General features: G+C 49.2%; 1 protein-coding gene and 1 long non-coding RNA gene across 3 annotated transcripts; one reads left to right on the plus strand and one right to left on the minus strand.

The window, feature by feature from the left end:
* Positions 1–2459: 2459 nt before the first annotated feature.
* On the minus strand, positions 2460–220154 carry znf516 (zinc finger protein 516). 2 transcript variants are annotated; one of them, XM_072466955.1, is made up of 5 exons: positions 219904–220154; positions 109687–111754; positions 71372–72949; positions 24846–24881; positions 2460–10820 (listed from the first exon to the last, which is right to left on the minus strand). In XM_072466955.1, exons 2-5 carry the CDS (start codon positions 111614–111616, stop codon positions 10594–10596), a joined length of 3771 nt encoding a protein of 1256 aa, XP_072323056.1. In that variant the 5' UTR covers positions 111617–111754; positions 219904–220154; the 3' UTR covers positions 2460–10593. The 2 variants fall into 2 exon arrangements, with proteins under 2 accessions (XP_072323056.1, XP_072323055.1); XM_072466954.1 differs by having other exon boundaries at positions 71363–72949.
* On the plus strand, positions 78148–145189 carry LOC140385125 (uncharacterized). Its single transcript, XR_011933294.1, has 3 exons — positions 78148–78417; positions 100896–101098; positions 144482–145189. It is a non-coding gene; the product is annotated as an uncharacterized lncRNA (long non-coding RNA).
* Positions 220155–288358: the final 68204 nt, after the last annotated feature.

Below are 288358 nucleotides of genomic sequence, written 5' to 3' on the forward strand. Positions count from 1 at the left end.
CCCAGTCAACACACACACATGGCAGTGCACAGACCTGCTTCTCACTTTGGCGATGGCTTCTCAATGCCATTGATGTGAGGCAGGACACTCTGTTCCCCCGAGGGGGACCAGCAGCGGGGTCACCAATACCGCCTGGGAGGCAGTGGCAGCGGCTGTCAGTGTGGGCAGAATGATCTGGAGGACCAGCGTCCAACTTCGGAAGAAGACCACTGACCTCCATCGAGCTGCAAGGGTGAGTTACCACCTCTCTCCTGGTATCAGTTCCATCTGCCACCCCTCAAAATGCCAACCACCCCACAAATCACTGGCTGACACCTCGCACCCTCCCCACATCCAACCTTCGTGCTTGCTCCTCGGAATCCACTGGCACCCACCAGCTGAACCCCTTCATGTCCAGTTGCGGTGCCCACACATGCCATCTGTTATAGACCCCCCTGACCCATCAAGCTCATGGCTCACATTGCCTTCCTTTTGATCCCAAAGAAGAAGATAGCCCACAATAAGCGGGAAGGGGCCAAGGGTGGCGGGGGGGGGTTTGCGGAGTACCAGAGATTCGAGCCCTCAGTCTCGATGAGGAACGGGCCCTGGATATCACAGGGTTGACCGAGGAGAGAGCAGTCACTGACAGCGAGGTTGTCCTGCGCCGCAGAGGTGAACATCCACTGCCCCTTCGCCCCGATGTCCCGTCTCAAGTGAGTTGTTCATGTCAGACAAAATGATCCTTCCCGCCAACTGACCACATTGTCTCGCGGGATCTCCAGCAGATGGGGCCGGGCCATCCGGTGTCGTTCCCCTTCTCGCCACCCAAGAGACCACCTCAGAGGAGACCCCAATGAGTTCCCCATTGAGGATTCAAAGCTATCACCCCCACCCTCCACCAGTGTAGAGACACGCACCTCGGCGGGCGGCATTACTGGACAAGCTTTTGGGCACGTTCTGGTGAACACCACGCAGATGCTGATGCACCTCAGGTGAGGCAGGAACATCCAAGGCAGTCAGCTGTCAGAGGTCTGCTGCAATCCAGGACTCAGCCCTGTCCCAGACAGGTGCTGAGCCTCTGGACAAGTTTCTCCCAGAGCTGGTGCAGACGATAGGACACAGCCATGAGATTCGGGAGGGGAAGTCAGCGACATTCCAGCCATGCCCAAACGTGTCAGTCTTCCGGGTTTCAGATCAAACCATTTTATGCGGAGGGGGGCCGACGCCCTAGCATCTGCCTCCCTAATCGCTCGCTGAAGAATCCTGCTTGGCTGGCGATCGCCAGCACCTCCCACACCTGCCGACTGGCTGCCCGACCCGTCGGAATTCTTCCAACTGAAGAAGATTAAATTTGCCATCCGTAGGTCGGAAGAGGTTTCCACAGGACGTGGCATCTGTTCACCAACTTGTTCCATGATCTGTTCATCGCCAACAGCCAATAGAGTGGAGGGTGAGGGGGGGGGGGCGCACAGATGAGTGACAGATCGTAAAGGAAAAGGGTAGGGGGAGGAGTGAAGTGGGGTGGGCAGGAGGGGGAGGCAAAAGCCCATAAAAAAGACGGGGGACACAAGGGGCATTGCCGTAGGGCACAGGTCCGAGGGCAAACAGAGAATCAGCGGGAGCAGCAATACGTGAGAGAATATGCGCCAGGGCCAACACTGGACAGGGCAATCGAGGCAGATCAGCCAAATGGGGCCCACAGCCACAAAGCAGGGGCAAAACATGGTAGATGTAACTATATATAGCAATCCTCGTTTGTTCGTGTTTTGTTTTTCTCGTTCTTTGGTCTTTCTCTCTTTTGTAATTTTAATTTTGCCTTGCTGGCTTTTGTTTGATACTTGTAATAATTTAATGTCTGAACTGAAATATGTAACATGAAAATGTGAAAACCAATAAAAACACTTATATAAAAAAATAGTGAGGTGATACACTTTGGAAGGAATAATTTGACAAGGAAGTAGTCAATGAATGGCCTGAGACTGGGAAGTTCTTTTGATCCCGATGCACCCTCGCCGTGGGATTCCCGGCGGCTAGGGGTGTATTCCGCATTTACAATGGCGGGACCAGAATATCCCGCCGCTTGTCACTGGCGGGCCACCCACAGCGGCGGCTTGCGTGGAAAATCCCACCCAATTTGTCACAATAAAGGTCGCCTCTCATTCTTCCAAACTCCGATGAGCTCAGGCCCAACCTCATAAGAAAATCCCTCCATACTCGACATCAACCGAGTGAACCTTCCTGGACTAGCTTTTCAATGATGTTGGTTGAGAGATAAGTAATGGACAGGACACCAGGGGTAACTCCCCTGCTCTTCTCCGAAGTGGGGTCATGGGATTGTTAATGCCCACCTGGGGGTGGGGGTGGGGGGCGGATGGGGGCCTTGGTTTAACATCTCATAAGCAAGAAGACACCTCACCACATCACTGCCTGGGTGTCAGATCACCATAGGAACCATAGAATGCATAACACGCAGCGACAAGTTGATTATAGAAACCTTTAATATGGAAAAGACAAAAATATGTTTACACGCTATTAATTTGGAGTAGTGGAAAATCCAAAAATTACGCTAAGTCAAAAACGCACGGATTTAAAGAGTGTATTTTTTTAAAAAAGTGACACCAACAGGAATAAATACCAAACATACACAGCATTAAATATATTTAGTTAACAACCGAAGAAAATGACGGTAAAATAACATTGTGCCAGGAGAGAAAAGTAACCTTTGTGGTGCCATAAACTATGATTGATATTAATTCGCATAATGTATTGAAACCATTAAGTTCTTCAAATGGATGGGTACCAATTCAGCAAAGTGGGCAGGATAGAGATGAAGGAAAACAAACGATGTTTTCAGCTCGATTCTTATCCTAAACACAAACAAAATTTCTTTTTTTCTCTCATCAAATATTTCTATCTTTAGTTAAAATGCATTAACAATGGAATGTTACAGCATTTCACTTCTTGCTTCACATTAACACTCAGTCCCACAGTGGAAAACATAGATGAAAATATACAAATTGCGGTAATTGAATAAAATTAATGCATATCTTAGAAAACAGGTTGAGGTATTGTCGATCAAGTTTTTGCCGATTCCTGGTCAATAATCGTGTATAATTTGTCATGAGATTGTTAATGAGACCGTGCCTGTGAACGGTGATGATGGGGGAAAAGATACCTCTGCTGGTTGGGGAGTACTTCACGAATAGTTGATGACCTTACAGGAGGGATGTTAAACTCAATAAGTTCTGGAACAAAAAATCATGACAAAAGAAAATAAATTAGGAGCCCGAAAGACAAGTTGAGGGGAAAAGAAACACGAAGGAAGAAAGCAGAAACGGATTGTGTATGCGCGTGTCACTGAGCTTTTTGGTGCGATGTGGTCTCACAGAGCAGGAGTTGCCACCCCAACGCCAATATGAGTGGTCCTCAAACTGGGGGTTCACAGTCTCCTGGGCATCTGTCATGAATTTCCAGGGAGGGGGTGGGGTGGGTCTGCCAATGCCATTTGCCAATGCCCATCCAGCAAGTTTGGCCTTATGACATGTGGACAACCATCCAGAGTGCCATGGTCGGGGGAGGGCACTGAGGTCAAGAGTAAGCAAAGATTAAATGGTCGGGGATGGGCTTTGGCGCGAGCTGGGGGTTGGGGGGTGGAAGCAGTGATGGGCATGGGGGGGGGGGGGGACAGCTGACACATGTGAAACACTGAGTTGGTTTGATTGTCTTACCTAGGGAGAGAAGTGCACCTATGTCCACTGGTTCTCAATCTTTCTGCCAATGGGAACAGTTTCTCCCTCTCTGCCCCAGACCCCTCGCGACTTTGAACACCTTCACAAAATCCCCTCTTAATCATCTCTCCTCCGAGGAGGGTAGCCCTAGTTCCTCCAGTCTATCCACATCACTGAAGTTCCTCCTCCCTGAAACTATTCTGGTGAATGGTTTCTGTGCCCTCTGCACGTGCCTTCACATCCTTTTTAAAGTGCGGTGTCCAGAACTGGGCACAGTGCTTCAGTTGGGGCTGAATCCGTGTTTCGTTCAGGTTTATCATAGTTTCTTTGCTTTAATGCTCTATTTCTAGTCCAGGATCCCAAATGCTTTATTAACTTCTTTCTCAACCTGCCCTGCCGCCTTCAATGACTTGTCCACACATACCGCCAGATCTCTATGCTCCTGCAATCTCTTTAGAATGACACCCTTTAATTTACATTGTCCACCTTTGCACAACGGACCAAGTGAATCACTTTACGTTAAATTTAATTTGCCACTGGTTCACCCATTCCATCAATCTGTCCAGGTCCTCGTGGAGTTTAACACTTCCCACCTCACAGCAGCATCTTTCTCCCCCACATGTGCTACTCTCTTTCTCGCTCCCTATAAGTGTGAATAGTTCTCTTCTTCAAGCAAGTCTTATTTGCGAATCCGCTTTGACAGATTGGAATTGAAAACCCCCAATGTTTAAATCACTCGCTGTGGCGCAAACTTTATTTCTTTCCTTTAACATCTTTTGTGGTTATCTTAAATATGTGCTCGCTCAATCCCGTATCATTGACCAGTGGAAACCATCTAGCACTAGTCACCTCATCGTAGTCTTTCTCAACATTGCAATGGATGGATTTAAAATCTGTTACACACAGTAGAGGAAATAGTTGCCCTGATATTAGTTGCCCCTATTCTTAGCCAAAAGAATGATACAAGCAGCACGGTAGCACAGTGGTTAGCACAGTTGCTTCACAGCTCCAGGGTCCCAGGTTCGATTCCCGGCTTGGGTCACTGTCTGTGCGGAGTCTGCACGTTCTCCCTGTGTCTGCGCGGGTTTCCTCCGGGTGCAGGTTAGGTGGATTGGCCATGCTAAATTGCCCTTAGTGTCCATAAAAAAGGTTAGGTGGGGTTAACTGTGTTACAGGGATAGAGTGGAAGTGTTGGGTTAAATAGAGTGCTCCTTCCAAGGGCTGGTGCAGACTTGATGGGCCGAATGGTCTCCTTCTGCACTGTAAATTCTATGGAATCTATGGAAGCACAGCTGGTGCTTATGTTGGCATTAATCACAACAACAACAACTTGCATTTATGCCCGTTCTCCATAACCTTTCAACCCATTACCAAATAAACATATGTCTACGGCACCTCCTTAAATTTACTCACGGTCCCAGCATCAGTTAACAAAGGCGGAGTGATTAAAATCAGAGATGTGAAAGTGACTACAATTGGAGGAGGGCAGACACCTCGGAGGAGGCTGCAGAGTTAGGGTGCGAGGCCAGGGAGGCCATTGAAAACATGAGTGAGAATTTACAAATCGAGGCACTGAAAATTGGGGACCAATGTAGGTCAACGAGCACAGGGGTAACGGCTGAAAAGGACTTGTTAAGAGATGGTATAAAGCTTTGGGTGAACTAAGCTTATAGGAATGACCTCCTATTATGATTTTGAAAGAATCACAGAATACCTACAGTGCAGAAGGAGGTCATTCGGCCCATCGAGTCTGCACCGACCCTCTGTAAGAGCATCCTACCCAGGCCCACTCCCCCACCCTATCCCATAACCCCACCTAACCTTTGGACACTAAGGGCAATTTATCATGGCCAAGCCACCTAACCTGCACATCTTTGGACTGTGGGAGGAAACCGGAGCACCCAGAGGAAACCCACGCAGACACGGGGAGAACGTGCAAACTCCACACAGAGAGTCGCCCAACTCTCTGGGTCCCTGGCGCTGTGAGGCAGCAGTGCTACCACTGTGCCACCATGTCGCCCTATAAGAGACTTACTGATTCACCACTTCACGACTAAAACATCACGTTAAAAGAGAGGTGGTGCTCAAGTGGATATTCAATTTAAGGAAACCTGACCACATATAAATCCGTGAAGCTAGAGGTGATGAATAAAAATCGCAATGAGTGGAGAAACATATTTATAAAATGCTACTTTCGAGGTGCCGAATCTACAAACGTGCACGAGCGTGAAGGTGCAGAATATTACTGTAGGTCATTTGTATGAAACCACGGAAGGAAAAGACTTAATTAAGAATTGCCCTTCCTATCTCTGTAAACACCTCCAGCTTTACAAGCTGCTGAGGTCTCTACACTCCTCCAATCCGGGCCTCATGGGCATTCTGGATTTCCGTCACTGCCGTCATTGCCGGTCCAGCCTTCAGTTACAGGCCTTAAACTCTGGAATTCCCTCTCTAAACCTCGTCATGTCTCATAGAATTTCACAGTGCAGAAGGAGGCCATTCGGCCCATCGAGTCTGCACCGGCCCTTGGAAAGAGCACCCTACCCAAGCCCACACCTCCACCCTCCCCATAACCCAGTAACCCCACCCAACCTTTTTTTTGAACACTAAGGGCAATTTAGCTTGGCCAATCCAGCTAACCTGCACATCTCATATAAAATTCTAACAGGACTAGACAGGGTAGGTGCAAGGAAGATGTTACCAATGATGGGTGTGTCCAGAACCAGAGGTCACAGCCTGAGGATTCAGGGTAAACCATTTCGGACAGAGATAAGGAGACATTTCTTCACACAAAGAGTTGTGAGCCTGTGGAATTCATAACCACAGGAAGTAGTTGATGCTAAAACTTTGAATATATTCAAGAGGCGGCTGGATGTAGCACTTGGAGAGAATGGCATCAAAGGTTATGGGGAGGAAACAGGATTAGACTATTGAGTTGGATGATCAGCCATGATCGTGATGAATGGCGGAGCAGGCTCGAAGGGCCAAAAAGCCTCCTCCTGCTCTTTTTTCTTCTATGTATCTATGTATCTTTGGACTGTGGGAGGAAAGTGGAGCACCCGGAGGAAACCCTCGCAGACACGGGGCGAACGTGCAGACTCCGCACAGACAGTGACCCAAGCCGGGAATCGAACCTGGGACCCTGGAGCTGTGAAGCAACAGTGCTCACCACTATGCTACCGTGCTGTACTGTCTCCTTCCTCCTCTTGGATGACCGCATTTCTGGTCACCTGTCCCAATATATCCTGACAGGGCTCCGTGCCAAATGTTATTTGGTGGTGCTCACCTTGGGGCATTCACTACACTAAATGGTGGTATATTAATGCAAATTGTTGTTGTTGCTGAATGCACACATCCTGAGGACAACTGGGGGAAAGAAAGAAGCAAGGCACGTCAACTCACCAGGTTTTGTAATGATATTTGTGTCAAAGCTACCTTACACTGAATGAAATAACATAACTTCAGCGGTGGTGGACTTCATTAAGATAGTTTCCGGAACCATTAGTTCATTAGGTTTTCATGTCAATTGAACAGAAATGTTTGCACGTGATTTAACAACACAGTTGCAATAGAGCAGTAACCTTCCACCTCAATGTTCCCCCCAATGGTATCGAACAATTATCAGCATACATTTAGAAACCATTGTGACTTGAAAGCAAGCAAGGGACAGTGGGTTTTATTCAATCATTTCCACCTTTGAGGGCGAAGCAAATGAAAATATATATTAAAGCTCACAGAAAAGTTTGGCTTCTTTTTAATGAATCTTCTTTTCCTCTTAAGGCCACACAGCCTTGGGAAATATACAGTGCATAGATTTTTATTTTTATTGGGACCATTTCAAAAGTATAGGTTTAAACATGAGACTAAACGGCCCTGATGAACGTGGGTTTTCGTCCTGTGTGAATCATTTCCCTTACCAGCAATAAAAGGATCGGTTGGAAAGGGTGGGGGGGGGGGGGGTGAGGGGAGAGGGTGGGGGTCTGCTGCTGCTGGGACTTCTGCATCTGGGTCCCGCCCGCCATTTTAGAAGTTCTGCTGCGTCCCCGTGACTCTGCGGAAATCCGAGCCCATGGGTTTTAAACTCCTCGAAAAATCAATTTTCTGGGATAAATGGACGCTCATTAACAGGGGATTGAACTGTGAAGGAAATCACAAATGGATTTTTTTTTTTGCCTATTCGTATTTCCCTGGAGCTTTCGGCCTCGTCAAAGATCAGCAGGCAAGTGATGCAGCACAGAGGTAGGCCATTTGGCCATTGTGCCTCTGCTGGTTCTTTGAAAGAATTATAGAAGAATTCTCAATTCCCCAGTTGTCTGTCCACAGTTTTGCATTTTCGTCCCTCTCAACAATTTACCCAACGCCCTCTCGGAAAGTTACTATCGAATCTGCTTCCACCACTCTTTTAAGGCCGCGCAGTCTAGGTCGCAACAATGCTTTGCGTAAAATAATTCTCCTCATCACGGTACTGAAGGAAGCTAACCTGAGCTCATTAAGGCCTTGTTAAAAAATGAGGTGATCTAATTGAAGTCTTAATTGGCTTAACAGGGTAGACGCTGAGAACAGCTTTCCCAGGTGGGAAATCGAGAGCATGAGGTGACATTCTCAGAATAAGGGCTCAACAATTTAGGGTTGAGATGAGGAGAACGTTTTTTCACTGAGAGTGTTGCACAGTTTTGGAAATTTGACCCCGGGTGGGCCGTGGATGCTCATAGTGGTTGAGTATGTTTGTGACAGAGGTCCTAAGAGAATTAAGCGTTATGAGGATAGTGCGAGAGGGTGGAATTGAGGTAGAGGTTGGACCATGATATTGTTTAATGGAGGAGCAGGCTCAAGGGGCCGAATGGCTTTCTGCAGCCCCTATCTCTTATGTTAAGAATGAATCATGGGAAATTACTTATGATTGGGCCTACTTGTAATCAAAGAAGTGTTGCTCTCTTTAACTGTATAATTTCTGAGGAGAAGTGACCGATCACTATCACGTTTGGACATCTGACATGGGTTAATTTTAACCTAACCTGCCGGCTGTAATAGTAATGAGCCTGGGTACAACACTGGCTTTCCACTATACCCGGTTTCAGTCTCAAAGTCTCGAAAACAGACATTATTATCAGGACAAGCCATAAAACCAGCATTGCTCTCAATTCCGTCAGTTTCCCAGTTTGGTTAAAATGAACCATTACTCTATAACGAAATAGCAGGGAGAAATAAATAATTTCCTCGTACGTGTTTAGCACGGTGTACGGGTAAACATTTGCCTTGTGGGGCACGAGCTACCACACAAAATGGACAGAACAGAATCCTCAAAAAGAGTCAGTAAAATTCGCAGTATCCAATGCAATAACAGTAGAATTGAATTTATTGAATCTCCATAAATGGGAGGTACCGGTCTTCGTAATCTCCCGCAGCAGTTCGAGCTGGGAGCACGTTGCCAATTGTTGCTCATTCTGTCCCTCACTTCGCATTGCATTAAACTGCACCCACAAATCATGGCCCTGGCAGGGCCGATTATTCACTGCTTGAGAACCTTTATAGGCTCCTTACGATTGTGACCAGCTGGTGGTGCATCTGTTACCCACGTGTAGCAACTACGCTGCCACTGCGCTCGCGCCAGCGTACAGGTTGCTCATGCATTCCTGCTATTTGGTGACCAGCCCTCTCTTGAGTTCACCATCAATTAGTAGAGGAATTCCAGGCCTCCGAGAGTCACTTGTATTGAATTGATAGTGCACACTGATAAAAACTTCTCCTTGCATGCCCTGATTCCCAAATCAGGGAAAACCTCAAAAGCGGAAAAAGAAAATCTAAAATTGCCAAAAAAGAGGTAAACACAGTTTTTTTGTTCAAGAGGATAGCAGTACAACAACACGACCTCTCCTGGAATTAGTGACCCTATTACTCAGTCCTGAGGATTGAAGCAATGTCTCTTAGTCTGCAACCGATGACCACTGCTGTTGGGTTACTTTTCTTTCGACAAGATAATGCCAAGACAGTTTTCTTACTAAGAAACCATTTTTTCTGGCTTCTCTGTTTGTTTTTGCAGTGAAATTTAATGGTTTGTATAAAATATCCTGAAAGGTAGATGAGCAAAGTGTTCTCCAAACTCAGTTCATATTTAAAATGCCATAGAAAACACATAATAATGAGTTCAGATTAACATTTAGTACCTTTCCGTCACCAGATAGCGACAATGCTTCCTGTTCGTGTGGCCTGCCACCTCGGCTTTTCACTTTTGAACATGAATTATTTTGGCCGAAAGAGGGTTCAGTCACGATTTTAAAAAAAATGTATGCACCTTTGAGAAATTTTACAAAGAAAATAAGAGCAGGAGGAGGCCATTCAGCCCTTCTAGCCTGCTCTGCCATTCATTATGATCGTGGCTGATCCTTCTTGTTGAACAACGAAGATGTGGTGAGGGTTAAATTGCATGTCCATCACAATGTAAATGACGAACACTAGTAAGTGTTAGCTTGGCTAGCGTCCGTCCAACTCAAAGCCAAAGTTGAGTTTTCCAAGGTCCATCAGCATGTAAGGAAAGACCAAAAAGCAAGACCATGTGACTAAAACAATGAGGACTGAACCTAATCCTTGACGTAAATAATCAATAGAAATATACTCTGAGCGGACATTATTTCAGTGTTCAGTGTTCCGCTTGCACTAGTCTGTGGACCTGCAGGTATTCAACAGAAAAAGAAGAAGCCATCAACCTTCGGGTCATGCGATTGTATAAATGGTTGTTCCCTGAATCCGTGAGTTCTGAGCTTCAGCCATGCCCTGCCGGCTCCACCCCACTGCCCCAATCCTTCGTGCAATGGTCCCGCCATCGCTCACCGAATGTGGATGGAAATATCCTGAAATTTGCAGACCAGAAATGGGTTCAGAGGCAATCTCACTCCAGCACTGTTGCTCCTGAAGCCTGGCAACTTGTTGAAAAGTGACCAAACTGTTTCTCCATTGCTTTGTAGAGATCAATGTCACTCCGTGAGAGTCTGAACCGGCGATCTGGATACTGGGTGTTGTCGAATGGTACGTGATGGACACACTGCACGTGTGTTTTCAGGTTCCCCTTCTGTGAGGCGCTGTAAGGACAGTATCTGCATTGGAAAGGTCTCTCTGCTGCAACACAGAACAAGAAAAGTGATTTTTGGGTCATCCTTAACCGATTCTGGTTTTAGATATTGAATGGCCTTTTGTGTGCATTCAGCAGTTCCCACTTTACCTAGAACAAACCAGCAACCCTCGTTTATCCTATTCTGGCCTCTAGCCGCAGCTCATTTCTCACCACGCAATCACTGGCGGCCGTGCCTACAGCTAGCTACCAAGAGCCTAAGCTCTGGAATTTCCTCCTTAAAACTCTCTGCCTGAAAATCTCTTGGACCAAACCTTTGGCGCCCTGTCCCAACGTCTCCCTCTGTGGAGTGGTGTCACTTCCTTTTTGATAATGCACCCGCTAAGTGCTTTGGAGTGTTTTTATTTTATAATCTTTATTGTCACCAGTCAGTTTACATTAGCACCGCAATGAAGTTACTACGAAAAGCCCCTAGTCGCCACACTCCGGTGCCTGCTCGGGTACACTGAGGGAGAATTCAGAATGTCCAATTCACCTAACAGCACGTCTTTTGGGACTTGTGGGAGGAAACCGGAGCACCCGGAGGAAACCCACACGGGGAGAACGTGCAGACTCCGCCCAGACAGTGACCCAAGCCGGGAATCGAACCTGGGACCCTGGCACTGTGAAGCAACAGTGATGATCACTGTGCTATCGTGCCGCCCACAATGCAATGTTGAAACACACAGGCCGAAATCCTCCGCCCTCGTTGTTGGCTGGGATTTTCTGGTGCGCCGAGAGTGAATGGGGTTTTGGCTAGGACGCCAGATTTTCAGTTCTCGCTCATGACGGGTCCCATTATGGATGAAGAATCCCACCACCCTGTATCAATGCAAATTGCTATTGCGAGGCGGGACACACGCTGAAGTGCATCGCTTGACCTAATGTGTGACGGACAGTGACTGTGACACGTGCAATGTAAATGAGGCTTTAACATCTTATTGATACACAAAGGCAGGTGTAATGGACATACCTGCGACAACAGAAACTCTGACTAGAGTATGGAATCATTATATATAAACATATATATATTTATATGTATAGACCTTCTACTTCTATACGTCACCTCAATGTCAGCTGTGGCTCACCTGTGAATCACAAGATTTCCGGTTCAAGTACCACCCAGGACTTGAGCACAAAAGTCAGGGCTGGTAGGTCAGTGGGACACTGAGGGAGGAGTGCTAAACTGTTGAACATAGAACAGTACAGCACAGTACAGGCCCTTCTGCCCACGATGTTGTGCCGACCATTTATCCTAATCTAAGATCAACCTAACCTACATCCCTTCAATTTACTGCTGTCCATGTGCCTGTCTAAGAGTCACTTAAATGTCCCTAATGACTGACTCCACCACTTCTGCTGGCAGTGCATTCCACACACCCACCACTCTCTGTGTAAAGAACCTACCTCTGACATCTCCCCTATACCTTCCTCCAATCACCTTAACATTATGTCCTCTCGTGACAACCATTTCCGCCCTGGGGAAAAGTCTCTGGCTATCCACTTTATCCATGCCTCTCATCACCTTGTACACCTCTGTCAAGTCACCTCTCTGCCTTCTTCGTTCCAGTGAGAAAAGCCCTAGCTCCCTCAACCTTTCTTCATAAGACATGCCCTCCAGTCCAGGCAGCATCCTGGTAAATCTCCCCTGTACCCTCTCCAAAACATCCACATCCTTCCTATAATGAGGCGACCAGAGGACACAATATTCCAAGTGTGGTCTAACTAGGGTTTTATAAAGCTGCAGCAAAACCTTGCGGCTCTTAAACTCAATCCCCCTGTTAATGAAAGCCAACACACCATACGCCTTCTTAACAACCCTATCAACCTGGGTGGCAATTTTGAGGGATCGATGTACGTGGACCCCAAGATCCTTCTGTTCCTCCACACTTCCAAGAATCCTGCCTTTAACCCTGTATTCAGCATTCAAATTCAACCTTCCAAAATGAATCACTTCACATTTATAAAGGTTGAACTCCATCTGCCACTTCTCAGCCCAGCTCTGCATCCTGTCAATGTCCTGTTGTAACCTGCAACAACCCTCAACACTATCTACAACTCCCCCAACCTTCGTGTCATCGGCAAACTTACTAACCCACCCTTCCACTTCCTCATCCAAGTCATTTATAAAAAACCACAAAGAGCAGAGATCCCAGAACAGATCCTTGCAGGACACCACTGGTTACCGACCACCAGGCGGAATACTTTCCATCCACTACCACTCGCTGTCTTATTTCGGTCAGCCAATTCTGTATCCAGACAGCCAAATTGCTCTGTATCCCATGCCCCCTAACTTTCTGAATGAGCCTACCATGGGGAACCTTATCAAATGCCTTACTGAAATCCATATACATCACATCCACTGCCCGACATTCATCAATGTGTCTCGTCACATCCTCAAAGAATTCAATGAGGCTTGTGAGGCATGACCTGCCCCTCACAAAGCCATGCTGACTATCTTTAATCAAACTATGTTTTTCTAAATAATCATAAATCCTATCTCTCAGAATCTTTTCCAATATTTTGCTCACCACAGACGTAAGACTGATGGGTCTGTAACTCGCAGGGATTTCCCTATTCCCTTTCTTGAATAGGGGAACAACATTTGCCTCCCTCCAATCATCCGGTACTACTCCTGTGGAGAGTGAGGACGCAAAGATCATCGCCAACGTCGCAGCAATCTCCTCCCTCGCTTCCCGTAGCAACCTGGGGTATATCCCATCAGGCCCAGGGGACTTATCTATCCTGATGCTTTTCACAATTTCCAGCACATCCTGTTTCTTAATATCAACCTGTTCGAGTCTATTAACCTGGTTCACACTGTTCTCATGGGCAACAAGGTCCCTCGCTCTAGTGAATACTGAAGCAAAGTATTCATTTAAGGCCTCCTCCATCTCCTCAGACTCTAGATCCAAGTTCCCTCCACTATCCCTGATCTGCCCTACTCTCACTCTGATCATCCTCTTATTTCACACATAAGTTTAGAACGCTTTGGGGTTTTCCCTAATCCTTCCCGCCAGGGCTATTTCTTGCCCCCTTCTAGCTCTCCTCAGTCCATTTTTGAGTTCCTTCCTGGCTACCTTGTAACTCTCTAGAACCGAGTCAGATCCTTGCCTCCTCAACCTTACGTAAGCTTCCTTCTTCCTCTTGACTAGAAGATCCACTTCTCTTGTCATCCAAGGCTCCTTCACCTTACCATTCCTTCCTCGTCCCAGTGGGACAAAACTATCCAGAACTCGCAGCAAGTGCTCCTTAAACAACCCCTTGATGTTGAAATTTGGATAAGCCGTTAAACTGAAGCCCAGCTGCATGATTGGGTAATGGAATTTAAAATATTCCCTAGCTCTTTCTCGAAGAAGAGCAGGGGAGTTATCGCTGGCTAATATTTACCCCTCAATCAACATCATAAAAAAAAGATGACTTGGTCATTGCTGTTTGTGGGAGCTTGCTGTGCACAAATTGGTTGCCACATTTCCTACATTACAACAATGACTACACGTCAAAAATACTTAATTGGTTGCAAAGCCCTTTGAGATGTTTGGTGGTTGTGAGATGCAAGTCCTTCATCCATTATAAAAATTAAGTGCTTTATTGAGATAAATGGTGGGCTGAGTTCTCGAATTGGGACTCGAAGTGTTCCCGCCAGAATTGAATCGCGTGAAATTCACGTTCCCATAGGGGGTGCTGTTTGTTCCGAAATTCGGGACATGCAAATGGCCAACACTTAGCCGGCATGATTTCGAAGCAATTCCCATTCCCGTATGTGACGGAACTGCTGGAGCTGGAATTCAGGCTCAGGAGCCTGACAAGCTGGGGCTGCTTATAAGCACTCTACTCACCCGAAAAACATTCCAGCCACCAAGATGGCTCAGGGACGACCTGCCCCCTGATTTTGATGTGGATCCATTGCTCGATGCCATTGAGGTGAGGAGGGACACCCTCTTCCCCAGGGTGGGCCGCAGACTCAAGCCCACCCTCCTGAACAGCGTCTGTGAGGTGGTGGCAGTCTCACCAGGAGGGGAAAGCTGGTGATCCTGAAAGGTCGTGTTACTTGTGAGGCCTCTGCCCTGAGAGGGGCAGCTAACCAGGCAGGGTTCCAAACGCCACGGTGCAGGTGTCCTCTGGTTGGGGTGAGCTCTGCTAATCCCCTGCTTCCTCCGCACTGGGACAGCGCTTCTGCAGGGTGCCAACCTGGTGGGCACCGTGAGCAGTCAGCAGTGTGAGCACCCAGCAGACTGTGAGTAGCACCACAAGGGGTGCATTTAAATCACACACTGCAGCAATGGCAGTCTGAGCCAGGCCACTCTGATTCCGAGGGGACACCCTGAGTGCACGGACTTGACATCAAGTTGTTCGCCGCTAGTGCCCCTGGCCGGGCAGCCACCCTCCAGCAATGCCGACACATTTTGAGAGATTTTTTTTACCCTCCCGCTCCCCCTCAACAGCCATGGTGCCCAGAAACCAGCTGAAAATACTTACCATGCCCGCCTGGCTTTCGCCTGAGAGGGGTGGAGCACCGCGGAGAGGTGGGGCACACTTGTGTCCAAACTGCTAAAGAGATTTAGATCTAGGTAAATGATGGCTTTGCTTGGCTGCGGAGCTCCTCTGAATTCCCGACTCTGTGGGAATCGCCGGGAAGTCTGAACTTCCCTGCTCCCCGGACCCTCCAAATAAAACACCAAATCTGTGTTAGAGCCAGAGAGTTCGGACAGTTTTGACTAACTCACCCAGGAACCATTAGACAGAAAATTCCGAGCCTAACTCAACGGTACAAATGACACCCCGACTCCCTCCTAGACCACGAGGAATACATCGAGTGGCGGTGTTAACAATAATCTCACTGCTAAGAACAATATCAAACATAACCAACATCAAGTCTATAGAGGAGGCAGTTGCCTTCTGTAGATAATAGCTCCTTTCTCAGGCTGGGATATAAATACCAACTTGACCAGTTTTAGACCCTTACTGAGGGCAGTTTTACCCGAACTCGCTATGGCACAAAACATTCGGGATCAGGTGGAATGCTGATGTTACACCTGGGGCCAATTTTAACCTAGCCATTCAGTTGGAAAGTTAATGGAATTGGGTGCAATCCCATGGAATTGGTTTTCCACCAACCTGATGTACTCTCCACTGAAGTGAGCAGTAATATTGAGCGGAACAGGAAAATTTGGAAAGTATTGTAGGCCATTCTCCAAATTTACCCCTCTTGCCCATGACAATGCCCGCTGGTCCTGGCCATTAACTCTCTTTCTCTCTCCACAGATGCTGCCTGACCTGCCGAGCATTTTCAGAATTTTTTCTGGGAAGCTAGGGAGGAGATTGCTGAGCCTTTGGCTTTGATCTTTAGGTCATCCTTGTCCACAGGAATAGTGCCAGAAGACTGGAGGATAGCAAATGTTGTCCCCTTGTTCAAGAAGGGGAGTAGAGACAACCCCGGTAACTGTAGACCAGTGAGCCTTACTTCTGTTGTGGGCAAAATCTTGGAAAGGTTTATAAGAGATAGGATGTACAATCATCTGGAAAGGAATAACTTAATTAGAGATGGTCAACACGGTTTTGTGAAGGGTAGGTCGCGCCTCACAAACCTTATTGAGTTCTTTGAGAAGGTGACCAAACAGGTGGATGAGGGTAAAGCAGTTGATGTGGTGTATATGGATTTCAGTAAAGTGTTTGATAAGGTTCCCCGCGGTAGGCTACTGCAGAAAGTACGGAGGCATGGGATTCAGGGTGATTTAGCAGTTTGGATCAGAAATTGGCTAGCTGGAAGAAGACAAAGGGTGGTGGTTGATGGGAAATGTTCAGACTGGAGTCCAGTTACTAGTGGTGTACCACAAGGATCTGTTTTGGGGCCACTGCTGTTTGTAATTTTTATAAATGACCTGGAGGAGGGCGTAGAAGGATGGGTGAGTACATTTGCAGATGACACTAAAGTCGGTGGAGTTGTGGACAGTGCGGAAGGATGTTACAAGTTACAGAGGGACATAGATAAGCTGCAGCGCTGGGCTGAGAGGTGGCAAATGGAGTTTAATGCAGAAAAGTGTGAGGTGATTCATTTTGGAAGGAATAACAGGAAGACAGAGTACTGGGCTAATGGTAAGATTCTTGGCAGTGTGGATGAGCAGAGAGATCTTGGTGTCCATATACACAGATCCCTGAAATTTGCCACCCAGGTTGAGAGGGTTGTTAAGAAGGCGTACGGTGTGTTAGCTTTTATTGGTAGAGGGATTGAGTTTCGGAGCCATGAGGTCATGTTGCAGCTGTACAAAACTCTGGTGCGGCCGCATTTAGAGTATTGCGTGCAATTCTGGTCGCCGCATTATAGGAAGGATGTGGAAGCATTGGAAAGGGTGCAGAGGAGATTTACCAGAATGTTGCCTGGTATGGAGGGAAGATCTTATGAGGAAAGTCTGAGGGATGTGAGGCTGTTTTCGTTCGAGAGAAGAATGTTAAGAGGTGACTTAATTGAGGCATACAAGATGATCAGAGAATTGGATAGGGTGGACAGTGAGAGCCTTTTTCCTCAGATGGTGATGTCTAGCATGAGGGGACATAGCTTTAAATTGAGGGGAGATAGATATAAGACAGATGTCAGAGGTAAGTTATTTACTCAGAGAGTAGTGAGGGCGTGGAACGCCCTGCCTGCAACAGTAGTGGACTCGCCAACACTAAGGGCATTCAAATGGTCATTTGATAGACATATGGATGATAAGGGAATAGTGCAGATGGGCTTTAGATTGGTTTCACAGGTCGGCGCAACATCGAGGGCCGAAGGGCCTGTACTGCGCTGTAAGGTTCCATGTTCTATGTTCATTGCACAGGCTTTTCCCGTCACTGTCTTGCGCAGTGCTATTGGAAACATCGCTTTCCTGTGCCTCTTCTGAAACCATCATTACCTTCCGGAACCTTCTGACCAAAACTAGGCCCAGAAACATAGCATAGTCACTCACAAACCAATTCAGGAGAATCTTCTTGCCCCAGGGAGTAGTGAGATTATGGAACTCGCTACCAGAGGAATGGATGAGGTGAATCGTAGAGATATATTGAAAGGGAAATGAGCTGAGCACGTGTTAGCGGAAGGAACAGAAGGCTAGAAAGAAAGACTTGCATCTCTAGAGCTCATTTCATAATGTCAGGATGTCCCAAAGCCAATGAAGTAGTTTTGAAGTAGTCATTGTAATGTATGAAACCACAGCAACCAAGTTGCAAATAACAAGCTCTCGCAAACAAGTAATCGGTATTAATATCCAGCTAATCTGCTTAGTGATGTTTATTACATAGAAACATTGAAATAGGAGCAGGAGGAGGCCATTCGGCCCTTCGAGCCTGCTCCGCCATTCATTATGATCATAGCTGATCATCCAACTCAATAGCCTAATCCCGCCTTCCCCCATATCCTTTGATCCCCATCACCCCAAGTGCCAAATCTAACTGCTTCTTGAAAACATACAATGTTTTGGCCTCAACTCCCTCCTGTGGTCGCGAATTCCACAGGTTGACCACTCTCTGGGTGAAGGCATTTCTCCTCATCTCTGTGCTAAACAGCCTTCCCTGTATCGTCAGACTGTGACCCCTGATGCTGGACACCCTCACCATCAGGAATATCCTTCCTGCATCTACCCTGTCTAGTCCTGTTAGAATTTCATAAGTTTCTGAGAGATCCCCCCTCATTCTTCTGAACTTATGGGGCAACATGGTAGCATTGTGGACAGCACAATTGCTTCACAGCTCCAAGTTCCCCGGTTCGATTCCGGCTTGGGTCACTGTCTGTGTGGAGTCTGCACATCCTCCCCGTGTGTGCGTGGGTTTCCTCCGGGTGCTCCGGTTTCCTCCCACAGTCCAAAGATGTGCAGGTTAGTTGGATTGGCCATGATAAATTGCCCTTAGTGTCCAAAATTGCCCTTAGTGTTGGGTGGGGTTACTGGGTTATGGGGATAGGGTGGAGGTGTGGACCTTGGGTAAGGTGCTCTTTCCAAGAGCCGGTGCAGACTCGATGGGCCGAATGGCCTCCTTCTGCACTGTACATTCTATGATAATCTATGAAACTTCAGCGAATACAATCCTAACCGACTCAATCTCTCCTCATAGGTCTGTCCCGCCACCCCAGGAATCAGCCTGGTAAACCTTCTCCACATTTCCTCTACAGCAAGGACATCCTTTATCAGACCAATATTCCAGGTGTGGCCTCACAAAGCCCCTGCATAATTGCAGCGAGACATCCCTGCTCCTTTACTAGAATCCTCTCGCTATGAGGGCCAACATACCATTTGCCTTCTTTACTGCCTGCACCTGCTTGCTTACCTTCGGTGACTGGTGTAAATTCCCCTGTTTCTGACTGTAAGGGAGCAACATTTGTCTTCATCAATCTTTTTCTCTTCACACATCTATTGAGACTTAGATATTCAGTTTTTAATGTTCCCTGCATGCTTACTCTCATACTCTATCTTCCACTTCTTAATCAATCCCTTCGTCCTCCTTTGCTAAATTCTAAACTGCTGCCAATCCTCTGTTGTTTTTCTTGGCCAATTTGTATGCTTCTTCCTTTCTCTAATTTCCTTTGTAAGCCATGGCTTGGTCACCTTTCCCGTTTTATTTTCACGCCAGACAGGAATAAACAGTTGTTACAGTTCACCCATGCACACCTTGAATGTTTGCTTTTGCCGATCCACTGTCATCCCTTTCCGTAAAGTTTCCCAACCTACCATAACCAGCTTGCACCTCATATCGTCGTCGTTTCCTTTAATAAGATTCAGGACCCCAGTCTCAGAATCAATAATAATAATAATCTTTATTATTGTCACAAGTAGGCTTACATCAACACTGCAGTGAAGTTACTGTGAAACTATGTCACTGTCCGTCATGGTGAAATATTCTATCATGTTATGGTCACTCATCCCCAAGAGCGACACTGGATAAATTTGACAGGGCACTGGGATGATCCCTTTGTTCTTCTTCAGTAGGCCTCTGAGTTAGCGAGCTAGAGGGGGCAGGGGGGAATCCAAGTAAATCTGGCTCTATGTGAAATCCTTACACCTTCAAACAAAGTCGCACTTTTCTGTATTGAAATTTGTTTTTGCGGAGCACTAGCTTTGTTCAATTTTTTTCAGCTCCACTGTAAGAACAGAGATGTCTGAAGCTAACTTATATTATATATTAATCCTCCCCCCATCTTATCCACCTTTCCTGACCATTTCTCCTCTTTGTTTCCCCCTTCCCCTCCCCCACATCTACAGTTCACCCTCTGCTGTTACTTTCTCTGCTGTTTGGCCTTTCACATCTTTTGTTCTCTCTGGGGACTGCCATTAGCACTCTGTTCCCTTTGTTTCTGTGGCCATTAGCACCCGGTTTACCCGGGTTTCTGTGGCTATGACTCATCTGTCATTCTCACTCCACAGTATAAATATTTCCCACTTTCTCTGTCTGTTAGCTTTTGACAAAGTCATCGGACTCGAAACATTAGCTCTTTTCTCTCCCTACAGATGCTGCCAGACCTGCTGAGATTTTCCAGCATTTTCTCTTTCAAGAAATTGGGACGTATTACAGGAGGATCGTGAATACGCTTGCAGGAGGCTCCGTGTGCTGAGCCTATATTCTGCTTATCCCAATCTAGACACATCGTACAGCTAGCAACACAGATTCAATGGTCGTACATTTGTATGTAGGGGTGTGGGAGCTGTTTTACTTTGTAACTTGACCTATAAGAGTGGAAGTGAGAGTTACTGCCAAGAGGTGGAAGTCTCCACTAAGTACGGCGCAGATTTATGCTTCTCTTCAGAAAGAATGGATTGAGAGACAATAAATATCAGCTACTCGTATCTTCACCGTTAAGTCCTCTCTTCTCTTAAGTTTGGGTTCGCACCAACGACATTGGAGATCCTTCGACACTCCCCCCCCCCCCCCGCACAAAAGAAAACGGCAGATTTTTGAACTCGACAGAAACAACTGTTAACGTATCACAGTTCTTCTTCAAATGAAAACACTTCTGCTGCGGCAGTCGCTAAAAATAGACGATATACGCGGGCAATCATTTTTGCAACAAAATTAAAATAGATTTTCTATTAGCCCCAAGAGTAAAAGGCAGCAAATTCAGAACTGAATCTGGCTGCTTCTAATTGACACCACACAAAAAAAAACCCAACTATCCATCTTTGCAGTTACTTTGTGCATCTAAAATTCTCAAATCACATCTAGATTTAAATAATAAACACATATCACAGTGAAAACTGGGCACTCCGGAGCGATAAAATTGCTCTAAATTAAAAGTAAAAGAAATAGCGAAAAACATTCAAATGTCTGGAGTACAGGAGCTGGGATATACTCCTGAGGCTGTATAAGGCTCTGGTCAGACCCCATTTGGAATACTTTGAGCAGTTTTGAGCCCCGTATCTAAGGAAGGATGTGCTGGATTTGGAGAGGATCCAGAGGAGGTTCACAAGAATAACCAGGCAGCACGGTAGCATAGCGGTTAGCATAATTGCTTCACAGCTCCAGGGTCCCAGGTTCGATTCCCGGCTTGGGTCACTGTCTGTGCGGAATCTGCACGTTCTCCCTGTGTGTGCGTGGGTTTCCTCCGGGTGCTCTGGTTTCCGCCCACAGTCGAAAGATGTGCAGGTTAGGTGGATTGGCCATGCTAAATTGCCCTTAGTGTCCAAAATTACCCTTAGTGTTGGGTGGCGTTACTGGGTTATGGGGATAGGGTGGAGGTGTGGACGTGGGTAGGGTGTTCTTTTCAAGAGCCTTTGCAGACTCGATGGGCCGAATGGCCTCTTCTGCACTTTAAATTCTATGATTCTATGATCCCTGGAATGAAGAGCGTGTCATATGACTATACTCGATGGAGTTTAGAAGGATGAGGGCAGTGATCTCATTGAAATTTACAGAATACTGAGAGGCCTAGATAGAGTGAACATGGAGAGGATGTTTCCACTAATGGGAGAAACTGGAACCAGAAGGCACAGCCTCAGACTGAAGGGATGATCCTTTCAAACTGAGATAAGGAGGAATTTCTTCAGCCAGAGGGTGGAGAATCTGTGGAACCCTTTGCTGCAGAAGGCTGTGGAGGCCAAATCACTGAGTGACTTTAAGACAGAGATAGATAAGTTCTTGATTAACAAAGGGATCAGGGGTTATGGGGAGAAGGCAGGAGAATGGGGATGTGAAACATATCAGCCATGATTGAATGGTGGAGCAGACTCGATGGGCCGAATTGCCTAATTCTGCTCCTAAGTCTTATGGTCTTACAATTATTAAAAAGTACAGACAAGTTCTTAACCTCATGTAACAAATGGTCACATTCCTATTGGCTACGTTATATATTCAACAGAGGGATTATTTTTAAGCGAAGAAAATTGAAAATTCATCCTTTGCTAAAATATGTATTTCCTGCAGTAAATCAGTAAATGTGTTTTTGCAATTTTTGCTTTTGCGAAGCTAAATCGCTCACCACAGGCAAATATACAATTCCAGGGGGACCAATTTATCATAAAATACAACTTAACCTAAGGTCTGGGACCACCAGTATTCCAGATATCGTAGACAATAAGGGACATTTGCCTCAAAACTTTTATTATTGTTAATGAAGTAAAACTGCAATGAAAGATGGACATTTACCCAGCGTCTTTCTCAAACCCAGGGTGTCTCACAGCCCTTTACATCCAATGAAGTACTTTTGAAGCGTAGTCACTGTGGAAACGTAGGAAAAGGCGGCAAAACAAGCTCCCACAAGCAGAAGCGTCATAATGACCAAATTATCTGTTCACAGAAACAGAGAGACAAGGAGCAGGAGGAGGCCATTCGGCCCTTCGAGCCTGCTCCGCCATTCAATATGATCATGGTGATCCTCTATCCTGATGCCATATTCCCGCTTTCTCTCCATACCCTTTGATGCCATTAAAATCTAAAAACTGATCCAACTCTATCTTGAATACATTCAGTGACTTGGCCTCCACAGCCTTCTGTAGTAGAGAATTCCACAGTTCCACTACCTTCTGAGTGAAGAAATGTCTCCTCAACTCAATCCTAAATGGTCTACCTTGTATCCCGAGACTGTGTCCCTGGTTCTAGATTCCCCATCCAGGGAAAACATCCTCCCTGCATGTGGTCTGTCCAGCCCTGTTAGAAATTTATACGTTTCAATCAGATCTCCTCTCATCCTTCTCAACTCCACTGAATACAGGCCCAGTCTAACCAATCTCGCCTCATAGGACAGTCCCGCCAACCCCGGTATTGACCGAGTGAACCTTCCGCTGCATTCCCTCTATGGCAGCTATGTCCTTTCTTAGGTAGGAAGGATCTGGGTTGAGGGTAAATGTCCACCAGGACACTGGGGAGAGCTCACTCTTCTCTTCTTTGGTGCAGCACCAATGGGATCTTTCACATCCATCTGAGAGTGCAGTCAATGCCTTGGGTTAACGTCTCGGCCCCCATTAATGTACTGGGAGTACTGAGCTCGGTGGGTAATGCACTCAGGCCTCCGGAGTGGGATGCGAACCACAATCTTCAGGTTCAGTGGCTCATGTGGTACCCACAGTACACACAGAAGCAGGTAACAGCCTGTGAAAGGTCCCCAGTACTGTGTCCTTTGACAAATGCCAGATTTTAAGTCTTCTGCTGCGTTGAGGATAAATAATGCAGTGATAAAGGAACAACATCATCTACAGGGTAATGAGCTGTGGTGATCTGTCATCTGCCTGTGCCCGATTGATTAGAACTGACACCACAGGATAGGTGAGTGATTATAAAAGTGTAAAATAAAAGCTCAATCCATAGCTGATGAATGACAACATCAATTCAAAAACTCTACATCGATCAGGCAATTATGATACTACTAAGGCAGTCTCGGTTCCCAGGAACCACCCCACCGCCCCCCCCCCCCCCCCCCCCATTCCTAAAATCAGTGCTGTTGCTCATAGAATTTTGTAACCGTCTTGTGGAAACTCACGGAGAGATGAAGACTCAAATGGGCCTGACTGCCTCTCATTTTTATATCCTTTCCCGTACAAGGGAGGAGGGGTGGTAAGTAGTTTTAAATATATGTAAATTCTCCAATCCATTAGTCCAGGGTTTTTCAAACTGTGGGTCCCGACCCGTGGGTGGGTCGCAGGTGGGTGTAGGGAAGGTCGTCGAGCGATTGGTCGGGGCATTCCCGATCGCGGGAGAAGCGCCCAACGGTCGGGGTGTTTAAATTAAAAATGCCGGTCACGCCTGGCTTTTAAATTAAATGATGCAGTCTTCTGACCAGAAACGGCAGCAAGAGAGCAGGCCACAAGCCCGGCATGTACATTGATATCACGCGGCCTGTACATCCGTACTTTTGACGCAAAATCACAGAGGAGATATTCCTCCATTTCCTAGATGCAAGCAAGCAAGGCAACAGGAATTTGAAGATCTGAAGATGGATCGTTTTAAACAAAGAAATTAATGAAATCGTGAACACAGCATGATAAAGATGATTTGTTGAGGTATGGTTTTGTTAATTGTGCCAATGCAAATCATGATGCAAAGCCCCTGTGCGTTATATGCAGGGAGGCCCTGGCAAATGAGAATTTGAAAACCTCAAAGGCATTTGAAGACCAAGCATTGCGAGTTCGAGGGCGAACCTCTTGATTTGTTTCAAAGGATGCAGTGAGAACTGCATCAGCTGGCATCATTGGCAGAAATGTAACATTGAATGACAAAGCAAGTGAGATCGTGAGGACCAAGCAGGCTCACCTGTCGCATTAAAGGTAAGTAAAAATCATGGGTCACGAAGGTCGGCCGGCATGGGTCCCGAAACCGGCTGGTTGGGAAAAGTGGGTCCCGGGAAAAAAAAGGTTTGAAAAACACTACACTAGTGAGTCAGCGCGTGTTCTGCCCATAACCAGCTATAATTGTTCTGCTCCCAATTCCGATCTGAATATCTTTTGGACGATGGAAAATGGAAGCGTAGTTCCTTTGGCACCTGCTTTCTCCCAGGCTGTGCAGGAATAAACAAATCTGCATGATTCCAGTTCAAACAATGAAATCCGCTAATACTGGTAAAACGCAACACTTACCGGCCGCCACTTGAGGACTGTAGAAAGACATTTGCTCTGAAACAGAAAAATACAACAAGGTGTTAAAATACTTTTGTTTATTCGGACTGCACATTTAACGTTATTACCACATCGTTCAATTTGCGATTTGTGGTCACTGTAGTGATCACTGAAATAGCTTGTTCTGCAATGCAGGGTGATGTTGTAAATGACCAGTAAAAGGCTTGACAGATTGTCATTTGAGGGAAATAAATCTCAAACTTGCGCACAACTCTTTGCATTTGAAGCGATTTTGCGGGACATTGCTGCGTGAATATTTATTACATGTCTCCAAAATAGTGCAGAAGCAAAAATGAAAACCCTGCTAAACCACTAGGGGAGCAATCCCAGCGGAAAACGTTAAAGAATTGAGCTAGTATCAGCTGATATCCGACAGCGTAACCTTAAGGTCTTTTTGTTAAAATTAATCTCATGTTTGCTTTTCTTATCAAGTTAATCTTCCTGTATTTTCGCACACATTGCTGCAGTGCAAGCTGTCACTGGCCAGTCAGCATATGAGCGTTCGGCAATCCATTCTGTTGACAGTCTCTGTGGAAAATGGCTAGACCCTACATGGGCGATTGACAGTACCGCCGAGCTGAACCTGGGGTGGTTGCAAGATGCGCAGAGGACAGATGCGTCTGAGAGCTGCGTTTCCCACTCAGAAACCCACTATTCCATTTCACAATCATTTATAAAGAACGGGTGGACAATTCTGTAACAGATACTCCCCAGAGGACATCTTCCCCAACATTAGCAGAATTCATGTGGTCTGTTACAACAATGCTGGAGATGGTGCACAGCATGGGGTGAGAAATAGACACTGCAAAGACTGCTTGACAACAAAATAAAGAGACGGAATTTATGGACAGGCTCCTTGATCTCAGGTCAAATGCTCCTTGGAAAGTAAGAGTGTAAATAGGGTAAAGGAGCAAATCTGGGGGTACAGATCCACACCTCAGTAAAAACAGCCATGCAAGTTAACAAGACCATAATGTACACAGAAAAAAACCTAGAATTGAAAAGCAGGGAAGTCTGAACCTCGAGTTGAACCCTGGTTAGAGAACTGTGAAAAGGTTTGGAGGGGGGCTTTCTGACAAACGTGTTCCAAATTCATGTCTTCAGAACCGCCACACAAATTCCAGGCACACGTAGCTGTGTAGGATTGGTATTGTTTTGCAAGATTCATCACACAGGGCTAAATCGCTGGCTTTGAAAGCAGACCAAGGCAGGCCAGCAGCACGGTTCAATTCCCGTAACAGCCTCCCCGAACAGGCGCCGGAATGTGGCGACTAGGGGCTTTTCACAGTAACTTCATTGAAGCCTACTTGTGACAATAAGCGATTTTCATTTCATTTTCATTTCATTTCAATAAGACACAAGCTTTCAACTGATTGGAAAAAAACATACTTGATAGTTTAATTCAGGTAGCAAAATTATTGAAGGAACATTGAGAGAAATACGATAAACTTTACCAAAAGCGAAATACTTCAGATGCAGCAAATCTGATTTTCTGAAACAATGAAATTTGAAAGAATTATTTTTGATCTGTTACCTACGCCTTAATTTAATACACTTTAGCTTGGCTTCCTTCGAACTGTAATCCTGCAAACCTGATTCTAAATCATGCGGTTGGACCTGAACCTAACTCTGATCCTTGCCTCCCCCATGTACTAAATAATTATGAACTGTCGTTGAGTCAAAGAGTTTGGCTCAAATCCCAGCCTCCATCAGCATTTACACAGCGGCTGCCCCAGTGGCATTTTTCCCATTTTTCCGAGCTGACTCATCCAGCAGAACAACATGAGGGCGTGCGGTGCCTAGTCAGTGAGAGGGGATGGGAAATCCTCGGTCGGGGAATGGGGGGGTGGAGATTGACACCTCCAGCTGCCTAGCAACACAAAACTGGCCTCAGGGCAGCACTGGCGGATGAGCAAGGCACAGGCGACAATGGGCTGAATGGATCCTCTCCGAGAATGGCTTATTCCCGGATTCCAAGTCTCTCTCGTGCAGCGTAGAATCCGAGATGCAGGGAAAGTGTTTCTATAGGTCTTGGGGTAAGGAAATGAAGGAATATGGGGGGGAAGGCGGGATCAGGGCATTGAATTTGATGATCGGCCGTGATCATAATGAATGGCGGAGCAGGCTCGAAGGGCCGAATGGCCTCCTCCAGCTTCTATTCTCTGTGTATGTTTCCAGGTAAGCGCAAAGGGCTTAGAGGAAGGGTAGAACGCACTGCCTTAAATGTATTTCTCGGGATTTTGGGGCTGCGCTGTCGGTGAAGTGAAGACATTCTACAGGAACGGAAACTCGTCGCTTGTCGGAAGCTGGCGAATCAGGTCTGATGAACGTCACAACTCAATGCTACAGCCGCCTTGAGAAAGTTCGAGAGGAACAGACCAAGGCAATGATCTGGTGTCGCTACATGGAAAAGCTTCGCTGGAGAAGCCAGTGGAAGGCAAGGCTCATATAAAACACAGCAGGCCTCACAAAGCAAGTGCGCAAACCTTTATAAATCTGTCGGCGACGGGCTAATAAAGTAATAAGCAGATCGTGTGCTGAGGATTTTGTTTGTCATTTATATTGTGTGTCCTCCTTGTCACTCCTCTGTTGCTTTGAAATGTGCTGTGAATGCCTTCAGCTTTTGATTAAGTCAGCTGGGGGTAAAGATCTTGGTAATAACAGTGCATGACTGCATCAGGAATGAAGGCGAACAAAATGGCTTTAATCAATCATTAGCGATTCAGGATTTCTTCCCCCCCACCCCCTATTCTAAATGCTAACTGGAGAAATCAGTCGTGTGCGATCATATTTGCCTAACTCTGCAAAAGAAAAGACAGTTCCTGCAAAATGGTTTCACTCTTCAACTCACTCTACTGGCACGGTGTGATCGCGTGATTGAAACACATTCGAAACGTATGTTAGCAGGGTGGGACGGTGGCGCAGTGGGTTAGCATTGCTGCCTCACGGCGCCAAGGTCCCAGGTTCGATCCCGGCTCTGGGTCACCGTCCGTGCGGAGTTTGCACATTCTCCCCGTGTTTGCGTGGGTTTTGAAAAATGAAAATGAAAATCGCCTATTGTCACAAGCAGGCTTCAAATGAAGTTACTGTGAAAAGCCCCTAGTTGCCACATTCCGGCGCCTGTTCGGGGAGCCTGGTACAGGAATTGAACCGTGCTGCTGGCCTGCCTTGGTATGCTTTCAAAGCCAGCGATTTAGCCCAGTGCTAAACAGCCCCTAACAGCCCCCACAACCCAAAAGATGTGCAGGCTAGGCGGATTGGACAACGCTAAATTGCCCCTTAATTGGAAAAAAAGAATTGGGTACTCTAAATTTTTTTTTTTAATAAACGTATGATAGCGCTGTGCCACACAGAAGGAGGCCACTCTGTCCACCAAGCCTGTGTCAGCTCTCCGCCTCAATTAGTCCCACTCGCCCAACTCTGTCCACTCAGCCTGGGGAAAAGCTTTTTCCTTCTCAGGTCTTTATCCAATGCAACTCTGCAATTTACTATTGAAGCTACTTACACCGCCCTTTCAGGCAGCGTGTTCCAGGTCTCCCCTCCTCTCAGCCTCCTGGCATTTTAGGCAATTATCTGTGTCCCCTGGTTACTGACCCTCCTGCCGCCAGAAACAGCGTTCCCACATGTACACAAACTCTTCGAATTTTGATCATCTCTATTAAATCTTCCCTTCATCTTCTCCGCTCTGAGGAGAACAAACTCATACTTCCACATGACTGAATTCCTGCATCCCCATAGTATTCAGTCAATCTCCTTTCCATCTCTCTAAAGTGTGCCGCCCAAACAAAGTTAGTTTAACAGAGGTCTACTCGCGGAGGTGTAAACGTTGAACAAAGCTTCCTGATCATTGATAAACGTCCTGTCTTGGAAGCAGATTAGTTGTTGCTAATTAGCAACCGAGAGGATGATTGTACTGCTTATGTTGACCCAATGGTACCAGAAGAATGTTGCCACATATAAGCTGAGAAGGGAGATAAAAAGGACAAATGCAAGAATGCCAAATTTCCAACAATCAGAACAATCTAAACTACAGGAGAAAAGGGTGCTGTTTGGTTGAAAAGTCAATTTTGTTTGGTCGGGGCATTACCATAGACCATAAACCACAGAGAAACCACAGGAAACTATTGTTCCCCCAACCTCCTGGGTACTTCAAAAAAGGCACAAGGCTTGAACATATTCCTTTTGTTTGCACAGAACAGGTCCCTGCACATGAATGTATGTTCACTTCCAGCAAGGATAAATGAGCCAGGTTATGAGGTCAGCTGGTTACCTTAAATTCATTAATAGTGTAGACATTAAACTAGCAATCGGCCAATCCGAGTCAACTTGCTAATCAATTTATGCCCTTTTTTTTCCTGTACCATAAATTTTGTATTCTTGCATTTGTCCAGATAAGTACAAGCTGAAAAGCTTCAACAACATGTTGTTCTTTACAGGGACCTGTTCTGTGCAAACAAAAGGAATATGTTCAACCCTTGTGCCTTTTCTGAAGTACCCAGGAGGTTGGGGGACCAATAGTTCCCTGTTGGTTCTCTGTGGTTTATGGTCTATAAATGTTCGAGTTCTGTACTATCCTGCAACTGTTACCATATACATTTCGGCAAACGAAAGTCTGGACAGTAGAACAGAGAGACGACATGCACTAAAACATCACAACTCTAGGCATCATTATCATCACGTGTGCTCTGCCCAAAGGCAGATCCTTGGCTTATAGTAGACTTCCCATATCTCTTTAAACTGTGCCATTGTTTTTATTTGCCAGCGACTTCCTTCAATTTCAAGCCAGACAACTCTAGATACACTGGACCAAAAACTAATTTGTCCTGTTTCTCAGACATGGAGATCGTGAGTTGCACCCTGCCCATACCAGCTACCTTGGGTGTTGGCAGCACACAGATTTGGTGCTCCCAGCTCAGTACCACGATTGTAGCTCTTGACCGACAGAGGAGGGAGGCGAGACGCGGAGATGAGGGAACTGGGATAATGGCCGCAACAGGAGCTGCGCCACAGGGGGCGGGGCTGGTTCAGGAAAGCGCGGGCTTTTTCCCGTGCAAAAAGAGGGGGGGGATGGAGGAAGGTAAGGAGGAGGAGAGACTCCCACACGGGGAGATCAATGGGAAGGCGGGGGAAGCCGGGGTCAGCAGAAGTCAGCTGACTCACGGAAGTAATATGGGGGAGCAAAAGAGCTAGAAGTGGATCTAGCGGGGGGTGGGGGGAGGGGGTGAGGGGGGGATTTTAGGGTTGCTGCTGCACTGTCCGAGGGAGAACTGAAAATGGAAGAGGTGGTCGGGGCGGGGGTTCCCCGCCTGGGGGACGGGAGGGTGCGGGAGGCACGAGCACGGGGCTGGCCTAAGATAGGAGATGGCTAGTCGGCGGGGGGGGGGGGGGGGGGGGGGGGGGGGGGGGGTAACCCCCCAATCCGACTGATCACGTGGGATGTGAGAGGCCTAAATGGGCCGTTTAAGAGGGCCCGAGTGTTCGCGCACCTAAAGGGACTGAAGGCAGACGTGGTCATGCTTCAGGAGACACATCTGAAGGTGGCAGATCAGGTCAGATTAAGGAAGGGATGGGTAGGACAGGTGTTCCATTCGGGGCTGGATGCGAATAATAGAGGGGTGGCAATACTGGTGGGAAAGCGGGTGTCGTTTGAGGCCAAGAACATAGTAGCGGACAAGGGAGGCCGATACGTGATGGTGAGTGGTAGGTTGCAGGGGACGGAGGTGGTACTGATGAATGTATATGCCCCGAACTGGGACGATGCTGGATTCATGAAACGGATGTTGGGGCATATTCCAGACCGGGAGGTAGGGAGCTTGATAATGGGGGGGGGGGGATTTCAACACGGTGCTGGACCCAGCATTAGATCGCTCCAGATCTAGGACGGGGAAGAGGCCGGCTGCGGCCAAGGTGCTTAGGGGTTTATGGACCAGATGTGGGGGCGTAGATCCGTGGAGATTTGCCAGGCCTTTGGCCAGAGAATTTTCTTTTTTCTCCCACGTACATAAGGCCTACTCCGGATAGATTTTTTTGTTCTGGGCAGGGCACTGATCCCGAAGGTGGAGGGAATGGAGTATTCGGCCATAGCCATTTCAGACCATGCCCCGCACTGGGTGGAGCTGGAGCTGGAGGAGGAGAGGGACCAACGCCCGTTGTGGAGGTTGGATGTGGGACTGCTGGCAGACGAGGAAGTGTGCGGGAGGATGCGGGGGGTGTATCGAAAGGTATCTGGAGGCCAACGACAACGACAACGGGGATGTGCAGGTGAGAGTAGTATGGGAGGCGCTGAAGACGGTGGTCAGGGGAGAGTTAATCTCCATCAGGGCTCATAGGGTGAAGAGAGAGGGCAGGGAAAGGGAGAGGTTAGTGGGGAGATTTTAAGGGTGGACAGGAGCTATGCAGAGGCTCCTGATGAGGGACTACTCAGGGAGAGACGAAGTCTCCAGATGGAGTTCGACCTGTTGACCGCAGGGAAGGCACAGGCACAGTGGAGGAAGGCACAGGGGGCGATATATGAATATGGGGAGAAGGCGAGTCGAATGCTGGCACATCAGCTCCGTAAGAGGATGGCAGCGAGGGAAATAGGCGGAGTCAAAGATGGCAGGGAACTACGGTGCGGAGTGCGGGGAAAGTGAATGAGGCTTTTAAGGCCTTTTACGAGGAGCTGTATAGGTCCCAGCCCCCAGGGGGAAAAGAGGGGATGCGGCGATTCTTGGACCAATTGAGGTTCCCAAGGATGGAGGAGCAGGAGGTGGCTGGTTTGGGGGCACCAATTGGGGTGGAGGAGCTGGTTAAAGGACTGGGGAGCATGCAGGCAGGGAAGGCCCCGGGGCCGGGTGGTTCCGGTGGAGTTTTATAGGAAGTATGTAGACCTGTTAGCCCCGTTGCTGGTAAGGACCTTCATGAAGCAAGGGAGGGACAATGTCGGAGGCGACGATCTCTTTGATCTTGAAGCGGGATAAGGACCCACTGCAATGTGGGTCGTATAGACCGATCTCGCTCCTTAACGTAGATGCTAAGTTGCTGGCAAAAATGTTGGCCACGAGGATTGAGGACTGTGTCCCGGGGGTGATTCACGAGGACCAGACGGGATTCTTAAAGGGTAGGCAGTTAAATACTAATGTGCGAAGGCTCCTAAATGTGATAATGATGCCATCGGTGGAGGGAGAAGCGGAGCTAGTGACAGCCATGGACGCGGAGAAGGCCTTTGATCGGGTAGTGTAGGAATATCTCTGGGAAGTGTTGAGGAGGTTTGGGTTCGGGGGAGGGTTTATTAGTTGGGTTAAGCTCCTGTATAAAGCCCCGGTGGAGAGTGCGGTCACGAACCGGCGGAGGTCGGTGCCCCCTGTCCACTCTGCTGTTTGCATTAGCAATTGAACGTTTGGCCATGGCGTTAAGGGAGTCGGGGAAATGGAAGGGGGTGGTTCGAGGGAGAGAGGAACATCGAGTGTCGCTGTACGCAGACGACCTGTTGCTGTACGTGGTGGATCTAGTGGAGGGGATGGTTGAGGTAATGTAGATCCTACGGAGTTTGGAGACTTTTCGGGCTATAAGCTCAATGTGGGAAAGAGTGAGCTCTTTGTGATCCATCCGGGGGACCAGGGAAGAGGGATAGACGACCTACCGTTGAGGAGGGCGGAAAGGAGCTTTCGATACTTGGGGATTCAGGTAGCTAGGAGCTGGGGGCACTGCACAAACTTAATTTGACGCGGCTGGTGGAGCAGATGGAGGAGGATTTTAAACGGTGGGACATGTTGCCACTCTCGCTGGCGGGTAGGGTACAGTCAGTTAAAATGGTGGTCCTCCCGAGGTTTCTTTTTGTATTCCAATGCCTCCCAATTGTGATAACTAAGGCCTTCTTTTAGAGGGTAAGTAGTAGCATTATGGGATTTGTGTGGGCGAGCAAGACCCCGAGGGTAAGGAGGGGGTTCCTGGAGCGTAGCAGAGATAGAGGAGGGTTGGCGTTGCTGAATTTGGGTGGTTACTATTGGGCAGCCAACGTGGCAATGATCCGTAAGTGGGTGATAGAGGGAGAGGGGGCGGCGTGGAAGAGGTTGGAGATGGCGTCCTGCAAAGGAACGAGCCTGGGGGCGCTGGTGACGGCACCGCTGCCGCTCTCGCCGACAAGGTACAACACAAGCCCAGTGGTGGCGGCAACGCTAAAGATCTGGGGGCAGTGGAGACGGCACAGGGGTGCGACGAGAGCCTCGGTGTGGTCCCCGATCAGAGACAACCATCGGTTTGTCCCAGGAAGGATGGACGGGGGGTTTCAGAGCTGGCATCGGGCAGGGATTAGAAGAATGGGGGACCTGTTCATTGACGGGACGTTTGCGAGCTTAGGGGCGCTGGAGGAGAAGTTTGGGCTACCCCCGGGAAACGCTTTCAGGTACATGCAAGTGAGGGCACAGGGGATTCAAGATAGGGTGATTTCGGGCGTATGGGTCAGAGAGGGCAAGGTGTTGGCGATATACCAGGAGATGAAAGAGGGGGAGGCTTTGGTGGAGGAGCTGAAGGATAAATGGGACGAGGAGTTGGGGGAGGAGATTGAGGAGGGGCTATGGGCTGATGCCCTAAGTAGGGTTAATTCCTCTTCCTCGTGTGCCAGGCTTAGCCTGATACAATTTAAGGTGGTTCCTTGAGCTCATATGACGGGGGCGAGGCTGAGTAGGTTCTTTGGGGTGGAGGACAGATGTGGGAGGTGCTCAGGAAGTCCGGCGAACCATGTCCATATGTTTTGGTCATGCCCAGCACTGGAGGGATTCTGGAGGGGAGTTACGGGAACAGTATCTAAGGTGGTGAAAGTCCGGGTCAAGCCAAGCTGGGGGCTAGCACTATTTGGAGTAGTGGATGAGCCGGGAGTGCAGGAGGCGAAAGAGGCCGGCATTCTGGCCTTTGCGTCCCTAGTAGCCCGGCGAAGGATCTTGCTAATGTGGAAGGAGGCGAAGCCCCCCAGCGTGGAGGCCTGGATAAATGATATGGCAGGGCTTATCAAGTTGGAGAGGATAAAGTTTGCCTTGAGAGGGTCTGCGCAGGGGTTCTACAGGCGGTGGCAACCGTTCCTAGACTATCTCGCGGAGCGTTAGATGATGGTCGGACAGCAGTAGCAACCCAGGGGGGGAGGGGGAGGGGGGGGAACACATCGTTCGTGGGGGCGTGGGGGGGGGACGGAGGGGAGGAGGAGGGAGGGAGGGGGAAAGGGGGGTTTCTCTGGGGGGCATTTGAGCAAGAAAACACATGAATGATCCGGAAACTGACATGTACGGGAAGAACCAATGTACAAAGTTCTGTATCTTATTGACTTGCTATGTTCATGTCTTGCCACGCAAGCTTTCTTTCTTCTCTTTGTTATGGGGGGGGGGTTGTTTGTATGGTGGAAAATATTGTTGAAAAATTCTTAATAAAAACATTTTTTTTAAAAAGACTCACCTCAACCATTCATGCTTTCTTGCTAACCCTTACACGCCTTGCAACTCCGCTAGTCACACAGCTTCCTCTCTCTACCTCCACATACCTCCAGCTACTCTGCTCTGGAGAGCACATTTCCCAAACCCCATGTTGCAATGACTGATGTTCTGCCCTCTCTCTCGCAGATCAAAGTGGCACAAAGCAGAAGGGAGCTGAGCAGAACCAGAGGGAGACCAGGAGGCTTGTATCGCCTGATCCCGCCGGGGGTGATTGATCTTAGCTTCATGGGCTGCAATAGAGCTTGCAGGGTCATCATTGCTGAGAACATTGAGGGTGACAATTTCTACCTGCCCCCTGACCTATCCCAACTCCTCGCACACCCTCGTCCCGTTATCCGACAAAATGAGCGAATTGCTGATGAACTGTGGACCTCTTGCTTTCCACTTCACCCCACCCCACTTCCCTCGCATCAACCTTCCCCTTCTGACCATCTGCTTTTCGACCCCAGGAACCGCCACCGTCCCAGTCATAGAAGTCCCAGGCAGTAGAGGGAGAGAGAGAGACACTACAGCACTAATGGTGAGACCCCATCACCTGATCTGAAAGTCGCAGCCAGCAGCTCAGTTATTGGCGTTGCACTTGAATCAGTGTGGGCATCGAATTAGGATCAGGATACAGCGAGTCACTGGGCATGTGTGGGCTGAGAACGGGCCAGGGTGATGGGCAAGACTGCAGACAGGTTCTGTTGCTGAGGACTTGAGTGAGGGTCTCAATGGGGTAGCATGCAGAAGCGCCCTGATGGGAGTGCTCACCGAGATGCTGGGTGCCTTGGCTGATTTGGCAGACAGCCTCTTCTTATGGTCAAGGAGCACAGAGGAGTCCAGCTTCAACATTGGCAGAGGACCTCTCTCAGATCCTGCCCTCTCCGCTACTTCTACTCCATCCGCCCTATCGTGCTGCAGTAACAGCGGCCTCCATCTTGCTCCAGTCTTTGTGTGGACAGGTCAGTGAATCCTCTTCCTTCCCTAGGAGGATGCAGCAACACTCTGCGGCAAACCCAGGAACCCACCAGAGCTCCTCCAGTAATACTCGGGTACTTGCAGAAGTTCTTAAAAATGATCTAACCTGCAATTTGGGTGTCCGCTGTTTTAAGGAACCTGGTAGGGAGCCCATCTCCAAGTGTAGTGTTTGCAGAGTGATTTGCACATTGCTTGCCATGATCAACATTGTGCAAATTAGGTACCCAAATAGATGCTTGGTCACAGAACCCGAGTATTGCAGAAAAAAAAGAGACATGCCGTCAAAGCTTTCTGTCTTGCACTCACCAGAACAGATGCAAGAATGCCAACTTTCAAATTGTTGCTCCCTTTGAAATTTGGTATTCTTGTGGCTGCCCTGGTGAGCACAAAATGAAAAACTTCGACAGCATGTCTCTTTTTTTTTAAGCAATACTCTAATTAGGTTTCCTGGCACAAGATCAGCTAGTTGGGCTGTGTGACATAACAACAGCAGTGCCTCCAACGCATGGTGGGGGTTCTTGCACGGACGTTGTTTCAAAAGGGTCACGTCCTGTAGGCTACAGAGAAGAATTCCACGCCCGCCACACCTCCCTTGCACCACTTGACGTGGCGCACCCGCATAAATCAGATGATAACGTAGCAAAGTCTTCCCCATGCCCCCACCTCACTCAGACTATCTCATTTCCCTTCACTTCTGCTCGTTTAACTACAGGGAACTACAGTTTGTCGCAGGCAATTAAACTTTGCAATATTTTAGCGACTGCTGTGAAAATGGAAAAATAGCAAGGAATAAATACATTGAGAAAAAAACCATCCATTCCACTGAGTTGATGCCTCAGTGAGGAAGATGGTATAAGAAGGGCCATTAATATCAGAGTCAATCTTTTCAGGCTTATTTTCAATATAAAAGCGAAGGAGGTAATAGAAAGGTGTGAAGTGGTTGCATATTTAGTTGGGCTTGTCTCACAATATATACATAAGATCCCAGAATTGTGTGTTCGGCGTCTAGAAGGCATTCTTCGGGTTGTCAATTTTCCCTAAGTAAGCTACTCACAACTGCAGTTTGCTATAACTATGATTAGTTATTCACAGCTCTAGCTCCCCCAAGTCCCAAAAGACGTGCTTGTTAGGTGATTTGGACATTCTGAATTCTTCCTCAGTGTACCCGAACAGGCGCCGGAATGTGGCGACTAGGGGCTTTTCACAGTAACTTCATTGCAGTGTTAATGTAAGCCTACTTGTGACACTAATAAAGATTATTATTATTATGTACATCTCAGGAAGTCTGCACGAGTTAGGAACCTCTCCTCCTGCCAGATCGTGATTACATCATCATGTGATATTACATCAGGGTTACATCAACATCAGGTGTTTTTGATGTTAACCCTTTACTCTGCAACAAGACGGTTTGGCTCTGTCTTCTTTACTCTCCTGCAACTGAAAATGTCATCCATTACTTTGTTACCTCCAGACTTGACTATTCCAATGCCCTCCCGGCCTCCCTCTGTATGCCTGATTGCATCCAAAACCCTGTGCCTATATTCGAACCCGCGCTGTTCACCCATCACCTCTGCCCACGTTTCCACATTGGCTCATGGTCCAGCAATGCCCCAACTTCAAAATTCCCACCCCGCTTTTCAAATCCCTCCACTAACCCTGCAGCCTCCTGCAGCCCCTACAATCCTCAGATCCCTGCGTCTCTCCAATTCTGGCCCCTTGCGCATCCTTGACTTTAACTGCGCCACCACTGGTGAATGTTAGGGGGCCCAATGGAATTCCATCCCTGAACATCTCCGCCTCCCTGTTCTGTTTTAAAGCGGCCCTTAAAACCTACCTCTTGGACCAAGCTGTTGCTCACCTGTCCTAATATCTATCGATGTGGCTTGGGGTCAAACTCTGTGTGCGGACGGGTCAGTGAGGCGCCAATGTCATTGCTACTTATGTATAAATTGCACAGCAGTCGATGGAGATGTGCAGTTAAACACGGAATAACAAGGGCAGCACGGTGGCCCAGTGGTTAGCACTGCTGCCTCACGACCTGGGTTCGATCCCGGCCCCGGGTAACTGTCCGTGTGGAGATTGCACATTCTCCCCGTGTCTGCGTGTCTCACCCCCACAACCCAAAGATGTGCTGGGTAGGTGGATTGGCCGCGCCCCTTAGTTGGAAAAAAAAGAGAATTGGGTACTTTAAATTTATTTGAAGAAACACGGAATAACAGACGATGCTAACTGTGATGCATTAATCCTCTATAAACTGATACCTCCCCGTCTGATTCACCTAAATGCATTGAAGAGTGTGAAGTTCCTATATTGACATCATAACTGTAGATGAAACTCACCACAAAATGTTACAGCTTGCCCATTTTAGTTTAAACATGTTTTTATGGCGCATGTAGTATTAATTGCAGTGTTAATGTAAGCCTACTTGTGACAATAATAAAGATTATAAAGATTCTATATCATATTAAATTGTTGTGATCATTTGAAATTTGGCATTCTTGCCTTTGTCCTGATGAACGCAGACTAAAAAGATTCGGCAATATGTCTCTCTGTGGGCGGCGTTCATCCACTGGTTACAGTAAATTCTGACCTAATATTTAACTTTTCTTGCTTTCAGAATGATGTGGGAAGATGGCGACGGGAAACTCAGAGTGATATGTCACAGAAGGAGGCCATTCTGCCTATCATCTCTGTTCCAGCTCTTTGAAAGAGCAAGCCAGTCCCACTCCTCTACTCTTCCCCCATCACTTCCGCAGTTATTTCCTTCGCGGGCATGTTTCCAATTCCCATTCGAAGGTCCACCCTTTCAAGCAGCTCCCAATATCTCCCTGCGTAAAATAAAATCTCCTCATCTGCCTCCTGATTCTTTTTGCCAATTATTTTAAATCGGGGTCCCTCTGGTTACTGCCCCCCCCCCCCCCCCCCCCCCCCCCTGTCCGCGGGAACACCTTCTCACTTTTTACCGAAACCCTTGTGTTTTCTTTTATCAGATAAGCTGGTGTGGAAGGGTATTGTACAGTGGACCTCAGTGATGCTTTTGTAATGATATTACTCGGCTGAAAACTCCCGTGTTCACCCTATCCATTAGACATAACTTCAGAGAGCAAAGAGTGCAGAAGTATAACTCTGTAAACAGAAATGTAGACGGAAATTTCTTGAGTTACTTTCAATTCCACTCAGGGAATCTAATATTTCCTTTCAACCCGCTTGAAACTTAAATATTTGGGGATTTGTCAAAGATACATTTTCAAACTGTCAACAGAACTTCCTGACAAAGAGATCTGCACACCGGAAAAAGCTGACAACTTTTATGAGTGATCTGATATTTAGACAGTGACACACCTGTCACCATCGTGAATTATGATTCACGTGCGTTGTAAATTTGGACAACTGACACCTGCCGGGAACAGAAATGGTGCATAGCGGGATTTCAGAGATAATTTATGAGCCCTCTTTCGGAAAGTTATCAAGTTAAATCAAACACGCAGTCAAAGAAAATAAACCAGTCCACCACCAAACTTAAAGAAGACATGTTTCAAAAAAAAAAAATTGTTGCAGAAATACACTACATTCCCTTTTGTGAACTACAAGTCAATAATCCAATCAAAGCGTTCATAGACTGCAACAAAAGCAAAATACTGCAGATTCTGGAAATGTGAAATAAAATTTACTTGGGGTGGGGTGGGGGAGGGGGGACTTGTATTTAGCATCTTTCACAACCGTCGGATATTGCAAACCATTTTACAGCCAATTCAATTCTTCTGATGCGCTGTCACTGTTATAATGTAGAAATCACAGCAGTCAATATGCGCACAGCAAGCTCCCACAAACAGCAATGCTGGTTTAGGGGCTGGTTTAGCACAGTGGGCTAAACAGCTGGCTTGTAATGCAGCACAAGACCAGCAGCGCGGGTTCAATTCCTGTACCGGCCTCCCCGAACAGGCGCCGGAATGTGGTGACTCGGGGCATTTCACAGTAACTTCATTGAAGCCTACTTGTGACAATAAGCGATTATTATTATTATTAGGCGACAGCAACCAGATAATATGCTCTGATGATGTTAATCGAAGGATGATTGTTGCTCGGCACAATGGGGGAAAACTTCCCGGCTTTTGTTCAAAATGGTGTCATAGGGTCTCTTACACCCGCCTGAGGGGGCAGATGGGGCCTCGGCTTAGCACCTCACCCGGGTGATGGAACCTCCGACTGTGCAGCCCCCCCCCCCCAGTACTGCGCCAAAGTGCCATCCTCGATTTCTGCACTAAAATTCTGCAGTGGAGCTTTGAACCTTACAGCCGTCTGACCCACAGACAAGGATGCAACCCACTGAGCCTCAGCTGGTGCGAGGTGGGATGGCATGCGAATATATTGATCAAGTGTTGATGCATCGTTCAGTTAGCCAGCAGAATGCAAGAACGGTGACGGTAAACAGGTCACACAAATGTTTAACCCTCATTATGGGACTATTCAAGTTATATATAAACACAGGGCGGGATTTCCACGTTCCCCCCCCTTGGCATATTTTGCGGTAGACAGAGACCCCCACCGCTGTCAATGGGGTTTCCCGCTTTATGCAGCCCCACACCCGGGAAACCAGCCCAGGGGAGCGCTCTGAGCTCGCAGGCGAGAACTGCTGGAAACCTCTGGCCACACAGTTCACTGTGAAATATGTTAGTTCTTCACAAACTGAAGAACGAGTTTTGTTCACTAAAACCACCGGCACATTTTTACCGCAGCAGGACATTCAGATTACCTACCCATGGATGTGATGTGACTATGTCTTTTCTCACGGGTTGCCACAGGGTGAGCTTTGCATGTGAAGAATACAGACACAGGGAAAGCAGAGCTGAGATTGTTACATGAGCACAATGGGCCAGCTGTTTTGGCAAAAGAGCAGGGAGGTTCCACACTCACTTCCCACGAGTGTAGTAGGAGCTACGAATGAAGGAGGCAGAGAATGAGGAGTGAAGCAGCTCTTAAAAGGCTGCTGCTCCATGTCAATTTGGGTCTTAGTCCGGATGTGGAGACCAGGTAGGAATGGGACAGTGAGCTGAACTGGCCCTCTTCAATGGCCAAAGACTAAAAGACCAGAAGGCGTAGGAGCAGAATTAGGCCATTCGGCCCATCGGGTCTGCTCCGCCATTTGATCATGGCTGATATGTTCCTCATCCCCATTCTCCTGCCTTATCCCCATAACCCCCCATTCCCTTATTAATCAAGAACCTATCTATATCTGTCTGAAAGACACTCAATGACTTGGCCTCCACAGCCTTCTGCGGCAAAGAATTGCACAGATTCACCACCCTCTGGCTGAAGAAATTTCTCCTCATCTCAGTTTTAAAAGATCGTCCCTTCACTCTGAGGCTGTGCTCTACAGTTCAAATTTATCAATCAAGTGGAAACATGCCCACGTCCACTCTATCTAGGCTTCTCTGTGTTCTCTTAAGTTTCATAGATCATAGAATTTACAGTGCAGCAGGAGGCCATTCAGCCCATCGAGACTGCACCGGCTCTTGGAAAGAGCACCCTACCCAAGGTCAACAACCCCACCCTGTCCCCATAGCCCAGTAACCCCATCCAACACTAAGGGCAATTTTGGACACTAAGGGCAATTTAGCATGGCCAATCCACCGAACCTGCACATCTTTGGACTGTGGGAGGAAACCGGAGCACCCGGAGGAAACCCACGCACACACGGGGAGGATGTGCAGACTCCCCGCAGACAGTGACCCAAGCCGGAATCGAACCTGGGACCCTGGAGCTGTGAAGCAATTGTGCTATCCACAATGCTACCGTGCTGCCCTTTCAATGAGAACCTCCTCACCCTTCTGAACTCCAGTGAGTACAGACCCAGAGTCCTCAACTGCTCCTCATATGACAAGTCCTTATTCTTGTGAACCTCCTCTGGACCTCCTCCAAGGCCAGCACATCCTTCCTTAGATACGGGGCCCAAAACTGCTCACAGAATCCAAATGAGGTCTGACCAGAGTCTTATACAGCCTTAGCAGTACATCCCTGGTCTTGTTTTCTAGCCCTCTCAACATGAATGCTAACATTGCATTTGCCTTCCTAACTGCCGACTGAACCTGCACGTTAACCTTAAGGGAATCCTGAAGTAGGGGCTTTCAGTTCCTTTGTGCTTCAGAGTTCCAAAGCCTTTCCCCATTTAGAAGATAGTCTATGCCTCTAGTCTTCTTAACAAAGTGCGTAATCTCACACTTTTCCACATTGTATTCCATCTGCCACTTCTTTGTCCCCTCTCCTGGCCTGTCCAAATCATTCTGCAGCCTCCCCGCTTCCTCAACACTACCTGTCCCTCTACAGATCTTTGTATCATCTGCAAACTTAGCAACAATGTCCACAGTTCCTTCTTCCAGGTCATCAGTGTATATCGTGAATAGTTGTAGTTCCAACATTGACTCCTGCGGAACACCACAAGTCACCAGCTGCCATCCTGAAAAAAAAACCTTTATCCCCACCGGCATCTAATTTCCCATCTTTTGCCTCCCTCCCTCCCTCCCTTCTTAAACAGCGGTGTTACATTAGCCATTTTCCAGTCCTCTGGGACCCTCCCTGACTCCAGTGATTCCTGAAAGGTCGCCACCAATGCCTCCACAATCTCCTCAGCTACCTCCTTCAGAACCCTGGGGTGTAGTCCATCTGGTCCGGGTGATTTATCCACCTTCAGACCTTTCAGCTTCCCCAGCACCTTCTCCTTTGTGATGGGCACTACACTCACCTCTGCCCCCTAACATGTGAAGGAGATGTTCGGAAATTGGGTCCAGAAATGAGACCCCAGTGTAGCAAGCAATTTAGGGGTTAAACAGACTGAGGGGGAAAAACCTGCCAGCACAGAGTCAGAGGGATACGCCCACACCTGGCCGGGTTACATTGTCCCAGGCAGACCTAAACTCGTTAGTGGGAATACACAGAGTGTCTCAGACCAATTTTCTTTGGTACCATCCTATCTGACCAGCCATTAGCCCATTACAGAGTCTGATGGTCTCTTTGTCCGTCAATGGGAGGTTAGTTGCATATCAATAGCATGGCTCTGTTCTTTTGCATTAACAGGAGTGGGCAATCAGCCAAGATAACGTTGATGGGTTTGTTGCTGGAAACCCCAGAGAGCCTTTGTTTGAGCGGCTGGGCGAAGCTTAGAGAGAGAGAGAGAAGGAACGCTATTTTGAATAGTTACATGAGAAGACTTTGGAAATCAACCGAAAAGATCATGAAAGTTGCCACCGAGGCAAGCTTTGGAAAAGGGTTCAGAACGAATGTCCCTACCAGAAGGAAAATTGCTTAATTTGCCTTCCTATGAAAGTGGCATGTGAGTTGCATGTTCTGTTACAGTATTGTTTAATGGGAACTAGTGTGTTAAGGTTGAGACACTGCATGTAATCTATTATTGTTAGGGTTGAAGTTGAAAAGTTTAAATATTGTTTTCTTTCAATAAAGTTTGTTTATAAACTAACCAAGCCCTATTTCTTATATTATCACTCCTGGAACGAATCGATCTTTCCGTACCATCCTAGTTATTTCTCTGGTTCAGCCTCTTAGCCACTGCTGAGAGCTGACCAAGTATCTGTAACACCCTGACTCTCTTGATGTTCTGGTGTGCTGTTGGTGTCTTCAACGGTGAAGACTGATGCAAAGTACCTATTTAGTGCCTACACTATTTATTTGTTCTCCATTGCTACTTCTCAGCCTCATTTTCCAGTGGTCCAATGTCTATTCTTGCTTCCCTCTTGCCTTTTATATATCGAAACAAAATTCTTGCAATCTTCTTTTTTATTACTAGCTAGCTTACACTCATATTTCATCTTCTCTCCCCCCCCCCTTATTGCTTTTTTAATGGTCCTCTGCTTGCTTTTAAAGACTTCCCAATCCTCTGGCTTCCCACTAATCCTCGCCACATTGTATGCTTTTTCCTTTTGCTTTTATACTGTTCCTGACTTCCCTTGTAAGGTATGGCTGCCTCATCCTTCCCTGAAAATGTTTCCTGCTCCTTGGGATGAATTCCCATTGTGCCTCCTGAATAACCCATATAAAGCCCTGCCATTGTTGTGCCATTGTCTTCCCTGCTAGGCTCCCCTTTCAATCAACCCTGCCCACCTCCTCCCTCTTGTCTTTGTAGTTACCTTTATTCAATTGCAATACCCTTACATCTGATTCCAGCTTCTCCTTCTCAACCGGCAGGGTCAATTCTAACATACTGTGGTCACTGCCCCCTGAGGGTTCCTTCACTTTAAGTTCCCCCAATCAAATCTGCCTCATTACACATCACCAAATCTAGAATTGCCTGTTCCCTAGATAGTGGGCTCTACCACAAGCTGCTCCAAAAAAACATCTCGTAGACATTCCATGAATGGGTGCATATCACGGTGGAAATGCTCAAAGGGAGGATTGCAATCATGTTCATAGAATCATATAATTTACAGTGCGGAAGGAGGCCATTTGGCCCATTGAGTCTGCACCGGCCCTTGGAAGGAGCACCCTACCTAAGCTCACACCTCCACCCTATCCCCATAATCCAGTAACCCCGCCCAACCTATTTTGGGCACTTTGGGGCAATTTAGCATGACCGATCCACCTAACCTACACATCTTTGGACTGTGGGAGGAAACCGGAGCACCCGGAGTAAACACACGCAGACATGGGGAGAACGTGCAGATTCCGCACAGGCAGTGACCCAAGCCGGCAATCGAACCTGGGACCTTGGCGCTGTGAAGCAACGGTGCTAACCACTGTGCTGCCGTGCCGCCCGTCAAGCCGCAGCTAAAACGTCCCATGTGCAATAAAAAATGGAGGAGGAAACGGCTGCTGTAGATGCTGTCTTTCATTCTCCTAGGTTCTGGGAACAAGTGGGAAAGAACATCTCGAGTTCGAAGAAAAGAGCAAAGGTAACATTGCCCACACTTTGACCATTCAATGAAGTCTATACCTAAAATATGTACGGCGCACACTCCATTTACTGAACATAGTGCAGCACCAGTAATGGGGATTGAACATACTGACAATAACTCCTTTCATCCTGACACCAAAACTCCTCCATCAAAGTACCTTCAACTTGAACTCTGTGGATGACGCAACAACTGTGTGCTACATACTTGTTGAGCCATCAAAGTAACTGAGGCTCGGAACTGTCAGCAATATTAATATCCACACTCGGGGAACAGTATACTGCTGTTTGGATAATGATTGCTTAAGGAATGACTACATCCCCCGTCTGCCAACATTATTGAAAGAGGTGACTAGTTCCATTCTTGGTACGGTGAAGTATCCATTCTGAGGTTTTCCTTTTATTGAAATAGTGAACAATTTCTAGGCCTATTTAGCATGGTTCTTCAAGAAAAATAATTTCATGTAGCACAGGATCACAAAAAAGTGAGGGCTGTGTTTTAGGAGTTCAAGGGACGCATGTTTTGGTTAGTCAGTTGGATAAATAACTCTGTAACCTCTTCCAAATCTCCAAGAACTGTGTTCCTTCAACTCTGGCTTTTTGTGTGCCCTCACTCCCTTCATCTCACTGGTGCCGGTCATGCCTCAAGTCATCTATTCAAATTTGGCTCCAACTCCATCTACAAGTTTGCTGATGACATGACAGTAGTGGATCAGATCTCGAACAACGATGAGTCAGAGTACAGGAGGGAGATAGAGAACCTAGTGCACTGGTATAACAACAACAATCTCTCCCTCAACATCCGCAAAACCAAGGAGCTGGTCATTGACGTCAGGAAGCAAAGTACTGTACACACCCCTGTCTGCATCAATGGCGCTGAGGTGGAGATGGTTGACAGCTTCAAATTCCTAGGTGTGCGCACCCACGGCGACGCTACGACCAAGAAAGCACAACGGCGCCTATACTTTCTCAGGAAACTAAGGAAATTCGGCATGTCCACTTCGGGATCTTGTCTGCTTTCTTGCATCTTTGGAGAAACTTAATGTCAGTGTCAACCGGGACCTGGGATTCATGTCGCATTACATTCGTCCCCCACCATCTGGCCTGCGAAATCCTACCAACTGTCCTGGCTTGACACAATTCACACCTCTTTAACCTGGGGTTACCCCATCTCTGGATCCGTAAAGATTTAATCACCTGCTAATGCTCGTATTCCAAGCATTGTCTGGCATCTTTGAATCTGTCTATATATATGTTTCTGGAACATACCTCTTCATTCACCTGAGGAAGGAGCAGCGCTCCGAAAGCTAGTGACATCGAAACAAACCTGTTGGACTTTAACCTGGTGTTGTAAGACTTCTTACTGTGCTCACCCCAGTCCAACGCCGGCAGCTCCACATTTAGTGCACGTGGCAGCGCCATCTGCTGCTCAACAGGTGGGGGATTGTGTACTCAGCTGGTGGCTGCTCTTCTGAGGAGGAGTAGAGGGGCTGAAGGGAGAGAATGCCAGATGTTCACAGGCAGCATCGCTGGGACAGACCTTTGGGAGTGGCTCTATAGTTCACATCCGCCTTCAATCTTTATGCACCCGGATCATTCCAGGGGTCAGTGGGGGATCTGTGTGGATTGTCCCAGTCGGCTGTCCATAGCAGCGTCAAGCCTGTAACTGACGCTCTGTTCAGATGGGTCCACATATTTGTTCATTGCCGGATGGACCAAAACAGTCAGGCTGAGTGAGCCAGAGGCTTTGCAGGTATTGCCAGGTCCCCACGCATTCAGGATGCCATAGACTGCACTCATGTGGCTAACAAGGTGGCAGTGGGTCAGCTTGGATGCCTTTGTGAATAGGAAGGGTTATTACTCCATGAACATGCAGATAGTATTTGGCCACAGCACCCAGATTCGTAACGTCTGCGCAAGGTATCCAGGGAGCTCCCGTGATGCATGCACCCTGCAACACCCCTGGGCGCCATGGCTGTTCATGGCTCCAGCTCAGCTGGTTGGTTGGTTGCTGGCTGACAAAGGGTATCCATTGAAAAGATGGCTCATGATGCCACTCTGGCAGCTGAGGGGGGCAGAGAGATACAAATTGGTGTCATGACTCCGCAAGGGTGGTCATTGAGAAGACAACAGGGCTGTTGAAGGTGAGGTTCCGCTGCCTGGGCCAGTCCGGGGGTGGGGAGGGTGGTCCCCGCAATACCCTATAGAGCGAGTGTCACTTATCGCCATGGTCTGCTGTACTCTGCACAGCCTGGCACTGACCAGGGGGGGACCTACTCGAGGATGAGGGCACCAAGGCAGCTTCACATGCCTCAGAGGAAGATTCTGCAGATGGATCTGATGAGGAGCCCAGGCAGGAACAGGGTGAGGACGTGTAAGCAGCCTCGATGAGCCATCAGGGAATCAGGGACAGCAGAGAGGCCTTGATTCAACGCTCCTTCAGCTGTGCTGCCATGGTTTCCGTCTCAGTCCCAGGGCGCCACTTCCTTCACACACATTTGTGACAATACAATGTTGTGACCCCAACGTCACCTCACATCCTCAGTAATAAAGTTTGCTGCCCCTGCCATTTATCATGAGCCTCTGATGAGACCCGCAGCTATGGAAAGCACCAAGGTCACCGTAACACTATACTTCTTATGTCTTTAGCAGATTTACAAACGAGGAACAGAACATTAAATGGTTGGCACAGTTCCACAGAAACGACACATTACTTTGGTGAAATGAACAAACGTCACCGTGAATACCCATCCTGTGTTCGAGTGGAATGTCATGAGGGGAGCACACAGAGACGGCCCCCAGTGCGAGGCATGTCTGAACTTCCCTGCTCACCACTGAGAACAACAATAATCTTTCTAGGAGTCCCAAGTGGGCTTACATTAACACTGCAATGAGGTTACTGTGTCAACCATGGGCACCCGTCAGAGAGATGAGGTGCCTCCATTTCCTGAGATCACTGCCTGTACAAGGCCGGGTGCAACCCCAGGAACCCCTGAAGCTGCCTCTCCACGAGAGTCACCAATGGAGGAGGCTGTGTGCTTGGTGCTCAATGTCAACGCTGTGGTCAAGCGCCACATTGGCTCCTCCATGACAGATACCGTAGCTCACTGATGCTCGGGGATCGCCTCCAGATTATCCCACACATCCCACCGGGCATCCAGCATCTGCCACATAATGGATGACTCCAGAGGCTCATCATGTGCCTCAGTTGGGCTGTCCCTTCATTCCCGGGTGGAAGCGTACACCGCAGCCAATCGTGCTTGGTCAATGAGTGCAAAATTCAGGTCCGTGTCTGAATGTCACTGATTAGCTTGACAGTCCTTTTCCATCCTGTTTACGTTAAGAAATATATTTCTTCCAAGAGGTTCCCATTTACTGACATACTTCATATAAAAGGCTAAATAACTCCAAATTTCTTCAACAGCCAGGCTCTGGTGTCAGTAAATAGCTTCATTCTGCACCACTTCCCGAGTCTCAGCGCTCCCACTGGGTAACCCTCTTGCCACCATTCTAACCTTGAGGATGGACAAACCCTTTTCCGATAGATGGCTCCCGCCATGCTGTGCAGGAATGACCTCCTCGATGCGTGCTCATGTCAGCCGTAACCGCACTCCTCTTGGAGCAATGCTGCCCTCGCAGTTCCCTTGCAGGAAGCCCCTGTTAATGATCAATGTCGGAGCGACTTCACCTCTTCGGAACGCTGCATGGCTTACTGCTGTGTGTGCTTTGGGTTCGGGGTAGATGGGGAATGATATTTTTATTGGCCTCAATCCCAAGTTTTGCTGCACTAGTTTTGTTAAACAGTTGTTTTTAGTCAGAGAACTTTGTTAACGGGCCTTCCGGGATGTCTGTCTCGGTAATTTTCCACTCCAATGCAAACATATGTGAAAGCGCCATTGATCAGAGGCTATATTAATAAATTATTTCAATATAAAACGTTTAGGGAGGTTTCTGTGCATGATCTGTTCAATCTCAACTGTAGTAACCTTGTTAAACACGCTCTATTTATGTGTTTAATTACATACAAAGATTGCTTGTTTGCTCAAAGTGATACCTACCCACGTGTAAAAATAGCGAGAACTATGTGGTGCTCAGGGGTAGCAAATGACAGGAGAAGTCAAGGAGGTATTTTGATCACAATTAAAAGGGCCCAATCTTTTCCCCGCCCCCACACATGGCAGGGCCACAGATGCATTACTTGAATGACACACACCGTACAAAAGTTGCTCGATCTATAAATTGCTAATTAATGGAACTGTGGTTGAAAACACGAATTGATGGCTCTTTTCCAAGCTCATTGTTGTCGTGTTGGGTGTTCTGGTGTACAAACGATCCAACACGGCTGGAGATGGTGTAACTCAATTTTATTAACTCTTTAACTGTAACAGCACACTGCTAACTTGGGTACGTGCAATACCAGCTAATCTGTGGACCCTGTCCTATCACTATCTGGGTGAGGCACTCAGCACAAGGTGAATGTCTGAGGGGCAGGCTCTGAGCTCGGTGCTCTGAGCTGGCTGCTGCTGGAATGAGCGGGAACTGTAGTGTCCCCTGTTTTTATAGTGCGTGTGCTCTTACTGGTGATTGGCTGCGATGTTGTGTGTGTGTTGGTTGGTCCTACTGCATGTCCATCAGTGTGTGTGTGATTGCACCATGATATGCTGATGTGGGTATCATGACAATTGTGACATCCAAAGCATTGTAACCAACTCACTGCTCATTTCAATGAAAGCATTCCTTCCCGGAGCGATGCTCCTGCTGGATGGAAGCTCACTTTAGTTGGGACATTTTTAGAAAGTTATTTTTGTTCAAGTCAAGTAAAACACGCGACTGATCAGGGGAAGCACAGTGTGTGCATTACGCCTTATTGTTACCTGAAGACAGGCTGCCCTGATTGGATGTCCGATCAGAGCCTTTGTTCCCTCTGTGAAATAAACAGGCTCATGGTCAGATTCACTCAATTCAGCTGCATGACTTAAACAAAACCATTTTGACTGCATCTGTGTCTGTGGGTGGAAGCCTGTCCTGGCAGCTTTCTATTTAACCGCCTGTCACTGTGTGGTTTTCTCCCTATTTTTAATCGCTGAATCAGACTGCTTGCTAATCTTGGCAGCCCACTCGACCCAAAGTTAGCTTCCAGCCCATTATCTACTCCATCACAAATACTGCCCACTTCCACCTCCGTAATCCTGTCCGCCTCAACCCATCTGCTGAAACTTTCACCCCCCCCCCCCACCCCCCCCCCCCCCCCCCCCCACCCCCCCGCCAACAACCCTCTGGCCCTCCAGTTCCCTTCCTGCATATCGGCCACTCCCACTTCTCACACCAATGCCGGCCAGGCCCTCAACCACCGAGGTCTCAGGTCCTGGAATTCCCTCCCCACGTCACACTCTTCCTTTCAAAGTTTTCTTAAACTCCAACTTCTTGGCCCCCACACTCCCCCCCCCCCCCCCCCCCCCGCTCATCGTGTCTCCCTCTTTGACACCTCATGGTGGCTCCTTTTTCCTCTGAGAGAGTAGGTTCTGGGTTCGCATCCCACTCCAGAGTCTTGAAGGCAACGTCTTGGCTGACACTCCAGTGCAGTACTGAGGGAGTGCGGCACTGTCAGAGTCATTAAACCGCGAGGCCTGTCCATCCTCTTAACATCAGTACTTTTGAAGATGGGTACTCCCAGCTGTTCTGATCAATATTTATCACTCAGCCAACATCATCAAAAAACGATCATTCGGTCATGATCACATTCCTCTTTGTGGGAGCTTGCTGTGTACAAAATGGCTGCCACTTTTCCAACAAGCCAACAGCGACTCCATTTCAGAAGTGTTGGTTGTGAAGTGCTTCAAGACAGCCTGAGGTCATGAAATTACATTTTTCTTTCTACATTGGGTCTCCTCCACATTGGGGAGACTAAATGCAGGCTGGGTGGTCGCTTTGCGGAACACCTTCGCTCAGTCCGCAAGCATGACCCCAACGTTCCTGTGGCTTGCCATTTTAAGTCAGTGCCTTGCTCTCAAGCCCACATGTCCGTCCTTGGCCTGCTGCAACATTCCAGTGAAGCCTGGCGGAAGCTGGTGGAGCATCTTCCAGTCGGGCACGTTGCAGCCCTTGGGCCTCAACGTTGAGTTTGGCAGTTTTAGATTGTGACTTTTCTCCACCATCTCAAAACCCCGTTTTAAACATATCCCACACTTGTGTTGGCGCAATGTAACCATCCCGTCCTCTCCCGCACCGGGCCATCCGTCCTTTGTTCTTAAAGTTGCTACTTTTTGTTGCAATCTCTCACACCTACACTTTGATATCTAACACAGTTCAGAGGAAGGGCCAAAAGGAATCGAAATGTCATCTCTGCTCTCTCTCCTTACAGATGCTGCCTGACCTGCTGAGTTTTTCCAGCTTGCCCACTTGAAACTGTCATATCTGTCATAGTTCTCCCACTCACATCATCCGTCCCTTTCCTTTCCTGCTCCCGTTTACACAATGTACTGCGCCTCCTAATTTATTGTCAGAAGTCTTCCAACACCAGGTTAAAGTCCAACAGGTTTGTTTCGAATCATTAGCTTTCGGAGCGCAGCTCCTTCCTTTACCTGAGGAAGGAGCAGTGCTCCGAAAGCTAGTGATTCGAAACAAACCTGTTGGACTTTAACCGGGTTTTGGAAGACTTCTTACTGTGCCCACCCCAGTCCAATGTCGGCAACTCCACAACCTAATTTATTGCCACCTGCAAACTTGGATCTGCAGCTATTTATTCCTTTATCCAAGTCATTAAAAGTTGAGATCCCCAGATCACACCCTTTGGGAAATCTACTTATCCAGCATGATTAAGCCCAGGAATATAGAAACAAGAGAAGGGCATTCAGCCCATCGAGCTGCCGCACCATTCAGTTAGACCATGGCTGATTATGCTCCACAACACTTTCCCCATATCCCTTGATGTCATTAGTATCCAGAAATCCCTCAATTTCTGTCTTCAATATACAAATGATTGAGCTTCCACGGCCTGTGGGATAGAGAATTCCAAAAGGTTCACCACCCTCTGAGTGAAGAAATTCCTCCTCACTGTTCTTCAATGGCCTGCCTTTTCTCCTGAGATTATGCCCCCTGGTTTTAGACTCACCAGCCAGAGGGAACATCTAATCCACGTCTGTCCTGTCATGCCCTGTCAGAATTTAGTAAATTACAACGAGATCGCCTCTCAGTCTTCAGAACCCAAGGGATCGCAATCTCTCCTCGTAAGACAATCCTGCCGTTCCAGGGATTCGTCTGGTGACCCTCTGTTTCACTCCCTCTGTGACAAGTATAAACCTCCTCAGATAACTGGAAAAACTGTGCACGATATTCCAGATGTGGTATCAGCAAGGCTGTTTTCAACTGCAGCAAGAGATTTTTGCTCCTGCACTCAAATCCCCCTGTGATGAAGGGCAACATACCATTTGCTTTCCTCATTGCTTGCTGCACCAGCATGCTAACTATTAGTGACTCGGGAACAAGGACACCTGGGTCCAACCTCTAACTATTTGAGAAATATTCTGCCTTTCTGTTTTTTGCTGCTAAAGTGGATAACTTCACACCTGTTCACATTGTGGGATTGATTTTACGGCGCAGCGTGGCTGATAGAAGCCGGGAGACGCTCCTGGGATCTACCCGGCTCGCAATACCTCGCAAGATCTAACGTGATCTCGCAAGACGTTGTGATGTAAATCCCATCCATTGTGGGCGGGGTCACTTTTTTAGCAAATCTGCATATTAAAGCGAGCCAGCTAGTCTCACTTTAATACGCAGTTTCCTGAGCCTCCTGAGGTGTGGTACTATCTCCTTCGTCTTGGAGACCTCGAGTGAGTACCATTCAGCGCTGGTCTTCACAAACGGGGAACAGATGGAACGGAACTCGTAGGAGTCTCCCCAGGGATCGGAGGCACCCTGGTGCTGCCCTTTGGGCAGGGTGGCACTCTGTCACTGCTGGTGCCACCTGGGTGCTAGCCTGGCACTGCAATGGTGACCAGGTGGCACTTCTAGCTGACAGTCCACTGTTATGTTTCTCTCTACAGTCATATCTTCTTTTCTCTTTCTGTATCAGTTTCTTGTTCCTCCATTGCTGGATCCCAAATTGCTCCCAATCCTCAAGTTTAGCGCTCTTTTTGGCATTCATATGAGCCACTTCCTTTGATCTAATGCAATTTAAACTTATTTTGGTAACCACGGTTGATTTGCCTTTCCCAATGAGCATTTGTGTTTTAGATGAATTCAGCAAAGAAGGACGAAGGGATTGATTAAGAAGGGCGTACAGTATGAAAGGAAACTTGCAGGGAACATAAAGACTGACACTAAGAGTTTCTATAGATATGTGAATGGAAAGAGATTGGTAAAGAGAAATGTAGGCTCCCTACAGACAGAAACAGGGGAATACATAATAAGGGACAAAGAAATGGTTGAGGAATTGAATACACACTTTGGTTCTGTCTTCACAATAGAGGACACACAGATACCAGAAATGTTGGAGACTGAAAGGTTTAGTGAGAGGGAAGGACTGAGGGAGATCAACATTAGTAGAGAAATGGTGCTGGGAAAATTGATGGGATAGAAGGCGGACAAATCCCCAGGGCCTGAGAATCTGCATCCCAGAGTGCTTCAGGAGGGGGCTCTGGAAATAGTGGACGCATTGGTGGTCATCTTCTGGGATTCTACAGACTCTAGAACTGTCCCTGCAGATTGGAGGGTAGCTCACATCACTCCGACATTCAAAAAGGGAGGTAGAGAGAAAGCAGAGAATTGTAGACAGTAAGCCTAACATCGGTGGTGGGGAAATGCTTGAATCCATTATCAAGGACTTTATAACGGAACATTTAGAAAGCAATGGCAGGTTCAGTCAGAGTCAGCATGGATTTATGAAGGGAAAATCATGCTTAACAAATCTGTTGGAATTCTTTGAAGATGTAACCAGTACAGTTGACAAGGGGGAGCCAGTCGATGTGGTATATTTGGACTTTCAGGTGCAGCAGGCGGTAAAGAAGGCGAATGGTATGTTGGCCTTCTTTGCGAGAGGTTTCGAGTATAGAAGCAGGGATCCATTGCTGCAATTATACAGGGCCTTGGTGAGGCCACACCTGGAGTATTGTGTGCAGTTTTGGTCTCCTTCTCTGAGGAAGGATGTTCTTGCTCTCGAGAGAGTGCAGCGAAGGTTTACCAGACTGATTCCAGGGATGGCGGGACTGTCATATGTGGAAGGATTGACTAGGTTGGGATTGTTCTCGCTGGAGTTCAGAAGAATGAGGGGGGATCTCATGGAGACTTATAAAATTCTAACGGGACTAGACAGGGTAGGTGCAGGGAAGATGTTACCAATGATGGGTGTGTCCAGAACCAGGGGTCACAGTCTGAGGATTCAGGGTAAACCATTTCGGACAGAGATGAGGAGACATTTCTTCACACAAAGAGTGGTGAGCCTGTGAAATTTATTACCACGGGAAGTAGTTGATGCTAAAACATTGAATATATTCAAGAGTCGGCTGGATATAGCACTTGGGGAGAATGGGATTAAAGGATATGGGGAGAAAGCAGGCTTAGGCTATTGAGTTGGATGATCAGCCATGATTGTGATGAATGGCGGAGCAGGCTCGAAGGGCCAAAAGGCCTCCTCCTGCTCCTATCTTCTATGTAACAATGTATCTATGTATATCTATTGCAGACCATGAAGTATTTCTTTAAAAAACGATCCATTGCCTGACCACCATCAAATCTTTTTGTGTATTTACCCAATTCATCACAGCCAACTTGTCCCTCATACCGTAATAATTTCCTTTCTTCAGATCTAAGACACTGGTTTCAGAATGAACTATATCACATTCAAACTTAATGTGAAATTCTATCATATTATGGTCACTATTTCCCAAAAGCTCTTTTACAGCAACTTTATTAATAAGCCCTTTCTCAATACACAATGCTAAATCCAAAATAACCTGATCCTTAGTTGACTCCTCAACGTACTGCTCCAGAAGCCCATCTCATACACACTTTTTTAAACATTCATTACGAGATGTTGGCTAGGCCAGCATTTATTACCCTTGAGAAGTTGCTGGTGAATTGTCTTCTTGCACCACTGCAATCCATGTGGTGTAGGTACACCTACAGTGCTTTTAATTAAAGAGTTGCAGGATTTTGTTAACCTAGTCTAAGTGTAAATTGAAGTCACCCCTTATTACCGCATTACCTATATTATATACATCTCTAATTTTTGATTCATACCATGCCCAACATTTCAACTACAGTTTGGAGACCTTTGGACAATTTCCACCAATGTTTGCTGCCCTTGTTTCTTAGTCTTACAAAACTGATTCTACATCTTGATCCTTCGATCTAATATCCCCTCTCACAAATGTACTGATCTTGTCCTTTACCAACGGGCTATCGCACCTCCTTTTTCTTTTTGCCTGTCTATCCTCAATGCCGGAAATCCTTGGGTATTCAGTTCCCAATCTTGGTCCCCTTGTAGCCATGTCTCCGATATGATAAGTAAATCATACTTACTTACCTCAATTTGCACATTCAAATCATAAACCTTTTTGCGAATGCTCATAGACATCCTTCCCACCCCACCTCCAGTTAATGGGGATTGGACAGTTAATACCCCCTTAAGTGCCTCATCCTCCCGCTGCTGGTATTAATCCAGCATCGGGGAGGGGCAACTATAAGCAGACACTGGCGCATTTGTTTGAGGGCTGCCGAGAAGGCCTGATTGGGGGGGGATAACTGAAAGCCACCCCTTACGGCCAACCCTTCCACCCCCACAACCCCTACGTCACGACTCTCTTCCCGCCAACATTCACCTGTGCCCGGGTCTCCTCCTGATCTGTGGGGCGGTATTTTCCGTCCGCTCACGCAGACAGGATTTTACCATCCCACTGATGGCACACCCCTGCTGCAGATCTACCAGCGGAGAGGGGTGCATTTAGTGGGAAACCCCGTTGACATCGGCGGGACCACATGATCCTGCCGCCGCTGAACCGCCTCCAGGCACTGCGCAGCACGCCGCGGCGGGCGAGGAAAATCCTGCCCGGGTGGGTGTCATACCGGCACCAGCCACCGCCTCCCCGGTGGTTCTGCTGAGCACAGAAGAGATGCCGGCCTCTGTTTGGCTGACAGCCCTCAGTGGGTGGGATCGCAGCCAGGGCCCTTGATCCTGTGGGAAGGCCCTTCAGTGGCCTGTCAAGTGCCTGAATAATACAAGATGCTGCGAGACGTCAAGGAAAGAGGCAAGAGGGAAATAAATCCCACCCTCTGACAGGTGAAATGCAGCTTTGATCAGAGGCTAGGCAGCACATAATCAAATTTAATCACTTCATTTGGGAGGTTATTGATTAATTTTAGAAACAGCTTACAATTTTAAGTCTTTGAAGCAAGACCTCTGCTGAACCCTATGTTAGAATGTGGAATTCAATACATAAGAACTAGGAGCAGGAGTAGGTCATCTGACCCCTCGAGCCTGCTCCGCCATTCAATGAGATCATGGCTGATCTTTTGTGGACTCAGCTCCACTTTCCGGCCCGAACACCATAACCCTTAATCCCTTTATTCTTCAAAAAACTATCTATCTTTACCTTAAAAACATTTAATGAAGGAGCCTCTACTGCTTCACTGGGCAAGGAATTCCATAGATTCACAACCCTTTGGGTGAAGAAGTTCCTCCTAAACTCAGTCCTAAATCTACTTCCCCTTATTTTGAGGCTATGCCCCCTAGTTCTGCTTCCATCCGCCAGTGGAAACAACCTGCCCGCATCTATCATATCTAGTCCCTTCATAATTTTATATGTTTCTAGAAGATCCCCCCACATCCTTCTAAATTCCAACGAGTACAGTCCCAGTCTACTCAACCTCTCCTCGTAATCCAACCCCATCAGCTCTGGGATTAACCTAGTGAATACCACATGGATAGCCAAGGTGAACAGCACAGATGCATTTCAGGGGAAGCTGGATGTAGCACAATCAATCACTCACGAGACGAGATGAGAAGGAGTCGAACGATGGCTTTATTACGCAGACTTGTTCCCCAGCAGCACAGTTACAGAATGCGGCTGCTGGGAGAACCTGGGCTCTTATACTCCGTCTTACTGGGTGGAGCCAGCAGGCGGCTGATCTAATCGGGACCCAGTGTCTATCCACCAATAGCCTCTCGGCATCACAGGGTACCTTAATACCCCTAATACATACCACCACACTAGACAGGTATATGAGGGAGAGAGGAGTAGAAGGAGGCTCTGATCGGGTGAGATGAAGATGGATGAGAGGAGGCTCATGTGGGGCACGAAAACTGGCGTCAACCAGTTTGGGCCAAATGGCCTGCTTCTGTTCTTTAAACACTTTGTAATCCTACTCTGGAATGCTCCTTTAGCACAGGTCCAATGCGGCAATAAGGAGGTCATGTTGCCAACTTGAGGACACAAGTCTCATTTTTTGAAGCTATTACAGCAATTTAACAGTACAATCAGAAAATATACCAGCTACTAAGCCAGTTAGCTTGTGGCCAGAAAATAGCAATTTAATACAACACTTAGAGTTGGAGAGTGTGCTAATAGCTGCCTGGAGCCACTGCCCTTTTTAATTTGAACATTTATGCTGAAGAAAGCAATCACTGACAACATTAATTATAAACATTTGAGTAAGAGTGCCCGATGCTTGCATTACTTACCATTTGGCCTCTGTCACTTTTCATCACTCTGGCTTACCCATGCATCATTCACACTTATAATGATGCACTTACTTATCTGACTGTCTTGTATCATATAGGGATGTCTTCTTCACAAGCTAAATCCACTGCAGGCTTAACGAGAAGACTTGATTCTTAATGACTGCCTATAACTAAAGACTGCATTTGCTGAATTTTAAAACGTCCAATGCATAAGTTGCTCATTCTAAAGCATCCGATCGATATACTCTTACTTTTTGACTGCAACCATTGGTACACCGTGCAGTCATGGGCAGTTTATAATAAGGGCACGTGGGCAAACAGGTGGAGGCCATTCAGCCCCTTGAGGTTGTGGTGCCACTCAAGTCAGATCGTGGTTGATCTGGATCTCAGCTCTGTCTCTCCATTTTGGTTCTGGAACCCCCTCATACTCCTGCCGAATAAAAGCCGCTCAATTTTGATTTTGCCAGCTTTCGTTGATCTCCAGCCTCTGCCGGGAGAGTTCCGGATTTCAACTCCTGCCAGTGCGTCAAAGTGCTTGCTGGCATCACCCTTAACCGGCCCGGCACTAGTTTTAAGGTTATGCCCCGTTGGGAAACAGAGTGTGGCACCGAGCCACTTCAGGAGATGTGAGGTCAGATGACCAAAAGCTTGGTTAAAGGGGAAGGTTTGAAGGAGCAACGTGAAGCAGGAAAGCGAGTTAGAGAGGCGGAGAATTTCAGGGAGGGAATTCCAGAACCTGGGGCCTAACCAACTGAAGGTACAGCCACCAAGAGAGCGATAAAAACCGAGGATGAACAGTGGGCAGAATTAGAGGAGTACAGATATGTGGCAGGGCTATCAGGCTGGAGGGAGGGGCAAGGGCATTGAGGGATTGTGTTAAAGGCGCTAGTATATATAAGTTATTGTTGTGTAGTTGTGACAGTTAGAAGACACTGGGCGTGAATTTCCACCCGACGTCAGTGAGGATGGCGGCATGGGAGTCAGGAAACAGGATTCTCGCCGGCGAGCTCTCGTTTCCTGATTCTCCTCTCCTTCCCCCCCCCCAGAGGGCCTTGGGGTCACTAGGCCAGTAAGATTCGCGGATTGGTCAGCACTGGTGTCCCCGTCCTTAAACCGGATGAAACCATCCAACTTTGCGATGACTATAAATTGACAGCGGATAAGGCCTCCCGATTGGGCAAGTATCCGATGCCGCAAATCGAAGGTTTGTGTGCGAAATTGGCTAGAGGTCATTCATTTTCGAAGCTTGATATGAGTCATGCTTATCTACAGCTGGAATTAGACCCTGAGTCCAGACAACACGTGACAATAAATACCCACAGGGGCCTTTATGAATATACTAGATTGCCTTTCAGTGCGTCGTTGGCCTGCGCCATTTTTCAACGCTGCCATTTTTCAACGCCGCCATTTTTCAATGCTGCCATTTTTCAACGCATCATGGAAAACAGTCTCAGGGGGCTGCCTCCTGTTGCGGTTTATTTGGATCACGGGTACAATGGGGAGTGAACACTTGAGCAACTTGTATGAGGTGCTCTGCCGTCCTTCAGAGACTGGCATCCGCCTCAAAAGAGAGAAGTGCGTCTTCCTTGCCGGGGTGGTCATTTACCTGGGGTACCGCATAGACCAGGGTGGATGACAACCGGTAGAAGAGAAGGTGCGAGCAATTCAACAAGCCCCCACACCGGAGAACACGACTGAGCTGTCCTCGCTTCTGGGGCTCGTGAATTACTACAGAAAAATCATTCCTGGACTCGCACCTTGCTCGCCAACGCCCCCCCCCCCCCCCCCTTCTTGCACAATTATTAACATAAAACAGACATGGGCGTGGAGAGCACAATGGGTAGAAGCGTTTGTTAAAGTTAAAAAATAACTGACTTCATCCGGCCTTCTAACGCTCTACGATCCTGTCAAACCGCTGGTGGTCATGTGCGAGGCCTCACCGTACGCCATTGGCGCCCTGTCGCCACACCGCATGGGCAATGGTAGAAAGCAGCCAATTGCATTCACCTCAAGGACACTGGCCTCGGCAGAGCGGAACTACGCACACATTGTAATGGGAGGAATGGCCGTAGTTTTCACAGTCAAAAGGTTCCACCAGTACGTTACAAACGTTGTTTTACGATACTGACGAAACACAAACCGTTGCTGGGACTCTTCAAGGAAGACAAGACTATCCTGCCTAGCGTCGGCCCGGATCCAGGCATGGGCCCTCTTATTGACAGCGTACGAATACACGTTCGAGCACCGACCGGTCACACAGATTGCGAACGCTTTGGATAGACGTCTGCTGACAACACGTCCCCTGACTTCCCCCCCCTCAGAGCCGACGAAGTGGAAGCCACACTGAACTTCATGGTTACGTTGCCGGTCACGGCGGCCCAAATGCGTGAGTGGATGCAGACGGATCCTTTATTGTCCATGGTCCGCCAGATCGTGCTCTATGGGAGCCAACATCGGAAACTGGACAACAAATTGAAGGCTTTTTTGGCTAAGTTGGCAGAGTTCAGCGTCGAAGATGGCATCCTCCAATGGGGAACGTGTGCTGTGGTCCCTCACAAGGTCAGGACTTCATACTGCGAGATCTGCATAACGGGCACCCGGGCAACTCAGAAATGAAAATGCTTGCCCGAAGTTATGTCTGGTGGCCGGGACTGAACGCGGGGATAGAGCAACTGACTCACCAGTGCGGCGTTTGCCAAGAACATCAGAAGCTCCCACCATCGCGTCTCTTCATCCTTGGGAATATCCGGTACAGCCTTGGATGCGGCTTCATGCCGATTTTGCCAGTCCCTTCCAGGGCTCCTGGAAGTTTTTGTTTATTGTGGATGTTCATTGAAAGTGGCTGGGGGCCCACAGGATTTCGTCCACTACTTCCAAGACGAGGATTCAGAAACTACGCCTCTCGTTCAGTACACACGGTCCCGGAGATGTTGGTCACTGACATCTGGTATCCCGGAGGTGTTGGTAACCGACAACGGCACCCCTTTTACTAGCGAAGAGTTCGGGGGTTTCATGAAGGGATACGGGGGGCGGGATTCTCCGACCCCCCGCCGGGTCGGAGAATCGCCGGGGGCTGGCGTGAATCCCGCCCCCGCCGGTTGCCGAATTACCTGGCACCGGATATTCGGCAGGGGCGGGAATCGTGCCGCGCCGGTTGGCGGCCCCCCCCCACGATTCTCCGGCCCGCGATGGGCCGAAGTCCCGCCGCTGTCAACCCACGCCAACCGGCGTGGATTGAACCGCCTTTGGGACGGCGGGACAAGGCGGCGCGGGCGGGCTCCGGGGTCCTGGGGGGGCGCGGGGCGATCTGGCCCCGGGGGGTTTGCCCCCACGGTGGCCTGGCCTGCGATCGGGGCCCACCGATCCACGGGCAGGCCTGTGTCATGTGGGCACTCTTTTCCTTCCGCCTTCGCCATGGTCTCCACCATGGCGGAGGCGGAAGAGACCCCCGCCACAGCGCATGCGCGGGGATGCCGTGAGCGGCCGCTGACACTCCCGCCCATGTGCCGCCCGGGAAAGTCAGTTTCGTGCCAGCTGGCGGGGCACCAAAGGGCTTTCCCGCCAGCTGGCGGGGCGGAAATCAGTCCGGCGCGGGCCTAGCCCCTCAAGGTGAGGGCTCGGCCGCTCAAGATGTGGAGACTTCCGCACCTTTGGGGCGGTGCGATGCCGGACTGATCCGCGCCATTTTTGGCGCCGGTCGGCGGACATCGCGCCGATATCGGAGAATCCCGCCCGGGGTGTGGCACATCCACACGATCCCATACCACCTGACCTCACATGGGCTGGCCACAAGGGCAGTGCAAACGTTTAAAAGAGGCTTGAAGAAGCAGATCTCAGGATCTGTCAACCCACGGCTTGCCAGATATTTATTTTGTTACCGTATCACCACACATGGCGTGGCCGGCGTAACTAAGGGAGAACATTTAATTGGCCAAAGACTCCACTTTCCCAGATATTGGCGAGAACGTGCGCCGCAGTCTGGAGCAGCAGGGGCGTTGCCCAGATAGGCGGACGCGGACTTCGGATTCAAACCAGTTTTACATTCGAAACTTCGGTGATGGCGCCAAGTGGGTCCCAGGAAAGGTAGTTCGACAGCCAGGGCCAGTTTCATACCAGGTTTGGGCACAGGACCGAGTGATGAAGAAGAATGTCGCCCACCACAGAAACAGGAGGCCAGCTCTACGCGAAACTCCTCCGGAGAAATCACGTTCTCATCGGACAGCGCTGGCACCACTGGATTCAAGGGCGTTACTCCCTGGGGAAGAGGCGCAGCGATATGGGGATTCAAGGACTCGGGCTCCAATATGGAAGCTTCAGACGGTGAACAGGCCGGAGAGCAGCCTGTACTGGTCCACCCAAGGGGATTAGCAAGGAAAAGGCGTTCGCCATTGAGATATATGCCAGTCCCGCCCCTGTCAAATGTATGCTGCCCGCTCACACCATCTGCTACCGCAGAAACCATTGACACTTTGTTGGCATTCTAGATAGCGAAGCCACTACCCTTATTGTAAAGCAAAGTCGGGGCGGCACGGTGGCACAGTGGTTAGCACTTCTGCCTCACGGCGCCGAGGACCCGGGTTCAATCCAAGGCCCGGGTCACTGTCCGTGTGGAGTTTGCACATTCTCCCAGTCACTGCGTGGGTCTCACCCCCACAACCCAAAGATGTGCAGGGTAGGGATTGGCCACGCTAAATTGCCCCTTAATTGGGAAAAAAAAAGCATTGGGTACTCTAAATTTATTGGAAAAACAATAAAACAAAAACAAATCAACCAATCCACGGACAAAATTCAAGGAGTTTGTCCCTATAGTGTGTGAAAAAAATATTCTGCGGGGTCGGTTTTGAGTTTTGGAGAGTAAAGTTAGGCATAGGAGCATCAGACAATCAAGAAACACCAGCCATAATCTTTTAGAAGTTGGGGTAAACAAGACAATGGAAATATAGCTCTTGCATGTTTAAGCCACCCAGGCAGACGTAAAGCATGGACAGTGATTAGTGGGTCATGAAGATCTATAACAGCCGTATCGCTAATCGAGACTGAACTTTGTGAGAATGCTGAATATATTAAAATGGTTGTTATCTGTGCTTCATTTTCATAACGCTGGTGGCAAATGAATTCATTTACATGTCCAATTTGAACTGTGACAATGACAGCTGATAAATATGTAAAAAGTTACTTTACAGCCCAAGAAACAATGACATTTGCTGAAGGCGCATGTGGGGTTTTTAACAACAGAAGTTAATTAGTATTACAGATCCTGGAAGAGTTTGCACATGCCTGCCAAATCTGGACAGGGTTATTGTTACCAGATGAGTGGAGGCCGGGAGAGAATCGTGAAAAATGGACAACACAAAAAAGAATAGGAAATGGTCCTAGCTATGGGAGAGGATCCCTACCTGTGTGAGACTTCATGTGTGTTCCTAGATGCCTGGGCTGGCCCAAACTCTTTCCACACTCTCCACAGTTAAACTCTCCGTGCTGTGCCTAAGTTGCAAATGTCCCTGTGGACATTGAGGGAAAAGTTGAGAAAAAAAACCATCATTCCAGGACGAGACATCATTAGTATGTCTGATGTGTCGTTATATGAGGCTACCCTTCAGGCCCCTTAGATGACAAGTGTCAGGTTTCATCAGCGTAACCCCTGTCAGGGTTGGCACACACAACACAGAGAGCCTGCATGAATTACGTTGAATTAAATGATCGTGCCCTGTGATGTGGCCACTCTCGGCATGTCGGGTATGTACATTTCAGAGTAGATGGGCCCATGCTTCAGCCCATCACCCAGCCTTGTGCAGTGGGCCACGTCAAGCTGGCGGAGGGAAGTCGTACAAGTGATGGGACAACCAGCCCCTCACCACCCCTCCACCCTCAAGCACCTCAGAGACAGAGCAAGAATGGGCAGAGGCATCGTGGGCTCCTCAAATTTCCCACTGCAATCTCCATGCCCATCGTCACCCCTCTGAGCTTGGACAGTCGGGGGCACAAGCTTCGCAGAAATCCACGAATGAAAGTGTCCTCGCACAAGAAAGTGTCCTCGCACAAGAAAGTGTCCTCGCACAAGAAAGTGTCCTCGCACAAGAAAGTGTCCTCGCACACGAGAGGAAAGAAAATTCCTGCCTTTGTGCTTTGAGGATCGCGAGTACTACTGCATTCAAAACGGCCCAGCTGATGGGCAGGTTTATATGTTGCAATATATGTTTTCATGATCTTTCTGTTGGCCAATTAAACAATAATGCAAGTCAAAGAATTACTGGAGCGGATCATTGTTTCCTCCATGTGTTCCTGTGTGAATTCAGCACCGCTGAGAGGATTTTTCTGCTCAGTGACAGACATTACTCGGCAAAACCTGGGAAGTTTCATAAAACATAAGAACATAAGAACATAAGAACTAGGAGCAGCAGTAGGCCATCTGGCCCCTCGAGCCTGCTCCGCCATTCAATGAGATCATGGCTGATCTTTTGTGGACTCAGCTCCACTTTCCGGCCCGAACACCATAACCCTTAATCCCTTTATTCTTCAAAAAACTATCTATCTTTATCTTAAAAACATTTAATGAAGGAGCCTCTACTGCTTCACTGGGCAAGGAATTCCATAGATTCACAACCCTTTGGGTGAAGAAGTTCCTCCTAAACTCAGTCCTAAATCTACTTCCCCTTATTTTGAGGCTATGCCCCCTAGTTCTGCTTTCACCCGCCAGTGGAAACAACCTGCCCGCATCTATCCTATCTATTCCCTTCATAATCTTATATGTTTCTATGAGATCCCCCCTCATCCTTCTAAATTCCAACGAGTACAGTCCCAGTCTACTCATCCTCGCCTCGTAATCCAACCCCTTCAGCTCCGGGATTAACCTAGTGAATCTCCTCTGCACACCCTCCAGTGCCAGTACGTCCTTTCTCAAGTAAGGAGACCAAAACTGAACACAATGCTCCAGGTGTGGCCTCACTAACACCTTATACAATTGCAGCAGAACCTCCCTAGTCTTAAACTCCATCCCTCTAGCAATGAAGGACAAAATTCCATTTGCCTTCTTAATCACCTGTTGCACCTGAAAACCAACTTTCTGCGACTCATGCACTAGCACACCCAGGTCTCTCTGCACAGCAGAATGTTTTAATATTTTATCATTTAAATAATAATCCCTTTTGCTGTTATTCCTACCAAAATGGATAACCTCACATTTGTCAACATTGTATTCCATCTGCCAGACCCTAGCCCATTCACTTAGCCTATCCAAATCCCTCTGCAGACTTCCAGTATCCTCTGCACTTTTTGCTTTACCACTTATCTTAGTGTCGTCTGCAAACTTGGACACATTGCCCTTGGTCCCCAACTCCAAATCATCTATGTAAATTGTGAACAGTTGTGGGCCCAACACTGATCCCTGAGGGACACCACTAGCTACTGATTGCCAACCAGAGAAACACCCATTAATCCCCACTCTTCGCTTTCTATTAATTAACCAATCCTCTGTCCATGCGACTACTTTCCCCTTAATGCCATGCATCTTTATCTTATGCAACAACCTTTTGTGTGGCACCTTGTCAAAGGCTTTCTGGAAATCCAGATATACCACATCCATTGGCTCCCCGTTATCTACCGCACTGTTAATGTCCTCAAAAAATTCCACTAAATTAGTTAGGCACGACCTGCCCTTTATGAACCCATGCTGCGTCTGTCCAATGGGACAATTTCCATCCAGATGCCTCGCTATTTCTTCCTTGATGATAGATTCCAGCACCTTCCCTACTACCGAAGTTAAGCTCACTGGCCTATAATTACCCGCTTTCTGCCTACCTCCTTTTTTAAACAGTGGTGTCACGTTTGCTAATTTCCAATCCGCCGGGACCACCCCAGAGTCTAGTGAATTTTGGTAAATTATCACTAGGGCATTTGCAATTTCCCTAGCCATCTCTTTTAGCACTCTGGGATGCATTCCATCAGGGCCAGGAGACTTGTCTACCTTTAGCCCCATTAGCTTGCCCATCACTACCTCCTTGGTGATATCAATCCTCTCAAGGTCCTCACCTGTCATAGCCTCATTTCCATCAGTCACTGGCATGTTATTTGTGTCTTCCACTGTGAAGACCGACCCAAAAAACCTGTTCAGTTCCTCAGCCATTTCCTCATCTCCCATTATTAAATCTCCCTTCTCATCCTCTAAAGGACCAATATTTACCTTAGCCACTCTTTTTTGTTTTATGTATTGTGTTTTATAAAACAATGTCAACAAATACATGCATTACACACATCCCTTTAAAGTAGCAAAAAGGCTACATGGAGAGTATTAAGGAGGAAAGAGAGAGTTAAAGGTAGAAACAGACAGAGAAACTGACAGAGAGAAAGACAGAGAGAAAGACAGAGAGACGAGACAGAGAGAAAGACAGAGAGATAGATAGATGGATAGATAGATAGACAGATAGATAATGAGACGGATAGATAGATAGATAGACGGATAGATAGATGGACGGATAGGTAGATAGATGGATGGATAGATAGACGGATAGATAGATAGGCGGATAGATAGATCGACGGATAGATAGATAGACGGATAGATAGATAGACGGATAGATAGACCGATAGACAGACAGGCAGACAGACAGACAGACAGGCAGACAGATGAATTCCAGAGCTTGAAGCAATTAAAACAAGGATAAAACCTCTTTCGAGAATATATCTAACTCACTCACCTGGAATGAATCATTCAGGATTATGGAATTACAAAATGTTCGAAGCACAATGTATTTTTATTCCAAATAATCCTGATCTCTATCTTCTGAACAGGTTTTGATGCATTTGAACAACAACGATTCCGAAAACCTTCAGAACGTATTCATGTTGCTCTAATATCTCATCCGAAACTGCTATTTCAAATCATCCTAATAAAGCATCAGTTTGTGAACTGCACAGTTGCATTTACGGATTCCACTGTTTTGCAGCATTGTAAATATTCCTTTCTTTGATATGGAAAATGCTGCAACATTCTTCCTCTATTCTAGAATGGATGAGGGGTTAAACTGCCTTTGATCAAAGACAGCAAGCAGCAAATATGGTGTGGCAAGAGTGGAAAAATGAGGTTGTTACAGTAATTCAGAACAGTTTCAACAAAACCGGGAAAGCTGGCTCTGAGTGAAGGACAGGGAGAGCGGGGCTAATTGGATCACTCATTCAATTCGCCCAACAGAGACGAGATGGACTGCATGGTATGATTCTATGACCAGTTTGAGGGATGTCCCATTCTTTGTCATTGTTGCCGCAATGATGCTGGGTGTTGCTTACACCAGGATGCAACAGGTGTACAGTGTTCCCGAGCACCAGGAAACATGGAGGAAGCTTTAAATGACGGCAGCATGTACTATAATGGACATAAAGTACCGCAACGCTTTGGGTTCATTGCAATCTATTTGTGTCACACAGCACTTGTCAGAGGATTGTTTGAACTTGATGGAAGATGGTGCTCTTCTCTAACTGACTGCACCTGGCTCGTCATTTCCATTTCAAAAGAATAAAGTGATAGATTGCACAAACTCCTTTAGAGATCTGGGGCGGGATGCTCCGACCCCCCGCAGGGTTGGAGAATCGCCGGGGGCCGGCGTGAATCCTACCCCCGCCGGCTGCCGAATTCTCCGGCGGCGGGGCTTTGGCGGGGGCGGGAATCGCGCCGCACTGGTCGGCGGTCGCTGGCAGCGCCCCACCCCCCCCCCACCGCCCCCGGCGATTCTCCGGCCTGTGATGGCCGAGTGGCCGTCCGTTTTCAGCGGGTCCCGCCTGCATAAATCACAACAGGTCCATACCGGCGGGACCTGGCTCCACGGGCGGCCTGCAGAGTCCTCGGGAGGGGGCGCGGGGGGATCTGCCCCCGGGTGGGTGTCCCCACGGTGGCCTGGGCCCGCAATCGGGGCCCCACGATCCGCGGGTGGGCCTGTGCCGTGGGGGCCTGTTGCCGCTGTCAACGTCCGCCATGGTCGGTGCGGAGAAGAAAGCCCATGCGCATGCGCTGGGATGACGCCAGCCACACCCTGGCCCTCCCGCGCATGCGCCATCTCGTGCCGGCCGGCGGAGGCCCTTTGGCGCCGGTTGGCGTGGCGCCAAGCCCTTTGTCGCCGGTTGGCACTGTGCCAAACACTCCGGCCCCGGCCTAACCCCTGAAGGTGCGGAGGATTCTGCACCTTTGGGGCAACCCAACGCCGGAGTGGTTCACGCCATTCCTTGGCGCCGGAATTGCCCGTCCCGCCGGTTCGCAGAGAATCCCGTCCCTGGTTACATGAGCAAGGTGAAAGGATTTGAATTCTTCAGCGATTAACTCACTTTCTGACTCCCCAAACGCTGTCCGCCATATACAAGGCAATAATTAGGAGTGTGATGGAATGTCCTCAACAACACTCATTAAGCTCAACACCACCCAGGACAAAGCAGTGCCCTTGAATGGTACCCAATCCACCGTGTTAAATATCCACCCGCTAGCAGGCAGTGTGTACCATCTATAAGAGACACTGCAGAAACTCCAGAGCTCCTTCAGCAACCACCTTCCAAACCCACAAGCACCACGGCCTAGAAGGACAATGGCAACATCCATATGGGAGCACCATCATCCCCTCGAAGTTTTACATCATCCTGCTCTGGAACTATATCGCGGTTCCTGCATTGTTGCTGGGTTAGAATCCTGGAACTCCCTCCCTAACTGTGCTGCAGGTGTACCTACACCACATGGACTGCAGTGGTTTAAGAGGGCAGCTCACCACCACCTTCTCAAGGGCAATTAGTGATGGTGGATAAAGGTTGGCCTTACCAGTGACACTTGCAATCCATGAATATATAGAACAAAATCTTTGTGTTGCGATTGACCCCAAGATGTGCTCCTCACTGTCCACACCAACGTTAAGACTGCCTACTGTCAGCTCCATAATCTTGCCAATCCCACCTTGCCCCAGCAGATTTGCTGCTGGAGCATTCATCAATACCTTTGTTACCGCTAGTCTTGACCATTTCAATGCTGACTTGGTCAGCACCCATCTTCCACCCTACATCAACCTGTGCTTGCCTAAAACTCTACTATCCAAAGAACAATACAGCACAGCAAAAACAGGCCTTTCGGCCCTCCAAGCCTGCGCCGATCACGTGTCCCATCTAGACCAACCGCCTGTATCCTTCTATACCGCGTCTGTTCATGTGCCTATCCAGATAAGTCTTAACGGTCGCTGACGTATCTACAAAATCCATATCTTAAAGTGCACCAAATTGCAGTTACTCATTGCACCTGGATTTGCTGACCTGCACTGGCTGCCGGGTTGGCAACTGAATTGTAAATTCTTCATCCATGTTTAGAAACCCCTTTCTGCTTTTCCCCCTTTCTACCTCCGTAACTTCCCCACAGCCCTACAAACCTCCGAGATCTCTGCAGTTCTGGCCTCTTGTGCATCCCCAATTTTCATTCCTCCACCATTGCCGACCATGTCTTCAGCTGTCTGAGCCCCAGGCTCTGAAATTCCCTCCCTAAATTCTCTCCTCCTCCAACATATTCCTTAAAAAAACACTTCTTAGGCCTCGCATTTGGTCATCGCCCCAATACCTTCCGCTGTAGTTAAGGTGCAATTTTTAATATTGGTAATACTTTTCTGGTCAGCACCGCAAGTGTTTTGCTACTTCAAAGGTGCTTTATATAAGGGGCCCGGCGATTAGCACTGCTGCCTCACGGCGCCAAGGTCCCAGGTTCGGTCCCGGCCCCGGGTCACTGTCCGTGTGGAGTCTGCACATTCTCCCCGTGTCTGCGTGGGTCTCACCCCCACAACCCAGAGAGTTGCAGGGTAGGTGAATTGGCCACGATAAATTGCCCCTTAATTGGGAAAAAACAATTAGTGGGTACTCTAAATTTATTTTTTTTAAACTATTACTGACACGAGCTTCTTGCTTCACATTTATAAGCTGCTGAGATGGGATTTAAACTCGGGTCCCTAGATTATTAGTCCAGGTCTCTGGAATTACTTGCACTACAACAAAACTCCGACGCTCCCGTTCCCAGACATCTCCAACGGAACAGAAGTTATTTTTCCTTCCCGGATTCTTGGAAGAGAGGCCATGCACTGAATCCTGTTGCAATCGGTATTGAATGTGTGTTACAGTGAAACACAAGATTTATGAGTGCCCTCCTCCTCCATTTGATGGGACATGATGTCTTACATTCATGTTTACAGGGTTACCGTCCAATATCAAAAAGTAATTACACACATTGGTGGCATTTCTCGTTAAAACGGGGAGATCTGGCAATCTTCATTAAATGTGTCGTATTTCATGTTTGCTGTTTGCTTTTATCAAAACAGAACAAAATCGAAGTGAGTTCAAAATGAGAAATGGTCAGCAAGTGTTGGGGCGTGGGTTTTGAATTCTAATTTTGTGTCATTTGTGCGTCAATGAGCAGTACAGAGGAGGGATGGTGGTGTTGTGGTAATGTTACTGATAATTTTAGAGACCCAAGCTAAATTTCTGGGGACATGGGTTCAAATCCCACTATGGCATTTGGTGACATTCGAATTCAATTAATAAAATCTGGAATTCTAAGCTGGACTCAGTAATGGTGACCATGAAAATGTTGCTGATTGTCATAAAGACCCATCTGGGTTTTGGGAGGAATTGTGTTATCCTACAGGTGACTACAGGCCCTCGGTGACTCTAAGTGTCCTCTGAGAGGCTCTAAGGGCAACTATAGATGGGCAACAAATGCTGGTCTGGCCAGGGACGCCCACATTCCATCAAAAAAGAAATTTCAGGAACTGTAGAGATGTTTGCGTTTCTGGCTGAATGGGAAGGCTGTACTGTAGGAGGCAGCAGCACTGACCTAACCAGGAAATATATTTGTTTATATATAGCGTCATAGAGTTTTACAGCATAGAAAGAGGCTATTCGGCCCATCGTGTCTGGCTGGTCATCAATCACCTATTTACCCTAATCCCATTTGCCAGCACTTTGTCTGTAGCCTTGTACACTGACATTTCAAGTGCTCATCTCAATGCTTCTTAAATGTTCAGTAAGAAGTCTTACAACACCAGGTTAAAGTCCAACAGGTCCGTGCTCACCCCAGTCCAACACCGGCATCTCCACATCATTCTTAAATGTTGTGAGGGTTCCCGCCTCTACCACCCTTTCAGGCAGCGAGTTCCAGATTCCCAACCCCTCTGGCTGAAAATGTTTTTCCTCACACCCCCTCCGAACCTCCTGAGCCTTACCTTATAATATGCATACACACACAGAGAAGGCGGTAGTAGACACATATTACATCTCACACTGATATAATGCACATTGGCATTCCTAATGTTTGGCGAGACATTTTTTCTGATCTCCCGCCAGTCTAACAGTTCTGGTGAGCATAAAGGTGAGAAAATAGTTTTGTTGTGCTTCAGTCTGTTGCATTTTCCAGTGTGGCCTTTCCCAGATGGAAGCACCGAATCATACACCACAGGAGGAAGACCATCACACATGTGCCAGCTCTGTTTAAGAGCCTCCGACTCAGCTGGCTGTGGCAATGTGCCACCCTGGTTCTGCGGAAATGGGGTATCCTCACAATTTCGGCCCCGAGAGTGGGACTTCACCATCAGCCTCAAAAATAAGAACTAGGAGCAGGAGTGGACCCCTCGAGCCTGCTCTGCCACTTAACTCGATCGTGGCTGCCCTCCTACCTCAATGCCATTTTCCCCGTGCTATCCCCATATCCCTCAATGTCTCAAATATCCACAAATCTATCGAACTGTGCTTTGAACATATTCAATGACCGAGTCTCCTCAGCCTCTGTGACCCTTGACAAAACCTGTAAGAATTGTGCTTGCTTTTCAATGAGAACACCTCTCATTTTTCTAAACTCCAGAGAATATAGGCCCAATCTCCTCATCGGAAAATCCTGTCATCCCAGGAATTAGTTTGGTGAACTTTTGTTGCACTCCCTTTATGGCCAGCATATCATTCCTTGGGTAAGGAGATCAAAACTGCACCCATTACTCCAGGAATGGTCTCACCAAGGCTCTACACAACTGCAGCTGGACATCCTTGCTCCTGGACTCTACTTGCAATAAAGGCCAACGTAACATTTGCCTTCCTAATTGTTTGTTGCACACTTTCAATGACTTGTGAACAAGGACATGCAAGGCCCTGTGGATATCAACACTCCCCCAATCTTTCATTATCTACGAAATACTCCGCATTCCTGTTTTTCAAATTCAGCCATTAGATCTGTTTATCTCACCAAAGGTGTTGCCAGACCTGCTGAGCACTTCCAGCTTTTCCTGTTTTAATTTCAGATAAACGTGTGCTACCTAAATGTAGTCATACGATCACCAGTATATTGAGGTTTAATTCAATCATGCATTGATTGCTAATCTACACATTCATCATTAAATCAGCTCATGCGAACCATCTGAAAAAAAAACCCAGTCTGCTGTGAGACAAAAAAGCAGCCATCTTACTGTAGAGCTTCAAAACCGACTGAAATACTAACTTGTTTCACCTGTTGGATCCACAAAGGGACTGTTTGCTCCCCAGCTTTGATACAAGGCAGACAGATCTTGTGGACTGTAGCTCGTCAGCATGTTAAAGGCATCCATGTGCTTTGCCCTATAGCCTGGCTCCGGTGGTGACTCCTGCTCGACAGTGCGTGAAGATGTAGAGAGTTCCTCTGGACTAGGACGACGTGGCGTCAACCGATTCATCTGCCCACCTCGTAGGCCGTGCCCTGATGATGCCAGCTCGGTTGCACCTACTGACCCACGCTCTGGTTGAAACAGAGTGTCGGCTTTCGGCTTACTCTGCTGGCCTGCTCTGGGCACGCTCTGGCATTCTGGCTCTCGACCAACTTGGACGTTTGTTGGGTACGATTGGCGATGATTACCAGAAACCGCACCACCGACACTGCCCTCTTGGAAAAAATTATCTTTTGTAACACTCTCGGTTGGCAATCCATATCTCGGAGCTGCAGGTTGTCCATTACTGAACTTGCTTTCAAAATTGCCAGCTTGTAAGATTTTGTGCTCTAAACATACGTGTGACCCCACTTTCTGTTCTGAAATGAAACCATATTGCTTATGGCTGGTTGCTCGCTGGTACCAGTAAGCACCTGGAGCTGGGTCTGCACACCCTGTGCCTGCGAGAGGGAGGGGAACTCTGTGCCCAGGTGGGTCAAGTAACTGGTTAGCGATCCCTGACAACAAGGGAGCTGCTTCGGGAGTTGGTGATTGCCTCTGGCACCGGGGGTGAGCATGTACCTGCGTAGAGGTGAGCCGAGGAGAGCTCCCTTTCCCATTCAGTACCGGAGGGGGTCCCGTGCGTCGACTCCTCAGAAGACCAGCCGAGTCGTGATTGGCGACTTTCAACCCATTCCTCACCAGCCATTTCGGAGCCGGCCTATTGAGGTTCAGTTTGTGTAGCACACGCTGGTGCATCAGGAGCACTTCAGGGTAAAGTGTTGTGTGATTACAAAACTGACAAAAGTGTGTGATCATAGCGTCCTGTGCCGGTGAGGTAGGTGAACCCTTCAAATAGAAATTATCCTTGCACGTGACCTCTTTAAAAAACGTTACGGTCAAATCCAATGGAAACTCATCCTGAGATGTATTTGTGTAGGTATCAATGGCGTGCAATTGATCTGCATCTTCTGAAGGCCCTTCAACACTTAAATTGTTGTGATTTGAGCTCTCCAATGGAGGGGGTGACCCTGAATTGCTTCCACTGCACGATGTGTCCTGACAATCTGGTGGCGAATTGGACTGAAAGATATTTTCGGTGTCTCCGTTAGATCCAAAAAGTTTCTCTTTCGGTTGTCCGCTGAGCACCTGAGCTTCAGAAACAGCACCACACTCCCCAGAGGCTGTCGCGGCCGCATTAACATCCAAACAGCGGGATGCATTAATTGGAGAATGACTGGATCCTGGCGTATCGGGAAAAGGCTCATGAATCCTGTCGTTGGGATCTGGAATGTCTTCCTGAGATTCAGCCTGAGGAGCTATGCGGTGGGAGGGCGAGTGGCACTTGAGTGGAGGTGACTCTGTCACTGCGTAGTCGCAAGGAGTGCATGTGTATGGCTTTTCTCCTGTGGAGAAATAAAACACAACAGTCTTTCAAAACAGACACATTTGCAATTAAAATGCATTCACTGCCTACAAACCAGGAAGAACTGGTGGCATCAAACCTATGAGAGAAAAAGAGTTGCATTTCTACTGAACTTTTCATGACCTCAGGACATCCCAAAAGTACTTTACAGCCAATGACGTACTTTCTATTGTGATGCAGAAATTGCAACAGCCAATTAGTAAGCTGCCATAAACACCAATGAAAAAAACACTTAAATCTTCTGTTTTGTAGAGATGTTGATGGTAGGATAAATATTACCCAGGATAATGGTGGGAACTCCCTCTCTTCTTCCAATAAAAGCTCTGGAATCTTTTTTTAAAATTATTTCAAGGGATGTGGGCGTCGCTGGCAAGGCCGACATTTCTTGCTCATCCTTAATTACCCTTGAACTGAACGACTCGCTCGGCCATTTCGGAGGGAAGTGCAGAGTCAGCCACAGTACTGTGGGTCTGGAATCACACATAGGCGGGTGATGGGCAGCTTTCCTTCCCTAAAGGGGCATTAGTGAACCAGATGGGTTTTTATGCCAATCGCTGATCGATTGCCCGTGGCTACCAGTATTGAGACTAGCTTTATAATTACGGATTTATTCATTGGATTTATACTCCACCAGTTGCCATGATGGAATTTGAATGTACAGTCATGTTCCGATAATTAATGGCTTCGAAGAAGGGTCATCCAGACTCGGAACGTCAGCTCCCTTCTCTCTCCGCAGATGCTGAAATCTTCCAGCATTTTCTGTTTTTATCTCAGAAGATTAATAATGTGTTTAAATGGGAACTTTATTCCATAATTTCTGTCACTGTTCTAAATGGTTTCTTCTTTGATTAGCATATAATAATAATTTTTATTGTCACAAGTAGGCTTACATTAACACTGCAATGAAGTTACTGTGAAAAGCCCCTCTTCGCCACATTCCGGCGCCTGTTCGGGTACAGGGAGGGAGAATTCAGAATGTGTAAATTACCTAACAGCACGTCTTTCGGGACTTGTGGGAGGAAACCGGAGTGCCCGGAGGAAACCCACGCAGACATGGGGAGAACGTGCAGACTCCGCACGGACAGTGACCCAAACTAGAAATCGAACCTGGGAATCTGGCGTGGTGAAGCAACTGTGCTAACCACTGTGCTACCGTGCCACCCATTCCTGTAGAGTATTGGATTAAAACAATTTACATTGATTTGGCTCCTTAGAGTAAGAAAATGTCCCAAGGTGCTTCACGGGAGTATTTTAAAACAAAGTATGACACCAGGCCGTATTAGATTAAAGGACAAGAGGTAACAAATGCTGTGGAAACAACAAAGGTGGGTGTTGTGTAGAGATGTTGCAATGTTGCCCCAGCCTCTGGCACTCAATAAACCGTCAGACTCTTCAGGGATCCTGTCGGCATTGAATTTGCATTGGCTTGAACTAGACTGAGTAAAAGATGAAGAGGTGAATATGGTTTGGTAATAGACGACAACCTTTTACATTTCATTCGACAGCATTTTCCTCGTGAGCCTGATTGAAGGTTCTTGTTTATTCCCAAACCTACAGTGTTCCTTGTCCGTAGGTTTTTTTTTTCTAGTTAACTTAGCGCATATTTGAATTTCTTTGATTTCAAAACCGTCTGAGCCTTATCCACAAAGGACGTTCATGGTAGCATTGTGGATAGCACAATTGCTTCACAGCTCCAGGGTCCCAGGTTCGATTCCCGGCTTGGGTCACTGTCTGTGCGGAGTCTGAACATCCTCCCCGTGTCTGCGTGGGTTTCCTCCGGGTGCTCCGGCTTCCTCCCACAGTCCAAAGATGTGCAGGTTAGGTGGATTGGCCATGATAAATTGCCCTTAGTGTCCAAAATTGCCCTTAGTGTTGGGTGGGGTTACTGGGTTATGGGGATAGGGTGGAGGTGTTGACCTTGAGTAGGGTGCTCTGTCCAAGAGCCAGTGCAGACTCGATGGGCCGAATGGCCTCCTTCTGCACTGTAAATTCTATGATAAAAGAAAAAAAAACCTGAACAGTTCGAGGTTTGTCTGCACGAATCTATTAAAATGTAAATGTAATTTTATTTTTAATCCCCCCCACCCCCAAAATTGATTTGAGAGGCCTTCCTGATGCCTAACTTGTGTCAGTATTGTTTTGTTGCAGGACCTTTGTATCTTTGAGCATTGGCTTAAAGTTCAAATGAGCCCTAAAATGATCAGGCTACCCTTCAACAGTAATTCCTGTTACTTTGCGGTATGTGAGCGACAGGTAGTCACGTGTATAGTAAATGAGGACACAAAACCTTTTTGTAGATGTAAGATCAAATGTAAGATCAGATGACCAAAAACTCAGTCAAAGAGGCAGCTGGGGCGGCACAATGGTTAGCACTGCTACTTCACAGCGGCAGGGACCCGGGTCAATGTCGGCCTGGACTGTCTGTGCGGAGTCTGCACGTTCTCCCCATGTACGCGTGGGTTTCCTCCGGATGCTCCGGTTTCCTCCCACAGTCCAAGGATGTGCAGGTTAGGTGGCTTGGCCACGCTAAATTGCCCTTAGTGGCCAAAGGTTGGGTGGGGTTACAGGGATGGGGCGGGAGATTCGGCCTGGGTAGGGTGGTCTTTCGTAGGATCGGTGCAGACTCAATGGGCTGAATGGCCTGCTTCTGCACTGTAGGGATTCTATTCTATTCTATTTGAAGAAGCATCTTAAATAATGCAAGCGAGGTGGAGAGGTACAGAGGGCGTATTCCAGAACTCACCGCCGAAGCAACTGGAAGCGCAGCCATATATGATGGAGCAAATAAAATTGGGGGATACACATGAAGCTTGAATTAGAGCAGCGCAGTTATCTTGGACGTTTCCAAGAAGTCTGGAGTTAACGGAACAGATGAAACTGGGAACCAGAACAGGTTACTGTTCAGTAAAGTCACAGAGAGTTGAAAAGGTATTGGATCGTGAGAGGCCAGAAAGATATCTGCAGTAGTGCTAAGATTTGTGAGGAATTACTCCAGTTTGGGAGACAGAAATAATTATGGAAATCGATGGCTGGACCTCTGAGTTTGCGTAAAAGCCTTTAAGAGCAAGGAAACCTGAAAGGAGAGGTGTAAAACACAAAAGCTTGATGGTAGCAGTGGAGGGAAAAGGTAATTTAAAAGAAGATTTGAAAATGTGACTTTTGAAAGCGGAATCTGAAGTTCCGTGAGGCAAGGTGGGTCACGGTATAAGAATCATCTGCGGGAATTTTGAGGAGAAATTCACAGACATTCACTTGGGTCCGGAGAGGAGTGTATCTGACCACAGTCACCTTGTGTGCTTAAAAGGGACTTTGTGGGTTAATGAGACCATTGTAGATGTACTAGATGTAAGATGTACTTTTGTAATCTGTGTTTATCCTAAAATCTGTGCGTAATTGTTAAGCTAACGGGGGAGAAAAGGAGTATTGTATAATAATCCAACTTTTCATGTTTGTTTTCTTGCTGTTAAAAATAATTAGTGGTCCTGTGATTCTGTTCCTCCACGTTTTGTTTATTAAAAAGTCCAAGTTACTTTGAGCCAGGGTTCCTTTCTGGAATCTTCCCATCCAGTTATAACATCAAAACACTTTAGGTCCTTGGTAATCATGTTTCAAGTACCAGTTCAGTTCTGCATTCACACCAATTACTGTATATATAAATCCTTGCCAAGTTAAAAATGTTATTCATCATTGAGTATAATTGCTGCGTAAAATTCTTTCGTGGCATTTTTCCAAATAAGTGGTCATTTTACATTGACTATGCTGTAAACTCTATCAGCCTAACAGCTCTCTGCTGGTGTTTATTTTACATACAAACATAGAAATTAATAGCAGGAGTAGGCCATTCGGCCCCTCCGATCTGGCTGTGGCCTCAACTCCACATTTCCACCTACCCTCGATAATCTGTGATTCCCTTGGTAGTCAAGAATCTCTCTGCTGCTGCCTCGGAAATATTGAGTGACGCAGCCTCAGCTGCTCTCTGGCCTCCGGAGAGATTTCCAAAGACTATCGACCCTCTGAGGGAAAGAAGAATTCTTCCCATCTCCGTTTTAACGGGGGCCCCTTATTTTTAATCTGTGTCTCCCCCCCCAAACCAGTTCGACAAGGGGAAACATTCTCTCACCATCCAATGCAAGTCGGTTGTCCCCCTCATTTACTCTGTCCTATCAGCATATCCTTCTCGCTGTGTCTCACTCATCTAGTAGCATGTTCCACATTCTCACTGCTCTCTGAGAATAGGGGTTTCTCCTGCGTTTTATGGGCAGCATGGTAGCATAGTGGATAGCACAATTGCTTCACAGCTCCAAGGTCACAGGTGCGATTCCCGGCTTGGGTCACTGTCTGTGCGGAGTCTGCACATCCTCCCCGTGTCTGCGTGGGTTTCCTCCGGGTGCTCCGGTTTCCTCCCACAGTCCAAAGATGTGCAGGTTAGGCGGACTGGCCATGATAAATTGCCCTTAGTGTTGGGTGGGGTTACTGGTTTATGGGGATATGGTGGAGGTATGGGCTTGGGTAGGGTGCTCTTTCAAAGAGCCGGTGCAGACTTGATGGGCCGAATGGAAACTGCACTGTAAATTCTACGATTCTATCATTCTATGTTCCTTGTGAGGTTTGTTTGTTTGTGAGTTGTATTCATGATCCTTCGTTTGGGTGCTCCTGGCTCCCACAAATGAAAACATCCTCCTTGATATCTAACCGGCCAAAACGCCTCCGTAATTTTTGTTCTGCCTGATCTTTTCGTCAGAGGGCTAATTAAATCAAACAGCATCGGAAATCAACTTGAATATTGAGTGACGGCTCTAATTACTGCATGACAAAGATGACTGTGGCCAAATTAAAACGCATGTTTCACATTTCAAGGGTGCCAGTCTGGCGGAAAGTGACGAACAGGTACGAGAGCACGTAAGATTCAAACTATAATTGTCGTGAACCATTACAAGAAGGTTGCCCTGTGAATCATATGGTTTAAATTTAACAGCTGATTTACATGTGCAGGCAACCTCTTTGATTAACATCGACAAGCTGCGAACAGGGTGAGATTCAGTCAGCAACTTAAGTCTGTCCTTTAAACTAAAGAACTGGGAGATTGCAACTATTGGATAGGATTGAATAGGTTGGAGGCACCTTTCGAAAGGACTTATAGGTGATCTGATAGAGGTCTTTAAAATGCTGACTGGGTTGCCCGGGGTGGGAGGAAACCGGAGCACCCGGAGGAAACCCACACCTCCACGGGGAGGAAGTGTAAACTCGAGGACAGTCACTCGAGGCTAACCACTGTGCCACAATGCCACTAATGCGAGGCAAAAATAACAGTGTTTTCTTCTCTGCCCGCATGAGACGTGGGTGTACGCTCTCTAAAACCAGCACAGCCTCGCAGGTCGCATCGCGGTATAGTGAGGTGACTAGAATGTGAAAGGTTATTCAGCAGCAGCAGCATGATGTTTTCGGAAGGTGAGTCATCACAAAGCACCGCGCACAGGTAAAGGACACACCTGGTGACAGAAGTGCACGGAAATCATCATTTTTAGGGCCCTGATCACCCCCCCCCCCCCCCCCCCCACGCACACACACACACACACATCCGTAGCTCCAGCCTCTGTCGCTGGCCTTCCCTTCTCCGGACTCCGACCGCGTTGGGGCGGCTACTTAGTTATCTCCAGGCAACCTCTCCAATAACCTGTGAGGCAAGAGGCACTCAGACCCGGCGGCTCGTCACCCAGAACCTCCCGTTACAACTTAGAATTAGTGTGACGTTGGTTTGCAATCCGACTTATCAAAATGTCCCCTTTATAGGGAGATCAAAAACAAACCACAGCAACAGTATACCCCCCCCCCCCCCCCAATGTCTGGCTCGAGTCCTGAAACTGATATTGGCCACTTATTAAAAGACAACGCAGCATAGGAGGAGGCCAAAGCACCTTGTCGAGGTAAAGGACACACCCAGTGAGAGACGTACGTGGGAGTGCCATGCTCAATCCCTGCAGAAGCCCATTTCCCACAAGTGCCCGTCTAATTTTCTTTTGAAATCATCGGTCATTTCCACTTTCAACTGATTCGTCGGCAGAGAGTTCAAGGCCACTGTCATTCACTGCGTTAAAAGTTTTCTTCTCGACGCCCCCCCCCCCCCCCCCCCGCCGCCGCATCCCCTGCCCCCATTTCTGTGCACCCGAGTCTTTGTACCATCAGCACAGGGAAACAGCTTTTCTTTCTGTAACTTGTCTAAAGCTGTCATTATCTTGCACACTTCTATCAAATCTTCCCTCAACATCCTTTGCTCCAAGGAAGCCAGCCGCTGTTTTGTCTACCTAACTTTGCAGCCAATATCCCACATGCCCGCAACCATCCCGCATCCCCGCAACCTTCCCACATCCCCGCAACCGCCCCACATCCCCGCAACTGTCCAACATCCCCGCAACCGTCCCACATCCCCGCAACTGTCCCACATCCCCGCAACTGTCCCACATCCCCGCAACCCTCCCACATCCCCGCAACCCTCCCACATCCCCGCAACCGTCCCACATCCCCGCAACCGTCCCACATCCCCGCAACCGTCCCACATCCCCGCAACCGTCCCACATCCCCGCAACCCTCCCACATCCCCGCAACCGTCCCGCATCCCCGCAACCTTCCCACATCCCCGCAACCGTCCCGCATCCCCGCAACCGTCCCACATCCCCGCAACCGTCCCACATCCCCGCAACCGTCCCACATCCCCGCAACCGTCCCGCATCCCCGCAACCTTCCCGCATCCCCGCAACCGTCCCACATCCCCGCAACCGTCCCACATCCCCGCAACCGTCCCGCATCCCCGCATCCCTCCCACATCCCCGCAACCCTCCCACATCCCCGCAACCCTCCCACATCCCCGCAACCCTCCCACATCCCCGCAACCGTCCCACATCCCCGCAACCGCCCCACATCCCCGCAACCGTCCCACATCCCCGCAACCGTCCCACATCCCCGCAACCGTCCCACATCCCCGCAACCCTCCCACATCCCCGCAACCGTCCCACATCCCCGTAACCCTCCCACATCCCCGCAACCCTCCCACATCCCCGCAACCGTCCCACATCCCCGCAACCGTCCCACATCCCTGCAACGGCCCCACATCCCCGCAACCGCCCCACATCCCCGCAACCGTCCCACATCCCCGCAACCGTCCCACATCCCCGCAAACGCCCCACATCCCTGCAACCGTCCCGCATCCCCACAACCGTCCCACATCCCCGCAACCCTCCCACATCCCCGCAACCGTCCCACATCCCCGCAACCGTCCCACATCCCCGCAACCGCCCCACATCCCCGCAACCGTCCCACATCACCGCAACCGTCCCACATCCCCGCAACCGTCCCACATCCCCGCAACCGTCCCACATCCCCGCAACCCTCCCACATCCCCGCAACCGTCCCACATCCCCGCAACCGCCCCACATCCCCGCAACCGTCCCACATCCCCGCAACCGCCCCACATCCCCGCAACCGTCCCACATCACCGCAACCGTCCCACATCCCCGCAACCGTCCCACATCCCCGCAACCGTCCCACATCCCCGCAACCCTCCCACATCCCCGCAACCGTCCCACATCCCCGCAACCGCCCCACATCCCCGCAACCGTCCCACATCCCCGCAACCGTCCCACATCCCCGCAACCCTCCCACATCCCCGCAACCCTCCCACATCCCCGCAACCGCCCCACATCCCCGCAACCGCCCCACATCCCCGCAACCATGCCGCATCCCCGCAACCGCCCCACATCCCCGCAACCCTCCCACATCCCCGCAACCGTCCCCCATCCCCGCAACCGTCCCCCATCCCCGCAACCGTCCCACATCCCCGCAACCCTCCCACATCCCCGCAACCGTCCCACATCCCCGCAACCCTCCCACATCCCCGCAACCGTCCCCCATCCCCGCAACCGTCCCACATCCCCACAACCCTCCCACATCCCCGCAACCGTCCCACATCCCCGCAACCGCCCCACATCCCCGCAACCGTCCCACATCCCCGCAACCGTCCCACATCCCCGCAACCCTCCCACATCCCCGCAACCGCCCCACATCCCCGCAACCGCCCCACATCCCCGCAACCGTCCCACATCCCCGCAACCGTCCCACATCCCCGCAACCGTCCCACATCCCCGCAACCGTCCCACATCCCCGCAACCGCCCCACATCCCCGCAACCGTCCCACATCCCCGCAACCGCCCCACATCCCCGCAACCGCCCCACATCCCCGCAACCGCCCCACATCCCCGCAACCGCCCCACATCCCCGCAACCGTCCCACATCCCCGCAACCATCCCACATCCCCGCAACCGCCCCACATCCCCGCAACCGCCCCACATCCCCGCAACCATGCCGCATCCCCGCAACCGCCCCACATCCCCGCAACCCTCCCACATCCCCGCAACCATGCCGCATCCCCGCAACCGTCCCGCATCCCCGCAACCGTCCCACATCCCCGCAACCGCCCCACATCCCCGCAACCGTCCCACATCCCCGCAACCGTCCCACATCCCCGCAACCGTCCCACATCCCCGCAACCGTCCCACATCCCCGCAACCGTCCCACATCCCCGCAACCGTCCCACATCCCCGCAACCGTCCCACATCCCCGCAACCCTCCCACATCCCCGCAACCGTCCCACATCCCCGCAACCCTCCCACATCCCCGCAACCGTCCCCCATCCCCGCAACCGTCCCACATCCCCACAACCCTCCCACATCCCCGCAACCGTCCCACATCCCCGCAACCGCCCCACATCCCCGCAACCGTCCCACATCCCCGCAACCGTCCCACATCCCCGCAACCCTCCCACATCCCCGCAACCGCCCCACATCCCCGCAACCGCCCCACATCCCCGCAACCGTCCCACATCCCCGCAACCATCCCACATCCCCGCAACCGTCCCACATCCCCGCAACCGTCCCACATCCCCGCAACCGCCCCACATCCCCGCAACCGTCCCACATCCCCGCAACCGCCCCACATCCCCGCAACCGCCCCACATCCCCGCAACCGCCCCACATCCCCGCAACCGCCCCACATCCCCGCAACCGTCCCACATCCCCGCAACCATCCCACATCCCCGCAACCGCCCCACATCCCCGCAACCGCCCCACATCCCCGCAACCATGCCGCATCCCCGCAACCGCCCCACATCCCCGCAACCCTCCCACATCCCCGCAACCATGCCGCATCCCCGCAACCGTCCCACATCCCCGCAACCGTCCCACATCCCCGCAACCGCCCCACATCCCCGCAACCGTCCCACATCCCCGCAACCGTCCCACATCCCCGCAACCGTCCCACATCCCCGCAACCGCCCCACATCCCCGCAACCGCCCCACATCCCCGCAACCCTCCCACATCCCCGCAACCGTCCCACATCCCCGCAACCGTCCCACATTCCTGCAACCGCCCCACATCCCCGCAACCGTCCCACATCCCCGCAACCGTCCCACATCCCCGCAACCGCCCCACATCCCCGCAACCGCCCCACATCCCCGCAACCGTCCCACATCCCCGCAACCGTCCCACATCCCCGCAACCCTCCCACATCCCCGCAACCCTCCCACATCCCCGCAACCGCCCCACATCCCCGCAACCGCCCCACATCCCCGCAACCATGCCGCATCCCCGCAACCCTCCCACATCCCCGCAACCGTCCCCCATCCCCGCAACCATCCCACATGCCCGCAACCATCCCACATCCCCGCAACCGTCCCCCATCCCCGCAACCGCCCCACATCCCCGCAACCCTCCCACATCCCCGCAACCGTCCCACATCCCCGCAACCCTCCCACATCCCCGCAACTGTCCCACATCCCCGCAACCCTCCCACATCCCCGCAACCGTCCCCCATCCCCGCAACCGTCCCACATCCCCGCAACCGTCCCACATCCCCGCAACCGTCCCACATCCCCGCAACCGTCCCACATCCCCGCAACCGTCCCACATCCCCGCAACGGCCCCACATCCCCGCAACCCTCCCACATCCCCGCAACCGTCCCACATCCCCGCAACCCTCCCACATCCCCGCAACCCTCCCACATCCCCGCAACCGCCCCACATCCCCGCAACCGCCCCACATCCCCGCAACCGCCCCACATCCCCGCAACCATGCCGCATCCCCGCAACCCTCCCACATCCCCGCAACCGCCCCACATCCCCGCAACCATGCCGCATCCCCGCAACCCTCCCACATGCCCGCAACCGTCCCACATCCCCGCAACCGTCCCACATCCCCGCAACCCTCCCACATCCCCGCAACCCTCCCACATCCCCGCAACCGTCCCACATCCCCGCAACCGTCCCACATCCCCGCAACCGTCCCGCATCCCCGCAACCGTCCCACATCCCCGCAACCGTCCCACATCCCCGCAACCGTCCCACATCCCCGCAACCCTCCCACATCCCCGCAACCCTCCCACATCCCCAAACCCTCCCACATCCCCGCAACCGCCCCACATCCCCGCAACCGTCCCACATCCCCGCAACCCTCCCACATCCCCGCAACCGCCCCACATCCCCGCAACCCTCCCACATCCCCGCAACCGTCCCACATCCCCGCAACCGCCCCACATCCCCGCAACCGCCCCACATCCCCGCAACCGCCCCACATCCCCGCAACCGTCCCCCATCCCCGCAACCGCCCCACATCCCCGCAACCGTCCCCCATCCCCGCAACCGTCCCACATCCCCGCAACCCTCCCACATCCCCAAACCCTCCCACATCCCTGCAACAATCACACATCCCCGCAACCGTCCCGCATCCCCGCAACCTTCCCACATCCCCGCATCCGTCCCACATCCCCGCAACCGTCCTGCATCCCCGCAACCGTCCCGCATCCCCGCAACCGCCCCACATCCCCGCAACCGTCCCACATCCCTGCAACCATCACACATCCCCGCAACCGTCCCGCATCCCTGCAACCATGCCGCATCCCCGCAACCTTCCGACATCCCCGCAGCCGTCCCACATCCCCGCAACCATCCGCATCCGTCCCACATCCCTGCAACCGTCCCACATCCCTGCAACCGTCCCACATCCCTGCACCCATCCCCGCAACCATCCCCCATCCCCGCAACCATCCGCATCCCCGCAACCCTCCCACATCCCCGCAACCGTCCCACATCCCTGCAACCATCCCCCATCCCTGCAACCATCCCCCATCCCCGCAACCATCCGCATCCCCGCAACCATGCCGCATCCCCGCAACTTTCCCACATCCCTGCAACCATCCCCCATCCCCGCAACCATCCCCCATCCCCGCAACCATCCGCATCCCCGCAACCGTCCCACATCCCCGCAACCCTCCCACATCCCCACAACCATCCCACATCCCCGCAACCATCCCACATCCCCACAACCATCCCACATCCCCGTAACCCTCCCACATCCCCGCAACCATCCCACATCCCCGCAACCCTCCCACATCCCCACAACCGTCCCACATCCCCGCAACCATCCCACATCCCCGCAACCATCCCACATCCCCGCAACCGTCCCGCATCCCCGCAACCGTCCCACATCCCCGCAACCATCCCACATCCCCGCAACAGTCCCACATCCCCGCAACCCTCCCACATCCCCGCAACCCTCCCACATCCCCGCAACCCTCCCACATCCCCACAACCGCCCCACATCCCCGTAACCGTCCCACATCTCCGCAACCGTCCCACATCCCCGCAACCGTCCCACATCCCCGTAACCGTCCTGCATCCCCGCAACCATCCCACATCCCCGCAACCGTCCCGCATCCCCGCAACCGTCCCGCATCCCCGCAACCGTCCCACATCACCGCAACCCTCCCACATCCCCGCAACCCTCCCACATCCCCGCAACCGTCCCGCATCCCCGCAACCGTCCCGCATCCCCGCAACCGTCCCGCATCCCCGCAACCATGCCGCGTCCCCGCAACCATCCCACCTCCCCGCAACCATCCCACATCCCCGCAACCATTTGGGTACCAGTGAATTATAGAACCATAAGGTTCCCATGGTGCAGAAAGAGGCCATTCGGCCCATCGGGTCTGCACCGACCCTCTGAAAGAGCAACCGACCTAGGCCCACTTCCGCGCCCTATCCCCGTAATCCCTCCTAACCTGCACATCCCTGGACACTAAGGGGTAATTCAGCAGAGCCAATTCACCTAACCTGCACATCTTTGGACTTGTGGGAGGAAACCGGAGCACCCGGAGGAAACCCCGCACACACGGGGAGGATGTGCAGACTCCGCACAGACAGTCGCCTTAGGCTGGAATTGAACCCGGGTCCCTGGCGCTGTGAGGTAGCAGTGCTAACCACTGTGCCACCCCCAGGGTAAATCGCCTGCGAACCCTCGCAAGGACCTCATATCCTTCCCAAAGTGTGATAAGCAGAACTAGTTGTGGCCCAACCAGAACAAAACATTCAAGGAGCTTAATGGCAGCGACACCCAAACAACACCGAAAATAAATAATAAATATCACTTATCGTCACAAGTAGGCTTCAAATGAAGCTACTGTGAAAAGCCCCTAGTCGCCACATTCCGGCGTCTGTTCGGGGAGGCTGGTATGGGAATTGCCTGCCTTGATCTGCTTGCAAAGCCAGCGATTTAGCCCAGTGTGCTAAACCAGCCCCATGTGTGCTAAACCGCCTGAACCAATACAGCGCCGGATCCTGTTTCTGAAGCTATTCAAGTGTGGGCACTTTGCTCCTCAATGTGACATCTTGGGATCAATGGCTGCACAAGACGCGGATGCAGCAACAATGCCGCAAAGTCAAGGTGATCACAACTAAAATTTGACATCTCAAAAATGTATTCGTGACCTGCACTTTCTGACATTTGATTACAGGCGCCCGACCCAGGTATATTTTTGTGGACATGTTCCAGGTAAAGCTGGAGGGGTTTTCTGACTTACAGACTGTAAATTGGAAACATGCCACTAGGTGGTTCCATTTCCAAACTGCAAATGTACAGAAATCTCAGCTGGCTGACCTGGTGATTAAAATCATCCATTTGAGCTCTTTCTTCACTAGGGAGCAGCAGAGACTGCTTCAACCTTCAATAGGGAATCGACTTTCACTGGAGCTATAGAAAACGCCTTCAATGTCCCATCTAAAAGAACATGCAAGCAAAACAAGTACTGCGCTAATTATACACTGGTCAAAATCCCTTGATGTGCACAAAGCCATGAACTCAGCTTTTCTGGTTCCTGTTTTCTCACTGATGCCTGCCATCTAATTTTGTATTAGCCTGAACAGTCGCAGTCAAGTGTACATCACCCATTTCCTCCTCCGCTGCACATAAAATTCCTTTTAATTCCTTCAGCTCCGTCTTCCTGAGCATTCCCAATTTGACTTGTTCCATTGTTGGTGGCCATGTCTTCAGCTGCCTCGGGCTCTAAGCTTGGGAGTTCTCTCCCAAAATATCTCCACCTCCCCCCTCTCTCTCTCTCGCTCTCCTCCCTTCCGTTTATCCTATCAAACCCCACATTTTTATCCCAGGTTTTGGTCACCTGCCCCAATATTGCCTCCTGCGACTTGCCATCGAGATTTGTTTGATAGTTCTCCTGTGAAGTACCCAGCTATGTTAAAGGTGCCATATAAATACGGGCTGTTGTTAACTTCCATAAAGGCGTCCAAGCAAAATTTTCGGCTCGTTGGCAAAGGCACTGGAGAAAGTGCAAAAGAAGATGTACAAGGATGACGGCAAAATGGAGAGAATATGGATGGGATCTTTAGGTCCCGCCCGCTGTAGGTATTGCTGCTGGGAGTGGTTGGGGGGAGGGGGGGGGGGGCGGGGAGGGGAGAAATATTAACAGACCTGACAAAGGTCCGTTGACTTTGGATGGGAATTTCCAGTCCCATGATGGGTAACGATCAGGCAAGACTGGACAGGCTGGGGGCTTTTTCCTCTAGAAAAGAGAATGCCGAGGGGGGGGGGGGGGAGGTGATTTGGTGGAGGTCTCTAAAATTAGGGAAAGGTTTAATCGGGCAGAGTTCAAGATGCATTTACAGGGAAGCTGCATAAACATCAGTAACTGAATCTTATTCGAGCAAAACCACCAACACAGACCAACTGGGCCGAATGGTCTGTTTCTGTGCGGAACCTTCTCTTTGATTCTATGTAAATTTGGAGTTTCATGTTAAAAAAGTGCAGTCAGAAAAGGGCAGCACGGTAGCACAGAGGGCAGCATGGTAGCATTGTGGATAGCACAATTGCTTCACAGCTCCAGGGGCCCAGGTTCGATTCCCGGCTTGGGTCACTGTCTGTGCGGAGTCTGCACGTCCTCCCCGTGTGTGCGTGGGTTTCGTCTGGGTGCTCTGGTTTCCCCCCACAGTCCAAAGATGTGCAGGTTATGTGGATTGGCCATGATACATTGCCCTCAGTGTCCAAAATTGCCCTTAGTGTTGAGTGGGGTTACTGGGTTACGGGGATAGGGTGGAGGTGTTGACCTTAGGTAGGGTGTTCTTTCCAAGAGCCGGTACAGACTTGATGGGCCGAATGGCCTCCTTCTGCACTGTACATTCTATAAAAGATTGTCAGGCATTAACACATAAAGCAAAGCTGATTATTATTAGAAAACGTGTAAATTTCCATCTGGAACTTTTACACTTATAGATATAAATATGGAATGGGAGAGTAATTGATGAAAAGTGTTGCTTATTACATACACGTCAGATAACATGAATAAATAAGTGTTATCTGTTCCCATACAATGCTGCATAGGGCCTTTTCTTCAGCAATAGGATTAAGAGCAGAATATTTCTTCAGAGACTCTAGTCCAATGAACGTCTTGGGCTGGATTCTCCGGTTGTCGACACCAAAATCGCATTCGGCGATCAGCCGGAGAATCAAAGTTCCCGACCAAATCGGGGGCGGTGCCACGTTTGCGATGTTCCAACCCCACGCCGCACCACACATCGACGGCCTCAAGACATTGCCTGAGGCCCGCCCCCCCCGATGCTCCGCCCCTGACCGGCCGAGCTCCCGACGGCGGGGGTCTCTCATGGTCTCATCTGTCGGGAACTCGGCATGGCGGCTGAGGACTCAGTCCAGCACTGCCACAGTCGGGGGAGGGCCGATCCGTGGGCAGGGGGTTCTTCATCAGGCGCTGTGGGCACAGTGGGTGGGTGGTCTGGGGCGTGAGAGCCGGCTGGAGGGGGGGGCACTCTTTCGCGGGCTGGTTCCACGAGTGGCTGGTGCCATGTAGCACTGCAGGCCGCCGTCGCGCGCATGCGTGACCACGGACCCGGCAATTCTCAGGGCCGTATCGGTAGCTAGAGCCGGGTGCTCTACGCTGTCAGCATGCTAGCCCCCAGTCAAACGGGAATCGGAGAATCCAGCCCCCTATCTTTATCCATTCCTCCCTCACAATAGTCACCATGATTGGCCAATGGACAAGCTCACTGCCCCTCGATCTCCACAAGTGTCCCTGGGAAACTGGACGTGAGGAGAGTCGGAGAACATGGAACTCTCTCTTTCTTTTTCCTCCTTCACTTTCTCCGTTTGAGCACTGGTCGTCAGGAAGTGTGGGGACTGCGGTATATTCCTAATCTACTAAATTCAGCTCCCACATAATTACCAACTGGCGATTGTGGAGGACTCTTGTGAGTTTCTTCATCCACCTGCCAGAATGACCTTTTATTTCTTTCACCCCTCGAGTGTTTATCCAGCTTCCCCTTAAGTGGATTTTGAACTCGAGCGCCATAAGACCATAAGACATTGGTGCAGAATTAGGCCACTCGGCCCATCGAGTCTGCTCCGCCATTCAATCATGGCTGATATTTTCTCATCCCCATTCTCCTGCCTTCTCCCCATAACCCCTGATACCCTTATTAATCAAAAACCTATCTATCTCTGTCTTAAAGACACTTAGTGACTTGGCCTCCACAGCATAAGTGGAATCATCTCCTCTTGAACAACCCTTTCATGCCCCAAAGGTGCTTTGTAGCCAAATAAGTTGTTTGAAGTGTAGGGAGCCGGTTAGCTCAGTTGGTTAGTGTGTGGTTTAGAACCACGCAAACAGCACAAGTTCTGGTCACCCAATCAGACTTCCATTTACGAGAGGAAAAAGCTCCAGCCTAATCAGTTTTTCCTGATAGTTAGTTATGTTATCATTCTTGTAAATCTGCTTTTGCAGCATCTCCAGGGCCTCTATAAACTTTTTTTAAATATAAATTTAGAGTACCCAATTATTTTTAACAATTAAGGGACAATTTAGTGTGGCCAATCCACCTAACCTGCACATCTTTGGGTTGTGGGGGTGAAACCCACGCAGACACGGGAAGAATGTGCAAACTCCACACAGACAGTGACCCATAGCCGGGATTCGAAGCCTGGTCCTCAGCGCCGTAGGCAGCAATGCTAACCACTGCGCCACCATGCTGCCCTAGGGCCTCTATAAACTTGATGAAAATTTTGCTTGCTCATGTCTTTAAGTTCCATTCCACAGTGGTCGGGGGGTGGGGGGCTCTCTCGGGTGAAGGTAAAGTATCCCATGGCACTCTTTGATGAAGAGCAATGGGATTCTTCCTGGGGTCCTGGCCATTGTTTATCCCTCAGCCAATATCATTAAAAAAAAGATGATCTGGTCATTATCACATCACTGGCTGTGGGATCTTCCTGTGTGCAAAATGGCTGCTGAATTTCCTATGTGACAACAGTGAATGCGCTTCAAAAGTACTTCATTGACCGTGAAACATTTTACGATATCCTGACGTTGTGAAAGTTGCTAAACAAAGGCAAGTCTTTCTTCCTTTGTACAGATGGCACCCAATGGGTAGTGGAAATCTGTCACTCTCTCCTACAAAGCTATTGGGGCTACAGGTGCAACTGAAATGGCAAAACTCGATTTTCTTTTAAGGGTATGAAAGGTTTACATAACCGTAGAGGGAGGAGCGGATAGCTGGAGCTAAGGTACAAATCATCACTATTCCAACTGAATGACAGAATGGGCTTGGAGGGGTTGAATGGCCTCCTCCTGTTCCTATGAATTGCCACACATGGTAAACAACTGTACTATTGGCTTTCGAAGAAGCTGGGAATTGAGATTACCGGCCACACTCATCAAAGATGTAGATAAATTTCAACAGCATCTTGTATTCATATACAGTCCCCTTAGCATTTTCAAACTAATCTCGGCACTGGGCCGCTCAGAGAGATATTGCAGGGGTGACCATAACCGCGATAAGAAAGTTATGTTTTAAGGTGCGTCTTAAAGAAGGAAAGAGAGGCAGGGTTGTTTAGCAAGGCAATTCCAGAGCTCTGCACCTTAGCAGCTGAAGGCAAAATCACTGAAGGTGTGACGAGACTAAAGGAAAAGGAGTGACTAGACTAAAGGGCGGCACGGTAGCACAGTGGTTGGCAGTGTTGCTTCACAGCACAACCAGGATCCCAGATTCAATTCCCGACTTGGGACACTGTCTGTGTGGAGTCTGCACGTTCTCCCCGTGTGTGAGGCACGATCAATTTGGCTGGAGACGAAGTTGAATCCAAACTGAGGCTTTATTAGTATCAGATGTGTGGCCTCCCACAGCAGCTGGCGAAATGGCTGCGATCTGGAGGCCACGCATATTTATAACCCGCCTCCTGGGCGGAGCTAGCATGCAGGGGCCACAGGTGAACCTGTAGTGCAGGTTCTACCATACAACCTCTAATATCAGAACACAGTGGTTTACCACATTCACCCCCTGTTAAAATTGAGTCTGGCGGGGGTGGTGGATAACTATATACAATTAGCAATTTTTAATATTTACAGAGCAGTAAAAAAATGTCTCTGGACATCCGGCGGGCCGGTCAGAGGTTCAGCCAGTCCGGCGCCTTGATCGTCCTCTGGGATCGACGAAGTGGTGACGCCGATGTTGGTGCTGTCGTGGTCAAAGTTGACTCCGGGAGCATGCCGAAACCCTCGTCATCAATGGGGGTGGGTAGGGGGAGGACAGACGGTCCTCGGGGGGGGGGGGGGGGGGTGATGGGAGCGGCGGGGGAGGGGAGGGTGGCGCCGGGGGCGACGGGGGTGGTGTGGGGGTGGAACCTGCTGGTGCCAGGTCCCTGAGGGAGACGGTATCCTGGTGGCCGTCGGGGAACGTGACGTAGGCGTACTGTGGGTTTGCGTGGAGCAGGTGCACCCTTTCCACCAACGGATCCGCCTTGTTGAGCCGCACATGTTTATGGAGAAGCACGGTTCCCGGAGCTGTGAGCCAAGTTGGGAGCGATACCCCGGATGTGGACTTCCTGGGGAAGGCAAAAAGATGTTTGTGTGGTGTACTGTTAGTAGCAGTGCAGAGTAATGAGCGAATGGAATGTAGTGCATCAGGGAGGACCTCTTGCCAGCGGGAGGCCGGGAGATTTCTGGACCGCAGGGCCAGCTGGACGGCCCTCCATACCGTCCCATTCTCCCTTTCTACCTGTCCATTTCCCCAGGGGTTGTAGCTCGTCGTTCTGCTGGAGGCGATACCTCTGCTGAGCAGGAACTGGCGTAGCTCATCACTCATGAATGAGGATCCCCTGTCACTGTGGATATCGGCGGAGATTCCGAACAGAGTGAAGATAGAATTAAGGGCTTTAATGATGGTGGCAGACGTCATGTCGGGGCATGGAATGGCGAAGGAAACCAGGAGTATTCATCGATTACACTGAGGAAATATGTGTGTCGATCGGAGGGGGGGAGGGCACCTTTGAAATCCACGCTGAGGCGTTCAAAGGGGCGAGATGCCTTCACCAGGTGCGCGCGGTCCGGCCGGTAGAAGTGCGGCTTGCACTCCGCACAGACCTGGCAATCCTTGGTGATTGTCCTTACTTCCTCGACGGAGTAGGGCAAATTTCGTGCCTTAATGAAATGGTACAACCGAGAGACCCCTGGGTGACAAAGGCTGTCGTGCAGGGTCCGGAGTCAGTCTACCTGTGCGCTGGCACATGTACCTCGGGATACGGAGTCTGGGGGTTCGTTGAGTTTGCCAGGGCGATACTTAATCTCGTAATTATATGTGGAGAGCTCTATTCTCCACCGCAAGATTTTATCATTTTTGATCTTGCCCCGCTGTGTGTTGTTGAACATTAAGGCTACCGACCGTTGGTCAGTGAGGAGAGTGAATCTCCTGACGGCCAGGTAATGCCTCCAATGTCGCACAGCCTCAACGATAGCCTGGGCCTCCTTTTCGACGGATGAGTGCCAAGTTTCAGAGGCATGGACGGTGCGGGAAAAGAATGCCACGGGCCTGCCTGCCTGGTTGAGGGTGGCGGCAAGGGCGACATTTGATGCATCGCTTTCTACTTGGAAAGAAAGTGTTTCATCTACAGCGTGCATTTCAGCTTTGGTAATATCAGCTCTGATCCGGGCGAAGGCCTGTTGGGCCTCGGCCGTCAGGGGAAATGAGTGGACTGTATGAGTGGGCGGGCCTTGTCCGCATAGTTTGGGACCCACTGCGCGTAATATGAGAAGAACCCCAGGCAGCGTTTGAGGATCTTGGGGCAGTGGGGGAGGGGGAGCTCCATGAGGGGGCGCATGCGGTCGGGATCGGGCCCCAGAACTCCGTTCTGGACCACATAGCCGAGGATGGGTAAGCGGCTTGTGCGGAACACGTGAGGTTGAGGAGAGTTGCGGTGCGGAGAAATTTAGCGAGGTTGGCGTCGTGGTCCTGCTGATCATGGCCGCAGATGGTCACATTGTCTAGGTACGGAAACGTGGCCCGCAAGCCGTACCGGTCGACCATTCGGTCCATCTCCCTTTGGAAGACCTAACCCCATTGGTGACGCCGAAGGGGACCCTGAGGAAGTGATATAGCCGGCCGTCTGCCTCGAAGGCGGTGTATGGCCGGTCCGATTTACGGATGGGGAGCTGGTGGTACGCGGATTTCAGGTCCACCGTTGAGAAGACCCGGTACTGTGCAATCTGGTTAACCATGTCAGATATGCGTGGGAGGGGATACGTGTCGAGCTGCGTGTACCTGTTGATGGTCTGGCTGTAGTCCACGACCATTCGTTTTTTCTCCCCAGACTTAACCACTACCACTTGAGCTCTCCAGGGGCTGTTGCTGGCCTCGATGACGCCCTTCTGAAGCAACCGCTGGACCTCGGACCTGATGAAGGCCTTACCCTGGGTGCTGTACCGTCTGGTCCTGGTGGCGACGGGTTTGCAATCTGGAGTTAGATTGGCAAAGAGGGAAGGAGGATCGACCTTTAGGGTCGCGAGGCCGCACACAGTGAGGGGTGGTAAGGGTCCGCCGAATTTAAGGGTCGGGCTCTGGAGGTTGCACTGGAGGTCCAGGCTGAGGATAAGTGCAGCACAGAGGTTAGGGAGGACGTAGAGGCGAAAACCATGGAACTCTACGCCTTGGACAGTGAGCGTGACTGTGCAGTACCCCGGATCGCTACGCGATGGGATCCGGAGGCCAGGGAGATACTTTGATTGGTAGGGTGTACCTTAAGGGAGCCACGCCTTACCGAATTCGGGTGTACAAAGCTCTCGGTGCTCCCGGAATCCAGTAGGCAGGAGGTCACATGGCCGTTGACTTTCACGCTGGTGGATGCATTGGTCAGAGTGTGTGGTCGGGACTGGTCGATTGCCATGGAGGCGAGCCGTGGTTGATCGTTGGGTAGTGAGGCGGCCGTTGAGTTGAGGTCCTGGAATGCCGTTTGTGCTGCGGGGTGGACAAGATGGCGGTGCCCAGAGATCCTGGAGATTACAAAATGGCGGCACCCATGGAACGCACGTGTTGTGCGGGGGAGAAGATGGCGGCGCCCATTGGTCGCACATGGCCTGGGGAGGAGGGGAGAATAGCGGCGCCCATTGTCTGTGACCGGGGGGGGTTGGGGCGACCACGGCTGCTGAGCGGGCCTGGCACACCGCAGCGAAGTGGCCCTTCTCCCGCAGGCCTTACGAAGGGCAGTGCGGGCCGGGCAGCATAGGCGGGGGTGTTTTTGCTGGCCGAAAGAATAGCATCGGGGACCCCGGAGATCACTGGCTGGCGCGTAGCGCAGGCGTATTGGGTGGGTAGCGCCCCCGCTGGGACTTCTGCCTGTGGGGCCCATGAAGCGTAGGAGGAGTGGGCCGCGCGATTGGGGGCGTAGGACTGGACATTGCGCAGGGCGACCCTCATGGAGAGCGCTAGTGTTTTAGTCTCTGTGAGGTCGCGCGTGGCCCCTTCTAGGAGCCGCTGCCTGATAACATCGGACCCAATCCCAGTTACAAAAGCGTCCCTCATAAGGAGATCTGAGTGCTTCTTAGCTGTAACGTCCTGGCAGTCACAGTCCTGAACTAGTGGGATCAGGGCCCTCCAGAAGTCCTTGATTGACTCACCAGGTAGTTGAGTACGTGTTGCGAGCGCGTGTCTGGCGAAGGGCATGTTTGTCTTCTGTTCATAATTTTCTTTGAGTCAAGTCATGGCATCAGCGTAATTGGGCGCATCCTGGATCAGCGGGAAGACTTTAGAGTTGAGTCTGGAGTACAAGATTTGAATCTTCTGAGCCTCTGGAACAGGGGTCGGCGCCGCGTTGATATACGCTTCAAAACAAGCCAGCCAGTGCTGGAAGTCCTTTCTGGCGTCACTTGCGTGTGGACCCAGCTGCAGTCGATCTGGTTTAATCCGGAGGTCCATCTTCTGAATCAGATACTAATAAATTGAGCCACGATCAATTTGACTGGAGACAAAGTTGAATCCAAACTGAGGCTTTACTAGTATCTGAAGTGTGGCCTCCCACAGCAGCTGGCGAAATGGCTGCGAGCTGGAGGCCACGCATATTTATAACCCGGCTCCTGGGCGGAACTAGCATGCAGGGGCCACAGGTGAGCCTGTAGTGCAGGTTCTACCGTACAACCTCTAATATCAGAACACAGTCTGCACGTTCTCCCCGTGTCTGCGTGGGTTTCTTCCGGGTGCTCCGGTTTCCTCCCACAAGTCCCGTAAGACGTGCTGTTAGGTGAATTGGACATTCTGAATTCTCCCTCAGCATACCCGAACAGGCGCCAGAGTGTGGCGACTAGGGGATTTTCATAGTAACTTCACTGCAGTGTTAATGTAAGCCTACTTTTGACACTAATAAAGATTATCATTATAAAAGGAAGCTTAAACTTATATTTATGTGGCAGCTTTCATGACCTCAGGATGTTCCAAAGTGCTTTGCAGCCAATGACAGTGTATAAAGCGTAGACACTTGTGCTGGAGAGCAGGTTAGCTCAGGTGGCTCGCTGGCTAGTGTGTGATTTAGAATGACGCAAACAGCACAGCTTGCGCCAGACGTCAACTTGGGCCCTGCCACCCAGTCCAACCCCTGAGAGTGGAAGGCAATGGCAAACCAACAAAGGCTTTCAAGAAAATGGCTAAACATGAAGCATCAGCAGACAATGAGGACCTGGCTTCAGGCAGAGCACGCATGATTGTTGTAATGTAGGAAACATGGTTGCCAATTTACACACCGAGTCCTGTTTGCCCTTTGAGGCGAAGATGACCATGTTCATCTTCTGGGCTGTTTGGTAGGGTTTCGTGGGTACCTCGGTGACTGCCAACACCAATCTGTGACTGGAAGTCTCCGTTACAAACAGGACAGCTTACCACAGGCAATTGAATCTTGAACAAGTTCCTGGCTCGGGATTTCCGCATCTTGCATTTTCTCTCTGCCCTTGAAATGCCTTCGAAGGAGGATGCAGTGTTTGGAAGGCCCTTAAGGCCCGGTAACCTCTGGACCACCCCCCTCACCGCACCCTCCCCAGCTGATCTACCCGGACCCCAATCAGCCCCCTTGCAAATCCCCAGGCCTTCCTTACCCTCTCCGCCCTGGGACACCTGCCACATACCTTGGGTGGGATTCTCCGTTTCCCGACGCCGATATTGTAATTGGCGATCGGGCGGAGAATCCCTTCCGACGCTCAAATCGGGGGTGGCGCAGCGTCGGTTTGACACCGGTTTTCGAGTCTCCACCCCCCCCCCCCCCCCCCCCCCCGAAATGGAGTCATCGCATCCTGTGCCGCACGCCGTTGGAACAGCATTGGCGCATCATTGGAGGGCCCTCCCCCGACGCTCCAGCCCTGAGTTTTCGACCGCGCGGTTGACGTGTGGTCTGAGCGGTCGGGAACCCGGCGTGGCAGCCACGGACAGTGTCCCTCGCCGCCACAGTCGACCGGGAGCTGTGCTGCTGGCTGGGATGGCTCCCGCGAGGGCTGGAGGCACTGGTAGAGGGTGGCCAGGGGTTGTCCTGTGGGGCCAAATTTGGGAGGTTGGGTCCGCACGCTTGGCCACGGATCCGGCCGTTTTTGGCACGGGAGCCGGGAGTTTTACCCAGCGATGCTGCTAGCTCCTCATCGGTCCCGGAATCGGTGAGGGCTCGGCTCCAATTGTGGCATCGTAAAACGGCCCAGTTCCCACGCCGGCGTCGGCATTTAGCCGCAGAATCGGAGAGTCCTTATCTCCAGACTTGGTTCCAGGCAGCTCCTTGCAGTGCCTCTTCCAGCCACTGGAGCGCTGTTCCTGGAAGGACTGGAGAGCTGCCGGCCAATCAGATTGTGACAGGCAGAAGTCCCGCCTGAAGCCAATCAACCCTTGATCGAGTGAGAAGTGGCCTCAGGCCTGCTGGAGTCGGCGGGTTGGGTTACCCACTGACTGTTCGAACAGCGGGGATGAGCACCTCCGCCGCCCCCCTGACCCCAATCCTGAAAATTCAGGTCCACATGGCAGCCATTTCTTCTCTCTCACCTTTGTTGCAGGTTCTGGCTTAAACTGAGCACTCACCTACTTGTCAGGAAAGGCTCAGGATGTTTATGACTTGCTCAAAATAACCCGGCCTATGATGTCTTTGCATCGCAATAAGAGTAGCTTTGCGGTCAATGTGGTCATCTTTGAGAATAAGGATTAGTAAAATGCCTCACTTTCCCCTGAGGTCACAAATTATTCTGGCAGTCCATCAATGTCCTTTTTGTCAGACATAGAGCTGCAATTGTGCACAGAAAGATTTGAGTGTCGTTTCATGTGCAGTTCATAAGATAAAAGCCTGCTGTACTTGAGTTGGATTCTGTTGACAAGTTATATCAGGAGATATACAGTTCAACAGGCATGTTTAAAGGAGCTTCTTAAAGGGGAGCAGAGAGATTTAGCGAGGATCCCTGAGTCTGGGGTCCAGGAGGATGATGGCGTAGTTCCCAATCCAGAAATTGCCTGGAACTCATCCAAAACTCAAATGTCTGTAGTATCCTGCCCAGTTTGCAGCAGAATCTTCCTGTCACCTTTGTAACCACTGGAGCCCTACCAAGCACCCAGACTCATGGGGCAGGATTCTCTAATAATGGGGCTATGTCCCCATGCCGGCGGGAAAACAGGCGCCACTGACTCTGGCGTCAACGGCCCCCGAAAGTTAGGAATTCTCACCTTTCTCGGGGGCTAGGTTGCCGCCGGAGTCATCCCGCTGCTCCAGCCGGCGCCAAAGGGCCGGCGCGAGTTCACGCATGCGCGGAACGGCCGGCGTGATCTCGCGCATGTGCGGACCAGCCAGCGTATTTCCATACATGCACAGAACAGCCGGCGTATTACCGCGCATGCGCGGGGGTTCCCTTCTCCGTGCCGGCCCCCGGACAATATGGCGGAGCCCAACGGGGCCTCGGCACGGAGGAAAGAAGGCCCCCACGGAACCAGCCCGCCCGCAGGATCGGTTGGCCCCGATCACGGGCCAGGCCACCGTGGGGGCCCCCTCCGGGGTCTGATCCCCCCGTGCCCACCCCAGGACCGCCCCCGCACACTCACCTGCCAGGTCCCGCCGTGCGAGAGGGGAGTAATTCACGCCGGCGGGACTGAGCAAATCTGGATGACAACTCGGCCATTGGGGCCCGGAGAATCGTCGGGGGGCCGCTGTCAACGGCCCCCGACCAGCGTGGCAGGAATCCCCTGAAAAACGGTGCCGGAGAATAGGGCAGCGGGCGTCGGGGAGTCGGGGTGGGATTCGCACCTCCCCCCGGGGAGTCTCCGACTGGCGCTGAGTCGGAGAATCCCAGCCAATATAACATGCCAGGATCGGAAGTGTGCAGAGAGCTGTGTGACTAGAGGAAATTACAGAGATAGGGAAGGGTGACGACCATGGGGGATTTTAAAAACGAGGATGCGAATTTTTAAATCGAGTACAGTACAAATGTCCTTGAAACGATCTACTTTTGACATAAAGTTAGTCACTTTGGTCAATAAGGCAGGTTAGTAACAAACCGCTTTTGTAAATATTTGAGAGAGAAGCGCTCACATATTGTGCAGGAACAGGAAAATCTAACAAATGGCATGTCAAACTATAAGTTTGAATGATCTAATCATCAATGCTCTGTTTCTGCTGAAGGTATTTGGTGGAAAATGTAAGTTTGAATTTAATGTAAGTGCATGTTTGAGCATGAAAAAAGACATGTGCTGTTAAAGCTTTTCATCTGACACTCATCAGGACAATTCACAAGAACAACACCAAATGTAAAGGAAACAACTGTTTATACTTCATGAGGAGGGAGTATGAGGAGGGAGTACTGATTGGTTGGCAAGTGGGCGCTGATCGGGAGAGGCATTGCCATGGAGAATTGCCAGCGTTCCCGTACCAGCCTCCCCGAACAGGCGCCGGAATGTGGCGACTAGGGGCTTTTCACAGTAACTTCATTTGAAGCCTACTTGTGACAATAAGCGATTTTCATTTCATTTTTCAGTTAACTGATGACTGACAGTTAACTGCCAAGCTTTCTTTGAATTCAAACCAAGTAGCTTGACTCTGATAAATTAAGGCATTGCCTTGGGGATTGAACCAGAGAATGGCTCTCACTTACTTTGTTTAGTCAAAACAGATGCAACGTGTGTACATGTTCTTTCTGTCTGCACAAAACAGAGTCCTGTGTATTATTACATATGGCTTCCAGTCCAAGTAAGTGCACTACATTGTGAGCCCGACTGATAATCTACAAATGTTAATAGTCGACATTATTTAAAAAAAATTAATAACTGTTAATTAATTTCTGCTACGACCGAAGAGTGCATTAATGGAAAATTACTATAAAAATTGCGAATAGAAAGCATATAATGTCAATTGTACATTAATTCTATGTAATTGTATGAAAATGGTGGGCATTAATTGGTGATTCATTTGAATCCTTACAATTAGACAGACTGAAACTATGGTTGTTGGGTTAGGAGGCGTATGCTTGTAAAGTGCAACTGTAAATAAATAAATATAAGTGTGTAAAAATATGAGTGGCGTGAACCACTCCGGCGTCGGGCCACCTCAAAGTGGCGGAATCCTCCGCACCTTCAGGGGCTTGGCCCGCCCGAGTGGTTGGCGCCCCGCCGGCTGGCAGGAAAGGGGCTTGGCGCCATGCCAACCGGCGTCGAAGGGCCTCCGCTGGCCGGCGCGAGTGGCGCATGCGCGGGAGCGTCAGCGCGTGCTGGCGTCAGCCCCGCGCATGCGCAGAGGGATTCGCTTCCGCACCGGGAATGGAGGAAGACCACAGCCTCCGGTGTGAACAATAGAGTGCCCCCAGGGCACTCGCCCACCCGCGGATCGGGGGCCCCGACCGCGGGCCAGGCCACCGTGGGGGCACCTCCCAGGGCCAGATCCCCCCGCTTCCCCCCAAAGAACCCCGGAGCCCGCCCGCGCCGCTGGAGCCCGCCCACGCCACCAGGTCCCGCCGATAAGGGGCCTACTCAAATTTACGCCGGCGAGACTGGCAAAGAACGGGGGGGGGCCTTCGGCCCATCGCGGGCCGGAGAATTCGGTCAGCCCCGGGGCCCATTGAGTCGCGCCGGACCCTGCCATTCTCCAAGGCGGGCGGCGCAACTCACGCTGGGGCAATTTTTTGGGGGTGGGAGAATTAGGAGGACGGCGGGGTCGGGATTCATGCCGGTCCCTGGCGATTCTCCCATCCGGCGGGGGATCGGAGAATCCCGCCCATGAATTCTAATCCCCCCCAAAACAGCTGAGAGAATTTAAATTCAATTAAGTCAGTAAACTGTGGAATGAAAAGCTAGTGTGACTAATGATTCCCATGAAACTACCAGATTGTCATTAAAAACCCATCTGGTTCGCCAACGTACTTTAGAGAAGGAAGTCTGCCTTTCGTACCTGGTCTGGCCTTCATGTGACTCCAGGGACAAAATTCTCGGTATTGGCGCGATTTCTGCCGACCGGCGCCCAAAACGGCGCAAATCAGTCGGGCATCGCGCCGCCCCAAAGATGCAGAATCCTCCGCATCTTGGGGGGCCGAGCCCCAACCTTAAGGGGCTAGGCCCGCGCCGGACTGATTTCCGCACTGCCAGCTGGCGCGGAAATGACATCTCCGGGCGGCGCATGCGCGGGAGCGTTAGCGGCCGCTCACGGCATCCACGCGCATGCGCTGTGGAGGGAGTCTCTTCCGCCTCCGCCATGGTGGAGACCGTGGCGAAGGCGGAAGGAAAAGTGTGCCCCCACAGCACAGGCCCGCCCACGGATCGGTGGGCCCCGATCGCGGGCCAGGCCACCGTGGGGGCACCCCCCAGGGCCAGATCGCCCCGCGTCCCCCCCCCCCCCCAGGACCCCGGAGCCCACCCGCGCCACCTTGCCCGCCGGTAAGGTAGGTGGTTTAATCTACGCCGGCGGTACAGGCATTCTAGCAGCGGGACATCGGCCCATCCGGGCCGGAGAATTGCAGGGCGGGGGGGGGGGGGGGGGGGGGGTGCGGCCGCCAACCGGCGCGGTGCGATTCCCGTCCCCGCCGAATATCCGGTGCCGGAGAATTCGGCAACCGGCGGGGGCGGGATTCATGCCAGCCCCCGGCGATTCTCCGACCTGGCGGGGGGTCGGAGAATCTCGCCCCAGATCTCCAGCAATGTGGTTGACTCTTAACTGAATTGGTTTGGTAAATCACTGGGCTGTGATCAAGGATTGGGAAATACATACTGGGCTCATCATCGACGTCCGCATCCCGTGAATGAATAAAAACTTTCGCGATTTTCACCTACAGTGAAATCTGGCCTACACGTGACCCCGGACACACAGCAACATGGCTGACTCTTAACTGCCCCCCGAAATGGCCCAGCAAGCCACTTAGTTCAATGGCAATTCAGGATGGACAACACAACACCCACATCCCACGAAAGAACAAAGGAAATAAAGAGAGAATGACCCAGTGCACATTGCAGTAGCCTACACTGCATATCCTCCGAGGTAAGCACCCTGTTGAAATTCAGGCAGATTGCTAATTAGATAAGGAAACAATAGAAGCATTCTACATGCTTAACAGTTATTCTGTGGTACACTGTGCATTGAAGACTTTCTGATTAAATTATCAGAATACCCCAAAGCATCATGGTGTCATATACCTGAGTCATAGAGGTCTACAGCACATCACATCTACGCCAGTCAATAACAACGACCTAACTATTCTAACCCCGTTTTCCAGCACTTGGCCCGTAGCCCTGTCTGCTTTGGCATCGCAAGTGTACATCTAAATTCTTCTTGAGTCTTATAAGGGTCTCTGCCTCCATCGCCCTTTCAGGCAGCGGGTTCCAGACTCCCACCACACTCCTGGTGAAAAGTCTTTTCCTCCGATCCCTTTTCAGCGATCCCTCCACCAAGGGGAAACGTTTCTTCCTGTCTATCCTATCTATGCCCCTCACAATGTTATACATCTCAAACATGTCCCCCCTCTCAGCCTCCTCTGCTCCAAGGAAAACAACCTCAGTCTATCCAATCTCTCTTTTTCTTTCATAGAATTTACAGTGCAGAAGGAGGCCATTCGGCCCATCGAGTTTGCACCGGCTCTTGGAAAGAGCACCATACCCAAGGTCAACACCTCCACCCTATCCCTATAACCCAGTAACCCCACCCAACACTTAGGGCAATTTTGAACACTAAGGGCAATTTATCATGGCCAATCCACCTAACCTGCACATCTTTGGACTGTGGGAGGAAACCGGAGCACCCGGAGGAAACCCACGCACACACGGGGAGGATGTGCAGACTCCGCACAGACAGTGACCCAAGCCGGAATCGAACCTGGGACCCTGGAGCTGTGAAGCAATTGTGCTATCCACAAGGCTACTGTGCTGCCTCTTCATAGCTAAACCTTAACCAACAGTCATCCAAGATATATTTGCTTAGTCAAATTCTATTCCTTTAATTGGTTTGTTGGGTATAAAAGATCAGATTATCTGTCAATGTGTTGCCTGGAGGATTTTAGTTGCTGTGAACAGTTCTGAACGAGCATGTAGAGGATGCAAAAAAAGGTTCATTAGAAAGACACCTGAACTGGGAGGTTTGAACAGGCTGGAGTTCTGTTCTCTAGTATTTAGTGGTTTTGATGTACGTGAGATGTTTCAACAGATGAGGCCAGAATGAGGATCCCTAAATGTGCAATGGTCGCGCATAGATCTGATTGAAAAGTCGGGATGCAAATTAGAGAGTGGTCAGAACGAGGGGACTGACTCCCAGAGGAATCGCTGTGGTGAATGGCATAGGTACATTCAAGGGAAGCTCGATAAAGGCAAGAGAGATAATGGAACAGAAGGTTATGTTGATGGGGTGAGGTGAAGATTGGTGAGAGGAGACCCGTGGAGTACAAAACGTGCCATGGACCAGTGGGACTGAATGGTCTGCGACTGTGTTGTCAGCGGTTTGTAGTATTTTGTACAAAAAGAAGCTCAGTTAACTTAGCAGCTGAGGGGGGAATGTGTCGTCTAACCAAATGGTACAAAATAGCTTGAAAGAAAGTTAGAAACGGAAATGGCAGACCAGGAAAGGTGACCACTGATAATCGCTCACCACAGACAGACCACAAAGGAGAAAGTGCAGCGAGAAACGGAGCTGCGTTGTACCAAAAACTAACCTGTTATTTAAATAGTCTGTTAATGCATACCAATGCGAGCTAAGTGACAGATTAAATACTGGAACCCACTATGCAATCTTTGCTGTGTGGTCCACAAGCTTAATTCTGTCATGATTGGGGAGGCATGGGTAAAGGTAAGGTAAGGTAAAGTTGCCACAGTTCAGGTGACCACAGTGGCTGCTTTCTCCTGAGGGGGAGAGTTGACTGGTGGTAGTTTAGCCTGATCGTCACACCTCAGGCGAAGGGTAAAGTGTCACCATCCATGAGCCAAGTTTTCGTTAAAATCAGGATGGCGAGGCAATTATCCACAAGACTGCCTTGGATGGCAAGGGTCTTATATTATATTATAGGCTAATATTAATCCTTTAACCAAAATCACTAAAATGCAATAATATAGAACAACTGTGACCTTTCTCCTCCATGTTAAATCTTTTTTATAAATATTCCATTTTTAAAATTGTTTCAATGTAACAACACCCACATTGGGCTACCTAGTGTTGCTAAATCTTGTTGTGAACTCCCACAGCTACAATTTAATATCCAACACTTTTCTCCCTCTCTTTAGCTCTAATGAAGGATCATAAGGACTCGACACATTAACTCTGCTTTCTCTCTCTCCAGCGATGCTGCCAGACTTGCTTAGTTTTTCCAGCATCCTGTGTCACTAAAATACAGATTACCCATCACATTGCTATTTGTGGGATCTTGCTGTGCACAGATTGGCTGCCACTCACCCTACATTGCAGCAGTGACTACACTGCAAAAAGTGCTTCACTGGTGGTAAAGTGCATTGGGCTGAGCGGAAGTTGTGGAAGGTGCTTTATTTGTTGCAAGTTGATCCGCAGTCTGATTTGGTAGTCTCTCCTACCTCTGTCAATTTGCTTACTCCCCGTCTAAAACCTGCTTTATTTTTGTTTTTAAATTTAGAGTACTCAATTATGTTTTTTCCAATTAAGGGGCAATTTAGCGTGGCCAATCCACCTACCCTCCACCTCTTTGGGTTGTGAGGGTGAGACCCACGCAGACATGTGGAGAATGTGCAAACTCCACACGGATAGCGACCCAGAGTCGGGATTGAACCCAGGTCCTCGGCGCCGTAGGCAGCAGTGCTAACCACTACGTAACCGTTCTGCCCCTAAATCTGCTCTACTCCAATCGCTGTAGCAGGAACCTCCCCCTTTCAGGGTTCAATCGCTCGCAATGTTCGTTATGTTCAGTTAGACTGGATTAATGTCAAAGCTGTATTAATGCATTTTATTCCGCTGGTATTGAGGTTTAGCAATGAAGTCAACATGGTGATGATAGATACCCCGCAATGTTTTACACTGGTATGTGTGGGGGCAGAGAACTGACTGAGGTATTACACTGCATCGCCTTCCACAGACTGCCTTAGCCCCCATTAAACTTTAAAGCATGCTGCAACATTCATCATTACAGAGCGAACGTAATTAAAGCAATAACTTATGTTAAAAACAGGTTTCAATTTAAATGTTTGATTGCATGACGCAGAAAACATTATCCCCAAAAGTTAATTAACAGCAAATGATAACTGACCGAAAATGTGTTACAGGCGGTTGGATTTTAACACACACTTTTGTAATTCAGGTTGTTAATCACACGTTAGTACCTGTAACTTTCACGAATACACTTATTAACAAAGTGCAGCATATTTACTTCTTCTAAACCTTCACTCTGGGATCTATCACCACGTGTCACGTTGCAATGAAGCCATTTAAAAAAAAAAAATGATAATATTTTCCAAACTGTGCGCAAGTTGTCACAATCACCACGGCACCTGCACTTTCTACTTCTGTAAGTTGTTCTGGACTTGAATTAGTTTGAGAATGAAGGGTTTTGACGGAGTAAATAAAGAGGCGGAGGATGAGTAAGCAGTGGGCACAGATTGGAGATGATTAAGAGAAGAACAGGAGGGGGACTGAGTTGTTTTTCTTTTTAATGCAACGAGGGTTACGGGGAGAAGGCAGGAGAATGGGGATGAGAAACATATCAGCCATGATCGAATGGCGGAGCAGACTCGATGGGCCGAATGGCCTAATTCTGCTCCTATGTCATAGATTGTAGAATTTACAGTGCAGAAGGAGGCCATTTGGCCCATCCGGTCTGCACCGGCTCTTAGAAAGAGCACCCTACCCAAGGCCACACCACCCTATCCCCATAACCCAGTCACCCCACTCAACCAACACTAAGGGCAAGTTTGGACACTAAGGGCAATTTAGCATGGCCAATCCACCTAACCTGCACATCTTTGGACTGTGGGAGGAAACCGGAGCACCCGGAGGAAACCCACGCACACACGGGGAGAACGTGCAGACTCCGCACAGACAGTGACCCAGCCGGGAATCGAACCTGGGACCCTGGAGCTGTGAAGCAATTGTGCTAACCACTATGCTACCGTGCTGCCCTTAATTGTCTTATGGTCTTTCTGGAACGCTGTGACTCGCAAAAAGGAACAGCATGCAGAATTGAATAGGAATGTTTTGCAGCGCAAATGTGAGATAAAATAAAGTGTTCAATGTGGATTACAATTGGTGGAGGATGGGGAGCGGAATTAAAAACCCAACACTTCGGTCAGATAGGTTCGGGAGGGCTGACAATTTAAATGGCCCAGGTTGATCCAGTTAACTTTCCAGCAGATTGCAATTTTAGCCGACTCTTCTTGACAGGCATTCAAGTGAGAGAAGGAGGAACCTATGGGAAGGCACACAGTAGTTCCAACCGGCAGAGATAGAACTCCAATAATAGACTCGGGGTTCAGCTATCATTCTACCCTGTCCCAACAACAACAGCTTATATCGCACCTTCAACATAATAAACCATCTCAAGTCACTTCTCAGGATCAATAGAAAACAAAATACGACACCAAGCCAGAACAGGCAATATTTGGTCAGAGAACCAACGGCTTGGCCAAAGAGGCAGGTTATTTTTTTCTTTGTTTAAATAAACCTAGAGGACCCAATTCTTTTTTTTCCAATAAAGGGGTCATTTAAAATGGCCAATTGACGCACCCTGCACATCTTTTTGGGTTGTGGGGGTGAGACCCATGCAGACGCGGGGAGAATGTGCAAACTCCACACGGGCAGAATGTCCAATTTCGATCCAGGGAATTCTCCCTCACTGTACCCAAACAGGCGCCAGAATGTGTTACTAGGGTCTTTTCACAGTAACTTCATTGCATTGTTAATGTAAGCCTACTTGTGACAATAAAGATTATTACGTTATTGTTGTTTATTAGTTTTTGCCCCACTGTACTCTGATAGGCGTTATGCATTGATGACATTGGGTCTGGATGGAATTTAAGAATTTGGCTTTTCTCCTCCACTCGAGCCCCAGCAACTACTTAGCTCAGTTACCTGGGTCCTTTTCCTTCTGGTCGCCTGTGGCAACTGGTGCCCACATGGCTGCCAGCTGCTGCCGGCCACTGAGTTAGGCTGAGGGGTGGGTGGGGGGGCATTGGGCCACCGAAAGAGCCTGTAAAGCTGAGGCCTGGGGAGATAATCCCAGCCTTGATTCGCGTAGGTGGCACATCTTGCCTTCCAAACCCATCCCGAGTTAAAATGCGGAATGTTAGGTCTGACTTTGTGCCCTGTCATCAAATTCCATCCAAGAATCACTTAGTGCCTTAATTTTGGAACTTTAACATGGTACAACATCCTAAGGCAGGTCATAGGCTTGATTACGTAGAATTGCACAGAAGATGCAGAATAGGAACAGGCTATTCAACCCACGTAGTGGTCCATGCTCCACACGAGCCTCCCTCCATTCTTTCTCATCTAACTCGTGTCAGAATAACCATCTATTCCCTTCTCCCTCATGTGTTTATCCAGCTTCCCCAGAAATATATCCATAACATTCCCCACAACCCCTCCCTGTGGTAGTGATTTCCAGATTCTCACCACCATCTGGGTAAAGAAGAATTTTTCCAAATTCCCTACTGGTTTTCCTGGTGACTATCATATATTGTTATGCTCTTTCCTACAAGTGGAAACATTCTTCTCTCTGTTATGAGGATGGATGTTATTTTTTAAAAAAATTTCGGGGAATACTGCGGAATTCTGTAAAGAAGGTATGCGTTTATAAGATTTCATTAAGCCGGAGAAAGGTTAATGGAGACATTTGGTCTGAGAGAATTGAGTGATAAAGGGGTAAAAGGTGCTAAATGCGTACATTTGTAATCAGGTCATGTTGAAGTGGATTTGAAAGTAGATAGGTGAGGTTCAGAAATTTGCATTAGAAGATTGGCAGGGACTTGGTTTTTCGGCTGTTGAATTTCAAAGGAGAATAAAGAAGTTTTACAACTTACAAAGGTTTCATAAGTAAACATGGGAAGGTTATTGAAGTTTGTTTGACACAAAAGGGGAGGCAATGGAAAGACGCGAGAAGTTTTTATATTTTTGGAAAAGCTAAATTCGAAGAGGTGCTGGGGACAATGGAATCGAAGTTGAAAGGAAAAGGGATATTTCAGGAGAGATGGTGAGTTAGGTTGGCTGCGTGGGGAAGGCATCCTGGGGAAAACTCTGTGCTAAGAGAAGGTGCAAAATCTGAACTAGCCATCCAGAAACCAAAAGAGCGTTTGTTCAAAAAGACAGTCTTGTTTCTGAATGTTCTTGTATTTCCACAGCAGTGTGAAACAGGGTGAGAAGTCCTGTGGTATACCTTTACTAAAGTGACAGTGGTTTTGCCTTGGGTGATATTACTGGATTTTAGAGTCAAAAGTCGATAAGGGAGTATTGCCAAGAAGGTATTTACTAATGTGTCCTGACTAAGTTGGCTTTTTTGGGGGGATCTTTTGTAAGATTGTTTTAACTGTGTCATTTTAATCTTGTGTTCTTACGTTTTCTTTTCTTCTTGTTAATATATCTTTTAATTTTAAAAATCCCAAAAGTGTGACTGGAATTCTATGTCCCTGAGATCAGTATTCTTTTTCTAATTTTCTGAATATGAAAGAAAAGGGCTATGATCAGTAAGACAATATCCCCTCTGGGACTTGACTTGCTAAGCAAATAAAATCTGCTGTGGTCGTAACGCCGTGACTACTCTATCTAAATGTTTCAGAAGTTTAAAAAGACCTGCATTTGGTCACCCCTCAATCTTTATATTTCAAAAGAGATGATGTGGAGATGCCGGTGTTGGACTGGGGTGAGCACAGTACGAAGTCTTACAACACCAGGTTAAAGTCCAACAGGTTTGTTTCGATGTCACTAGCTTTCGGAGCGCTGCTCCTTCACCTGAGGAAGGAGCTGCGCTCCGAAAGCTAGTGACATCGAAACAAACCTGTTGGACTTTAACCTGGTGTTGTAAGACTTCATACTGTTTCAAAAGAGAGCAAGCCTGTTCATCCCTTCGAGATAAGTACTGCCTCCCAATTTTGCTATAATCTTCGTAGATCATTTTTGCACCCTCTATATCCATTTTATAATATGGTGACCGGAACTGCACCCAATAATCCAAATGTAGGCGAAACAAGGTTCTGTATAATTTTAGCCTGACTTCTACACTTCTCAATTCTATCCTTCGAAAAACAAACCACAGTGTTTGTTTTCTATATACAGCCTTGTTAACCTGTGTTGCTACCTGTAGTGATTTGTGTTCTATTCCCAGAATCCTTTGTTCCACTACCCCATTTGGATTCCGAGTAGCCAAGTATTGTCGTGTGGCCTCCTTAGTTTTTCCTACCAAAATGTAATATCTCACACTTTGTTATGTTGAAATTAATTTGCCAATTATGTTGTTACCTTCTTGTAATTTGTCACAGTCATACAATCATAGAATCATAGAATTTACAGTGCAGAAGGGGGTCATTCGGCCCATCGAGTCTGCACTGGCCCTTGGAAAGAGCCCCCTACTTATGCCTACGCCTAGACTCCAACCCCGTGACCCAGTAACCCCACCTAACCTTTTTGGACACTAAGGGGCAATTTATCTTGGCCAATCCACCTAACCAGCACATCTTTGGACTGCGGGAGGAAACCGGAGCACCCGGAGGAAACCCACGCAGACACGGGGAGAACGTGCAGACTCCGCACAGACAGTCACCCGAGGCTGGAATTGAACTCGGCTCCCTGGAGCTGTGAGGCAGCAGTGCTAACCACTGTGCCATCGTGCTGCCCCTTTATTATTGACTACCCTCACAGATATTTTGTCGTTTGCAAACTCACAAATTCAGAAAAGCACTATTCCGTGATCCGCCTGGAATATAAAACTGGCCCCCAACTTCTCATCCCCATCACATGGCATCTCCTTCACCCATACTCCTCTGCCCTATTCTCCAGCAGTTATGTGCAGGAGCTCAAGACCTTCTTGGTCACCAACACTGAGACTCTTCCCCCTTCCATCTCTTTACCTTCCCACCAAGCCACAAAGGAGCACATTGGGGCGGATGGTCACAGAGGTAGCTTTTAAGGATGGTCTTGAAGGAAGAGAGACAGATGGTGAAGCAGAGAGCAGATTCCAGAGCCAAGGCCCCAATCAGCTGAAGGCCAGCAGCCAATGATCAGACAAATGGAATCAGACACATGCAAGAGGCCATGATTGGCGGAGTACGGAGATCTCGGAGGGTTGCATGAGTTTAAAGAGATAAGAAAGGAAAAGATCATGGGAGGGTTTGAAAAGAAGATGGAACTTTTGAGATCAACGTGTTGCCAGAGTGGGAGTCGGATTGAGCAGAGAGTTCATAGGTGAGCAGGACCTGGTATGAGTTAGGATGGAGGGCTAAAGTTCACAGTGGGTACAGGTTGGGAGGCCAGACAAGAGAGAAATGAAGATCAGACAAGAAGTCCAACCAGGACATGCCATGTTCTGTCGTATCAGTGTGCTTTCTCACAATGGCACCTGTGCATACCCTTCCAATGGCATCCTTACAGACCCGTTAATGGCACCTGTATATACTTTTCCAATGACGCCTTCTTACCTCTTTCTGATTCTGCCTGTGCGTCATTAACCAACTGCATCTCTGCTCCCTCTTCCGAGCTGTCTGTGTCTGCTTCCCCCAGCCCCGGTGCCAGCGCATCCTCTGGGGCTGAGACTGAGCTCGGCGTGCTGGGCCTGCTGGTTGAAGTGGAGTCCACTTCGCTCGTGGAACCAGGCCTAAAGTCCTGACATGCCCCGGCACCTTCACGCCCACTCCCTCTCTTCTTCCTGTGAACTCTGGAATGCAGCACCACCTGATGATAGGTCCGGAATGCCTTCCCGCATTCCAAACACTCCGTGCTTTTGTTCTGCGATGATCTCCTGCCATGGTGAGACATGGATCTTAAGTCAGTGCCGCTCTCTCCAGAGTTGGCCGACTGACTATCTTTCTCTGGTGCACTACTCGTCCGAGTGCGTCTCTTTGGATAATTGCTGTTTTGGGTGTCCTGTTCTCGTTTGCGCTTCTCAGCTTCAATGAAAATGCCTTCTCCTTTATCGCTACCATATGTTATATCGGTCTCAGGGAGATCCACGTCTAACCCACTATGCCTTGCGTATTCAGTGAGTTCTGCCACTTTTCCCTTGGTGGCTAACTGCCAAGCTTGATAGCTACTCACAGGGTCTAATTCAGCAATGCCCTTTGCGAACAAGCGGCTTGCAAAAGTGTCCAGTGTCACAGACGGCCTCAAGTTCAGAGACCTGAGGAAACTGTCCTTTGTAGAGTTTTCAGTGGCGTCGCTAACTACTGCCTTCCTTACAACCGTTGCCTGTTCTTCAGAGCACTCCTCGGATGTTCTGAAGTGTAGTTTCTCGTGCTCCTGTAAGCTTTCGCTGCTCGGGAACAGATAGCCACATTTCATGCAGATTTTGTACTGCGAGAATGCAATGCCCATTCCGTCCTCCTGCACCACGTTGTTAATGGTGGCTAAGCTCTCCGAGTCGCTTTTACTGACTTTGTTCCGGTTCCTGTTCCTGGCGCCGTGCACCTTCATGTGGTTCTTGAGGAACCAGCGTTCCTTGAACCTACGCCCGCAGACGTGGCAACCATACTCAAAGGAGCTGCTGTGTTTCTTCATGTGGGCTTTCAAAAACCAGGACTGGGTAAAGGTCTGATGGCACATTTCACACGTGAACTCGCTGGCGGGCTGTTCAACCTTGTCACTCTCGCCTTCATTTTTTGGCATCTCCAGGGTGATATGGATTTTTTCGATATGGCTGAGCAATTCATCGTCCCTGAGTGTGACGTACTCACACAGTCTGCACTTGTACGACTGGTGTCGTAGTTGGACGTGCTGGTCTAATTGGTCCTGCTTCTCAAACCTTGCTTTACAACACGAACATTGGAATGTGAAGGCACTGTCACTGGCGTTCAGCAGAACCTCCTTCTCTTTCTTCAGCCTCCTTAGAACGATCTTCCCATCCTCTGCCTTTGTCAAGCCATTCCCTGCCTTACCCCAGGATGAGGCACCCTGAGTGGAGCTGCTGGACACATCACAGCTCTCTGGGGCATTGAGCTCTTTCAGTTGTTGCTCTCTCAAATTCTTTTCATGCCCCTCGCTCAAGTCTCCCATCTTGTGGGTCCGGATGTGTATTTTAAGATTCCCTTTCTGAGACGCTCTGTGGTCGCAATACGGACATTTGTAGGGTTTCTCGCCAGTGTGTGTCCGCATGTGGACCGACAGCACGCTGAGGAAGGTGAAGCTCTTTTCACAAATGCGGCACGTGAATTTTTCAACCTTCCTCTCGTCGCCATCATCTCCGCCACATTGGGCAGGATGTACCGTGCCCAGGTTTTCTGCCTCTTTGTCTCCCTGAAATTCTGAGTCTTTTTGATCCTTCACAGCTGGCTTGTTCCTCAAACGCTTGCTTGGCGGCACCATCATAGCTACTACGCGAGGCTCCTTCTTGACCGTTTGTTCCCGAGAACCCATTGGCCTTATCACCAACACCCTTTAACCCCTTCAAACGCCATCATTCATCGGTGTTCAACGGTCAAACATGCTCAGAGTTCGGTCTCTTGGTGGTTGGGCTCATTAGTTGAACCTATCATTCAAAGGAGCAGCCACAGCCTATAATCGAAGAGAACAAAACAAACAGAATTAAGTCAGCATCACTGGTTGTGATGATGTATTATTTCCCTCAATTCTTCCCAGAGTTTTGTACATATTATGAATTACTTGAAAAATGTGTAGACCTGAACATTATGTTACAAGTTGTTACAATCCAGTTAGGGGCCAGTAACTGTTAAGTAGACAATGTTTGAAACCCCAGATATGTACTGAGAGAATAATGCCTCAATTTTCCATGGTTTTAACCAAATAAAATAACCTATAACATACAAAGTCAGAAAAGTAAAACAATCTACAATATCTATCTTATATTCTAACATTCAGAATTAACAGGAGGCAAACTGTGGTCAAACACACCACACTGCTCATTAAATGGCAGATGTGACCCATTCGCCCAGATGTCAGTGACCACTGTGAGTCACATGATCCTGTTAAAATTCCATCTTCCTCATCAGGGATTTCAAATTTTCACTTTTGGAGATCTAGCCTCTGAATTTCCTCAAAAGCCACTCCAAAGCAGACTGCCTCATCGACTGTTTACCTCCTGATGGTTCAATCCCTGCTCCTGAGACTGCACTCCTCTTCAAATTACCGGCACACTTCCAGCTCTTTTGCAGACAACTAGCTTTACTAAATTGGCAATACCACTGGGTTTCTTTGAACACATTTCCTGGTTGCACCAAGCTAAAATGGTTAATTTTAACTAATGGCTCCTAGAATTCTTCTGAGTCGTAACCCTGTCCAACTTGGAACCAGTAACCTTCTGTCACCTTCACAGATCCCCAGGGCTTCACCTGAGTCCTAACATGCACCAAATGATTTCCAGGGCTTCTCCAAGAGCTGCAAGCCATACGAGGTCCAAACTGCAGCCCTCAGCTGCAGTGAATGGATCCCAGGATTTTTTCTGATCCCTACTAACTGGAGCCTACAAACTGCAGCACATTTTCAGTATCCTGCCTCTTCCCCTGAGGAGAACACTCAGCAGGGGAATAGGAACCTGAATTGTAGCTCCAGTGTACAGGAGGTTGAGAGTAGTGAGGTCATGAGTAACGTTTCAAGGTCGCAGGAGTGTACCGGCAGGCAGGAAGGTGGTTTGAACTGTGTCTACTTCAATGCCAGGAGCATCCGGAATAAGGTGGGTGAACTTGCAGCATGGGTTGGTACCTGGGACTTCGCTGTTGTGGCCATTTCGGAGAAATGGATAGAGCAGGGACAGGAATGGTTGTTGCAGATTCCGGGGTTTAGATGGTTCAGTAAGCTCGGGGAAGGTGGTAAAAGAGGGGGAGGTGTGGCATCGTTAGTCAAGGACAGTATTACAGTGGCAGAAAGGACGTTTGATGAGGACTCGTCTACTGAAGTAGTATGGGCTGAGGTTAGAAACAGGAAAGGTGAGGTCACCCTGTTGGGAGTTTTCTATAGGCCTCCGAAAAGTTCCAGATATGTAGAGGAAAGGATTGCAAAGATGATTCTGGATAGGAGCGAAAGTAACAGGGTAGTTGTTATGGGGGACTTTAACTTTCCAAATATTGACTGGAAATGCTATAGTTCGAGTACTTTAGATGGGTCAGTTTTTGTCCAATGTGTGCAGGAGGGTTTCTTGACACAGTATGTAGATAGGCCAACAAGAGGCGAGGCCACATTGGATTTGGTACTGGGTAATGAACCAGGACAGGTGTTAGATTTGGAGGTAGGTGAGCACTTTGGTGATAGTGACCACAATTTGGTTACATTTACTTTAGTGATGGAAAGGGATAGGTATATACCGCAGGGCAAGAGTTATAGCTGGGGGAAAGGCAATTATGATACGATTAGGCAAGACTTAGGATGCATAGGATGGGGAAGGAAACTGCAGGGGATGGGCACAATTGAAATGTGGAGCTTGTTCAAGGAACAGCTACTGCATGTCCTTGATAAGTATGTACCTGTCAGGCAGGGAGGAAGTGGTCGAGCGAGGGAACCGTGGTTTACTAAATTGAATCACTTGTCAAGAGGAAGAAGGAGGCTTATGTAAAGATGAGACATGAAGGTTCAGTTAGGGTGCTTGAGAGTTACAAGTTAGCCAGGAAGGACCTAAAGAGAGAGCTAAGAAGGGCCAGGAGGAGACATGAGAAGTCCTTGGCAGGTAGGATCAAGGAAAACCCTAAAGCTTTCTATAGTTATGTCAGGAATAAAAGAATGATTAGGGTAAGAGTAGGGCCAGTCATGGACAGTAGTGGGAAGTTGTGCGTGGAGTCCGAGGAGATAGGAGAGGTGCTAAATGAATATTTTTCATCAGTATTCACACAGGAAAAAGACAATGTTGTCGAGGAGAATACTGAGATACAGGCTACTAGACTAGAAGGGCTTGAGGTTCATAAGGAGGCAGTGTTAGCAATTCTGGAAAGTGTGAAAATAGATAAGTCCCCTGGGCCGGATGGGATTTATCCTAGGATTCTCTGGGAAGCTAGGGAGGAGATTGCAGAGCCTTTGGCTTTGATCTTTATGTCGTCATTGTCTACAGAAATAGTGCCAGAAGACTGGAGGATAGCAAATGTTGTCCCCTTGTTCAAGAAGGGGAGTAGAGACAACCCCGGTAACTATAGACCGGTGAGCCTTACTTCTGTTGTGGGCAAAGTCTTGGGAAGGATTATAAGAGATAGGATGTATAATCATCTGGAAAGGAATAATTTGATTAGGGATAGTCAACACGGTTTTGTGAAGGGTAGGCCGTGCCTCACAAACCTTATTAAGTTGTTTGAGAAAGTGATCAAACAGGTGGACGAGGGTATATATAACCTGATCACATTGTTTACAGCACAAAAACAGGTCATTCGGCCCAGATGCTCTGTTCCAGTGTTTGCGTTTCCCCCTTCCCCTCCCCCGCTTTCATTTCACCCTATCAGCAAATCCTTTACCAAAAATAGATATGGGGTGGGATTTTCAGCACCCCCCCACAGCGTGCTCGCTGGAGCCGGCCTGCCATTGGCTAGCGGCGGGATGGTCCGGTCCCGCCGCTATAACGGGGTGTCCCATTGCTTGCACCCTCCGCCGCTGGTTTGGGGGGGGGGGGGTCACCGTCGACAGGACTGGAACATCCCACTGGCGGGAATGGCCGGTAAAAACCTCGCCCATGAACTTCACAGCAGCCCAACGTGGAATCTGCTCTCTTACCTGGTCATTACTCCAGGGCCTCTATACACCCAGTGCATCCCCCACTGCACTGCCACGCCTGAAACAGCTCCTGGGGCTCAAACCTGGGGCTCAGCACTGACTTGGAAATCTCCTACTCCAGGAATGAAGTGAGCGAAACCCAGGCACAAAAACAGAACAACTTTTAACAAAGTTGCTTTTCTTTAAGTAACTACATTTGTTTACTAATGATAACAATCTGGAACATGGGAGGAGGGGGGGGGGGGAAGGGCCGTTTGACCAATTGTCAAGAATCATCCAATCAGGTAATGAAGATCTTATTCAATTTCCTATGGGGATGGACGTGGCTGGCAGCCAATGGCGGGAATGTGGGGGCTGGTCGATCGGAGATGAAAATCACTCAATGGCGCCTCCAGGAAACGTCGAAGCACAGTTGGCAACCCTATTCAACAACTCAACATAATTGACATTGTCATGGATTCCCCCCAACCTATTGAATGGTCGATAGCAATATGTGAAAAGTCAAGGAGATAAATTTTAATGAAATCGCTTTGACCTCCACAGTTATTTCAGCAACATTTGACAAAATCTATCCAAGGTCACCAGCTGCATTAGTCAAGTTTAATTGCAATCCACAGATGGTGCTTCCATGGTCAGAGAAACAGCAGATGGTCAACGGTGTTCAATAGCTGACCAGCCAAGGGAACCCTATTGGGTGACATTGCTCTTTTTAAACATGTTTATCCACTGTTATATAGGATGAATCGGCTGGATGGTCAAATAGATGAATAAGTGCAGGGTGAGATCGAGAGGAGAAGTTCAGGACTCAAAGAGGTTGTTCGTACAGCTAGCGAGAGAAAGGTGGCTAACCGCAGACATTTGATAGGAAGACCGGGGGGGGGAAGTGTCCTCGTTATTATATATTGCTCGTTGTCACCTTAGCAGGGCCTTTGGCATTGTCTTCACTCTTCCCTGGCTTTCTTCAAACCTCCCTCAAGCCATTTGAAAGGAAGGCCGGACGGCCTTGTCCTGGCAACTACTGAAAGAGAAACGGAGGGTAAGAACAGAAGAGGAAGAAGAGAACTCAGATGGGTGGACAAACATTGAGACATGGCCTGAGGGAGGTTGAAAGAAAGCCAGGGAAGAGTGAAGACAATGCCAATGGCCCTACTAAGGTGACAACGGGCAATACATAATGACGAGGGCATTCCCCCCCCCCCCTAAACCCCCCCCAAATCTTCCCCCCCACAGCCCCCCAGACCACCCCCCCCCCCAACACCAACACCCCCCCCCCCCCCCCCCCCCACCCTCCGCGCCCGCCTACTTCACCCAACAGATTTTAATTCCACGGCTAACTCTGCATTCATCCAATATTTATCCCTCAACCAACATCATTGAAAACAGATTATCTGATCATTATTACATTGCTAGGGGATCGGTTAGCTCAGTTGGCTGGGCCGCAGGCTCGTGATGCAGAGCGACGCCAGCAGCGTGGGTTCAATTCCTGTACAGCCTGAGGTTATTCATGAAGGCCCTGCTTTCTCAACCTTGCCTCTCACCTGAGAGGTGGTGTTCTTCAGGCTAAGTCGCCACCAGTCACCTCTCAAAGGGGAGAGCGGCCTATGGTCCTCTGGGACTGTGGCGACATTTAAATCACGTTTGTGCTTGTGGGAATTTGCTGAATGTAGATTATCTGCTGCATTTTTCCATTACACCCAAGTCTGGACTTCAGAAAGAACTTCATTTGCTGTTTCAGAAGTCCTGGATGGTTGCCTGGGTAAGTCTGATATTTCTTTTAATTCGCCTGCTGCCTTTGGGTCAGATGCCCGTTTAACACCCCATCTAATTTCACCCCCAATCCAGAAGGCTCAGGACTTGTGGAGGTGGCACAGGAATGGGCCCAGACACAGCCCCCTCACAGGAACAATGGTACATATGGAAGTGCTGCTTCAGTGAAAAGATGATAAACACAAAGCTTGCTTTTTTCCCCTTGTGATCAATGGTAACCATGAGACAAGAGCAGAATATAGCAAAAGGTTTAGTGTCAGGTCATTGTTTTCCCATTAAAACAATCAAAATTGATTTCTTTTTAAAAGAAATACGAGTTCCTAGAAGGAACACTGGGATATTACATCATCTCTGGAGGTCATATTACCGAAAACAAAACCACTTGAAGACTGTCCTGCATGATCAGCGAAAGCTACATGATTACAAGATTACACCATAAATAACCGATCTGGAGATCTTCCAGAGTAAAATAGAAGCCAATCCTGTCACCGCTAATTTATTCCACATGGAAACGCAATTCTTTTTATTTATGATGCTGAAAAAATGCACCGTGATCATTATGAGTTCAGACGTACAAAAAAGCATAAAACAAAGCTGGCAGCGTTCGGGATGTTGACTTAACCTGTTCTCATGTATGGTCTTGTATTCAACTTAGTACCATACAAAGGGAAAGAAATAGCAACTGAGAAAATATAGGCCAAGCCCTTTTCTCGTCACGGCCTGAAATTGTTCAATAAGTTCTTTATAGCGTCCCCTTTCAACTTCCCTTCCTCCTTCCACCTCACAAAAACCCCCCAGCTAACTGCAAGAGACACAACACGGTTTCATAAGACATTGAGTTGGCTGTCAAAGGAATCAACAGCTTCAGTTCCCCAAAATAATGGGCCAGTGTAGCTTAACTGACTTCTTTGACTGGGTTAGCTTTGCTCCCAGCATACTCCCATTTGATAATGTTCTCAAACTTCGGCTTGTAACCTCAAGACTTTTCGCTCAAAACTATTTGGACGGAGATATTTTCTTATATCTAGAAAAATAATGGGCAGAATTTACCGATTCTCCACGCTGGTGTGATATTCCGGTCCCACCGACGGCGCTTGGGTTTCCCGGCGACGAGGGGTTCAGTCAGCGGGAAATCAAATTGACAACAGCAGGACCAGAAAATCCCGCTGGCAGGCTGCCACTGCCGCCGAAAAACACATGGCAACTTGTTCGGTAAATCACGCCCAATATTTTGTTGCGTGGCTGAAGTGTCCGAATCCTCCATTTCCTCGCCAACAACAATCAAGATTTAGCGATAGGCGCTTCACCTTAAAATCATGGACAGATAACATCCTAAAGGGTGCAACAAGCCAGTCACTTAAAAATCAACAGGGTTAAGCATTAATTCTGGACCCCCCTATTCAAATTTTTGTCTCGGAGTTGTCGTGCTAAATAGTTTGGTGGGTAGCACTCTTGTCCCTGAGTCAGACGCCAAACAGGCTCATGCCCCACTCCCAACTCTTCAACACAACATGTCGAGTTTGGCTCCAGCGCAATACATAGGGAACGCTGCACTGCCAGCAGTGCCATCCGTTGGATGTGGCGTTAATTGAGGCTCCGCCTGCTCTCTCCGGTGGATACAAAAGACCCCATTGCACTATTTTCAAGAGGACCAAGGGAGATCTCCCCAGTGTCCTTGCCAATATTTATCCATCAATTCACATCACTAAAACAGGTTATCTGGTCATTGTCTCATTGTTGTTTGTGGGATCTTGCTGTGCACAAAGCGGTTGCTGTGTTTTCTAAATTTCAACTGTGACTGTACTTCTAAAGCATTTCACTGGCATCCAGGCAGCATTTGACCGAGTGTGGCATCAAGGAGCCCTAGCAAAACGGGAGTCAATGGGAATCAGGGAGAAAACTCTCCGCTGGCTGGAGTCATACCCGGCACAAAGGAAGATGGTTGTGGTGGGTGGAGGTCAGTCATCTGAGTCCCAGGACATCACTGCAGGAGTTCCTCAGCGTTGTATCCGAGGCCCAACCATCTTCAGCTGCTTCATCAATGACCTTCCTTCCAACATAAGGTCAGTTGTGAAGATGTTCGCTGATGATTGCACAATGTTCAGCACCATTCGCGACTTCTCAGATACTGAAGCAATCCATGTGCAAATGCAGCAAGATCTGGACGATATCCAGACTTGGGCTGACAAGTGGAAAGTAACATTCACGCCAAACAAGTGTCAGGCAATGACCATCTCCAATATGAGAGGATCAAACCACCGCCTAAACTGATTCCAAATTTTAAGGGATGCCACCACTGTTGTGCTCGCTGCATACTTGACCGGGGAAAATGGGAGAGGGGCAGTGACCATTGCTCTTAAACACGATCGAACACAGGAAGCCTCCTCCATTTGCCCCACGCCAACCCCTGCTCCCCCCACTGCGGCTGCACCTTCTCTACATTCGCCATCCAATAGTAGAACATTAAATCTGGTAACGCCATCCCCTTGCAAAAAGGCTTTCCGAATCCTGGGTGTCTTATCTGCCACACAAAGGGTGAGATTTGCTTATCCACCCAAACAAAAAAATATTTGGGGAGGAAGATCGTGAGAGACTAGAACACGAATAGGAACCTCGGCAGAACGTTCATTTTTGTCACCTGTACTCTTTCCCCCCCCCCCCCCCCCTCAAGGAAAACGGGACAGCATCCCACCTCTTCAAGTCCCCTTTCACCTATCCACCAGACTGGCCAAGTTCAATTGGTGCATTAAGGTTCAATCATGAGCCACCTGAATACCAAGGTATCTGAATTTCATCATGGCAAGGCTGAACGCAGTGTCCCCAAGTCTGACCTGCTACCCAGGGAGTTTACTGGAATTGCTTTGCTCTTGGTCAGGTTACGTTTGTACCCCGAGAAAGATCCAGAAGTCCTTAACAGCCCCATTATCTTCCCAATAGAGGGTCCGGGATGCACAGCAACAGGTCATCCCCATAAAAGGTCACCTTATGCTCTTTAGCGCCCTCTCAGTACATCTCCATTTTATCAACGGCCTCGATGCAATGGCCAGGGGTTCAATAGCGATTAAACAACAATGGGGACAACGGACATCCCTGCCTCGTGCGCCTGTACAGCCAGAAATATCCTGAGCTCACCACTTTAGTCATAACACTCGCCATGGGGGCAGTATATATAATAATCTCACCCAGGAGATAAACGTTGGCAATGGGGAGGGCGATGACCACAAGTTGAGGCCTGCCATATTTTCCTTCGCTGCGCCACACGGGTCCTCCAAATCTTGAGCGGGGCTTTGTTTGATTTCAAGCTTCGTATTATAACCTGCCAACATCCCACATCAGAGGAGAACCCAACAAGCTTCAATTGCTTTCTTCTAATTCCCACCAAAATACCCGTATACCGGGTAGAAACAGCCAAAAACCAAGTCTCCAACTGGGAGCCACCTTGTGTGCAACCAATCAGCTCATGGCTGCCACCGGAAGTCACTAATCACATTGTTAATGTTTAATGGCAATTGCATTGTTAACAGGTGATGGATATCTGTACTCTTTTCCAATGGTGATGGCTGGGACACTGGTAAGTGGGAGTGGTGTTGATTTCTTATTAATCACATTAATTAACACATTAAACTTCACCAAGGGCAGCATGGTAGCGTAGTGGATAGCACTACTGCCTCACAGCTCCATGATCCCAGGTTCGATTCCCGGCTGGGTCACTGCCTGTGCGGAGTCTGCATGTTCTCCCCGTGGCTGCGTGGGTTTCCTCCGGGTGCTCCGGTTTCCTCCCACAGTCCAAAGATGTGCAGGTTAGGTGGATTGGCCGTGCTAAATTGCCCCTAGTGTCCAAAAAGGTTAAGTGGGGGTTACGTGGATAGGATACATATGTGGGCTTGAGTAGGGTGCTCTTTGTAAGGGCCAGTTGTGACTCGGTGGGCCGAATGGCCTCCTTCTGCACTGTAAATTCTAACCCTGAATCAGCATGGGTTCAGTTAACAGCTGTGGCATTGCTGTTTGCGGGAGCTTGCTGTGCACAAATTGGCTGACCAGGAATTTCTCCCGCTCTTACTGACTGCAGGTTAATATTCGACCTGTTTTGATCGCATTATGAATGCACTTTCCTCGGCCATCAAGTCCTGGAGTGGGACTCGAGCCTGCAGCTGCTGGCTCAGAGACAGAGGAGCTCCCACTGCCTTATTAAGATAAAGATAGAGGTGCTGAAGTGGTTCCAAAAAGGCCAACCTCCAGCAAATTGGGGCACAGCTGGATATGGTGTGAGGGAGAACTCACTATGAATCCACCTGGAACTTAGAGCCATTCTCTAACCGAGGAAACCACATCAACTTCTGTTTATACAGCATCTCTGATAGGATAGAAAACATTTTTTTTTCCAATTCAGGGGCAATTTAGCGTGGCCAATCCACCTACCCTGCACATCTTTGGGTTGTGGGGGTGAAACCCACGCAGACACGGGGAGAATGTGCAAACTTCACAGGGACAGTGACCCGGGGCCGGGATCAAACCCGAGTCCTCTACACCGTGAAGCAGCAGTGCTAATTGCGTCACCGTGCTGCCTGCATAGAAAACATCTTAAGGCGCTTCCACAAACGGAATTTGAGCTACACCAGGAGGCATTAGGACAGCTGAACAAAAGCTTGGTCAAAGAGGTAAGTTTCAAGGAGCATCTATCTCTCAGTCTTTTTTAACAATTCTTTCATGGAACATGGGTGTCGCTGGCAAGGCCCCCATTAATTGCCCATCGCTAATTGCCCTCGAGAAGGTGGTGGTGAGCTGCCTTCTTTAACCGCTGCAGGCAATGTGGTGTAGGTACACCTACAGTGCTGTTAGGGAGGGAGTTCCAGGAATTTGACTCAGCGACAGTGAAGGAACGGCCAATATATTTCCAAGTTAGAAAGGTGTGTGGAGGGGAACTTGTGAGCGATGGTTCCCATGCGTCTGCTTCCCTTGTCTTCCTAGGTGGTTGAGGTTGCGGGTTTGGAATGAGCTATTGAAGGAATTTGTCCCAAAACGGCAGGTTCCCCCCGGCACCGTCCACACCTGGTCGCTGCCGTCGGGAACAGCGCGGGAATGCTGGGGGGGGGGGGGTGCCTGCGGGGGTGGAGGGGGGATCCTGCACCGGGGGGTACCTCAAATGTGGGGTGGCCCGCGATCAGTGCCCACCGATCATCGGGCCGTCCTCTTTGAAGGAGGACCTCCTTTCTTCCGCAGCCCCGCAAGATCCCTCTGCCATCTTCTTGCGGGGCGGACTCGGAGAGGACGGCAACCACGCATGCGCGGGTGATGCCAGTTATGTGGCGCGGGACGCGTCATGTATGCGGCGCCGCCTTTACGCGGCGCCAAGGCCTGGCGCGTGTAAATGACGCGGCCCTGCTCCTAGCCCATTATCGGGCCCTGAATCGGTCGGGATAGGGGCCATTTTGCGCCGTCGTGAACCTCGACGGCGTGGGCACTTCAGCGCGGGGTGGAGAATCCCGCCGACTATTTCTGCTACTGCGTCCCAGGCGGGATTGGTGACATTGCTCGGGGGGGGGGGGTCTCCTGCCAGCAGGTGGGTATATCATGTCCTGCCTCTCCTCCACAGCACCAGGAAGTATGAGGCGGGCCCCTTCCTAAAACCTAGGCACCTAGGGTCTTCTTGCTGCCATCCTTCTGGCTTGACTGGGAGGGAGTGCTGAGGTTCCAATGCAGCTCCCCCTTGATTGAAGTGCTCAGCGAACCCTTGGGGTGAGTCAGGCGTGGCACGTTTAACGTAGGGGACAAGAAATTTGACTAAGTGCCTGAAGATCTCGCTCTGCATCGCGAAGATGCTGTACCCATGTATATCTATGGTGGCCCGTTTAATTTTGACACGGAGGCAACTGAGGTTAAAGACCAGGGATCAACGTAGCTCAGCCAGCACAGGGTTGGTGGACTAACAACGTAGCAGCAGTTTTTGAGGAAGATTTCTGCCTATTGCCCGCGGAGCAACCCTTAATCTCAACCACAGACCAGTCATGTGTCCCCATCTCAAGGAGTTCAGATGAACATGAGAAAATCACCATTCAATATACCATTCAGAATATATAAACAGTTGAACAATAGATATTACGTGAATCTGCGGAGTCCAAGAATTTGTTTGTGCAGCAAAAAGATAAAACATGAATCTGTTCTATGCTGAGGTAAATCATTATTCCCAAGTCAGGATAATCCAGACCTAATATGTTTCCCCTGAACGAAAAAAACAATATACTGTACTTTAAATAGCAGATACAACTATAAATTCAGGAAATCCTGGCATTCTCCAGCACTGGAGTAGTAAAGTTTAGATTACGGTCTATTTTTTCTGACCTAACACAGGCTTCTTTTGCAAAGGTGCAGGTTTTTTTGAGAGTGAGACATTCGTCATGTCCAAACTGCAGCCGGGGTCAGGACAATGGGCTTTGTATCTTCAAAAATCCTTTTGTAAATACAGCCGTTATAAAAGCCTGTCCTTGTTCAAATGCTCTTGGCTGCAATGCTCTTCAATTCAAAACATGACTTTTGGGAGTGCGAGATGGGGGGGAGACCGGTGGGGGGGGGGGAACGGCGACCGACATGGGATGCTCCACGGCACATACCGAAAAGTGCGAATGTCAGGCTGTGTGCATGTATGGGATTGCGCATGTATACAGGATAAAGAAAAGGTGTTCTATTCTGCGCTGAATATAAATAAAGATAACTGAAAGATTTGCAATTACGCAGCATCTTCTCCAACCTCGACACATCCCAGAGCGCTCACAGCCAATTGAAATGCGGTCACTCTTGTCAGGTAGGAAATGTACTGTCTAATTTTCATATGGCTCCTAATATAATAATATTAATCTTTATTGTCACAAGTAGGCTTACATTAATAAATCCAAGTAATAATAATAATCTTTCTTATTGTCACAAGTAGGCTTACATTAACACTGCAATGAAGTTACTGTGAAAAGCCCCTAGTCGCCACACTCCGCGCCTGTTCGGGCACAGTGAGGGAGAATTCAGAATGGCCAATTCACCTAACAGTACGTCATTCGGGACTTGTGGGAGGAAACCGGAGCGCCCGGAGGTAACCCACGCAGACACGGGGAGAACATGCAGACTCCGCACAGACAGTGACCCAAGCCGGGAATCGAACCCAGGTCCCTGGCGTTGTGAAGCAACAGTGCGAGCCACTGTGCTACCATGCCGCAGCACAAATTGGCTGCCACTTCTCCGACATTACAACAGTGACTGCACTCAATAACAACTTTATTTACTGTGGAGGACCTTGGGTGCCCGGAGGTTAGGAAAGGCGCTATGAAAATGCAAGGCTTTATTTTTATTCAGTTAATCTCCTCAGATAAACTCTCCCTCCCGTGAAAAGGAGTCTACTTTCTTCTGGTAAAGCACCCTTTGCCATCCACTGCCAAGCTAAGGCTTGGTTCTGAATAACAGTATCCAGCCTGTACATGCTGAAGGAGCAGTGCAGCATCATTCCAAACCATGCAGAGATGCTTCAGCGGGATTTGGACAGGCTGAATGAGTGGGCACATGCATGGCAGATGCTGTATAACATGGATAAATGTGAGGTTATCCACTTCGGTAGCAAAAATAGGGAGGCTGATTATTATTTGAATGGGTGTAAATTGAGAGAGGTGGATACTCAGCGAGACCTTGGTGTCCTTGTGCATCAGTTGCTGAATGTAAGTGCGCAGATACAGCAGGCAGTAAAGAAGGCAAATGGTATATTGGCCTTCATAGGGAGAGGAATAGCGAGAGGATCTGAGTATAGGAATAGAGATGCTTTACTGCAATTGTATAGGGCATTGGTGAGGCCACACCTGGAGTATTGTGGGCAGTTTTGGTGTCCATATCTATGGAAGGATATTCTTGCTGTGGGGGGAGTGCAGTGAAGGTTTACCAGGCTGATTCCTGGGTTGGCAGGACTGTCAGATGAGGAGAGATTAAGTTGGTCAGGATTATATTCATTGGAGTTTCGAAGAATGAGAGGGGATCTCATTAAAAACTTCTAAAATTCTACCAGGATTGGGCAGGGTAGCTTCAGAAAGAGTGTTCCTGATGGTGGGGGAGTCCAGAACTAGGGGTCATAGTTTGAGGATTAGGGGTAAACCTTTTTGGACTGAGGTGAGGAGACATTTCTTCACCCAGAGAGTGGGGAATCTGTGGAATGCGCTACCGCAGAAAGTAGTTCAGGCCAAAACGTTGTGTAATTTCAAGAAGGAATTAGATAATTAGATACAGCTCTTGGGGCTAAAGGGATCGAGGGATACGGGGGGGGGGGGGGGGGGGGGATCAGGGTATTGAACCTGATGATTAGCCATGATCATAATGGATGGCGGAGCAGGCTGGAAGGGCCGAATGGCCTCCGCCTGCTTCTATTTTCTATGTTTGTTTCTGTGTAAGTCTCCCTGACTTCACTCTGCAGAAGGGGAGATATTGCTCTGCCACAAAGCTGACATGAGAAAGAATGGCAGAATTTTGCTTTTCACTGGACATGTTGCTCAACAATTATCTCCACCTCCTTCTGCTTTGCAGGTGATAGTATTCCTTCCAGTGAATAGTCGCTAGTAAATTTATTACGGAATTCCGGAGAATGGTCTTTCACGGCGAAATTGCGGAACATGCGACCACAGGGAGTAACTGAGGTGATTGGCAGAGATGCACTTAAGGGGAGGCTAGATAAACGCATTAGAGAGAAAGGAAGAGGTGGTTACGGTGACCTTGTTAGATGCATGAGGGTGGGAGGAAGCTCATGTGGAGCATTAACACTGGATCAGGGGCAGCACGGTGGCGCAGTGGGTTAGCCCTGCTGCCTCACGGCGCCGAGGTCCCAGGTTCGATCCTGGCTCTGGGTTACTGTCCGTGTGGAGTTTGCACATTCTCCCCGTGTTTGCGTGGGTTTTGCCCCCACAACCCAAAGATGTGAAGAGTAGGTGGATTGGTCACGCTAAATTGCCCCTTCATTGGAAAAAATGAATTGGGTACTCTAAATTTAAAAAAAAACACTGGATCAGGCCAGCTGGGCCCAATGGCCTGTTTCTGAGCTATCCACTTGACATCAATCAATGTTAAGTATGAATAGGTTTTTACTAGTTTTCGATACTTAGGGGTCCAGGAGGCTGGGGATTGGGCCCGGCTCCGGAGGTTGAATTACACGAGCCTGGTGAGTAGAGTTAAGGTGGTCCTGCAGAGGTGGGATAGTCTCCCACACTATCTTTGGCGGGCCGGGTCCAATTGGTTAAGGTGAACATCTTGCTGAGATTTTTGTTTTATTTCAGTGTCTCCCAGTGTTCCTGCCCAAGTTGTTTTTCCGAAGGGTCAAGAGGTTTATTTCCTGCTTTATTTGGGCGGGTAAGATTCGGAGGGGGTCCTTCAGGTGGACAGACAGTTGAACGGTCTAGCCCTGCCAAAATATGAGCGGCCAATGCGGAGGAGGTGTTAGGGTGGTGTGGGGAAGCTCTCTGCGTTCAGCTGGAGTCTGGGTCATGAAGAGGGACACATTTGGGGGCATTGGTAACAGCGCCAACACAAGGTATTCGGCGAACCCGGCAGTGGTAACCACGTTAAATATATGGAGGAAACTCGGACAGCATTTTAAATTGGGGGCTGGCTCCCATTTCTGCTAATCACCTGTTTGAGGGGGCAAGGAGGGAGCGAGGGCTGGTAAGACTGAGTAATTTATTCTTGGATGGGCGGCTTGCCAGCCTAGAGGAATTGAAGGAGTATTTGGGTTGGCAGGTTCGGACGTGTATAGGTATCTCCAGGTACGGAGCTTTGTGAAGAGGATATTCTAGGATTTTCCAGTGGTGCCACCATAATCCTTAGGGCATTCCGGTATGTATGAACAGATTGTAGGGGAAAGGTTGAATTCGGTTGAAGGGGTAAAGGCTAAATGGGTGGAGGAATTGGGGCCAATGCCGGAGGAGGAAGTATGGAGAGTAAGGCTCTGTGGAGGGTGAACGTTATGACATTGTGTGCGAGACTGAGCCTGATACAGCTCAAGGTAGTATTTCGACTGTACCTCACTAAGGCTCGGATGAGGGGTTTTCTGTGGGTGTGGAGGATAAATGCGAGAAATGTTCGAGAGGGCCCGCACACCACACATGCATGTTCTGGTCCTGTTCTAAGTTGATGGATTTTTGACGGTCGTTTTTTAACACCATGTCGGCAATCTTAAGTATTGAGTTGGCTATTTTTGGAGTTTCAGATGTGTCAGAGCTGTGGACGGGTGTGGGGGCAGTTGTCCTTGCCTTTGCCTCGTTGGAGGCAGATCCTGCTGGACTGGAGTGCTTCGGTGTGGTTAGGGGACTTGTTGGAATTTTTTGCACCTCAAGGTCAAATACATCACGAGGGGGTTGATTGAATAGTTCTACCAGAGGTGGCAGCAGTTTATATCGTATATTGTCTTTCAGCGAGTTGGTCACTGTTAGATGTTAAAGGGGGATGGGGGCGAACGGGCGAATACGTAGGAGGGGGGCCTTGTTCCTTGAGGTGAAGGTCATTTTTGGGGTTCTGATTGTTTACGTCCAGTTAAGGGTTATTGTTTGTATTTTTTGTAATTTTGTATAAAATCTTAAAACTTTAATAAAAACATTTTCGCTAAAATGTATGAATAGGTTTATTAACTGAGTGAGGTTTGATATCGTACTTTGTAAATTTTCAGATTGCTTTTCGACTTAGCTATGATCATGGACTTAAAAGACTTTTCTCTTCACTGTGTTATTGTAGCTCTCTGGTCAGAGAGCAAAGGGCAACAATACTATTTCATTTAGTTTTAAATCAGTCGGTCCTGTCTCAGTCAGAACAATGTGGGTTCAAGACCATCTCCAAATCCTGAGCATATAACTTTGGCTGACACTTCAGTGCGGTCCCCAGGGAGCCCTGCACTGTTGGGAGTTTTTGCCTTTGGGACAAGTTGTTAAGCCAAGGTTTCATCGACCTTTTCAGATGGTCTTTCAAAATCTAAGCACGATTCGTGGAAAAGCAAGGGAGCCCACGCAGTGCCCTGTCCGGTATCCCTTCCCCAACCAATGCGAGAAACCAGACTAACTCATTCCTGGAATTATGCTGTGCACGAATTGGTTACTTGGTAAGAGTGACCATGCTCAAAGTTAATTCACACAAAGCTTATAAATGTTAACTCAGCATATTCTATGGAACCTGGGCCGGGATTCTCCCCTACCCGGCGGGGCGGGGGGTCCTGGCGGGATGGAGTGGCGGGAACCACTCCGGCGTCGGGCCGCACCAAAGGTGCGGATTTTTCCGCACCTTTAGGGGCCAAGTCCTCACCTTGAGGGGCTAGGCCCGCGCCGGAGTGGTTGGCGCGCCGCCGGCCGGCGGGAAAGGCCTTTACCGCCACGCCAGCCGCGGCCGAAGGGACTCCGCCGGTCGGCGGAAGTCCGTGTATGCGCGGGAGCGTCAGCGGCTGCTGATGTCATCCCCGCGCATGCGCAGGGGGGAGTCACTTCCGCATCGGCCATCGCGGAGGCTATGGCCGAGGCGGAAGGAAAAGAGTGCCCCCACGGCACAGGCCCACCCGTGGATCGGTGGGCCCTGATCGCGGGCCAGGTGACCGTGGGGGCACCCCCCGGGGCCAGATCGCCCCGCGCCCCCCCCCCCCTCCAGGACCTCGGAGCCCGCCCGCGCCGCCAGTCCCGCCGATAAGGTAGGTGGTTTGATTCACGCCGGCGGGACTGGCATGACAGCAGCGGGACTTCGGACCATCGCGGGCCGTAGAATCGCCGGGGTGGGGGGGGGGGGGGGCGCCGACCGGCGCGGCGCGATTCCCAACCCCGCCGAATTTTCGGTGCCGGAGAATTCGGCGGCCGGCGGGGGCGGGATTCATGCCGCCCCCCGGCGATTCCCCGGCCCTGATTCCCAAACGGATACACATATAGGCGGGATTCTCCGGACACCCAGCCACGTGTTTCGCGGCCCCGCGCAGTTCACTGACGGTGTGATTCTATTTTCCTGCCGCTTGTCAGTGGGATTTCCCACTGTAACCACCGCATGCCGCCGGAAAACCCGCGGGCGGGCGCTGCCAGCGGAAAAATGTGAATCACAAAGACCAGAGAATCCCAGCCATGGCCACTGAACTAAGGTTCTCTGATAACGCACCGTCACTCAACAGCAACACTAAGTGGGAAGAACAATGCAGTTATATGGGAAAGGCCACGCCGAGTGAAATAGAATTGACATTTTTCATTTCATGTGCCATTTTCCAGATTAGCAACATCTTTTCTAAGTTGAATTTTTATGCTCTCTCAGCGCTCAATTCTGATTGAAATCTGTCCAAACCCAGCAAAACCTCAAAACATTCAAACGTGATTTTAATCTAGCCCGACAAATTTCCTCTCCCGTTTCTCAAATCTCGAGAACTAAGGGAACAGCACATGCCCGAATAGTGTGCTGCAAATGAGACAAGGAATCCCTAAGCCAAAAACTCGCTTTCGTCCTGATCAGAATATCAACATTTTTTCACTCAGTTCGAAAGCTGATTTTCGGAAGGGCTGATGCCTGATTGATGGCATGCAATGCACTCACTACATTGAGATGTAGAATACCACTGATGACAAAACCTAAGGGCTTTGTTACTCTCAGAAAATAATCAATAAACTATTACGAACACACTGCATTATTTCCTCCACTGCACCCCGCTCCCCCACCACCCATACGAGAAACACGGAAACAATAAATTAAAGATCAATTTCACATAGTGAAATAATTCCAGAAGATGTTTCAAAACATGCTACATATTTTTTATCAAATATTCAGCGGAAATCTGCCAAGTGTTTTGATATTCTATTTTTTAAAAGCTTTACTCTGGAAGATATTCCGAAGAGATAGCTTAAACTTGTACTTGCTATGCTGGTGTCAAAGATTTAGCTTTCCAAGTGATCCTTGCCAAAGTTAAGCATAAATTAGTGCTATCTTTGCTAATGTGCAGATCACAAGAACAGATGGAGAAAAGAAAAGCTCAGAGCACTTGGGGCGGCACAGTGGTTAGCACTGTTGCTTCACAGGGATTCCAGCCTTGGGTGGCCATCTGTGTGGAGTCCGCAGGTTCTCCCCGTGTGTGCGTGGGTTTCCTCCGGGTTCTCCGGTTTCCTCCCACAGCCCAAAGATGTGCACGTTAGGTGCATTGGCCATGCTGAATTGCCCTTTAGTGTCCAAGGATATGCAGGTTTGATGGCGTTCCACGGATATAGCGGGGAGTGGGGCTGGGTAAGGTGCTCTTTCAGAGGGTCGGTGCAGAGTTAAAGGGCTGAACGGCCTCCTTCTGCACTGTAGGGATTCTGTGGTTCCGTGATTCTGATCTTGTACATGGAACCAAGAGAGTGAGCAGATGGGAACATTTCACTGTGATTACTGAATTCAACTGGACTCAATGTTCGTCAACAAAAGCCAACTTGAAAAAAATTGATCCAAAGTTACATTTATCAGATATGTGTCACGACTGTGCAAGACGGTCTTACTCAGTCTTTAAACACATTGAAAGTTTATACGTGGAATATGTGATCCACCTGCGATGCGCCTTGCAGAATGCTGATATCAGTTGTGATTATGCCAAAAGGACGATCTGTCACAAATAATTCCGAGTGAATGGAAATTTCATTCATTTGACAAATAGTGCTGGAAGTCTTGGTTTTCTAATTTGCATGTTCAAAAGCCGAACGTATGCAAATTTATATATAGGCATAAACAACATAAAATGTATTCTAAAAAGGAAAGCTATGTTGGTCTTTTTTCCTTCTTCAGAAAGAGGCCATTCGGGCCATCGTGACTGTATTGGCTCTCCAATTCCTCCTTTTCAGGTTGCACCAATCGATGATAGGTTCACACCGCCGTTACTGGAACCAGGGCACGCGATTTTCTGCGCAACCCGCCTCGAGGGCAGCTCCCCATTGGCCAGTGACGGGATCCTTCTCCCGTCCCGCCGCTGTCAATGGGGTTTCCCAATGAATCCGGTCTTCGCCGCCGTGAAACCTGCGGTGGAGGTGCGCCTTCGGCAGGACCGGAAGATCCCTGCGGCGTGAACGACTGGAAAGTTCCGGTCTAGGGTTCGATTCCAGCCTTTTTAAAAAAGTTATTCAATTGACATTTCTACACGTTTGAAACCGGACATTTAATCCTCCAGCCCAAAGTTTAATGTTTACAAATTGCACAAGAACCACCCCCCCCCCACCCCCCCACCCCCCCCCCCCCCACCCCCCCACATCCCACCAGTAAAAAATGGTACTATGGAGGGTAATATAAATCCGATACCTCTGAGATTCAGAGATACGAACACAAACAATCACATAAAACCAAATTTGAACATATTTCGACTGGAACTGAAATAACACATCTGCGAGAGTCAAGCACCCAGTACAGATTTATTGTGAACTGATCTGGAGAGAATTACATCTGATCTGCATTATTTAGCCCCGGGGCTATGCCGACTCCAATATAAAGAAAGTCACAGATTAGATGCAGGAAACATGGCAGAGAATTTGCTCAGAGCCGGTTTCCACAAACGCCACCGATGTTGGTCGAGGCATCAAGAGGCTGGGGAGGGGGGGCCTCCCTTCCTCTTCTTCAGGATATGGATGTGGGATCTTTACATCGACCCAAAACAAGGGCAGACGACTCCCCGATTTACCATCTCAAAATACACTGAAGCAGGCAGCACACCCTCAGTAATAATCTTTATTATTGTCACAAGTAGGCTTACATTAACACTGCAATGAGGTTACTGTGAAAATCCCCCAGTCGCCACACTCTGGCGCCTGTTCGGGTACACAGAAGGAGAATTCAGAATGTCCAATTCACCTAACAAGCACGTCTTTCAGGACTTGTGGGAGGAAACCGGAGCACCCGGAGGAAACCCACGGCGACAAGGAGAGAACGTGCAGACCTGCACAGAGAGTGACCCAAGCAGGAATCGAACCTGGGACGCTGGCGCTGTGTTTACAACAGTCTAGGCCTGGCGTTGCCAACTCTAAGTGGAAATAATCCTAAGGGGGTTGATTCTAAGAAGGGGGGGTGGGGGGAACCACATTTGGAGTCAGTGTGATCTTTCTCCAGGGTTTCCCCCCAGCAAGGTACCACTCTTCTATTCTTGCAGGCACAGGGTCAATTTTAAGAGGCGAAGCCAACTTATCAAGGCCGAACACTCTGGGATCTCATCCTTAAACCTCTGCACCACCCACTCCTCCCTTCAAGATGTTCCTTACGGTCCACCATTCACTCGCACCAAGCTTTTGGTCACCATTTAATTTCTTCACTTTCTTCTCAGGGGCTGGTTTAGCACAGGGCATTTAAAACAGACCAAGGCAGGCCAGCAGCACGGTTCAATTCCCGTACCAGCCTCCCCGAACAGGCGCCGGAATGTGGCGACTAGGGGCTTTTCACAGTAACTTCATTTGAAGCCTACTCGTGACAATAAGCGATTTTCATTTTCATTTCATTTCACCTATCTGTGCGCCTCTGCGGCGGGGGGGGGGGCGGGAGATCGGGGAGTGGTTGAAGCTCGTGTAACGTTCTCATAGAATCATAGAAACCCTACAGTGCAGAAGAGGGCCATTCGGCCCATCCAATCTGCACCAACCCTTCGAAAGAGCACCCTACCCAGGCCCAAATCCCCCACCCCATTCCCGCAACTCCACCCCAAGGAGCCTGATCTTGGCCAATCCACCCAACCATATCCTTGGACCGTGGGTGGAAAGCGGAGCACCCGGAGGAAACCCACGCACACACGGGGAGAAAGCGCAAACCCCACACAGTCACCCGAGGCCGGAACCGAACCCAGGTCCCCGGCGGCGTGAGGCAGCAGCGCGAACCACCAAGCTGCCTCAACGTGCAAGAACTAGCTTAAAAAACAGCGAAAGTAAAATCTAGCACTAATTGCCCTGTGAAATAATATAAATCTTTCATTGTTCTCTGGTCAATGGAAGCCCAAAGTCTTAAACGTGACCTGGCCATGCCCAAGGAAGCGATGCCAAGGCTGACTTTGATGTGGAAAAAGACATCATCGCAGAAGTGGCCGCAAATAACACAGGAGTCAAAAGCACCTCAACAACGGCGAAAATTTTTAATCATAAGTACAATTTTAAAGACCAAATTATGATTCATTAGAACATAGAACATACAGTGCAGAAGGAGGCCATTCGACCCATCGAGTCTGCACCGACCCACTTAAGCCCTCACCTCCACCCTATCCCCGTAACCCAATAACCCCTCCTACCCTTTATGGTCACCAAGGGCAATTTATCATGGCCAATCCACCTAACTTGCACGTCTTTGGACTGTGGGAGGAAACCAGAGCACCCGGAGGAAACCCACACACACACGGGGAGAAAGTGCAAACTCCGCACAGTGACCCAGCGGGGAATCGAACCCCTCCTCCTGGTCTTCTTCATCGAGGATGTCGCCTGCTGCTGCACTAAGTTTTCGTGGGGACAGCATAGCACGAAGGTTCTAGAGACACTATGTGGACTGTATAGTATAATTTAATAATAATATAATAATCTTTATTGTCACAAATAGGCTTACATTAACACTGCAATCCCCACACTCCGGCGCCTGTTCGGGTACACTGAGGGAGAATTCAGAACGTCCAAATTACCTAACAAACACGTCTTTCGGGACTTGTGGGAGGAAACCGGAGCACCCGGAGGAAACCCACGCAGACACGGGGAGAACGTGCAGACTCTGCACAGACAGTGACCCAGTGGGGAATCGAACCTGGGACCCTGACGCTGTGAAGCCACAGTGCTGTCCAATTGTGCTACCGTGCTACCCATTAGAAAATGGTAATACTCCCTTTTTGTTTAACTCATTATCGTTTAATTGCAGAGTCAGTGCTTGACAACGTAAGAGATAATGAGTGGAATTCTCAGATCGCGCCGCCTGAAGACGGGAAATTCCTGCCCGAGGTAAATGGACCTTTAAATGGTCCGTCTAATTATCCATCCCGCCCCTCACTGCAAAATTTACTCCAATAAATATGCAACAAATGCAATAATTCACTGACTGATTTGTAATCAGTTCAGCTGCAACTATTAATTAAAATAACCTTGTTGCTCATCCCAGCAACTTCTCATCAGTATTCACTATTTAAATAATTTACAAGAAAAAGACTGCAAAGGTCAGACAATGTCTACATGTACTTTCCGTTTCACTATGCCTGAATATTTTAGATGGTGGGGGTTCGAACCCGGAGAGTCGATGGGGAGCCTGCTGCTGTTTGACACTCAAATGGGCATTTATTGGCAGCAGACGGGACTTCCCTCCGCACTTGGAGGGAAGCCGTGAGATTACAGCGGGATCTTTGGACGCTGCCCGCCACGGCAGATCGAGAGTCCCGCTGGAGGCTGGCGTCAAACTGATTTGCATCCCGCGAACGGATGCAGATGAAGGCCCGGCCAGAATCGCCCCACGACGCTCGATTCTCCACGATGCCAGCAGGAAAATACACCGAGACGCTGGACCAATGTGGCGTGCGAAAGTCAGGATTTCAAGAAGGCCTGGGGCTGCCTCCCAAGTTCGGAATGGAGGGAGTGACCATGGACCACCACAGCAGGGGGGGGGGGGGGGGAGAAAGCATCTTTCCAGCTTCACTATCATCCGGAAGGCCCATCCTCCAGCCTCATGAGTGTTCCTGGAGATCCATCTTCTTTCTTCGGGAGGTGCATCTTCCTCCTTCCGTGGACAGCCAGTGATATCAGACGCCTTTTAATTATGGTGCCCGGATATGATAGTGAAACCCGTGCCCTCATGCCCACCGTGTCACAGGAGATGGCGCAAAACCCCCGGATGAATATTTAGTAACATGGTGACTGGAAGATATGGCCTGTTCCCCATCAGCCTCCGCAGCGAGATACTCTCCTCATCCCCATCACGGGACTGAGTCCTAAATTGCAGAATTCCGCCCATTGATTCCGCTGGTCATGGAACCTAAAGCACGGGGGAGGGAGGACAAAGTCGCAGGAGAAGGGGGCCGATCGTTCAGGACCGAGATGAGGAGAGATTTCTTCACTCCAAGGGTGCGAATCTTTGGAATTCTCTGCACAGGAGAGTTGTGGATGCTCCTTCGTTGAATATATTTAAAATTGCGATAGATGTATTTTTGATCTCTCAGGGAATCCAGGAATGTGGGAAGTGGGCCGGAAAATGGAGTAAAGTTCAAACTAGACGCAATGGTATTGGATGGTGGAGCAGTCTCGATGGGCCGAGTGGTCGACTCCCCATCCTATTTCTTGTGTTTTTGTGTTAAAACCCATAGCATTACTAAACTTACAGAACTGCCTCTAAAAGATAAATCAACTTCAATATAGAGAACCATGAGGTGGTGAACCCTTTTAGGAGGAAGAACGAAACAACATGGGCTGGGTTGGAGAATCGCCGGGGGCTGGCGTGAATCCCTCCACCGCCGGTTGCCGAATTCTCCGGCACCGGACAGTCGGTGGGGGCGGGAATCGCGCCGGTCGGCGATTCTCCGGCCCGCGATGGGCCGAAGTCCCGCTGCTGGAATGCCTGTCCCGCCGGCGAGGATCAAACCACCTCTCTTCCCGGCGGGACTAGGCAGCGCGGGCGGGCTCCGTGGTCCTGGGGGTGGCGCGGGGCAATCTGGCCCCGGGGGGTGCCCCCACGGTGGCCTGGCCCGCGATCGGGGCCCACCGATCGGCCGGCGGGCCTGTGCCGTGGGGGCACTTTTTTCCCTCCGCCTCGGCCCCAGCCTTCACCATGGCTGACGCGGAAGAAACACCCCCCCTGCGCATGCGCGGCGATGACGTCAGCAGCCGCTGACGCTCCCGCGCATGAGCGGACTTCTGGCTGGCGTGGCGCCAAAGGCCTTTCCCGCCAGCTGGCGGCGCACCAACCACTCCGGTGCGGCGCTAGCCCCTCAAGGTGAGGGCTTGGTCCCTAAAGGTGCGGAGAGTGGTTCACGCCACTCCATCCCGCCGGGACCCCCCGCCCCGCCAGGTAGGGGAGAATCCCGCCCCATATGCTCCATGGAACGCAAGACTCTAAATGGGGTAGAGGAGCAAATAGATCTCGGGGTGCAGAGATCATTAAAAGCCGAAATGCCAATTAATAAGGCCATAAAAAAGGCAAATTAAGCACAATGGTTCATTTCTAGAATGATGTAACAGAAGAGCAAAGTTGTCAAAACTTGTGCAGAACATTAATTCAACCGCACTTGGGAGTTCTGTGCCTGTTCCTGGTCGTTTAGCACAGGGCTAAATTGCTGGCTTTGAAAGCAGACCAAGGCAGGCCAGCAGCACGGTTCAATTCCCGTAACAGCCTCCCCGAACAGGCGCCGGAATGTGGCGACTAGGGGCTTTTCACAGTAACTTCATCTGAAGCCTACTTGTGACAATAAGCGATTATTATTTTATTTAATTTTATTACAAGTATCAGTCAGAGGCAGGGCGAAGGAGACGCACAGAGGATTTCCAAGTATAATACCAGAACGGAGAAAGATTGAATTCTTTTCTCTAACAAAAAAAAGAGTTGCACGCCGATCTAACAGTGATTTTTTTTAAACTACGAGAAGGGTTGATGGAGTAGATGTAGAAAAGATGATTCCCACATGAGAGGGAGACCAGAACCAGGAATATAAAATAGTTGTTGAAAATCAAACAGGCGTGATAAAAGAGTATGAGACAGTCACCAAGAAATGCAATAGGGAATTCATAGAAACATAGAGAAATTCAAGAGGGTCTTCTTTGCCACGAGAGATGTGGGGAAATATGGAGCCTGCTACAACACGAATGAGTGAGAGTGAATGGCATAGATATCTTTCAGAGGAAGAGGGAGACGATGAAAAGAATAGAAGATTATGCAGAAATGTTCAATGGGGATGGGAAGAGAGTTGTGGGAATATAAACATCGACATGCTGGAACAGTCACTATATCTGGTGTAAAAACTTACTAAATTTATTTAAAAAGCAATGCTGAGAACAGCAGGGCGAGCTTAATTAACCTTATAAAGAAGGTAGATATTCAGAAGGAGGTTTGCAAATTCACCATTTCCTTCCAAATAACCTTCGCTCGATTCTCCATTCCTGAGACTAAGTGTTGACGCCGGGACAGGATTCGTGGACTTTCACAACAGCATAACTGGTGCCGAGTCCGGACTGATTCAGCGACTGCGGAGGGGCTAGCACCAACGCCACGTGGAACACAATCGATTCCAATGAGAAACGGTGCGGGATTCGCGGGGTCCGTGATTGACACTCGGGAGGCTGACAAGCTGCAGCCGCACATACACATTACACTCCCCTCACACCTCATCCCAGCCACACACACACATTACACTCCCCACACACACTCATCCCAGCCGCACACACACATTACACTCCCCACACACACTCATCCCAGCCGCACACACACATTACACTCCCCACACACACTCATCCCAGCCTCACACACACATTACACTCCCCACACACACTCATCCCAGCCGCACACACACATTACACGCCCCACACACACTCATCCCAGCCGCACATACACATTACACTCCCGCACAGACACTCATCCCAGCCGCACACACACATTACACGCCCCACACACACTCATCCCAGCCGCACATACACATTACACTCCCGCACACACACTCATCCCAGCCGCACATACACATTACACTCCCCACACACACTCATCCCAGCCGCACACACACATTACACTCCCCACACACACTCATCCCAGCCGCACACACACATTACACTCCCCACACACACTCATCCCAGCCGCACACACACATTACACTCCCCACACACACTCATCCCAGCCACACACCCACATTACACTCCCCACACACACTCATCCCAGCCGCACACACACATTACACTCCCGCACACACACTCATCCCAGCCACACACACACATTACACTCCCCACACACACTCATCCCAGCCGCACATACACATTACACTCCCCACACACACTCATCCCAGCCGCACACACACATTACACTCCCGCACACACACTCATCCCAGCCGCACATACACATTACACTCCCCCACACACACTCATCCCAGCCACACACACACATTACACTCCCCACACACACTCATCCCAGCCGCACAGACACATTACACTCCCGCACACACACTCATCCCAGCCACACACACACATTACACTCCCGCACACACACTCATCCCAGCCGCACATACACATTACACTCCCCCACACACACTCATCCCAGCCACACACACACATTACACTCCCCACACACACTCATCCCAGCCACACACCCACATTACACTCCCCACACACACTCATCCCAGCCGCACACACACATTACACTCCCCACACACACTCATCCCAGCCACACACACACATTACACTCCCCACACACACTCATCCCAGCCGCACACACACATTACACTCCCCACACACACTCATCCCAGCCACACACACACATTACACCCTCCACACACACTCATCCCAGCCACACACACACATTACACTCCCCACACACACTCATCCCAGCCGCACACACACATTACACTCCCCACACACACTCATCCCAGCCGCACACACACATTACACTCCCGCACACACACTCATCCCAGCCACACACACACATTACACTCCCCACACACACTCATCCCAGCCGCACATACACATTACACTCCCCACACACACTCATCCCAGCCGCACACACACATTACACTCCCGCACACACACTCATCCCAGCCGCACATACACATTACACTCCCCCACACACACTCATCCCAGCCACACACACACATTACACTCCCCACACACACTCATCCCAGCCGCACACACACATTACACTCCCGCACACACACTCATCCCAGCCACACACACACATTACACTCCCCACACACACTCATCCCAGCCGCACACACACATAACACTCCCCACAAACACTCATCCCAGCCGCACACACACATTACACTCCCCACACACACTCATCCCAGCCACACACACACATTACACTCCCCACACACACTCATCCCAGCCGCACACACACATTACACTCCCCACACACACTCATCCCAGCCACACACACACATTACACTCCCCACACACACACATCCCAGCCGCACACACACATTACACTCCCCACACACACTCATCCCAGCCGCACACACACATTACACTCCCCACACACACTCATCCCAGCCGCACACACACATTCCACTCCCCACACACACTCATCCCAGCCACACACACACATTACACTCCCCACGCACACTCATCCCAGCCGCACACACACATTACACTCCCCACACACACTCATCCCAGCCACACACACACATTACACTCCCCACGCACACTCATCCCAGCCGCACACACACATTCCACTCCCCACACACACTCATCCCAGCCGCACACACACATTACACTCCCCACGCACACTCATCCCAGCCACACACACACATTACACTCCCCACACACACTCATCCCAGCCAACAAGGTGGCACTAGTTGCACTGGAGCACACCCAACCCGCTGATGGGTCGGCTGGGGCCACAGGCCTTCTAGGTGGGTCCCCTGGGGGGACACCCATACGACCCGTGGCCCTACGTTCACAGCGGGCAGTCAGCGGAGTGCGCGGCAGTGGTGTTCCGTGCCCGTCCACCCCGACCCCATAGCCCACCTCCTGGCCACCCCCTGCTACAACCCCCGGCCCTGACAGAAGCCCCCCAGACAGTGGTACAACTGTCAGCAAACTATGACGATGTTGGGCACTTTCTGCACCCCATCGCTCTCCCTCAGCAGCCACGACACCGGTTTCATGATATTTAACAGCACAAGTGAACCCCTCCGTCGGGAATTCCCAGCAGTGGAGGAGAATCACAGAGGCCCCGGAGAATAACGGGCCACGCCCGGTAATGATATGCCAACGCCGTTTACTGCACGGGCATTCCGGGACGCATTGACGCTACTGTCGAGGTGACGGAGGATTGTGGTTTGCAGTGAAATCGGCACCCCTCCGCAATTTCGACGTCGGAATCGATTCTCCGCCCAGATTTCCATGTCGGCCAATGGAGGATCCCGCCTCCTACCTTTAATGTCTGAGTTAATAATTCCTCTCTTCATTCTTACCAGTGGCTTATCGGAGTTCATATGAAATCCATAATTATATGCTGGGTAATTCTGTGAATCTTGGGCGGGATTCTCCGACCCCCTGCCTGGTCGGAGAATTGCCGGGGGGGGTTGCGTGAATCCCCCCCCCCCCCCCCCCCCCCCGCTGGCTGCCGAATTCTCCGGCACTGGAGATTTGGTGGGGGCGGGAATCGCGCCGTGCCGGTCGGCGGCCTCCCCCTGGCGATTCTCCAGCCCGCGATGGGCCGAGTTCCCGCCTGTTTTTGTCGGGTCCCGCCAGCGTAAATCAGGGTAGGTCCCTACTGGCGGGACCCAGCTCCGTGGCAGGCCTCCGGGGTCCTCGGGGGGGGGGGGGGGGCGGGGGCGCGGGGTGATCTGGCCCCGGGGGGTGCCTCCACGGTGGCCTGGCCCGCAACGGGGCCCACCGATCTGCGGGCGGGCCCGTGCCGTGGGGGCACTCTATTCGTACACGCCGGCTGTGTAAACCTCCACAATGGTCGCGCGAAGGTGAACCCCCCCTGTGCATGCGCGGGGATGACCTCAGCAGATGCTCCCGCGCATGCGCGGATCCACACCGGCTGGCGGAGTCCCTTCGGCCCCGGCTGGCACGGCGCCAAAGGCCTTCCACGCCGGCCGGCGGTGTGCAAACCACTCCGGCGCCTGCCTAGCCCATGAAGGCGCGGAGGATTCCGCACCTTTGGGGTGGCCCAACGCCAGAGTGGTTCCCGCCACTCCACTGCACCGTTTCTGCCCGCCCCGCCAATTCCTGGAGGATCCCGCCATGATCTTTGTCAACATTCTTTCAGAAACTTTGAACATTGATTTCACATTCGGCTGCCGGTTTTGACTCACTTTGATACGCTTTCTCGGGAAATCCTATTCTTCCTGCGAAGTCTGATGGTAAACAGGATTCAATTTCATTGTGCGCTGAAGTGGAGCCTCTGAATGGAGAGAAAAAGCAAGCGCTCTTCGCAAACACCACCACCTCCTCAAGGACAATTAGGGATGGGCAATAAAAATGCTGGTCTGGCCAGCGATGTCTTTGTCCCGTGAGAGAAGTTTTTAAAAACCCTCCTGCCCCGGTGGAGCATTATCACCGGTATTGACTAATTCGGCCAAATGGCCTGTTTCTGTGTAAAATAAAGGCCTTCACATTCAATCCCAATTTTAATCTTTATCAAGCGTCTGCAAAGACAGTTTGACGGTTAATATTAGTGCCACAAACTCACCCTTCCGAATTCTATCACGCTTCTAATTGAGCAGACAGCTAACGAACACCTGCCCAAAGCTGGAGAGGTCCTTCTTTGCATAGGAATGTTGCACTCTATGACATCAATGGAACACAACTGCACTTTTAACTTAACCGATAGCCGAAGTTGGGGAAGTGGAGTGGGTGGTCGGAGCCAAGAGAAGCGGCTCGAACAGGTGTTGGCATTTCTTAGGGGGGCCCAAAGCGATCATTCTGGTTACCTGGCCATTAGGCCTCACTTGTCAAGGACTCTCTCCTCCTGGCCAATCACCCACCTATTTTGTATTGGCGGGCAACCTCTGGAGTGTGCGACGTTTCCACCTCTTCCTGCTGACCTCCCGTCCAACATGGCCAGGGGGCGGGTGGGAAAATCAACCATCCAAACTTATTTGAGGTCTGGTAGTTAAAAAAGGCTGTGCCTCCTTTCTGGAGCAGCGAGTAAGCCACCTTTGCTCTCGCCCGTCCAAAACCTGCCAGGGAATTAAAAGCAGGACCGTCGATCCCACAGGAGGTTCCAGATTGCTGTTTGGGTGTGAATCCTGGTGGACTTTTCCACTATATCTGTAATAACAATCGTTATAACAATTGTCACAAGTAGGCTTACATTAACAGAATTCAGAATGTCCATATCACTTAACAGCACGTCTTTCGGGGTTTGTGAGAGGAAACCGGAGCACCTGGAGGAAACCCACGCAGACACGGGGAGAAGGTGCAGACTCCACACAGACAGTGACCCAAGCCGGGAACCGAACCTGAGACCCTGGCGTTGTGAAGCAACAGTGCGAATCACTGTGCCATCGTGCCGCTGGAATTATAATCCCACCCTTGACTTCCTTAAGCATGCTCCATCCTGCAGGAACGAAACATGGAAAAGGGAACCAATGAGAGAAGGAATAAAGGATCGGAATTCATATTGGGCGGGGTCTTTCTCACCGTCCCCACCCTGTTTCCCAGTCCCGGCCCCACCAAGGTCTATAGTGATTTGCGTGCTTCGCTGCCCCGCCACCTTCGGTGGGACCGGAAGAATCTGCAGGCGTGGAGTGTTGGAAAATCTCGCCTGTTATGCTTTTACATCCTCAGGTAGTGTAGTCACTTATTCTGCACTTAATCAACATAAACTACTTCAAGTCAACCAGTGTCTAAAATGCATCTAATTGGTCCAAATAGATTTAATTTAAAAACATTTAAGATATTTAATTAATTAAAATAAATTTATTAATTAATTAAAACACTCGTGTCTAGCTTAACTCACACTTCTGTCCCTCAAAGAAATGACTGAGTTACCAGCCATCAACCAGAGTCTATTCCTATCGATTAAGTCTGTGTGGAAGGATTTTACTTTGTTTGAACACGCAACAGAATTACAAACTAAATACATCGCAGTGAGCAACACAGAAACATACATGGATACAGAGGGGAACAGGACAACTACATTATCACTGGCTGGATACAATCATGAGACACGGCTAGATGCCTCTAAAAGCCCCACCAGAAACCATGGGAGTAACAGGATAAAACCACGGTAAAATGGTGCACACCCTCCCACCAAGAAGAGAGATCAGGATAGGTTTTCACGCCATGTTTGTGCACGCACCAATATATATCTCCCCCAACTCTAACAGCAGCAAAAGCACCAATGACACACTATCACCTCATCTCCTCAGATGCCAACCCCGTCTGCACCTATGCAGGAACCAATCACGGATTCCCCACCCTTACAAAAGAAAAGGAAACAAGGCAGCAATGTGAAAGCTCCAGTTCTAAAGAGGGGAGTTACATTTACCACACAACGTAATCCCAGTCTGAGGTCCCGGTGCACAACCAACATCATCCCATACACTAATACAGAGAGGGTCAGCAACAACATGTTCAGATTGTAATCAAGCCTTCAGAGCCTCCCAATATAAACAGAGAGGAGAAAGTGCTTAAGGAGAAGGAGACCCACTCAACAGCCCATTGGGGCAGCACGGTAGCACAGTGATTAGCACAGTTGCTTCACAGCTCCAGGGTCCCAGGATCGATTCCCGGCTGGGTCACTGTCTGTGCGGAGTTTGCACGTTTTCCCCGTGTCTGCGTGGGTTTCCTCCGGGTGCTCCGGTTTCCTCCCACAGTCCAAAGATGTGCGGGTTAGGTGGATTGGCCATGATAAGTTGCCCTTAGTGTCCAAAAAGGGTAAGTGGGAGTTACGGGGATAGGGTAGATACGTGGGCTTGAGTACGGAGCTCTTTGTAAGCACCGGTGCAGACTCGATGGGCCGAATGGCCTTATTCTGCACTGTGGGTTCTATGATTCTAAATGCAGGGGAACCTTCGGACTTGGGAGGGGTGGGAAGGATACAATAACCTTCACGCGACCCAAACCTGAAGGGGACACATCGATCGATCTCCCCGTGGGACTCGTGGAATACGAACCCCCCCCCCGCCCCACTTGTGATGCCTGCCCAGCTGGGGCTCTTCAATTTCCCCTTTAAAAGCCGGCCAGACTGGGACCAGCACATCCGGTATTCCTGAATGGAATCTGTGAGCTGTAAGCCATGTTGCGGCCTTTACTTTATGCCTACAAATTAAATGTTGTCTAATTTACCTTCGCGGGCCTCTTGAGCTTTTATAGGCTTCTATGACTCAATGTAATTTGTGGTTATTTTATTAAACTCCCTTTACAATGCTGGATGACCACCGCAGGCACACATTTGATATGCATTTATGGTAGCTTTGCTCAAACAAAATTGATCGTAGTCACTTCTAAATAGTTAACTAACAACATTTAAATGAGGCACATTAAAGCATAATTTTTGCCCTATTTTTCTGACATTTAAATTTGTCCACTTAAATTAATTAAAAATGGAATTTGCAAATGGATCATTCATGTAATTATATTTTCTGATCCCATTTTCCCAGCAGCCGGGTTAAAATGTTAACTGGTTGCATCTGTCGTCGTCATTTGCTGACTGGAGCAGGCAAATTCCTGTAACGAATTGTTCCTTATTCACCAATAATTACCCTCTGTTACAAAACACTGGAACATATCCCAGCCGTATGCGCAGTTCAATTCTTTCTTCCCCTCGCATTGTATTAATTTTAAATAGGCCTACAACTGCATCGCAATCACCTCCTTATTAATATTTCCCAAACTAATTTTGGTTGTAAGGTAATAATAACGGCGGCACGGTAGCACAGTGGTTAGCACTGCTGCTTCACAGCGCCAGGGTCCCGGAATCGATTCCCGGCTGGGTCACTGTGTGTGCGGAGTCTGCACGTTCTCCCTGTGTCTGCGTGGATTTCCTCCGGGCGCTCCGGTTTCCTCCCACAAGTCCCGAAAGATGTGCTTGTTAGGTGATTTGGACATTCTGAATTCTCCCTCCGTGTACCCGAACAGGCGTCGGAGTGTGGCGACTAGGGGCTTTTCACAGTAACTTTGTTGCAGTGTTAATGTAAGGCTACTTGTGACACTAATAAAGATGATTATTATTATTTTTTACCAGGATTCTTTCCACAACTTAGTCCTGTTACTCTACACCGGAGAGGTGAATGTCTTAAGATGCAACCAAAGGCCGGGATATTAAACTGATGAGATCTTGATATGCTGTCAACTTGTAAACAAAGAGAATTGGATCTTGAACTCGCCTCAGTCTAAGCTTGCCTTCAAGCTTCGGTATGTGGAGCGATTAATAAAATAAATGTTCTAACAGCTGATTCTGCAGTGGTCAGAAACCAACAAAATCCAGAGTGCAATAACTCTATTAGCAAAAAGTCAGTTTGGATATTCCTTATGTGTGGGTGTATATAGAGTTTCACAGCCGTACAGCTTTGCTGCGTTTGCTAAGCAGAATTAAAATGCAACAACTGGACTCTGGGCAAGATTGTGGCAGAAAACACTACGGGCGGGATTCTCCCATTCGGCGGCAGAGTGTCCACGCCATCGGAAACACCGTAGCGTTTCACGACGGTGTGAACAGACCGCTGGGATTACCGATTCCGTCCCCTACAGGGGGCCAGCACGGCGCTGGAGTGGTTCACGCCGCTCCAGCCTCCCATCCCGGCGTGAACTGTGCGCCGCGGGATCTGCGCATGCGCAGTGGCGCCGGCGTCAATGAAGACATGCGCAGTGGCACCGGCACCAACACGCACATGCGCGGTGGCCTCCCTCAACGCGCCGGCCCCGCCACAACATGGCGCGGGAGTTCAGGGGCCGGCGCATAAGAAAATAGGCCCGGGGAGCGAGAGGCCGACCCACCGATCGGTGGGCCTTGATCGCGGGCCAGGTCCCATCCGAGGCCCCCCCGGAGTCGGAGCCCCCCCTCCCTGCCCCTCCACAGGCCACCCCCCTGACCCTGCGTGCAGAGTTCCTGCCGGCTGCGACCAGGTGTAGACGGCGCCGGCGGGACTCAGCCTTTTTAGAGCGGCCGCTCGGTCCATTCGGGCCAGAGAATTGGCGGCCCAGCCGCGTAGATGGCCCACGACCGGCGCCGCGCCAAACGCGCCAGTGCCAATGGCGCCGATTCTCCGCGGAGTGGCGTCGGGGCAGCGTGGCCCGATTGCGGGGATTCTCCGGCCCGGCCCCAGGCTGGGAGAATCCCGCCCTGTAGGTTTGACAACAGCGACAGCCTGCATTTATATAGCATCTGATTCAAAACACAGTATAGGCGGACAAGGTGTAGATTGACTGAGGGACTGCTACACTACATCAGGCGAAAGAGTTTTGTTAGAACTTGCCAGATAGCTACATGGATTGGATGCATACCGGCAATTGTAATCTCAAATACGTTCACAGTAAATGCGTACCACCCAAACCTGACATTGTATTCCCTTAACCTTGTATCGTTACTTACTTGCGTATCTTACTTGCGTATAGTAAGACAGGCATTGATTTTTGTGCAGCTCCTTTCACAACCACAGGATGTCCCGAAGCTTTGTGTATCCAGTGAAGTATTTTGTGAAGTGTTGTCACTGTTGTAATGGCGAAGCAGAGTAACCAGTTTGTAGACAGGTGCCCCCCATTCGGTTAAAGGGTTGGCCATCTCAGCTGGATATAGACGATCTAGCAGCACGATTTCGAAGAAGGGCAGGGGTTGGGGATGGGGGCGAAGTGGGTTCTCCCTGGTTTCTTGACCAATGTTTATCTCTCAACCAACATCACTAAAATAAAATCAGATGATCTGGTCATTATCACAGGCCTGTCTGTGGGAGCTCCCTGTCTGTAAATAAATAATTCTAAAGTGTCAAATTAAGCACTCAATTCAGCAGCTGCGTTGTTAGAATTTCTCAACTAATTAGCGTTGTTGTGCCAGAAAACACTGTGGGGGCGAATCTCCGAGCCCCACGCCGTGCCGGAGAATTGCCGCAACTGCCGCACGATTCTCTGAGGTGCGGAGAATCGCCGCCATTTGCGCCGGCGCGTTTGGCGCGGCGCTGGCCGAGGGACGCTGGAATCGGCGGGGCCGCCGATTCTCCAGCCCGGATGGGCCAAGCGGCCGCGCCGATACGACAGAGTCCCGCCGGCGCCGTTCACCCCTTGTGGCTGCCGGCGGGAACAGTTGGGGGGCGGCCTGTGGGGGGGGGGAGAGGGGCTCCTTCACCGGGGGGCGGGGGGGTGTGCCTTCGATGGGGTCTGGCCCGCGATCGGGGCCCACCGATCGGCAGGCGGGCCTCTCCCCCCCCCCGAGCCTACTTTCTGGCGCGGCCGGCCCCTGAACACCTACCCCATGTTGGGTTGGGGCCGGCACGTGTAAAAAGTCCCCTGCGCATGCGCGGGTTGGCGCGGTGCCAAATGGGCTGGAACGGCATGAACCACTCCAGCGCCGTGCTGGCCCCCTGTGGGGGCCAGAATCCGTCGTACCCGGGCCCGGTTTGCGCCGTCGTGAAACGCAACGGCGTTCACGACGGCGCGAGCACTTGGGCTCAATATTGGACAATCGCCCCCAGTATTTTTGACAATAGCAACATTCTGCATTTATACAGCATCTTTAACATTCACTCCACGGTGAGGATGTCCACAAACGTTTACTCCCCCCACCACCGACACACAGTGGCAGCCGCGTGTACCATCTACAAGATCCGCTGCAGCAACTTGCGAAGGTTCCTCAGGCAGCACCTTCCAAACCCATGACCGCTACCATCTAGAAGGACGAGGGCATCATATACACAAGAACTCCCCCACCTGGACATTCCCCTCCAAGCCACACACCACCCTGTCTTGGAAATATATTGGCCGTTCCTTCCCTGTCGTTGGGTCAAAGTCCTGGGATTCCTCCCTAAAAGCACTTTGGGTGTATCGACACCGCATAGGCCTTCAACAGTTCATGAAGGCAGCTCACTACTCCCTACTCTTAGGTTAATTGGGGATGGGCAAGAAACGCTGGCCTGCATCTCAAGAATGAATAATAGACATGTCAAATACCTTTTATACAAAAGGTACAGGAGCTGACTATCCACTACCTCAAATCATAAGCACAAGCTGGAGCCTCTTAAAAATGGATTTTACAAGATTTTAATCCATTAAAATAATATAATTTGATTGGTTGTCATAGAGATTACTCAGTAAAAGCTGTGCATCTTGTGACATTGAGGAATGTGAAAAATCTGCTATGTTTCCATCAAATCACAGAACCCAATGTATTGAATAGTACTCAAGTGTAACTGCGTTAATAGGTTTGTGTCCGGTAAACCCCAGGGTTAAATCCAAACCCTCCATCCCAGCCCAAAGTGTCATTCCACACGTGGGTTTTTGAAAAACACTTGCTCTGTGTCTTCCCCCCCGCCCCCCCCCCCCCACCCAAGGTTCCAGTGAGACTCTTTATTTACAACAAAAATATCGGCGTCTCAAGAGAAACTGCAAATGCACAATTGAAATGTGACATAACCCAAACGCATTCTGTTGCTGTCAATAATTTCACTTCATCCTGCGACTCCCTCCTTCAGCCAACCACTGAATAGCTCTAACGCTGACAGATGTAATAAGCTTAAAAGATTTGCAATAACTACCTTCTGACAACGTCATTTTGCTGAACTTGAGGCTGAGTTTTATCACTGAAGGAAGCAAAGTCTGATCCAGTATCTCGGTGGCTTTAATGGGAATATTGTCAATGGTTTGCATCTCGTTCAATGCCTGAAGGTTCACAGGAACTTTACTGACTGGTTTCCATATGACACTGGAATATTCAAAACCAGCAAAGAAACGACAGGAGGAGCTCTGCGTTTATACTGACGACTTAAAGTAGCAAATAACTGTCTCAGTTCCTTTTTATTTCCTGTTTTTTTGCTTCAAGGACTCTACAGCTTAGCTTTGTCACTGGTTCAGCTGACAGTCCATAGTAGCTGGTAAGAATTTCCCATTATTAGTTGCACAATAACTTTTGGCAGATAAACGGAGTAGTTCCTGCCAAGACAAAATGCATCATGGGTGATCTGTGCGCGGTGAGGGAAGCTACACTGGCCCAGCGGCGTCTCAATTTAAAAATCGCGCCATGGCCTCGCCCTTCCCCATTCCGTAATCACCTCCGTCCCTGCAACCCTCCAAGGTCCCTCCAATTCTGGCCCCTCGCGCATCCCCCCGTGGTTCTATCGTATTAAATCAGTCATGGTCTCATTGAATGGCAGTGCAGACTCGACGGGCCAAATAGCCTGCTTTTGCTCCCACCTTTTATTGTTGTACGTTCAATGGCATCCGTGCCTTCAGTTGCCTCATGCGCTAAGCTCCAGAATTCCCTCCCTAACGCTTTCCGCCTCTGCCTCCACCTTTAAGAGCTTTGTGTGGCCCATTGCCACATTTTCTTTGCTCCCACTCAACGGTGAAGCACTTCGCGATGTTTGTCCACCTTCAGGGTGCTATATAAATGCAAGTTGTTGTCGTTCAGGGCACTGCTTTGAACAAAGGTCGAGCAGAGAGAATGCTGTCAATCCTTGCTCCAGCTCATTAGGCGAGATGAAAAAATAAATAAACAAAATAAATGGTTGCGGTTTGTTCAATCCAAGGGCTCATTATGAACCAGGGGCGTCATTCTCCGACCCCCCGCCGGGTCGGAGAATGGCCGTTGGCCGCCGTGAATCCCGCCCCCGCCCCCGCCGAAGTCTCCGCTCCCGGAGATTGGGCGGGGGCGGGAATCCAGCCGCGCCGGTTGGCGGGACCCCCCGCTGGATTCTCCGGCCCGGATGGGCCGAAGTCCCGCCCAGGAATTGCCTGTCCCGCCGACGTAAATCAAAGCTGGTATTTACCGGCGGGACCAGGCAGCGTGGGCGGGCTCCGGGGTCCTGGGGGGGGGCGCGGGGCGATCTGACCCCGGGGGGTGCCCCCACGGTGGCCTGGCCCGCGATCGGGGCCCACCGATCCGCGGGCGGGCCTGTGCCGTGGGGGCACTCTTTCCCTTCCGCCTCCGCTACGGCCTCCACCATGGCGGAGGCGGAAGAGACTCTCCCCACTGCGCATGCGCGGGAAACTTTCAGCGGCCGCTGACGCTCCCGCGCATGCGCGGGGAAACTGACAGCGGCCGCTGACGCTCCCGCGCATGCGCCGCATTTCCGCGCCAGCTGGCGGGGCAACAAACGCCATTTCCGCCAGCTGGCGGGGCGGAAATCCCTCCGGCGTCGGCCTAGCCCCTCAATGTTGGGGCTAGGCCGCCAAAGATGCGGAGACTTCCGCACCTTTTTGCCGGCGCGATGCCCGTCTGATTTGCGCCAGCTTTGGCGCCAGTCGGCGGGCATCCCGCCGTTGGGGGAGAATTTCGCCCCTTACTCCCTATCATTCTATTGAAAAGAACAGGGTCATCCAGCGAGAATGACATGTTTGGCTTGGCTGAATCAAACTGTTCCCAACCTTGACCCTGAGGTGAGCTGCTGACCGTATATCCATTTCCTTTCTAACCTCACTGTGGGTGTACCTACACCACACAGACTGGCACATGGTTGGCCACAGTTTAAGGAGGCAGCTCACCACCACCTTCTCGAGGGAGGAGCAATAAATGTTGGCCTAGCCTGCGGCCCCCACACCCTGTGAACAAATAAAAATAAAGGCTGCCTATTCCCGGATCTGCAACATCACCAGACTCCAGCTCGCCTGCTGTTGAAAATCTCACCCAATGCCTCTGTTACCTCTCGACTTGGCGACTCCAATGGCTCCTGATTAAGCCTCCCACATTCTAACCTCCATTAAATTCAGCTCTTCTAAACCTTTGCTACACACGTCTTTACTCACACCAAGTCCTGCTTATTTACTCCACCCGGTGTTTGCTAATCTATAATAATAATCTTTATTATTGTCACAAGCAGGCTTTTAAAAAAAAATTATTTTAAATTTTTGTTTTTGTTTTAACATGATCAGCTTTTAATGAATACATTTTATATATGGATAATGGAAACAGGTAACCATAACAATTGCCCAGGTTTGGGGCACTGACAAAGATGAGGATTTTGAGGTAACCTAGACAATAACAAATTGGACCTTTGCACATGAAAACATTGTCATCAACTAACGGAACAGGAATGTAAACAGACAGTACCAATTCTGCAGAGATTGCAGTGGTATCATTCAGGATGTAAATATTAATGGGACTTTGGAAAGGATGCATTCAAGCAATGAGTATACATCCAGGAAAATAAATTTCCTTTTGGTGCACATACAACACTAAATTTATGAAAGGGTTAACAATGCATTTGTTGAAAATAAAATGTACATTTTTAAAAAAATGTTACAAGCTGAATGATTTTACAATGACAAAGGCCGATGGAAAGAACTGAAATTATCCAAAATAATACTTCGAGAAAAAATTAACACCAAGTTGTATTTTACTTTTAAAAACTTAAATAAAGATTTAGGTTTTTATGCAAGAGAAGCATCATTCACTTTGGGAGAATCATCTAATATCTAATCAGCAAGTTTTGATGTTTTGCAAAAAAAACAATTGTCCTTCTTGTTAGATTGAGAATAAGCAAAATATATTTGTATATAGTTGTTTTTATTTTCAAAAGCAGGCATTTCCTTTCAGCTGCTTTGAAAGAAATAAAATATGGAAGCAACCTAACAGTGAACATTTTGGATATCTATTTGAAATGATTTCAGCAGCAACACCAGCAGTTTGTCATACAAGGAGTCACAAGCAGGCTTACATTAACACTGCAATGTGGTTACTGTGAAAAGCCCCTAGTTGCCACATTCCGCCGCCTGTTCGGGTACACAGAGGGAGAATTCAGAATGTCCAATTTAACTAGCAAGCACGTCTTTCGGGACTTGTGGGAGGAAACCGGAGCACCCGGAGGAAGCCCACGCAGACACGGGGAGACCGTGCAGACTCCGCACAGACAGTGACCCAAGCTGGGGATCGAACCCAGGACCCTGGCGCTGTGAAGCAACTGTGTTAACCATTAGTCTGTCAACATCTCACTTTTAAAATCCCATATTTTTGTTCTGAAAACTTTGCCCTTCCCAATCCCTGCAATCTCTTCTACTCTCCAACCCTCCGAGATCTCAGCTCTCCACCAGTTCTGGCCTCCTGCGCGCTCCTGATTTTAATCGCTCCAGGACTGGTCCCCATACCTTCAGCTGCCTCAGACCCAAGTTCTGGAATTCCTTCCCTGCACCTCTCTGTCTCTCTACCTCACCTTCCACCTTTAGGATACTCCTTGAAAACAACCTCCTTGATCAAGCCTTTGGTCGCCTGACATCTGGGCAGAATTTACTGCCATCCCCCAAAGATGAGTCCGGAGGCCGAAGATAGACTTCACCACCTTCCCACCTCTGCCCTGAATAAGTTTAGAATCATGGAATTTACAGTGCAGAAGGAGGCCATTCAGCCCATCGAGTCGGCACCAGTCCTTGGAAAGAGCACCCTACTTAAGCCCACACCTCCACCCTATCCCCATAACCCAGTAACCCCACCTAACCTTTTGGACACTAAGGGGGCATTTAGCATGAACTTGCACTTCTACGGACTGTGGGAGGAAACCGGAGCACCCGATTTAGGAAAGGAAGGCTCATTGACGGCCTTCCTGTCCCGCCAATTGAGGCCCCTAAATGGGAATGAATCTGCAATTAAGGTCCTTGTTTTGCCACAGCAGTGGGCTGGACAGTCGCCTCACAGGGAGCCCAAAAAGCAAATCATGGGGTTCCAGCAGGTTGGGGGTCCTCAGTGCCTGATCGAGGGACCCGGCATCTGGAAGGAGGAGGCCCGATGAGAGCCAACCCCCTCGCCTTCCCTCCAACTCCTCCACTCCATTCCCCCCCCCAACCCCCCACTCCTGCGACCCGCAATCCGCCCCCGCTCACCTATGGTCTGGGTCTCTAGTGGGTACATTCCGCCAGTGCCACTGCCTGCAATGAAGAGTAGCCAGCCTCTGATTGGTCAGCATCCCTCTGGTGGGCATTGCAATTACACCCCTGGGGTCCTTAAGTCTGGGGACGGTCACTTAAGTGTCTGCGAGGCATCGAATTCCGTCCGGCCTTCTGCAAAGGAGGTGGCCAAAGGCTCTTGCTGGCTGTCTAGCTGACATAGAAGACCCCCACCATCTGGATCAAATTCCACCTAATACTGAATCTCCTTTTACAGCGCAGCATTGTACTTTATTTTATAATGCTCTTGTGAAGTGTCTTGGGGCCTTTCATTATGTTAAAGAAGCTACATAAATAAAAGTTATTGTTATTCTGTATATTTTCCCACATTACTAAGAAACACCTTAAAAAAAACAACACTTATCTTAAAAGGAAAACTGAATTATGTGTACTCTGGATTTAAGTGCCTGAAGGCAAATAACTCTCGTCATAAAAACATATTCAATTCACTCATCTCCCAAGCCTGGTATTATTTTTACTTTATCAATAAACTGTGCTCCAAACGTCACATGTTTCAAGGATCTGCAGGTGGATTATTTCCAGGTAAATCTATATTAATCAGTCAATTACTTGATAAAGGTCCTTGAGATTGTGAAAGGGTCTGATCCAATTGACACAGAGAAGATGTTTTCTCTTGAGGTGGACAGCAGTACTAGGGGACCACACATATAAGACAGCACTAATAAAACCAGCAGGGAATTCAGGAGAAACCCCTTCAGCTACAGAGGGTTAGAACTGAGCGTCCCAAACTGCGTGTCACCACCCTTAGTGGCGGTGCAAGCTGTGAGGCAGCAATATGGCAGCCACGGAGCATGGGCTGCATTGTAGCCACTGCGAGGTGCCAATAAACGCTCAAGCTCCTTGGGATTGGCGGCCGTCCCGGAAACACCCGCCGAGCGTGCGGTCGAAGATGTGGCTCTAGGGTCGGGCTCATCCGCCACGCAAGGGCCCACAGAACCCATGACCGGCAACACGGAGTTCTCTGGGTGGACAATCATACTCGTCAGCGAATGATCGCCACAGATGAGCAGTGGACGTGAGCGAATGGTCTGCTCTCCGGGGCCCCATTGCTGCTGCGAATGAACCCTGCGAAAAGGTGGGTGCTCGTTTTTTTATTTCGGAAAAACTGCGCCTTTCCATCAATTCCCCCAACACTCAACTAGACTGTTCGCCAACCCCCACCCTGGTCAAAAACCAAGACCCAACCACACCCCAAGGAAGTTTGCCCAAAGCAGAAACACCGGCACAGACCAGTTGGGCCAATAGATTTGGTGCGATTTAGTGCCCTAAAAACAGAGTCCCGTTTTGGGTGGGTATAGTAGTAAGGTGTTTCAATCAAACGGGGCTCTTCTTTCTGGCCTCAGTCAGGAATTCCCTGCCGAGGCTACACTTACCTCATTTTTAAATGCTGCCCTGCTCTTTTGACCCCCCTCAAACTCCCCACGAGGCCTCTAGAACTCCCCAATGCCCCCAACATACTTGTTAGGGAGCCCTCAAGCACCCCCACCCCATTTCTTAGGAGCAGGACGCCCCCAGGCCCAATCCCTAGCACGAGCAACTGGCACCTGGGCACTTTGGCGCTGCCAGCCTGACATTGCCCCTGGCAGCCAGGCAATGCCATCTGCACACCCTGGCAGTGCGAGGTGTCACTGACAGGGTGCCAGGCTGGCAGTGCCAGGTGCCTGGCTGGCAGTGCCAAGGTGCCTGGGTGGAAGCGGGAGTGCCAGGGTACCACACTGCCCAGAGCCCGATCACCCGGGGCCTCTGATGGCCTGGTAGACCCCCCAAGCCCCCAGATGCCATTACGCCTGGTCCATGTTTATGCGGACCATGGGGAGGTCACCCAGTCGCGGCCGTTCGTTCCCGGCCCTTGGGAGAATCGGACATCGACATATTTACATGAGCCTAATGGGCTCACCTAAGTATGTAAATCTGCATCTTGCCAGCGAGGGCAAGATCCAGATCGCTTTGTCTCGCGGGATCTTGTTAGATCTTGCGAGGCTTCCGAGCATCACAAATGTCACGAGAAGCCTCGTGCGAGATTCAACGGCCTTGTTGCTTCACCGAGTGGGGCCCGACGAGCCGTTTGAACTCGCCCACTGTTTCTGTGCTGTAATCTCTATTCACCCCCCCCCCCCCCCCACCACCACCACCACCAGGGCAAAGGTCATCGAACATCAATGGCAAAGTCCTCATGGAGAGTCATCAGTCCCCAGTAGAACAACAGCAGACCCGATGTTGAGTAAAGCCTCCATATCAAGTTAAATTGCTTTATACATCATTAGAGGACATGAAAATAATCAATACCATGGAGCGTTATGAGGCTGTAATATTATCCCAAGGTTCCTCTGGCAGTTATAAGCCACTCAAGCCTCGCTCCTGCAGTTTATGACATCTGAACCTCCACGATTAGATTACTGCTTTGTAATCGCTCCCAGGTATACATTGGCTTCTCTGAATGTCAGCCACAGTTTTAAGTACAGGGCAACAACTGCATTTCTTTGGCTGGGGAATTTTGATGAAGCAAAGCAAAACACAAGAAACTTGGCGTGGATCTAATTTCAGAGCCAAAAATCCACACAGCAACAAACGTAAAACCGAAGCACAGCCCTGCGCTGAAACCACATTCTCTTCGAGGAGAACTTACAGCCAAATGCGTCTGTTATTTGTGTATTTTAAACATGGTTAGCAATGACTGGCGTAGATTGACTACTTGCATACTGTGACATAATGTTGTCAATCCCCATTTGGAGCAGGGTCATTATAACTACATTGATTTTATTTTTTTTTAAATTGCAAAAGAAAATGCTTTCTTACAATTAATACTTTTCCCACACTGTACTAATAACCTCGTAACTGCAAGACTGCAGTTTTATCAATGATTCTGGTTCAGATGGATTGAAATGCAGAAGCATCAAAGTCTCCGGCTCAATTAAACCGTCACCTAATCTACAAAACCTGTTTCAACTTTCTGCAGCTGGAAACTGCTTTTTCTAATTGAGTCTGAGAAATCCAATAACTTTCCCCCATAATCGACCTGGGTTAATAAACGGTCTTCCAGCTCTCTGATACACATCAAACAGCCCACGATCTGATCAAGGGACAACACAGACATTTCCAAACAAATACCACGGCTTGAAAAATCCGCGGGCCAGTGATTCAGGCGATCGCGCTGCGTTCGTCCCTACTGGACCCCGCCCCCCGCTGATTCCAGGGAACTTTCACAGTGAACCCAGGCAATGGCTAGACGGGGCTTTGGGTATTTGGGGGTACGGCAGCGGCGCCAGCAATTTTGAACACCCTGCTGGGACCAGAGTGCACTCCGTCGCTCTTCCTTGGAATATTGCCACAGGCTCTTTCACGTTCGCCTGAGTGGGCAGGCCAGTCCCATCCAAAGTTCAGCACCTCTGACAGTGCACCTCCCTCAGCACAGCCCAGGGGGTTGTCAGCGTGGATCTTGCGTTCAATTCTCTGGAGTATGGTTCCAAATCCATGAGCTTGTGACTCTGGGAATCCACTGTACTGCAGCCAGCACACGGAACTGCAGAGACGGCAGCAAAAGGTGGCGAAAGGTCCTGTCACTTCTGTCTTCCTCACACAGCCAAACAGGTCGGGGCCTATTCCTCAGACGAGTATGGACAGAAATAAAGAAATATAGAAACATAGAAGATAGGAGCAGGAGGAGGCCTTTTGGCCCTTCGAGCCTGCTCCGCCATTCATCACGATCATGGCTGATCGTCCAACTCAATAACCTAATCCTGCTTTCTCCCCATAGCCCTTGATCCCATTCTCCCCAGTGCCATATCCAGCCGCCTCTTGAATATAATCAATGTTTTAGCATCAACTACCTCCTGTGGTAATGAATTCCACAGGCTCACTTCCAAGAGGCAGTTTACCTCTGCTCCTAAAAGGTGTGAGCGGTCAGATTCCCAACTACCTTGTGGCACGAAAGACTAGGCTTCATTGAAGCCGTTTGGGTAAGCACCACACAAATTAATGGAGGGAAGAGCAGGAAAAATGAAGGAATGGATCAAAGTTGCTCCTAAGCAGAGGAGCCTGCCCTGTTCAGATGCCAGTTTGATTTGCTCTAGCCTTGTGGTGTAAAGGCAGATTAACATCCAAACGATCGGCATTTGCTACGTGAAGTCAACTAACAAGCTTAGTTCCACGTCAAAGCCATAATGGAGTGTTAGACAGTTTGATTGCATAGAACCAATGCTCTGGGGCTGGATTCCCTGCACCCTCGCGCTGAATTCATGGCCGGCGCAGGGGTGGAAAATCCACGTTCCCGCAAGAAATCGGGACCGCCGCCAGTTCCCCAATTCTGCGGGCCCTAAAAGCGGCGTCCTCGGGGATTACGCTGCGCTGCCTGGGGCCATTGACAGAGACCTGCTCCGACATTCTCCGCCCACGACCGGCCGAAGTCCCGACGGCATGGGGCTAATGTGCTCCAGCCGGTCGGGATTCTTGTATGGCAGCTGCGCCCTGGTCGGAGGCAGGCCGATCGGAGGCCGGGGGAGGGCCTTATAGGCAGCCGTGGAATGTTTGTGCGGGCGTTGTGGTTCGGGCGCGCGGCCGATGGGGGGGGGGGGGGGGGGTTCTTTTTTGGGTCCAGCTCCGCGGTCCGAGTCCGTCATGGGGCATGGCGCGGCCGCTGGAGTCCGCCGCCGTGCGTATGCGCGGCCTCCAACCCGGAGGTGTGGGGACCCACATCTGCAGCAAAAGCTGCGAGATCTACTCCGGGTCCCTGTTAGCCCCCTGCAGGACTAGGAATTCATGTCCTCTTGATGCCAGTTTTTCTGGCGTAAATCTCTATGTATTGACGCTGGAGTGGTGAAATAGTCCCAATAATAGAGAATCCAGCCCCAGGTATTCCAATTCCAAGTCCCTTCCTGCACCTAGTCTTGCACTAAGGCAAACTTCCATCTGTTTTCATTGCAAGTAATTCCCCGAACAGGTCACTCGTCTGCCGCCACTCCACATCAAGTTTTGCTGACCAAGAGTCTCTCCTGCTCTTACTGCCAGCGTTTGGGAGGATTTGCAGGTTGACACTTTCAACCTGTTTGGCCACGTTTTGAACGCACCTCCCTTGACCGTCAGGTCCTGAGGTGGGGTTGGCAACCGGAGCTTTTGGCTCAGAGACAGGGGCGGTACCCACTGCGCTGCAAGGAGTAATGCTCTGGTACTCCCTCCCTAAACCTCTGCACCTCTCTCTCTCCTCCCTTGGGACCTACCTCTCTCTGCACCAATATCTCTCTAGGCAGCTCGGTGTGGAATTGTGTGAGGACGCTCCTGCGAAGCCCCTTTCTATAGTGTAGGTGCTACATAAATGCAAGTTGCTGTTGCCTATTCAACAAATTAAAAAGCAGCTGCCAGGTCTATCACTGAACCTTTCTTCAGAAACAATCATTCTTGTGGTGCGCTTAAAACACCTTCATTACCACCTTGATTTTCAGCTTAATATACAACAGCATTTTGTTGGAGTTTTGCTTTTCGATACCTGAAACCATTTTCTTCCAAAATGATCTGCTTGCAATAAGGTTAGACCCCGAACAAATGAGACGATGGGTTTTGGGTTCAGAAGCGTTATCACAATGTAGCGCAATAACATTTATTTTCACAGTTTGTTACTATTACATTACAAATGATGCATAATAAATGCAGATAAATGCCTTATATCTCAGGCTTGAAAAACTGCATCTCACCGTGAAAATTGCAGGTTGCATAACAGTAATGTTTGCTGCCTTATTAAATAGGTCTGTTGGAGAAATGAATACCATTAACATTTACATTGTGTGGGATATGGCTGATTAGTTGTCATGGAGTTGGGATTTCTGTTTCCATGTGGAACTTTAGACTGTAATGCGAGACAAACAGCTGGTTCACTAGCACAGGCGTTGTTATCTGTCGACAGAATGGCTGGTTTTATCGTTAACCCATTTCATAGTACATCACGCTACTTTCTTGCACAGAATTTGGCCATTTGGCCCAACAAGCCTATGCTAGTGTTTATGCTCCATACAACCTCGGTCAACCTCTCTTCACCCAACCCGATCAACAACGTTCTTCAATACCGTTCCCCATCATAGAATCATAGAATTTACAGTGCAGAAGGAGGTCATTCGGCCCATCGAGTCTGCACCGGCCCTTGGAAAGAGCACCCTACCTAAGCCCGCGCCTCCACCTATCCGCAGTAACTCCACCTAACCTTTTTGGACACTGAGGGGTAATTTAGCATGGCCAATCCACCGAACCTGCACGTCTTTGGACCGTGGGAGGAAACCGGAGCACCCGGAGGAAACCCACGCAGACACGGGGAGAACGTGCAGACTCCGCACAGACAGTCACCCAAGGCCGGAATTGAACCTGGGACCCTGGAGCTGTGAAGCAGCTGTGCTAACCAGTGTGCCAGCATGCCGGGACACGTGTTTATCAAGCATTCAAAGAACAAAATACCCTTAAATCATCTAATCTTTTATAAAAAAGCAAAATACTACAGATGCTGGAAATGAGAAATAAAAACAGAAAACTCTGGAAAAACTGAGCAGGTCAGGCAGAGAAGCAGAGGGTGGGATTTAACTAAATGGGAACAAGGTCCCACAGCGAGCATGTTTCGTGGGATGTTTCCTGGCGCTCGCAGAACGCCTCAGTGTAGCGGGAGATGGCGTCCCGATCTCTGAGGCTCCCGAAGCGTCGTTGACTCCCCGAAGCTCCAACGCAAATATGGGAGGGGCCCCAGGCCCCCCCACACCTCCCGGCCCAATCACCTCTGCACAGAAAATGCAAGCCTGGCACATTGGCAGTGCCAGACTGGTACCCTGGCAATGCCCCTGCCAGCTGGCAATGCCACCCAGGCACCTCAGCAGTGCAAGGCTGGCACCCAGGTGGCACTGCCAGGGAGTCATGGTGCCACAGTGCCCAGGTGGCACCAGCAGTGCCAGGGTACCACCCTGCCTGAAAGACATGCACCCAGGGGGCCTCTGATTTGCTGGGAGATCCCCACAAATGCTGTTCCGTTTGGTCCCCATTTATGGAGACCAGTACAGAACAGCACTTGCCCAAGGTCCCGCAGGCAGAGGGGATAGATCCCAACGCCTCGGGTACCTTGGGAATCTGCACATTAAAGTGACAGTAGCTGTCTCACTCTAATATGCAGATTTGCTAAAAATGTGATCCCGCCCATTTTACATCGCAACATCACGCGATGTCACGTTAGATCTTGCGAGGTGCTGCGAGCCCGGGTAGATGCTGGAAGGGGGCTTTCACGGCTTCTATCGGCCATGCTGCGCTGCGGCGAGCTAGTTTCGGGCGCAGTGTGGCTGTAAAACCATGCGCAGAGTTAACATTTCAGGTCGATGATCTTTCATCGGAACTGGGACAGGTTTTAAACAAGTGCAGAAACGAAAAGAGGGGAGAGGACAAAGAGCAAAGTGAGAGGTCTGTGATGGAGGGATACAGATAAGATTAAATGATGAAAGTGGATGACGGCACGAGGCAAACGAAGATCGAAATGGGACAAAGTAAAGAAATGGAAAATGGGTCCAGAGGTGGTGTGAATGACAACAGAATCATTCCCAAGAAGCTCGACATAATCCAGGAATAAGGAGCCTGAACCCCATTAAGCACCTTAAAGATTCTCTCCCTCCATCACCGTTGCACTGTGGAAGCTTCTACGTGATGCACTGCAGCAAACTGCCAAGCCTCCTTCGACAGCAGCTTCTGTGGCCTCTACCACCTCGGAGGACAAGGGCAGCAGACACATGGGAACACCACCTCCTGCGAGGTCCCCTCCAAGCCACTCACCATCCTGACCGTTCCTTCACTGACTGTCACTGGGGTAAAATCCTGGAACTCCCTTCCCAACAGTACTCTCTAAAAATTAATTAACGGGGTGTTGGCGTCGCGGGCTAGGCCGGCGTTTATTGCCCATCCCTAATTGCTCTTGAGAAGGTAGGAGTGAGCTGCGGTCCTGACCCGCTGCAGTCCCTGTGCTGTAGATACACCCACAGTGCCTACACCCACTATTGCACCCACAAGGACATCAGCGGTTCAAGAAGATGGCTCAACATCACCTTCTGGAGGGCAATTAGAGATGGGCAAATAATGTTGACCTCGCCAGCAACTCCAATATCCCATGAAAGAATTTTGAAAAGCTCCTGCTGTCTTAAAAAAGAATATATAAAATATATACAGAGATCTCCAGTTGCAGCTCAGTAAATAGCACTCTCACCCCTAAGTCACAGGTTTGTGGATTCAAGTCACCCCACAGAGAACTGAGCACAAAACGCACGCAGTGCGGGTGTCACAATATGTGGATATTGTAGAGTACATAAAGGGCTAATGTAATGTTACTACTCTAGTCACTAGATGGTGCTATAGAGCAACCATAAAAATATCACATGCCTCCTTGACTTCTGGGAGAGAGCAAGAGAGACAGAGTAGATGTGAGATAGTTTGACTGATAGCATAGTTAAATATTGTAGATGTGTAGTGTAATCTTTACTTCACTAATTCCTAGTAATATGCAAATCTAATTCAGTGTAGTGAAATAAATTAGCTTTGTTTGTTGTTGCTTGCTTGCTGCTCTTTGTTAACACTACAATCTTCACCATCCTGAAAGAACAAAAACAAAGTACACAACATGGTACCAGGACTGATTGCTAAAGGATTTAGGTAGGTCTAGTTCAATTAGCTTGAAGATCGTCGGGAAAAAAACTTCATCGAGAAAAAAGAATTCTTCAAAAAAAAAAACCGTTGCACTCTACAAGCCAGTCGCATCTCGAAGCACAGAGTGAAAGAAGACAAAATGGACGGTCTACAGACTCCCAAACACTTCAAGACTACTGGGAAACATGATGTAAATTGGAAGGTTTTAAGCAACAATTTCAGTTGCATCTTTCTGCTTCAGCTCCAGAGTCAGCCAGTGACCAGCGGAAAATTGCGCCGTTTCTCACTGGGACTGGACCACAAGCCATAATCACAGGTTTGTGGGCTCAAGTCACCCCATAGAGAGCTGAAAACATTGGTTGGGTTCATGGACAAGGTATATCCCTCAACCACCATCATTAAAACCAATGTCCTTATCAGGTTTGTGGGAGCTTGCTGTGCACAAATTGTCTGCTGTGTTTCCGATCCTACAAGGAGGACTTCAATGGATGTAAAACGTTTGGGCAGCACGGTCGCACAAGTGGCTAGCACTGTGGCTTCACAGCGCCAGGGTCCCCGGTTTGATTCCCCGCTGGGTCACTATCTGTGCGGAGTCTGCACGTTCTCCCCGTGTGTGCGTGGGTTTCCTCGGGTTCTCCGGTTTCCTCCCACAGTCCAAAGATGTGCAGGTTAGGTGGATTGGCCATGATAAATTGCCCTTAGTGACCAAAAAGGTTAGGAGGGGTTATTGGGTTACGGGGATAGGGTGGAAGTGAGGGCTTAAGTGGGTCGGTGCAGACTCGATGGGCCGAATGGCCTCCTTCTGCACTGTATGTTCTATGTTCACATGTTCTAAAAAAAAACACTTTGAGAAATCCCGAGATTGAGAAAGGTTTATTGGGGACTTGGTTGGAGTGTAGGTCACCCTCTAAGTGGCTTCAACTGAGTATTTTGCCCGATGTAGATTTTCACTCCCATCGTTATGTTAACCAGTTAGCATTAACATTAGTGGCAGAAGGCTGGGCTTCCAATCGATGTTAAGCCTTAACCTACCAACTATCATCACACAAACCACTGCCTGGTAGCCCACAGCAGCTAGGTTACACCTAGGGTGTGGGTCTCAATGAACAATCAGGGACATTTCATTCTCACCTATGGCAATACTGGATCTCTCACGGTCTGGATTGATACGCTGCCTTTCATGACCTCGCCCATGTTCTAAATCTGCTCTACAGCCAATGAAGATTGTGAGTGTTGTAATGTAAGAGGTACGGCTGCCAATTTGCCAACAGCAAGATCCCACAAAAGAGGAATGTGATAACGAACCAGGTCATCTTTGCCAATGACTGGGATTGAGGGACAAACGTCGATCAGGCCAATGGGAAGAACTTGTTCTTCCACAAAACGGTGCCAGTGATCTTCTGTATCCAACTGAGATAGCAGCCAGGAGACAGGACAGGCCGCCCGCATCATTAGCACCCCGTCTACCATCTGAAACATTCACTCTCTCCACTACCAGCACACACTTGCAACCGCGTGTACTATATGCAAGATGTACTGCGGCAACTCACGAAGGCTCCTTCGGCAGTGCCTCCCAAACCTATGATCTCTACCACCTGGAAGGACAGGGGAACCACCACCTGAAGGTCCCCCTCCAAGCCACTCACCATCCTGATTTGGAAACATATCGCCCATTCCTTCACTGTCGCTGGGTCAAAATCCTGGAATCTCTCCTTCACAGCACAGTGGGTGTACACATGGATGTCAGTGGTTCAAGAAGGTGGCTCACCACCACCTTCTTGAGGACAATTAGGGATGGGCAATTAATGCAGACCATGCAGAAAATGGCCACATCCTTCAATTGGTTGAAAAAATTGCCTTAAAATCTCATCGAAGGAACAGCAGCGGGTCCACCATAGAATCACAGAATCGCTACAGTGCAGAAGGAGGCCATTCAGCCCATCAAGTCTGCACCGACCCTCTGAACGAGCTCCCTACCTAGGCCCAAACCCCATCTTATCCCCATAACCACACCTAGGGGCAATTTAGCTGTGGGAGGAAACCGGAGCACCCGGAGGAAACCCACGCACACACGGGGAGAACGTGCAGACTCCTCACAGACAGTGACCCAAGCTGGGAATCAAACCTGGGTCCCTGGCGCTGTGAGGCAGCAGTGCTAACCACTGTGGCGCCGATTTCCCATTGAAGCCACCCCACGCCGCCGGGAAACCCGTGGGCTGCCGGCAGGACCAGAGAATCCCGCCACCAGTAAACGGCTGGGAATTCTGGCCCGCATCTCCAACAGTGCGGCACTCTCTCCGCTCTGCTCTGAGAGTGTCAGCCTGCAGCACGAGCTCAGGCCTTGGAAATGGGACGTAAATGTGCACATTCTGACTCCAAAGGCAAAAGTAACAGTAATCTTTATTCGTGTCACAAATAGGCTTTTACATTAACAGATACTGTGAAAATCCCCTAGTCGCCACATTCCGGCGCCTGTTCGGGTACACTGAGGGAGAATTCGGAATGTCCAATTCACCTAACAAGCACGACTTTCGGGACTTGTGGGAGGAAACCGGAGCACCCGGAGGAAACCCACGCAGACACGGGGAGACTCCACACGGACAGTAACCCAAGCGGGAAACGAACCCGGGTCGCTGGTGCTGTGAAGCAACAGTGCTAACCACTGTGCTACCGTATCTTGCCTGTTGAGCTGTACCCGACAAGGACATGACAAGCATTTTAAAAAGCAGCAGAACTAATCAGGAAACTGTGTAAATGAGATTTTTAATTGGAACTAAATAACCAGGCAATGCAGAAACCTGAATTATAATTGATACCTTTGCTTCCAATTCCAAAACACACAGGTTGAACCCGCACATAACTGCAAGGGCTGTATAATCACGGACTCGCCCGCCGATCTTCAAGTGCAAGAAATGAGCTGGTGTGTAAATTCACCGCGGTGTTTAATTTTCTACAATGTTCCACAGTCTAGATTAATGTCCATGGTCAGATTTCTGACAGGAAATATAATAAAGTCTGATAGAAACTCACCCACTGGAAAACTGAGATAATTAGCATTTCTAATTGCAGCCATTAAATTAAAAATGAATTACAGCTGTCCACAAAAAACAACATCTAATTTACAGCACACAAACAGGCCATTCGGCCCAACAACACCATGCTGGCATTAATGCTCCACATAAGCCTCTGCTCACTTTATTTCATCTGGCCCTATCAACATATCCTCCTCTTCTCATCCTTATGCCTTCTTATTATAGTTGCTGTTTAAAGAGTCCCCAAACCGACTTCCGGGTGCGGCGATGACCAGCTAAGTCGCTCGTTTCGGCACCTCCCGTTTTAACGGACTTTTGGGCTCTTATCGGGAGCCCCAACGGCAATTTTCGAAGGCTAAACCCACTGTGAGGCGATATAGAAGGGAGTCCCCCCGGATGTGAACGGATAGAAGAGATAATAGCGGCCAGATTGCGGAGGATCCTCTGGAGCAGCGGCAAAGAAGGGAAGTGAGAAGCAAGATGGCGGTGGATGGAGGCCAGTTGGTATGTGGCCTGGAACAGCAGGAGTTCCTCCGGCGATGTGTGGAGGAGCTCAAGAAGGAGGTGCTGGCGCCGATGCTGCAGGCGACTGAGGGGTTAAAGGAGGCGCAGAAGACCCAAGAGATGGAGCTCCGTGGAGTGAAGGCAAAAGCTGCCGAAAATGAGGACGAGATACAGGGCTTGGTGGTGAAGACGGAGACGCACGAGGCACTACATAAGAGGTGTATGGAGAGACTGGAAGCCCTGGAAAATAGCTCGAGGAGGAAGAACTTAAGAATCTTGGGTCTTCCCAAAGGGGCAGAGGGAGCAGACGTTGGGGCGAATGTGAGCATGATGCTCCATACTTTAATGGGAGCTGAGGCCCTGACGGGCCCCCTGGAAGTGGAGGGAGCGTACCGAGTCCTCGTGAGAAGACCAAAGGCAGGAGAAACACCTCAAGCAATAGTGGTGAGGTTCCAACGCTACAAGGACAGGGAGATGGTCCTGAGATGGGCAAAAAAGACACGGAGCAGCAGGTGGGAGAACGCGGTGATCCGCGTGTATCAGGATTGGAGTGCGGAGGTGGCGAGAAGGAGGGCGAGTTTCAATCGGCCCAAGGCGGTGCTGCACAAGAGGAAAGTGAAATTCGGAATGTTGCAGCTGGCAAGACTGTGGGTTACACACCAGGGTAAACACCACTACTTCGAGACGGCAGAGGAGGTGTGGACATTTATTGAAGAGGAGAAGTTGGACTAGATTTGAGAAAGAGTGTTTGAAATGAAGTAGCGAGGTGGTGGCAAGGGACTGCGAATCAGATGGGGTAAAATTTTCTTTCCCCTCAAAGGGGGGGAACACGAAGAAATGTGGGCTGATGCAAACTTTATGAAGCGTATGTTGGGGCGCATCCCGGACCTGGAGATGGGAAAGTTGGTAATGGGGGGGGACTTCAACACGGTGCTGGACCCAGGGCTGGACCGATCCAGATCTAGGACCAGGAGGAGGCCGGCAGCGGCCAAGGTGCTTAAGGGCTTTATGGAGCAGATGGGAGGAGTGGATCCCTGCAGATTTACTAGACCAAGGAGTAAAGAGTTTTCCTTCTTCTCCCATGTCCACAAAGTGTACTCCCGGATCCCGAAGGTGGCAGGAACGGAGTATTCGGCTATAGCCATTTCAGATCATGCCCCACATTGGGTAGATCTGGAAGTAGGAGAGGAAAAGGAGCAGTGCCCACTCTGGAGATTAGATATGGGACTGTTGGCAGACGAGGGGGTATGTGTAAGGGTGAGGGGATGTATTGAAAGGTACCTAGAGATCAATGATGACGGAGAGGTCCAGGTGGGAGTGGTCTGGGAGGCGCTGAAGACGGTGGTTAGAGGGGAGCTGATCTCCATAAGGGTCCATAAGGGGAAACAAGAGGGTAAAGAAAGGGAGAGATTGTTGGGGGAGATTTTGAGGGTGGATAGGCAATATGCGGAGGCTCCAGATGAAGGGTTATACAGGGAACGACGGAGATTGCATACGGACTTTGACTTGTTGACCACGGGTAAGGCGGAGGCACAATGGAGAAAGGCACAGGGAGTGCAGTATGAATATGGAGAGAAGGCGAGCCGGCTGCTGGCCCAATAACTTAGGAAGAGGGGGGCGGCGAGAGAGATCGGAGGGGTTAGAGACGAGGAGGGAAAGGTGGAACGGGGAGCGGAGAGGGTGAACGGGGTGTTTAAGGTATTTTACGAGAGGCTATATAAGGCTCAACCCCCGGAAGGGAAAGAGGGAATGATGCGTTTCCTAGACCAGCTGGAGTTCCTGAAGGTTGAGGAACAGGAGATGACAGGACTGGGAGCGCAGATTGAGGTGGAGGAGGTGGTAAAAGGAATTGGGAACATGCAGGCAGGGAAGGCCCCGGGACCGGATGGGTTCCCGGTGGAGTTCTATAGGAAATACGTGGACCTGCTGGCCCCACTTCTGACGAGAACCTTTAATGAGGCTAGGGAAAGGGGGACACTACCCCCGACGATGTCGGAGGCGACGATATCGCTGATCCTGAAAAGAGACAAAGACCCGCTGCAGTGCGGGTCATACAGGCCTATTTCCCTCTTGAACGTAGATGCCAAGCTTTTGGCCAGGGTGATGGCGACGAGGATAGAGGACTGTGTCCCTGGGGTGGTGCATGATGATCAAACGGGGTTTGTTAAAGGGAGGCAATTGAATGCTAATATACGGAGGCTGCTGGGGGAGATGGTGATGCCCCCGCCGGAGGGGGAAGCGGAGATAGTGGTGGCGATGGATGCAGAGAAAGCATTTGATAGAGTGGAGTGGGACTACCTGTGGGAAATACTGAGGAGATTTGGATTTGCAGAGGGGTTCATTAGATGGGTTCAGCTCCTGTACAGGGCCCCGATGGCAAGTGTGATTACAAATAGGCAACGATCTGACCACTTCCGACTATATAGGGGTACAAGACAGGGATGTCCCCTGTCCCCGTTACTGTTTGCGTTGGCAATTCAGCCATTGGCCATAGCGTTGAGGGGCTCTAGGAAGTGGAGGGGGGTACTTAGAGGAGGAGAAGAGCATCGGGTGTCATTATACGCGGATGATTTGTTGTTGTATGTCGCGGACCCAGTGGAGGGGATGCCTGACACTCAGGGAGTTTGGAGAATTTTCAGGATATAAATTGAATATGGGGAAGAGTGAACTGTTTGTGATGCACCCCGGGGAACAGGGCAGGGGAATAGACGATTTACCGTTGAGGAGGGTAATAAGAGATTTCCGGTATTTAGGGATCCAGATGGCCAGGAACTGGGGAACCTTGCATAAGCTTAACTTGGCACGACTGGTAGAGCAGATGGAAGAGGACTTTAGGAGGTGGGACATGGCGCCCCTGTCATTGGCGGGCAGGGTGCAGGCGGTTAAAATGGTGGTCCTTCCGAGGTTTCTTTTTGTGTTCCAGTGCCTCCCTGTACTGATTACAAAGGCCTTTTTTAAGAAGGTGGACAAGAGTATTATGAGCTTTGTGTGGGCTGGAAAGACCCCAAGAGTAAAGAGGGGGTTCCTGCAGCGCAGTAGGGACAGAGGGGGGCTGGCACTGCCGAGTCTAAGTGATTATTATTGGGCCGCCAACGTGTCAATGATATGTAAGTGGATGAGGGAAGGGGAAGGAGCGGCGTGGAAAAGACTGGAGATGGCGTCCTGTAGGGGAACTAACTTAAAAGCACTGGCGACGGCACCGTTACCGTTCTCCCCGAAATAATACACCACAAACCCAGTGGTGGTGGCAACTCTGAAAATTTGGGGGCAGTGGAGACGACATAAGGGAGTGATGGGTGCCTCAGTGTGGTCCCCGATAAGGAAAAACCATAGGTTCGTCCCGGGAAGGATAGATGGGGGATTTAAATCTTGGCAGCGAGCAAGAATTGCAAAATTGAAGGACTTGTTCTTAGACGGGACGTTTGCGAGTCTGGGAGCACTGACAGAAAAATATGGGTTGCCACCTGGGAATGCATTTCGCTATATGCAAGTGAGGGCATTTGTGAGGCAACAGGTGAGGGAATTTCCGCAGCTCCCAGCGCAAGAGATCCAGGACAAAGTGATTTTGGGGGCATGGGTGGGTGATGGTAGGGTGTCAGATATATATAGGGAAATGAGAGACAAGGGGGAGACGATGGTAGAGGAGCTGAAGGGAAAATGGGAGGAGGAGCTGGGGGAAGAGATTGAGGAGGGGCTGTGGGCAGATGCCCTAAGCAGGGTAAACTCTTCGTCCTCGTGTGCCAGGCTCAACCTGATACAATTCAAGGTTCTACACAGGGCGCATATGACGGGAGCAAGGCTGAGTAGATTTTTTGGAGTGGAGGATAGGTGCGGGAGATGCGCGGGAAGCCCGGCGAACCACACCCACATGTTTTGGTCATGTCCGGTATTTCATGGGTTCTGGGTGGGTGTGGCAAAAGTAATCTCGAAGGTGGTGGGGGTCCGGGTCAAACCAAGCTGGGGGTTGGCTATATTTGGGGTTGCAGATGAGCCGGGAGTGCAGGAGGCGAGAGAGGCCGACGTGTTGGCCTTTGCGTCCCTAGTAGCCCGGCGAAGGATTCTACTTATGTGGAAAGAAGCTAAGCCCCCGGGTGTGGAGGCCTGGATCAACGACATGGCAGAGTTCATAAAACTGGAGCGGATAAAATATGCATTAAGAGGTTCGGCTCAGGGGTTCACCGGGCGGTGGCAACCGTTCCTCGACTATCTCGCAGAGCGATAAGGGAAAATAGAAAAGGCAGCAGCAACCCGGGGGGGGGGGGGGGGGGGGGGGGTGCGCATCCGGGTCTTTCGGGGTTTTTATGTGTGTGTTTATATATTTATATTTGATTTCACAAAGTTACTATTTTAGTTATTATTTCTGTTGTTTCTTATTTTGTTGTTGGCAGTTGCCGTTAGTTAGCATATTATTTACTTTTAAAAAACAATCAAAGTATATATTATTACAAAGTTGTAAAATGGGAAATTTTTGTTTGATCGAAAAACTTCAATAAAATATATATTTTTTAAAAGAGTCCCCAAACCTTTCCAGTCCAGGGCCTGGAAAATCTAGTGGACAATAAACAATTGCAGTGATTGGGTTGTTAACCAGCTGGATAGATTTCAAAATGGCGGACAGGCTGCCCATCTCCACGCCTGCTCGCCTTCCATAATTTGGGATACAGGTGTGATGACATCATGCGGCTGACACCACACAAATCTTTTGTCAACGTGGTGGGGTTGGCGGGGAGGGGGTGGGGTTAGAACATAGAACCTACAGTGCAGAAGGAGGCCATTCGGTCCATCGAGTCTGCACCGATCCACTTAAGCCCTCACTTTCACCCTATCCCTGTAACCCAGTAACCCCGCCTAACCTTTTGGACACGAAGGGCAATTTATCATGGCCAATCCACCTAACCAGCACGTCTTTGGACTGTGGGAGGAAACCGGAGCACCCGGAGGAAATCCACGCACACACGGGGGAGAGAATCTCTCCAGCCTTGAATATATATGAAGAGGTGTGCCATGTTATGAAGACCCAGGAGCGGCAATGTAGCACAGTGGCTAGCACGGATGCTTCACAGCACCAGGGCCCGGGTTAGATTCCCGGCTTGGGTCGCTGCCTGTGCGGAGTCTGCACGTTCTCCCCGTGTCTGCGTGGGTTTCCTCCGGGTGCTCCGGTTTCCTCCCACAGTCCAAAGATGTGCAGGTTAGGTGGATTGGCCATGATAAATTGCCTTTAGTGTCTAATAAAGGATAGGTGGTGTTAGGGTGGAGACATGGCCTTAAGTGGGGTGCTCTTTCCAAGGGCCGGTGCAGACTCGATGGGCCAAATGGCCTCCTTCTGCACTGTAAATTCTATTATCTATGAAAAGGCCACTACATACACACACACTGGGCGCGATTCTCCCGTGCCGCGCCGTATGGGAGAATCGCCGTTCGCGCCATTTTTCCCCGGGGCGCCGATCCGACGCCGGCAGGCGATTCTCCGAGGAGCAGAGAATCACCGCCATTTGCGCCGGTGTGTTTGGCGCGGTGCCGGCCGTGGGCCGCTGTCCGGGGCCGGGCAGCCGATTCTCCGGCCTTGATGGGCCGAGCGGCCGCGCGGAAACGGTAGAGTCCCGCCGGCGCCGTCCACACCTGCTCGCAGCCGGCGGGAACTCTGCGCGCAGGGTCAGGGGCGGCCTGTGGGGCGGGGAAAAGCGCTCATTCACCGGGGGGGGGGGGGGGGGTTCCGATGGGGTCTGGCCTGTGATCGGGGCCCACCGATCGACGGGCCGGCCTCTCCAGCCCCGGCCCTATTTTATTACGCGGCCGGCCCCTGAACCCCCATTCCATGTTGCGTCGGGGCTGGCCAACTGAGGAAGTCCCCCGTGCATTCGCGGGTTGGCGTGTCCCAACTGCACATGCGCGGGTTGGCGCGGTGCCCATTTGGCGCCGGGAAGAGAGGCTGGAGCAGCGTGAACCGCTCCAGCGCCCTGTGGGGGCCAGAATCGCTGAAACACGACGGCGTTCACGGCGGCGCGAACACTCTGTCTCCATTTCGGAGAATCGCGCCCACGAAGTCCCTGTTGGGACTATCAGGATGTCGGTCCCTATTTGGGCCGGCTTACAGTCTAATTACGAGCCCTAGTTGAGCGGGTCTCCGTCCACTAGCAGGGAAGCTCTTATTCCTCGAGTCCCATGGGGAGGTCAATTAGGGTATTCCCGTGGGGCCCTGTGAGGTTTGTTACACACATGATCAAACATCTGAAAAATCCAAAAATAAAATGATGCTCATTTCCCCTTTTCAAACCCTGCCAGTGACAGCCTCAAAAGAAGATTTCTCAAAGATAACCCCTTCCACAAAACTATGTTGACTGTCTAAAATTCCATCCTAAGTTTGGTCCAATATTTAACACGAGTTCAGCACACCCTCTCTGATTTTCAAACCTGTCCCTCTGGAAACAAACCCGTGCTTTTATTGCTTTTATCTCATCTTTTAGCCCTTTGTTTAACTCCACTCTCTGAACGGTCTATGATTTTTGGACGGTTCTGTTATTTTGGCGTTCATGAAAGTGACATGGGAGAAGGGACAATAATATTCCCGAGGCCTCTGGAAAGGTTCAAAAGCCAATTCATCCCATCGCCACAGTCGCACAGAAGGTAAAGATTTTTTTAAAAACAAGGGGCAGACCTGTGGAGAAAGGAACTCCAAGGTGCAAGGTTGAGTCTCCTGCGGGCAGGTGATGGAACAAACCAACTCCCAGGCCTTGGTTTGGATAGTTGCTGAAAGTGGAGGTGATTGAGATTGGCCAAGTAACCACATTCTGTCTGCGAGAGATGACCTGTAAAATTGGCAGCCTGGACAGCCATTCTGAATTTGCAAGTACATTATTGCGTTTTTGGGGTTGGAGTAGTTTTATCGAATTCCTCAGGCTGGATGCAAAACAATCTTCACTTTATGGAAACATATTTATAGTTACGAGAACATGTCGCTTTCTTCCACGACATCTCAGACTGTTTGTTAACCCTTGAAGGGACTCAGTGCTGCAATAGACACCCAGGAAAATACAAAAAACGACTAATCCTTAACGGCCGAGATGCTCAAGATACTTTGCCACTCCAGGATGACTATAGATGTCAAACGGTGGACATGTTCTTCTTCTTAGCAGTTTTTATTGCAAAGGTGCCACCCCAATACTGAAATTTAAAACTTTGGGTGGATTTACTTTTTGAAATAACTGGGCTTTAAACTTCTGGGCGGGTTTAGCAGGGTCGTTCCTGACACTTGTAGCAGCGGAATGACCCCGCTATCTAACGGCACTTTGTTGCTATTTTGGCCCCTGGCGAGGACGCATGCCGCTCCTCCCGAGGCCGCATTCAGCGTTATTTCCTGCACTGAGGAGCTCTGATGAGCGGAGTTCCTCAGCGCAGGAAGAGATCGGGGTGCCATTAGGGGTCCTTGGGGCCCCCGGCACCCCACCTCAACGGGCAGGGCACCCCCGGGCCTGATCCCCGGTGCGGGCAGAATGCTAGCCTGGCACCCTGGAAGTGCCACCTGGGCACTCCGGCAGTGCCAGGGTTGCACCTCGGTGGCCCTGACAGGGTGCCATTCTGGCAGTGCCATGGTACCCGGGTGGTACCAGCAATGCCAGGGTGCCACCCTACCCGGAGGCCGACCACCCGGGACTCTAATCGCCCGAAGATGCTCTTCCCAAGTGCCATTCCACCTGGTCATGTGGGGAGCAGTGCTGAACGACACCCAGCTGGAGTCTCCTCAGCGAGGCCGGTAGATGCCGGGTGGCCGGTCGATGTGGCATCCATGTGGCTCAATGAATTTCTAAACTCACTTAACTACGCGACATCGTGACGTCTCACGGGATCTGGTTAGATCTCACGAGGCGTAACAACCGTCGGATTTCCAGGGAAAGGCCTCTCCCGGGATATACCGACCGCGTCCCGTCCTGGTTCCAGTGGGACGCAGACGGTATATCGTACCTGTTATTTCAGAATCGGCTGTAATGTACGCTCTCGGCTTCATGATTCCAATTCCCATTCTCTTCCCGCACCTCGTGTTGCACTCGGGCAGACTTCCGTCTGTTTCCATATCTAGTCATTCCCGGAACAGGTCGCTAGCCTATTGCCAGGGCCTTATAGTTTGAGAAGCCCCACACCACATCAAGTGTGGCTGACTAGAAGCCCCTCACCCTCCTACTGCCAGCCATTGGCGTGTTTGGAAGGACTTGCAGGTCGATATTCAACCTGATTGACTGCCTTATGAACACAGATTCCTTGGTCGTTAAGTTCTGGGGTTTGACTCAAATCCGGAGCGTCCGGCTCAGAGGCAGGGATGCTACCCACTGCGCAACAGCGCCTCCTCCTGGGCTGCATAAAGAGACATAAAAATGTCCCAATTTGCTTCCGATAGCACTCTAAATCAAGAAAATATTTTACCCAATAGTTGACTGATTGTGGCCAAGTTTGTACAAAAGTATTGGACTGTACCATTGGGAGTTGGAAATGGAAGCTCATGGAGAGATTTTCCTCGATTGCAAACTTGTGCATAAACACAAATTTTCAAAATGCCGATGCTATACATCAGAAAATTATTCAACAATGTTCCCAATGGAATATAAAATTAGCACCCCTAACAGAGTGTAAAATAAGGGGAAACAATTTCCTCAGTGTTCCCAGCATAGTCTTGGCGGGAACCTCTTTTGCCCGATTTCACCTTCATTCCAAGGCTTCCAGTGCTCACCTGTCAAAGTTACAGCAGTGCCCCAATAACAACAACTTGCATTTATGTAGTGCCTTTAATGTGGTGAAAAGTCGTAAGGCACTTCACGCGGGCGTTATCTAACAAGACCCGATGTTGAGGCCACGTGAGATGGTAATTGGGCGGATTTGATCAAAAGAGGTCATTTTGACAAGTGTGTTAAAAAGGGAGAGGTGGAAAGGTTCAGGACGGGATTCCGAGAGCTGGGGGCCCAGGCCCCCGCTGGCACGGCCACTAATGGTGGAGGACTGAAAGTCGGATGGGAGGAGCACATCGACCTCGGAGGCGGCATAGGGGAGGGAACCAGGGTGGTGGTGGGTAATGTGGGTAGCAGAGTTTTGGATAAGCTCGCCCATACTGAGGCACGGAGGCCACTCAGGAGAGTTCACTAGAAGAGAATCCCTTCCAGTCATTCCAGGAACAAAAGTAATTACTTCCCGTGCAAAAGCAGTAATGAAATCTAAGTTGACTGTGGGGAAACACTTAATGCCATGTCGACTAACATTTCCAAAGAGAAAGTTGAGTAGCCATCTCTTTGAAAACAGAACTGAGATAAAGACAAGTGCAGATGATTAAATACTCAATGGCTCTTAATGACTCATTCATTAAACGGTTTGATAATGCAATAGGTTTGAGGCATTTACAGTGAACTACAACAAGAGATTTAGAGAATTGGGATTTTTTAAAGACAAACATAGAACTTGGTCACCAAAGACAAATTAACTTAATGTAAGAATCCAGGGGTCCAGGAATGCTCCTCTCGGCTCCAAAGAATGTTTGGAGGCCATCGCCACCAGCTCATGCTCGCACTTCCCCTCTTTCCGTTCTAGGGCCTGCCTGATCAGAACTCACACCTCTCCAATATTACATTGCCAAGACTAAGGTTGCCTTCCTGGAAGTGTCCTCACATGGCTGACCCCCAACAGCCCCATCGCCGAACACCTGCCATTGGTCACCCAACATGCCCATCATTTTTTTTCTTTCACGGGATTGGGCATCGCTGGCGAGGCCGGCATTTGTAGCCCATCCTTAACTGCCCGTGAACTGGGTGGCGTGCTGGACTATTTCACAGGGATTAACCGGCACATTGGTTAGCACTGCTGCCTCACAGCGCCAGAGACCCGGGATAAATTACGGCCTCGGGTGTGTGGAGTTTGCACTTTTTCCCCATGTCTGCATGGATTTCCTCCGGGTGCTCCGGTTTCAGGTGCAGTTTGGGTGGGTTGGCCATTCTAAATTGCCACTTAGTATCCAAAGGTGTGCAAGTTAGGTGGGGTTACGGGGATAGGGTGGAGGAGTGGGCCTAGGTAGGCTGCTCTTTCAGAGAGTGCAGACTCAATGAGCCAAATGGTCTCCTGCACTGTAGGTGATGTGTTGGGTGCTCTGGATCCGTGGAACACATACAGGCCACCAACACTTAAAATAGTGCAACTCTATTTTATTAAGTTAGAAACGGTTGATCATACTTTCACTGTGGGTTAACACGATGTTAGATTAAACTAAAGACCGATGCCTGTCCTAACCAGACTATGCACTCAGCACATGGTGAAGATCTGTGCTGTAAGCTCTGTCCTTCTGAGAGGCTGCATCCCGAATGAGCGGGAAAACTGATGCCCTCTGTCTTTATAGTGAGTATGCTCTAACTGGTGATTGGCTGCGGTGTTCTGTGTGTTGATTGATCTTGCTGTGTGTCCATTAGTGTGTGTGTCTGCACCATGATATACTGGTGTATATTATGACAGTAGGGATTCTGTTTTCGTGTGTTTTCTATGTTAAGTCAACAACATTAGTCTGGGTCTGGAGTCATAGAGTCAGATAGGTTTACAGCATTGAAACAGGCCCTTCAGCCCAACTTGTCCATGCCATCCAGTTTTTACCACTAAACTCTTCCCAACTGCCCGTATTTGGCCCATATTCCTCTATATCCATCTTACCCATATAACTTTCTAAATGTTTTTTAAAAGACAAAATTGTACCCACCTCCACTATTGCATCGGGCAGCTCGTTCCAGACACTCACCACCCTGCCTGTGAAAAAATTGCCCCTCTGTACCCTTTTCACTTGTTCGCATTAGTTGATTTGATTAGTTGAGGCCAAAGCAGTGTTTGTTTTCAAGAAGCAGTTGGGTGTAGCACTGAGGGCCAAGGGGATCAAAGGATATGAGGGAAAAGCGGGATTAGGCTGTTGAGTTGGATGATCGTAATGAATGGTGCAGCATGCTCGAAGGGCCAAATAGCCTCCTCCTTTTCCTATTTTCTATGTTTCTATGATTGGATAATGCTTGACTGTCGATCAAACAGCCCTTCATACCCACCCCGTCTCCAATGTTTATGGAACTAATCAACGAAACCATTGAAATAAAAAACACACAATTTGCTTTAATGGCTCTCTGTGACTTTTCTCCGGGCTGTTGTTCACAGCAGTATCCTTGGAGATTAATCTGAAATTTCTGGAGGCTCCAGGATAATCTTGGAGGATTGGCAATGCTCGTGGAGGCCCAATGCCCAATTTAAGACAAGGCTTAGCACCAGATGTGTGCTCCGAGCAGGCCAACTGTTTTGTTCCCGAAAACTGGCCTAAATCGATTACGCCGCCAGAGAATCCCAAACCTCCAACTGGCATTGATTCCTACGAAGTGTCTGGTAAAATCCAGATTGTACTACTTGTTAAGTGGTACCTTATCTGCAGGTACAGAACAGCAAGGCAGCACAGTGGTTAGCACTGTAGCTTCACAGCTCCAGGGTCCCAGGTTCGATTCCCGGCTTGGGTCACTGTCTGTGCGGAGTCTGCACGTTCTCCCCGTGTCTGCGTGGGTTTCCTCCGGGTGCTCCGGTTTCCTCCCACAAGTCCCGAAAGACGTGCTGTTAGGCAAATTGGACATTCTGAATTCTCCCTCTGTGTACACGAACAGGCGCCGGAGTGTGGCGACTAGGGGACTTTCACAGTAACTTCAATTGCAGTGTAAATGTAAACCTACTTGTGACAATAAAGATTATTATTATTATACAATATGACCAGGTGCAAATTAAACACAGGTCAACAAGATGTACAAATCTTGCCCTCACGTCATTAATTCGCCTGCTCATGCTCCACTGTGAATGGGTTGATGGGTTGACATGGGGAAGGGGAACCATTGCATAATAGGGGCGATGGACTAAAGAGCAAGGGCCATTTGGCCCTTCGACACTGCTCCACCATTCGATATGATCAAGGACTACTTGGATCTGGTCTCAACTCCACTTGTCACTCCCTCCCACCCACATAACCCTGGACTCCCTTGTCTATTAAAAATCTGTCTAACTCCACCTTGAATAAACTCAATGGCCCAGCCTCCACCGCTCTCTGGGATAGAGAATCCCACACAGCAGAGATTTCCCCTCATCTCTGTACGAAAAGGGAGACCGTCTTATTCTTCAATTCTGTTTCACTCAATAGCACAGCCTTCTGGATCTGAAATCATTTACCCCATTACAAACTGCAGCATTATTAACACGGGCATATTTTTCTGCACATCTTTATATATCCACTTTCAAACGAAACAGAATTCTCCTGGTCGCGCTCTCGGTACTCACTACCATGTGAAGTGGCTGGGGCAAATAGCATTGCTGCACTTAAGGGGGAGCTAGATGCAACACAAGAGTGAAAAGGATATTTTGATAGCATGAGTTGAAGAGAGGAGCGATGAAGCATAGACCTGTTGGGCTGAGTGGCCGGTTTCTATACTGCAGACGAGAAGTGGCACATACGGGAAGTATGCAGTGGGTTAGCGATAACACCAGCCATTCTGTCGACAGATAACAATGCCTGTGCTAGTGAACCAGTTGTTTGTCTCACATTACAGTCTAAAGTTCCACATGGAAACAGAAATCCCAACTCCATGACAACTAATCAGCCATATCCCACATAATGTAAATGTTAATGGTATTCATTCCTCCAACAGGCCTCTTTAATAAGGCAGCAAACATTACTGTTATGCAACCCGCATTTCTCACGGTGAGAGACAATTTCTCAAGATAAAGGTGCAAATCTGCATTTGTCATGCTTTACTTGCAACGGAACAGTAACAAACTGTGAAAATAAACGTTATTGCGCTACACTGCGATGACACTTCACAATGCAAAACTCTTCTCACTTATTCTCGATTTAACTTATTGCAAGCAGACAATTTAGGAAGCAAATGGTTTCAGATGTTGAACAGCAAAATTCAAACAGAACACTGTCGTCTATTAAGCTGGGAGTAATGAAAATATTTTACATTACAAGAATGACTTTTTCCAATCAAGACTCTGTGCTAGATCTGGCAGCTGCCTTCTAATTTGTTCAATCAGCTTGTATTTATATCGCGCCTTTATTGTGATACAATATCCCAGGCTGCTTCACAGCATCAACATGATTTGACACTGGACCACGTAAGAAGATATTGGTGCAGCTCAGTCAAAGATAGTGCCTTGTAGATCAGGTTATCTTAGGTCTTCACGAGTAATTGCGATGAATGTCACTTTAAGACCAGTCTTACTGAGTATGGGACATGTGGTCTGAGCAACCAATCAACAGCTAACAGGGGATTCTGTCGAAGGGGAGGGGAGTTTGCCTAGTTAGAAAGAGTGTGCTGGGGCAGCACGGTGGCACAGTGGTTAGCACTGCAGTCTCACGGCACCGAGATCCCAGGTTCCATCCCGGCCCCGGGTCACTGTCCGTGTGGAGTTTGCACATTCTCCCCGTGTTTGCGTGGGTTTCACCCCCACAACCCAAAGATGTGCAGGTTAGGTGGATTGGCCACGCTGTCGTGTTGGGTGTTCCGATGCACAAATGATCCAACACGGCTGTAGATGGTACAACTCTGTTTTATTGTCTTAACAACGACAACCACTAACTGCTGGCTTGGGTACGTGCTTCACCAGTTAACCTGTGGACCCAGCCCTATCACTATCTTAGTGAGGCACTCAGCACATGGTCTATGTCTGAGTGGCATGCTGTGAGCTCTGTGCTCTGAGCTATCTCCTGGTAGAATGAGCGGGAACTGTGGTGTTCCCTGTTTTATAGTGCATGTGCTCTCACTGGTGATTGGCTGCGAAGTTATGTGTGTGCTGGTTGGTCCAACTACCTGTCCATCAGTGTGCGTGTGATTCCACCATGATGCTGATGTGGATAGCATGACATCCCCCCCTTTCACAAGGATATGTGCCTACATGCTAATAAATAGAAATGTGTACTGAGTATGTGTGTGCAATATTTACAACATGTACATGAGGCTAAATTATATACAGAGGAAGGTGTCAGGTGCAACAGAGCAACGAGGTTGTACCAATAACAGAACAAATGCAATCAGCAAACGACGAGAGAAAACTTCTGGAACAATGAACAACAAGAAAAGAAACTCGTTAACAGTACTGTAAAACAATTCAGTGAGTCCAATGTGCTAACAGGCTCATAAGTCAAGTCTCTCAGATGGGCGACGAATTTGGGTTGACCGCCTCAAGGGTGGGTCAGGATCCACCGGCTGAGGAATGGGCCTGGCCACGGGCGAGAGAGGAAGAGGCAGAGTGGCAGAAAGCTCATCAAAGTCGACATCAGAGACAACAGGAGGGCGTGGCACCGGTGCATGATCTCGTAGCGAGCGCGGAACCAGACGAAGGGCCCGCCAATTACGACGGCGAATGGAGCCATCAGGCATACGAACCAGGAATGAGCGGGGAGCCACATGGCGGAGAACCTCGGCGGTGTATGCGTACATTGTCTCCAGGCGCCAAGACAGGAAGATCAGTCGCCCGAGCGTCATGTGCCACCTTCTGCTGAGCACGCTGTTGTTGCATCCTTCGCAGTACTGGAGCATGGTCGGGGTCAGGAACATGAATGGACGGCACAGTGGTCCTGAGGGTGCGACCCATCAACAGTTGGGCTGGCGAGAGGCCCGTGGACAGTGGGGCAGAGCGATAGGCCAGCAGTGCTAAACAGAAGTCAGATCCGGCATCAGCAGCCTTGCAGAGGAGCCGCTTCACAATGTGGACGCCCTTTTCCGCCTTGCCATTCGACTGAGGATGCAAGGGACTGGACGTCACATGTGTGAAGTTGTATGAAGTGGCAAAGGAAGACCATTCTTGGCTCGCAAAGCAAGGCCCGTTGTCAGACATAACGGTGAGCAGAATTCCATGGCGAGCAAAGGTTTCTTTGCATGGCCGGATGACAGCTGATGATGTCATGTCGCGCAGGCGTATGACCTCCGGATAACTTGAGAAGTAGTCAATCAGAATGATGTAGTCCCTGCCGAGTGCATGAGAAAGGTCCCCGCCCACCTTCGCCCAGGGGCCGTGACCAACTCATGCGGCTGAAGTGTCTCAGGGGGTTGCGCTGGCTGAAACCTTTGGCAGGTGGGGCAGTTGAGCACCATGTTGGCGATGTCGTCGCTGATGCCCGGCCAGTACACAGCCTCTCGGGCCCTCCGTCTGCACTTTTCAACTCTGAGATGGCCTTTGTGCAGTTGTTCGAGGACAAGTCGGTGCATGCTGTGTGGGATCACGATCTGGTCCAACTTCAGGAGGACACCATCAATTACGGCCAAGTCGTCCAGGACATTGTAAAATTGTGGGCACTGCCCCTTGAGCCACCCTTCCGTCATGTGGCGCATTACACGCTGTAGATGGGGGTCATCCGCAGTCTCACGGCGAATGTGGGCCAGACGTGCGTCAGTGGCCGGCAGATTGGCCGATGTGAAGGCTACTTGTGCGTCGACCTGACAAAACGAACCCCTCCGAGTCGGGCGGTGTGTTGACCGCCCTGGACAGAGCATCTGCGGTGATGAGATCCTTTCCCGAGGTGTAGACAAGTTGGAAGTCGTACCTCCGGAGCTTGAGCAGAATGCGCTGGAGGCGAGGGGTCATATCGTTGAGGTCCTTCTGAATGATCCCGACCAGGGGGCGATGGTCGGTCTCCACAGTGAACTGCAGAAGACCGTATACATAATCGTGAAATTTGTCGATGCCAGTCAACAGGCCTAGGCACTCCTTTTCAATCTGCGCATAGCGCTGTTCTGTGGGGGTCATGGCCCGCGACGCATAGGCGACCGGGGCCCATGATGCGGTGTTGTCCCGTTGCAGGAGTACCACCTCAATGCCGGACTGGCTGGCGTCAGTTGAGATCTTTGTTTCCCGTGTGGTATCGAAAAACGCCAGTCCCGGGGCGGTGGTGAGCTTGACCTTGAGCTCCTCCCATTCACTCTGGTGTGCGGGCAGCCACTGGAATTCCGTTGTCTTTTTGATCAGGTGGCGAAGAGCAGTCGTGTACGAAGCAAGGTTAGGAATGAACTTCCCCAGGAAGTTGACCATCCCGAGAAAGCGCAGCACTGCCTTCTTGTCTGACGGCTGCGGCATGGCTGCGATGGCTGCCACTTTGTCGGCATCCGGCCGCACACCCGACCGGGAGATGTGGTCCCCAAAAACTTTCGCTCAGTCTGGCCAAAAGAGCACTTGGCTCGGTTGAGGCGCAGGCCCTGATCTCGTATCCGTGCAAAGACACGCTGGAGACGACTGATGTGCTCCTGTGGTGTGGTGGACCAGATGATAACGTCGTCTACGTAGACGCGTACCCCTTCGATGCCCTCCATCATCTGTTCCATGATGCGATGGAACACTTCAGAGGCCGAGATGATGCCGAATGGAATCCTATTCTAGCAGTATCTGCCAAATGGAGTGTTGAAAGTGCACAGCTTCCTGCTGGACTGATCCAATTGAATCTGCCAAAAACCCTTTGAGGCATCAAGCTTGGTGAATATTTTTGCCCGCGCCATTTCACTCGTGATTTCTTCTCGTTTGGGTATGGGGTAGTGTTCCCTCATAATGTTGTTATTCAAATATTTTGGGTCGATACAGATCCGGAGCTCACCGGAGGGCTTCTTGACGCGCACCATGGAGCTGACCCATGGCGTTGGCTCCGTGACCCGGGAAAGCACTCCTTGGTCCTGCAGGTCCTGCAGCTGCTGCTTGAGGTGGTACTTGAGTGGTGCTGGGACCCTACGAGGTGCGTGAATGACCGGGGTGGCGTCCGGTTTGAGCCGTATTCTGTAAGTGTAGGGCAGTGTGCCCATGCTCTCAAAAACCTCCTGGTTGTGCGCGAGGAGTGAGGGGAGCTGCGCCCTAAAGTTTGCATCCGGGAAATCGGACATGCCTTCTGGAGACAGAGTGTGTACCCGCTGAACGAGGTGGAGGATCTTGCATGCCTGTGCGCCTAACAGAGAGTCCTTTGAGGATCCAACGATTTCAAACGATAATGTGGCTTTGTGTGAGTTGTGTGTAACCTCGAGCTGACAGGACCCCGTGCCCGGGATGACGTTTCCATTGTAGTCAACCAGCTGACAGTGGGATGGCAGAATCGGTGGTTTAACCTTCAAGGTCTGGAAGGCTGACCATGTGAGGAGATTGGCGGAGGCACCAGTGTCCAGGCGAAATGTGATCTGTGATCGGTTGACCGTTAGGGTGGCACACCACTCATCGCCCGGATCAATGCTGTGCACGGGCAGCGGCTGGTGGTTCTGACTTGGGGACATCCGGTTCTTGTGGATTACCGCAACGCAGAAGGGCTCCCTGTTTTTGGTATCGCTGGTCTGCATTCGATCAGGATATGACTCAGTGTAGGGGGGCTGAATCGCCCGCACGTCCCTGCGAGGCTGGCAAAATTGTTGGGAGTTGGCAGGTTGAGCTGCTCGACAGCAGGCAGCGTAATGGCCCATCCTGCCACAGCGGAGGCATTGTCGCTCTTTGGCCGGACATTGCCGCTTTAAGTGGGCGGAGACACAGTTGCCGCACGTCGTGATGTCATGGCGTTCGTTGCGTTCGTTGCGCCACCGCACATGCACGGTGCGGTCCAGCATAGAGCGCGCCTGCGCATCACGTCCCTCTGCGTCAACGTCCCCTCTTTTGCCGCGTACAAGCACGGTAGGCCTCGGGAAGCGTGCAAAATGGACGCCCTCGTCCAGGCCGCGGGCCGGGAGGAACTCGATCGACTGGACCCGCTCCGCCTCGTAGGACCCCTGCCGTGCCATTTCGGCCACCTGGATTTGGGAGTACCGGCTGGTCGCGTTCACGTGGAGGACGCAGGTCTCGATGGGAGTCGCTAGGGTGAGGCACTTTATTTTGAGGAGCTGCTGGCGTAGGGTGTCCGAGATGACCCCAAAAACTATCTGATCCAGTATCATGGAGTCGGAGGTGGCCTCATAGCCGCAGGACTGCACGAGGATACGGAGGTGTGTCAAGTAAGATTGGAAAGGCTCATCCTTACCCTGCAGGCACTGCTGGAAGAGGTACCTCTCAAAGCTCTCATTGACTTCCACGCTGAAGTGTTCCTCGAACTTCAGAAGCACCGTCTTATATTTTGTCTTGTCCTCGCCTTCCGCAAATGCCAGGGAGTTGTAGATGTGAATGGCCTGTTGCCCCGCCGTGGAGAGGAGGAGGGCGATCTTCCTGGTGTCCGATGCATTCTCCCTGTCCGTGGCTTCTAGGAAGAGCTGGAAGCACTGTTTAAACAACTTCCAGTTGACGCCAAGATTTCCAGCGATTCGGAACGGCTGTGGCGGGCTGATGTTTTCCATGGAGCAGGATGGCAGATTTCTGAAAGGGTGCAGGTAGGTCTCACAGTCGCTGGTTAGCTTCCACTACTGGTATCATGTCGTGTTGGGTGTTCTGATGCACAAATGATCCAACACGGCTGTAGATGGTACAACTCTGTTTTATTGTCTTAACAATGACAACCACTAACTGCTGGCTTGGGTACGTGCTTCACCACCTAACCTGTGGACCCAGCCCGATCACTATCTTAGTGAGGCACTCAGCACATGGTGTATGTCTGAGTGGCACGCTGTGAGCTCTGTGCTCTGAGCTATCTCCAGGTAGAATGAGCAGGAACTGTGGTGTTCCCTGTTTTATAGTGCGTGTGCTCTCACTGGTGATTGGCTGCGATGTTATGTGTGTGCTGGTTGGTCCAACTACCTGTCCATCAGTGTGTGTGTGATTGCACCATGATATGCTGATGTGGATATCATGACACACGCTAAATTGCCCCTTAATGTAAAAAATTTAAAATAAAGAAAGCTTGTGCTATGGACTAGCTCGAAGCATGCAGCTAAAAAAGCAGCCACGTAATTAAAGTTTGTTTGTTCAACTTAAGAAACCTCTGGGAGTGCATATTCACGATGTCTTAAAGGGGGAGTGAGAGCTGGAGGGGCAGAGAGGGAATTCCAGAGCTTCAGGCCCGAGTAGCTGACAAGTCCAACTCTCTCATCGCTTCAGATGTCGAATTCAGAACATGATGGTGACAGCTATCACTTTGTTGCCTTCATGTGACTTATTGATGTTAACAGTGTGTTTCGCAATGAGGTGTAGGAAACCGGCATGGATCAGATGGGCTGAATGGCCTGTTTCTGCGCTGTAAACTCTTTTGCAATGACAATCAACAACCAGAGGGCACATTTTGAAAGTAACAAATAATATGAATGACCAGAGTTTGGTAGATGAGGCCGGAGATGTTCCCTGTTGGCATATCTTCATATCATGGTCATTGATTCCGAATCCTTTAAAGGATTCAGCGGATAAATGACGTGGCATGCTCTTTGCAATTTATTTCTACCAGCTCAAAAGTGGTCCGCTGTTTAAATGATTTAACAACCTGTCCCGCAAAATGAAAACAAAGTGTACGGAAATGACAGGTCCACTTCTTCATCTGTGACGCAACATTGATTCCCTATAAATGTAAATAGTTCTCACCCAGCATTGTAAGAAACTATAATTACTACCACCGACATACTGTCAGTTTTGCTCAAAACATTTCTTTCAGTTGTGCCAACAGCAGCAAAAACAAGTTTGAAGGTCAACGAGAAACAGTTGCTTTCTGTTTTATCGGAATTCCCAGCTCTGAGCTTTTAGGAACAAAAAGTTGCAAATTTTAACAGGATGTCATTCTGATTGTGCCAACACTTCCCATATTAAACTAAAGGCAAGAGACATCAGACACCAGCTACGTCCACCTGCCGCACAGCAACACAGCAATTTAGCACTGAAAATTATTTCCATAGAAACACCAAATGCTTGCAACAGCTGACCAATACCAGTCAGCAATTGGAGAAGGCCATGTGTTCCAATAAAGCGACTTGCCCCGAAGCTGGGGAAATCACAAACATGCAACCCACCAAGTGCACCTTGTAACTGGGGAAGAAAATCTGGCCTCCACCCCAGTCACCCTCAAAGTCAACTTAAAAGTTTCTTTTGTGCGCGGGACTTCGACTTTGACTGTACATTTCGCTGATTTCATCAATAATAATAATCTTTATTGTCACAAGTAGGCTTACATTACACTGCAATGAAGTTACGGTGAAAAGCCCCTAGTCGCCACACTCCGGCGCCTGTTCGGGTACACAGGGGGAGAATTCAGAATGTCCAATCCACCTAACCCGCACGTCTTTGGACTGTGGGAGGAAACCGGAGCACCCGGAGGAAACCCACGCAGACACGGGGAGAATGTGCAGGCTCCGCGCAGTGACCCAAGCCGGAATCGAACCTGGGACCCTGGCGCTGTGAAGTAACAGTGCTAACCACTGTGCTACCGTGACGCCATTGAAAGAACGGGAGAAAACGGAACCAAAGCAGAGTTATAGCTTGTGGCCGGAATTCTCCGGTTGTCGGGATTCTCTGTTCCCTCCGGCAGCGCGCCCCCACCCGTGGGTTTCCCGACGGCGTGAGGCGGCATCAATTCCCATTGACAAGCGGCGGGAAGATAGAATCCCGCTGCCAGCGAACGGTGCGCTGCCGGGAAACACATGGCTGGGAGGCCGGAGAATCCAGCCCATTATCATCATAGAATCTTACAGAGTAGGAGATCATTCAGCCTGTTCTGGCTCTCTGAAAGAGCGATCCAGTTAGTGTCACTTCCCTACTCTTTCCCCGTAGCCCTGTAAACTTCTCAATTTCGAGTATTTATCCAATTCCTTTAGGAAAGTGACTGTTGAATCTGCTTCCATCGCCCTTTAAGGTAGAGCACTCCAGATCACAGGAACCCGAGGTAAGAAAAGATTTCTCCTCATCTCCCCCTATTTTGCTCACGACGCAAAGTTATATTTCTTTTTTTTTTTAAATCCCACTTTGCTTCTTACTTATCTTCAATTTCACTCTTCACAAATCACAAAGAGATATATTGACAGATTATTTGACAGATTAGGTGAATGGGCAAAACTGTGGATTTCATTACGGGCAAATGTGAAGTTATCCCGCCTTGGCTATATAAAGAATAAACAAGGGACTTTCTAAATGATGAAAAGATAGAAACAGAGAGGCTCAAAGAAACTTGGAGGTCTTGGGACAAAGATCATTAAAATCGTCATGAGCAGGTCCAGAAAATAACCAAAAAGACTCATGGAATGTTGGCCTTTACATCTAGCGGACTCGAATACAAGAGGGTAGAAGTTATACTTCAGCTATATAAATCCCTGGTTCAGCCACGCCTGGAGCTACTGCTGCAGTTCTCACCTGCTGTATCCAAACACGGACACAGGGACTTAGCATGGGGCGGGGTGATCACTGCCCTCGACTTCAGCACCAAGGAGGTCCCCAGGTCGAAGGTCAATGGGGCCAAAGGGAAAACTCGCCAGTGGCTGGATTTCTACCTGACGCCTGCGCTCCGCCAGGCCGTAGGACGTTTGGCAGACAAATCATTGAGGGGAAATACACCAGAGCATGGATCCAGCTTCCCTGAACTCACCAACCTTCAGCTGTTTTATCAATAACCCTCTCTCTTTAACAAGGTTAGGAATTTGGCAGCTTGCTGACCATCCCAAATTGTCCAGCTCCTCTGGTAATGAAGCATCAACGGCAGAACCATTCAGGCGCGAGCTGACAACTGGCAGTGAGCATTTGTAACGTGTGAGTGCTAGGCGATGGCCATCTCCAGGAAGAAAATGCCCTTCCTCCACCCTGAAACTTATAATGCATTACCATCTCAGAGTCCCCAATCACCAACATCCTCAGGATCACCTATGGCCAGAAGCTTAACTGAACCAGCCATACTAATACCCAAGCTATAAGAGGAAGCAAGAGGCTGGGTACTTCACAACAAGTGGCTTAACGTCCTGATTCCTCAATGCTTCTTCAATGTTTACAAAGCTCCAGATTAAACCTTCATCGTGTGAACGGTGCCGCTGCAAGGTCACTAATGAAGCCTGACACCACTCAGGACAGAGCAACTACCTCAGCAGCATCCCCACCATCTCACGGTGGATGCTGTGGTGATTTGCCCGTGCACATTTCTGTACATAATTAGCGATGTGACCTCCAACCAGCTGGTGGCGATAGAGATCTATCATGTGACTTGAGATACCCGCCAGTTGGTAGTAAGACATACATGAGGATAGTCTCACTAGAAGTAGCTCCAGGAGAATTCACTGAATTCATTTATTCGTTACTGTCCGTGTCACAATTCATCAGTTATCTTTCCACATGTTAATACTGTTAATAAATCATCTTACTAGTCAAAGAACTGGATGTTCTGTGTGCATCTGTACTACAGCCATAACCCAGAACATAACAGATGCCATATACATTACCGAGAACCTACCAACTCACACAAAGTGCTATTCATCCATCATCCATGTGATGGCTGACCTTCATTGGCCCCGATTTCGGGAACAACTCAAAGTTAAAATTCTATCATCCTCGTTGTCAAATCTTTGTCCCTCCTCACCTCTGTCAACCCCTTCTTTCTTACACCCTCTGAGATCTCTGCGCTCCTCCAATTCCAGCCTCTTGCACATTCCTGATTTTCAACTCTCTTGTCATTGGCAGCCGTGCTTTCAGCTATCTAGGCCCTAAGCTCTGGAATTCCCTCCCTAAACCTCCTCAGCTCCCTCTCCTCCTTTAACTCTCTGACCAAGGTTTTAGCCATCCGTCCACATAGCTCCTTATTTGGGTGGGTGGCAAATTCAGTCTGATTTTTCATAGAATTTACAGTGCAGAAGGAGGCCATTCAGCCCATCGAGTCTGCACCGGCTCTTGGAAAGAGCACCCTACCCAAGCCCACACCTCCACCCTATCCCCATAACCCAGTAACCCCACCCAACACAAAGGGCAATTTTGGACACTAAGGGCCAATTTAGCATGGCCAATCCACCTAACCTGCACATCTTTGGACTGTGGGAGGAAACCGGAGCACCCGGAGGAAACCCACGCACACACGGGGAGATAAACCTGCTGTGAAGCGCGTTGGGAAATGCGTTAGAGATGCTATATAAATACAGGTTGTTGTTGTTGAAGAACAATGTTTTAAAAATCACAGACTTGCAGTTATGTGCGCAGTGTTTCATCTGCAAAAAGCTCACGGCAGAATTAAATATACTTTGTACGACAAATTTCGCTTGGTGTCTTGCTGACCTTCATGGACCAGTTTGTCTGGGAAGCTTCACGGAATGTAACAGACAGCAGCGGAGCCCCCAGAACTTTGCAGCTTTTAAAAATGCCTATTAAAAAATTATGGTGCCTTCTCACCCAGTTTGCTGATCTCCTGTTGCTCAACTAAAAATATCTCAAGCATGCGTCAGAAGAGAAAAATAAATAAAACGGTGCACTGTACCAGTAAACAGATTAAATGTATGACTTTTAATTCGGGCTAATGCCATCTATAATGGGAATTCAATGTCTTTAATAGCACAGCCATAAAGATATCCTTCCTCTTCAATTATAGAATCATTTCCACACACTTTAGAACACAAGGACTGGGTCTGGCAGTAGAATTAACTCTGTGGTCCTTCCTGTCGATGCACTCTGATCCTTTCGTGGTCAATTTACCCACATTATAATCTTTCTTCAAACTTCGAACAGCTGCAAGGAAAGAAAAAAAGGGTCCCTTTTCTCAAAATCCAGCCATACCTTGCTGATGATTAACTGCATGTATATATTACTCCCAATGGGAAACTAGTTGCTATTTGAGAAGCGTCCTTTAACTCCTAACTAACACTAATCTAACAGCATCCTGCATAAAACAGCCCCAATGATAAAAGTGATTTGCCTTCAGACCGTGTATAAAGTCTGTCATCCGCCTGGGCACAACATTTTGCACATGTCGCTGTAAATCCCCAGAATCGCTGAGCTTTGTACCAGGTCTATAAACCTCAATCTCAGACTCAAGATGAAGGTTAATAACATGGTGTACCGTTCTGTAAGCAGACAACTGTCTCTGCTCTGACTGCTAAATATGCACTGCAAGAAGTAAAGCCAAGTGGGTTAAACAAAGGGGAATTTGAGAGTTACCAAAGCGGATTAATGATTACTCATTTTATCTCCTGCACAGTTAACTAACCAGTTAGCACAACTACACAAACAGACAACGTGTTTCCGCGGCTCCTCGGGCATACACTTATGGCGGTGTCTGGATTTAAGATTAAAATTCTCAAGAGTTATTTTGGAAAATTATATCATACAGGATGCATTGCTAGGCTCAACCTAAGGATCGAGCAAAACATGCACATCTAGAAGGATAACTGTGCCCAGGGGGCTGTAAGGAAGTGAATCAGTAATCAACTAAACCCTGAAAGAAATTCATTTTCCTTTAAGTAATTGAAACCTCTTTTACAGCAGGTTTCACAGCACACTTCCTAACATAGTAATACCAGTCCATCATATTTTTAGTGCTGAGTGTAAATATAAAATGCTATATTGCAATTATTAATAGAATGCAAAAGATCACAATTACCATCCTTGGCATTTGACCATCCTGGACACTGCATGTGCCCCCCCCCCCCCCCCCACACACACACACACACACTTACTTTGACACAGTTAAAGTTGAAATGTAGAATTGAATTACATTTCCTGTAGATCTCTCCCCGTTCAAGAGGAGAGAGGATTAAAATGCTGCATTATGAGCAGGCGGCTCAATAACTTTGACCTTGCTCCCGACGAGCTGGGCGGAAAATATTGCTCGCTCTTTGCAGGTCGAGGGCTGGATTAAAATAAACAATTTTTCAAAACTTCCCATTCTGAAAGGAACGATGAATCATCATTTGAATTTTCTGTTACCCTGCACTACTTCTGCAATCAAATAAAAAAGGAAGTGGTTTTACTTAATTTCTAGTCGATCTGTCAAATCGCGCGAAAAACACACACCAGAAAGTTGAAAACTTCAGCAGGAACTTCAGCAGGAATGACCATAAAAAGAAAAGGCACACAAAACATACAATGAGCTTGCAATGTTGATTCATTACATCTTGCCACCTCAATCGCCTGTAAGAACAAACAGCATTATGTTTTACGGTGTTACGTCTACATTTCCGTTACTCATCTGTATTTACGATATACTCCTCTGCTCACCCTTTCTGACTCCATCCCAAACCCAGCACTAACACCACAAAGTCATTATTCCAACATCTGCACTGGACAATAAAATGTTCAGCACAGAGGCACATACATGCTTCGTAGAGGCAAAAAAATCCATACCTGAAAACCCAGAAATAAGAAAGGTTTCAAAAGTAATTTCCACTGTGAAGATGGAAGTATGAAACGAGGCGATGTTTCTATTGGCAACCGCATTTTTAAAAAAAACTCCCTTCAACGTAGCAAACAAGATGCAGAAAATAAAACATGTCGGTGGAGTGCATTATTAAATCAGTGAAACTTCCAATTAATCTCCCTTGAATGGAGATTGACCTTACATCTGGCACAGGAGTGAGCTGTACCAACAGTAGTTTTTACGTGACGATTAGGTATGGTCACTGATTTGGCTGGGGGGTTGGGGGGGGGGGGGCAATATGGTTAAGGGATGTACAGAAGGGGTTGGGTGGGAAATGTCTATTTTACCATGTTGTTGTTTGTGTTATTATTATTTTGTTTGTTATTGTTATAAAAATTTTTGCAAATACTTCAATCAAAATATTTTTTTTTTAAAAAGGAAATCAGCGAAACAAAACATATTAGGCAACTTTTATCCCCCGTTAAACAAAATTGAGAAGAGTTCCTGAATATGCGTGAAGCCAGAATTGGAGGAATGCCGGAAATCTCAGGGAGTTGTAGGGCTGGAGGAGGTTAGAGAAGTCTTGGGACGGGAAGGTGGGCTTGGGGGTGCTGGTGGTGGTGGTGGGGGGGGGGGGGGGGGAAGGTGGAGGGGGTTGCTGCAGGCGGGCCAGGTCTTGGGAGAAGTTTGGAAACAAGCACGAGAGAAGTGACATTGTGACGGAAATCCCGGGCTAAGCAAGTCCTGTTCAACAAGTACGACTTCAATCGTTTATCCTCCAACATTTGACGGCGGCACAGTGACACAGTGGTTAGCAGTGCTGCCTCACAGCGCCAGGGACCCGGGTTCGATTCTGGCCTGTGTGGAGTTCACACGGTCTCCTCGTGCCCGCACGAGTTTCCTCCGGGTGCTCCGGTTTCCTCCCACAGTCCAAAGATGTGCAGGTTAGGTGGATAGATAAATTGCCCTTTAGTGTCCAAGTTGCCTTTTAGTGTCCAAAGGTGTGCAGGTTAGGCGAGGATAGGGCAGGGGAATGGGCTTAGGGAGGGCGCTCTTTTAGAGGGTTGGCGCAGACTCGATGGGCCAAATGGCCTCCATCTGCACTGTAGGGTTTCTATGGATTTGCATCCCCCCCCACCGCAGCAGATTAGTGACAAACAGGAATTATAAGTTCTCAGCAACCTGGAGAAACAGTCCATTCTGTAGGAAAGCCCACCTGGCGACCACAACGCAAATTCCCTTGAGCCGTTTTCAAAGCTATGTTTTCGTTCAAAGTAGGAGATACATTTTGCAGCAGCGAGTTGAGATTGAGAGAAAGGGGAGGGGAGGGGAGCTCCCTAGCCTGTCCATGTCTTACAACTGCTTTCGCTGGGTCAACATCACTCCTTTGAAGCGAAGGGGGAGGCGAGACTATAAAGCTCAAATTTAAGAAGAAAAGCACAGCAATTTTGTCACGGCGGGCAAAGCTCTCCGAAAGTGATTTTCTTTCTTTTTTTGCATTTGCTAAGTATGAATAATGGACATCGGGGAGTTACCATATACTGAGGGTGGCTGACATCAGGGAAGAAAGAGCTCGTAAGCTACAACTTTAAAGTAACAAAGACAGAAAGTGCTGGAGAAACTCAGCTGGTCTGGCAGCATCTGTAAGAGACAGAAAAACAGAGTTCACATTCCCAGTTGAATATGACGCTTCTTCGGAGTGAAGCGCAAAACCTCTTCGATTGTCTTTGACTGGCAGAAGCACTGATACACTTCTGGTTACATATTCGGAACTTCGTGTCTCACTGGAACATTATGACAACTGAAGGGGCGGCCACTATCTTATCAGGCATTTGGGGACCACTAGGAGGTTCCATGACAAGTTGCTCACTCTTGATTGCCACCCAAATCAGCACAGATATTGGGTGGACACAAATTCACAGTGCTTCACATCTGATCACGCGATGTGCGCATATACGGCTCAGGTCTGAACCTGCAGTGGAAATGAGGTGAAGCCATTAATTAATGGAAATTTGAATTCCACGTGAATTAATGGAAATTTTACACCTCATTGATCCTGAGACTCAATCCAACCTCTTCAATATTCAAATAAATCTGAAAACCATCTGCTTGTGTTAGAGGACGGATTCCGTTACGTGGGGAGGTCTGTGAAGCTGTAGTTGTTACTTTCAGAGCAGACAAGGTTCAGGGAAATGTAGCAGATATTGCCAATGGGCAGAATGAAGCAGACGAGGAAACGCTCGGCTTCTCTCGATAGTTTCCCCAGGGACCAAGGTGCTTTAAATGCTCCCCATCATCAGCCTGGCATCGGGTGGCAGGGGTAGCAAGCCTGCTGTCACCCTGAGAGGGGCCTGTTGAGTCAAGGTCCTTCTGCCAAGGCTGCACCTCTGCACTCCTGTGACTCTGTGTTGCTCTGGACGCCCCTTTCAACATCATTCTACAGAGGCAGCGGCAGCCATTTGAAAGCAGAGTGCGAGCCAGCAGAACTGCGAGTGGACACTCCATCGTGGTGGGCACCACCACTCACTCCATATTTTCAGAGCGAAGCCCATTTTAGACAATTTGAAGATGGACTCCTCCATTCCTCACCCACCCGAGGGAGCTTGTTGGCAGGCTACCATGGTACCCACAATTTCCTGAAGCATACACGTTAACGTTAGCCTTCTTGGTGCAAAAGTACAATACTGCGGATGCTGGAAATCAGAAATTAAAACAGAAAATGATGGAAATAGGGTGCACGGTGGCGCAGTGGTTAGCACTGCTGCCTCACGGCACCGAGGTCCCAGGTTCAATCCTGGCCCCGGGTCACTCTCCATATGGAGTTTGCACATTCTCCCCATGTCTGCGTGGGTCTCGCCCCCACAACCCAAAGATGTACAGGGGAGGTGGATTGGCCACGCTAAATTGCCCCTTAATTAAATTAAAATAAATCTAAAAAAATGTTTTTTTAAAGAAAATGCTGGAAACACTCAGCAGATCGGTAAGCCTCTGTGGAGAGAGATACAGAGTTAATGAGTAATGAGCGGAATCTTTCCTCTTCCCATGGAGACAGGTTAGGAGGCAGGAGCCGAAGCAACATTGATAAAGATCCCTTTGGATTGGCTATCCAATCCACGTGGAAAACCCAGCAGCCACCTTGTGCACAGCAAGCTCCCACAAACAGCTATGTGATAACAACCAGATTTGGTTGAGGGATAGATATTGGCTGGGATATTGGGGATAACTCTTCAGCCCTTCTTCAAAAATAGTGCTATGGGATCATTTTTGCTACAGAATTGCTATAATGCAGGGAGGCCATTCAGCCCATCTAGCTTGCACCTGTCTCCGAATGGGAAGAGGGCAGCCGAGGCCTTGGTTTCACACCTCATCCAAAAGGTGGCACTTTCAACCGCGCAGCACTCGCTCAGTGATACGTGCACATCAACACTGATGTTGGTATTCAGATCCATAACCTTCCACAGCACAGGTAAGAGTACGAGCAACTCAACCACAACTGACTCACAAAGGAAGCAAAGCATACAAAGAGAGAAAAGAGTGGCTAAGATGCATAGGAGCCTGCATGACGTCTTTTCCTGCACCGTTACTCATCACTGCCGTTCCTCTCCCCAGACAATACTTCTTCCAGATGGGAAACAGTGGGTTGTGATGGTGGATGTGGAGTGGTGTGTGAAGCACTGATGGTAGAAGGGATAGAGGGAATGGGGGAGGGGAAAGTTGTGAGTGGTGAGGCTGGACTTGGTGTAGGTGTGAGAGGTTAAGATTCTTACCTTGACGACTTTGGGGAGGTCACTGAAGTTTTTTCTGGCATTGGGGCCGCACCCTTTTGGCAGTTTCCTGCCATTGGCCATCTCAGTAAATACTTCACACTGGTAGCAGCAATGTTGTTTGGTGAGACCTCGCTCTTCCTGGAGCCTGGGCAAAGGCCTCTAAAACTGTGTTTAAGGAACTTTAAGTGCCCTTTTTGTAGCCGCTATCAACTGCCACCTCATGATAGTGAGTGTGTCTCACCAATTTCCCGTGGTTCCTACGGCCAACTAAACAGGTCCCTGCCCTCTAAATGCTCCTTCCCAGGCATTGTCATGACTCTAGGTTGTGGAAAAATGCACCTAGCAAAGCAGTGTCAGCCAGGATAGGAGCAATGATGCCAAGCCTTGCGTGGATAACTTAGAAACAAAACTCAAGACACTCACTTACACAACAATAACTGTTTTCGATTAGACGCTTAACAGAGCCTTCAGCACTCAACATCAAGTTCATTAATCTTTGATCGTAACCACTGCTCCTATTTTCATGGACAGCTGGTGCTGGGACTGGTTCTACTGTGACCATTTAGACCTCTTCTAGCCCAATCTTTTGTTTCTCTACATATCCCGTTACCAGCCCCTTCCGGCTTGCTCCACTGTCCCTTTTGTCATTTAATCTCTCCCGCCTCCTCGGCTATCATTCTATATCCAGTCTATATATTCCAACAAGAAAGAAATATTCCAAGGTGCGAACCCACCAAATTAAAGGTAACATGAAACTTAAAGAAAGAGTATATAATTGGACAAAGATTGATGGCAAGTCAGAATACTGGGCAAAATATAACAAACATTAGGGCAGCATGGTGATGCAGTGGGTTAGCACTGCAGCCTCACGGCGCCGAGGTCCCAGGTTCGATCCCGGCTCTGGGTCACTGTCCGTGTGGAGTTTGCACATTCTCCCTGTGTTTGCATGGGTTTCGCCCCCACAACCCTAAAAGATGTGCAAGCTCGGTGGATTGGCCACGCTAAATTGCCCCATAACTGGAAAATGATAGCCGAGGAGGCAGGAGAGATTAAATGGAAAAAACAATGAATCGGTTACTCTAAATTTAAAAAAAAACAACATAACAAACATCAACGAATAACTAAATGATTGATAAGGAGGGAAGAATTAGAGTATGAGAGAAAGCTAGCTAGAAATATAAAAACAGATAGTAAAAGTTTCTATAGATATTTTAAGAAAAGAGTTAACAAAGTGAGCATTGGTCCTATAGAATGTGCATCTGGAGGATTCATAAAGGAAATAAGGAGATGTCAGGTGAATTGAAACAGTATTTTGCATCAGTCTTCACTACAGAGGATACATGTAACAACCCACAAATAGATGTTAATCAGGAATTTGAAGGGAGGCAGGAACTCAAGAAAATGACAATCACCAGGGAAGTGGTACTGAGCAAATTGTTGGGTCTGCAGGCTGACTAATCCCCTGGTCCTGATGAACTTCATCTGGATCTTGAAGGAAGTGGCTAGAGAGAAAGAGACAGTTGATGCATTGATTTTAATTTTTAAAAATTCCCCAGATTCGGGGAAGGTTCCATTAGATTGGAAAGTAACGGCAAGTAAATAGAAAGCTAATAGAATGTTATCATTTATTGCGGGGAGGGTGTGCTGTCTCAGTTATACAGGACATTGTTGGGACTTACGGATGCGATTCTCCCACAATTTTTCAGTTTGACAGAAAACCGACGTGTGGCTCTCTTGAGTTGCACAGCCGAGTTTTTAGTACAGATCTTGTACCTCTCTGAAAAAAAAATCAGTGAGCGTATTTAGACATCACTGTGGCCGGGCAGAACCTGATAGAGATGGCGAGGTCAGCTCCACAGACATCGGGACGCCCTTTAAAAACGGCGCCACGATCAGCACAGAATTAAGCCCCCAGCTCTCCTACCCCTGCCCCCACAAGCATTAAGGGCCCCCCTCCTCCTCACAAGCATCAGCATTGGGGATCTCCACCCCCGCCCCCCCTCCACAACAAACAGAACATGAACCCCGCCCCCAACTAGGCTCCCCAGAGGGTCAGCCCCAAGCAGTTTAGAGAAGGTCGGCTAGAATGGGCAGGTTGACTTATGAGGGAAGGTTAGACGGGCTAGGCTTGGATCCGATGGAGTTTGGAAGAGTAGGAGGCAACTTGGTCAAAACATATAAGATTCTGCGGGGTATTGACAGGGTGGATGTGGAGAGGATGTTTCCTCTTGTGGGAGAATCTAGAACTAGGCGTCACTGTTTGAAAATAAGGTGGCACTCATTTAAGACAGAGATGAGGAGATGTTTTTCTCTCAAACAATCGTGGGTTTATAGAATCCATACAGCCCATCGAGTCTGAACTGACCACACGAAAGAGCACTCTACCTGGGCCCCCTCCCCCATCCTAGCCCCGTAACCCACGGATTGATCATGGCCAATCCACCGAATGGCCTACTCCTGCTCCGAGTTCCTTCTTATGGATTTTAGTCCTCTCACCTCTTTCCCTTTCTCTGTACTTGCTTAAAACGTGTTGCATCTCTATTCTTTTTGCAATTGTGATGAAAAGGCATCAATCAAAGTGTTCAGTCCTCTACTGTACGCCCTATACACACATGACTGTGTGGCAAGATTTAATTCCAACTCAATCTACAAGTTTGCGGATGATACGACTATGGTGGGCCGTATCTCAAACAACGACGAATCAGACTACAGGGGGAGATAAATCTCTTGGTTGCATGGTGCACCGAGAACAACCTCTCTCTAAATGTCAGAAAGACCAAGGAACTGATCATCGACTTCAGGAAGCGTAGCACGACAAACACTCCCGTCTGCATCAATGGCTCCTAAGTGGAGATGGTCGATAGCTTTACGTTCCTGGGGGTCACTATCACCAACAGTCTGCCCTGGTCCACTCACGCTGATGCAACAGTCAAGAAAGCCCAACGATGTCTCTACTTCCTACGGAAGCTAATGAAATTTGGCATGTCTGCATTGACTATCACAATCTTCTACAGATGTGCGATAGAGAGCATCCTAACGGGCTGCATCACAGCCTGGTATGGCAACTGCTCAGTCCAAGATTGCAAGAAACTGCAGAGTGTGGGGAACTCAGCCCAACGCATCACACATTGATTCTGTATACACCTCCCGCTGTCTCAGAAAGGCAGACAGCATTATCAGAGATCCCTCCCACCAAGGCATTGCTTTCTTCCAGACCCTTCCATCAGGCAGAAGGTACAGAAATCTGAAGACCCGCACATCCAGACACAGTTACAGCTACATGTTGATTGGTTTAACCAGGTCGGTCAAGGCAGCCTTGAGGAGGAGTTTATAGAATGTATCTGCAATAGTTTCTGAGAACTGTATGTAATGGAACCTACGAGGGAACAAGCGGTCCTAGATCTGGTCCTGTGTAATGAGATAGGATTGATTCAGGATCTCATAGTTGGGGATCCTCTTGGAAGGAGCGATCACAATATGGTGGAATTTAAAATACAGATGGAGGGTGAGAAGGTAAAATCAAGCACTAGTGTTTTGTGCTTAAACAAAGGAGATTACAATAGGATGAGAGAAGAACTAGCTAAGGTAGACTGGGAGCAAAGACTTTATGGTGAAACAGTTGAGGAACAGTGGAGAACCTTCCAAGCGATTTTTCACAGTGCTCAGCAAAGGTTTATACCAACAAAAAGGAAGGACGGTAGAAAGAGGGAAAATCGACCGTGGATATCTAAGGAATTAAGGGAGAGTATCAAATTGAAGGAAAAAGCATACAAAGTAGCAAAGATTAGTGGGAGACTAGAGGACTGGGAAATTTTTAGGAGGCAACAGAAAGCTACTAAAAAAGCTATAAAGAGGAGTAAGATAGATTATGAGAGTAAACTTGCTCAGAATATAAAAACAGATAGTAAAAGTTTCTACAAATATATAAAACAAAAAAGAGTGGCTAAGGTAAATATTGGTCCTTTAGAGGATGAGAAGGGAGATTTAATAATGGGAGATGAGGAAATGGCTGAGGAACTGAACAGGTTTTTTGGGTCGGTCTTCACATTGGAAGACATAAATAACATGCCAGTGACTGATGGAAATGAGGCTATGACAGGTGAGGACCTTGAGAGGATTGTTATCACCAAGGAGGTAGTGATGGGCAAGCTAATGGGGCTAAAGGTAGACAAGTCTCCTGGCCCTGATGGAATGCATCCCAGAGTGCTAAAAGAGATGGCTAGGGAAATTGTAAATGCACGAGTGATAATTTACCAAAATTCACTAGACTCTGGGGTGGTCCCGGCGGATTGGAAATTAGCAAACGTGACACCACTGTTTAAAAAGGAGGTAGGCAGAAAGCGGGTAATTATAGGCCAGTGAGCTTAACTTCGGTAGTAGGGAAGATGCTGGAATCTATCATCAAGGAAGAAATAGCGAGGCATCTGGATGGAAATTGTCCCATTGGGCAGACGCAGCATGGGTTCATAAAGGGCAGGTCATGCCTAACTAATTTAGTGGAATTTTTTGAGGACATTACCAGTGCGGTAGATAACGGGGAGCCAATAGATGTGGTATATCTGGATTTCCAGAAAGCCTTTGACAAGATGCCACACAAAAGGTTGCTGCATAAGATAAAGATGCATGGCATTAAGGGGAAAGTAGTAGCATGGATAGAGGATTGGTTAATTAATAGAAAGCAAAGAGTGGGGATTAATGGGTGTTTCTCTGGTTGGCAATCAGTAGCTAGTGGTGTCCCTCAGGGATCAATGTTGGGCCCACAACTGTTCACAATTTACATAGATGATTTGGAGTTGGGGACCAAGGGCAATGTGTCCAAGTTTGCAGACGACATTAAGATAAGTGGTAAAGCAAAAAGTGCAGAGGATACTGGAAGTCTGCAGAGGGATTGGATAGGTTAAGTGAATGGGCTAGGGTCTGGCAGATGAAATACAATGTTGACAAATGTGAGGTTATCCATTTTGGTAGGAATAACAGCAAAAGGGATTATTATTTAAATGATAAAATATTAAAACATGCTGCTGTGCAGAGAGACCTGGGTGTGCTAGTGCATGAGTCGCAAAAGGTTGGTTTACAGGTGCAACAGGTGATTAAGAAGGCAAATGGAATTTTGTCCTTCATTGCTAGAGGGATGGAGTTCAAGACTAGGGAGGTTATGCTGCAATTGTATAAGGTGTTAGTGAGGCCACACCTGGAGTATTGTGTTCAGTTTTGGTCTCCTTACTTGAGAAAGGACGTACTGGCACTGGAGGGTGTGCAGAGGAGATTTACTAGGTTAATCCCAGAGCTGAAGGGGTTGGATTATGAGGAGAGGTTGAGTAGACTGGGACTGTACTCGTAGGAATTTAGAAGGATGAGGGGGGATCTTATAGAAACATATAAAATTATGAAGGGAATAGATAGGATAGATGCGGGCAGGTTGTTTCCACTGGCGGGTGAAAGCAGAACTAGGGGGCATAGCCTCAAAATAAGGGGAAGTAGATTTAGGACTGAGTTTAGGAGGAACTTCTTCACCCAAAGGGTTGTGAATCTATGGACTTCCTTGCCCAATGAAGCAGTAGAGGCTCCTTCATTAAATGTTTTTAAGATAAAGATAGATAGTTTTTTGAAGAATAAAGGGATTGGGTTATGGTGTTCGGGCCGGAAAGTGGAGCTGAGTCCACAAAAGATCAGCCATGATCTCATTGAATGGTGGAGCAGGTTCGAGGGGCCAGATGGCCCACTCCTGCTTCTAGTTCTTATGTTCTTATGTTCTTCCCCACAGCTACAAGACTCCTCAACGACTCCCCCTCGGGCTGATCTGTTCCCTGTAAGAACACTATTCACGACGCCCCATGCTGCTCTTGCTCATGTATTTGCTTTGCTTGGTCCCTTGTTCCGCACTGAAACCAATCACTGTTTGTCGATGTAGCATTTGTCAATGTTCTCTGTTAATTATTCTTTTTGCCTACTACGTACGAACTGTGTACGTTCCCTCGACCGCAGAAAAATACTTTTCAGTGTACTTCGGTACATGTGACAATAAATCAAATCAAATCAAAACCAAATCTTGAAACACTGGGCGGGATTCTCCGACCGCCAATGCCGAAATCGCGTTTGGCGATCGGCCGGAGAATCCACTTTTACGCCGGAATCGGAGGCGGTGCCGTTTTTGGGATGCTCTGCCCCCTCAAAAATGGCGTACGCACACCGTTGGGACGGCCTCAGGGCATCACCTGAGGCCGCCCCCTGATGCTCCGCCCCCGATGGGCCGAGTTCCCGACGACGTCGCTCGGGTGTGCTCCCACCGTTCAGGGACCTCACGTAGCAGCTGCGGACTGTGTCCAGCACCGCCACAATCGGGCGGGGGGGGGGGGACCGTTCTGCGAGCAGGGGGGGCTTCAGCGGGGGGGCTGGGGGGACTGGTGGGAGGTGGCCCGGGGGTGGCCAGGCTGGTTACGGGGGGCAGTTTTTGGCAGGCCGGGTCCGGGCGGGGCCGGCGCCATGTTGCACAGTGCGGCTGCCACGGCCACGGACCCGGCCATTCTGCGGCCACGCTATGCGGCTGCTAGCCCCCCACCGGGCGGAAGATAGGTGTGGGGACGGCACCGACCTTCTGGTCGTAAGACCAGACAGATCCTGCAGACATAGCCGCAGGGTGGGAGAATCCAGCCCACTAACTGTGTTCACTCTCCACAGATGCTGCCTGATCTGCTGAGTGTAACAACAACCTTCCCTTATATAGCAACTTAAACATAGTCAAAATATTTTTTCATGGAATTTCTACAGTGCAGAAGAAGGCCATTTGGCCCATTAATCTGCACCAACCCTCTGAAAGAGCACCCTACCTAGACCCACTCCCCCACCCTAGTCTTGAAACTCCACATAACCTACACGTCCCTTGACACTGAGGGACAATTTAGCACGGCCAATCCACCTAACCTGCGATTTTTGGACTGTGGGAGGAAACCGGAGCACCTGGAAGAAACCCACGCAGACACGGGGAGAACGTGCAGACTCCACATGGACAGCCACCCAAGATCAGAATTGAATCTGGGTACCTGGTGCTGTGAGACAGCAGTGCTAACCACTGTGCCGCCCCTAAGCTGTTTTACAGGAGCGAGGATCAAAGAGCTGGGTTTTAAAGAGTATCTTAACAGGAGGATAAAGAGGTGGAGAACTTTAGGCGGGGAATTCTAAAGCTTAGGGTCCTGGGCAGCTGACTGCACAGCCTTGAACATCGGGACGAAGGAAATGCGAGAGTCCAGAATTTGCGGCCTACTGCCCATCGTCTATAGGGTCTGGTCTGAGGCCCTCTTTTAATCTGAACTCAATTCAAAATGGCCACTTTGAGCAACCTCCGGTCATAAAGATGGGTCAGGGTGTCAACCGGTTCGGCACTCGTTTGGCCAATATAAAAAAGGCACTCGAGCAGGAGCTGTTCTTGATCAGTGGGAGCCGAGCCGGGGAATGAAAATAAACAAAGCGAACTTTTGCTCGGTTCTATTTATATCGGCGAGTGAAATGCTGCAATGTGAGGTTATCTTAACTGTCTCCCTCGCAGAATTTATTATGTATAGTTAACAGTCCCAAAGAGATTCCAAATCCAAGGCAATAAAAGCTATGACTCCAAAAGAAAATCCACATGATTTGACCGCAACTGTGGAGCAAATGGGAGGTGGTGGTGTGGTGGGGGGATCGGGGAGGGTTGCAGGGAGTCAGTACATTCCTCTGAATGGTAGCCTGGTTGCAATCAAGAAAATGTGGTACTGTGCACTGGAATAAAATAAACAGCCTCGCTACAGATATTTTACTGAAGGCCTGTCTACCCAAGTGAACAAAGACATTTAATAAACACCAGCGCTCCCATAAGAAAATATGATCAGTGTTTTCAATTAACTTACGATAATAACATTCATATCCTATCCTCTGACTAAGTGCAAGCAGGATGGGTATTCTGGGACTGTTCAATCCTGGTGGTATGCCAGACACCGCAGTTTCAGAACAATGCATATTGGGCTGGGTTCTCCGCCCCGCCGGGCCACTTTCCTGCCCCGACGGGATTCTCCGTTAGGCCGGCAGGTCAATGGGGTTTCCCACACCGTCAGGAAACCCCCGGGTGCTGGCAAAATGGAGGATCCCGCCGGCGGAGAATCCCACCCAGTGTTCATGGAGTTTTTTGGTTCCGGACCAGAACCGAGAGGTAATACCAATTCGGAACGATCGAACAGGCTCTCTCTATCTCTCTGTGGAAAAGAGACCGGTGAGGAGGTAACCTGAGGCAGGTTTTTGGACAGGGTCGCCGTAGAGACAAGGGCCAAGATATTCCAGTCCTGCCCCGATTCGGGCATCGTCGCGGGTGGGACTGGAAAATCTGACCGACCAACCGACATTCAGGTGGGAATTTCTAGGACGCATGGTGGGTTTGGACCAGACAAACCCGCCCAATGTTTCGGCTTGCGGGTGAGTCCAAAGCGAGCGAAATGCTGGAAGAAACTCCAGCAGGACAAGCAGCACCTGTGGACAGGGGAACAAAAGTCAACGTTTCCAGCCCACAACCTGCCATCAACGTTGGAAATGTAAATAGGTTTCCAGCAGGTCAAATGAGAGTGGGAAAAAGAACAGAAAGGAAAGTATGTGAGTGGGTGACAGGCAGGAGAGAGTAAATGACAACAAGTTCCACTATACGAGGCCGAAGGGGGGGGTGATGGTAAGGTGAATAAATAAACAAAAGAGGCGCCTGGAAGAGATCTGAATGGCAGCTGCTCTCCCAAAGCAGGGAAAAGCAAAGGCCAAAAATATGAGATGATCACCAATAAATCCAATCGGGAATTGGGGAAAGTCTCTTGGCTCAGAGAGTGGTGAGAATGTGGAACTTACCAGGACAGCGAGTGGTTGAAGCAAATCTTATTGATGGATTTAGAGAGAAGTTAGATATGTACACGAGGGATCCAGGAATTGAAGGTTATGTTGCTGGGGGGAGATGTAGAGAGGTGGGAGGGGACGGGCTTAGAACATGGACACCACTTTGACCAGGGTAGCCTGTTTCTGTGCTGTACATGAAATGTAATCAATTCTTTTGCACTTCAGCACAATAACAATAATAATCTTTATTAATGTCACAAGTAGGCTTACATTAACACTGCAACGAAGTTACTGTGAAAAGCCCCTAGTCGCCACACTCTGGAGCCTGTTCGGGTACACAGAGGGAGAATTCAGAATGTCCAATTCACCTAACAAGCACGTCTTTCGGGACTTGTGGGAGGAAACCGGAGCGCCCGGAGGAAACCCACGCAGACACGGGGAGAACGTGCAGACACCGCACGGGCAGTGACCCAAGCCGGGAATCGAACCTGGGACCCTGGAGCTGAGAAGCAACAGTGCTAACCACTGTGCTACCGTGCTGCCCGCATGCTCCCTGCTACACTGAAAAATAACTAGCCAGAAATAATAATCAAGCTTCCATAATACATTTTATTATTTTATTTCTACTCTCAATGCTTTCAAAGTATCCACTTTTGTCCCCCTTTGCATTTACATCGGGAAACCTTCGGGGGCACCAAGTGCATTAAATTTTGATGAATCCTTTCAACAGAATGAGCAAGCTTTGTCCGTTTGTTTAGATCATTGCCATGGAAACCCAGGGGGAATGAAATTGTAGCAGGATATTTAGAAACCACACAATACCCTCAATACTGGAGTTATGATTTCCACAAACTGCACTAAAATTATCATTGCGAGAATAGAATGAGCAAAATCTCACGTCAATCATAATTCACCGTCTTTGTTTTTGAATTAGTATGAAGGCAGTCCTTCAGGCAAGTGAGGAGAACAAAGAAAAACCCGCATGTACAGAATCCCAACCAATGCTGGCGGACAGGAAAAATCCTCAGCCCTTCCCAACTCCACCCAAGTCCAGAATGCTGATAGGAACTGCAAATCGTCATTGGTGAAGACTTGCTAACTCGGGCAGCACGGTGGCGCCATGGTTAGCACTGCTACCTCACGGCGCCAAGGATCCGGGTTCGATCACGGCCCCGGGTCACTGTCCGTACAGAGTTTGCACATTCTCCCCGTGTCTGCGTGGGTCTCGCCCCCACAGACCAAAAAGGTGTGCAGGGTAGGTGGATTGGCCACGCTAAATTGCCCCTTAATTGGAAGAAAAATGAATTGGGTACTCTAAATTTATTTTCAAAAAGACATGCTGACTCAACACAGACCAGGGAACAAAACCTGATCTTTTCTGATCAATACAGTAACCATCAGGCTCTGCTTCATGGAATTGTTACAGCACAGGAGGCCATTCGTCCCATCGCGTCTGCTCTCCGAGTGAGCAAAGGGTGGCTGAGGCCTTGGCCTAATGTCTCACCCTAAGGATGGCACTTACAACAGCGCAGCACTCACTCAGCGACACGTGGACATCAGCATTGATGTTGTTGATCACCTTCTGGGGCGGAATTCTCCCATCCTGGGGAAATGTCCCATGGTGGGGTGGGAATGTGGAGTAATTCCCACTGCGGAGTCCGGCGGGAAAACGCGAAAAATCCTGCAGCCCCAACCTCATTGATTAGGCGCCCAGGGGTTTGGGGTTGTGTTGTACAGCAGGCAGGCCAGGGTGGCATGAAATCCGTCATCCTCTCCCAGCGCCATATTGAAAAGGCGCCCAACATCACTGACCCATGATTGAAGAAAGTAGGTGAACCACCTGAAAATAAAGCTGGATCTCCAGAAGCACAGTTGAGACTGGAAGATGAACATCCTGAGAAATGAGCTGGAGCTCCAGGAACACTCTGCAGGTGGATCCCCTTTCAAGGACATTGAATCAGGAAGTTCCACCCGCAGATACTTCCCCCCCCCCCCCCACCCACCCACTGCTGTGGTGTTCCGGGGGTCTAGGGTTGCTGACGTCCTCCATCCTGAACTCTGGAGCAGCCACAGGCATTGTTCAGGTAAGTCCCAACATTTGCACGTCACATTGTTCCAGATGTGTTTCATTCCAGCGTGTTTTCCCACTGGCGCTGCGGAGGATCGAGCATGGGTGGTCGAGCATTCATCTGCACCCCATTAGCGGGATACAAGTGGGCTTTGTGACGGCCTCCAGCGGGCTTCCTGATCCATCATGGCGGGAACCAGCGGAATATCCCCCGCCTCAGACAACACTTCTTCCAGACGGGAAGGGTGTCGGAGGTGGAATGTTGAGCTTGGTGGTAAAAATGTTAAGAGGGAAATGGGGGAGCGGCGGGGGGGGGGAGGGGGGGGGGGGTGCGGAAGGTTATGAGTGGTAAGACTGGAGTTGATGCAGTTGTGCGAACAACTGAGAATAACCTTGATGAATCTGTGGAGGTCACTGATTGTGACACATAATGAGACGCTTATTCTGTGTTTTACCAACATGTGCCCACAGGACAGGGAGAGTCTTTGGCCGTAAAGACACTGCCCGGTGGGAAAAGCTGAGACCTCTGTTGAAACAACATCGGTGGGGGAGGGGGGTTATTGAAATGACAGAACCTCAATCGATATAAAAATACATGGGATTCTAAGCAGCAATGTGCTATCGGAAAGGGTTGAGATCGGAGAAAGAATGTAACAGTTTTGGAACGAACGCAATGCACATTCACCAGAATGTTACCAGGCGCCTTAAGGATTAGATTAGGAGCACAGCTTTCATAAACAAGGTTTAAGTTTGCTGGAATATAGGTTAAGGGTAATTTGGTTGTTTTTGTTCCCAGCATTTTGCAAGGAATTGAGTTGGTATATCGGGAGAAACCTTTTCCTGCTGGTGAGGAAGACTAGGATCGGGGAGGGCCAGTCTTCGCGAGTAGGGGCTCTCCTTGGGGGTTTTAAATATCAACCCCCAGCCCCCGACCGGCAGCACCCAATAGTCCCGGGCTGGAATGTTTGATTTGTGTGACTGCGGTTTTATTTGCATTGGAGAATAAACCTGCTTTGCCTTTTCGTCTGCTCCTTCTGGAATTATTACGAGCTCGTGGAGCGGGTGAGAAACCATCATAACCCAAAGCCGTCGACAATCCTCCAACGCCACCATTTAACACATCTGGGAAGACCCCGGGGGGGGGGAACGAGTTTCGGAATTACTTGCAAGATTGTGTAAGTTGGCCGAGTACTGCGAGTGTGGCCCATCCCTAACCGAGATGCTACGCGATAGGCTAGTGTGTGGGATTAACAACATCACAACCCAGAAATAATTAAAGGCGGAGCTCAACCTCGACCTCAAAAGGGGGCTATAGAAATAGCTTTGCCCCTGGGGAATGCAGAGAAAGGAGCGCAAGAACTTCAAGGCATGGCGGCTGGTAGTGTCCTAAGGTTGGGGGTAGGATACTCATACTGAGAAGCCAACGTATCCGGGGAATGCATCCACATGCTTCGCCCACCATCAACCCAACATTCTGAAAGGGCATCCCGACGTTTCAAAAAATGGCCAGATAACTCCAGGAGTTCAAAGAACAACAAAGAACAAAGAAATGTACAGCACAGGAACAGGCCCTTCGGCCCTCCAAGCCCGTGCCGACCATACTGCCCGACTAAACTACAATCTTCTACACTTCCTGGGTCCGTATCCTTCTATTCCCATCCTATTCATATATTTGTCAAGATGCCCCTTAAATGTCCCTATCGTCCCTGCCTCCACTACCTCCTCCGGTAGTGAGTTCCAGGCACCCACTACCCTCTGCGTAAAAAACTTGCCTCGTACATCTACTCTAAACTTTGCCCCTCTCACCTTAAACCTATGCCCCCTAGTAATTGACCCCTCTACCCTGGGGAAAAGCCTCTGACTATCCACTCTGTCTATGCCCCTCATAATTTTGTATACCTCTATCAGGTCGCCCCTCAACCTCCTTCGTTCCAGTGAGAACAAACCGAGTTTATTCAATCGCTCCTCATAGCTTCTGCCCTCCATACCAGGCAACATTCTGGTAAATCTCTTCTGCACCCTCTCTAAAGCCTCCACATCCTTCTGGTAGTGTGGCGACCAGAATTGAACACTATACTCCAAGTGTGGCCTAACTAAGGTTCTATACAGCTGCAACATGACTTGCCAATTCTTATACCCAATGCCCCGGCCAATGAAGGCAAGCATGCCGTATGCCTTCTTGACTACCTTCTCCACCTGTGTAGCCCCTTTCAGTGATCTGTGGACCTGTACTCCTAGATCTCTTTGACTTTCAATACTCTTGAGGGTTCTACCATTCACTGTATATTCCCTACCTGCATTAGCCCTTCCAAAATGCATTACCTCACATTTGTCCAGGTTAAACTCCATCTGCCATCTCTCCGCCCAAGTCTCCAGACAATCTAAATCCTGCTGTATCCTCAGACAGTCCTCATCGCTATCCGCAATTCCACCAACCTTTGTGTCGTCTGCAAACTTACTAATCAGACCAGTTACATTTTCCTCCAAATCATTTATATATACTACAAAGAGCAAAGGTCCCAGCACTGATCCCTGTGGAACACCACTGGTCACAGCCCTCCAATTAGAAAAGCATCCCTCCATTGCTACCCTCTGCCTTCTATGGCCTAGCCAGTTCTGTATCCACCTTGCCAGTTCACCCCTGATCCCGTGTGACTTCACCTTTTGTACTAGTCTACCATGAGGGACCTTGTCAAAGGCCTTACTGAAGTCCATATAGACAACATCTACTGCCCTACCTGCATCAATCATCTTAGTGACCTCCTCGAAAAACTCTATCAAGTTAGTAAAAACTCTATCAAGTTAGTTTCCCGGGAAACCTCCCCTGATCACGTGTCAGCTGCAGGGCTGCTGTAGGTGCTGCCGAAGGACATGATCTAGGCAAGGCTACCAGAATCAGCAGTACGCATGCCCCGCAGGCCAGGAGCCAAAGTCACCTCAGGCCCGGGCCTTACAAGTTATCAGCCCTCAGAGGATGAAACGATGCCCACCAAGATCACCCCGATAAGGATAAGGCTGCTTGTCAACGTTCATTCCTCAGAGGTGGTTATGGAAGCTGCCATCTCCATCATTGGGCAATAGGCATTCCAGAATCTCCGAACAGGTACTCTGCCTTTTAACCGAAGGCCCACCAAGGCCAGACTAGCCACGTACACGGGAGAACCTTTGAAGATTAGGGGGACTACCACGACCCCGACAGCAGTCGGCACGACCCCCACTCATAGTCGTGCGAGTCTCATGGGCAGGAATTTGCTCTAGATGTTCCAACCGGACTGTCTGGAAATTTTAAACTGGAGATCGGTGGAATGTATGAGGTTATTAACAAAAATCCCCCAACGTATTCCAAGAGGCCCTGGTAAAATAAAAGGAACAAGGGTGCAGATCTGTGTGGATCCCATCGTCTTACCAAAATATTTCAGGGCTCGGCCAGTCCCATACTCATTACTTGCGAAGGGAGAGACAGAAATCGAACGGTTGGAAATCCTCAGGATAATACGGCCAGTACAGTTCATGGAGTGGGCTACGCCAGTGGTCCCTGTCCTCAAGCCCAACAATGCAGTTCGCCTTTGGGGAAATGAAAAAACTTACTGTCAATAAAGCCTCACGACTGGATCGGTACCCCATGCCATGTACAGAGGATTTGAATGCCAAGTTGGCAGGCGGTCAAACCTTCACGAAACTGGATATGAGCCATGCCTACCTCCAGTTCGAGGTAAATGAAACATCCAGAAAGTACGTTAACACCCATAACAATTAACACCCATAAGAGCCTGTATGAATATACATGCCTGCCCTTCGGAGCCTCGCTCGCATGTGTCACCTCTCAATGTGTCATGGAAAATATTCTCCATGGGCTGCCTAGGGTGGAAGTATATCTCGACAACGTATTAATCACATGGGCCACTGAACAAGAGCACCTAGCGACCTTGGAGGAGGTCTCTTCCAACAGGGGTACATCGCAAGAGAGAGAAATGTGCATTCCATACAGGTGGTCTACCTCTGGTACCGGGTAGATTAGAAAGGCCTACACCCCGTGGAGGATAAAGTTAAGGCCATCAAGGAGGTGCAGGCGCTGTGAAATACATCAGAGTAAATTTGTTTTAGCCTCATAAAATACAAGGACAAACCCATCCCAAATCTGGCCACTTTCTTGTCACCCCGGCTCATGTTGCTGAACAAAGGTGGTCATGGCCGGCATCGCAGGATGAAGCCTTCACGAACGCAGAACAGCAAGTGCCATCCTCGAATATACTGACCAATGATGTCCCCAGCAGAGACCTAATGCTGACGTGTGAAGCCTCTCCATACAGAGTGGGTGCAGTGCTCTCACATCGTTGGGGCAATGGGCCGGAGAAGTCATTGCCTACGCGTCCAGGACCCTGGCAGACGCTGAACGGCATTATAGTAACTTCATTGTAGTGTTAATGTCAGCCTACAATAAAGATTATTATTATTCACAGATTAAAAAGGAAGGGCTGGTTTTTATTTTCGTGTGAGAAAGTTCAACCAATGTGTCTCCGACCGACAGTTTGTAAACATGACGGACCACAAGCTTGTGCGGGGCATTTCCAAAGAAGACAATGCAATTCCTCCCCCCCCCCCCCGGCCCACCCACTCCCCCATCACCTTGGCTCGGATCCAATGTTGGGCCTTGATATTGGCGGCCCATGAATACTCTCTCGAGCACCGCCCTGGTAAGCGTATTGCCAACGCGGGCGCTCTGAGCCACCTCCCGCTGCACACAAGCTCAGCCCCTTTGCTGGCACTGGAAGAAGTCGCCATGACTTTAAACATTCTATTTTGCCAATATCTGCGACACAGATGAGAGCTTGGACTCAGAAATACCCCCACATTGTCCACGCACGCCATATGATCCTTCGTGGTGTAATCCAGGGACACTCCACGGACCACAGGAAGCCCTTCGTGAACTAAGTGTTGAAGATGACATCGTCTGCTGGAGGGCCTAGCTCATCGCTTCACCCAGGTTGGCGCCCAATTCTGATGGATACAATGGTCACCCCGGAGTACCAACATGAGTCTGCTCGCGAGGAGCTGCGTTTGGTGGCCCAGGCTCAAAGCAGATATTGAGGACTGGGTGAAGCCAGCTCCTTGGCCTGGTGAACCAAAGGCTCCCACCTCTGGGAATGGCTTGGAAGACGTAGAGTTCGCTCCTCCATTCTTCGGGTCAATGTTCCTCATTCTGGTCAATACCCATTCCAAATGGCATGGCCTCCACACCCACTCACTCAACAACCGGAAAAACTCCAGAAAAGTGCTTGTACCACCTTTATCAATGGGGAATTCTAAGCGTTCTTGAAGTCGAACGGCACTGGCACTGTACCACCCATCGTTCAATTATGAATTCCATTCAAGAATGGAATTAAGAAATAGTCAGTGGGTTCTATGGACACTAGGTTGGCGTGATTCCCTTTTGACAATCGACCCACGCCTCACACCATGATGGGGGCGCCCTGGCAGAATTATTGATGAGACGACAGCTGCTCACCAGTTTGATCCTGCTTTTTCCCAATTTGTTGGAGAAGATGGAACCCAAGCAGGAGAGGCAAAAGAGGAATTACGATGCCAGGATCCCGGGAGAACATTTCAATAAGGAGGTACCGTACAAGTATGGAACTTCAGGGGTGGCTCTAGTTGGATCCCTGAAATAGTGTTGGGGTGGCACAGTGGTTAGCACTGCTGACTCACAGTGCCAGGGGCCAGGGTTCAATTCCGGCCTCGGGTGACCGTGTGGAGTGTGCATGTTCTCCCCGTGTCTGCGTGGGTTTCCTCCGGGTGCTCCGGTTTCCTCCCACATTCCAAAGATGTGCAGGTTAGGTGGATTGGCCATGCTAAATTTCCTCTTACTGTCCAAAAGGTTAGGTAGGGTTACTGGGTTACGGGGATAGGGTGGGCGCATGACCCCAGGTAGGGTGCTCTTTCAGAGGGTCGGTGCAGGCTAGTTGGCCCAAATGGCCTCCTTCTGCACTGTAGGGATTCTATGAAAGGCAGTGCAGAAGGAGGCCATTCCGCCCATCAGGTCTGCACCTACCTTCCGAAACAGCACCATACCTAGGTCCACACCCCTGACCTTTCTCGGTATCCCCATAACCCCACCTAACCTACACATCTTTGGACTCTAAAGGGCAATTTAGAATGGTCAATCTCCCTAAACTGCACACCTTTGGACACTAAGGGGCATTTAGCATGGCCAATCCACCTAACCGACACACCTTTGGACACTAAGATGTGGAGAGGCGGTAGCGGAGTGGTACTCTCACTGGACGAGTAATCCAGAGGCCCAGGATAATGTTTTGTGCATGTGTTGGAATTTAAACTCAATAAAATATCTGGAATTAAACGTCTAATGATCTCCTTTTTCCATGTTGCAGCAATCTGAGTTAATGTAATTTTTATAACTGCCTAGTCACTCCAGTTCTGACTGGTGTGTAGGACTCCGACACCTTAAAATGGAACATTTCCATGATTATCATCGAAGTTGGCGAATCTTCCAGGAAAGAGCATCTTACTCATTTCTTTTTTCAAAATTAAAGGAAATGTCGCTGATTAATTCCGAAAGAATAATTTTTAAACATTTTTTTACAGTACCCAATTAATATTTTCCAATTAAGGGGCAATTTAACGTAGCCAATCCACCTACCCTGCACATCTTTGGGTTGTGGGGGTGAGACCCACGCAGACACGGGGAGAATGTGCAAACTCCACACAGACAGTGACCCAGAGCCGGGATCGAACCTGGGACCTCGGCGCCGTGAGGCAGCAGTGCTACACACTGCGCCACCGCGCTGCCCATTCAGAAAGAATAATAATAATAATCTTCATTAGTGTCACAAGTAGGCTTACCTTATAAAAGGACAAGTAGGCTTACATTAACACTGCAATGAAGTTATGTTTGAACAAAGCAGTATATAAATCACTGCACTAAAAAGCTTCTAAAACCGGCATCCTCTTGAGGATGTGTCACATGAGGAGGTACCTCATGTAATAAAAGTGTTTACAGATGGCCTGGCCAGTGCTCTCATTCACACCTAAATTCTCCTCACTAAAAAAAGCTTTATTTGTGCAGCTATAGCTCCGACCCAAATGCTTTTGTCCTTTAGGACAACAAAACCAACCGACTTGAGTATTGATAGGGCGGCACGGTGGCACAGTGGTTAGCACTGTTGCTTCACAGTGTCAGGGACACAGTTTGGGTCACTGTCTGTGCAGAGTCTGCACGTTCTCCCCGTGTCTGCGTGGGTTTCCTCCGGGTGCTCCGGTTTCCTCCCACAAGTCCCGAAAGACGTGCCTGTGAGATGAATTGGACATTCTGAATTCTCCCTCTGTGTACCCGAACAGGCGCTGGAATGTGGTGACTAGGGGCTTTTCACAGTCATTTCATCGCAGCGTTAATGTAAGCCTACTTATGACACCAATAAAGATTATCATCATCATATAAAGATTGTGAAGAACAATGAATTCCGTAAGAAATATTAAATGAACATTTCCATCAGGAAACTTGAATCAACGCCATCGGTTTCTATTGTTATGAAGCATAACCTTCACGTAACCAGTTTTAAGGCATGACAGCTTTTCCATTTTAACACAATTTCTTCCCTCTCAATCACGCAAATAAAAAATAGGAAGATTCACCAAGGTTTGCAAATCTGATGGTATCACTTAGTCCTCGAGAACATCTTTCTTCAAAGTTAGAAGTGCTGGGAGACAAGCACAATGGCACCCACCAATAACTTCCATTACAGGGGTGTGCTCTGTGATGGAGAAAATGAGCTTTCTGTTGATATCTAGACCAACTCACGAGCCAATTTCGAACCACACTTTGCAATGGATTTCTGTTTAAAAGCTGGAATGGAACACACTGCAGTTACCCACTGTGATTATTTTTAAAACAACTAAAGGAATGGGCCAAAAGTGTCAATAAAGCACTGTGATTTATAAAATATATTCGTTCATGAGGAAATGAAAATATCTCTGTTTCTAAATATAACTCCTGGTTTGCTGAATTTGAGATAGTCATCAATTCTACCTCCCCCTTGAATATGTTTTTCAATCTGATGTGTGGTTATTTTTCTTCCTTCCATTATTTATTAATGGCACTGAACCTCTTTTTGGTTAAAAAGGCACAAGTTTTACTCCTTTTAGGCTGCCGGCTTTGGATAGGTGTGATAATTAGACATAGACTACACAGTTTCACAGGTATCTCTTCCCATTAGAGAGGGACAATTGGTTTTCCATGTAGCTTGAGGGGCGCCACTCCACAATCGTCGGGCAAGGCGAGGAGACGAGTCTCCATGAACTACCATAGCCGGCATTGGGTATTGAACCCACACCGTTGGCTGCACCACACACTAACCATCTAACCAACTGAGCTAACCAAGGAGAAGGAGCCAAGTTGCTCACCCCCACCCCTCCATGAAGCCTCTTCCCACTGGGATGGTGTTAGTTTATAATACAGCCTCTGAAATAGGTAGAGGCAGTCCCTTGTGGCGTAAGGAACCCAGCCAGTGACCGCCAAGAGCAAAGCAAGGACAGAATATGGGGCTGGATTCTCCGCCGTCGGGATTCTCCGTTACGCCGGCACTGCACCCGCGTCCGGGGATTTCCCGAAGGCATGGGGTTCCCACAATGGAAGACCCCGCAGCCGGTGGGAGGGGGCACTGCACCAGGAAATTGGTGCAGCCAGACAGAGAATCCCACCCATGATCTCTGAAATGGTGAACGTCCCATTTCCTACTTGCACACCCAACACGTTTCAGAATAAAAAGCGTTATAGTCACTCTGACCAAGATTGACCTTTTATCTTTTTCTGAGGGCTTTCTTTTTAACCCCACCCTGAAAAGCAAGAAAGTATTTTTTTCAAATCGCACCTTGGCGCACTTCAAGACTGACTTCACATCCGATGTGAGTAAGGAGAGTAAGAGGCAACTTGATTGAAACACGTAAAACCACGAGGGTTAATGACCGGGTAGATTTGGAGAGGATGTTTCCTCGTCGGAGAATCTAGAAATAGGTTAAAAATAAGGGGTTGCCCATTTAGGATAGAGATGAGGAGTGGTTAACATTCATGCCTCACGGCGCAGAGGTTCCCGGTTCGATCCCGGCTCTGGATCACTGTCCGTGTGGAGTTTGCACATTCTCCCCGTGTTTGCGAGGGTTTCGCCCCCACAACCCAAAGATGTGCTGGCTAGGTGGATTGGCCATGCTAAATTGCCCCTTAATTGGAAAAAATGAATTGGGTACTCTAAATTTATTTTTTTTAAAGATGGAGATGAGGAGAATTTCTTTCTCTCAGAGCGCAAGGAGACTCTGGAACTCACTTCCTCAAAAGGCAGTGGAAGCAGAGTCTTTGAATATTTTTAAGGCAGAGCCAGAGAGATTCTTGGTTAGCAAGGGGGTGAAAGGTTATCGGGGGTCGGCAGGAATCTGGGGTTGACGTTACAATCAGATCAGTCATGATTTTATTGAATAGTGGGGCAGGCTCGAGGGGCCGAGTGGCCTACTCCTGATCCTAGTTCATGTGTTCCTATGTACTAAATCATGACAACATGAGTTAAAGTGAACTGGCAAAAGAATGAGCAATGAGTTCCAGATTTAATAACACTCAACCTTAAACTGGGAGGAAATTATTTGTGTTTTCTCGTATCTCGAGAGGCAAGGGCAAGATTCCATGATGCGACCTTTTCCCACCAAATCTCCACATTGCTAAACAGAAATTAGGTGAAAGACATTGCGAGCATGTATGTGTGACCTTCATCATTCCAATCTCCGTAATGTGAGTAAAGGATTACAGAGGAACAGGCAAAAGGTCAATGAAGTTTTTGTGAGGATGTTACAGAACTGAGAGGTTATCAGGAAAAGATAAGCAAGGGCGGCGCGTTAGCGCAGTGGTTAACACTGCTGCCTCCGGCGCGGAGGACCCAGGTTCGAATCCCGGCCCCGGGTCACTGTCCGTGTGAAGTTTGCACATTCTCCCCGTGTTTGCATGGGTTTCATCCCCACAACCTAAAGATGTGCAGGGTAAGTGTATTGGCTACGTTAAATTGCACCTTAACTGGGGAAAAATAATTGGGTACTCTAAATTAAAAGGAAAGGATAAGTAGGCTATAAGACCATAAGATGTAGGGACAGAAGGAACCCACTCAGCCTATTGTGTCCTTTAAAGGCATTTCTTCAACCTTCCCCTCTTTGGCAAAGCTTTTGGTCATCGCCTTTAGCTGTCTTTGTGTCAAATTATGTTTCACAATATTCCTGTGAAGCTCCTTTGAGTCCTTTTGCTGCGTCACGGGGGCTATCTAAAGACAAGTTGTTGTTGCACTGCATTGTCATTATTCGCACATCACAGACATTAGAAGGACCAGACGCTCCGGGCAGCACCAAGTTCAGTGCAAAGAAGCACAGTGGTGTCAAGGTAGGGGAATGTTTCCTCCGTCCGCTCTTGTCTCTGCCGCAGAGCTTCATGCAGAGAGTTTCACCAGAGGTTTGTGAGCGTAACCTTGGTGGATACTTCACTGTCACATCGAGGGAGCGTCAGAAGTGCCATCTCTCGGATGAGGTGTTAAATTGAGTCTGCCCTCTGAAAGAAGACTCGCAGGTCCGACGCATTTTCATCACCGCCGGACATCTCAAAGCACCTTACGAGCTTAAGAACTGGGAGCGGTCTAGACCCCTTGCCTCCTCACCCGAGCAATGGCACCTCTGACAGGGCAGTACTACATTACCAGTCTTGATTTTTGTGCTCAAACCCTGGAGTGCGATTTAAACCCAGAACTTTATTACCCTGAGGCAATTGTGCTACAGACTAAGCCACGGCTGTGGTGGACATGAAAGAGCCCATGGCGCTATTTGAAGAGGAGAGTTCTTCTGGAATCCTGGACAAGATTTACCCCTCAAACTCAGTGCTGTTTCTGGAATCTTGCTTTGTGAAATTGGCTGCTCTATTCCATACATTATCACAGTGACATAATTCAATAGTATTACACTGGGTTCGTGGCACTGTGGGTTGCTCCAAAATGCTTCACACAAATCCATTCGCTGTCATTAAAAACTCACTTGTTCACTCGATCTTCTCAATCTGTGCCAATCTTACAAAAAGCAAAGACAGGCTAGTTAGTTTAACCTTGATGGCGGGAAATCTATTGGAATTGAAAATCCTGGACAAAATTAACAGTTACTTATAAGATTATAAGAAAAAGGAGCTAGAGTAGGCCATTCAGCCTTGGGCGCCAATACTAGGACCACTGTTTTCCTTGGGCTATATTAAGGATCTGTCCTTAGGTGTACAATAACAATAATAATCTTTATTGTCACAAGTAGGTTTACATTACACTGCAATGAAGTTCCTGTGAAAATTCCCTAGTCGCCACATTCCGGCGCCTGTTCGGGTACACGGAGGGAGAATTCAGAATGTCCAATTCACCTAACAGCACGTCTTTCGGGACTTGTGGGAGGAAACCGGAGCACCCGGAGGAAACCCACGCAGACAGGGGGAGAACGTGCAGACTCTACGCAGACAGTGACCCAAGCCTGTGATGCTGTGAAACAACAGTGCTAACCACTGTGCTACCGTGCCGCCTATGTGCTACTGAGCCGGCCATTTACAAGTTTTTAAAAAATAATTTGCAGGTGACACAAAATGCGGAGATATTGTGAACTGTGAGGAGGATAGTGATAAAGGACATGGAAGGGCCAGTGGAATGCACGGACAAGTGGCAGATGAAATTTATCAACAGAAGTATGAAATTACATCTTTCAGTGGAAGAATGAGGAGACGCATTATAAAGCGTACAGTAATAGAGCCAGGAACAGAGATCTGGGGATACAAGTACACAACTCATCGAAGATGACAGGACAGGCTGAGAATTTGGTGAAAAAGGTTTAAAGGATCCTGGACTGTGGAACGCACGGCCTGGGAGGGTGGTAGAGGCGGGTTGCCTCACATCCTTTAAAAAAGTACCTGGATGAGTACTTGGCAGGTCATAGCATTCAAGGCTATGGGCCAAGTGCTGTCAAATAGGATTAGGTAGGCAGGGCAGGTGTTCTTCATGCATCGGTGCAGAATCGAGGGGCTGAAGGGCCTTTCCTGCACTGTATTATTCTGTGATTCTGACTTTATAAAGAGAGGCACAGAGTACAAAAGCAAGGAAGTTATGATGAACCTTTATAAAACTCTGTTTTGGCCTCAACTGGAGTATTACCTTCAATTCTGAGCACTGTACTTTAGACTTGAATTCTTTCGAGAGGGAGCAGAAATGTTTCGCAAAAATGGTTGTGGGGATGAGAGATTTCAGTTATGCGGACAGATTGGAGAAAATGGGATTGTGTTGAGACGAGATTGGATTGAGGTGTTCAAAGTCATGAGGGGATTGGACAGAATGGATAGGGAGAAACTGTTTCTATTGGTGAAAGGTTCAAGAGCCAGAGGACGCCGATATAGGACGATTGGCAAAAAGAACAAACGGCAACATGAAGAAAACCAATTTTACACAGCGAGTCTGGAATTTCCTCCGGGCGCTCCGGTTTCCTCCCACAAGTCCTGAAAGACGTGCTTGTCAGGTGAATTGGTCATTCTGAATTCTCCCTCTGTGTACTCGAACAGGCGCCGGAATGTGGCGACTAGGGGAATTTTACAGTAACTTCATTGCAGTGTTAATGTAAGCCTACTTGTGACACTAATAAAAATGATTATTATCATGCACTGTCTGGGAGTGTGGTAGGGCAGGTTCAATCAAAAAAGGGATTTGGATACACAGCTGAAGAGATATGATCTGCAGGACTATGGGGAAAGGGTGAGGGAGTAGCTGAGTTGCTCTTGCAGCGATGGGCATGATGGAGCGAATGGCCTCCTTCTATACTGGAACCATTCTATGATTCTATGAAAATAGCCCACAACACAACAAACCCAAAGTGGTTTGTACAATCTGGAGCAAACTAATGAGATATAAATTCACTCAACTTTGGATTATCTACCAGCTACTTATTGGCTGAATTGCAATATCATAGAAGTTATAATTCCAGTTGTAATTTAGAACTAGTATCGCTTTGATGGCTGATACAGTTGCCATGTTTTTCAATAAAGGGGCAGAATAAATATATTGATCATAATAAATATTAAAAAAAGAATTGGGGAAATACTTGGAAATAAGCAATTGCAGGGCAATGGGGGAAGACTTGGCAGGATGAGGGCTAATGTGATTGCTCTTCGAAAGAGTCAGCACAGACTGGATGGGCTGAAAGATCACCCTCTGTGCTGGACTATCCTGAGATTCTCTGATACTGAATACTAGCCTGTGCTATCCTTGGAGGCAAGATATTAGAGAAGTGGAGATGGTGAATGGTGTGTGTATTTGAACGAGAGTTAATTGAATTGCATCACAGAGTGACAGTCACCATTGGCCACCCTAGGGCAGCACGGTGGCGCAGTGGTTAGCATCGCTGCCTACGGCGCTGAGGACCCGGGTTCGAATCCCGACCCTGGGTCACTGTCCGTGTGGAGTTTGCACGTTCCCCCCCCCCCCCCCGGTGTCTGTGTGGATTTCACCCCCACACCCCAAAGATGTGCAGGTTAGGTGGATTGGCCACGCTAAATTGCCCCTGAATTAGAAAAAAATATTGGGTGCTCATTGATTTTAAAAAAGAAACATTGGCCATCCTACGCCAACTTGAATCAGCAAAAGGCTCGGTAAGGGATGGTGCGATCCCCAATGCAGTGGATGAATGGAAATGAGAATTATTTCTGGATGAGTACAAGTAAAGTTCTGGGCTTGAGATGACTTTGGTTTAATTTAGATCGCGGTCACATTGGCCTGAAGTCAGTTTGGTAACTTCATGCCTGAGATTCACTCCACCCATCCTTTGATTCTCAATGGTTTCAGCAACACATTGACACAGATTGTGCTGTTTAACCCGCCTCTTCCAGCACACTGCGAATGAGCGTATCTGTTCCAGTTGTTGTAAAAAAATATTGTTTTAAAGATCCAAAGCACAATGGCATTCAAAGCACTTTCGGCTCAAAGCCAACCGCACAACAAGCATCATTTAAGGCCCCCCAACAATGACCCAAAGTTAAAAGTCACACATCATCATTCCGCCTCGAACTTCTTCAGAAATAATTGAAAGGAGCAAAATCTACATGTACAAGGTTCTTTCTAAAGTCATCACGACCCACACAGCACTCCAGGACAATGGTATAACCACTGCTGCATGCTATTTACACACTAGTTAGGAATGTAATACGCATTCTTCCTCCACCTCTCCCCACCACCTCTTGACATGATGCATAAATTAAAAGTTTAGCAACACCCACTGAATTTATTTATGAATAGATTTTTTTTAAACTCAAATTCACATGCAGGTCAAAAGAACCCAGTTTCAGAGCAGTGACTGGGGTACCTTACATTAAATAAAACGGGGTTATTTAGGAAGTCAGACTGGGGGAGGGTAACAAACTTAAAGCTAAGTGAAATAGAACATTATAGTCTCGCTGGGTTACTGCCCCAATTATACCTGTTACACTCCGAAGATGGGTTGATGTGCTCAACCCCTGTGTGGCCACTGGTGGGGTGGGGTATGCAAATCCTCAGCGGCCTTAGGCATTCATTAACGCGGGTGGGCAACTTATCTCGCACAATATTGCCTTGAGAAGACAAATAACAATGAGCGAATCAGAGATCGTTTCCCCCCTTCTCAGCCCCACCACTATCCAAATGGCAAAGTTTGGAAAAGGCAGCGTTGTGCGTTTTAAAAAATATATTTGGCTATCTCCAAGTATATCCAGATGTTGATACCTTTGACCACTGTGTGTGTGTGAGAGACCCAAGCTTGTGACGAAGCAGCTCAGCTCCAGCTTGGCACTAACTCGATGCCAGCTCTCTCTGTCCATTTACAACAAGCAAGGGGGAATGGAGGTATTTATTCCAGGACACATCCACACACACTCACACGCTTGCTGTGTCCACCCTCAACGCCACAACAGAAATCACAGAGCGAATTAAAAATAAGCCCTGCTCCTTCCCCACAATACCAATATCCAGTTTCCGCCCCTCTCTCTCTAACACACATATATATACACAAACATCAATATCTCCCTTAATGTATTCCCCCCACATTATACTTACAACGTAAGATGACTTCCTCACAACCGCTTGTACAAATTAATTCCCCTTTGCAACAACAAATAAATGCCCTCCACTAAATATTCATCTGTCTCGAAAGAAACCAAATCTCTTTTCGCGATTTATGCTAAGTCTACATATAGTTCTGGCCAACCAATCACCCAGCTCCCTGCATTGTAATATACATTTTTTTTAATGCAACTTGCGCGTATTATTCTGACTCTGCGTGTGTGTGCGTGTGTGTGCATCATTTGCAAAGACGGAAGCAGTTTACGTGACACTTTGTATATCCATCTCGCATCGTTTCTAACCATTTTGTACGTGAGCTTAAAACGCTACTGTCTCGCAGAGACCACCAACTTACCGAAGCGCCTCTGAGGGGAGCAAATGTAGCAAATGCAGAGAGAGTAAGGAGAGAGTAAGGAGAGAGAGGAAACACGCCCTGGGTTCCGCTGACTTGAATTAACTTTTTTGCAGCTTGGTTGTGACAGTTCTCTTGGCAGAAGGTGCCACCAATGAGGAGCGAATCGCGGCTGCATGGTGTGTGCCCAGTGGGGAGAAGGTTGCAAGCTGACGCTTATTGTACCGTATTGCCTCCGTTGTTACATTCCTCGTATTACATTCACGCTGTAGCCAGGCAGAAGAGCGATAGGGAGAATTAGAGTCCAGCCCAAATTGTTCCCTGCAGACCCGCCCCTCTCGACTTGATCGCTGACTGTCAACATTTAACAATTTGGGAATTTCATGAAACAGCTCCATTTACTTTCTCCAAATGCCCTCTGGTGCGGTCCCAAAGCCACAAGTCCATTTACTAAATCCTTTGATTGAACAATGTCGTGGAAGGTTGCACTACACCTAAAAAAAAAGCCAGCAAGCAGTAGTTTTTTAAAATTAAAGTGCAGTGATTAAAATATCATCAGTGTGGGTTTGCAAAGGTGAAATGCAATTAAACCTCCACCCCAAAAAGCGTTAAAGGTTATGTGGCATGTATTGGAAAAATTGACTCCGCTTCTATTTCCTCTCATTTCTCCTCTCCATGAATTCATCCGGCCACATTTATTTTTATTTTTTTATTTTTTATAAGTTTAGAGTACCCAATTCATTTTTTCCAATTAGGGGCAATTCAGCGGGGCCAATCCACCTACGCTGCACATCTTTGGGTTGTGGGGACGAAACCCACGCAAGCACGGGGAGAATGTGCAAACTCCACACGGACAGTGACCCAGAGCCGGGATCGAACCTGGGAACTCGGCACCGTGAGGCAGCAGGGCTAACCCACTGCGCCACCGTGCTGCCCTAATGCGGCCACATTCATGATAGCTACAGCGCTGCCAATGGCAGGAGGGTGTCATCGCAGTGTGACATGTTTACATAGGCGACTTCCATTGTAATTAAGCGCTGTGTGAAAGAATGGGGGAAGCTCATTTAATAGTAACTTTCAAAAGGGAATTGGACATATAATTTTAAAATAAATCCACAGGGCTAAGAGGAAAGAGTGAAGGAGGGAGACTAATTGGTTAACTCAAAGCATAATGGACCTATTGGTCCCCTTGGGTGCTAGGTGTTTCGATATAACTTCGAAATGGGGGTTAGATTCCAACCGTACACCTTGAGTCTGTGATACTTCGTCTGCAAATCGCAATTCCCCTTGGCCTTGATGGGGCAGCAGGGTGGCAGTAGGGAGCTGGGTTCGCTTCCGGCCTTGGGTGGACTGTCTGTGCAGAGTTTGTACGTTCTCCTCGTGTCTGCGTGGGTTTCCTCCGGGTGCTCCGGTTTCCTGCCACAGTCCAGAGATGTGCAGGTTAGGTGGATTGGCCATGCTAAATTGCCCCTTAGTGTCCAAATGATGTGCAGATTCGATGGGGTTATGGGGATAGGGCGGGAGAGTGGGCCTGGGTAGGATGCTCTTTCAGCGGGTCAGTGCAGACTCGATGGGCCGAATGACCTCCTTCTGCACTGTAGAGATTCAGTGATTCCCTGATGGCCACCACAGAAACAGGTCCACAAAGTTTATCTTATTGGTGGACGCGACTTAATGCTGAAGTTCAGATCACATTTTGCTGGGGTCATAGTGAACTACAATGATGTTTGATTAGCAAATGACGAATAACAAATTTTTAAAATGCAACAATTGACGTTTGATTAACAATGATAGCATTGGAGAATTACAATATCTTGTTGAATTCAATACAATGAAGTTTGACACTGGAGCAGTACATGGGACTTTGTGTCCATTAAACAAGTATACGTGTCCATCTATTGTCAATTGGGGAGGCAGTGGCATAGTGGTATTGTCGCTTGTTATAGGCCAGGGTTTAGAGAGCCCCAAAGTGCATCATGGAGTTCACCTGACCCACAACATTTAATAGATTGTGGTATGGGGAGCACACGGCCCACTCTACAGATGTGGTACAGCAGAAATCGAAAAGTATCTTAGCAACCATTAATTCAAATACAACGCCCAAAGAATACAACACTTAGTAATCCTTAATAACTTCCCAAACAACATCCAGAAGACAAAAGAAACACCTTTTACCAGAAGCACATCAGGTTTACATTCACCACTGAGAACATTTATAATTCTGAATTCACCAAATGATCAAGAGATAGTCTTTTCATGGCAGAGAGAACAACAGTACACCTGCTCTGTCGGGCTTCAGCTCCAACACTGAAACAAAACCAAAAAAAACCACAGAGACACCCAAGCTTTTCTCAAAGTGAAACTAAAAAGCAGAGCCAGAGCTCAGCTCCACCCACACTCTGACATCACTGCAGTAATATGAGCAGCCAAATATTTATTAAAGTGACATTCTCATGACACGCTGGACTAATAATCCAGAGACCCAGAATAATGATCTGGGACCGCCCCTCCCCCACCCGCCAGGGCAGCACGGTGGTGCAGTGGTTAGCACTGCTGCCTCACAGATCCCAGGTTCAATCCCGGCTCTGGGTCACTGTCCGTGTGGAGTTTTCATACTCCATGTTTGCATAGGTTTTGCTCCCATAACCCAAAGGTGTGTAGGGTAGTCAGACAGGCCATGTTAAATTGCCCTTTAATTGGAAAAAATGAATTGGGTAATCTAATTTTTAAAAAAATATGATCTGGGGGCCCAGGTTCGAATCCCACCATGGCACATGATGGAATTTAAACTTAATAAAATATCTGGAATTAAAAAGTCCAGATGACCACAAAACCATTGTCGATTGTCGGAAAAATCCACCTGGTTCACTAATGTCCATCAGGGAAGGAAATCTGCCATCCTTACCCAGTCTGGCCTACATGTGACTCCAGACCCACAGCAATGTGGTTGACTCTTAACTGCTCCCTGAAAGGCAATTAGGGATGGGCAATAAATGCTGGCACAGCCTGCGATGCCCACATCCCAGGAACCAATAAAGAAAATTGAATTTAATATTTCTGCAGTATTGATAACAACAGCATTTGCAACAAAGTGCTGGGGCTAAGCTATGGAGAACGTCCAGAAGACTTTGGAGGACTTATGCAAACCCACAATCAGATTTTCTTCGAAGCAACTCTGTACCATTCAATTAAATAAACTCATCCATTTGGTTTTTGATGCGATCTGATTGAATGCAAATTAATGGACACAAGAATGTGATTTGATAACACTTTAAACTTTTATTACTGCTTCCTCTTCAAATCTTCTTTTTAATCCCTGTGGTTTTATGCCATCCTCGTCCACTGTGTCCCCCACCCTCCCCCCAGCAGCCCCCTCCTCCCGCTACCCATTTATTTTGTTCTCCCTGCTGTCATGCACAATTATCCTGCTGACATAATCTGTGTGGCTTTCCATTCCATCCTCTTTCCATGCAGTTCTTAAATTCACCACTAGAATGCACACGAGAGCAGTTGACTGAGAAAGTAGTCAGATACCTACCAGAGGTTAGGGAGGTCTTGCGGCGCAGCGGGTTAGCTCTCGAACCATTACCTCTGAGGCAGAAGCTCCGGGTTTGAGACCCACCCTAGGACTTGCTGGCCAAGGAAGGTGCGTTCATAATGCAGCCAAGCAGGTTGAGTATCGACCCATTATGGCAGTATGGTGGCGCAGTGGCTAGCACTGCTGCCTCACGAAGCTGAGGACCCGGGTTCACTGTCCGTGTGGAGTTTGCACATTCTCCCCATGACTGCGTGGGTCTCACCCCCACAAACCAAAGATGTGCGGGCTAAGTGGATTGGCCATGCTAAATTGCCTCTTAATTGGAAAAAAATAATTGGGTAATCTATGTATTTAATAGAAAGAGTATCAACCCATCCAACTGCAAATCCTTCGAACACCCACCAATGGCAGGTAGTGAGTGGGAGAGATTCTTGGTCAGTCATGTGATGGAAAGTAAGTTGGAGCCTCAACCATTACTATACGTAAAAGCTCCAGGCTTCAACATACATGTAAAAGTGCACACCGCCATAGCAACCCGGCTCATTGGGTGAACTGAAACACACTGCCAGTATTCCTCGAACGTGGAGTTAATGCCCCTAATAGCTCTGAGTACTCCTGCTCTGGCTGATGTTAGGAACTTCACATATAACAATTAGAATACTGCAGTATTCTAAAGAGTGATGTATGAGGCAGATACCACAACTGCTGTGTTTTGTATTGTACTGAATGTGTTGCTTATTGCCAGAGTTAAAGTTGTCTGCTCCTGGAACTCCGAGAGGAATGATGTACAGAGAGGCTAATTATCACCAGGTTGATGGGTGTCATCCATCCATTTGGAGCAACATACGGATAGTGCCACCATTGCATGCCAAAATAACTGCATTTCCACTTGAGTCTTTCATGTGAGTTAGCCAGCATGCAGTACAACACTGAGTGTAGATATAATAGATGCTTTGTTTTGACATGCATCTGGGTGCAGACACAAAGTTCAGCATCAGCAGACCCAGGTTTACGAGATCTGTGGCATTTTAATTAATTACAAGGCACCATCAAAGCACTATTTGTGTATGCAAAGGCAATGTAATTACATTTATTCACAGAAATGGATACTGCTTCATAAACACTAAGATGGCTTTGATGATAGAGAATTATGCAAGTTGATGTTTGTTTTCCAGGGACTAGTCGTGATGCAAAAGTCTTGCTACAATCAAACACCTCCCAATTATTCAGGGCAGGGAGAGAACAGCATATAGGAATAAGCCGCTGCCTATTCCAAATAAGGGCGTACAGTGTACTTATAATAGAGTACATATGTTAAAGAAACAATTTCGACCTTTGGACTGGTTCACAATATATGTGTTATGATCCCAGTTGATGCCATAACTGGATGGGAAGATCCCAGAATGGAACCCAGGCTCAAAAGAATCTTAACTTTTTTTAAATAAAACGTGGAGGAACAGAGTCATAGACCACTAATTATTTTTAGCAACAAGAAAAAAACATGTATTAAATATGAAAGGTTGGATGATTATACAATACTCCTCTACTTCCCTCTCCCCAGCAGATTTTAAGATTGTGATGTATTACAAAGTACAGCTTAAACTACAATGGTCTCATTAACACCAAATCTCTTTGAAACACATTGATGGGCTATGGTCAAATACACACACTCGGCTCTGAAACCAAGTTAGTGTCTGCGGTTTTCTCCACAGAATCCCCCTGATGGTGGTCACATGAGAGTTTCCAAACTCCACTCCCAAAATCGCACTTTAAAATCTTCTCCCGTAAGCTTGTTTTCCATTAGCGGCTTACACGCCGAAATCCAGACCAGGTTTTCCAAATGACACTTTTAAACAAAGCTTCCACTTTTAACAGTGAATCCAGTCCAGGAATTCACACCAACCCCTTTAGGATTTCTTTGTCTTGACTGCTGTGTAAACAGCTCACAGTTGCTTTAACTCTCGATTCCCAGACTGTAGTAAAATGGTATCAGACATTTGATTAACCTTTGAAGGCTGCTTTCCCACTTTACTGCAATTGTCTCTTTGACTCAGAACACTTTGTTTATTCTTCCTTTAATTTCTTCTGAACCATACCTTGGTCTCTGTTCATTTAACTCCAGACTTCTTGGACACTTCTCTTCATTTATCTAGTTTCTTAACTAGATGGACTTTAGATTTCTGGCATCTGTTTTCTTAACAATTACTCCATAGTATGGCTTTTCTTCTTACAAGGCTGAGAGAGATATTCCCTCTGGCTTTTCTTCTTACAAGGCTGAGAGAGATATTCCCTCTTCAGCCTTCTAAAACCAACTGGTTCTAGCAGAGCTGTGAGAGTTGCCTTCTCTCTCACTACCTATCTCCAACTGCCCACGCATTCAGCTAAAAGTAAAGCTTAAAAGCTTCTCTACGTTACAAGGCCCCAGTTGCTGAGCAACCACTGCTGCTTTATTTATTCTTCATGTTGTAGCCCTCTCTAAGCACAATAGAATCACAGTTGGAAATTGCAACCAATCCACACACACACAAACACCTTTGCCCAACATGAATCTAACTATAGGTTTGACTCTTTCAGGCAACAACACTATATTAAATCCACTTAAAACTATACCTTTTTCTAATGTTTACCAATACAAATGTAATTCCCTTAAAACTACCTTTTTTCCTCTCACATATGCCTGAGAATGTTGGCAAAATAATTCCAATATGTTGCATATTACGTAAAGGCTGGTAAGGAGTTGTTATGAAGTTATAGCTAAGAAAAACATTTTTTTCCCCCAAGATAAGTTTATTTTGGGAAATACCTCACGATTAAGCAAAAGATAATTGTGGGAACAAGCATCATTAGAACACCCGTAAGGTTTAATTAGTCAACTCTGCACTTTGTTTTAAAGGATTCATTATATCTGAGCTAACTTTATTCATTGATTTTATAGTGCAAAATGGCTGCATTTGGCCAGCACCAATAATAATGCATTTGTGAATGTGGATCCGACCTGTGGAAAGATTGGATGGGCTAGTAAAGCATGAGATAGTTCGCTGTTCAGGATTGAAACACGCGCACAACTCATGCAATACATGCATTCATACTGAAACCCTTGATACTCACAAAGAGATGTGACTTGTTTGGAAAATCTGCTCCAGTATTAAAGATGTAATAACTGTTCAGGATTACTCTTGATATTCCTTCCAGTGCCTCTCTTCACTTCAGCAAATGTTCCAAAGAGATGTTGGGTCATGTCAATCAATTTGCCAACTGGAATTTTGCTGCATATAGCAACATGGGACAAAAGCGACTCGAAACTTCGTGCCTGCTACGCCATTTGATAGGTTCATGGCTGATCTGGTTGTGGTCTCAGCTCCACTTTCCTGCATGCCGCTCTGTCACTCTTGACCCCCTCCCCCATCTCTTGTCTATCAAATATCTGTCGAGCTCAACCTTGAATATATCCAATGTCCCAGTCTCCACGGCTTCCTAGGGGAGAGAATAAGAGAATAACAATCCTCTAAGAGAAAATAATTTATCTTTGACTTAAAAGGGAGACCTCTTATTCTTAACTGTGTCCCCTGGTTCTAGCCTCCGCACAACTGGAAACATCCTTCTGGTATACACCCTAACAAGTCCCCTCAGGATTTATATGCTTCAGTAAAATCACCTCTCGTTCTTCTAAACTTCGGTGGGTGTAGACCCAACCTATTCAATCTTTCTTCATAAGACCAGCCCTTTATTTCAGGAATTAGTCGAGTGATCATCTTTTGAACTGCTTCCAATGCAATTTCATCTTTTCTTCAAATAAGGAGACCAAAACTGTACACAGTATTCCAGATGTGGCCTCAACAAGGCCCTGTCCAGCTGCAGTAAAATTTCTCTATGTTTACAGCCCATTCCCCTTGCAATAAACACCAATGATTCAGTTGCCTTCTAATCACTTGCTGTACCTGCTTATTAGCTATTTATGGTTCATGTACCAGGACACCCAGATCCCTCTGTACCTCAGACTTCTACAATCTCTCTCTATCGAAATAGTATATTGTTTTTCTATTCTTCCAATCAAAGTGGCCGAGTTCACATTTTCCCACATTACTCTCCATCGGCCAATCATTTGTCCACTCACTTAACCTGTCGATATCTCTTTGCAGAGTCTCAACCTCCTCTAGACAACTTGCTTTCCTCCCTATCTGGGTGTCATCTGCAAATTTAGCTACTGCACATTTGGTCTTCACGTCCAAATCATGGATATAGATTGTAAATAGTTGAACACCCAGCACTAACCCTGGTGGCATTCCAGGAGGTCCAGTTTGCCAACCCAATGAAGACCCATTTGTGCCTATTCTCTGAACGTATGAATCAAGAGGAGTAGGCCACTCAGCCCCTCGAACCGCAGCTGCTCTGCTTCTTGCTGCCAAACCAATCCTTTATCTGTGCTAATATGTTGTCCCCTGTACTATGTGCTCCTCCGCAGTAAACATTTATGCGGCATCTTATCAAATACCTTTTGGAAATCGAGTTACACCATACCTAATAGTACCCCCTCATCCACCTTGCTTGTTACTTCCTCAAAGAACTCTCAAAATTAATTAAATACCATTCCCCTTTAATAAAGCCATGTTGACTCTACCTGAGCACATTATGATTTTCTGAGTATCCCGCTACAACCTTCCCAATAACGGATTCCAGCAACGTCCCTATGACAGATGTTAGATTAATCGGCCTATGGTTTCCTGATTTTGATCTCCCTCCTTTCTTGAAGAAAGTTGTTATATTAGTTACCTTCCAATCCACGAGGACCCTTCAAGAATCTAATGAATTTTGGAAGATTAGAACAAATCCATAGAATCCCTACAGAATCCATACAGTGCATAAGGAGACCATTTGGCCCATTGATTCTGCATTGATTCCACCCAAAAGATCACCCTACCTCCATCCCTATCCCCGTAACCCCACCTAACCTGCACATCTTTGGACACTGAGGGGCAGCTTAGCATGGCCAATCCACCTAACCTGCATATCTTTGGACACTAAGGGGCAGCTTAGCATGGCCAATCCACCTAGCCTACACATCTTTGGATGCATCTACTATCTGAATGAAATGAAAATTGCTTATTGTCACAAGCAGGCTTCACATGAAGTTACTGTGAAAAGCCCCTAGTCGCCACATTCCGGCACCTGTTTGGGGAGGCTGGTACGGGAATTGAACCCACGCTGCTGGCCTGCCTGGGTCTGCTTTAAAAGCCAGCTATTTAGCCCACTGTGCTAAATCGGCCCATATTTCTGCAGCCACTTGTTTTAAGACCTAGCATTCTGACCATCTGATCCTGGGGACTTGTCCATCTTTAGGTCTAATATTTTTCCCAGTACCTTTTCCCTGGGGATGGTGATTATTTTAAGTTCCTCCCTCCCTTTCTTTTGGTTTCTTTGGGACATTTTCTAAGTCTTCTATATTGAAGACAGACACAAAGTATCTGTTCAACGCCCCTGCCATTTCCTTGTTTTCCATTATCAATTAGCCAGATTCACTCCCTGGAGGACCAACAGTTGTTTTAGTTACTCTTTTCCTATTTAAATACTTGTAGTAACTCTTACGATCTGTTTCTTTCTATTACTAGCTAGCTTTCTCTCATACTCTAATTTCCGTTTCTTTATTAGTTTTAAAATCAATTCTTGCTGATATTTTAATCTGTCCAATCTTCTAGCCCACCACAACTTTTTGCAGAATTGTACAGTGTTCCTTTCAATTTGATGCTATCCTTAACTTCCTCATTCAGCTAGCGATGATGTATCAATCTCAACCAGTCTTTCTTCCACTGGGATAAATCTTAGCTGAGAGTTATTAAATATCTCCTTAAAAGTCTGCCACTGCATCCCTACTGTCCTATCTTTTAACCTAGTTTCCCAGTTCGCTTTAGCTAGCTCTGCCTTCAACTCCTTTTAATTACCTTTCTAAAGGTTTAAACCGGTAGTCTTAGATCCACACTTCTTCCTTTTAAATTGAATGTGAGATTCAATTATGCTATGATCACTATCACCAAGAGGCTCCTTCACCATGAAGTTATTTATTTACCCTGTCTTACTGCTCATTATCAGGTCAAGAATAAGTTGCTCCCTGGCTGACTCTTAGAACAAATTTTCCAGGCTACCTTTTGCCAATCAGATTCACCCAATCTAACTGTAGATAAAGGTCACCCATAATTATTGCGGTATTTTCGCACATGCCATATTTATTTAATCTTGCATACCTTGTCCTGCAATTGAACTACTGTTAGGGGTCCCATTAACTACCCTCACATGTGACCCCTCACTTCCTATGCTACCCAAACGGACTCTACATCTTGCTCTTGTGAACTAAAGTCATCTCTTACTACTATACTAATGACATCTTTAATTAACAGAGATACCCCACAACCTTTTCCTAGCTTCGTATGTTTTTGAACTGTCCAATATCCTTCAATATTCAGGTCTCAGCCTTTGTCACCATGCAACCATGTCCCCCGAATGGCTATCAGGTCATACATATTTATTTTTGTGCCAATAGTTCACCCGTTTTGTGACAAATACTGTGCCTATTTAGATGCCGAGCTTTTAACTCTGTCTTTTTACCTTTTTACAATCGCTGGCCTTACCTGCGGGTGCAGTCTTATGTCTGTAGGCTCTGTCCCTTCCTACCACATTCTAGTTATCATTACCCAGATGGCGACCCTGCTCTCTTACCTCGGTGTTTCCCTTTGTTTATAGAATTTACAGTGCAGAAGGAGGCCATTCGGCCCATCGAGTCTGCAACGACCCTTACAAAGAGCACACCACTGAAGCCCACATATCTACCCCATCCCCGTAACCTAGTAACCCCCACTTAACATTTTATTTTGGACATTAAGGGCAATTTAGCATGGCCAATCCACCTAACCTGCACATCTTTGAACTGTGGGAGGAAACCGGAGCACCCGGAGGAAACCCACGCAGACACGAGGAGAACGTGCAGACTCCGCACAGACAGCTACCCAGCCGGGAATCGAACCTGGGACCATGGAGCTGTGAAACAACTGTGCTAACCACTATGCTACCGTGCTGCCCATAAATTTAGAGTACCCAATTATTTTTTCCAATTAAGAGGCAATTTAGGGTGGGCAATCTATCTACCTTTGGGTTGTGGGGGTGAAACCCATGCAGACACAGGGAAAATGTGCAAATTCCACACAGACAGTGACCCAGGGCCGGGATTTGAACCTGGGTCCTCTGCGCCGTAGGCAGCAATGCTAACCACTGTGCCACCGTGCTGCCCCAGTTTAACCACATCTCCTCTCACAGGATACCTTCCCCCCACTATTTGGTTTAAGGCCACCAATACCGTCCTTGTTATACGATTTGCCAGAACACTGGTCCCAGCCAGGGTCCAGTGAAGACTGTCCCAACGGGTACAGCTCCCGCATTCCCCAGCACAGGTGCCAGTGCCCCATGAGCTGAAACCCATTTCTTCCACACCTGTCCTTGAGTCCCACATTCATCTCTCTGATCTTATTTACCTGAAACCACTTTTCTTGTGGCTCAGGTAATAATCCAGACATCTGAGGTTCTGCTTTTTAATTTAGCTGTAGATTGTGGTCTTATAATTTCCTCTTCAAACAAAGTTTGGCTTTTCATTAAAATTGGTTTATCGCTGTAAATAATCTCAAATTAGGTTGTCGAAATAAGATTTTGTTGCTGCGGTTACATATGTTGCCGGTGGATTCTGAGCGAGAAGGGAATTATTTGCAAACTTCTTGTCACAGGCAATGGCCTTAATTGCTCATTTAATTGTATTCACTTGTAACTGGGGATTCATTTGTGCTCCTAATACAGGAACAGATTGCCCCTCAGTTTGTTGAATTTAGTTCAAATGGTTCACCCCAAAATAGTATAATAACCGAACAGAAACGGTGGTGTTGGATTTGTAATGTGTCTCCCTGTAAATAAAATCTTCTAAATGTGTATAGATCAGTCCAGTTTTATCCTTCGTTGCTTGCCTTTCTGAAATAGAACTTTCTGAAATAGTAACTTGTTCCTGGGCCACACTTAGCAGCTCACGTCGACATTCGATAATTGTAAATGGGCGCAGGCTGATACCCATCACAGCCTTGTATGGCAACGGCTCGGCCCAAGACCGCAAGAAACTGCAGAGAGTCGTGAACACCGCCCAGTCCATCACACAAACCTGCCTCCCATCCATTGACTCCATCTACACCTCCCGCTGCCTGGGGAAAGCGGGCAGCATAATCAAAGACCCCTCCCACCCGGCTTACTCACTCTTCCAACTTCTTCCATCGGGCAGGAGATACAGAAGTCTGAGAACACGCACGAACAGACTCAAAAACAGCTTCTTCCCCGCTGTTACCAGGGGTGAAATCCGCCCCCGCTGGTTGCCGAAGTCTCCGGCACCGGATATTCGGCGGGGGCGGGAATGGCGCCGCGCCGGTTGGCGGGCCCCCCCCGCGCGATTCTCCGGCCCGGATGGGCCAAAGTCCCACCGCTAAAATGCCTGTCCCGCCGGCGTAAATTAAACCACCTACCTTACCGGCGGGACAAGGCGGCGCGGGCGGGCTCCGGGGTCCTGGGGGGGGGCGCGGGGCGATCTGGCCCCGGGGGGTGCCTCCACGGTGGCCTGGCCCGCGATCGGGGCCCACCGATCCGCGGGCGGGCCTGTGCCGTGGGGGCACTCTTTCCCTTCCGCCTCCGCCACGGTCTCCACCATGGCGGAGGCAGAAGAGGCTCCCTCCACTGCGCATGCGTGGGAAGCTGTCAGCGGCCGCCGACGCTCCCGCGCATGCGCCTCCCGGAGATGTCATTTCCGCGCCAGCTGGCAGGGCACCAAAGGCCTTTTCCGCCAGCTGGCGGGGCGGAAATTCGTCCGGCGCCGACCTAGCCCCTCGAGGTTGGGGCTCGGTCCCCAAAGATGCGGAAAATTCCGCACCTTTGGGGCGGCGCGATGCCCGTCTGATTTGCGCCGTTTTGGGCGCCAGTCGGCGGACATCACGCCGTTTCTGGAGAATTTCGCCCCAGCCTCCTAAATGACCCTCTTATGGACTGACCTCATTAACACTACACCCTGTATGCTTCACCCGATGCCGGTGCTTATGTAGTTACATTGTGTACCTTGTGTTGCCCTATTTTGTATTTTTTAAAATTTCCTTTTCTTTTCATGTACTTAATGATCTGTTGAGCTGCTCGCAGAAAAATACTTTTCACTGTACCTCGGTACACGTGACAATAAACAAATCCAATCCAGTTGAATCTACGCTTGTCCTCACCAGAAATTCTTCAATGTGGAATTCCAGCAGGAATGAACATGTAGCGAGTATTTGTGTAAATCAACCCTGGACCTTTCCCTCTTCTGACATGAAGCGCTGACGCACTCTTTTGAAACTCTAATTTGCATCCTAACAAAGATTAGGCGTGCATGCAGGAGCATATCAGCTATCCTCCTGATTGGACCAAACTGTAAATTATTAACGCCGAGGGCATTTTGCCCAGTGAGCTATCAATGCCGAGTGAGGGAAGCAAGGATCTCTAAATTCCTCATTCTAAATCATAAGATCACTCTTGCAGGCAGTGCGACATCGTGTAAAGATGTCACAGATCAGAAATACACCATGGAACCCATCAGACATGTTGTGCTGGGGTAAAAGCGGACTTACCAACTCTGGTTGGGTGTATTCTTGGAGGCTTCTTCATATTATCTGAAACTGAGCCCCCACCCCCCCCCCGCCCACGTCCTGCCATTGGACCATTCTCCAGATGTAATGCTTACCCGCGCCAATTGAAAAGTGAACTGATTCTTTTCGACCCAATTTAATTCATATTCATCTGAATATGAGCTGTGTGTGAATCAGACCAATTCATCCATCACCAATATTTTTATAACTAATGATTGACTACTGTCAAGATTGACCTGCAAGAGCAGGTCAAGAGTTAGGAATGCTGTGGAGAGTAACTCACCTCCTGACCCCCCAAAGCCTGCCCACCATCTACAAGACCCAAGTCGGAAGTGTAATGAAATACCCATTTTCCGAGGTAAGTGAAGCTCCAACAACATTCAAGAAGCTCGACACCATCTAGGGCAAAGCAGCCCTCTTGACTGCACCCCATCCACCACCTTAAATATTCACTCCCTCGATGACTTTAGCACAGTGACCACAGTGTACACAGTCTATTAGATTCACTGCAGCAACTCACCGAGGAGCCTACGCCTGCTGCTTCCAACTTGTTCCAAACCAGCTCCGTTGGGCAGATTTACAATGAAACACACCGTGCCCAACGACTTCGATCAATGAGGGGGGCCCTGCGCCGGCTGGTGTCAGTGGGCACCAATCAGAGCCTCATGACTCTGCGCTTGCTGATAGGCTCATTTGTATTTGTTGAGCCTATCAGCAGGCATTGCAGAGCGACATCGGACTCTGATTGGTCGTGTCCCTTTAGAGCGGGGAAAACAGACTGGTCTGAATGTTGAGGCGCGCGTGATTGAGGGACGAGAGGCGTCAAACCGGCGTCATCATGACGCACGTCACGCAGGGTCGCAATGCCGTCGGTGCCTCATCAGCCGGCCCACCTCCGAGGCGCCGCCCCCGGTGGGCCGAGTTCCCGATGGCGCGGGACACGTGTGGCCTGACCCGACGTGCCGGTTGTGGACTGTGTCCAGCGCCGCCACACTCGGACGGGATCCGTGCCATTGGCTGGGGGGGGGACGTCTGCCAGGGCTGGGGGGACTGGTGGGGGTGGGCAGGGGGTGGGCTGTGGGATTGCGGTCGGCGGTTAGTTTAGGCACATGGCTGATGCCATGTTGCACGGCGCGACCGGTGCAGGTCGTCAGCCGTTCCCGACGCGATCTGCGGGTATTTCACGCGGCGCTGGTGCTGGCTCCTCACCGGTACCGGAATCGGTGAGGGTCTTTTGCCGATTTTCTTCACGTGAATCTCTTTTCGAGTTGGCACTTAGCTGCAGAAATGGAGAATCCTGCTCCCTGTGTTTTACTTTGACGTAAAAAGGTGCAGACAGTAGGATTCTTGACCCAGGGCCGAGGGCAGGCAAACTAGCAACAGCGAGGCAAGGTGCGGGGCCAAGGAGAGCCAAGCCAGTCAGCAGACATCGAGCAGCAAGGGGAACAGACGACGGGCGAGTCCACCCCCAGTACTGAGGGAAGGCCAGCCAGTAACAACGAGGCACGAGGGGCTGAATCAAGCCATACCAGCCTGAGGAGACCACAGTGAGGCAGGAGGCTGCCTTGAAGGCCCAAGCGATCGAGGTTAGTGAGATCGTGAGAATGGGAGCATGTGAGGGGTGGGAGGAGAATGAGAGGGGATGGAGGGGGATTTGGGGGGGAAGGAGGTGAGTGAGGGTGTGGGGGACTGAGCAGATGTGTGAGGGAGGGGGAGGGTAGCCAGGGTTGCCGTCTTGCACAAAGGCACTAAAGCAGTGATCAGTTTGTGTATTCTTGTGGCCTGCACCTTTGCGTTCTGTGGGGGGGGGGGGGGGGGGGGGGGGGGGGGGGGGGGGGGGGGGGGGGGGGGGGGGGGGGGGGGCCGGGGGGGGGGTGAGGTCTTGGAGGGGGAGGGGTGGCAGAATTAATGTGAGCCCTGAGCCCCACAAGGTTTAAATCCGCCTCTGCCCGATTTTCACGGGACACGTCATTCATACACCGGTCACCAGATTCCCAAAGTAACTACCCGGATCTCAGTTGCTAGCAGGACAGTGGAAATGCTTTAGTGATATCCTCGAAGCCAGCCCAGAAGAGATCAAACATCCCGCCGACACTTGCTTGTTGTGACCGACCAGAATGGAGAAGGTTCATTCGGGAAGGCACCAAACTCATTGAGAGACATCAAGTGGAATGTGCAGGGCCGAAACCCAAGCAATGGAGAGACCGCACTACCCTTCGAAACAAACCCATCTACCCGACCCTTCAAATATCATCTGCCCCACATGAGGCAGTCTGCAGGCCGCACATTGGACTTACCAACCATCACAGAGGCACATCGAACTGCAATTCAATGCAAGTCCCTCACTGAGCCACAGACAGAGTATATTGTGGGACAATGTGAAGTTGCCCACATTTGCAGGCAGATAGTATACTGTTTAAATGGAGGAAGGTTGCAGGGCTCAGAGGTGGAGAGGAACTTGGAACGATATCGTCATTCCTTCATTGTCACTGGGTCAGAATCCTGGAGCTCCCTGCCTAACAGCACGGTGGGTGTACCTGCACCACGTGGACTGTGGCAATTCAAGAAGCAGCACACCACCACCTTCTCAAGGGCAATTAGGAGTGGGTAATAAATACTGGCCTGGCCCACAACCCATGAACGAACAAAGAAGCGTTCTAACCCAAATTATTATAAAAACATTTTTAGATTGTAGCACAAAAGCATTTCTCCCTCCCCCCCCCCCCCCCCCCCCCCCCACCCCCACCCAATGAATTTTTCTCTTAGTGCAATTTCCATAGAATTCCTACTGTTGCAGAAGGAGGCTATTCAGCCCATCGAGCCTGCACCGACTCTCTGAAAGAGTACCCCACCCAGCTCACTTCCCCCATCCTATCCCCATAACCCCACTTAACCCACAAACCTTGGGACACTAAGGGACAATTTTAGCATGCCAATCCACCTAACCTGCAAGCACAGGGCTAAATTGCAGGCTTTGGAAAGCAGACCAAGGCAGGCCAGCAGCACAGTTCAATTCCCGTACCAGCCTCCCCGAACAGGCGCCGGAATGTGGCGACTAGGGGCTTTTCACATTTGATGCCTACTTGTGACAATAAGCGGTTTTCATTTCATCTTTGGACTCGTGGGAGGAAACCGGAGCACCTGGAGGAAACCCACGCAGACACGGGGAGAACGTGCAAATTCCACAGCCACCCAAGGCTGGAATTGAACCCGGGTCCCTGGCGCTGTGAGGCAGCAGTGCTAACCACTGTGCCGCAATGCCACCCATCGCTCACAACATGGTGGCTTTCAGGGCAATCCCAGAGAGTTGGCAACACTGAGTACCAGCGATATCTTGACATGGCTGTCGTTACGTCATCTAAAAAAAAAACCTGAAACGAATTAGGCTATGAGTCATATTCTCATACTTAACGTAAGAACACTCACAGAAATGTAACTCAGATTTAGATATCACTAATGTTGGCGAACGATAAAATGGCTACTGACTTAAATCAGTACGGAAGGCAGTAAACATAATTGAGTTCAGGCTTGCTTTCAAAGCACATTTTCTTCAGAGGCCAATCTGTTTGATGGTGGGTGGGTGGGGGGGGGGGAACAGAATTACTAAAGAGGAACTTCCCATTATTAAAATTATATCACAATTCCTATTACTGCAAGGGACAAAATACTGATTCATTTAATTTTTTCCTCTCCGGCTTCGATTTTTTGCAATTGCTATTATTTCCATTCTTTTATTACTAAATTTTAATTGGCTACACATGCGATTTGAATGCATTTTCTACAGGTCTGAAAAAAGTTTTAGGTAATGCATATTTTAAAACGCAGTTATATTGGAGTGGATTCGTCACTGCTTTTATTATTAGTTGTCTAAATATGTACCGTTAGTGTGTGTGGGCACATTCCTAAATATAAACCCGATTGCTTTTAGGGAATGTTTCCTCCAGGCCTGACTGAAGTATTCTCATTAATTCAGCCAGAACAGAAATATATAAAATTCTTACATGAAAGCATGGGATTGACTGTCGAACTAAAGGCCACCTCATCAAGGCCTGGTTTGACTTGTTCAACGATATCATTGAATATTTTGTTTAATTGTAAGAATGCACTGTTATCCTCCCCTTCCTCCAAAGTTTTATATTGTATAAGTGGGGAAGGAGTGTACAGCTGGTGATAGCGTCGTCCTGTTGTGGGCAGTTACAGCGTTGCTAAAATATTGTGGGCTGGTGGTTTATATTCAAGAATTTGTTCAACTATCTTTGCCCTCGCGCAGCCTCTGGCCTCTTTCGCTATTAAATTGTACTCAGTGCATTTGCATGCATAATCCCTTTGTGCTGGGATTTTGTCATGTTTACGACGACCATCACCTTGCAATCTCAGCAAGAAAGAAAATGTATTAGCAGACGACCTCAGCATCCTGCAGGCTTCTAATCCGCTCTCGGAGAACCAGTTTGTTAATTAAAAAAAAACCCCACCTATTTTCAATAACGCCACGTATAAACACTGCTTATAAACCAGGAACTTCAGTGCTTGAGTGAGTCATTACTAGGCAAGTACTTGACATTTAATAAATCCCCCGAAGGCTTGCTTTAAGTACACACAGGCATTAAAAAAAAACATCAAAATCAAACATTGCGAGTGGCTCTCGACAACACTGGAGCTCATTAAAATTTTAAATCTATTAGTTAATACAGAATTACTCATTGCGTTTCCTAAGAAGTGACCTATATTCGTCATGAAATGAACACTCGAGTTAACAGATGTTTATCTTGTAATCTGTTTTCCTGCGAGCAGTTCAACGCTGGAGTTTTAATCATTGAAAAGATATCCAATTTTAAATAGCAACACGTTTAGGTTTTGTGGGTGCTGGTGGCTTACGATGACATTCAAGTGGGATACTTATCACCCCCCCAAAAAAAATTTCATCGTTCTACAGTTGCAGATTCCGCAGGTTAGACCAATTAAGCTTTGGGCTATGTTCGGACTGAGCTGAGTCAGGGAGAGAGGGACGTAATCGATATTTTCTGGAAGCGCAGATAAATACATTCACTTCGAGGCCCAGAGGCAACCATTACCAACCATTTACAGCCTTCCAGCTGTAATCTAATTAATAAAAAAAGAGCGTTTGGGAAATGCGGTACTAACTTGCTAGCTGTTCACATTCTCCCCATGAAAACAAAAGTTGTTGGAATCAAACACGCTCAGAATAAAGCCAGCAGTTAAATCAAAGCTGTTTAGCAGCTTTTAATAAGTAAAAATTCCTCTCAGTTGAATAACTCAGTGGGTTTCTTGTTACTGTGAAATTAAAATGCAGTGGAACAGTGTAAAGGGGAGAGAGAGTCGATTCTGGAGAAACAAGTAACGATTGTCATTCTTTCCCATATTCCCGCAGCCAACAGAAATCCCCTTGAAATGTTATTTCTTCTTTATGTCTGATGGCAAGTGAAGTTTGACGGGTGTGTATATGTATATTTTATATATATATGTTTTGAAAAAATGACTGCAGATTGCCAGCAAAGCACATCTAATATTCAAAGTGACTTTGTTCTTTTCCCCAAATAACTTGTAAGACGCTGTTTCTAAAGGATTGTACAAAGGCAGGGTTGGTGATCACATCACTGACGCATCCACTTTGATAAGTGTTTAAAGTCAAATATGGTTGGGGGGGGGAGTGGGGGAGGGGATGAAGCAGGCTGGCTAATTTCTCGGTTCTGTAGAAGGGCCATCCAAACTCGAAACGTTAATTCTGTTTCTCTCGGGCAGCACGATGGCGCAGTGGTTAGCACTGCTGCCTCACGGCGCCGGGGTCCCAGGTTCGATCCCGGCTCTGGGTCACTGTCCGCGTGGAGTTTGCACATTCTCCCCGTGTTTGCGTGGGTTTCGTCCCCACAACCCAAAGATGTGCAGGGTAGGTGGATTGGCCACGCTAAATTGCCCCTTAATTGGAAAAAGTTAATTGGGTACTCTAAATTTAAAAAAAACCTCTGCTTCTCTCTGCACAGCTGCTGCTAGACCTGCTGCGTTTACCCAGCATTTTCTGCTTATATTATAAATTCGTAAGATATAAGAGCAGAATTAAGCCATTCGACCCATCGAGTCTGCTCCGCCATATCATGGCCGATATGTTCCTCATCTGCCACCTACAATGTTACAGGTCAAGAGCTGGATTGCAAAATCAGCCAAAGCATCTCCTCCCTAGAACTCATGACCTAGGAGCGGGAGTTGGCAATTTAGCTTCCCGAACATAACACCCTCAATGTGATCGTGGCTGATCCCACCCTGACCTCAACTCCACCCTCCCGCCCGTTCTCCATAACCCTTCAATCCATTATCAATTAAAAATCTGTCCAACTACTCCTTAAATTTACTCAGTGTCCCAGCATCCACCGCACTCTGGGGTAGCGAATTCCACAGATTCACAACCCTTTGGGAGAATTAGTTTTTCCTCAAATCTGTTTTAAATTTTCTACCTCTTATTCTAAGATTATGACCTCTCGTTCCAGAATGCCCCACAAGAGGAAGCACCAGCTCCACGTCTACTTTATCCATATCTTTTAGCATCTTGTATACCTCAATGAGATCTCCCCTCATTCTTCTAAACTCGAGAGAGTGTCGGCCTAAACTGCTCAATCTCTCCTCGTACGACAAAACCCTCATCTCTGGAACCAATCTAGTGGACCTCCTCTGAACTGCCTCCAATGTCACTACATCTTTCCTCAAATAAGGGGACCAAAACTGCGCCCAGTACTCCAGGTGCGGACTCATCGATGCCTTGTTTAGTTGTATAGCAAATCACTTGCCTCTCACCTCAGCCAGCAGCTGATGAGAGCAGAACTCAAGCGGAATTTGCAGGGGATTTCTTCCCTGCTGCCTGAATTTATTGTGTGGCCATTAGGGAGCAGTGATGCATTTCCTGGGAGACGGTCTTCACTGATGGCATCAAGTGACCTAGTCAACGTTACCCTCTTTAAGGGATAGTTGCACCCTACAAATTATACCTTGAGACAGGTCATAGAATCAAGCAGCACAGAAGGACGCCATTCAGCCCATCATGTCGACGCCAAAACAGGAAGAAGGTAGTGTAGGTGTAATATCACTGGACAAGTAATATTGATGCCCCAGGTTAATGCTCTGGCGGTACCTCACCATGGCAGCTGCTGGGATTTGAAATAAATTAATAACATTTGGAATATAAAACTGGCCGTGGTAATTTTTGTAGTAAAAATCCATCTGGTTTATTAAAGTCCTTTCGGGAAGGAAATCTGCCACCCTTACCTGGTCTGGCCTACATGTGGCTCCAGAGCCACAGCTTACCTGCCCTCTGAAATTCCAGCAAGCCGCTCACTTCAAGGATCATTAGAGATGGGCAACATATGTTGGCCTGGCCAGTGGCACCCAGATGCCATGAAATAAGCCATTTGAAAGAGCTACTTCGTTCACCCTACTCTCCATAGCCCTACATTTTTCCCCCTTCAACTATTTCTCCAATTTTCTTTTGAAAACTGTTATTGAATCTGCTTCCACCGCCCTTTCAGATGGTGCTTTCCAGATCATACAGCTCGCTGTGTAAATAAATGTCTCTACATTTTGCCATGGATTCTTTTGCCAAATGTCTAAGTCTGTCCCCTTTGGTTATTGACCCTCCTACCAGTGGAAACAGTTTCGCTTTAACTACTTAATGAAGACCTTTCACAATTTTGAACAAGAATCATGCAATCTTCTGTGAAAAATGAATATAATAATCTAACTCTAACATCTGGGGTTGGATTCTCAAAAATGGGGCCATGTAACCACACCAGCGTAAAACCGCTGGCGTTTCACTCTCGACTTTCCTCACAAAAATATGGGGTCCCCGCACTTCCGGCCGCGAGTCTGTACATGCACACGGAGGCGACCTGCAGTGGCCGCACGGTGCGCGATGGCGGATTCGGACCGTGGAGGCAGCTGCTAGATGTAGGCCCCATCCCGAGATGGCGTGTGCCCACGGATCCGAGCCGCACGGTCGCTGCCCTGGCCGCCCATGAGCCCCGCCCGGGACTCGGTCCCCCCGCCCCCCCCCAACAGGGCATCCGCAGACTGAGTCTGCAGCCGCCGCCCGAAGTTCCCGCCGCCCAATACGTGGTTAGAACTCGGCCAGTTTCGCGTGGAGAATTGTGGGAGGGCCTTTGTCAATGGCCCCCTCGCCGCGCCGGGTAAATCACGCGCGAGCGATTCTCCAGGGATCGGAGAAACTTGGGAGCGGCGCAGGCTACGACTTTGGCATAAATGGGGATTCTCCGCCCCCATGCCGAATGGGGCAGCGGAGAATCCAGCTCAAGATATTTTATTCCAAGCAGTTATCAGTAGCTTTTCAAAGTAAAATTAAATTGAAAGTGCAATTCCTTTTTTCTTTTTTTTCTCTATAAATTTAGAGTACCCAAATCATTTTGTTCCAATTCAGGGGCAATTTAGCGTGGCCAATCCACCTACCCTGCACATCTTTGGGTTGTGGGGGCGAAACCCACGCAAACACGGGGAGAATGTGCAAACTCCACACGGACAGTGACCCAGAGCCGGGATCGAACCTGGGACCTCGGCGCCGCGAGGCAGCAGTGCTACTCACTGCGCCACCGTGCTGCCCCTGAAAGTGAAATTCCTAAGTCATCATCGTACTCTTCATCCTTACTCACATTAAGTGCCGTTCATTCATCACCCCCCTGCTCACTGACCTACATTGGCACCCAGTTAAGCAATGCCTCAATTTGAAGTTCCTCATCCTTGTTTTCAAATCCTTCCACAGTCTCTCCCCTCTCTACCTCTGTAGCCTCCCCCAGCCCAACATAATCTAAGTGAACCCAACATTGCTGAAAGGGATGATCTGATCATCAGTACGTTGCTGTTTGTGGGATCTTACTGTGCACAAATTACACCCCCCCCCCCCCCCCACAAATTGTCGTCCGCACCTAGTAGTGCACTAATGCAGACATTCATCCGTTTGCGTAGCTAGTGATTCCCGGAACAAGTCGCTAGCCTGGCGCCAAGAGTTTATAGCTTGAGGGTTGCCACTCCGCATCCCGCTCTTACTGTCAGCCATTCGCAGGTTTGGAAGGATTTGCTGGTTGACACTCAACATGTTTGGCTGCGTTATGAATGCTCCTTCCTTGGGCGTCAGGTCCTGGGGCAGGACTGGAACCCAGAGCTTCTGGCTCAGAGTCAGAGACCGTACCCACTGCGCCACGAGATCTCCTGCTACTAGACCGCCATCGCCACACATTGCTGGAGCTGGAGTTCCTTAGTGCCACACTCTATCAAAAGTAGCTGCCCAGGTGGTGGTAAGAGCTTTGGAGCGAGTGCACAAAAACCTCCAAAGAACCTACTCACCCAAGATGCCCCCGAGAGATGGATCCTAATTTGTAGGGCCTAGTTCCTTCCTCGATATCAGCCACCCACCACGCCGCAGAAATGCTCTGCATCTCTAATGTCTTATTTGCATTGGAGAGGGCACAGGGCACATTCACTAAATTAGTCCCGGGTATGAGGGGGTAGTCCTGTGACGAGAGGCTGCGTAAATTAGGCCCATGTTCTCTGGGGTTTAGAAGAATGAGAGGCGATCTCATTGCAACCTACAAGGTTCTGAAGGTGCTCAATTGGGTGGACGCTGAGAGATAGTTTCCCCTGGTCGGGGAATCGAAAGCACGGGGGTGGGGGTGGGGAACAGTCTCAGGATAAGGGGCCGATTACTCAGGACTGAGATGAGGAGAAATTTATTCACCCAAAGGGATTGTGAATCTTCAGTATTCTCTGCCCCAGAGGGTTTTGAATGCTCCATCGTTGAATATATTTAAGGTTGGGACAGACAGGTTTTTGTTCTCATGGGGAATTAAGGAATCATTCTGCAAGCAACACATGGTGGGCCCGACCCGGTGACACAACAAAGCCGTTAAATCTCGCGTGAGGCCCCTCACAAGATTTACGACGCTTCGAGGCTTTGCGATCTGGATCCCACCCTCAATGGGTGGGTAGGTTTGCATATTCAATTGGGTCAAGTGTCACTTGAATATGTCTACACCAGAGTTACCTAAGGCTCGGATCGAACGGCCTCGCCTCGGAGACCCTGCCGTGGAGCCATTTCGCACTGGTTTCCACAAATGTGGACCAGACGTAACGGCACTTGGGGGAGTCCCCCGGGTGATCGGAGGCCCCCGGGTGGTCGGACTCTGGGAAGGGTGGTATCCTGGCACTCCCGATGCCACCTGGGAACCTTGGCACTGCCAGCCTGGCACCCTGACCAGGGTGCCCAGATGGCACTGCCAGGCTGGCATGGGCACTGCCAGGGCGCTAGGCTGGCAGTGCCAAGATGCCTATTCTGTCAGGTTGCCCATGCTGGGGATCAACCCATGGGTGCCCTGTTCTTATAAGGTAGGGTGCAAGGGGGGGTAATTGGTACATTGGATCATTGGGAGGGGAGGTCGAGAGATTGGGGTGCCAGCTTCCTGCACTGGCCAGCTGAGCTCGTTGGTGCAGGAAATGAGTCTAAGTGCGGCCTCGGCTGGGCCTTCTCTGTGACCCACTGCAGGCATCGGGAAACACCCCACTAAACTTACCCAAAACGGGACTCTGTTTTTTCCCCATTAAATCTGTCTGTGCGGAGTCTGCACATCCTCCCCGTGTGTGCGTGGGTTTTCCCCGGGTGCTCCGGTTTCTTCCCACAGTCCAAAGATGTGCAGGTTAGGTGGATTGGCTATGCTAAATTGCCCTTAGTGTCCAAAATTGCCTATAGTGTTGGGTGGGGTTGCTGGGTTATGGGGATAGGGTGGAGGTGTGGACCTTGGGTGGGGTGCTCTTTCCGGGAGCCGGTGCGGACTCGATGGGCCGAGTGGCCTCCTTCTGCACTGTAAATTCTACGAATCTATGAAATCGCGGCCGGTGTCTATTAATTTAGATATGAATTAAAGCTTGTTTGACTTAATTATCTGTTGGACTTTGTCCCCCTAGCCACCACTTAACAGCTTTTGATAGCCCCGTAACTGTCAAAGCTGGGGATTTCGTCATAAGATTCAGCTATGATAAGTAAACTCATTTATTTGAAATAGTCAATTATCGCAATCTCTGCTTTACCATGTGCACATCGCAGTTTCCTGAAGTAGGAACCGTGGAGTTGTCACTGCGTGGCTCAGTAAAGACACTCCCAATATTTCAGTAAAAATTGGCTCAAATGTCTGCCTTTATTACAGTGTCTGGACTGTATCCTTGGGTGATTGTCCCTGAAACAAGATATCCGGAAATCCCAAATTGTTCCACAATTGTGGAATTCAAGATGAAATAATTCTTGGCATGCCACAGTGTGGAGGAAATGTAGTTTCAGGCTGAATGTTTTATTATATTTACATCTAGAAGTTCAACTTTGATAGAAGGCTAGTGTATTTCTGGGCTTGGGTAAGTAACAGCACTTCACATTTTTGATGCCTAACAGCATTCCCAGTAGTGTGGGGTCAGTGTTTTAAGAAAGAAAGGCTTGTGTTGCCATGGCACCTTTCAGGATGTCGCAAAAGCGCCTGACAACCAAGAAGTCGTTTTAAAGGGCAGAATCTTACCAGAAATGGCGAAGTGTGTGTGGAGTTTGCGCATTCTCCCCGTGTCTGTGTGGGTTTCGACCCCACAACGCAAAGATGTGCAGGTTGGGTGGATTGGCCACGCTAAATTGCCCCTTGATTGGGCAAAAAAAAATTGGGTGCTCTAAATTTATATTTTAAAAAACGGCAAAGGGTCAGGATCTCATAGAACATTGGCGTGGATCTCACCAGTACCCCAGACCAGTTTCCCCACAGAACATTGAGGCACTTTGGCAGGGCAGGTCAGAAACAGGTGGCGTGGTCTTTGTGATTCTTGTTGTCAGGATGAATGTAGTAGTGTCCACAAAGACCACAAAAGCTAAATTCATAAACAAAGCTAACATTTATTTACACTGCTTAAATTAGGCTTGACCACTTACTCCTAACGTAAACAATAATCTAATCTACAATCTATATTCAACTACACTCGGCTCAACACAATCTAATACTGTACTGAACACTCTATCACTGCTCTCTCTCTAACTCTCCTCTCCAGAGGTCACTGCTGTAACTAGCTCCATCTAGTGGTTATCTACATCGTTACATCAACCCTTTGTTATCTGCACATTTCCGATAATGTCACAACTGTCTCCATAGAGATCGTGGCGCCATCATTGAAGGGCTCCCTTACCAGCGCTGCAGAGTAACGGCATCCAACACACATCATGGAGGCCTTGGGGGCTGTACTCACCCCCCTCGCCCTATTCCTGGCACACCCCATCCCCCCTCACCATATTCATCGTGGGCAATATACCCCCCTCCCCCACCATTTACAACCCCCCTCAGTGTCCCCACCAGGCACCACAAGTAGACGCAACATCCCACCAAGGGACTACCACTCGGGATCGCCCACTGGCACAGGTTGGCACTTCCAGGCTCCCCCCCCCCCGCCCCACCCCGGGGCTATACTTACCTTTGTGTCCCCCAGAGACATCCTCTTGAATGTCTCATGTCAAGCCAAACCAGTCACGTCGGCGAGGTTCAAAGATCTTGTGAGGGGGGATCATTTGAATGCAGGTGAGGCTCACACTCTTTATGGACGTGAATCTCGCGATGGCGCCTGCGAGGGGCAGGGAAAATCAGGAAACTTGATTCTCGCCGGAGAGATTGCGATTCCCGATTGTCGCGAGATTTTCCGCCCACGCCGCAGATCCCGTGGGCAGCCAGGGTGGCCTCATGATTCCGCCATAGCGTCATCACTGCAGTAATGTTAGACGTGCGGCAGCCAATTTACACACAGGGAGCTCCCACGAAAAGCCACGTGATAATGAGCGGACCATCTATCTCTTTTAGTGATGTTGGCTGAAGGATGAGAATCAACCCAGGATGTCAGGGAGAACTCACCTATACATGTTCAAACCAGTGTTTACATCCACTCAAAAAGGACAAATGATAGCCCCTCTGATAGTGCAGCAACCCATCATCACAGCACTGGAGGTATGAGCTGAGATTTTTAACATTCAATTCCAGGTGCGGGACTTGAATCCACGATATTCTGCCTCAAAAACAAGGCCCTCTGTGCCACAGCTAACGCCAAACACAGGAGGTTTCCTTTATTACTTGTTCACGGGATGTGGGCATCGCTGGCTAAGACAATACTTAGTTTTGTTGTTGTGTCTCTTCCTGCACATAGAGATACACGGGGCTGATTTTCATCTGTCTCCGTAGCTAGTTTTTCCCCCCACTGGAACAGCTCGCCAGTCTGTTGCCAGAGGCTTATAACTTGAGGGTGCGCCACTCTGCATCGAGCCCAGCTGACCAGGAGTCTCTCCCGCTCTAATCGCCAACCATTGGTGGGCGTTGGAAGGAGTTTTTGCAGGTTGACATTCAACCTGTTTGGCTGCGTTACAAACATACCTTCCTTGGCCATTCTGGAGTGGGTCTCGAACCCAGAGCTTCAAGCTCAGAGGCAGGAATTCATAGAATTTACAGTGCAGAAGGAGGCCATTCAGCCCATCGAGTCTGCACCGGCTCTTGGAAAGAGCACCCTACCCAAGGTCAACACCTCCACCCTATTCCCATAACCCAGTAACCCCACCCAACACTAAGGGCAATTTTGGACACTAAGGGCAATTTATCATGGCCAATCCACCTAACCTGCACATCTTTGGACTGTGGGAGGAAACCGGAGCACCCGGAGGAAACCCACGCACACACGGGGAGAACGTGCAGACTCCGCACAGACAGTGACCCAAGCCGGAATCGAACCTGGGACCCTGGAGCTGTGAAGCAATTGTGCTATCCACAATGCTACCGTGCTGCCCAATGCTACCCACTGCGCCACAAGACCTCCCAGAATTATTGTCCATCCCTAATTTTTATTCATTAAATAGATACCTTCAAACATTTTGGTATTTTGATCACTGTGCAGTTCTGTGGAAAAAAACCAAAAAGAGAGATTATGATTATTTTATGTTACAGTTTGTACTTATTGATTGTGACGTTTGTAGAACCTAAAATGCATCAGAGGGTTGAAATTGTTCTGTGAGCTTCACAGTCTAAGCTGATAAAAATGTCCACTTGTTCCCTGGTCTTTTATTATACTAATTCAGTTACAAACGCATTTTAATTTCACTTACTCAAACATCCAAACACAGAGCTCTCTAATGTCATTACAATGTATGCACCATTTGATTTATAAATACAAAAAGATTCTGATTTAATATTCTTTGCAAAAGGGCAAGAAGCGAAATGAATAAACTGCCCCAGCACAAACATCACTTGTTCTGCTTCTATACCGGGCACAGTCCTATTACAAATGGTGAAATAGGTCATCATAAATGTTACCTAGTGCACGCAGAAATTCTTCTCTTAATCCGGTTACCCAATTGACAGAATCTGTGTCTGCAGAATCTCCTGGCGTTAACATCCTCACAATGGTAATTCATCCAAGGATTGTCAGAATGCCAGTGCGAGAACTGAACTTGATGACAGTGAGTTGGGCTTGGCCTTATGAGTTTCTTTGTACACTGTTGTTACCAAATGCATCGCTCCTATCAGCATCCTGAGGGGTAGTTACCATTGCCCAGAAACTGAACTGGACCAGCCACATAAACACTGTGGCTCCCCACTTGCCTGGATGGGTGTGGCTCCACCAACACTCAAGAAGCTTGACTTCCGGAGGTGGCCATGGAGTGAGTGAGTTACAGGAGACTTGTGGCCCAGCATCAAATATAAAAATGGTGGAGGCGCAAGGGTCGCCCTCGATTGGAAATTTGCCAATGGAGCAGTTGATGAGATTCATTCAGGACAAATCTAGAGTGACTGGTCGAAGGCGATTGATGGCGCAGTGGCACTTCTTCACGGGACTCTGGCACAGGTGGGGAAGAGCTTGGAGGTGCAGGGGGCGATGATCCAGGAGGTGGTGATCCTGGGGGATGTGTGTAAGGCACTGTGAGCAAAGGTGGAGGGCCAAAAAAACAGATACAGGCGGCAAAATCTTCGGCCTACCGGAGGGAGTGAAGGGGACGACTGCAGCGGGCTATGTGCTGAGGATGTAAGCCAGGTTGGTGGACGAGAAGGTGCGGGACAATACGCCGGAGAGGGATCGGGCCCATAGGTCCCTGAGGCAGAAGCCAAGAGCAGGGGAGCTGCCTCGGCCAGTGATTTTGCGGATGCACAAGTTCTTAGACAAGGAAAAGATTCTGAGGTGGGCCAAGGTGCAGTGGGATCGCGATTGGGAAAGGTCGTTATGGGGGTGGTTACACACCCCCCCCTCAATCCCCCTTGCATTGAAGTGAAATCATTGCTTTTTTCGGAAGGGTAGCCCTTTGGTTTTGGGGTTAGAGTGTGTAATTGTGCCGCACTCTGTCAGTTATGCTCTGTACAGTGCATGAGGGGTTTAATGGGTTGGGGTGGCGTGGCGGGGTGGGGTAATTTTGGGGTGTTGTTTCTCGTGTTGGGTTGGGTGTGGGGTACGGGGGAAGGATCAGGAGGAGGTTTGGAGAGAAGTTGTGGGCGGGGTGCTGGTGGGGTGGATAGGGGAATGGGTATGGTGGGTTTTTGGGGGAGGGCCTTCGAGTGAGGGTCGTCACACTGGCAAGAAATGCGAATGAACGGAAGTGAAGCGGGGCGGGGTGGGGGGGGGCTGCGGTGGTTAGCCAGTGTGGGAGGATGGGAGAGGGGCAGAAGGGAGGGGGGTTGGGTTGGAGGGAGGGGGGGAGGGAATGTAGTAGTTATGGAGGGTCAGTTTGGTCATGGACGGGGCGGGACGGGGGGGGGGGGGGGGGGTCATCTTGGGTGGGCCCGATTTAGAGTGGGAATGGGGGGGTGGAGCGTTAGGGTAATGAGGGCGGACTCTAGGGGGGAAGGGGGTCAGAAGCCTCCGGTGGGAATCGTTTCACGGAAAGTCCGGGGGCTAAATGGGCTGGTTGAACGGTCCTGGGTGTTCGCGCAGTTGAAAAGTTTGACAGCAGAGGTGATTTTCCTGCAGGAGGTGCACCTCTGGCTGAAAGATCTGATGAGGCTGAGGAAGGGGTGGGTGGGGCAAATGGCCCCCTTGGGATTTGACTCGAAGTCGAGGCAGTCCATCATATTGTTGAACATGAAAACGGGGTTTACGGGGGCTAGAGGGGTGCGGACCCTGGGGGGGGGGGGGGGGGGTTTGGGGGGGAGGTAAGGGCTTGTGATAGTGAGTGGCGTGCTAATGCGGACTCCGGTGGTGTTGGTGAGTGTGTATGCGCCTAATTGGGATGATGCTGTGCGTGTAACCACACCACAGGGACTGCAGCGGTTCAAGAAGGTAGCTTCCCACCATCTGCTCAAGGAGAAATTAGGGATGGGTAATAAATGCTGGCCCACATCCTGGGAATGAATCAAAAAACAAATCTGGTCGTCAATTTGTACACAGCAAGATCCCACAAAGGGCAATGCAATAATGGCTAGGTAATCTTTGCGATGCACACGGGGCTGTTTGCTCTGTAGCCATCTTGAATGCATTCAGTTCATCCAAAGCCAACTACATTGATTGTGTTTTGAAGCGACTAGCTGATCCAGAACTGACCTGAATCATTTAAAATCCAACGCTGGGACCCCATGTTGTCCCATCCTGAAGGCTAATCAATTATTCTTCAAGCGAAATTACTCTTGTTCTACCTGCTGCCCTGATAGAAGATATTCAACCCTCACTCAACATCACTAAAACAGATGATCTGGTCCTTATCGTATTGCCGTTTCCGGGAGCTTGCTGCGCACAACCCGGCTGCTGTGCCTTCTACATTACAACACTTAAAGGTTCCACATTGGCTGGAGAGCACGTTTGTATTCCCTGAGGTTCTGAAGGTTGCTACAAAAGATAAGTTCTTTCTTATCTTGTGGGGAAATGTAACCAAGAGAGATATGTGGAGTTCAGTCACAAATCAACCATGGCGGAACAGGCTCGAGGGGCTGAATGGCCTACACAGATTAACAAAAATGTAGCACCAGTGTGATAGTGACCGGATCATTTGCTTTTGTGATGTTAATTGATGGATACCGATTGCCCCGAGCATTAATGAGAACTCAACCGCTGGGCTTGAATAACATTATGGGATTTCGTCCATGAAAGCACAAATGAGGATTCAGTTTAAGATCTCATCTGAAAGATTTCTTAACAGCCCTTATCGAACAAAAATCTATCGATCTCGGTTTCAAAATTCTCAGTCGGCCCCCTCCAGCATAATGGGATTTTGATCGATTGTCAGCATTCCTCAGTGTCCCGAGGAATACGTAAGGCCCATGTTTTTGCTACAACATGCCCACCTGATGCAACAAGGCAGACTGGTTGATCTATCGATGATCGTGGGCGGCACGGTAGCACAGTGGTTAGCACTGTTGCTTCACAGTCGCCAGAGACCCAGGTTCGATTCCCGGCTTGGGTCACTGTCTGTGCGGAGTCTGCACGTTCGCCCCGTGTCTGCGCGGGTTTCCTACGGGTGCTCCGGTTTCCTCCCACAAGTTCCGAAATACGTGCTGTAAGGTCATTTGGACATTCTGAATTCTCCCGCTGTGTCCCTGAAAAGGCGCCGGAGTGTGGCGACTAGTTTTCAAGTAACTTCATTGCAGTGTTAATGTAAGCCTACATATGACACTAATAAAGATTATTATTATGTGGCCTGCCAAGGCTACCACCTTGGATGCCTTGCACCAATGTCAAGGTTCACAGCCTGTAGGTCTTTTGGGTCTATCTCCCCCATCATCACGCATATCATAAGACCATAGGAGCTGGAATAGGCCTCTCAACCTATTGCGCCATCGGCACCATTCAATGTGACCATGGCTGAAATTCAACCTCACCTCCACTTTTCCGCTTTAATCCCTTAACCCTCAGTTCCCTCAGTACTGAAAGACCTATCAATGTTTGTTTTGAATATATTCAGCAACTGAGCATCATGTTTCTGGCACAGAGAATCCCAAGAACTCTCTGGGGTGAAGATATTTCTCCCCAAAGAACAAAGAACAAAGAACAAAGAAATGTACAGCACAGGAACAGGCCCTTCGGCCCTCCAAGCCCGTGCCGACCATGCTGCCCGACTAAACTACAATCTTCTACACTTCCTGGGTCCGTATCCTTCTATTCCCATCCTATTCATATATTTGTCAAGATGCCCCTTAAATGTCACTATCGTCTCTGCTTCCACTACCTCCTCCGGTAGCGAGTTCCAGGCACCCACTACCCTCTGCGTAAAAAACTTGCCTCGTACATCTACTCTAAACCTTGCCCCTCTCACCTTAAACCTATGCCCCCTAGTAATTGACCCCTCTACCCTGGGGAAAAGCCTCTGACTATCCACTCTGTCTATGCCCCTCATAATTTTGTATACCTCTATCAGGTCTCCCCTCAACCTCCTTCGTTCCAGTGAGAACAAACCGAGTTTATTCAACCGCTCCTCATAGCTAATGCCCTCCATACCAGGCAACATTCTGGTAAATCTCTTCTGCACCCTCTCTAAAGCCTCCACATCCTTCTGGTAGTGTGGCGACCAGAATTGAACACTATACTCCAAGTGTGGCCTAACTAAGGTTCTATACAGCTGCAACATGACTTGCCAATTCTTATACTCAATGCCCCGGCCAATGAAGGCAAGCATGCCGTATGCCTTCTTGACTACCTTCTCCACCTGTGTTGCCCCTTTCAATGACCTGTGGACCTGTACTCCTAGATCTCTTTGACTTTCAATACTCTTGAGGGTTCTACCATTCACTGTATATTCCCTACCTGCATTAGACCTTCCAAAATGCATTACCTCACATTTGTCCGGATTAAACTCCATCTGCCATCTCTCCGCCCAAGTCTCCAGACAATCTAAATCCTGCTGTATCCTCAGACAGTCCTCATCGCTATCCGCAATTCCACCAACCTTTGTGTCGTCTGCAAACTTACTAATCAGACCAGTTACATTTTCCTCCAAATCATTTATATATACTACAAAGAGCAAAGGTCCCAGCACTGATCCCTGTGGAACACCACTGGTCACAGCCCTCCAATTAGAAAAGCATCCCTCCATTGCTACTCTCTGCCTTCTATGACCTAGCCAGTTCTGTATCCACCTTGCCAGCTCACCCCTGATCCCGTGTGACTTCACCTTTTGTACTAGTCTACCATGAGGGACCTTGTCAAAGGCCTTACTGAAGTCCATATAGACAACATCTACTGCCCTACCTGCATCAATCATCTTAGTGACCTCCTCGAAAAACTCTATCAAGTTAGTGAGACACGACCTCCCCTTCACAAAACCGTGCTGCCTCTCACTAATACGTCCATTTGCTTCCAAATGGGAGTAGATCCTGTCTCGAAGAATTCTCTCCAGTAATTTCCCTACCACTGAAGTAAGGCTCACCGGCCTGTAGTTCCCGGGATTATCCTTGCTACCCTTCTTAAACAGAGGAACAACATTGGCTATTCTCCAGTCCTCCGGGACATTCCCTGAAGACAGCGAGGATCCAAAGATTTCTGTCAAGGCCGCAGCAATTTCCTCTCCAGCCTCCTTCAGTATTCTGGGGTAGATCCCATCAGGCCCTGGGGACTTATCTACCTTAATATTTTTTAAGACACCCAACACCTCGTCTTTTTGGATCACAATGTGACCCAGGCTATCTACACCCCCTTCTCCAGACTCAACACCTACCAATTCCTTCTCTTTGGTGAATACTGATGCAAAGTATTCATTTAGTACCGCGCCCATTTCCTCTGGCTCCACACATAGATTCCCTTGCCTATCCTTCAGTGGGCCAACCCTTTCCCTGGCTACCCTCTTGCTTTTTATGTACGTGTAAAAAGCCTTGGGATTTTCCTTAACCCTATTTGCCAATGACTTTTCGTGACCCCTTCTAGCCCTCCTGACTCCTTGCTTAAGTTCCTTCCTACTTTCCTTATATTCCACGCAGGCTTCGTCTGTTCCCAGCCTTTTAGCCCTGACAAATGCCTCCTTTTTCTTTTTGACGAGGCCTACAATATCACTCGTCATCCAATGTTCCCGAAAATTGCCGTATTTATCTTTCCTCCTCTCAGGAACATGCCAGTCCTGTATTCCTTTCAACTGACACTTGAAAGCCTCCCACATGTCAGATGTTGATTTGCCCTCAAACATCCGCCCCCAATCTATGTTCTTCAGTTCCCGCCTAATATTGTTACAATTAGCCTTCCCCCAATTTAGCACATTCATCCTCGGACCACTCTTATCCTTGTCCACCAGTACTTTAAAACTTACTGAATTGTGGTCACTGTTACCGAAATGCTCCCCTACTGAAACATCTACCACCTGGCCGGGCTCATTCCCCAATACCAGGTCCAGTACCGCCCCTTCCCTAGTTGGACTGTCTACATATTGTTTTCAGAAGCCCTCCTGGATGCTCCTTACAAACTCCGCCCCGTCTAAGCCCCTGGCACTAAGTGAGTCCCAGTCAATATTGGGGAAGTTGAATGCTCCCATCACCACAACCCTGTTGTTTTTACTCCTTTCCAAAATCTGTCTACCTATCTGCTCCTCTATCTCCCGCTGGCTGTTGGGAGGTCTGTAGTATACCCCCAACATTGCGACTGCACCCTTCTTATTCCTGATCTCTACCCATATAGCCTCACTGCCCTTTGAGGTGTCCTCTCGCAGTACAGCTGTGATATTCTCCCGAACAAGTAGCGCAATTCCACCTCCCCTTTTACATCCCCCTCTATCCCGCCTGAAACATCTAAATCCTGGAACGTTTAGCTGCCAATCCTGCCCTCCCCTCAACCAGGTCTCTGTAATGGCAACAACATCATAGTTCCAAGTATTAATCCAAGCTCTAAGTTCATCTGCCTTACCCATAATGCTCCTTGCATTAAAACATATGCACTACAGGCCACCAGACCCGTTGTGTTCAGCAACTTCTCCCTGTCTGCTCTGCCTCAGAGCCACACTGTCCCTATTCCCTAGTTCTCCCTCAATGCTCTCACATTCTGACCTATTGCTCCCGTGCCCACCCCCCTGCCATACTAGTTTAAACCCTCCCGTGTGACACTAGCAAACCTCGCGGCCAGGATATTTATGCCTCTCCGGTTTAGATGCAACCCGTCCTTCTTATACAGGTCACACCTGCCCCGGAAGAGCTCCCAGTGGTCCAGATAATGGAAACCCTCCCTCCTACACCAGCTGTTTAGCCACGTGTTTAGCTGCTCTATCTTCCTATTTCTAGCCTCACTGGCACGTGGCACAGGGAGTAATCCCGAGATTACAACCCTCGAGGTCCTGTCTTTTAACTTTCTGCCTAGCTCCCTGAACTCCTGCTGCAGGACCTCATGCCCCTTCCTGCCTATGTCGTTAGTACCAATATGTACAATGACCTCTGCCTGTTTGCCCTCCCCCTTCAGGATGCCCTCTACCCGTTCGGAGACATCCTGGACCCTGGCACCAGGGAGGCAACATACCATCCTGGAGTCTCTTTCACGTCCACAGAAGCGCCTATCTGTGCCCCTGACTATAGAGTCCCCTATTACTATTACTCTTCTGCGCTTTGACCCTCCCTTCTGAACATCAGAGCCAGCCGTGGTGCCACTGCTCTGGCTGCTGCTGTTTTCCCCTGATAGGCTATCCCCCCCCGACAGTATCCAAAGGGGTATATCTGTTCGAGAGGGGGACAACCACAGGGGATTCCTGCACTGACTGCCTGCCCTTTCTGGTGGTCACCCATTTCTCTGCCTGCACCTTGGGTGTGACCACATTTACATAACTGCGATCTATGACGCTTTCCGCCACCTGCATGTTCCTAAGTGCATCCAATTGCTGCTCCAACCGAACCATGCGGTCTGTGAGGAGCTCCAGTTGGGTGCACTTTCTGCAGATGAAGCCATCCGGGACACTGGAAGTCTCCCGGACCTGCCACATCTCACAGTCAGAGCACAGCACCCCTCTAACTGACATTGCATCAATTAATTAAAATTAAAATTTGTCTTTTTTTTTAAATTTCAAAGTTACTGTCAACTATCTGTTTCCTAGCACTAGATTTCTAATAGAAATGCGATAGCTAACTATAGTACTCTCCGATCTCTGGCTTAGATATCCCTCTAAATTATAATTAAGTTATTATGTTTAATTAGTTACCAAATACTAGCCACTCTGGCCACAGCTTTTCTGTGATGTCACTTCAGTTTCCCCCCGACACACACAATTTGAAAAAAGGTATAAAAGTAAAAATAAGTAAAAATCACTTACTTACTTTCTTACCTTCTGAGTGTCTTAGATGTTCTCAGGTTCTCTCGCTAACAGAGACTGCTCCTCCACCTCCGAACCTTGACCTGCACAATGCTAATAATATAATAATAATATAATATGGCACTTACCTCACACCAATGGATCTTATTATTAGGTTAGAGGAGGAGGGCGGGTGGGAGACACTACACATGTAGTGTCTCGGGTTTCCTCTCCACCAGAATTTATTGGTTGGGGTGGGGGGGGACTTCCCAGAGGTCCGCGGGTCGAACTTCCGGTTCCCGCCTTATATAAAAACAAACAAAACAGAAAAGAAGAACAGACACGGGAGCAGGTAAGGGTTTTTAAATTCACTACTCACCTCCCAGAAGGCCCCTGCGCACCGCTGCCGCCGAAATCCAAAGGGCTGCTCCTGTAAAGGTAAGTGGTTTTAAAATCGCTACTCACCTCCCAGAAGGCCCCTGCGCACCGCTGCCGCCAAAATCCAAAGGGCTGCTCCTGTAAAGGTAAGTGGTTTTAAAGTCGCTACTCACCTCCCAGAAGGCCCCTGCGCACCGCTGCCGCCGAAATCCAAAGGGCTGCTCCTGTAAAGGTAAGTGGTTTTAAAATCGCTACTCACCTCCCAGAAGGCCCCTGCGCACCGCTGCCGCCGAAATCCAAAGGGCTGCTCCTGTAAAGGTAAGTGGTTTTAAAGTCGCTACTCACCTCCCAGAAGGCCCCTGCGCACCGCTGCCGCCGAAATCCAACTCAATCTTAAATGGTTGGCCCCTTACCCTGAGATTGTGACCCCCTCGTTCCCCAGCCAGGTCTCCTAAAACAAAAATCAAAGCTGACACTCCAGTGCTGTGCTGAGAGAGTGCAGCACTGTTGGAGACGCTGATTTTCAGATGATCGCCCAACCCCATCTGCCTGCATGTGTGTATGTAAAAGATGTGGAGATGCCGGCGTTGGACTGGGGTGAGCACAGTACAAAGTCTTACAACACCAGGTTAAAGTCCAACAGGTTTGTTTCGATGTCACTAGCTTTCGGAGCGCTGCTCCTTCCTCAGGTGAATGAAGAGGTCTGTTCCAGAGACACATATATAGACAAATTCAAAGATGCCAAACAATGCTAGGAATGCGAGCATTAGCAGGTGATTAAATCTTTACAGATCCAGAGATGGGGTAACCCCAGGTTAAAGAGGTGTGAATTGTCTGAAGCCAGGACAGTTGGTAGGATTTCCAAGGCGGCCTTCAGGACCCGCGACAACGCAGAATCGCCGAGCAGAAACTTATAGCCAAGTTCCGCACACATGAGTGCGGCCTCAACCGGGACCTGGGATTCATGTCACATTACATTGATCCCCCACCATCTGGCACGGGGTCAGGATCATGGCAATGGACTGGCACGGGCACAGGTAGCACACCTGCCCGCCTCTGACCTGGATCCTACAATTACTTTGCTTCCTCTTCAAGACCATTCTCCTGAGCTAATCCCTGTGGTAATGAGTTCCACATCCTAACCACTCTGGGTAAAGACGTTGCTCCTGAATTCCTTTTTAAAATAAATTAAGAGTACCCAATTCATTTTTTCCAATTAAGAGACAATTTAGCGTGGCCAATCCACCTACCCTGCACATCTTTGGGTTGTGGGGGTGAAACCCGCGCAAACACGGGGAGAATGTGCAAACTCCACACGGGACAGTGACCCAGAGCCGGGATCGAACCGGAGACCTCGGCGCCGTGAGGCAACAGGGCTAACCATTGCGTCACCGTGCCGCCCTTTCTCCTGAATTCCTGATTGCATTTATCTCATAAAACATGTTTTATTTTCCCAACTGTATGCTTAAATGGTGCTTTTGGCTAATAACAGCTTTTTTTTTTACCCCCATTGTCTAATAGTTATTTTAGCTGAAGTAATTGTGGGGCGATGTAGCTTTAATTATTGCCTCACCCAAGGTTAACGAATTAAGCTTCACTGCAGAAATAGCATTTATTCAGACTATATCCTTGGTGTTGAAGGCAACAGAGTAACTGTGGGTGAATCTGGCCCCAAATCATTTGTTTTCAGCATCAATATTTATTTTGTAGTTGGCATATATTCAGGGTTTTCCATTTCCTACAGAGTTCGGTGCCTGTACATTTTTTGTGTGTTTGTTTTAGTTCCCCTTTTAAACCTCGCAATAGACGCTTCACATCAGAAACGGTAGACTCCTGCTTGGTTGTTTTTCCTTTCGAAGTATTTGTACAGCAGCCGTTCATGGTGAAGACCAGGGCACATTACCTTCACTTTGCAGCTTGGGATCGTACTGTGCACAAATCAGCCGCCATGCCTCCAGCGTCAGAGCAGCGGACACACTTCAGAAATGCTCCATTGGCTGCAAAGCACATTGGGACATCCAAAGGTCGTGAAGGAGGCGATACAAGTGCAAGGTTTTCTTTCTTATTTCAAAAATCGGTCATGGTTGCAACGGAGATGGGCAATGTTGGTCAGTGACGAGCTTTGAAGTGATTTGGGTGCAGCTGTGTCTGGATTTGGTCTAAAGTTGACGCCTGATATGGCCTTCCAGGGTAAGAGGCTCAGCCGCACAGGGTAGATCCTGAGAGGTTGTCACCCCTTTTGGAAGAGCCGAGCACCAGAAGACATAGGGAGGGATTCTCCAATTGCCAACGCTGGGATCGTGTTCAACGATTGGCCAGAGTGGGGGCGGCGTCGTTTTTCGGACGCTCCATCCCCTCAAAAACAGCGTAATCGGTGAGTGCACCACACACCGTTGGGACGGCCTCAGGACGTCACTTGAGGCCCTCCCCCAATTCTCCGCCCCCGATGGGCCGACTTCCCGACGCCGTGGGGCGTGTGTCCTCTCAGTTTTCGGGGACCTCGCATGGCGGCTGCGGACTGTGTCCAGCACTGCCACAGTCGGGGGGGAAAGCCGTTCCGCTGGCCGTGGGGGGGGGGGCTTCGGTGGGGGGACTGGTGGGGGGTGGTCCGGGGGTGGTGAGCAGGGTTATGGGGGCCACTATCTGGCAGGACGGGTCCGCCCGCGGACGTGCCATGTTGCACGCCGCGGCCCCCGCCATGTGCATGCCGGCCACAGACCCCGGCCATTCTCTGCGGGGGGCGGCGCCGACATTTTGGTTGTCAGACCCGACGCCTCCTCTGGACAAAACCTCAAAATCAGCGAATCCAGCCCATAATCTCAGAGTAAGGTCAACAATTTAAGACAGAGATGAGGAGGAATTTTATCTCTGGAGCTGTAGAGGCTGGATCGTGAAGTATGTTCAAGGCTGAGATAGACAGATTTTTAATCAGTCAGGGAATCAAGGGTTATGGGAATAAGGCGGGTAATTAAAGGTGAGGATTGTCACATCAGATCAGTCGTAATCTCATTGAATGGCGGGACAGATCCGATGGGCCGAATGGCCTACTTCTGCTCCTATGTCTTACTATGTAACTTTGCAAGGCAGCTAAAAGGGCAGGGGGTCCAGTGTTGCCTCGTGTTGATGAGGAATTTCAATTCTCCATACTGTTGCCAAGTTAGCCAAAACCAGGAGCTTAAAGCCGACAATGATTTGCATTGCTACCTCCATTAACGGGGAGTTCCAATCGTTACTCCTCTGCAGGGAGGGGAAAGCCACCTTTCTTGGGCACGCTGAGGTGAATTTAGCCCACTCGCGGAATTCTAGAAACATTAGCGCACAGAAGGAGGCTGAACCTGCCTCCGCCATACTTTCAGGCAACTCACTCCAGATCGCACGTTGCCTGACACAGCCTCTCCTCACGTTGCCATTTCTACCAACCCAGGGAGAAGATCAGGGAATCTTGTTGATTCAGGTTTCTCCCCATTCTAAAATAAATTGCACATTCCACACATGCCTTTATTGAGTACCTTCTTTGTATTTAACTGGCATAAATACTTGACAGTAAATAAATATTCACATTCACCTTGTAGCTGGAAATATGCAGTCCACCTAAAACAAATAAAATCTTGACAGTTGAAAGGATGAAAGTTTGAATACATTTACACTAGGAGATGAAATTCGGCCTACCCGTTTCTTAGTTTCATAATGTTGGCAATGAATTGGTCACATTGTGTTAAGGCAGGTTTGTTCCTGGAACAGAAGGATCTGGGGAGGCCTTTTGTGAAATTTTATCCATACACTCATAACCATCCATCTCACTGACTGCTGGTTTATTCTCCCAAGGGTCCTCCAGCTGACGGTGCCCGCCCATCCAGGGTGATGCCATCCCGTGCCTCCCATGAGATCATCTCGGATTAGAGCTCCGAGGATGCCACAAGCGATGTGTCACAGCTGCCATCCTCACCCTCCACCAGCCCAGAGACACGCTCACCTTTGTCGGCAACGTTACTGGACACACCTCTGGGGCACAATCTGGTGAGCACCGCACAGTCACTGATGTACATCAGGTGGGGGCAGGAACCCAACTTAATCTCCAAACCAACTTAATCTAACTCAACTAGCGTCACTACAAACCTCTGTGATCTCTCCAATCTTGTTCTCCTGTGCGTCTAGAAAAATCAAAGGCAGGACTCAGTGACAAGGGGGCAGCACGGTGGCATGGTGGTTAGCACTGTGGCTTCACAGCTCCAGGGTCCCAGGTTCGATTCCCGGCTTGGGTCACTGTCTGCGTGGAGTCTGCACATCCTCCCTGTGTCTGCGTGGGTTTCCTCCGGGTGCTCCGGTTTCCTCCCACAGTCCAAAGATGTGCAGGTTAGGTGGATTGGCCATGCTAAATTGCCCTTAGTGTTGGGTGGGGTTGCTGGGTTATGGGGATAGGGTGGAGGTGTGGGCTTGGGTAGGGTGCTCTTTCAAAGAGCCGGTGCAGACTCGATGGGCCGAATGGCCTCCTTCTGCACTGTAAATTCTATGATTCTATGAAAATCCTTGGGTAGGCGGAGATCTTTGATGAGCGACATGTTGGGTGACCAATGGCAGGAGGGGGGAGGGGCAGTTGAAGGTAGAAGGTTGCGTGATGACATCTCTCGGAGTATGTCCAGCCACAGTTGGCAACCCGAAGGCCGTCCAATTATTGCAGACAGCAGTCGCACACGGCAAATTTTTATTTCAATGACAATTCGGTCTCATTTTCAGAAAATAAATTAAACTGAGATCGCAGGCCTCTACTCTGCAGTAACTGTGTGCAATGGGCTCGAATCTCCGATTAGATGCCCTGTTTACTTTCTTTCGCACACTGGGCTCTAACAATAGATATTTTCAGCCAGGTGCTGCATTTTGAACCGGCGGATGTACCTCAGCTGTGGGAGATTTTGTTTGTACCAGCGGAGCCTCAAGTCGGAAAGCATGCCGTCTCTTAATGAGAAGTTTGGTTGAGCATGCCATGGCTCAACCGAACTTGCCTGCCACTTTCCTCAGCACTGATTGGTGGTTTACAGGTGGGCACTGCCCAACTCCCATGGTAATAGCGGCCTGTAGTTGATGGACATCACTGACAATCTTCTTCTATTGTTTCCCGAAGGCTGATTCTCTCCAATATACAGGTGGTCATGAGGTTAACTTATTGGAGGCAATGTGGTTAATTTACCCCCAACATCACCTATACATTACCCTCAGTAACTCCAATAAATTACCCCCAATATCCCCTACACATTACCCTCAGTAACTCCAATAAATTATCCCCAATATCCCCTACACATTACCTTCAGTAACTCCAATAAATTACCCCCAATATCCCCTACACATTACCCTCAGTAACTCCAATAAATGAACCCCAGTAACCCCTGTAAACCCCTGCCATTGTCCTCCAGCTCTCCAGTTGAGGTATTCTGGCAGAATATCAATCAGGGCCCTGAAAAACAAACCAACCAGGGCATCCATTTTGGGACAAATACATTCACCCCGCCCCCCCCATCCTCGCTGTGGATGTCGGAGGGAAGGATTTCAGCGGGAGCGTCCATCCCCGTGCAGCAGCGTAACGTCGACGAGTGGGCAGCATCGCGATTTGTAGGGTGCCGCTGAGATGGGGGTTTTTCGGGGCCTCCTGACTGTAGATGGAGCGCGAGGTTAAGGGAAGGAGAGAAGGAGTGAAGAGAGGAGAGACTGACGCTGCGTGAAAAGGTGTTGACAGGAATCTCTGAGACGGTTCACGGGAAGAGGAAAAATGATGAAAACTGGGACAGTTGAGTCATTCTGAACAAATGATCGGGGCATTGGGACATTTGATGAGAAACCGGAAGCGCCTTGGCAAAACCGTGTGGCTGGTCAACATGCCTTTGACTCACCTTCATCGTTCTAAGCCCCAAACTCTGTAATTCTCTCGCTAAACCTCGCCCCTCTATCGAAAATGAAAATCGCTTATTGTCACAAGGAGGCTTCAATGAAGTTACTGTGAAAAGCCCCTAGTCGCCACATTCCGGCGTCTGTTTGGGGAGGCTGGTACGGGAATTGGACCGTGCTGCTGGCCTGCCTTGGTCTGCTTTAAAAGCCAGCTATTTAGCCCAGTGTGCTAAACCAGCCCCTATATCTCTCTTTCTTCCATTAAAATGTACCTTAAAACCTATTGTCATAATATACACCAGTATATCGTGGTGCAGACACACACTGATGGACACACAGTGGGACCAATCAACATACACAACACCGCAGCCAATCACCAGTGAGAGTACACGCACTATAAAGACAGGGGGCATCAGAGTTCCCGCTCATTCGAGTAGCAGCTAGCCAGGAGCACAGAGCTCACAGCCTGCAACACAGACATTCACCATGTGCTGAGTGCATCAACTGGTTAGGATAAGGCAAAGGTCTTTAGTTAAAGCTGGTATCGTATTTACCCGCAGTTCAAGTATGTTTAAATAGTTAACCTTTTAATTAAATAGTGTTGCACTACTTCAAGTGTTGGTGACCTGTATGTGATCCAGAACCCAACACATCACCTATCCCTTTGATCAAGTCTTTGGTCATCTGTCCTAACATCTCCTTCCATGACTGTCAGTGTCAAATATTATCTGATGACCTTCCCTGAACACCTTGGGACGCTTCGTTAAGGACACTAATAAAAGCATGATGTTCAGCCGAGAATAACAACTGTCGTGAGGCTATTCCCCTTTAATTTGGAAAATACGATTTTCAAACTTTCAACTGACTGGAATTCTTGGCAGTTTGGAATTGTAAAAGGGTCTCCTTTACTCCACAACAGACTGGTATTGGGTGTCACAGATAACTGCGGGGTGTCGCTCTCCTGCAGGTGTTGAAACCACAACCCAGATGTGTCGCACTGGGACAGCTTCGCAAGAGAGAGTCTCACTGTTTATACCTAACCAGTGGGTTTGTCCTTATGCCGCACCAGTTATCCTGACTGCCACCTACGCCTGTGATGGTGAAATGTCACCCGGAAACGCCCCACTAGTGCAACTTCACAAGAGAGAGAAAGAGGGACCACAATTGATTCCTAACCAGTAGCCTCTCTTGAGTGAGCGTGTTCGAAGCGCTCGGATTCCCTTTGGGTCCTCGACGACGGAATTACGTTCCAGCAATTATTGTGACTCAACCAGAGCGGACAGGGAAAGAAAGGTGAGAATACAACAATGGTAGATTTAAAAATAACTAATTTATTCAAGAAAATTAGGCCCTCCACAACTCGAGACTATAACACACAAACACTGGTCATAGAAATACTATGGGTTAGCCCTGCTGTCTCACAGCGCCGAGGTCTCCGGTTCGATCCCGGCTCTGGGTCACTGTCCGTGTGGAGTTTGCACATTCTCCCCGTGTCTGCGTGGGTTTCGCCCCCACAACCCAAAAGATGTGCGGGTAGGTGGATTGGCCACGCTAAATTGCCCCTTAATCGGAAAAATTGAATTGGATACTCTAAATTTATATTTTAAAAAAAATACTATGCGCAGCAAGTAACTAAACGGCATATCGAAAATTCTTACTTTTACACAAGTTTACTTAAACACACACAAACATATATAGATCCACTCACCCACGCCAAACTCACCAATCTAACCGAATTGGGAGTTTCTGTGTGAGTATATTCTGCTGTCTGCTTGCAGACATGGATTCTATTTTCTGTACAGAATTTGTCCAGTTTTGTTCAGTTTATTTTTGTTCACCTGATGAGTTGCTATAACCTACAGAATGAAACAGAACAAACTACTTGAGAATGCAAGGCCGCCTTCCAAGGTAAAGGTGAAAAACAAAGCAACTCACCCTCAGGGGAGTACACAGGAAGAGGCATTAAATGCAAATTGCTGGACATTGAAACGATGGCTGCCACAGACAACCCAACCCAAAACCTCTTGGGAATACAGAACGGGTGAAGTATATCAGGCCACTATAGAGAGATGGCAAGAACGTTTTCAGCGGAGGAAGTGGGCTGAAAGCTGTGGGGCGGGATTCTCCCCTACCCGGCGGGGCGGCCGTACCGGCGCCGAGGAGTGGCGTGAACCACTCCGGCGTCGGGCTGCCCGAAAGGTGAGGAATCCTCCGCACTTTCAGGGGCTAGGCCGGCGCCGGCGGGGTTGGCACCATGCCAGCAGGTGCGGAAAGGCTTGGCGCCACGCCAACCGGTGCCGAAGGTCCTCCGCCAGCCGGCGCGAGTTGGCGCATGCGCGGAAGCGCCAGCGTGTGCTGGCGTCATCCTAGTGCATGCGCAGGAGGGTTCTTCTCCGCGCCGGCCATGGCGGAGGTTGACAGCAGCCTGCGCGGAGTGCCCCATGGCACAGGCCCACCCGCGGATCGGTGGTCCCCGATCGCGGGCCACTGTGGGGGCATCCCCCGGGAACAGATCCCCCCCGCGCCCCCCCCCCAAGGACTCTGCAGGCCGCCTGTAGAGTCAGGCCCCCGCCGGTACGGATTTGGTTTGATTTACGCCAGCGGGACCGGCCTAAAACGGGCGGCCGCTCGGCCCATCACGGGCCGGAGAATCGGCGAGGGGGCCGCTGCCAGAAGCCGCCGACCGGCGCAGCGCGATTCCCGGCGCCGGAGAATTCGGCAGCTGCCATCCGGGCAGCGGGACGGGATTCACGCCTTCCCCCGGCGATTCTTCAGCCCGGCGGGAGGTGGGAGAATCCCGCCCGTGGTCTCTCCCCCTCTCTTTTTTGGAATAAGTCTATCACATAGTTCGGAACTCAACTTTGCAAGAGATTTGCCAGCGAGCTGAGATCTCACAATCTTTGCAATATCTTCTATGTGGGACTGCATCCACTAAATCGGCAACGTTTTTTAACAATCTAGATCTTCAGGACAAGCACATGAGGCGTGACCATGTACTCTTTTAACTTTCTTTGATTGGACTCTAACTTCCCTTATTTCTGATCATGTGTTTACTATTCTTTTCCCTCGCATTTAGAGGTTACTAAATGTGCTCTTTCCTTGACGCAGCAAAACATTGTTTGGCTTCTTATTGCTCACAGCTTCAATAGTTAAATACATTTGGATACGGAAAAGGTACAGGCCGGAATTCTCCTGTCTGCAGCGCGCCCTCACGAGTGGGTTTCCCGGCAGAGTGGGGTGGCTTCAATGGGGAATCCCATTGACAGACGGCGGAAGTATCGAATCCCGCCACCAACAAATGGCGCGGCGCCGAGAAACACACGGCTGGGGCTGGTTTAGCACACTGGGCTAAATCGCTGGCTTTAAAAGCAGACCAAGGCAGGCCAGCAGCACGGTTCGATTCCCGTACCAGCCTCCCTGAACAGGCGCCGGAATGTGGCGTCTAGGGGCTTTTCACAGTAACTTAATTGAAGCCTACTTGTGACAATAAGCGATTTTCATTTCATTTCAGTGTCCCATATGGGAAGAGGAAATTAGGAAGTACCTAAAGGGGAAAGGATGGCCCCTGTGGTCTGAGTTTTGTGCAAATGAGGAGACCGGGTCCTGGTATTATAGGACAAACTTGGTGGGATAACCTGACCGAGAACCATAAGAAGAATTTAAGTAGAGTTCGTAAGCCGATGGCAATCGTGTCCTGCTTGGCACAATTGCAAGGCACAGAGGAGGTCGTGAGGACGCTCCGTAGACAGCTTTAGGAGAAGGAGAGGAGTAGAGAGGGAAATGTTAGTGAGTGTGAGAGTAAATGAGCAACTCCGAGAGCAGCTAGCAGCGAAGGACAAGGAGATTGCTGATGTCAAACGGGCACACCAATTTTGTCTCGTTCGCCTAAGTAGTTTTCAGATCTAATATGACAAGGCCTACCAAGACACGCAACGTGCGGCTTTGGTAAGAGAGGAAACAGAACACCAAGCAGAACAATTGAAAAAACAATGCGAGGACTGAAAGGCAGCCCTACGAGCACTCCACAGTTCCACCACGGAACAGAGGCAGAGTTCGGTAGACCATGCCAAATGCCAGCAGCAAATTGCAAGATTGCAATCACTGCTCTCAGTTCAGAATGGGTTCAGCGACACCTTTGGCCCACAGTTAGATCAGGAAGACGGCCCCTATTGGCAGGAACTTAATGAAACGGCCCATCGGTATGTGAACGAGACAGAAAGTCAGAATAGAGCCCCCCAGGCCCCGAAAAGGAATGCACCCGCACCATTGACTGCACAGGCAGCACCCAACCCTATGAATCCAGTCACCACGCAGCGCAGAGTACCGACAGAAGACCAACCCGATTTTGTGTACACCACCCCACTAACCATCACCCAGTTAAGGGATGGCCGTGATAAAATAGAAACCTTTCACCCCACATCAGACCTACATCATTTTTCTGACTGAGTTAGGCAACAGACCGTCATGTACGGTCTGGATGAGCAGGAAGAGGTGAAACTCATAGTAATGAGCATTGACCCGTCTGTTAGTTCAGCCCTTCCCGACCCACAGAATGTAGGAGGAGGGCGCCTCCAGGATATGAAAATAGCCATCCTACATGCAATTGGGTATAATAGAGGAGATCCAGTAGAAGGACTCAACCGATGTAGACAGAAAAAAGGAGAGCATCCGACAGCATTTGCTGGACGCCTCTGGATACACTTCACCGCAGTATTCGGTGATTTAACACGCGCCCATTTATCTGCAGGCAATACGGCAAATGGACCCGTATTTTAGTCTCCCACGCCACGGAGGCAGGACAAAGGACATGTGCAATTTCCGACCCCTCAGACCCGGCACACAATGAAGTGTGGGTACTGAAGAGACTATCTAGAGCTTGGGAACAATCCCTGCATAAAAAGGCAGAGCAGGAGAGAGTAGACGCGAACAAGAATCCAGTAAGGACACACCAAGACCCCGCATGGATGACTGAAGGTTGAAATAACACACAGCACCCTAAAGCGCAGGGATGCTACACTTGTGGACATGAGGGACATTACGCCCGAGAATGCAATGCCCCCCCGAAACAGCAACGGAATCAGCCCACAAATGCCCCACCTAGGAACAATGCCAGGCCTATCCTCAGCGTTAGTGCCCGTGCAGACAATTTGGCCATAAATGGCACCGATTGACTGTGTTCGGACTCCCCAACTTGGGTCTGCGACACACTTTGGGACAAGTCCGGAAGACTGGTAGTTGCAGGCACAGTCCAGGGACACCCCGTAGAGTTCCTTTGAGACACAGGAGGGTCCCGAACCACGTAAAACACTTCCACGATGTACCAGCGAGATATATGGCCCACTACAGACAAGATCACTCTTAGTGGTTTTACAGGACACCTCCAGCAGGGACACATTACGGCCCCTGTGGATATCCAGATCGGTAACATTAAAACCAAACACTCAGTCGTTTTGGTAGATTTACACCAGACAGCAGAGCACATCTTGGGGATAGATTTCATGAGCTCACACAACCTTTCTTTCGACCCCGTAAATAAGTGTGTGTGGAAAATGGCTAGAGCAGCGCGAGCCCCCGCCACGCTCACAGTAGTAGACTATGCACACAGGACTAGCTCAGTGGGAGAGTACTGGTTTGATCCACAAACCATTACCAAGGACAAAACAGTTAGGGAAGTCTTGAAGAGACACAAAGCATCTTTTGCTCAGCACAAGCACGATTGCGGTAAAATTCCAGGAATGGTCACCATTACAGGTCCCGATCCTAAGCCCCAGAAACAATACGGTTTTCCACAGCAAGCCGAGGGAGAGATAGCGAAAGTAATTCAAAGTTTATAGGATCAAGGTGTAATTCGGCCCGTAGCCTCGACGAACAATGCCTCGATTTGGCCCGTAAGAAAACCAGATGGTTCATGGTGACTGACCATCGATTATAGAGAATTAAACAAAGTAACTCCATTAGTAGCCCCCACCATTGCCACGAGTCCTGAGACCATGTTAAAGCAGGGACTACAGTCAACATTTTTCACGGTTCTGGACATTAGCAATGGCTTTTGGTCCATTCCATTGGATAAAAAGTGCCAGTATAAATTTGCATTCAATTTCCAGGGACAGCAATACACGTGGACATGCCTTCCACAAGGCTTTACAACTACCCTCCATTTTTCACAGACAATTGTCGAACGGATTAGCAACATTTTCCTGACCCGAATGCCTCATTCAGTATGTGGACGACTTGCTCCTACAGACTGACACCAAGGAAGAGCACATTTCGTTTCTTTCTGAACTATTAGGCCTCCTGAAAGAAATTGGATGTAAAATCAACCCCCAAAATGCCCAAATTCTCCAAGAAAAGGTCACTTATTTAGGTACAGTCATAAAGCATGGTAAGCGGGAGATAGAGCAGAATCGGATCGATTCAATTGTAAAATTGCCCTTGCCCCAAAATGTTACAGCACTCTGGTCATTTTTAGGACTGGTCGGTTACTGCAGGAACCATAGAGACGGTTTGCCACAAAAGCAGCCCCACTTTCCGAGCTCCTTAAGAAACAGGCCCATAGATATGGCTTCCACTGCTCACGGATGCCGTAGATGCAGTGAAACGCGCCCTAAGTACAGCCCCCGCTTTGCAGGCCCACGCTCCCCATACGCAATAGAGGTAGCGACCCCGATCGAACCCTTTCGGCCGTACTTCTCCAAGAAAGGCACGATCATTTAGGACCCGTAGCCTATGCCTCACGAGTTTTAGATCCGGTAGAACAAGGATTTTCTGCCTGCGAAAGGCACTTGCTCGCAGTTTTTTGGGCGGTTCAATACTTCTCGTACATAACAGGACTCAACCCCGTAACCATTTTGACCGAGCACACCCTGAGACAACTACTGTTAGACGGTAGGCTAAAAGACGGCACAATAAGCCAAATTCGAGCATCGCGCTGGACCCTACTCCTACAAGGACGCAACATTATAGTAAAGAGGACAAAGACGCACACATTTCTGGCCAATAATTTAGAATATGCAGGAGCCCCACATGAGTGTGAAATCATTGCAGCCAAGCACAACACAGGACCCTTTTTTCCCAAATTGTTACCGAAAACGACAGGCATCAGACCACAGACAACCCAGTCCACAGATAAAGCTCTAAAAATGTATGTAGATGGCTCCTCCACCATTCTAAATGGAAAAAAGATTACAGGATGTGGCATTTATGTAGAGAACGCGCAGGGACGCGCATTAGAGGAAATCTCGTTAAAGTTGCCTGGACATTTAGTTTCGCAGGCAGCCGAATTAGCAGCCATTGCTTACATTGTGCAGCACCCAGATTCGTTCCCGACCCCAGCAGACATATATTCGGACAGTTTGTATGTTTGCAACAGCTTGACAGAATCCCTGCCCCTGTGGGAATCTAGAGGATTTATATCTGCCGACGGAAAGCCCCTACCCTCAGCACCATTACTAAAACACATTCTCAAGGAAGCTAAAGGTCGCAAATATGGAATCATAAAAGTTAGAAGCCACCATCGTTCCTCTCCACCCGATAACGTAAAAGCAGACGTCCTAGCAAAAGCAGGCTCACGACATGGCCACTTTTGGCAACCCCCCGAGAGTACCCTCGTACATGCGGTCCAGGTCTCACAGACCAATATTCAAGATTTGGCACAGGCACAAAAGAAAGGTGACACGCTTAAAGAAATTTTCAAAGGAAACTTCCCAGCACCCTATGATAGGTTCAAAGACACTTTAACGGTACACGAGGGAATCATATTAAAGGATGGTATTTATGTGGTCCCCATCCAAGACAGGAACCAGATTATTTGTCAATTCCATGACAGACACGGACACCAAGGGATAGAATCCACCCTTGCCCACCTCAGATCTCTCTGCTGGTGGCTCGATTTAAAAACTGATGTAACCCACTACATTGAAAATTGTTTGATTTGCGCCCAGAGCAACCCAGACAGATACGCAAAGAAAGGTCAGCTAAGACACACCCGCCCTGTTAATGGCCCATGGACGAACTTGCAGTTAGATTATATTGGTCCCCTCCCCCGCTGCAGAAATGGATTTAAATATGTGTTGGGTGTAATCAACATCTTCACAAAATGGGTAGAAGCATTTCCTTCCAGGACAAACACGGCCAAAGCAACAGCAAAAATTCTAACCCAGCAGATTTTTACTGGATGAGGACTCCCCCGTAGTATTGAGTCGGACCAAGGTTCGCACTTTACAGGAAGAGTAATGAAAAACATCCTAACAATTTTTGGAATTAAACAGAAGTTTCACATTGCCTATCACCCACAATCCAACGGCATCGTAGAACGCATGAACCGTACCCTAAAGGCAACACTTAGGAAGATGGTGCAACAGCACAATACGACATGGGACACAGTTCTCCCATTCGCACTGATGTTTATTAGAAACACGGTGTCGAGTTCGACAGGATACACCCCCCACACCCTCATGACCGGACGACCCATGAAGGGTACCGAGTATTTATTTGGACTTGATTGGCCAGCCCCACAGTCACTGCCCTTACCCACGAAGATCACGTATCCAAATGGAAAGTCAGGATGGTTCCATATAAACCAGCTTAAAGTTTATGGAACGCAGTGCAGCCACTCACACTACATTTCACTGGCAATGGCAGACAACGAAGACCCGCCCACTGGCAACCCAGTCCAGCTCTCCCCAGCTAGGACAGCACGTCCACAGACACAACTTTGACACCGCCCCCAGAACCGAATTTCAGCCTCACACTTGATTCGGCCGCTAGCGATAGCGACAGCGAAAGCACGACGAACGTCCTTGATATCCCCGACCAATGGAAAAACAGACCAGGCCCCAGTCACTGCAGCCCCAGGGACACCGACCACGATATGTTCGGCCCCTCACGGACCATTTATTTGCCACTACCAGAACCTGACCCACCGCCCGACGATAGCGATCCCCCCTTCCCCGTACCGCCCTACAGGATAAGAAACAATGGCACCGCGACAATTCTTATCGACAGACAAGAAACGATTAGATGGATTACACATCGGCCCACGCAGCCTTGGCACAGAAACTCCAGTCACGAGTTTGGCATCCGGGAGATGGTGATGACTCAGAGTCTGACTCTCACCATGCTAACCCCTTAAAGACCCTTTTTGGAATGGAACCCTGAGGTGTCCAGATGATGAGAGAAAGGAACCGATTGAGATTTACAATGTCCTATTCTCTGATGGAGCCTACCCGCTTTATTTTTTGTTAGTTTGTTTTTTAAATCTTCAATGTTTGTCTCTTGTCCGACTTTGTGCGTCGATCTCATCCCAAAATTCTTGATACAGTTATGACTACTCCTTTGACGCCACATGGTAGTTAAAGGGACAAGTTTGTCGGAAGTCCATAGAAATTCAAATTCTTACCGTTCTTGTAAGGTCACTCAGGCAGTGGAGTAACGGCACTGATCCCCGCCCTACCTGAGGACTCCATATGTATTTGGTCAGCCAAGCTCAGGTAGTGGAGCAACGGCACTGATCACCACCATACCCGATGATTCCACCCATTCTTGCCCTGCCGCGGCTCATACGCACCCCATTCGGAAAGTTCGTTTCAAAACTCTTTTACTGTTTTTTTCATAGTGTGGTTTAAAGAATGCACTTTGCCACAATTTGTGTTTGCTTTCCGGCGACCCTTCGGTTGCTAACCCCCACCTGCTGTTTACATGTTAAAACACTTGGTTGAAACAAATTTGCACTGGACGGAGAAATTGTCCGCCCACTCAGCCCATCGAACACAGGCTGCGAGAGTGCTCGCACTGTGACAGAATTTCTTTTTCGGATGTCTTGTCTCCCAAATGGTTGGTTTAAAAATAAATAAATGAGGGAGTCACATATGGTGACAATTCTAAATGGGAAATTGATGTTGAGGAGAAACAGACAGACAAATGAGATATTAAAAAGCAAGATAATAACAGATATTATGCTTCTACCCCCAGGAAGATACAAATATCCCAGGAGACAGAGGAAGACAAAGACAAAATGAAGACGGACCTGATGACCTGCATCATGATCGTCGTTGGATCACTACAGTTGCGCGCGTCATCAGCCCCTATATCCTTCACCACACAGTCCCCAAACATGGGGCGAAAGTCTCCCCAAACGGCGCGATGTCCGCCGACTGGCGCCCAAAACGGCGCCAATCAGATGGGCATCACGCCGCCCCAAAGGTGTGGAATGCTCCGCATCTTTGGGGGCCGAGCCCCAACATTGAGGGGCTAGGCCGGCGCCGGAGGGATTTCCGCCCCGCCAGCTGGAGGAAACGGCCTTTGCTGCCCCGCTAGCTGGCGCGGAAATGACATGTCGGGGGCGGCGCATGCGCGGGAGCGTCAGCGGCCGCTGACAGTTTATCGCACATGCGCAGTGGAGGGAGTCTCTTCCACTTCCGCCATGGTGGAGACCGTGGTGGAGGCGGAAGGGAAAGAGTGCCCCCACGGCACAGGCCCGCCCGCGGATCGGTGGGCCCCGATCGTGGGCCAGGCCACCGTGGGGGCACCCCCCGGGGTCAGATCGCCCCGCGCCCCCCCCAGGACCCCGGAGCCCGCCCACGCCGCCTTGTCCCGCCGGTAAATAGGTACTTTAATTTACGCCGGCGGGACAGGCAATTTATTGGCGGGACTTCGGCCCATCTGGCCAGAGAATCGAGCGGGGGGGGGCCGCCAACCGGCGCGGCGCGATTCCCGCCCCCGCCGAATCTCCGGTGCCGGAGACTTCGGCAACCGGCGGGGGCGGGATTCACGGCAGCCCCCGGCGATTCTCCGACCCGGCGGGGGGTCGGAGAATGACGCCCCTGACCACCCAACACGATACACCTAGCCCGGACACTACACCACACATAGACACAGCCACTGATACCCCCACATGGTGCGATAACATAAAGTGGTATTCCCTTTCGTACACGGTAGAAGCCCTATTGATTATAGCAATACTTTGCAGTGTCATCCAGACATTTAGACTTCGGAAATGGCGAAGGAGAGCCTCCCACCCTCCAGTATAAACACTCAGAGCCCCTTTTCTCGGACTTCAACAGACCCCACACTCTTTTTGAACCCTTTTTCTCCATAAAAAATTCCACGGTTTTAATAAAATTACTCTTTCTGTAAATTGGAATAAGTGTTAAGTAGAAATGTGATGCTGCTATTGTTTGTTTTGTATTGTAATATAAGTTATTTTGGTTATTAGCTAGCAGCATAAGTGTAGTTTAGGTAAGGACAGTTAGAGGTTCCCCTTTCTGTGTAAAGAAACTGAAATGTATGATTGAATGTTATAGTGCCCCCTTAGAATTTTTATAGAATGTGTGTTGTATTAAGAAAAACTTCGGTAAATGTTCCGATCCATAGGACAGAGTAGGATAGAACCTGTCCTTGATTGAGGGTACCCGGCATATCAGAGAACAGAAGAAGATTCAGTCGTGTGATTCATCACACTTCACGTTTAGGATCAAGAGGACGGATTGTAGCAATCTGGGATGGCCACTTACAATAAGAAACATGGACTTTCGCAAAGCCTAAAGGGAAATGTGGACAATGTAAGATTCAGGCAGGCACAGAGCCTGAATGTATATTTGTGAGCAAAGAATCCAGACAGCATCGAAGCCCCCAACCGATTAGCATTTAATGGCTCATCTCCGTAAAACAAAGGATTGATACTCGAGTAACCGATATAATCCCAGACATTTCGGCGCCACTCCCTTTACTCGGGAAACATCAACAACAGGGTCAATGACCGCTTAGGACACACCCAGCCATCAAGGCACCCGACCCTTTATTTGCTCAGATTGAAGGCAGTGATCAAGAACTGCCCAATTAATTGGGTCCAAACCTAAGGACTGCCCAAAAGAGCGCGAAACTCCCCAAGGATAAAGAGAGACACTGCCATGTGTTCGACCTCTTTTGAACCTGGCGCTCCGGCAATGTCCATCTCCAATCGCAGCAACACCAGAAGCAAGTTCAAGTTCAACGCTCGCTACCAGACGGATGAGCCCAGCTGAGCAGCAGTTACTTCTCCAGACCCAGTACATCGCCAATTCTCCGGTCGGCGGAGAATCGGCAGCTCGGCGTCAGAGCAGCGTGGCGGGAATCTCGCGCCCCTCCGCCGATTCTCTGACCCAGCGCGGGCTTGGAGAATCCCGGCGGTGGTGTCTGGTCCCGTTAGGTGACAGGGTCCTATGACCCGGAAAGCCAATCAGGTCGTAGGACCCTGGGTCGGGGGGTTCTCCTCAGCAAGTGTGAGCTTTTGCCTCAAATCGAATCCAGGTGCTGACTGGCAGCTTCGAAGCTGCGGGACTCTGGAAGATTGTGTGTTGTAAATAAACACTAGTTGTTTCATACCTAGCGGCACAGCGGCCCGGTGTTTAGCACTACTGCCTCACAGTGCCATGGACCCAGGTTCAATTCTGGCCTCAAGAAGGAGAAATGTACTTTTCAGGCTAATGAGGTGGTTTACCTGGGTTACTGGGTAGATGGACATGGCTTGCGTCCCCATGGCAGACAAGGTAAGAGCAATAAAGGAGGCATCATCCCCCAGAAACACATCTGAGCTTAAGTCCTTTCAAGGAATGGTGAATTAATGTGGGTGTTTTCTGACATTGTTGCCCCCATAGACGTGTTACTGAAGAAGCACCAGCTTTGGAGGATGCGCAGAGTGAAGCTTTTAACAAGGTTAAGCAATTTTACATTCATCTTGTTTATTGGTGCACTTTGACCCATCCAGAGAGTTGGTGTTAAGTTGTGACGCCTCTCCTTATGATGTTGGTGCAGTTTTGACCTGTATAATGGACGATGGGTGTGAAAGACCTGGAGGATATGTCTCCAGAACCCTCACAGAGGCCGACAAAGGCTATTCTCAGATTGAAAAAGAAGGGTTGTCTGTCATGTGTGGAGTAAAGAAGTTCCAGCAGTAAGTGAATGGAAGGCATTCTATCATTGTGACAGACCACAAACCACTTTTGGGTCTTTTTGAGGAAGACAGGGCTATTCCGCCAATCGCATCAGCAAGGATTAATCTCATCGGCGTGTGAGTATGCGTTCCGACACCAGCCTGGAACACAGGTTGCAAGTACCAATGCACTGGGTCACCTACCATTGCCTGAGAATGTAGCACCCCCTCCCTCCCCCTCCAGCAAATCAAGTAATGAAGTAGCGGAGACCAGCTATTGTCCAAAGTGAGGCACTGAATATGAACAGGATGGACCAATGAGACAGTGTCAGAAGAGGTGAAGCAATATCGTATTTGGAAAGACGAATGAAGTTGTGAAGATGGCATCATACTGTGGGGAGCAAGCGTAGACATCCCCGTACCAGGAAGGGAGCTGCTCGTGGCTGAATAAATACTACCCATCCGGGTGGGTCAAAAATGAAGATGCTTGCTTGGAGTTGTTTGGTTGTTTGGCATAGATGCCAACATTGAGAGATTAGTGAAGACGAGTGGCAACAGAGGTTTCCTGTGACAGTCCCTTTGGGAATGGCCATGGTGCGTGTCAACATTGATTATGTGGGGCCATTTCTGGGCACAATGTTTTTGCTACTGGTAGGTGCCCATTCGAAGTGGATGGAAGTGTTTGATAAGAAGCCTACAATGCCGTAGGCCACAGTTGCGAAATTGCTTCAGTGTTTTACACCCCACGGGATATCTGAAGTAATCGTGTCGTGTAATGAAACGGCCTTCACGAATGCTGAATTTCACCTCTACGGGATGGTATAAAGCATATTCGGACTGCGCCATACCGCCCAGCATCCAATGGACCCACTGAACGAGAACTCCAAACCTTCAAGGCAGAACGTCTCAATTTGTTCTAGGATACCAGAAGACGCCACATTCTACGATAGGATCCCCCAGCTGAATTATTGATGGGCCAGCGTCTTGGGACCAGACTAAGTCTGCTATTTCCAAATTTTCTGGGAGGTTAGAGACCAGTCAGATTGAAAACCACGATTCAGGCAAAGCAACAAACCAGTGTGTGTCAGGCATGTTGTTAGTGGACTAAGCTGGGTGTCAGGAGTTGTTGTAGCCAAGATAGGACTTACCAAGTGAATGTACAAGATAGAATTGTCAGAAACACGTGGATCATTGACATGGATGAGGGTTGTTTCAACAGCCAGCACTACAGCCTGAAACCATATTGTCAGCAGGAAGCATTGTCCGGGTAGTGAAGTACTGACAGGAGGGCCTTGCCCTCAGCACAGAAATGGACGAGGCCGAGTTGCCAGTAGGTGGGGAGATACCGGCCGCAGCAGCTTCTGCAGGAAGTTCCCCAGCAGAGTCGCCCAAGTCGGCGGAGTTACGTCGCTCTGCCAGAAAGCGGAAACCACCAGAGAGACAAACGGTGGGATTCTCCGTCCCGCCAGCCCTGTTTGCTGGCCACGGCGCCCCCCCGGCGGCGCCCTCCGTTCCCACAGCCGGCCAATGAAGTTTCCCATTGTGGCCACCCCCCACCACCGCCCCCCCCCCCCCCCCCCCCACGCTGTCGAGAAGCCCTTCGCCGTGGCTGCGATGCCGGCGAAACGCAGGATTCCGCCAACAGAGAATCCCGCAGCAAATCTATGATGGACTGGTTGAAAGGGCTAAATGTTAAATTTATTGGGGACTGTATAGTTTAAGTGTTATCATTGTGTACAGGGACTTAAAGGGGGTGGGATGTCTGACCCTTTTAAGGTTAGGGGCTTAGGTCACTGTCTGTGCAGAGTCTGCACGTCCTCCCCGTGTGTGCGTGGGTTTCCTCCGGGTGCTCCGGTTTCCTCTCACAGTCCAAAGACGTGCAGGTTAGGTGGATTGGCCATGCTAAATTGCCCTTAGGTTAGATGGGGTTGCTGGGTTACAGGGATAGGGTAGAGGTGTGGGCTTGAGTAGGGTGCTCTTTCCAAGGGCCGGTGCTGACTCGATGGGCCGAATGGCCTCCTTCTGCACTGTATCTATGACCTGGAAAAACCAAACAGAGGACCAGGATGGGGGGGGGCATGTTGCTCAGATCGATTCCAGACGCTGACTAGCTGCCACAAAGCTGCGGGACTCTGGATGATAGTGTGTTGGAAATAAACGTTCGCTGTTTCATACCTAGCTGGTGAGCCAAAGTTATTACGGGACTGGAACCCACAGCTTTCCAACTTAGAAGTGAGAGTGCTTCCCAAATGAGCCACAGCAAAGGTCTTAAATTAAGCTGCAAGAGCAGGATAAGTGGTTCAAACTGCTGGGTAAATTTAAGTTAAGATGTAAAGGGTTACGTCACTGAGAAAAAAAGATTAATATTTGAAAGGGACTTTCACGTGGAGTAGTTAGGTCCCGCAGTCATTGAAGAAACAGCCAGATGCCAAAATGGCGGAGAAAGGTTTTTGCAGATAGATTAATTGAAATGGGTCGCAATGGGCTTTCTAATCAGCAATTACCTTGTGAACCACTAGGACCCTGAGAAGTAGAGCCACTATTTATAATGGAATTTAATTCAGTGAAAGTTCAAACCACTATTCAAAACAACATTCCCTTTCCTTTGCTTTATTTAATCCTTGTGATGTGCTCTGCTATTCTATAGGCCATAGGGAGCTATTCCCACTATTATGATGCATTAGAGGCAAACATCGTACTGTTACTAGCTGACTCAATAGTGGGAAATTGTTTTCAGATGTGTCGTGCGCCTTTACCCAAGTCCACGCTGGGTTTCAGCAGTTAAATCAAAAAGATTTTTATTGTGTTTTTTGAAATTCATTTACCGGATGTGGGTGTCGCTTTCTGGGCCCAACCCTAGTTGCCCCAACATTTATTGCCCGTCCCTAGTTGCCCTTCAGAAGGTGGTGGTGAGTTGCCTTCTTGAATCCCTGCAAACCTTGAGGTGTAGGTACACCCACTGTGCTGTTGGGGAGGGAGTTCCAGGATGTTGCCCCAGCGACAGTGAAGGAGCGGCCGATATATTTCCAAGTCAGGGTGGTGAGTGACTTGGAGGGGAACCTCCAGGTGGTGGGGTTCCCGGGTATCTGCTGCTCTTGTCCTTCTAGATGGCAGTGGTCGTGGGTTTGGAAGGTGTTGTTTAAGGAGCCTTGGTGAGTTACTGCAGTGCATCTTGTAGATGGTGCACACGGCTGCTACTGTTCGTCGGTGGTGGAAGGTTTGAATGTTTCTACAAGGAGGAGGAATCAAGCGCGGCTGCTTTGTCCTGGATGGTGTTGAGCTTCTTGAGTGTTGTTGGAGCTGCACTCATCCAGGCAAGTGGAGAGTATTCCATTACACTCCTGACTTGTGCCTTGTCAATGGTGGACTGGCTTTGGGGGGGTCAGGGGGTGAGTAGGATTCCTAGCCTTTGACCTGGCACTGCCCCTTCCAGCCTGTCAGTGCCACCTGGGTACCTTGGCACTGTCAGTATGACACCCAAGTGGCACTGCCAGGGTCTGTCCGGGTGCCACCCTGCCCAGAGGGCAGCCACCTTGGGGCCTCCGATTCCCTGGGGACCCCCCCCTCCCCCCCCCTCCCCCCCCCCCCCTCCCCCCCCCTCCCCCCCCCCCCCTCCCCCCACCCCCAGTGCCATTCCATCTGGTCCCCATTTGTGGGCACTCACCTAAGGTCTCCGAGATGAAGGGGTTAGATCCCACACCTCGATAGATCAGGTAAGCGCATATGAGACCAGCTACGCACTCTAAGATGCAGATTTGCCAAATACTGGTCCTGCCCACAATGGGTGGGATTCAGATTGCGATGTCTGCCGAGATCCTGTTAGATCTCCCAAGGAGCGGGTTTCCCGACAGTGTGGGGTGGCCACAATGGGAAACCCCACTGGACGGATGCGGGAACGGAGACTGCTGCTGCCGGCGGAGGCGCACGGGACCGGAAAACGTGGCTGGCGGGCCGGAGAATCACGCCCAAGGTCTGTGATAGGGCTGTAAGAATCCTGGAGGACCTCGCTCTACTTCAAGTTTCCGCGAGAATTAACAAACAATAAAGTAAATGCTATTATTGGCTGTACATTTATTTTTAATTTTATTGTTCCTGTTTCTATTTGTGCTGTGATCATTCGCCGCTCGACAGACTGGGAAATGTGGTTTGGGACCTCATTGAATAAAGGTTTTAGTGACCCGAGGAGTGTTAACTGGGCCAAATTGTCAAAAGGTCAGACGTCAGCAGAAATCTAGCAAAGTGTGAGAGGAGGCAACAGGCCGATTGGGAACAGAGAAATAAAACACACCTCAGAGGCACTGAGAGTTGGAGATGACAGAATAACAACGCCAAGGCCATCATTGGGCCAGAAAAACTCCTCAGAAAGTTTTTAAAATAAAGTTAGAGTACCCAATTCATTTTTTCCAATGAAGGGGCAATTTAGCGTGGCCAATCCACCAAACCTGCACATCTTTGGGTTGTGGGGGTGAAACCCACGCAAACACGGGGAGAATGTGCAAACTCCACATGGACAGTGACCCAGAGCCGGGATCGAACCTGGGACCTCGGCGCTGTGAGGCAACAGTGCTAACCACTGCGCCACCGTGCTGTCGAAAATCCTCAGGATTCAAACCGTGGGAAATGAGGGGGTGGGGGGATGGTATTATAGGTATTACGGTACCTGGTAGGCTAAAGCACCACTGGTGGAAACTGTATGCTTTCTATTGGTTACAATGTATGACAGCTCCGCCCTGCTAGGCGGGGTATAAGAACCAGCGCCGCCCCAGCAGCCCTCATTCAGTACCTGAGCTGCTGGGGGAAACAGCTAGCTTATTAAAGCCTTCAGTTGGACTACAACCTCACTTTAGTGGTCATTGATCGTGCATCAATTTAATAAGCTAGTTTTTTTAAGAAGAAAGGATGGAGCTCCGAATCAAACCGGAGTGTCTGCAACTTAGCCCCCACGCGGCGAACTCAGCGGCAATCTTTAAGCACTGGCTGGCGTGCTTTAAAGGGTATCTCGGAACGGCCGAAAACGCACCCACGGGAGAGCAGAAACTGTATGTCCTGCACTCAAGGGTGAGCCTGGAGATTTACACCTTCATCGAGGAAGCGGAAGACTTTGATGCAGCAATAGAGCTGCTAAAAGGACACTATATTCACTCGGTAAACCAGGTCTACGCCTGGCACCTGCTTGCAACAAGGCGACAAACCCCTGGGGAATCGCTGGAGGAATTCTTCCGTGCACTCCTGGTGTTGGGAAGAAGCTGCGGCTGCCCGCACGTTTCGGCGAGCGAACACACGGAACTCTTAGTCCGGGACGCTTTCGTGGCAGGTATGCTATCCTCACAAATCCACCAGCGACTGTTAGAAAAGGACACCCTGGGTCTCAGGGAGGCACGGACCCTTCCAGGCTCCCTGGACATGGCCTCCAGGAACGCCCACGCTTACGTTCCCGACCGCGCGGCAGCCCCCTGGGCAGCGTGGAACCCCTCCGCGGCCGACCCCGTGACTTCCCCCATTCCCCCACAGGCCTGCGCTGCAAGGCGGCCTTGCAACCCCGAGGGGCCCCGCTGCAACTTTTGCGGGCAGGCCAAGTATCCCCGCCAGCGCTGCCCGGCCTGTGCATCCACCTGCAAGGGATGCGGCAAAAAGGGCCATTTCGTGGGGGTATGCCAGGCTCATGCGGTTGCTGCGGTCTCCGGCGGCGAATGCGGACCGCCACCACAAACATCTCCACGGCCCTGTGCAGCCAGCGGTCGCCGTCATCTTCGTATTCCAGGGCCACGTGCGGACCCCGGGTGCCGCCATCGTGTTCCGCGGACGCCGCTTGGAGGGATGGGCGCTGCCATTTTGTGCACCCCCAGCCATGTGCGACCAATGGGAGCTGCCATCCTGGATGAACCCCCAGGACCCCAGCTCAGCTGACCACACACTGCCCGAACAGAACTCTCAACTGCTGCGATTAGCCTCAGTGACCCTGGATCAGTCTCGGCCTCGAACACTCTCAACTGCTACGACGACCGTATTCATCAAGGGCACGAGACGTCCTGCCTAATCGACTCTGGGAGCACGGAGAGCTTCATACACCCCGACACGGTAAGGCGCTGTTCTCTCTTCATCCACCCCATTAATCAAAAAATCTCCCTGGCCTCCGGTTCCCACTCAGTAGAGATAAAGGGGTTTTGTTTAGCAAACCTCACAGTCCAGGGAAGGGAGTTTAAAAATTTCCGTCTCTACGTCCTTCCCCACCTCTGCACGGCTACACTCCTGGGTTTAGACTTCCAGTATAACCTTCAAAGTCTGACCTTCCAATTCGGCGGCCCTATACCCCCCCTTACTGTCTGCGGCCTCGCGACCCTTAAGGTCGACCCGCCTTCCCTGTTTGCGAACCTCGCCCAGGATTGCAAACCCGTCGCCACCAGGAGCAGACGGTACAGTGCCCAGGACCGGATCTTTATTAGGTCAGAAGTCCAAAGGCTACTGAGGGAAGGGGTCATTGAAGCCAGTAACAGCCCCTGGAGAGCTCAAGTAGTGGTTGTAAAGACCGGGGAGAAGCATAGGATGGTTATCGACTACAGTCGGACCATCAACAGGTTTACGCAGCTGGACGCGTACCCTCTCCCCCGCATATCCGACCTGGTAAACAGGATCGCGCATTATAAGGTCTTCTCCATGGTGGTTCTCAAGTCTGTCTACCACCAGCTCCCCATCCGTACTAGTGACCGCAAATACACTGCCTTCGAGGCAGATGGGCGGCTCTATCCCTTCTTAAGGGTTCCCTTCGGTGTCACCAACGGGGTCTTGATCTTCCAGCGCGAGATGGACCGAATGGTTGACCGGTACGGTTTACGGGCAACATTCCCGTATCTCGATAATGTCACCACCTGCGGCCATGACCAGCAGGAGCACGACACCAACCTCCGAAAATTTCTCCAGACCGCTAAAATCCTTAACCTTACAGAAGGATAAATGCGTGTTTAGCACCGACCGCCTAGCCATCCTCGGCTACGTAGTGCGAAATGGGGTTATAGGCCCCGACCCTGAACGCATGCGCCCTCTTATGGAGTTCCCCCTCCCTCACTGCTCCAAGGCCCTGAAACGTTGCCTCGGGTTTTTTAGCTACTACACCCAGTGGGTCCCCAACTACACGGATCAGGCCTGTCCCCTGATCCAATCCACAGTTTTTCCCCTGTCGATAGCCGCCAGGCCTTCAGCCGCATCAAAGCAGACATTGCAAAGGCCACGATGCACGCCATCGACGAGTCCCTCCCCTTCCAGGTCGAGAGCGATGCGTCCGACGTAGCTCTGGCGGCCACCCTCAACCAAGCGGGCAGACCCGTGGCCTTCTTCTCTTGTAACCTCCATGCTTCCGAAATCCGCCACTCCTCAGTCGAAAAGGAGGCCCAGGCCATAGTAGAAGCTGTGCGACATTGGAGGCGTTACCTGGCCGGCAGGAGATTCATTCTCCTCACTGACCAACGATCGGTTGCTTTCATGTTCGATAATGCACAGCGGGGCAAGATAAATAACGATAAGATCTTGCGGTGGAGGATCGAACTCTCCACCTACAACTACGAGATCTTGTATCGTCCTGGGAAGCTAAACGAGCCTCCTGACGCCCTGTCCCGCAACACATGTGCTACCGCACAAGTGGACCGCCTCCAAGCCCTCCACGAGGACCTCTGCCACCTGGGGGTCACTCGATTTTTCCATTTTGTCAAGACCCGCAACCTGCCCTACTCCATCGAGGAGGTCAGGACAGCCACGAGGGACTGCGAAATCTGCGCGGAGTGCAAACCGCATTTCTACCGGCCAGAGAAAGCGCACCTGATAAAGGCTTCCTGTCCCTTTGAACGCCTCAGTTTGTATTTCAAAGTCCCCCTTCCCCCCACCGACCGCAACACGTACTTCCTGAACGTGATTGACGAGTGCTCCCAGTTCCCATTCACCATCCCCTGCCCCGACATGACCGCAACCACCGTCATCAAGGCCCTCCATAGCATCTTTGCACTGTTTGGGTTCACCGCGTACACACGCAGTGATAGGGGGTCCTCCTTTATGAGCGACGAACTGCATCAATTCCTGCTCAGCAAGGGCATCGCCTCGAGCAGGACGACCAGTTACAACTCCCGGGGTAACGGACAGCGAGAGAGGGAGAACGGAACGGTCTGGAAGACCGTCCTACTGGCCCTACGGCCCAGGAACCTCCCAGTCTCCCGCTGGCAAGAAGTCCTCCCGGATGCCCTCCACGCCATCCGGTCACTGCTTTGTACGACCACCAATCAGACACCTCACGAATGCCTCCTTGTCTTCCCTAGGAAGTCCTCTTCTGGGACCTCGCTCCCGACCTGGCTGGCAGTACCCGGACCCATCCGGCGCTCCCTTCCCAGGTCAACCATTTTCCCCACTAGCGCCATCTAGGGGTTCCGAAGCTGCCACGGAGATCGAAGCAACGCTCCCGGAGTCACAGACGCCCGAGCCTCCACCGGATTCACCACCGAAGCTCCGAGGACACAGAGGACAACCAGGGCCCCCAATCGACTAATTGCTTCATTTTAATTGTAAACTGTAAATATATACCATCAAATGTATATAGCTATCAGAATTGTAAATAGTAACTAAACACTGTACGGAGGTATTACATTACCTCCATAACTAATTATACCACGTTGCCATGTTTTGTAGTTTCAGGCCACCACCCCCGCCGGATTCTTTTTTAGCAGGGGGTGAATGTGGTATTATAGGTATTACGGTACCTGATAGGCTAAAGCAACATTGGTGGAAACTGTATGCTTTCTATTGGTGAGAATGTATGATAGCTCCGCCCTGCTAGGCGGGGTATAAGAACCCGTGCCGCCCCAGCAGCCCTCATTCTGTACCTGAGCTGCTGGGGGAAACATCTAGCTTATTAAAGCCTTCAGTTGGACTACAACCTCGCTTTAGTGGTCATTGATCGTGCATCAGGGGGATTCTCCATTGCTCGATGCCGGTAGCGGGTTCCCCCATCAGGCAGAGAATGGAGCATCAGCCGAAAACAGAGATCACCGAATCGCATCCATTTCCATCTGATCAACAGGCTGGACACTCCAGTCTCCACCCCCTCCCCCCCCCCCCCCCCCCCCCCACACACACACACACACACCCGAACCCCACAGTGGGAAATTTTCCAAGTGGGATTTGGACCAAGTTTGCCCAAATGTAATCCTGAGGCAGTGGAGCCCCCCCCCCCCGGTGGTCAGGGGGGGTCAGTGCATAACTGAGGTTCCCCCAAAGTCCATTGGAAAGCCCCCTTGCCCCCACAATGCAAATCCTGTCTGAGCCCAAACCCCCTCCACTGACACCTCCCCTGCCTCCCCATCAGACCCCCCATCAGAGACCCCAAGCAGAGACCCCAAGCAGAGACCCCAGTCAGACCACCCCATCAGAGACCCCAAGCAGAGACCCCAAGCAGAGACCCCAGTCAGACCCCCATCAGAAACCCCCAACAGAGCCTCATCAGGATCCCTGTTGGGAGTCTCTGTTTGGGGTCCCCCCTGACGAAGGGGTCTGATGGCTGGGTCAGATAGGGGGCTGTGGGTCACGGGGGGATTTGGGTCAACCTCATGCGTGGTTGCTGTGGGGGGGGGGTTATCCCCTATTCCCGTGGTGGGGGTGGGGTGGAGGATGCCCCTATTTGTCAGCGGGGGAGGGGGGGGGGATTTGGGTTGTGGGTGGGCGTGGCACCCACCACCGGACCTTTATCTGGCCCTTCGCTCAAAATGGCGGCCCAATACTGGGATTCTGACGGAATCTGGCGAGCTATCTTCCATAGCATGGTGAAGGAGAGGGAATCACACCTGTGTGCCATTCCTAGCCCCAGTGGAGACCAGTCGCGAGTCTCCAAAGGCGGGAGCACCTATCCTCCAGAACAGAGAATCCAGCCCCAGATGTCTTGGAAGCTTAGTCTGGTCGGGGTGGAGAGATGACGCTTGATTGCTTTGCTATTCGGTCAGTGCAAATGACTGTTATCGGTATCGATTGAGGCTTTGGCATGGGTCAGAAGGAGGAGCGATGTCTCTGGCTATGGTTTGGGACGATTCTGCAGACAGAGATGCCTCGGGCTGGATTCTCCGTTTTCAAGGCTATGTCTGGAGGATCCGTGGTGTTTTACATCAAAATAATTGGCGGCACGCCAGCACCGATCCTCAAACCGGTGAGGGGCTACAGCCGTGCCACGCAAAACGGCCAGCCTCCACGACAGAAACGGCCGGAGAATTGGCTGGCCCGTGGTCGTGCACGCGCACAGCGGCGACCTGCCAGATAGTGCCATCCTGGACACTCCCGGCCACCACCCAGCAGTCCCCCCAGCCCTCGCTGAAGCCCCCCCGCTCCCCCGGCCAGCTGCATGGCCCCCGCCCGACTGTGGTGGCGCTAGACACAATCAGCAGCTGCCATGCCGGGTTCACGCCCACTGAGAGCACACGTCCCCCCCGCGGTCGGGAGATCGGCCCATCGGGGGCGGAGCATCGGGGAGGGCCCCAGGTGACGTCCTGAGGCCGTCCCAATGGCGAGCGGCACGCTCCTCGATGATGCCGTTTTGGAGGGGTGGAGCATGCCCCCGATTCCATCGTAAAAGGGGATTCTCCGCCCGATCGCCGATTACGAAATCCGCGTCGGGGAACAGGGAATCCCGCCCCTGTTCTGTGTCATGTTGTCTGGTGCAATCAAGGGGGGGGGCGGGTCTGTGGTAATGGTAATGCTACTGCTCTTCACTATTACCGTTCAAACAGTAGCACGTGTCAAATTTCCCTTATAATGAATAAAATATAACATTGTCACTAATAAGGAACATCACTTCAAATCATTTGGGAATGAGTGGCTAAAGTGTTAATCGACAACCATGCAATGAATTCCAAGAGGGTGGACAGGGACAAATGGTACAAAAGCCAAAGGGAGTGCTAATGGGACAAGTAAAGAATCAAAAGATGTGCCGAGATGAGGTGTGAATGTTGGGCAACTCAGCGCTGTAGTCCCAGTGCTAACCACTGCACCACATGCCGCCCTATTTAAGGAGGAGAGAGAGGTGGGCGAGGTTTAATGAGGTTTAAGGAGGGCATTTCAGAGCTGCGCGCCCAGGAAGCAGAAACCACCAATGATAACTGTGGCTGCGCGAGAGGCCAGGATTGAAAGCGCAAAAAAGATCTCAGAGGGTCATAAGGCTTCAGGCAGATACAGAGATAGGGAGAGGCAGAACCGTGGGGGAATTTGAAAAGAAGGAGTTGCCAGAATGGGAGTCAATGCAGGTCAGCGAGCACAAGGTGAGCGAGACCTGATGTGAGTTAGGATATGGGCACAAAGGTCATATTTATGACACTTCAAGCCTGTGCTCAAGGCTGTCCCTCCTGCACCCCCTGCTTTGCCTGCCCCGCCCACATACAGCAGTGAGAAGGAAGTAATAAACGGCAAGTCGGCTAATTGGTGGTAAATGGGCTCTTTTGTCCATTCAGTGAGCTTTGACGGGAGTTCCAATATTTAGCTGTACTCTCTGTAGTCCTCAGGGCAACACATGGCACTACTGCCGCTTTACTCTCACTTCTCTCAGCATGTTGCCTGGTCTGGAGGGTGTTAGCTATGCGGAGAGGCTGAATAGACTCGGACTGTTTTCATTACAACGACGGAGGTTGAAGGGTGGCCTGATGGAAGTCTACAAGGTTATGAGGGGCATGCATTCTTTCCCAGGGTGGAGGGGTCGGTCACCAGGGGGCACAGGTTTAAGGTCCGTGAGGCAAACTTTCAAGGAGATGTGTGCGAGGCAGGTTTTTTTACGCAGAGGGTGGTGAGTGCCTGGAACGCTTTGCCAGGGGAGGTTGTGGAAGCAGACACATTAACAGCATTCAAAAAGCATCTTGTCAAATACATGGATAGGATGGGTATAGAGGCATACAGCACTAGGAAGTGCTGAGGGTTTTGGCCACGGGTGGTATCATGACTGGTTCAGGCTTGGAGGGCCGAAGGGCCTGTTTCTGTGCTGTATTGTTCGTTGCTCTATGATCAGTTCCATTGCTGTTACTCTCGAGCCCAATAATTCCAATCAGAACATTCTACCAGAGCAATAACAATGAAGCTCGCACAAAACCTCTGGACCCGTCTGTTAATCGACAACCATGCAACCATGGGACCCGTCGCCAGCCCACGTTACATGGGCCAGATTGTTTACATATTCAGGGTGGTTAGAGTCTCCTGAGGTCATTACAAATGCAATCTTCTTTCTATCTTTCCTTTTTTCCGTATTTTACTTCCAGTTTTTCCTTGTGGGCCAGATCCATCCATGCCGAAGTCTGTTAAGTGGGTAAGCCGGGACCATGTTACGTGTGAGCAGCAGCTCTTTAAGAGATGCTGCTCCGAAATTTCTACCCGAGCTTTGCATTTCATGCACTGTACACTGGAAACATTGAACAAACAGTTAATTAACGGACCTACCATTATGTGGTGAGGCCATGCACTGACTCAAAGGAGTAAAAATCTAAACGCTGCTGTTTTTGGAGACAGTACTAATATCATCATATCTTTATATTGATTTATTTTCACAATAATAAAGATTCTGCTGATGTAAAGGCTGCAATAATATTTTGTTCTTTGACCATTTCCTGGATCGGGAGAAGCTTGAGAATAATTGAATGTACTGCACCTGTGTGTGCAACAACTTCCTCCTGTGTTATTTGAGATATTTACCCATTTGAACTAAAGCTACAAGGGGGAATTCAACCCTAACACAGTCTTTCTAAAAACAAATTGGCACCATGAACCCAGCTCTACCTCATCCACTGCCAGCTCTCTGCACAGGCAGCAATACGAGAGTCTACAATCCTTTCTCCATGAACTGTCTGAGGTTATTATTTAATATTCATTCTCAGTATTATAATCACAGGAGTCCAGAGGAGGTCCAAACTTAAAGGTTTATTTAGTTAAAGACATGTAAGGCCGCTCGGCGGCAGACAGTACATCCATTCTCAGACACGGACATCCGAAGGCGTCACGGTGGCACAGTGGTTAGCACTGCTGCCTCACAGGGCCAAGGACCTGGGTTCGATTCCGACCTCGGGTGACTGTCTGTGCGGAGTCTGCACATTCTCTCCTTGTCTGCGTGGGTTTCCTCCGAGTGCTCCGGTTTCCTCCCACAGTCCAAAGATGTGCAGGTTAGGTGGATTGGCCATGATCAATTGCCCCTTAGTGTCAAAGATGTGCAGGTTAGGTGGATTGGCCATGATAAATTGCCCCTTCGTGTCAAAGATGTGCAGGTCTGGAGTCACCTGGAGCCAGGCTGGGTAAGGACGGCAGACTTCCTTCCCGAAAAGACACGAGTGAACCAGATGGGTTTTTACAACAGTGTCGAGGTTTGATGGTCCACGTTACTGAGACTAGCTTTACAAATACTAATTGTATTGTTCAAGAAGGCGGCTCACGACCACCATCTGAAGGGCAATTAGGGATGGGCAACAAATTCTGGCCTTGTCAGTGACGCCCACATCCCGTGACTGAACAATAAAAATATCCAGATATTTATTTAATTCACGGAATTTAAATTCCTCAGCTGCCATGGTGGAATTTGACCTCATGTCCCTGGATCACTAATAACTCATTGAAGTCGCACTAATACAAATGTACTAGACTCCTGTGCACACATTATACAAATCGGATGGTATGTTGGAGTGGCAGCGGAATAGAGGACAAGTGTCAGTGCGTTACATCAATAGATTTTCTGTATATTCTTAATTGGTGCGTTTGATGATTTAATGGTTTTAGTGGTTCCTCTAAGTGGAGGTACATGACTCTTACTTTTATTTTTCGATATAAAATTTTCTTTGGACGTTGCATTTGTTGAC

This window comes from Scyliorhinus torazame, chromosome 11, assembly GCF_047496885.1.
Source record: "Scyliorhinus torazame isolate Kashiwa2021f chromosome 11, sScyTor2.1, whole genome shotgun sequence".
In the NCBI taxonomy this organism is placed as follows: Eukaryota; Metazoa; Chordata; class Chondrichthyes; order Carcharhiniformes; family Scyliorhinidae; genus Scyliorhinus; species Scyliorhinus torazame.

Excerpts from the sequence above, each read along its gene's own strand:
- znf516 (XM_072466954.1), bottom strand. The coding sequence starts at position 111,616 with ATGGGTTCTCGGGAACAAACGGTCAAGAAGGAGCCTCGCGTAGTAGCT. Across the intron at positions 72,950-109,686 it reads ACAGGCAGAATCAGAAAGAG|GAGAAAAGCCATACACATGC; the intron begins GTAAGAAGGCGT and ends ATTTCTCCACAG. Across the intron at positions 24,882-71,362 it reads GGATCCAACAGGTGAAACAA|AGCAAATGTCTTTCTACAGT; the intron begins GTTAGTATTTCA and ends TTTCTGTTTCAG.